Here is a 236,697-nt window from a genome sequence, read left to right as displayed (position 1 = left end):
TTCACTGGGCTGTGGTGTCAGCTCTGCAGGCATATTAAAGTCTGTATGCGTGTGACCTTTCACACAGAAATAGACATCCAGAAAACCAAAAATGACCAGCATTTCATTGACCTATTTATACAGTTTCTAAATACATCTGTTACAATGTGTACAGACAGAACTGTTTGTTTTATGGTTTAGTGTCGCAGGTAACACAGTAACATCACCTGTTCTTGTGAGGTGAACGCAAAAAGAAGACTCAGCGGCAAACTCACAATCTCCGTCTTTTCTCAGTCATTGCATTGGTTATCGTTCAATAAAAATGGTGGATATGCACATACATCCCAGTTATTGTACCAGTAAACAAAGTGTTAATCTGAGTTAGTGCTGCTGTTGCCTTGGAATTAGTTGCTAGTGTCTTGCTGTGCTCCTGCAGCCTTAGGGAGTGACCGCTCTCAGAGAGACAGGATTCCTCTCGTCTCGACAGAATAGAGGCAAAGAGCATACAGATGAAAAACAAATTTAAAAAAATGTGAAAAAGACAAAGAAAATCAACAAATTCTTGAGTATAATTTTACCACATTTAGGATAATGGATCCTTGAGGTAGGTACCAATTGAGTGATCCTAAACTGTCTGTCAGCAACAATTAATTCATTAATTAGCAATTAATTAAACAACTTAATGTTCAGTGGAGAGATATATTTCAATTTTGCGTGAAATGTAACAATTTTCCAGTCTGGCACAAAGTGCTGAATCATTCTGTGGCGCTCCCTTTTAACCAAGCCATGACTGTGTGTTCTCTCTCTCTTCGTCTGTGCTAATAATAGCAGAGACAGAGCCAACAGAGCCAGACAGCCAGACAGACAGGGTGAAGGAAAATGTTTTTCCCTGAACAAAGAGGACCGTCGAAGCTTTTTTTGACCTCACTTTCAGCTTCTGTGAGGATGGATGAGTGGTACTGGGACTGTTCAACACGAGACATATAATTACATTAAGTGCAAAGTCTGTTTCAGTAATCAGAAAATGGTAATCAGTAATCAAAAAACATAAAATATATATCAATCAATGTTTATATTTTACACCTACCTGTGACAAAGTCTACATTCTGGCTAAATTACTAACTTCTTCTTGTATATAGACTGGACAGTTGTTCACCTTTTGAAGAAACCGATGATATTGGATATAAGTAAGCCTATCCCTGCTGCTGTAGGGTGAGAGGTGGGGTATATGCTGGACGGGTTGCCAGTCTTACACAGGGTAGATAAGGATATATTGATATATGATATATTTTAAGATTTGCATCCTTTATCTTCAAGAGTACTAGTGCTTGTTTGCTGAATATATTCCAAGGACACGCCCCTTTGAACACCACTCTGCCTTTGTCTGGCTCATTTTTAAATTATATACAATGTACTGAATAATTGCTGGTGTCTATATCTGACAGTAAAGGTATTTATACATTACATACAACTCTATGAAAGCCTAATAAATCAAGCAATTACAACATCTCTTTTTATATAATGCATGTATATACATAAAAGAAAGATGCAAAACCAAGACCAAATAAGATCGATTACATTTTCATAGCGGCTTTTCAAAATTCAAACCTTCCTACCTTTTTTTTGTTTTTGTTTTAAAAGAAAGATGTTGTCTATCAAACAGCCAAAAATAACACAATAAAAAGCAGTACACCACGAGACTCTTCTTTCTACCCTTTCATGTGAAATCTCTTTCTCTTTTCTTCAGGTGTGATTCATCACTTCCTTCAGTGATTAAAAGGATATAAGGAGAAAAAAAAGTTTCACAGATAAGACAGGAAAACTTGAGATGAAATGGTAAAATTTGTCTATCTTTAGCTTTCAGGTGGCTGGATCAAAAGGCGGTGGAGGAGCAGGAAGGTACTTGGAGAAGCTGATGTGTGCATCATAAGTAGCTGAACTGAAGCTCTGCAGACTCCTACTGATGCTGCACTGGATGCACCTCAGGCACAAAATGTCACTGTGGAGATACATCTAGTAAATAAATAAATAAGAAATGTGTATGCCCTTCAGAAATTTGAAACCACGTAGGAATATTTTTGAAAATCCTGAGATTTTGTTTACTGCTTTCTTACGACAATTACGATGATGATCCTCTGGTTTCTATTAATATCAAATCAATATGTTCATAAAATTGTTGCCAATTTCAGAAATAATACTTCTCCTGACAGCACCATTTTAGGGCTGCTTTACTGCATTTCCTGCATAATCATCATACAAAGGACCAATTCTAAGTACAAAGCAATTAATTATCTGCATTCTTTGGCCCTGTATAACACAGAAGAGTATATTTGCAACATTTTTAGACAAATGCACATCTCTGAAGAGTGTGCACAATGTTCCAGTGTCCTAAAATGTTCCCTCAGCTATTTATGAGGTAAGAGCTATGTGCTGCCGCCATCTAATCCATAATAGAGCAGCTGCGCCCTTACAGGGGCTTCATTCAATATCTATCCTACAGTGTATGACACAGCATTTAGAGAAAAAGAAAGGCAGAGAAATGCAACAAAGATGAAGTAAACCTGATGTTAAGAAGACCATCCTCGAGCCATAAGATCAGTCAGAGAAGTGAGGGTGTCAAATGGAATATTTAATCATAAGAAGCTCAAAGCACGAGTGAGGACGATGCCTCTGATCAGTTTCAGATGAATCGTTTTTAGTGACTGTTGCTGAGAATTCCCTTTCTTACTTATCCGGGAGTTTTAAGGATATACTCAGATGGTCTGATCGGTTTAAAGTTTTCATAAAAGATGAAATTTTCTCAGAAATGTATTCTAGTTTTTTTTCTCTTTCTTGTTTCTCAGCCATAGTGATGAAATATTAAAATTACATCATCAAAGTCGGGATATTGAATGCCTTCTTTAAATCTGGTTCAAAAAAAGAAAGGAAACGAAAAGAAAAGGCAAAGAAAACCATGAACATATTTCCAGAGGTAATATTAAAAGATGCACTTATTAAATCAGGTAGTTTAATAATAGCCTTTGCTTAGCATAATTGGGTCTCATCAGAGAGCATTGATTTCCTTTGCAGCTGAACAGGTGTGGAAATAGGGTCAGAAAGAGCAAATTTCTATCATTAATCTTCAGGCTCTCTATCCAGAGGACTTAAAAAAACAGGACTGACTATATTATGGTCACCATTAACGACAGAACATCAGGAATATGTTAATAAAATGTCACTATTACTGTATCTCTGTGTAGAAGTTACATATTATAAAGGCAAATCACATTAGAGATACATACCTTGGATGCATCTGAGATCATTTACTCATTCATACTCCCTTGAAAGTGAGTTTTATGCAAAGGATTACATGGTCAGCTTATTGGTAAAATACAATTGGCAGCATAGAAGGTTTGAGTTGCTGTACGGTGCTTATGGAAACCCGAGGGATACTCAGAGAAACACTAGTTATTTTTTTAAACCAGCCTTTTGTCTTCCTAATATGTAATTTGACTCAAAATTCAAATAAAAATACTGAATAGTTCAGTTATTTCTTTCACAGCTCCCTCTAAAGTCTTGATATGTGGGAAAGGATTACTGTGTAACCTTGGGAAGCTCTCATAAGATTGATTTATTTGTCTTTTAATCTTTTCATTGCAGCTTTCTTACAGATCTGGTCAAAAAGACATTTCTTACTTATTAAAACTGAAGCTGTAACTGTGGCTTTGACTTGTTTAATGAGGGTTTTGCATCTTAAACTCCTGTGATACAGCAGCTCTACTTAAAGAGTAAACATCATAAGGTGTTTTTTCTCTTTACCACACGATAGAACAGCTTTGAGGTTGTCTTCTTGTCCGGTATCACACTAAGAAGGAGATTACTGTATGAGATATACATGAATCCTTACAGTGTCTCCGTAGTTTTATAGGGATGTGCAACGGAGGAGGTAAACACATAAAAGGGACACAAAGGGACACTCTCCTCCCCCCACAAAACGCTGTGGAGCCTGAAGGCTGGCAGAGTAAAGATTACCTTCCTCCAGAGGCCAAATTATTGACAAATCTCCCATGCTCCACAGAGTACAGGCCTTTGCAGTCTTCAAACATGCAGGCACACACTGGGGAGCTTTGAGGTGGAGGCTGGCTGAAAGATGCAGGTCTCGTCCCTAATCCTCTCAGTTCTCTGTTTCTACCATTCATCTATTAGGTGCAGGAATAATAGTGACATGTGCCCTTAATAAGAGGTGAGGGTAAGATATTAGCTTACCAGCTGCTGCAAGCCGACCTTCCCCTAGCAATGACTGACTGAAACACTTATATGTAGGCACACGAGTGTCCTCTACCATGCTCGTTTGCTAAAAAGCAGTAACACCTAATAGAGAATCCCTACACCAGACTGGAATCTGAAATTACTCTAGCTTATTTCTCTCTTGCAGTTCATCAAAATGCAAGGCACATCACTGCTGTTTAAAGCATGAAGGTCAGTCATGACTGAAAATGTCCCCCTGACAAAGTAAAATGCTTTAGGACAAGCAGAGAAAAATGATATGCACACATGATACAAACAGATTTTTAAATATTTTCTGATGAGTTTGTCAGATCAAAATTGGTGTTGGCAGATTTTTTTTTTGTAACCGTAAAACATAAAACTTGCTGGTGTGTTTTTTTAATCAGTAAACATTTTCAGTGGAGAAGAGCTACAAGACAACCCTACCAAAACCAAGTGATTATATTGTTTAATTTTGAGAAATAGGCTTATTTGCTTTCTTGCTTTGGGTTACATGAGAAGACAGCACTTTCATGTTTGTACTCTAAATATGAAGCCAGCAGGTTTACTTACAGTAGCTTAGCTTAGCATAAAGACTGGAAACAGTGACTCCATCCACTCCAGCTTTTATTTCGAACGCTTCAATGAACTTCTTCACCTCTTCATCTACTTTGTTTTCAGTCTTTGCATTTTCATTGGTTCTTTTTTAAAGCATATATATTGAATCCTGAGGTGTAAATCTCATTAGCAGTTTAGTCTGATATTCCATTCTCCTGTAGCTGAGTTCAGTAGTAAACAACATAATTTTTCTGTTTCTTCAAGCGTTAAAGGGAAGCACGGTCGGCTCTTACAGAGCTGTCGCTGTATAGCTTGAGAGGAAATTTGCATATTTGCAAATTTGTTCAGCTTTCGCCTTTAATGCCGCTAGGTCCCTTTTAAATCTCTGTAGAGCAAACAGTGTTGTGAATGGAGTGGAAAAAACAAAAGACTTTCTCTGCACAATGATAAGAGGACTCTCAGAGTCAGATTTTTGTTTCAGTTTGACACAAAAAGACATTTCCTGTAAATATGTTGTTAGTTTTCTTCTCATATTAACATTTAGGGGGGCTTGCCATGACATGCTTACCAAGTTTTTAATGTTACATACTGTCAGCCCTCACCCAGGTTACTCTTTGCATGTGATGTGTGGTTAGTTGGCATCATCACCTTAGTCTCCTAAGCCCATTTGAGCAGCAAAAGCTATTTCAACCTTGAAGGCTGCAAAGATGGATTTATGGACTGCTGCCGAGGCTTTCACTCTAACCTGCTAGCCACTGGTGAGTGCAGGGTGATTACAAGACATAATTCAAAATCTCATCATTATGAAGGCAGCAAAGAATGGCTTCACGGTGTTATGATTTTATAACATTGTCATTCCACGTAGATGAAATGGCTAGCTTAAGTTAGCGGAGCGGTTGCTCTCTTAATAAAAACAGAGACAGTTAGTGGAAGACGAAGGCTGTTTTCATTAATCAAATGTCGTCATTAATCAAAGACATTGCCTTACTGATAGCGGTGGAGTGAGAGAAACCTCTGGACAGATGTTTTGTTGGATCATTGAGTCAATTAATGTTGGCACTGCTGCACAGACAGTGTGACAGATGTGAAAAATACTACATGGCTGCACCAGAAATGAAGGGTCTTTCTATAGTGGGCATGTGTATAGAAAAACATTTTATTTATGACATGTTAGTTACTTTATTTTTGATGAAAGGTTTGAATATCTATGAACCATGAGCATCTTTATCTGCAGCCAGGCTGTGAAGGCAAAGCCTAATAGAAACCTGGAAATATACATATGAATCATGTTAAAAAATAAACTTTAAACTGTGTTTGGATTTAGATGGCATAAACACTCAGGTACAACTGATCAAAATAACCTCTGTTTGCATCTTTCTTCCTGTCTTCCTGTCTTTGTCTGTCGGCCTCATATTCTCACTGCCGTGTTGCAGGTTGCAGCTCCATCATAGATTTCAAATTCACAATGCACTGAACGCCAATACTTCAGCGCTCTTGGCTCCACCCTTACTGCTGCTCTTCATCAGCCTCACAAATACATGCAATCCCAAGGTACCCTGCCTCTAGGCCCACAATCTGTGTGCATGGGTTTCTATGTGTGTGTGTGTACTTGGTGTGTGTGTACTCCTCCCTTCTCCCCCAATCCCACATCTCCCAAAGTGCTGACTGAAGCCATTCCCCACCTGCTGGCAGTTTGCCCAGACCCTGATATACTGTGTCACTGTATACATATAAACAACTATTGATCGGATAGAAAACAGCCAAAGTATTCCATTATCTTGGCATGGCCATATTTAAAGATGTCAGCTCATGCTCAGCCTGAGGGACTTGAGATGCAGGACTCATTCAGGCAATGCTTCTGACTGGTAATCTGTTAAAATATTTACCAGCCACAATTAAGTGGACACAAAAACATCCGGCTAAGTAGTGTGGAGGCATTCCTAGAAGTGTCTTTGTGTTGTATATGTGGTTGTGCTGGAGTGTGCGTGCGTGTGTACAAAGGCAGCTGACCTATAGTAATCAATGGCCCCATAATTAGTGAGACAATCGATGGAGCAGCATGAGCTATTAATTAAAAAGCAGTTTAGAGGCTTGTGTGGTCTCATTGTGTGTAGACTGAGAGAAAATACACACACAGACCACTTTATTAGGAACATGCTGGAATCCAATACAGCAGTTCTACTGTAAATTCTATTTCTGGAAAGAATCTACAGTTTATTGCTTTACTTATTGGTTTGCATGTTTATTTTTGTGTGTAATGGCCTTTTTTAATATTCCTAAAATAGAGAGCACATAAAGGGTGCTACACCGAAGCACATGTGTGTCCATTGGAGGTGGCCTAATACCCTACCACATGACCTATGCACCTTTGCAGAAATGTTACTACACGTCCTGGCAGCACAGATAGGTCTGTTTAGTTGTTAACACGCCATGCAAACAGTTTTAATTAGCACAGGAATGAAAGCTCTGTGAAACAAAATGAAAAGTTATTGTAACTATATCGGGGTAGTTATTTGGCCAGTGCAAATATATGTTGTTTTTCTCGGTTTTAAAACTGGCTCAATCAGTTTTGGCCTTATCTTCATCCTGTATCTGAATAAAAGAAACTGTTCAAGTCCAACATGAACAGCTCAGAGCTCAATGATCAAAGCAGAGCAATGTCATAATGCTTCTGCAGCCAGTGCTGCTGCAGCTGATGTGCTAAGGCTCCGGTGCCAAAGGACACCTTGTGTGTAAAGAAGAGACACACGTACAGAATCTGACAAAATGGCATCATTTTACGCTCAGGGATAAGATGCATTGGCCCAGAAAACACCAGAACCTCAAGCTAAAGGTTCTTAGCTATATTTTAAGGGGGGCAGAGAGGTCTGCAAGGTTAAGCTGTTTTGTGCCAGAATGTTACATGAACTGTACCTTCACATGCTGTATGAGATAATAACCTAATTGACTCTCCAATTGGTTCTCAGCGAGCCTGTCTTTTTTCATCAAGCAGCATAATTACAGGCTGTCTGGGTGTGAAAACGCCCTGTTATTGGCAAAGAAATGTCATGTTAATTCCACTGAATAATTTGCTTCCTTAATCTGAATCCTGTCATAAATGGAAACTGAGTAGATTCCGATTTCACTGGAGATAAGCAGCTTCATGCAAATGTCTTTTAGCAATAGAAAGACATCTAATTGACTTTTTTTTTTACGCAGCAGTTTAGTATTTAAAAAAATTGTCTGTAACTTCAGGTGTGAGAATTTGACCCAGACTGTGCATGAAATCTGGCTATTACTGTCTTTTCATGTGAATTTTACAGTGTGGGCTTCGGCAACACCGCGTCTGTCGATTGTTTTGTTTTGCACAGGTTGGCCAGTCCCCAAGGACATTCCCATCATCCTGTCCACCCTCCCCTCCTGGTGACATCGCATAGTGGTAACAAAAGAAAACCAGGTCCTCCCCCATTTGCTCTTTTGTGTCTCAGACACACATACAGACACACCTCAAGGTGAATAAAGGCTTTTCTTCACCATGCCATTTTTCTATATATTTATATGTTCTTAAGTTAGAGAGAAAATGAGGGCAACAGCTTGACTGTACAGCAACCTCAGTCCTCTTGTGCCAAGAAAAAAAAAACAGCTGAATGAAAATCAATGTATCCTTTCAAATGGCAAATTAACTGATAAAGTACAATAACAAGGTCCTCCAGAACACTTGGGCTTACAGAGCAGGTTGAGATTTAGTTCACATCTTATTGACAGATCTTAGGACTTTACTAAAGCTCGCTATCCATATGGGAGGGGATCTTTATCAGCTGCTCTATTGTCCTTAATGTCCTAGGAGAAAATTCCCAGCCAATGTGGCTCATACCAGGTGTTATGGAGCATACTGTACCTCTCACAAATATGAAACTATAGAAAGGCAACCACTGCTACTGTATCACATCTTTTTTGGTTATACACATTAGCATCAATGCGCATACCCTCTCACAAAAAATCAACTGCTACTTTACCTTTAGTTTAAAACAGAAGACAGTCACCTTGCACTTTCAAAAGCACATTACATAAGTAAATTATAAAATTATGCAAGCTATTTGTCTTTAAAATGTATGTTGCTGTTTAGCAAATGCAATTATTGATTTGGTATTTTTCTCAAAAGGTGCTCTAAGTACCAAGACTGTGACCTTTAGCAAATTAGAAGTCATCCCTTTATCTTACCCTGTCATTCATGGTGTCAGTGTGTGTGTGTGTGTGTGTGTGTGTGTGTGTGTGTGTGTGTGATGATCTTTATATGTAGTCACTGGACCACAAAGAGGGATAATTTTGTAGGGAGAAGCAATGTCTGGGTTGCTGAACAAAGGACTTTTCATTCTGTGAGAATACCATGTGAGTCAACAGCATAAATCAGTTAATTAGAATAACAATCATGTGTAATGTTTTAATATATATGGAGATACAGCTTAGAGTGTATAAAACAACTTGAATTATCAACTGCTTTAATAGAACCGATTTCTTTGCCTCACTGTGTTGTGCTGGTTAATTAGAACCTGTGTTATTTATAGTGGTGGAGAAACTGTAATGTACCCAGCACCGTGTTGTGAGGTGCCTGGAGCAGGGGGTTTAAGCACCTAGTTAGACCTCTACTGACAGAAAATGTGTGGGAGGGAACAAGGAGAAACAGGAAGGAGAGAGAGGGTGAGCTGTGAAGAAGAAAAAAAATGTTAAAATATGAAATCAACATGTTATTTGGTAAAATATCGACAGTAATTACTGCATTTTCCACACATTTTTTTCTTTTTTATCTAGCAAAGCATTATAATCTCTGCTTAAGTCTTGTATTGAACAGCATCCAGTGGCTACAGGCACACACTGACAGGAATGCACATCTTATGTATAATTCAACTTTATTGTAATTCCAGTGCTATTTATAGAACTGCATCCTGGTTGTAACTAAAGCTAAAGTTCCAAAAGAAGAAAAATCTAGAAAAGGCAAAAGAAAAAAAAAGAAAAAGAAAAGCCTTCCACCTGCAGCTCTCTCCTCTCTGTTCTAAGCACCTCCCCCCAGGTGAGACTGGGCATATGGTTCATGTGCATATTTTACCATGTGGATGTCATCCTGAGACCAACATTTGTACCATATCCACCAGACAACAACAGTGTTTCTAGTATCCCCGCGTTGGTGTTGTTCTGCATCATCATAATACTGTTAATGCCGGATCAACATTGTAACCGACCATTCATGATGTTGTGATGTCATAGCTTTGCAGGGTGAGGAAAAAAGGACAGAATGCCCTTCCTTATATAAAACCCTCCTGTGGAACTAATGGTAAGTGTTTCAAGCGTTTTCTTCAATAATTTATACAATATAATAAATATATCATCAAGTTAGGTTTGCTGTTAGCAAAATTTAGGTCACTTCTATTGTTTTGCTAGTGATAGTTAGCTAACTTCTTGGCTAATGGAAACTGAACACTCAGTTAAGAACAAAACCAATGCAAAGATATCAGATTTTGCAGAAAATAACTGCCTCAATGCCACCGCATTAAAAAAAGTTGGACTGACTTTGGGCTTGCTAGTATAAAATATAACAAATTTTTAATAGTTATCTAGTTTAACAATAGGACTACAAGCATTTTGGAAAATCACTGGTTCGTGTGCTTCATATCCAGTGAATGTCCAAACTTTCCTGTTACAAGAATATTGTGGATGACAACTTTATATACAAAACACAGAAAGAATTTTTATCCAGTTAAACAAAAATCAGGTTGTTTAACTGTTTAGCTGAAATCTCAGCCACTAGATGACAATGTGATAATTACTAACATGCTAGGATGGTGAGAACGATAATGATGACAGTGATTAGTAGACATAGCGGGGCTGCAAAATTAAGTGAATTTTAATGTCAGCCAAAATTTTGGCTTCCCACACCTAAATGAACATGATTAATCACAACTATGATTAAAAAATACTAAAACAAGCAAATGCTCTTTTGAGCAAAAAGACTATATCATGATTCAAGGACATGCACCTTGTTTGTCTGAAAAGATGTTTTAGTTAACAGGAAAACAGCACAATATAAAGGTGATTAAATTTTGTGTAAAGTTTTGGTACATTGTTTTATTTAAAGATTTGTTAATTTTCTTCTACATGCATTGAATTTAGGGGAATTTTATTTCACTGCATGGATTTGTGCATTAACAGGAATGTTGCACAACATTGCATTTTGTGCTTACCTGACAGTGCAAAACATTTTTTCACTAAAGTCATTATGATACTGATTTTGGCCATAATTGTATCATGTGGTATTAGAAGCCCAAGGATAAACATGCTCTCTTTCCATTGATTGGAAAATAAAACATTCTAAATCATAATTTACAGAGCAACGTCAGTTTGTTTTACTTCCAAATAAAATCACTTCTAAATAGTCTGGAAAAGAATTTGTTAAGACTTGAAAACTTCATTAGACTTCCTGTTTCCATCTGACTTTCTTTATAAAATCTTGCTTTGTCAGATTTCAGCTGTGACTGGCTACAGTTACATCTGACATACAGTGGCAGGTCATATACAAAATGTTGGAAAGCTTTTCTAAAACTTTTAACTTTACATTCAGCACGTCATTAATAAGTGAAACTATCTTAAAAGTATAGTTGAGCATTTTTGGGAAATATATTTATTCACTTTTACCACATGTTTTTTAAATGTTAAACATCAAGCTACTGCTAAATTAACCCTGTTATTGGGATTTATCTACACAAAAACCAGAAACAACACTACAAGACAATAAAGCATATATCCAAAATGCCAGCTAAGCTGTAAGACCAGCAAAGCTGATGTCTGCGTGCAGAATCCAGCTCTCCAGTTAGGTCAGTACTGAATAATGCAGACTCCCCACATTTCCGTTCCCCGAAATGGAGATCTCTAGCGCCACATCTCTGCAATCACACCCATTATTCCGCTTGGATAGGCAAAAGGTCCACGGTGCATTCACGCACGCACACACAAACTTTCCTGACACAGGCCAAATAAATTAAGGGCCTCTGCCAGACAAGGAATGACAGGCTAGTAGGTGCTTTGAAGGCATTACTCTGACAAAAAGATGGATTTCAGGGCAATAGTTAGCTACCTAACGTGGTGCATGTGTAGCCATCTCAAAGCTTGTTGCACACTGGGTGTAAAACAATGTTTATCCAGTCTTCACAAATGGAGACTTAAGTGTTTCTGAGGGATTCGTTATTGCGACAAATAACTATATTCAGTTAGCACTTGTCAGCCTTTTATTATGGCCATCAAACACTGCAGCTTTTTATGTTTTGTATCATATCTGTGTAATTAAACCAGATAAAAATGAAGTTCTTATCTGTTGCCAATAGCTACTAGAAGACTTCATACCTACTGTATCAAGCCTGCTTCAGTTTCATTTTATACTTCATATGTTTCACACCTTATTCTGCACCTGCCTCTCACCTGTATATGTCACTTTTCACATTCACGATCATGTAATGTTTTTCCCTCGACCCTCTCTCAGCCGTACAGACTCTCATTTTACCATCTTTCCTGCATTGTTACCGCTCCCCAAGTGCTGCCCCGCCCCACTCGGTTCCCGACCCTCTCCCCATCCCACACACCATGCTTCTACCTCCACCCTCCTTTTCTGTGCTTTCTCCTTTCATCCCTCCCTTACTCTCTCTTTTGCTCTCTCTCTCTTTCCCTTTCCATCTCTTCGGGTATTTTCCACCTCTTCTGAGAGTCACACCTCATGAATTATTTACTCGTGCATGTCAGTGGGGGATTTAAATCCGTTTCTTGACCGTTTATTGCTCAAAGACAGGAAGGCAGTGTTTTGTCAGCGGAAGAAAACTAATGGTTCTTTTAATAAAGGTGATCATTAGATGTCCTTTCAGTCACACACTCTCTCTCTCCCCAGCTGACAGCAGAATACTCGTCAAAAAATTAAGGAAGGATTAACAGTGAAAACAGCAGGAGCACAAAGTGTTAGCCATAAGGACATTCAAGGTGAAACAACAGTGATCAAGCCAAAATTACATCATCATTTGGATAATTTATGCATAAATAGTAATGTTCATGTAGTTGGATTCATTTAACTAAATCTCAAGAAACAGATATCCTCCACACACATCCACTGAAATGAAACAAACACAAAAAAAAGAAAAGAAATAAAGTGATTAGAAATCTGCCTCACCCCTCTCTGCACTTGCAGGACTGCATCGCATGAACATGCACATACACATACACACTTCCCTGCAAAGTGAATGCCTTTTTAATGATGACCTTTGCCATAAATCTTTTTTTGGAATAAATTAATATAAATCAAATGTGACAGAAACTTTCATCTGCTAACACCATCACTGAACCTGCAAACCTGCAGATTTTTTTTCGAATTTGCTGGTGACACCAATTGTAATTATCACATCAAACACCCCCCCCAACACCCTCCCCAGTTTTATTGGGTTATATAAACATAAAGCACATCTTCTGTTTCTGTGCAGTAACCATGCAAACACACTCCAACACCCTTTTAATTTAACTCACTGATGCATGTCAGTCGTATCAGCACTCCGCTTATTAGTGCCATAGAAATGTAAGGATTTATAGCAAGTAGAGAAAACCAGAGCAGTCGAAATAATGATGAAATACAGCATAGATATTGCTAAATGCTACAACTGACTAGATTTTATGGTAAGCTTTTTAATTCAAATAGTATATCGTGGCACTAAAGCAGTGTGAATATCAGACTTTAAAGAGCACATGAAACAGTCGCTTTTTCTTTGAGGGTCTGTGTTCGCTCCAGAAAACCTGTCCCTGTTGGGGGAAGCCACACCCTGCTGCCTCGTGACAGAGAAACTGGGGATGGTGGAAGAGTCCTCCAGCATACACACCAGCACAGCACACACACACTATGGCGAGAGAGAGAAAGTGAGAGAGAGAACTGAGCAAAGTCATCACTGAGGTGTGAAGAGAGGATGAGACTGAACACGCGTCTCTTTTCACCTCACTCACCCATTTCATTATCACTGCAAAGAGCTCTAGAGCAGCTTCACATAAGATGAAGAAAAGACCACTTAATCAAACGAATGGCTTGAAAAGTGGGTTTTTTACTCGAATGTGGTCATTTAAGTCATTAAAATAAAATTTTAAAAAGGGAAAAGTGGACAAGAAAACAAGTGGCTTCCTATCCCCAGCTGCATTTGCTAGCCTGGCAGCACTGGGGAACTGAGGTTCATGTGGATCAGGGCGGGGCACAAAAAGATCATGCTGTGAAACACTGACACGTGGAAAATAATGGAAACACAAGAAGCTTCTTTGTTTAGAACTGTTTCAGGTATCCTCACCAGGGTGATTTTTATGAGGTAAAAACTAGAACTAGATGTGAAAAAGCGTTAGTTGATATTTTGCACTTAAAAATTTATACTAAACTGACAACATATGGGACATTTTTGACAACTGGTAGGCTTTGGTACACTTATTTACTGAGGCAGGGATACCTACATGACTATGTCAAATATCAGTATTGCTGTGTTGTACGATAGTAGTGTTCTGAATTTCTTAAATCGTACAATCTGACAAATAACGCCATTATTATTAAAACAACAGAAAATAAAAATAACACTGAAACTTATACAAAATAAACTGGAAATGAGCATGAAAACATTTTTAATGAGTAAACACAGACTGATAAACACTACTAAACCTTTTTTACTCATATTATGTTTCGCTAAATAACACAAGAGGTAGACAAAGGCAATATAAATGCATTTATTTTGCAGTAAAACAGTTGTCATAGTGAAGACAAATTCTGTTATGCTTCACTGTGTGAGCATAAAAGTAATGTTAGGTGACATATCGTACCTATTTCAGAGACAGTTTACCATAATAGCCACTTTTAGACGAATAAACCTCATGTAATCGTATCGGTGTCGACATCTGTAAAGAATAATGAAGCATCAAAACAGCTAGAGGAGATTTCTCTCGTTATTACTTTTTACAAATCCTAATTTGATTTTCATTCAGATCACATTAATCCTAGTAGAACTATTATTCTGTCATTTCAAAAAGGAAAAAAGGAAAAAAGCACAACCACAAACTGTAGGGATTCAATACAAGTACAAAAGCACATGCCGCTGTTTCCTTTATAGACACGCAGGCACTGGAAATTTAAGCCATATGGTTGCGCATAAGTAATCAGGCGCTTTGTAACTTGCTATATGAAGGAGTCACTTACAGATCAAAAACCTTCAGTCTGACATGTTTTAAAGTGAAAATGAAAACAAAAATATGTCAGCATACAAAGTAATGTTGTTATCTTTACACCACAGAAAGGAATGGATTTTCTCTCTAATTAGCAGCTTTACAATGGCCCTGCGCTGATGACCACACCCTGAGCTGCTGGTGTTCACATGTATGTCTCCCACTTTCACCAGCCAACCCCACCCCCATCTGTCCTCCACGAGGAGCAACATAGCCGCAGTGTTATACAACGCTTCTTGTGCCGTGAACCCTTCTTTTGTCCCAGTCTTTAAAATCGACTGTAGCCTGCGTGCTGAACCTGCTGCTGAGTTATCAAAGTCTTAATGTCGAGAATGCATTAAACAGGTTTATAAGGTGGAGATCAGTTACAGCCGGAGCTATACTCAATAATAGGCTGCAAGTATATGTTTGTGTTAATTTTTTGTTAGAACTCAGTATTATTGTATTTACAGTACATGTATTATACTTGAGGGTGGAGTCAAATAAAAAAACAAACAAATACAGATTTTTGCACTATTTCCAGCAGAGACACAATGAAACAAGATCAAGTTCTAATTTTTTACTGACAGGCTCCTTGAAATAAAAACAAATTAACTGCCTCAAAAGATGCACAGTCAGCTGTACATGAATGTATTGACAGACTGTTCGCTCAAGCTGTCTTGTTCGGACAAAAATTCGGACTCAGCAGAATGCAAAGAAAACACCACTCATACTCGTACACAGTTACTGTCCTTCTTGTGTTTCCTCAGTGGTACAAGTTGTCACTTATTATGAAAATGCTACTTATACCTCATCTTACTGTGTCACACATTTTCTGAAGACTCATAAAATATTGTATGTCAATAAAAGCGGCAGATGGACCATAAGATAATGTAAAGGTGCAGAAGATTGATGTATCAACAAACATCTATATTAACAGTATAACTGAGGAGATGACGTAGAAATTTGCAAAGTAATTTTCACTTTGTTTTCATTCACCAATGTTTTATATATTAAAAAGAATACCAGATTGTATTCATAGCAGCAACACATTGTCCAAGGAGGTGGCTGGGACGCTGGCCAGCTGTTGTGTGGGAACAAAGTGCCACCAACTGGTAAAAAATGATATAAATTGGATTGTAAGATTAAATCATGCACAACTTTATTTTTTCTAGGTTTTCATGTGGGGATCAAATGCTTGTCTTTGATATAAATTACATAGTGTCTTTGAAATTTAGACAGCTGTTCTTATAAAACAATATATAGATCATTAGTTGTGTGTGTGTATATATATATATATATATATATATATATATATATATATATATATATATATATATATATAATTATTATTATTATTATTATTAAGATAGATAGGTATAGATACGTCTTTGGCAAAACAAAGTACTGATTATTTTGTCACTCTATACACATAACAATTCTCTGGTGAAACCTATGCACTTGTGAATGCAGTCTTTATGCTGGGGTACAATTAGATATTTATATTGATATTTATATTATTATAGCATCAAGTTATGAAGTGGGCGTTGCCACAGCAGGTAATTCCATATGTTTGATTCGGCAGACTTTTGACATCAGCTGCCGTTCCAAACGCAAACCTCAAAACAGTTTTTCATCTCGAGCTGAAATCGAACCGGCGACCTTCCGCTCCCTAATGCGTAAACCGCTACACTACACTCACTCGAAGGGCGGGACTTCTGTAACACCACGCTCACTGGTAAGAACCAATCATATGTCTTGGTCTTGTACGGTTAGTGTTTTCCGTTGATTTACGTCGCACATGCGCAATTCATTCTGAAAATGGCGGCCGTACAAGGTGGTATGAGCGACGCTGACATAGAAACAGACATTAAAACAGAACCATCAACCGATGGCTTTGGAAATAACAATGCTAACGATGGTAGAGTGCTCTCTGCGTCTCCCGGCTCCGGCTCTTCGACTGGAAGCAACAAACAAACAGCCGCGGTTACCCCGGAGGACCAGCAGACATTGCTGGCAGTCCTGCAATTCCTCAAAAAGAACAAACTCATCGAGTCCGTTGAGATTTTGCGTCGTGAGGCGGGATTACCGGAAAATTCACTGGACCCGAAGGCAACTGAATCGGCCGGGGCAGGATCGGGAGGTGCTGCAGGTATTGTGGACTTAGAAGGCGGGGATGTGAGCTCTCTTCTGAGCCGAGTTACCGGATCATCCTCCGCCGGAGCCCAGGCGCCAACGAAAGGTACAGTACAGTCGGCTGCCGCTTTTATGTATGAAACACTTAACAAACATCTCCTGATCAACCACGAGTTTGACACAACAGCCTAATGTAGTGGTATCAGTTAGGGATAATGCTCAGAGCGCTAAGAGTTAAGCACTTCTTTACTACAGGGTGTGTTAACTTCGAGTACTAACATATTCGAAGTTTATATAGCTTTACGTTTTACGGCAGCGTTACTTCGTGTTCATTCAGTGAAGCGATTGCAGTGATAATGTGTTTTTAATGTGATGATACCAGTAATAATATGCCGTGTATGATGTGAAAGTCTAATTGCAAATAGAAAGTAAAACAGCTAAATATATTGTTATTAACTGATCATACCCTTTAAAGTTAAAAAAAAGGAGGCAAACTTGAGTTTATATGCGGTGGAAAGAAACCCAGGGTCAGATACAAACTCTGCAGTTCTTTAAAGAAAAAGAAGGTTTAGTTTTACCAAGCATCAAATTGTATCAATCAGACTTTTGATATATTGGTGATGGGATGGATACACTGCAAAATCGAAAAGTTTGGAAACGGAATTTTTATGGTGGTTCGCATCAAACTCGAGATTTATACCTGGCATGCATGATAGAAAGTTCAAGCACTGGGCAAATAAAGGCATCGCAGCAATATGCACAATGTTTAAGGGGGAAAAATATGTTGGGTTTTGAAAGACTGAAGGAAAAATTAGAATTAGGTGAAGATGAACAATTTTGATACCTAAGATAAGTAAGGTATTATTGTGAGAAGGAGGTTAAAACTGATCAAATAAAATGAGATTATTGAGGTATTTCAGAAGAAAATGCAGAGAAATCTCTGCTTTGTACAGAGATTTAAGGTCATGCAGAAAGACCTCCTTTCTGTATATTAAAGACAAATAGGATAAAAGAAAAGAAGGAACAAATTTAAGAAGGAACTTTAATTTTTAAAACACAGTGCATGGCCACTAACTCCAGGATATAGAGAGAATTTAACATGAATTTAACATGATCTGTTTTGTTGTTGTTTTCTTAAGCTTCAAAAACTTGGAGGAATGCTGCATGCTGGAGACTGTGTGGACAAATTGATGTAGAATTGTGCACATGTATTTTGGTCTTGTCATAAAATAAAGGGGTTGTGGAATAAAATGTGCAAAGCTTTAGGATATGGAATGCAAAAATCATGCAAGACATTCTATTTGGGCGACTAGTCAGATGACACAGGAGAAAAGGAGGATGGATTTTTTTTAATGTTTTTAATATTATCAGTCAGTTAAAAAGCAATCACCAGTATAAAGTGGGATCATTGACCTCGGAGCATTGGTGGTGCATTGTTGGTAAAAAATAAGTCTTAAAAAAGGCAAAGTTGTATTTACTTTGTAGTTACATTGACAGTTTAGGTAATCTTAAAAAGGATTTTTCCCACATGGATACAACCAACACACTGCTAATACAACCCATCTCATTGGGACTTTTTCATCAGCAGTTGCAGAGGACCAGCCAGATGTCCGTGTGGTACTGTCAGCTTACAGCCAGCAGGGAGATCCAACTCTTTATGAGGTCTACTACAGTGACCTCAAAAAGTTCATAGAAACAGTATTGGACTGTCACAGAGCTGAACTGTCCCAGGTCTTCTACCCACTTTTTGTCCACATGTATCTGGAGCTGGTGTACAACAACCATGAAAGTGAGGCTAAGGCCTTCTTTGAAAAGTGAGTCTAATTGTACATTATTCCAAATATCAACCACACTCCATTTTCCATGCACCTTAATAACTTTATTTCTTTATGTTCACCTCCCTCTCAGGTTCAGTGGGGACCAGGAGTGCTACTATGAAGAGGACTTGCGCGTTTTATCTGGCTTGACCAAGAAGGAGCACATGAGAGGCAACGAGACTTTGTTGGACTTCCGCACCAGCAAGTTTGTCCTGCGTATCTCCCGCGACTCCTATCAGTTGCTGAAGAGACACCTGCAGGAGCGTCAGAACAACCAGATCTGGAATATTATCCAAGAGCACCTCTACATTGATATCTTTGATGGCATGCCACGCAGCAAGAGCCAGATAGATGCAATGTCTGGCAGCTTGGCAGGAGAGGCCAAGCGTGAAGCCAATAAAACTAAGGTTGGATTTATACACCACACATTTGGACGTTTGACAACTTGAATTTTGAACCCTTGACCCTATACTGAGGGCATCCAGTAGCTTTTGAAAATTAAGATAGCCTCACATGTATCTGCCACCAGTTTGAGCAATTACTTCTGTCTTCTTTCCATGTTTCTTTACACTTATATACCAAAACCTTTGAAATGACATGTCCTTTTTCCTTTGTCACTCACCATGTGAAGGTTTACTATGGATTGCTGAAGGAACCAGAAATTGAGCTGCCCCTTGATGATGAGGATGAGGAGGCAGAGAATGAGGAGGGTAAACCCAAGAAGAAGAAGCCAAAAAAGGACAGCATGGGCTCCAAGAGCAAAAAGCAGGATCCAAATGCTCCTTCACAGAATAGGTAGGGATTGTTTACACAGTACTGTACTGTGTGTTTGTTGCACACTACTGTAGAGGCTAATCTAATCTTCTTGGTCAGATATATTTTGAACGTCAAAGTCATGCTTTTTGAACCAACACAGAAAGAGGTCTGATAAAATCTGTCTTATTTAGGATACCCCTGCCAGAACTCAAAGACTCAGACAAGCTGGACAAGATCATGTACATGAAGGAGGCCACGAAAAGGATTCGTCTAGGATCAGATAACCTCCCCTCTGTCTGCTTCTACACTTTTCTCAATGCATACCAGGTAAAGCTTTATGATGCATTTAATTTGTTTGCCAGAGCAGCAGCAGTTCTCCAAAACGATGGTTAGTCAATACCTATTTTTTTGGCCATAGTTTCAGTTGACTTATGTTTTCCTATAGAGGGGACAAATAAAAATGGGGAAAAAATAATTTTATCCCACACCTTGTTCATGAGTGATGAATTTAAAAAACAAAAAAACCTCATTATGTTTCCGGTGTAGGGAAATATGTAGGATTGCATTCTGATTGTGGGTGTTTGGATATGATATCGGTCGTAGTTTCAGAATTGTCATACCTCTAATGATTGTGCATTGAAGCAGTGAAAACTATGACATAAATTAATTGTATTTATTTTCTTAAGGGTCTGACTGCAGTGGACTTCACTGATGACTCCAGCCTGATCGCAGGAGGCTTTGCTGACTCCACAGTACGAGTGTGGAGTGTCACACCGAAAAAGCTCCGCAAAGTCAAGTCTGCAGCAGGTACACTATTTTATACTGACAACATCTTTACTTTTCTAAAACATTGCCCTTGAATTTTTTCCTATTTTCTTTCAAGACTTGAACTTGATTGACAAAGAGTCAGACGATGTGCTGGAAAGGATCATGGATGAGAAGACGGCCAGCGAATCAAAGATAATGTATGGACACAGTGGACCAGTGTATGGCATCAGCTTCAGCCCGGACAGGTAGAGCCACTCGTCCACCTGACGATAATGGAGATTACATGTTTTTTGTTAAATCCTTTAAAAATTACACTATTTATTTATTTATACAACAGATCAAGCTGTATATTTTATTTTTATTATTTTTTTTTGTTTCACACATGGTACAGCAGTAATGCATTCCCATACACAACCTTCCTTTCAATTAAAGTAACACTGTTTCCATGCATGAAAAGGAGCAGGAAGAAGAATAAATTCTTATTGATACCTGCCCCCTATCTGTGATAATACAAGTAGGCAACCAAAATTACACTATGACAATTTTCTGCACATAACAAAACAAAACAAAGCAAACAGAACAATATACTCAACAATGAGCAATACCACTAAATATCAAACTAAAAGGATCATTTTTCTACAATTAAATTCTATTCTTTTCAACTTCTTCATATTGGTTTATCATTTTATTCTTATAGCAGATTTTAAATTGAGAAACATTTATACAACACTTAAGATGATCACTGAGAGAATTCCAGTTTCTTATGCCTATGACTGTTGGACACATTTGCCTTTGTGTGGTTCGAGCAAACCGGTGCTTAAAATAAAACTTCCTTCTGCCGTCCCCATTTTCTGAACACAATACAAATAAACTTTGTAACTTAAGAGGTAGTGTTTTATTTTTCGCCCTAAACATAATAGTTAAAGTCTGTAATTTCACTATGTCTTCTAGTTTTAACAATTTCGATTTTCTAAACAAATTATTAGTGCGTTCTTTATATTTAACATTATGCATAATTCGAAGCGCTCTCTTCTGTAATAAATATAATGGTTTCGTATTAGTCACGTATGTATTCCCCCATACTTCAACACAATAGCTCAGATAGGGTAGAAACAATGAAAAATATAATATTCTCATTGTCTTGTAATCTAATATATATCTAACATTACCCAGGATATAAATACTTTTAGCCAACTTTTTTTTAACATGTTCAATATGTGATTTCCATGTTAACTTGTCATCCACTATTACACCCAGAAAACGGAATTCTGTCACTCTTTCAATTAATACTCCCTCTATAGATAATACTATCTCTTCCTCCTTTACACGGTTTCCGAATATCATAAACTTTGTTTTTTCCAAATTCAGTGATAACTCATTTACATCAAACCATTTTTTAATTTTTTTCATTTTCAATAACCATAACATGAAAATGTTTCTCTCTTTTCAGAAACTACTTGTTGTCCAGTTCAGAAGATGGTACAGTGAGGTTATGGAGTCTCCTAACGTTTACCTGTCTGGTGGCCTACAAAGGGCACAACTACCCAGTGTGGGACACGCAGTTTTCCCCCTATGGCTACTATTTTGTGTCTGGAGGACATGACAGGGTAGCCCGGTAAGAAACTTCAGACCTTGTTTTGGTCATTGTGTGATAGCATATTGGAACATCATGTTGTTGTTGATCCACATTGGCTCCTTCTACAGGTGATTTTCATTGGTCCACCTTCTGCTCTTTTTTTTTTTTTTTTTTTTTTTTTAAAAACAGACTGTGGGCGACAGATCACTACCAGCCTCTGCGGATATTTTCTGGTCACCTGGCTGACATCACTTGCACTCGTTTTCACCCAAACTCGAATTATGTGGCCACAGGATCATCTGACCGTACCATCCGCGTGTGGGACGTCCTAAGTGGAAATTGTGTGCGCATCTTCACTGGTCATAAGGTTAGAGTTCAACAGACATCATTTAGAAAATGTCATTTTAGTCATATTATATTGAAATGTGCATAATTGTTCATGTAATGATGTATAGTGCAGCACAGCTAGAAATAGTAAATGCTGTTTAAACATCTGTGAGTCTAATATTTTAATGTCATCTCCCAGGGTCCCATCCATTCACTCGCTTTTTCCCCCAATGGGAAGTTTTTGGCATCAGGGGCCACTGATGGCAGAGTCCTCCTGTGGGACATTGGCCATGGATTGATGGTGGGAGAGCTCAAGGGCCACACAGATACCATCTATTCCCTCAGGTTCAGCAGGGATGGTGAAATCCTTGCTTCCGGTGAGTGTGCCAATTTTCTTCATACTTTTCCATCAAGCGATTAACCTCAAACAAAAATTATATGACATGATCACGGCTCAAAAATGCACTATAGCCGGAGTGACAAAGTGTAACGTTTTCTAGGTTCTATGGACAACACGGTTCGCCTGTGGGATGCAATGAAAGCATTCGATGACTTGGAAACAGATGACTTCACGGCAGCTACGGGACACATCCATTTACAAGATAACTCCCAGGAGCTTCTGCTAGGCACCTACACGACTAAATCAACACCTGTTATACACCTTCACTTCACCCGGAGGAACCTGCTTCTGGCTGCTGGAGCCTTCAATCCTTGAGACTATTTCCCTCTGAGAACATAATCAATGGAAGCTAGAAATTATGCAAAACTCTGACTGCCAGAAGTAACTGAGGAAGGTTATGGCACAGTGAAAATAACTATTTATCAGTTTACATTTGGCTAGCATAACAAATTAGGTTAGCCAACTATGAGAGCCAAACAGAGGACTGTATGTTTAAGTCGTTGTGTTGAGTACAGCCTTACTGAATACATGGCTGACATTTCTGTACTATAGTCTTTTATACTGGTGCACACTGTAAATAAAGAAAAGTGTTTTCTATGTTTTGGGCATAGATGTTTTTATTGTTAACATTGGAAAACCAAACACTCAAATTTCATTACAAGCATGTCCAGCTGCTCTTTCCATTCCAAGCTGTTGGAAATGATGGGCAAATGGAAGCCTGTAAGGACAAAAGAGAGTCAATCAATTCAACTGAATAACTACAACATGGTACCAAAGAACACTTTCACACATGGCAGAGTAAACGACCTGCTTTACCATGCAAGCCACAGTTGCTTCCCCAATAGTTTTCCAAACGAGCAAGAGATGAGTTTTTATTCTTTAGCAATTTATCGTTTTTATGCACAGCAAAAACATTGTTTGCATTCCACAGACAAAATACACATTTAGTGCAAACATGCAAGTGTAGTAATAGATAAGCAGAATAAGCATGGGTGATAAATATGGATCATAACTCTTCTTTCAGCTGCTCCCTTCAGGAGTCACTACAGTGGATTATCAGCCTCCAGCTCTACCCCACCCTAGCATCCTCTGCCACACCAACCCCCTGTATATCCTCCTCCACTACAGCTCCATATTCCCATATAAATATGGGTTATAAATTCTACCATTAAGAGCAGAATAAAATTTTATGTAATAAAACATAATTAAAGCTAACAATCAGAATTTCATCAATGTTTTGGTTTAGCAGGGAGTAGTGAAGAGTTACTATCGCAGTTTGAAAATCAGATATATTTAAAAGAAATAAATCACCTAATGACAAATGGATAGACACAACAGTAACGTTCTGCTAAAATTTGACTTGACCATAGTACTTGGAAAGCTGGTGGTTGGTTGCTTGCCTACAGACTGTAAACACTGAAAAGCAGAAAGACTAACATACTTACATAATCACTTTTCTGTGACAGCAGGCTTTTTCTTAGGCTTCAATTTGAAGAAAAGGGCGATGGCTGCAAGGCTAGCATATGTGGCCAAAACACACTAAAAAAAAAAAAAAGGGGGGGGGGGGGGTATATAAATGCTGTGAGCAATGCAGTATGACAAAGTATGACAGCAGCAGGGACGTAGAGCTTCTTGCTTTTAAACAACTATACAATTAAGCAGTTTATACACACAACTCACATTCCTCCTTCCTGTGATTGTGTATGAATTGAAGTACTTGGCAATTCCAGTGAACTGGTGCTGGGTTCCAGCGTCATGTCCTGCCATGATGGATATCAGATGGTCCTACACAAGAAAATGGCAAATAAATAATTAGTATACTATATGATAAGCAGATATATTGACTGTACAGAAAAATAACGTCTTCCAGTTGCTCCCTTTAGGGGTTGCCACTATGCATCACCTGCCTCCGTCTCACCCTATCCCTAACATCCTCGACTGTCACACCAAACCTCTGCATAGCCTCCTTCGCTACATCTGTGAATCTTCTCTGTGATCTTCCTCTTTTCCTCCTGTCTGGCAGCTCCAGCATCTTATTCCCAATTTAACCACCCTCTTCTCTACACTCAAACCATCCTATCCTCCCCTCTTGAACTTTGTATTCAAAGCGTTCGACCTGAGCTGTCCCTCAGATATATAATAATTTCTAATTCTGTCCATCCTGGTTACGCCCAATGGAAATTTGAACATCTTTAACACTCCCACTTCCAGGTTGCCCACCTGTCTTTCTGTTAACGCAACCATCTCACTACCATCGTCTAAAACTCCCTTTTCACTCTTGCTGAAAGAACAAGTTCTCCCAAATGATTACTACACTTTGTAAGTAAATCATGTCTCTATTTAATATTTTATGGTAGTGATTTGGTTGGGAGCTATTGATCAGAGAAGGCATGACACGACACGCTACATTATCATTTTTTGTAAATGTAGAGAGAGGTGAATTCAGAAATAATCAAGGTCATAACAGAGACTATAGCTAAAATAAATTAATTCCTAGTACTGGGTAGACTTTATGGGTGTTATTTGAGAAGGGGGAGCTCAAGCACGTTTGCAACTACTACTCTGATGCACAACAAAAAACCTATCGGTAAATTAGCTACTTAAAATTAGTACCAGCATAGTTACATAAGAGACGTTACAGCCTTTATAGTTGCTAGCCCAACATGGTACGTCATTAAAATATGACCGACGTGAAGGACATGTCTTCGCATGAACACCTAGAATGCCAGGTTCTGCTTCTGGTTAAACAACGCTGCAATTCAAATGCATTAATACGAGACATTTTAGCGAGTAATGCACACTCTGTAGTCAGTTAACGTTAGCTTGCTAGGTTAGCTTGCTAGGTAGTTTATTAGTTTCAGATCAATGGCTTAAGCAGTACAACATCACAGATGCATTGTAAAGACAACTTGACTCTACTTATAACTGCTCAAAGCAAAGTAAGTGGTCCAACTTCTTTCTCAAGGTCTTGAGTCTTACCTTATACACTCAACCCCCGTACAACCAGAATGAGACAGGTGCCCTTCAGCAGAGGCCGCAATGCTAAACTCGCTAGGAAGTCCCACCCATGGTCAGTGATATAGAACTGCGCGATTATTTGTTAAAAATACTGTCACTCAAATTTAAGGCCGAGAGCGTTCACTGAATGGCTAATGTCGGTGCCAATTATTCGTTCTTCGCGGTCATTGGACAAAATTTGAAACGCCCACCGGAGTTTTTCTTCCGGGCTAAGGTCATGGCGTGTTGCTGAACAGCATGTGAGTTTGGATAGCCACAAACCGGAGATTTAATGTAAGAAACCTTTCATGATTCGGATCGTATATTTAAATGTACGTTTACAGCAATACATCATATATTTAAATCTTCAGTCCGGTGGAGGTTTTTGCTAGTGTTTGTTCGTTTTATACCTGGTATTATTTAGCTCGTAATGTCGTGCATTTGGAGTGATTAGATCGACGAATACAGATGGACTTTTATCACTAAATAAAATAATCTGGCTCTCGCAGTCTCAGTGATTTGAAACTTGTGCACATGTGAACTAATAACAATTAGATGTCTTTTATAATGGCGACATTACTTTTCTTAGACGTCTTAAAGAACTTCATAGATGGCATCGGCGGAGGAAGACTTCCCTCGAGGAGGGACAGCAAAGAAGTCCACTGGGAGTAAAACAGTGGTTCATCGAACAGAAGCGGACAATCTGTTTCAGGTAGATTTTAACTTCCATCTGTTTTTGTCTGTCTTACTGAGTGTAAAAAGAATTGATCTGGGTTCAGAGTGCAGACAAAAGTGATCAAAATTAGTAACCACAGGTATGTTTTTCACAAGAAATCCTTTTTAGTTAATCAGTTTCAACTCGGAGTTCTTTTTTGTAATGTGACAATAGCATGTACAAATGAAAATTATATTGGAATTTATTTTTTGTTGACCTGAATGTGTTGCTGCCTACATCTTGTGGAGAGGCATTGCCAGATGTACAGTGAAGCCATCCATATCACTAACCCAGCCCTTCTGCTACTCTGCATCTGGAATCACTTCTGCACAGAAGTACTTCTCAACTCAAAGTTGGCTCTGTTTTGGCTCAGAAACTCTGTGGCTTCCACTGCAAATCAAATTATAAATGAAACAGACATCAGTGAGGCAGAATTGATTGTTACTGCCCCTGATGCATCTAGCACAGGACAGACCTGGTAAAGAGATCTGCTCTTTGCCACTCCCGAGCTCCTTAGCTATGAGGTTAGGCCAATATTGTTAAAAAAAAAAAATCCCTTGATGTCACCTGGTCTTAAATAGGCTATTGTATACTACAACACTAGAGTGTATTATTAAAACATATTTCATATTTGGCAATAATTTGCTTTTCTCTTGCAGTCGTCTAATGAACAAGCTGAAACCAAGAAAAGAAAGGCAGGAGCCAAAGATGACAGCAAAAAGCTCAAGAAGCAAAAGGCAGAGGAAAAGAAAGTTGGCCTGACACTTAACGCTCCAGTCAAATGTGTGGAAATTCTGCATGTTAAGGTAATCAATCTCCCAATAACCTCTACAGTACATATACAGTATTTGAATGGGTTTTTTTTACATGTTGGATAGATTCATTTCCTCTGTGTTTTCTGCATCTAAAAAAAATAACACTCTTAAGCAATTTTTTTAAGCTCTTGCAGGATGCTCGTCTCAGTAACAGCTTGTGTGTGTTTTTTCCCAGGATGTGAAGGAGGGCATGCTGATGCTAGGCTGTGTGAAAGAGGTGACAGACTTTGAGGTGACCGTCAGCCTGCCTAGTGGCCTGCAAGGCTTTCTCAGCATCAAGAACATCTGCGATTCATACACCAAGCTGCTGAGTGAGCAGCTGGACTCAGCTGACACAGAGGTTGGCCTATATAGTAATGAACAGAATGTTGTAGGAGATTTGAATTGTCTTGGTGTTGAGGACATTTCTGCTTGTGAGTGTGCAACAGTGTAATTCAGTCCACAATATTCATAAAATCTTTTAAAAAATCAAGACAACATTTCTATATTTGTATATTCTATAACACCGTCTTCGCTCACATACTCAAAATGTGTTAGCTGACCCTCATACATAGTAACTCTGTATTAACTGTGTTTTAATTGTTGTGCAGCGTTTTGTGACTTTTAGGTCTGTGAAAAGTGCCATATTAATTACTTTATACTTTGTAGGAAATCTGCTCTTTGCCACACCTTTTCTACCCCGGCATGGTGCTCAGGTGTGTGGTTGCCAAGTTGGATGTAACGAAGAGAGGCTCGCTTAGCATCCAGCTGTCAATCAATCCAAAACTGGTCAACAAAAGTCTGACCCCGAGTGCACTGAAAACTGGCATGGTGAGCCGTTAGTGAGAGTAACTGTTTAAAAACATCCATCAAACCTGCATTTACATAAATGGTTGTATCTTTTGTGTAGGTCTTGAGTGCGTGTGTGGAGAGCGTGGAGGATTACGGCTACATCATTGACATTGGTGTCAGTGGAACCAAGGCCTTTCTGCCTAAGGAATCCCTGAAATTCAAACACAACAGTGCTCAAGGTATGGAAAATAACTTGTTGCTCATTTTGGGAAACAGTTGTTTTGTTTTTCATGCATGATTTGGTTGTGTTTCATCAGGACATTGCAGATGTTTTCAGTTTTTATAAAACAAATGTAATCAGTTGTTTTTTTTAAAAAGGATCTCTCAAGCATTTGTGGTTTCTCCACATGTACAGAGCTGAAAGTGGGTCAGTATTTGACTTCCCAAGTAGAAGAGGTGAAGAATGATGGTCGCATGGTCCAGCTTTCTGCTAACCTGGCTACGATTGCTCAGACTTGTGCTGAACCCAAGCAGGGCTGGAACCTCACAACACTTCTTCCTGGCCTTCTGGTCAAAGCTACCATCAAGGAGGTAAAGACGGTGTTTTTATGTTATCCGCTATATGTGTTCTGCTATTAAAACAACATGAAGCAATCACCAGTGAAATATAACCTCTGAACTGCATGTAAAAGCCAGTATGTTGGTATTGCAGGTGACCAAACACGGCCTGATCCTGGACTTCCTGTCCTCGTTTAATGGCCAGGTGGATTTTCTCCACATGGAGCCAGAACAGGCTTCCAGCTACACTAAGGGACTTCAGGTAAAGTAGACCTGGCATGTTTAACACAGCGCCTATGATAAATGGGTGTTTAGAAATTTTGATGCCATGTGATAATTTGAGAGTACAAACCTCCTTTTGCATCCACCCATTCAGGTGAATGCGCGCGTGCTGTACATCGAGCCACAGACTCGTCTGGTGGGAATGAGCCTGCGCAGCCACCTTATTCGTCTTGAGACTGGGATTGAGCCCGTTCCTGCAGGTAGGGAACGGATTGGAGAGGTGGTGAAGGAGTGCAAGATGACCGCTATGCACCACCTGTCTGGAGGAGTGTTGGAACTTCCGGACAAAACGTTGGCCTTTGTACATGTAAGTCAGCGTGATGCTTTGGACAAACTTTAACTTTTATAAGTCTTGTATTTATATATTTTTTCATCATAAGATGAGATTGAGATCATTTTATTGTCTGTGTTGACAGCGGAACCACCTGAAGGAGTCTAATGAGCAAGCTAATGAAAACAGAGTGTTTGCCCAGCCTGAGCACATCTGCAGGATCCTGGACTTCAGCCCCATGGAGCAAATTCATTTTGCTACTTTACGCAGGTATGTTACACTTCATTTGAGTGTCCACAGTAAATGTAGACTTCACTGTTCTGATCTTTGCATGCCTCTCTTCTTTTGATTTTAGGAGTGTGATTGGGAAGCCTTTTTACAGATACCATGATCTTCAGGCCGGTCAGGTTGTGGAGGTAGGAACAGAGAATCATCTTTTGTTGGAAACTTGGCTTACATGTAACTTTTGATTATGAAAGTTTGAGTCAATGAAGTCTTTCAGTGCATTAAGAGGATAACATCGACTTTATTAGGCAAAAAGCAAACTCATGGTCTGTTATTTATTGGGACAAATTTTAGTTTGTTTTTGGAGAAAACTTAAATTAACACTCACTCAAATGAACTCATTAAGTAACGTATTAAGTCTTACACAATAAGTTTGTTTCTATACAGAAGCAAATGGTACAAATATCACTTGTTTCTATTTCTTGACCACACCTGTGGTGTTGCTGTGAGGTTACTTTGGAACTTGTCTTTGCAAGAAAGCAACTAAGTGTATTTCCCAAAATATCCCTTTTAAAAAAATCCGTCTACTCAGTTTAATTTTTTATTGCGTCAAACCAGAAATGGAAACTCTCCTTGGCAGACATGTTAAAAATATCTTTGACTTAGGAACTCCAGTTTAATAATTTAAAATAGTGATGCTGAATGGAGAGATGATGCACATTAGTTAGAATTGCTGTAAATGAGCCTGAAACGGAAGGTTTAAACTGTGCACAGTTAAATCCTCACCTCTCTTTATTGTTCCCTGTTGTCTCTCAATGTTTCTCTTTCTCCAAGGGGACAGTGTCAGTCCTGCTGAGTCATGGTATGGTGGTGCATCTGTCTGACCACATTAAAGGTTTGGTGCCTCGAACCCATCTGTCTGACATTGTCCTGCAGAATCCGGAGAAAAAGTACATGGAGGGCATGAAGGTCAAATGTCGGGTAAGTGCACTTCTGCCCTAACAAACAACTATAAAACTTCTGATGTGAAGTTTCAGCTGTGAGCGCTGATTTGCTTTTTATTGTTCCACTGAATATTTGTGTCTGCACACTTTGTCTTCAGGTGCTGTCAGTAGATGCAGAGAATAAGAAGCTGTACCTGACCAGAAAAAAGACTCTGGTTGAAAGCTCCTTGCCGTTGTTCCTGAGCTATAATGACACTCGTCCTGGTCGTGTGTCCCACGGCTATATCGTGAGCGTAAAAGACTTTGGCTGCATTGTCCGTTTTTACAATGGGGTCAAGGGTCTGGTGCCGCTCAGTGAGCTGAGCTTTGAGCCCATCGTTCGTCCCGAGGACATCTTCTACGTTGGGCAGGTAAACGGATCGAATGTTATGTACACTGAGATTCCTGTATGGTCTTGATTTGTGTTGTTTCTGTGATGTATCTCACAAGTTTGCTGGTCTTGATTGATAATCCAGGTGGTAAAGGCTAAAGTTCTTCAGTGTGATCCTGAAAAGGGAAAGATGGTGCTTTCATTTAAGGCAGTGGTCGAAAAAGAAAATGAGGAGACTGAAAAACCTGAGTTTGACTGTGAAGTGGGGAAGGTAAGAAGTCGTCTCTGTGGCTTGTTCAATCGAAAATATAATCTTTTGTCTTATTTTTATTAATTTGTCTTATTTATTGTAGAGGCTGGATGCAAAGGTGCTGAAAAAGTCACTCAACGGTTTGGAAGTGGCCATCCTCCCGGATGAGATCCATGCTGTACTGCCTATGATCCACCTGTCTGATCACATGTCCAACTGCCCTCTGCTGTGGGAGAGCCTGCAGGAAGGAGATATCATCTCAAAACTCATCTGTTCAAGCAAGAACAAGCAGAATATTGTATCCTTTTTTTCAGTAGCCTGCAGATATTTTGCAGATCTGACCACCCGATAACCTTTACTCAGCTTTGATTGATTCACTATGTCCTCTTGGGAAATTCATACATCTTCTATTTTGAAAAATGTGTTTTTCCTTAGCTGCTTCTCATTTAAAGACTCTCACCAAGAAACCAACAGTGAGATGGTCACTGGAGGAAGGAGTGGTTGCCAAAGATTTCTCTGAGATCACTGTTGGACTTCAGCTGGTTGGCTGGATCAAAAATATCATGCCCTATGGTGTCTTTGTGGAGTTTCCATATGGCCTTTTTGGACTTGCACCCAAATCAGTAAGTAAAGAACTTTTAATTTGTAAACTGAAAGGCTCATACTTGTATAACGGTTGTATATTTTCCTGGTTAAATTTTCAAATGTTTCTGCTTTTCCAGGCCATGACTGACAAGTTCATCAGAGATACGACAAACACCTTCCAGGTTGGCCAGACGGTCATTGCTAAAGTGACAAACCTCGATGAGGAGAAGCGGCGATTCCTGGTCACACTGAAGATTTCAGAGGTCATATCACCACAGGGGGATGCCCAGACAAGACTCATTAATGGTCTTCAGGAGAGAAGAGCAGTCACTGAAATGTTGGTTATGAAAGGTATGTGTGAAGTCAATTAGATATAAATAGTTGCCTTTTGCTAAGTGTGTCAATAAACGCTGGGAGCTATAGACCCACGAAAGGCCAAATAAGATTTGAGTTGCAGAATTCCAGACATTTAGTGAGACTTAAGTTCCTGTTTTTGTTTTTTTTCTCTAGATAACAGTGAACTTCAGCAGCAGCTGGCTGCTCTGTCTGTTGGACAGAAACTGAAGCTGACTGTGGATACTGTGAATGACACCGGTGCCACATTTAAGTCTGATGGCTTGATTGGTGCTACCATTCTGGCCAATAAGCACCACATGATGGGTATGTACTGAACAGGAAGAAACTAAATATTTATCATATTATTATTATTATTATTATTTGCTTTGCTTTGGTCAGTGAAGCTTTAATTTTGAAGAAAATATTAAATTGATTGGAACTTGTGGACCAAAAGCACAAGGTCAAATAGACGGGTGAGCTATTTAGTGTGTATGTTGTTTTCACAATATTCAAAACAATATAATATTATATCTAATAACAGATGAAGGGAAGTATGAAGTTTACCGATTCATAACATCAGGAGGTTACAGAGAAGTTATTTTGTATGAAAGATGAGCTCATATGTAACCAAAAACTGTATTTTTTGCAGGTGTTAAACTGACCGAAGGACAGAAAGTCGGTGCAGTTGTCCTTCATGTTGACATGCTTTCTGCTTGTGTCCATGTCTCTATCCTTTCCAAGGTGATGGGGAAGAAGAAATCTGTGAGTGTTTATATATATATATATTTTAAATTAGATATATAAAAATATAAATCCACCATTTGATTGTAATGTTTTTATTTTTTTTATAGCTGGCTGAAGGGTTGAAATACACAGCAATGGTGCAGCACATAGACAAAGACTTTGCCGTCATCTCATTGGGTGACACGGCACAGCTGACTGTGATCCAGACTTACAGCCACCTGAATGAGATATTCCTGTCTGAGTCAGAGAAGCTGAAGGCGGGCATGACTTTGTCAGCTGAAGTTATTGAACCCAGCTGTCAAGAGCTGCAAGGGCTCCCTTTGGTGTCGTGGGAGCGCAGTATGCCAGAGCGAAAGCGCACAGCTTCAGAAAACCAGACTGGCCGCAAGGGCCACTGCTTTGGTGAAATCCTGCAGGGCACGGTGCGGACAGTAAAACCTACCTGCATCCAGGTTACCTTAGAGGATGGAAGCTCAGGTAGCGTGCATGTGTCTGAAGTGGTGGAGCCTGCAGAAGTGCGCCTGGGATCTTTCCCCACGTCATCAGTGAAAGTGGGCAGCGTGGTCACCGCCAGGGTTATCGGAGGACGAGAAGCTTCCAGTCACAGGTAATGATGGCTGTTGTGCCTCATTTTACCTACCGGAGTAGACATATGATATGTATTCACTTTCTTTGTGTTATGTAGTAATGTCGATGTAATCGCAACTGTTTCTGTTTCAGATTCTTGCCATTCTCCCATCCAAAGTTCACATACACCATTTCCGAGCTTACGCTGATACCCAGGTAAATGTACAACACAAATAAACTTGCATCCTGGTTCTTATATTGCGTCACCTGAGCCTGATCATTATTTAATCCTAAAATATCCAAACAACCATCATTCACACATTAACATCTCCAGCCTTTTCTGTTACTAAAATATTGCACATGTGTTTAAAATGAGTAAAATTTGTTGCACTATAATTTTCATTGGGAATTTCACCCTCCTCAAACTCTTGCATATTTTGTGCTTTTTCTGTTTTTCATCTTTTTGGTCTTTTTCCCCTCTCTGTAGCAAACTGAATGAGAGTGTAGATTTCAAACCAGTTACAGCAAAAGAAAAACTGAGCAGCTATACAACTGGGGAGGAAATTACATGCTTTGTATCAAAGGTAAGCTTTGAAGATCGAGATGGCTTTATATTATTTTACAAGTTTTCCCCCAAACTTGAAGTGATTGCACATTAAAAAAATCCAAAAACAATTTCAAAGGAAAAAGAAAGCCAAAAAGCAAGCTTGGAATTTATGTCCTCTTTCTTTTTTCTTCAATGTCTTCATGTTTCTCTCGCCAGTTTAACTCAGACAGAAAGTCTTTGGAAGTCACGACTGATCCCAGTGTTTCTGGAACGGTCGAACTGCTGGCAATGACCACTGATCCTAAAGTAAGTTTGTGTCTTTGCAAATGTATAGCAAGAGCAAATGTTATTTGTAAAAGGTCAATCATCTTACACTTTGTGCTTATTTGAGGATATCGGCCACCCCGAGAAACTGTACAAGCTGGGCCAAGCAGTCCGTGCCAGAGTGGTAGAAGCGAGCTTCACTCCTCATCGCTTTGTGCTGTCACTCACAGGTAAGAGCTACATGAGGACGATATAGCCTCAACATATAGATTAAGATGTTTCTAGGAAATGTGCAATAATGACATTTATAATGATAAAGAAAAAAAGTTATTTTATTAAAAAAATATCTGCAAACAAAAATAAGGGCATTTTGCATCCTCCTCTTCCATTAAGCTGCTATCAGACTACTGAAGTTACAGTTTGAATCTATTGCCACAAGGTGGCAGCAGCAGCAACATTATAGCGCAGTAGTAGTAACACAGCATAAGTCCAATATAAGCACTAAAGTAGCCTAGCTAGAAGTTTTAGTGAAAGTGTAACATAACAGCTTAACATTGTAGTTAGCAGTAACTGAAGTAACTTAACTTCATTGTTGATTTAGCTCCATTTTTAGCTACTAAATCAACATCTGAGTCTGACTATCATCGTTGTGCACTAGGGAACGTAAACACATTGCATCACTGTTATCTCTGATACAATAATATAATCCTTACATATCACATGAAAATTTATACATGTCTAATAAGAGCACGTCAGGCAGTTTTTGTGTTATGTTATTGTTGTTGGATCTTCTAGTTTTAAAATGTGTATCACATAAAATCGGGTTAATTTAATTTCTGGATTCCTTTTTTTTTTTCTCTAGGTGTCCATAAACTGGAGAAAGGCAGCATTACTTTGGGGATAGTAACAAATATTCAGCCACAAACTGGCCTGCTGGTCAAACTTCCCTTTGGGGGCATGGGGACTGTTGCTGTCACAGACCTTGCTGATGCCTACAGGCCAAACCCACTGGCTGTTTACAACAAGGATCAGTTTCTCAGGTCAGTGTGGATGATCTCTGTTATAGACCTTGTGCAGAAAAGAATAGTTTTAAGCTACCCCGATCTGCACTAGCTTCTGTTATCCAGTGCAAACTTTAATTTTGCATTTATTTCATTGTTTTTCTAAATTACCAGTAAGCAAATTAAGAGTTAAAACTTTTTGAGTGTAGCAACGTTAAACTATATTTGTTTAGTGGCTACTGAAACACTACAGCTCCCATCAGCTGTTGCAGCAGCAGTAGATTTAACTGTAACCTGTTTTCTTCTCTTATAAAAACCGATTTTTCAACATTATAGCTGTGATGTCTGCTGCAGTGTTCAGTTCTCTCTGTCCAGCTGTTACAGTAATGTGACACTCGTTGGCCCACATCTGTGGAGCAAAAATCTGAAAAGCTAAAGTTAGATCTAAAAAATGTTTTTCTTCTATCAGAGCTCATGCAGGCAACTGTGCAACAAAGTAATGAGAGAACTTTTCTTTTGGAGCAGCACCTGGAAGTTCTGTTTTCCCTTCAGCTTTTTTTAAAATTCAATATATCAACCCACACTTTACCTTGTGGATTTCTCTTTTTTATTAGCTGTAATATTGCTAATAATAGTGGAGTCAAAATTCAGTCGGCAGTTCAGTTATGTGTCACTGACATGAAAATATTAAAATACCATCACAACTTTAATCTCAAGACTTTCTGATTAAACATGTTTAGTGACTGTGAAGTAAATATTGATTATTTTTTAATATTTTTATTATATTTATATTTTTAAAATATTTTTTCAGGTGTTACCTTCTAGATAATGAAAATGACAAGTGGCAGTTGTCTCTGCGACCATCAAGGTATGAGAAGGCATCGTTGTAAAAGTTTGATTTGTGATGATTTTTGTTAATAAAGCAATAAAAATGTATTTTGTTACAATGTGTTCCTCCAGGCTGAACCCAGAAAAGGCCAAGCCAGCAAAAGACCCAGAAGTGTTGTCCGTAAACAAACTGAAGGCAGGCCAGATCATCAGAGGCTATGTGAAGTCTGTTGGAGAGCAGGGAGTCTTCATCAGGTAACTAAGAGATCCATCCACAGCATTTATTCTAACATTTCTGCTCTTACTTGTTATATCTTCTTACTGTTCTATATAATTGTCTTTCAGGTTGTCAAGAAGCATCATTGGAAGAGCTGAGCTCCAGCAAACCACCAAATACTTTGTTAAAAATCACAAAATCGTCTCTGAGCACCTGCCTCCCAACGCCCTGCTCACCACCAAAATTCTCAGGTAAAGTCAGCTCAGAGTTCAGAAATCACTCATTTATGCTTTGTTACCAATTTTCTACACCGATCCAGCTTAGAATTATATCTTAACTGCCATTAATGTAGCATTTAAAAATAAAAGGGAAAAAGTTCATTATCATACCAAGTTTCAGAAGTTATCTGGGACGGCTTTAGGTAGGGACTATTTTCAGACTCCAAACTGCCATCCTACCATTTTAGCTTTTGCTATTCTTGTCTTCAGTATTGACAAGGAGGAGGAGTTTATCAACCTCTCGCTTCTCCCTGAGGACACCGGGAAGCCAGACGTCCTTCCAGAATCGCTCGGTCTGCCGCTGCGTCTCGTCGGAGAGGAGAAGAAGAAACAAGATAAGAAGAGCAAGAAACGCCCAGCATCTGAGAGCGAAGAGGTGAAAAGACACATTCAGTTTCTTTTTTACTTTCACATGTAAATTTATTTCATTTCCTTGTGTTTTCTATTACATTGTTAACTCTTTCATTTTATACTCTGATATTTTTGAATCATCACTTTGCATTTTTGCCAAAAATTGTGGTTTATTTGGGTCTTAATGGTCCTTCATTGGCAGATCTCAAAGAAAAAGAAGAAGGAATCAAAGAAGGCAAGAACTGATGATAATGATAGTGGAGTAGAGGTGTACTTCAGAGAAGAGGAGGATAAGGAAGATGAAGGAAAACCTGCAAAAGTAAGCAACTGCTCATAAACCTTTACAGTCTTGTAAATCTCCATAGATTGGGTGATTTGAATACACTTAACCAGAATCTTATGAATACGTTCTCTCCCTCAGCAGGTTACATCCAGTGCATCGTGTCCATCTAGACTGCAGGTGACAGCAGATTTCTCCTGGGATGTGGGTCTTAGCTCCCTGAAGCCTGCCTCTGCAGCGCAGGAGGAGGACTCGAGTGATGGAGAAGACCAAGAGGGAAGCAATAAGGTGAAAAAAGAAAAAGATGTACATTCTTAGAGTTAGTGGAGAAACAGAACTTTCAGCACATCAGTTTACCCCTTAAAAGACCTCATTCATAATTTATCCATTCTCAACCTTTCTCGGCTCTATCCCATCTCCTTTTCTTTCCTGTGTTTTACCTTAAATGTGCTCTTTCCGCCTCCCAGCCCCAGAAGAAGTCTCGTCATGAGCAAGAGCAGGAGAAAAAGGAAGCAGAGAAGGCTTTGATACAGAGAGAGGCTGAGCTGATGGATCCAAACCTGCGGCCCCAGGATGCAGCTGCCTTCGAGCGTCTGCTCCTAGCATCACCCAACAGCTCGCTGCTGTGGCTCCAGTTCATGGCTCACCATCTGCAGGCTACACAGATCGAGCAGGCCCGCACTGTCGCTGAAAGAGCCCTGAAAACAATCTCCTTCAGGTAATGGTAGACTTGTAGATGAATACACGCACTTAGCAACTTTATTAGTTACACGTGGCACACAGTACTGCTGGCTTAAGTCTGTATGATAGAGATTCAGCAAGGTGCTGGAAACATTGCGGTACTGACATCATAGTGTTACACAGGTGCTGCTTATTTATAAGAAGTTCTTTTATTGTGGTGCAGTTGTTTTATTCCACCTCATCCCAAAGGCTTTCTGTTGGATTTAGAAGCAGTTTGAGTACAGTCAGTTCATGCTAATGCTTTCTCTTATAAAGGAGATATTTGACGACCTCCCCTGATGAGTTTTGACACCTTAGTATATAACAATAAACATGTGGTTTGGCACGCTTTAGAACAGTTTAAGGTTTTTCCCCAAGGGGCATGTGTATAGGCAGAGACCATCTCACTAACATCTGATGCACACCCAGTCATTTTGTTCAATAAGCAGGCCTGAAATATGGCAGGAATTCCTCAGTTCAAAAAAGAGCTTCAAGAACTTTACTCCTAGCAAGGTTCCCAAGGAAGTCAAGGACGTGTGGAAGTAGGGAGGCAGAATCAGGAACAAGTGAAGGTTTTGTTAAAGCTTTAGCTATCTTTTTGACTTTAACCCCTGCTGCCACCACCTAAACAGAGAGGAACTAGTCACAAAAACAAGTTAAACCGAAGTTATCAAGCACACTCATATGCACAAGGATGAAGTGGCCACAAAGACATGTTGTCAGAACAATGGCTCTCTTGCACAGAGGCTTTCCTCTCTCTGGTCGCAAGTCCTCTCTTGACTCACTGCTCAGTGTTAGGCATTTAATAATAGGTCAGCTGCGGTTAGCTGAGACATGGTTAGCTGCAACAAGCTACCACCTTAATTGTAGGTAGTTGTTTGTAAAAACTCCAGTGCTTTCTAAAATAGTCAAACCAGCCTTTCTCACATGAACGCCTTTCTGCATTCAGATCACCTTTTTTCTGCACTTTGATGTTCACTTTTAACTGCAGCAGCTTTTGAACTATATTTACATGCCCAAATGCTGCAAGTCTGTTCTAAAAATGGTTGACTAAATAATCGTAGTTTAGTCAACCAGTCAGCTACAACAATGAGTAGTTGAATTTGTTTAACTGATAAAGCGATCTCTGCATCTAGTTGCAAGAAAGTTTGTGCACAATTTAACTAAAGATGGTTAGATGTGTAAAATTGTGCCTGTTGTGGTTCAGGGAGGAGCAGGAGAAGCTGAATGTGTGGGTGGCCCTGCTGAACCTGGAGAACATGTATGGCACAGAGGAGAGTCTCAAGAAGGTGTTTGAGCGGGCAGTGCAGTTCTGTGAGCCCATGCCTGTATACCAGAAGCTGTCTGAGATCTACGCCAAGTCCAACAAAATCAAGGTACTTTCTCAGAAAATACCAAAATATTTAGGTACGCATATTAAAATAAGCATCTGATATATGCATGATCTGTGTGTTGTTGACTCATTGTGTTTTTTTTTGTACCCAGGAGGCAGAGGGCCTGTATAAGACGATGGTGAAGCGCTTCCGTCAGAATAAGGAAGTATGGTTTAGCTATGGGACCTTCCTGCTTCAGCAGGGTCAGAGTGATGCTGCCAGTAATCTCCTGCAGAGGGCGTTGAAGAGTCTCCCTCCAAAAGAAAGTAAGAGGGCCTGTTTAAACATCTTGTCATACTAAAATGATCATAGCGTCTGTATGTATAATACCTCCTATGTACATTTGATGTATGTTGTCCACCAATAACTTAACGCTCATGGTTTTTGCAGTTATTCTTAAATATTAGGGTGGCTGTTTATACAGTTGCATCCCACCACCCAACACCACCACTAGCACTAAACTGATGCAATATTTTTAACAATTCCCATTCTTTTCACCTGTCAAAGCTGTGTTTTTCTACAGGACGTAACCTTTTCTGTGTTCTCATCCTCTTCTCTCAGGTGTGGATGTGATCGCCAAGTTCGCTCAGCTGGAGTTTCGTTACGGTGATGTAGAGAGAGGTCGCAACATGTTTGACAAAGTCCTGACCACATACCCAAAACGTACCGACCTGTGGTCTGTTTTCATCGACCTCATGGTCAAACATGGATCGCAGAAGGAAATCAGGTTAACAGAAACTTTCTTTTCATCGTCATGGTTACCATACGTTATTCCATATGCTATAGCGTCTGTGTTCCTAAACAGTTACACGCTCATAAGAACTGACATGTGAGACAATAAGTGTGTGAAGTGTGTAATATTGTATTCTAACTTCTGCGTCTTTCAGAGCGCTCTTTGATCGAGTGATCCACCTGAGTGTTTCTGTGAAGAAGATCAAGTTCTTCTTCAAGCGTTACCTGGAATATGAGAAGACACATGGCACCCCTCAGAGCGTCCAAGCAGTAAAAGAAAAGGCCATTGAGTTTGTGGAGGCTAAAGGCACAGAGGGTACCAAGTAAAGTCCAGATATATGCAGGCAAACACCTTATAAATGCAGGTGGACACACGTGACTTGCTGTGTATTTGTATCCTCAGATGAGGAGGAGCATTTTCCTCAAAATGACCAATATTTTAGCTTGTAATTAAGTTTTTTGTAATAGTTGTGGACTCATGAGTGTTGAACTTGTATGCTACAATACTGTGGGTCTATAAAACAACAGTTTTGTATGATAATGAGTAAATCATGTCACGATGATTGCTGACTGTTTGAACAGATTTATAAAAGGTTCAATAAAACCTTTGTCAGATGACTCGTCGACCTTTCAATAAATCCAAGGCTGTTACAATACATTACATGACGCTTTATTTAAAATACAAAAGGACAATATATATAGGGAGACATTACATACAATACATACAGGCAAGACTAGTTTTCTATCAGTCTTTTTTTTTTTTAAAGGGAAAAGGGCCTGGGACACAATCGGTAACAACATCATCTACTTAAATCGTCGTGGTTGTAATCCGGCTGGTCGGTTTCAGCCAGAGGGTGTAGCTGCCTCTGGCTCCTGGAGCATTTCACCTAAATTGGCAGTATTGAAGATGCATGTATGGCACAGGGTTATAGGGTGATTGACGTGGTTTGTGCTGGCTGTATTGGTAACACCCCTGAGATATTAGAGGTATCCATACTGATCCTGTAATTTGATGTCCTGCTCAATGCCAGTAGAGTCATTTCTCTCCGGCAGTGTTGCACCAGTCGTCCAGTGACAGTGGCAATGATCCAACTTTCTATTGCTGCTCCTTTTCCTGTCTTTTTTTTCTTTTTTTGGTGAACAGTGCAACATGGAAGTAGAACTAGGAGCATTTTAATGAAAGATCCTATTCATTCACCCTTTCTGACTGATTTGACCAAATCATGTTGGTGCTATCAATATTCAGTTCCCATGAAAGCATAACTGCTCAAAGGTCAGCAGCAAAGCTGCTACTTGGGGCTCTTTAACATTTCTTCAAGATGACCCTTTTGTTCATCTTCTCTAGTGTATTTAATGTGTGTGTTTTCTGTAAAGGGAGTCTTTTCTCTTCTTCCGATGGCTCGTTCACACCTCCTCTGGGTCCATAGGCCCCTCGGCACCCTGGGGAGCGTCCGAGTGTAGCCGCAGGATGGGCTTGTTACACATGGGGCACACGCTGCGGATCTCTAGCCACTTAAGCAGGCACCTGACAGGGCAAGAAAAATAACAGCTTGAAATAATACTGCATAGCTGTTTTTTTTATTACTCAGGTTTCATTCGCGGGACACTATTGTTGTTGCTTTAGTTTTGGGGGATTTTTTTTTAAGTTAACTTTTAAAGCTTAAAATAGCAGAAAAGAACTTTGTTTCCTGTTTAAATGAAAAATGACAACATCTCCCACAGCAGTACTGCTGCGGTGGAGCATGGGTGGAGTGAGAGGGGCACGACATGCAGAAAAGGGGCGCAGGCTGCTGCGTCTCAGCCATGCGTCATGTTCACCCACTGAGCTAAATTGACGCCTCTGCACTTTTTGGAGAAATTAAAGTAACTTTTGTCATTTAAAAGTGCCACCAGCAGAGGTCACACAGGACTCTCTTGCTCTACTTCCTTGGGATTTTCAACTGCTGCAAATGTTTTTCACATCATTTTTGCATTTGCACACATCAATACTAAAGTATTTAGATATGATCGCAAATCTAATCTGTAATTTGTCAAATTTTCTACCAAATTATATGAAGCTGTTGGATTATGTAAAATAACATCACTGCTACCAAATTTTGTGACCATGTCTAAATACTATGAAACAGCGTTTTGTTTGTGCCACCTATTTATAATAAAGTAGAAGTTCTAAGACTGGTGAAACAACACTCACACTTACTTTACAAAAATTCTAACTGGATCCTTTTTAGAGTTAATTATTGATGACAGAACGGGCAGTGTGGTGCAAGTTAAAGAACCACTGCTTTAGTGTAACACTGGTTAACCTGAAAACAGCTTAACCGGTGTTACACAAAAACAAGAAGCTGGGAAAACCAGTCCACTAGGTTGGCTCTGTCCTCAGGTGACAATATTAAGTAACACTAAAATTCCCCCAATTAAAATTTTACATCCAGCATTTGGTTTAACCTTTTTTTTCTTTGTGTGTTTCTAGAAGAATAAGAAAAATATTTTTTAACCATTTATGGCCACTGAGTTTATAGTCAACCTTATGAGCACCCTCTAAGTGGAATTTCAAAATCTGCTAATTTTGGGCTCATTTTAATGACAACTTAAATCACTTGGCTTTTTACTTTCCAAAATAATTAGTTAACAGAACAACATAACAAAACACACCTTGTAGATTCTCGTGTATTACGAAACTGGATTTTTTTTAAACTGTAAATGTGCCCGTCTCTAAAGCAGGGTTGTGAAGTAAGGTTTGGTTTGAGATACATTTTTTTATTTCCCAAAAATCAATAAATGAATAATTTATTTAGCACAATTCAGAGGGCTGCATATTGAACTGAGAGAATAGAAACAAAGCATTGATCCAATCACACTAATATCAATCGATAGTATCAATATTTGATTATAGTTATCATATTTGCAACCATACAGACAAGCAGCCAAGCTAACAGTTAAAAACAGTTTTACAGTCATTGGAATAAAAAGGGGAAATAAACAGTTTTGTAAATGCTATTGCAAAACAACCCATAGCTTTCACTGACGCCTGTTTTATTAATCTAGTGGGAAAATTAAATTCAAATTAAGTAGATTTGTCCTCACAGGATCACTGTGACATTGCAACCTGTTTGTGTTTATTCTTTTCGCTAAGATTAAAGTAAAGGCTGCCTCTCAGTGTGTCCCACACAAAGCATTTAGTTTGTTGTGATCTCGCCACGCCTAATGAGAATGACATTGATTTAACTTAACCGAAGAGAACGGCAAATAATTGCAGCTACTATTTCTACTGAACATTTCACATCACTGTTTTATTAACACTCACTTCTTGTGAAATGCATGTGAGCACGGACACACTCCCAGCTCATCTCGGGTCCTGAATTCTTCCAGACACACTGCACAGGTTTGCTGCAGAGCACAAACAACACAGAGGTTAGTTCGGTTGGCTTTTTTCTGGTTATAGACATCATATATAGCCTTACAAACCTAATACACTTGTCTTTTTGTAGCTAACTTTAAGTGGTAAATTCATTTACCGTTTTACTTTAAAGTGCAAGTATGTCAGTGTTGTGAAAATGTGCTTTTATCTTAACTGTGTTTTCGGGCAGCAGGGCTATTTCAAACTAAAAAGAGAAATTGGATATTGAATTTATACCAAAATTAGCCCTAAGCCTTGGTTTTAAACAACATACTTAGAAGTTGTTGTTTTTTTTAAACAAAATCACAAGAGGCAGGACAGAGATGTTTTTTATAATGCATTTTGAATGAGTGCAGTTATTCCTGGAGCCCTACATTCTGCAGGCACTCTCACACTGACAGTATTTAAGATATTTTCAGCACATCTCCACCCTGAGTACGTGCAGCATGCTAATAACGTCTGAAGGAGAAACTGATTGAATGAACCGGCCAAACCTTCCCAGCACATAATGATCTCATCTAAACTGGCACATAAACAATGTGGGCAACAAACAGCTGACATTGTTTAACATAGGTCTGGTTCACATTTTATAAGAAACTATGACTTACTCCAAGAAGGCTTAATTTTTTGCTTGCCCCCTTCAGCACCACCTGCAGAATAAAAGGGGAGAGAAAGAAGAAATGTGTTGGGTCGTGTGATCTATGTGTCAGCATCGTGGGTCAACTGTGGTGTTACACGGCAGAAAAGATACGGTGTAAAACGGCATTTTTGTGAAAACATAACTGATATGTGTTGATTTACTCCTACATGGTGAAAAAAATCATTATAAATGCAGAGAAAACAAAAAACCTGCAGTTCCTGTTCAACCTTCCCTGTCTGAAAGCATTATTACCAACTGTCAACACGCTACACTGTTAACACTCTGCTACCAGTTTAGTGTATGAGGCCTCATCACACGGATTACCATTTTGAAACCAGAACGTAGCGACACATAGATGGATTCAAGGTCATCTAAAAAAGGGGGTGTTAGATTTCACAGTTGGCGATATCGGCCTAAGATGTTACACTTGTATTTATAACAGGCCTAAGAAGCTGGTGTTACATGTGCACCCACAGTGGCAGATACTGCATTGACATACCTCATTGTAACTGAACTGCTCCCTAGTTCCTTGTTGCTTCAACCTGGGAGAGACACAAAGAAAACAACATCTGTAACAACTGTGACTTAAGTTCTGTGGATCCTGACCTGTGATTGCAAGATAAAACACACACACACACACACACACACACACACACACACACACACACACACACACACACACACACACACACACACACACACACACCACTCAATCCTAACTTAATTTCACAGAACTGCTCGCATTTCCTGTTCCTCCAGTCCATTACTGTGGTTAAATTAGCAACATTTATAGAAACTTGTTTGCAATTTTATTCTCGACTAATATTTCAAAATGGTACATATAATCATGTTGAGCCTGGCAGGATGTTCATTACTATCTGAAGAAAATTTGATAACAGTATTAGTTGTACTATTTATGTCTTTTTTAAAAAATGATTTGTTTATTTTTAAAATCAGACATTTTTTATGAGTCCTTTACACTAATTGCACTAACCTCAAACCTAAAAATACAGTGCTGACATCCTGACAATATCATTTCATGAACGTAATACACTAAGCATAAGGAAATACACTTTGCTTTAACAAACACATGAACTTTATACAACACACAGCATTCATATTGATTTGGAATGTTGTAAATGAAACTCCAGTAACTTTGTTTCTCTGTTTTGCTTTAGATGGCCAGTGGTCACTAATTTTCCTGCACTGGTGCTGTACACGTGGCATATAGTGGCTTTAACAGCCTTTCGCTGAAATCTAGGGAATCACAGGGTAAGTAATGACAGAATGTTGTTAGAGTATGTTGCCCACAATTATCTTACTATCATAATACAAAGATTCTACAACTCTCAACACATTGTAAAACATTCCGATATTGATTTAATAAACCAATCAATATATGGGTAAAATGTATCAATAAACAAAAGAGATCAATGCAGCATTTTGCTGTATTATTATTTCCCCCACCTCCACTAAAAACAGCTTCATCTGAACCCCCCCCCCCCAAAAAAAAACCCCCAAAAAAACCCCCCAACACCCATGTATGCAAGAAGAGTGAAACAAAATGACTAAGATATAGTAAAAAATGAAAGACATGAGGTAGAATGTGCTAAAATACTCTGTGGTGAACTGCAGAGTCAGTAAAAATGATTGGAGTTCATGAATAGCAGCAACCTTTTTTTCTAAGTGCTTTGCTTTTGCCTTATATAGAGAATATTTGTTGTTCTACACAAGAAATCCAAGCATAAATTGTGTTTTAACAGTTCTAAACAACATGTCACACCTTTGGCAGCTCAACACTTGCTTGGTAAACTTGCATGGCATTCGCTGCTAACATTAACACATCAATACGTGAAGATAGCTGACTGCCAAGGTGGTTAGGAATTAAGTTGAAGCTGCCGTGGCAGCGTGTTCCAAAGCTTGCTCAAACTTGCCCGAAAATCTCGAACTACTGGTTTGTTTATCTCAGACTTGCTCGACCTACCTGAAAAGGTAGCAGCAGAAGATGAGGCTGAGCATGAAGACGAAGAGGCCGATGCCCAGAACAATGACATAGACATTGAGCGGCAGGTGATAGATGTCAGACCCCATGCTGCAGTAGTGTTCAGAACGCTGAGAACCCAAACCACACTGGCATCCTACCAGGAAAAGTTTTGAAATAACAGATTACATACTTAACTTGTTTGCCACCTTCTAAGGTAAAAGTCCAACATGTAAAATCAAGTTTGAGGAATTAGAAGACTTTCTCATTTCAACTCTTTGATGGGATGCCCATGAGAGAGAAAGACATAATAAAATCCTGTTTTCTTTTATAGGTCATGAATTTGAAATTAGCTTAGGGTGTCTGTCTTTTTAAAGCTGCATTTCTTCAGCTTTAAACAGAGAGATGCTGAAAAAGAGATTGCAGCATTGTTTAATCTCCCACTATATCCAGCTATCTACAAAGATTTAAAGTGAAACTGATAGCATAAACATTAGACTGTGCAGTTTGTTTGAGCAATTACTCTGGTAGACAACTGAAGGTAATTTTCCTTTCTAAGGATAAGGGGAACGCCCAAACTCTTATTGGCAAATCATAAACACTTTATTTCCAATATAAAATGAAAAGAAAGATTAATCATTGAAGACAAGTACACAAACGTTGATCATTAACAAGAACATGGACAAGCTTCTGGTGCCAGTAAAACTGAGTGTGTCTGCTGATGTGGAACTAGAAATTGCAAATGCATGTGACACTCTAGGTAAACGCCACAAAAATCACAAGCTTTACTCACAGCATTTGTTAAGGGTTCAAATTTAGTAAGTGCTTAGTTGCAGATGTGTCTGGGGAACTGTGACTGGCACTGTGGTGGCAACTGAGACGCTCATAGGAGTGTGCGTTAATTTGCTGTGAACAAGACAAACATGAAGGGCAGACATCACTTCCGCCACACCACCATCTGTTCCACAGACTACAGAGATGACTGGTAGAGTGTGAGCTCGTGTGTGTGTGTGCGCTCGGGGATGGAAAAGCAAAGCTGCGTGGTGTCTGTGTGGTACAATCGAAATATGTGTGCGTTGCAGGTGGCGGGGGGTGTGATGCATTAAACAGAATGAACTTGGGGGACAAGGGCCATTTGGTAAAACAATAGCAGAGGAAGCCCCACTTCCACAGGCCACATGTGTTCCTATTAATTTGTAGCGAGGATGCTCTTTGCCAGCCTCTAAATGTCCATGTGTCTCTCTTTAGAGTGAATGAATGGGTACAGCTTGCACACTGTGGGGGGTATGGGAAGGGTAATTTGACATGGCTGGGGGTTGGGGGATTTACAAGAACCGGGTGGAGGGTTTCATAGGAAAGACCTATTGTAGCATAATGAAAGATACAATTAGGAATCACCCCAAAGAAAAAAAAATAAAAATATGGAGCAAGGTAACAGAATAAAATGTCACAGGATACAGTTGTCAACAACAACAAAAAACCCCAAAACGAAACATGTTCTGGAAAGCAGCTTATTTTAAGTGCTCTCAGCTCACTCTTCAAAACACTATCTAAGGCCTCCACTCCCTGCAATTGCCCATTCACAAGCACATCCATTATCTGAATCCCATTAGCCAACAGCCAGCAACTAAGTAACTTAGTTTATGAAGTAAGTACATGTGCTTCCATCTCTCATATATTTAGAGAAGTGACAAGGAATCCACTCACTTACCGTTACACCATTGGAATGGTTGCATGAAATGTGACTCCCAAGGCAGCCGCAGTAAATTCAGGCCCTGTCAGGAAAAGGCTGGAGACAAGCCAAACTCGTGGGCTGGAGCTTCGGACACTGAAATCTGTTTTGGAGTCTAGATTCAGTTACACTGAGCTGGATTGCTCTTTTTCTTGGGTTGTGCTAGCTCCTGCAAACAACAACCATCAAGATTTGCTCAGATTCCACAAATCCTCTGGAGGTGTGGTTTTGTTGGCTCAGCAATCTGTGCTGCCCAACATTCCCAAATCTGGATTAACCGCTCTGTGTTAAGATTGGGAGATTTGGGACTGAGGTTTGGACCAGGACTGGAGACCTCATGTGCTCCTGGATCCCAGTGAGAATGATGTCATCACAGAAGAGAAAAGAGACAAAGAAAACCTGTTTAGATGAAATGATTGTTTCTCATATATCTCACACCAGGTGCAGCTCAGCAGTTGTTACTGTGAGAAACTGATTCTCGCTTGATCGCAGTGTGGTAAACAACACGGGCTGCTTTGTAACAGGAAATACTTACATTTCCACCAGAAAGGGGCCTCTTTGACTTCACTTTGTGTCTGCAGTGTCGTCCCTTCACGAAACTCAGTAACAGCTAGCTTTCAAAATGACAGTCCTCACCCAGTGAAGGCAATTATCTGACATTAATCTGTGCTTTGTCTTCCTCGAAAAGCTGCTTTTTTTTAACAGGGGATTTTCACAAGTCTCATCCCCCTCTTGTCTCCTCTGTTGTCTCCTCCTCCAGTCTTCTGATCTTGCAGTTGATATTTCTCCTCAGCACAGAAGGCAAAGATATGCTTCCTTCAAAGCCCAAACAAAGTGAGGACAGCTCCATGCAGTCAACAGCAGTCCTCTTGCTGGGTTTGGTGTTTTGCTTGCGAGTGTGTGTTTGTGTTTCGGTCAGTGGATGTGTGTGCGCGTAGGGGGGGATCCTACTCTCCCTCTAACCATCTGCTGCTTCAATTGAGAAGAAAAAAAAAATCTGAGACAAAGGCGGTGTGTGCGCAAGAGTGTGTCTGCGTGTGTCGCATTCAGCCTCTTGCACCTCCAGCTGGCTTTGTCATGGCAGGCTTCCCTTCTTCCTCTTTCAATCTATAATGGTGCTCAGAGAGAGAGCCTGCGATTCGCCTTTCCCTTCCTCCTCTTGCTCTGCTCTGCCTTGGGTTTGTAAACAGATCTCTGCTCATGTGACCAGCCGTTTTGCCTCGCAACTCTCCTCTCCCTCAGCCCTCCCTTGCTACCTCTGTCCTCCAATCTGTAGGCAGAAGGAAGGCAGAATGAGCCAGACACTGACGAATAGGGCTCCTGCAAGCATGCTGATGTGTATGTGTCTGTATGCGCACACCCCTGTGCCTGTGTATGTGTCTGTATGCGCACACCCCTGTGCCTGTATATGTGAGAGGGAGAGAAAAGAGAGACTTGCAGCAAAGTCAAGGGAGGCCCCGGTCAGTGATATGCGCATGGCTGATGTCCTGACAACCAAAACAAAGCCATTTGTGTGAGATGGAGGTCAGAAAAAGAATAAATGATTCATCGTCATTCCTCACTTCACACATAACCAAACGGTATTTTTTGTAATAGTGTGATACCCGCTTTTGTTTTGAATATTTGCTTTGTTTGATCTAATATTATATATATATATATATATATGTAAATGATGATGTCACTGCTTTGTGACAAGAGAACCAATAGAAAGAACATGAATCAGGAAGTACGTCTGCATATGAGATTGTATAGATAAGATAAAAAGTAGGAAGAGAAAAATGACAGACAAAGACGTTGTGTTCATGCCACCCCCACACCAGGAGCCCTGGCTGCCAATTCGCTGAGGGAGAGAACAGCTGCTGGGCTACTGGGCAAGCTGCGAAGCGGTCAAGGGGAGTGCTGCTCCTCTAATCCCTAAGGGCAGGGAAAGAGGGAGGGAGAGAGTTCAATAGGATACATGCCATTTTCATTTACCCCTCCTCTCCTCCTTCCTCCACCATGCTCTAGAAATGGCATTACTCCTGAGTACGGGGGAACAGCTGGATTGGCTGCACAGAAGCACGAGCCTAAATACTCTCTTTAATACAGTGCGTGTATTGTTGGGTTCTTACAAGTTTGACTGACCCGATGTGTTGTAGCTAAAGGTTGTGTTGCCACTGTAGGCATGTGAAAGGTGATGCTTTTGGTAACAGGACGCCCTCTTGTGAAATATGGGAAAAACACCATTGTGTTGACAGCTTGCTGAAGACGTGGACAGGAGACAAATTAAAGGAAAAACGTGAACTCTTCACCTCTATAGTGAGGGAGTCCAGCAGCTCTGTTAGGCTGTTTGGAGCATTTTGCTGCTATTGCGTTGACCTGCTTATCCCTTTAGGGAGAAAGGTCATTCCATCTTGACAGATTTTCTGAAATTATGGAAATTTCTGTTGTTCTAAGAGAATGGGCTCTTCAGGGATGACAGTACCCGCACAGAGCACGAGGGGTCACTAACCCTAACCCTTACCCTATGTGAAAATCATAGTTACCGGATCACAATGTATAAACCATTCTGGAGATGTTGGACCAGTGTTGTAGATACCATTTCTACCACCTCCATCAGGACAACAATATATTTAGAAAGAAAGTTACCCCAGCTTTCCAGCAGCATTGGAAGCTCCACTGATGCTGTCTTAGTGGCATATGATAGCCAGACACTGTAATAAGACGCTTTTTATTACCCATCTTTATATAGGTAAGTATATCAAAAAGGTTACATATTCAGCTTTAATTACATTTTTCTAAAATAAATATTTAAAAGCCTTTTCAAATAGAACAGAAGCAAAGTGTTTGCTCGGTGATTGTAAAATTTTACCAGGGAGTGAGTGACAGAATTGGGGCTGAGCAAGCAAATAAAGAAGATGCAAATGTAAACCTTTGTTTTCGCAGTGACATGTAAATTGTTTTGACTGCGGCAACCTTTAGTTTTTGCATAAATCTTAGGTTTGCTTTATTGCAAATGCAGTATTTCTGTAGCGTTATATTCAGAGAAAATCCACGTAGTAATCTCAGGTGCACAGCAGCCTCAGTTAGCTGCCATTATTCATCTACAGGCCACAGCAGAAAAGGCAAGAAGCCATTTCAGAAAAATCTCTGTGCATACAGAAATAAGCAAGAAGTGTCCTTTATCGCTAACAAGATCTTTTCATTGTTTTTTAAGATATAGGTTGCACGAGACACAGTGGGTGCTTGACGTAAACGGAGCTCTTCTGAGCGATGTTTTCATTTCTGTCTAGTTCTGCTCTGGGAATATTTATGGTGGCCTTGCACTTGAGAGCAATACAGACATTCATTAGTGTTATCAATGAGAACTCTCCAGTGTGGTAATAATGCTTTACTATCAGCCTGATAAAGCAGCACTTATTAGCAGCCTGGAATTTACAGACTTCAGATTTCCGCCAAGCTCAGTCCCTTGGGGAACGATGAGAGCGTGTTTTCGACAATAATTCATGACAAACAGATAAAACACAGAAATGAAAACAACAGACTTTGGATTACACCCAGTGCCAGACATGTTCTCTGTAAACTGAACTGTATGTGAACCAGAAATATGTCGACAGTTTTTGTTTTCTTAAAATCTATTATACATAGCTACATACATATAGATTGTATCATCAGTCAACCAGTCAGTTAAAATAGTGTGCGTTTAAATAAAGCTTAAACTGCAGTGCAGAATGCAATAATATATATTCTATCTTTCGCAAATAAAATACTCTGGAAAATAATAGTTTCTCTTTGAACTCTTTACACCTTACTGTAATACACCGCCCACTCTTTTTTCTCCACATCGTGACTGTGGCTCTTTACAAACCCATTTATTTCCCCGTTAATGTTTCCATTCATTTCCCCCTCTTTTTCACCATCTTCATGTTCTTTTCTCAGAGCCAGAGGTGGCTTACAGGTGTGCCAGTTCCACAAAACTTTGTTCATATCATCCTGGGCTCTGATACCCAACAGCTTTTCCTCATCACTCTTCCACGTGTCTTCATCTTCGTTGTCGCTGTCGTGTTTGCTGTGATGGCGGTGGAAGCTTCGCATCTCTCCGCTGATGTTCTCAAAGTATTGCTGGATGCAAACCTTGGCAAAGCTCTTGGCGTGCTCCTTACAGGTTTCATCGAACATCTTGCGTTCAATGTCAATATAATGGGACCAGTATTTGGTTTTGAGGAAGGCGGCCTGGGTGAAGCATGGCCGAATAGCTCGGATCAGGAAGGCAGTGAAGGTCATCATGAGCAAAACCATCCATCCGCATGCCTGTGAAATGCAGAAATGATAAATCCAGCAAAATGACCACTATTTTGAGCTCTCTAATGATGCACTATAAACAAACTATAGATGTTAGATAGAAGGATCACACATAGACATCCTGCTAATCTTGACTCCTTCTGATTTATCTGTGCTTGTGCAGATACTGAAAATCAGATGTGGTGAAGAAGGCATATTTAGCAGCTTCTTGACAGCGTCATAGCTCATTAACAGAATCTGTATATCAACTGACTTTTTAGAGATATCTTACTTTTAAGCCTGTATATTTGCCCTTCAGCTGATCAAAGACCTAAATAACAGTGTGGGTGTTTTTGGAAGAAGTGGAAGAGGTCCCAGTTCCATGAATAATAAATTTCAAGGCTTATCTATTGCTCTAATAAGCCAGCAGGAAAGCTTCAGTGAGCTCAAACTGTAAAGTGAATTATAGTCTGGCAGGGAGATTTAAGTTAAGAGCAGTCTTTGAGGAATAAAGCGAGGAAACTAAAATTAGTTTTCCTTGTTTTGAAGTTAAAATAGTTCAGTGAAATGACAGCCAGGGCTGAAGCCACGATTTTAGAGACACTGAGGTCACGAGGGCCCACATTGGTACTCTTTTGATGGTTTTATTTAATTAGATTATTCATATTATTATTTTTTTGTGAATTAAATTTGAATGCGTAAATGCCTTTTAAAGGACAACTCTCTACAGTTTAGAAAGATGGTGAATCTTTGGTTCCTTATTTAGCTATTCATTTAGTTGGCTTAAGAGTCAAATCTAAATCTGTTCAGCCTAACAATACTTGAAACAGCCAATTACAAACTCACCAAATTTTTTTTTTTTAATTAAATATTGTCAGCTAAGGGCAGTGTTGTCATTTTGTTGTCAGTCATTTTGACTCGCCATGGAGATAAACTGCAGGTGGTACTAATAACAGTAACAATACGTCTTTTCTATTCAGCTACTCGAGTCACCCATGACAATGAGTCAGCACGAACAATACCAAGACTGCGGAATTCAGCTACCATTACTTTTTAATGAAGAAATTATTGACTGATACCAGCAGCTGGACAATACCGACATTTTGTGTTCTATTTATTTTGGTTTTGGCCTGTTTATCCACATTTTTTCTGCCAGGGAAACAAAAGAAATCTGGAAAAATAGGCAAGTGTTAGTATTTGAGCAAGTTTGACAAGGGCCGAATTGTGATGGGTAGACCACTGGGTCAGAGCATCTCCAAAACTGCAGCTCTTGTGGGGTGTTCTTGGTCTGCAGTGGTCAGTATCTATTAAAAGTTCAAGGAAAGAAGAGTTGTGAACAAGGGTCACGGGCAACCAAGGCTCACTGACGAGTTTAGGGTGGGGAGGCTGGTCCATGTGGGCCTCACATTCTTCTTCTTCTTCTTATTATTATTATTATTGCTGAGCCCTGTTGACCACCAAAAATGTGTGCATCAGAACTGGACCGCAGAGCAGTGGAAGAAGCTAGCCTGGTGTGATGGGTCACATTTTCTTTGACATCACTGGGATGGCCAGGTGCATGTGAATTGCTTACCTGGGGAACACTTGGCACCAGGATTCACTATGAAGAAGGGTAGCTGGCAGAGGCAGTGTAATGCTTTGATAATGCTCTGCTGGGAAACCTTGGGCCCTGCCATCCACGTGGGTGTTACCTTGATATTAGCAACCTAAGCATTGATGCAGACCATTTACACCCTGTCATGAAACAGTATTCCCTGATGTCTGTGGCCTCTTTCAGCAGGATAATGAGCCCTACTAACAAGCAAAAATGGTTCAGGGATAGATTGAGGAGGTCAACAAAGAGTTTGAGGTGCTGACCAATCAAGCATCTGTGGGATGTGTTAGACCAGGGGTCCCCAATGCCAGTCCACGAGGGCCGGTGTCCCTGCAGGTTTTAGATGTGTCCTTGATCCATCACAGCTGATTTTAATGGATAAATTACATTCTCAACATGTATTGAAATTCTCCAGAGGCCTGGTAATGAACTAATCATGTGATTCAGGTGTGTTGACCCATTGTGAGATCTAAAACCTGCAGGGACACCGGCCCTCCTTGACTGGGATTGAGGACCCCTGTGTTAGACAAACATATCTGATCCACGGAGGCCACACCTCTCATCTTACAGGATTTAAAGGATCCGTTGCTAACATCTTGGTGCCGTATAACAAAGCAGAACTTCAGGGGTCTAATGGAGTCCATGTATCCACAGGTCAGGACTTTTTTGCCAGCAAAAGAGGAATCAACACAATATTAGTTGGTCATACTGTTACGGTTGATCGGTGTATGTTTCCCATTTTGGCTATTAATATGCTTTTTGGATGAAGATATATTGGTGTATCCTCTAAATGCAGTGTTTTCACTGTTTATTTCACACTTGTATATTTAATGTTATCTTTTTTTCTCAATTCTACTAAAAGTAACATTCTTGTATTTGGCCCTGACAGTTTCACTAAGGAGGTCAGTCAGCACATCGGCCCCTTTGGCGGTAATTAGATCATCTTCTAAGAAGCTTTTGGTATCATCTTTGAACAACATCTAAAGTTTGAATCTCTAAGCTGTCTAATATCTTAATCTCTAAGAATGTCTAAACTCATCCAGTCCAGTTTATTTCAAAAGTCAGACCTTAACTATCTGGAACTTTTAGTCGACACTTCAATTTTCTCTTGCCTTGATTATTTTAACTCACTTTTCACTTGTATCTCTCAGTTCTTCATAGCAAGTCCTATTATTAACACGTAAAGCTCTACATGAGCAGGCCCCTGCTTATGCAGTGCATCAGGAAAGTATTTATAGCTTTTTACTTCCACATTTCGTTAAATTTATTTTCAACACAAAATTCTACCCACCCCTTAATGATAAGTTTTCCTAAGTAAAAGAAAATGTACATAGATTTTACAGCCTTTGCTTCACCGTAGGCATGGTATTGGCCCAGTTTCTGCCAGACATATTGCTTGGCATTCAGGCCAAAGAGTTAATATTTATTTCATATTTGTTTAATCTCGTCAGGGTCGAGAGAAAGAGCAAGGCTGGATTTCTGTGGAATGGCTATTGGGTTCTTGGTCACCTCCATGACTAAGGCCCTTCTACCTTGATTGCTCAGATTGACCATGCGGCCATCTCCACAAAGAGTCCTGGTGGTTCCAAACTACTTCCATGTATGGATAATGGGATCTAGTGTGCCCATTTGGACCTCGACAGAATCCTCTCTCTGAGGGTATTAATATAGCACCAAATCACAATGAGAGTCACCACAAGGCATTTTATATTGTAAGATAAAGACCCTACAATAAAATAACACTCAATGCATCGTGACTTCAGTAACCGCGGCCTATTGCAGCATAACTAAGGGAGGATTCAGGGTCACCTGATCCAACCCTAACTATATGCTTTATATAAAAGAGTAGTTTTAAGCCTAATATTAAAAGTAGAGAGGGTGTCTGTCTCCTGAATCCAAACTGGGAGCTGATTTCACAGAAGAACCAAGCTGAATTCTCCGACTCCCATTCTACTTTTAAAAACACTACGTAACAAAAGTAGTCCAGCAGTCTGAAAGCAAAGTGCTTTACTGGGGGTGTTTGGTACTCTGAGATCTTTAAGATGAGATTGGCCCTGATTAATCAAGACCTTGTATGTGAGTTGAAGGATTTTTAATTTCATTCTGGATTTAACAGGGAGCCAATGAAGAGAAGTCAATATTTCTCCCACAGTGGCTTCTCTTCATTGGCTTAACAGGTGTGTGCCTTTCCAATTCATGTCCAATCAACTGAATTTACAACAGGTGGCCTTCAATCAACTTGTAGAAACGTCTAACAAAGTATCAGTGGAAATAGGATACACCTGAGCTGAATTTTGAGTGAAACGGGAAAGGCTGCAAATACTTATGTGCATGTTATACTTTTTGGTTTTTTTTATTTTTAATAAATTTGCTAAACATTTGAAGCAATTTTCCACTTTGTCATTATGGGATATTGTGTGTAGAATATTGAAGAGAAAAATAAACTTAATCCATTTTGGAATAAGACTGTAACATAAAAAAATGTGGAACAAGTAAAGGATACTTTATGGTTGCACTGTATATCAAAGCTGGTGAGACCTTACTCAGATCATTTGATCAAGGTCTCCTATTTGTTCTGTGTGCTTTACATTAAAACCAGAGTCTATCTAGCTTATAACCTTGGAACAGCCTTTGTCAGCCTACGAGGTCAGCCGATTCAGTGATTTCTTTTCAACCACTGCCAAAAAGTCTTGATTGAGGGTAGCTTTCCCTAATCTTTCTCCCATTATTTGGGCCATAGTTTGCATCTATTTGCGTGTATGGACGTGTGTATGTTGGAATGAATGCCTGAATGTTGTATCATGTGGTATCTGCCTTTTTTTTTTTTTTCAAACGGGTAAACACTTTGTAACTATGTGTTTGGAAAAGTGCTATGCAAGTTAAGTTTTTTGTTTGCTATCGAAGTGGCTTACCAAACAACCATCATGGCATATAGCCACCAGCTTAGCTACTATTAATATTTTTCATAAATGTGGTGAGAGAAATTGCACATCTTGCTTGATTTTGTCAGAAAGTCATACATAGAAACCACTCACACAGGGTTGCAAATAAACAATGGGATACCTGAGATATACACTTGATGTATCTCGATGCTGCCTCTCTTAATTCCTTATCCTCAAACAGGTCTTTGCAAGGGATACGTGCCAGGAATTTTAACTTCTCCGTCTCTGACATTCCTTGAATGACACTGGAATTCCCAAACCTGTCAATATCCAAGCTGATGCTGAAAGCGCAGAGGAAGCTCTTCCCATCCATGAGAGTGACAGACACCCACACTGCAGGGGCAATCAAAGATCTCTGTGTGATTGAGCAAAACATGTAGCGCAGGATTGTTGGATCCTTGATTCTTTTCCCAGTGGGTCTTTTCCACTCCTCTGCCAACACTGACACATTATTGTTCAATACAAAACCTAACAAAAAGAACCATATAGGAGGAATAAGAAGCAGTCCGATCCCATAGGTGTAGTTATACTCTGGCATACAGGGACAGCTGAACTCAAACGCTGAGTACATTTGAGCACTAGCTAGTGCCATGATACCACAGATTCCATTCATAAAAGACTCCTGGTTGGATTGGAGAAACTGGAACATCATACGAAACTTATCCATCTTGAGAAATGTGTTGGGTCTTTAGTTCACAAGTACTTAAACCTGTTAAAAAAAGGACAGTAACATGTTTAAGATAAGGGAAAAAGGCATAAAATCAGATTTTTATGAGAAATGATTATAGGTTCTAGTAAAATCTTTATTAATGGTTAAAAAAAATTGCAAATATTTTACATGTGATATAGAAATCTATAAAAGATGGCAAAGATCAACTTTTGGAGTGCCATACTGTGAAACAACTATTTGAATGTTGAATTTTAAGGGAAAATAAACCATCAGGCCAAATGCTATATGTGTTATTAAGCAGTCAAGTAAGTAATAAATAGACTTTTGATTCTGCATTCCTTTTTCTATTGAATTAGAGGCTTAGTAGGTAGAGAAATATCACAACACTGGACTCTCAAAATTTATTAAAAGTCATTATTACTTATCTTTAAAGCATTTGGAACTTACTGCATATTCATTAATTAGGCCATAAAACATATTTTATTAAAGGCACCATGTTAAAAAGTGATATTATAATCTCTGTAAACTATGACTTCTACTTTAAAACAGCTTTAATGTGGACTGGGCTATCGGTTTAATATAGAGGAATAAATACAAGAAATACATAAAATACACTTACCTCTTTAAACAAGAGTCAATCAATAGATCAAAGGTTTAAAAAAAATCATATAAGGACAGTGTCCATAATAAAAGTTTTGCTGTTGTACTTAGCAATCATCATAGCCCTGACCAACTGAAAGGTGCTTCTCGAACTCTCTGTCCAAAGCGAGCAGCATCATCTGTCATCATGCCCCTCCCTTCATAGGCACCTGTCTTTAGTGTGATGCCAAAACAAATTCTGATTCACCCCACATTCTCAAAAGTACACCTGTTAAAGGAAACATATAGTTTCCATCGTTTCTGGGAATGCCTTTATTTGCTAATATGCATGCAGTGTGTGGTGAGGTTTATTCGAGAAACCCGAACTTCGAGGGTGTAGTTGTGTTAATGTGTAGTCGTAACAACGAAGACATGCAAAAACACTTTCAACCCATTCAAATATCTGTGGCTTTGGCTGGAAAATGTAATTGTCTAAGAGGTGAGGGTTCAGCCTGTTCTCACTTGCGTAATCAAAACCAGAAGAATCAAATCGACAGCTTCACTTTTAAAATATAACTACTAATGTTATCACATATTGATTACTTTATTTCACATAACTCTTTTAGAGCACCTGGACCCACTGACTGTAATAGAGCTTGACAAACCAGTTAGAAACCCACAAGAAGATAAAAGACAGAGGCACTCTCTGCTATTCATGCATATAAAACACCATTGTTTTTATTTGAACAAAGGTAGGTGGCAAAATGCGTTCATTTCATAGTATACTCTGAAATGATCTAAACAACCTCATACTGCTAACTGGTAAAAACTGTCTAACCGATTCAAAGTAATTGCTCAATTCTGACATTTTGAAATTGCAGTTGAAATTACAGGAAGTCTGTGCTATCTTTTCTTCTGTCTATTGCACAGGAAAATGTCACAGCAGAGCACATGGGCAGGGTGTGCAGGAAATAAGTCACAGAAGGCAACCTACATCTAAAATAGGAAGAGATCACAGAACCTGCGGCTGTGCAAGGTTGATCTCTTAGGTCCGTCTTTATATCTATTCAGTGCGTTGCATTATTGAGATAAACACACTTTCTGGTGCGTATTCTTCTTCTCCTTTAATGTCATGTGCAAAAAGTAATCTAGTATTTAGCATATAAAATAACAACAGAAAGAAATAAGTAAAGAGAGGAAGTTGCTTCGTTCTCTGTTTTCTTGCATCACTGTAAAATTTGCTAGCAGGAACATTGTTTTTGAATTATTTTAATGGATAATTGCAAGGTTTTAGATTCAGTCATGTTTTGTTTTATTAATCACTAATTAATCACATGCATTTTTATAATTGACTGAATGCTGCCATTTAATTCACTCATAGACAATACTGACGATGCAAGAAACTCTGCTGAGAGTGTTTGTGGTGGGTCTCGGTCTCCTAATGTGTCCAAGGGATGACCCTGGAGTTGAGGAATGGGACGATATTGTCAACAAGGACATGCAAAGGCATGAAGAGAAGCTGCTGAGAGAGGAAGAGAAACTCGACCAGGAAATGCCACCTGTCAGTGAGAAAATACACACAGACAAAAATGAGACTGAAGATGACAGAAACTTTCATGATGAACAGAAGTCTGATCAAAACGTCACTGAAAAAGACAAACTTTTAGAGTCAGAAGGACATGGCACCAATCATGAATTACTACGGGGCCGATCCACAGCTAAATCAGATCCAAGTGTGCCTAAAAATTATAATGCTGAACCCAAGGCTGCTTTAAAGACATCACAAGATGCTGATGAGCTAAAGGGAAAAGATATCCATACTGACAGCCCTTTTGGAGACCCTGGCAAACCACAGGGGCAGCATGCAAGACCTGAGAAGGAAATATCTAGTTCCAAAGGACAAGACACACCTTTTAAAAATGTCAAGACATCAGAAAATGAAACCTCAGAGAAATCAATTGCAGAATGGGAAAGAGATTACCTCTGGTACATTTGGAACACATTCTCAATCATTTCCATGATCCGTTTCTGTTGGAAATACCTGAATAGGAATTCCCAAACGACACAAATAGCAGCCTCCCCTGTGACGTGCGCTGCTGATGAAGTGCAGCTACCAGACATCGGCACTCTTCACGATTTTTATGCTAAATACATTCAAGAATCATCTCAAAAGAAGTGGAGGAAGGATGAGTTTCTGGAAGGATTTGCAAATGACCTACTAGATGCTATGAGGACCATATGTGGTAAAAATGGCAGTATGGTGATTGAGGACTTTCAGATGCTCAGTGCCTGTAATATCATTGTCCCTTTGACCCCACCTAAGCCATTTAGTTTTCACATTCAGCTCTGTAACCACAAAGGGAGGGATTTTTCAAATATGCCAGTGTGCGGTCAAATAAAACTTTTGGAAAATAAGAAAACCCAAGATTGCCCCTGTCAGACCTCTGATGCAGATGAGGATATGGTTTGCCTGCTGCATTCTGACCACAATGAAAACATAAGGACAGAAATTACTGAGGTTTGTGATGGTTTTCTGTGCTCGAAGAACACTCCTTTCTTGTCAAAATCACTGGTCTCCAGATGGTTTCAGAGCACTATAAAACAAGCATGGAGACTGATTTCACACAAGTATGAGTTTGAGCTCAATATTCACTATATTGATGCTCCTGGTGCTCTAGTGATCAGGTTCAAGTCAGGCAAGAAGATCATCTTTAGTATGAATCCCGTGGTTACATTTAATAATGATGCTTATTTTTTCATCACACCTTGGTCCTCAAGTGATTTAGATACTTTCTGGAGATTATCCTTAACCAGCTATGAAGACCATCTCCTAGAACATCTCTCGAAACGCCTGCCTGTAAATGCTTGTCATATTCAAGCACTTGAAATTGCACGTTTCCTTCACAAGAGGCAGACGGCAATGACGGGAAGTAGTGCTCTGAAGGATTTTCATTTCAAAACGGCCCTAATGCATCTGCTTCTCACCACAGACCCAAGACACTGGAACGCAAACTGTGTTGATTCTAGGTTACGGGACTTGCTATCCTTTATAGAAAGAAGCCTTGAGAAAAAGGTACTGAAACACATTCTCATTGGCAATTCTTTAACTGAGGTTATTGAACTTCCTGCTGAATTAATCAGAGCAAAGCCAGTGAATCTCTTCCATCCTCTTGTGGTACATAACTGCATGTACAGGAATGCTATGATGCATTTCCAGGAGATGCTTAGAAATGCATACATGATGGTTGATGATTACGCAAAATATACCGAAAGAGCAAACTGAACATTTGAAGGCAGTGCAATTTAGAGTTTTAATTTTCAATTGAACCGTTGACAGTAAACAAATTGTTGTACAATCATAAAGTAATGGCATACTGTGCAGAGTTCAAGAAATAAAGCCGCTATTTTTAAAACAGTTCTGATCATTTAAACATTAAATTATTGGTCCCAATTGTTTAGGAAGTCCTTATATTTTTCTGTATCTGGGTCATCCAAGTTGAACATGCCAGCATCACGGGACTTCATCTTGGGCTCAGATTTCACATGTTCATCTTCACTGGTCAAGTCAACCATCCAAGAGTGACTTGAGATTATCTTCCTAGAAGCTGGTGGAGGAAAAAAAAAAAAAAAAAAAAAAAAAAGCAAAAAAAAAAAAATTTAAAATTTTATTTGCTCACATGTGAGACCACTTTTATGCCTTCAGTGTTCTGCAAGACTGGTTGTCAGTTTGCATCAAAAAGACTTCATTCAACTTGCAATGAGCCATGCTTAGCTGAGTGAAAAGCTATTGCATCTCATGTAAATTTAAAAATTACCCCTTTGCTGTGGTGGCGAGCAAGTTGATTCACAACAAGCGCACACAGTGTCATACCCGTAGAGCTCTTTCCAGCTAAAACACAAAGCGGGGTCAAAAGATTTGATGACAGCAAGCAAACGTAACACCTCGTAGAATTTCAGTTTAGCCAACTCACCTTCCAGTCACTGGATCATAGTTACAAGCCTTCGAATTACGAGTTGGAGTAGGTGACCCCATAAAGATCTCACAGTGCAAGTACTGTTCCTAAAGAGACATTGCATTTAGTGTTTACATAATGCATTTCATGGCATCCATGTCTATACAACCTATTGAGGCTACCTGTGATGAGATCATGGAAGCAGAGTCCTTGAAGATGACAGCTCCCACAGTCAATCTCTGGACCATCTTCGAGCTACCAGTAAGGAACTTTGACTGTAGCATCACCTTGCCATCAATCATACAGCTAGAATTGGAGATCAGACAGGTTTATCCACTCCCAGCAAGTCACCCCAGTTTTGATTATGATACTGTAAAATATTACCCATTGTTGTCAACGACTGTATATTTAGGAGTTGAGTCTGGGTTGCTGGAAGGGGTCATGAAGCACTTGTTGATGTAGAGCCTTTTATTTCTAGAGCTTGCTGTGTGGTAAAGTACACTGGCCTCAAAGTACATCGACTGTCCCAAGGTGTAGATTTTGGTCCCAGTGACATTATTTCCAGATGCTTTAGTAGGGTGAAAGTGGCAAAGCACAATAAAAGGCAAAAATAAATCAGGCTGCTGCATATGTTTGGCTAACTGAGTGCATTGTGATTAGTTCTGAAAAATGTTTGTGGAACATTTTATCCGTCCCTAAGCTTTCACCAGTATGGATGCTGTTGTAGCTCCATAGTGTACATTTGCATGCCAAAATAAAAAACAGGCAGCTTTTGTGGTATATGAAATAAACATTTGCTTGAACTTAAACTTGTTTCTGGTGTACTTTCTAAAACAATGTCCTTGTACAGAAAGGCTTGTCAAATTTCTATTTCCTCACTCATACCTAGAATTAAAAAGGTTTGGATGCTACTTTCCACTTTGATAGAAGACTTTTGGGAGTTTAATATTTAGTGTTACCAGCCATATTTGAAAGTCTTTACTTTAAAACATACTTAAGGCCTACCATTTGAAGAATTCAAATTGTGGACAGCACAGCAATGAAATTTAATCTAGAATGTTTACCATCTACAAGGGTGAGGCTGAAAATTCTTTTTGGTTTCAGTGCTCTGAAAATTGTTCCTCCTCGCAGTTTGGGGTGGAAGCCAACTTTGTATGAGTGAAAGAACCTGCAATAGTTAAAATGAATTAATTGGAGACAATTTAAAATTAAGGACACTTGGCTGATTGGAAGTCTTTTATAATCTTAAAAAAAAAGAAAAAAAAAAAAGATAGTCTTACCTGGGAAACCGACACTGCAGAGGAATTTCAAATGGCATTTCCCTTAAAACTGGAGTGGTTTGTCTGAAGCGGAGAACATTGCTGATGGACAAGTAATCTGCATGACTCTGGAACATAAACATTTCCATTTGGTTTGTCACAGTAAAATATGAAACAAATACATTAGGACATTCACCAACCTCTTTCTTGAATCCACAGCCAGTTACAAAAGAGTAGAGAAAGTAGTAATAGTGCTCATTTTCTTGGTTAACGGGGCATGTACCTAGTTTCAAATATTTGTATGCATCTCTGGATTTGAAGACCCTTTTCCTGATTCTTACATACATTTTATCCACATGGCACAAAATTTCAACCACATTGTCTCTGCCCGTTTCTGCTCCTCCAGTTACAGGAGCAGCAGGAGCACTAGCAAGCAATATTTTCCTAGCCCATTCAGGAAGGAGCCTGACTCCTCTTTCTGGCTTGAAAAGCTGCTTTTGGTCATAGGAGGCTGGGACATTGAGATACTTGGGTAACTTCATTGCTTCAGGTGTTGAAAAATCTCCATGTGATGCACTCTTCTTGAGCTTATCTTTAGGTGCAGAATCTTCTGTTTCGTCTTCATCTGCCACTGTCTCCGTTTTTTCCTGGTCTAATTCAGGATCTTGCCCAAACACACCATACTCAGCTTTATCTATAAACTGAAAACAGGCAGACCAAAACAGCAGAAATAAAAACCCAGCATGCATCAGCCCCATTACTATTACTACTATTATTTTAAATTCCAGTGGCTGCCTCGCACTGCTGGTCCTTCACCTAATAAAGTTCAGCACAATGGCAGTGTTTCAGCCAGCTTTTGTATTCTTCAGTTCAGAAGGAATTCACACACCTGCTAGAAATGACAATCAGTACCAACCAATGAGTGGTGGCCAGCAATAATCAGCTTTTTTTTAGTGGAAAGCGGGTGGTGTTAAATTATGCTTCTTCCTAATCCTTTTTGATGTTTTTTATGATGATAATTTTTTTCTTATGATTTGTTTGCTTGTGTTTTTTGTATATTTATTTTTTTATTATTATTTAAACATGGTCAAAATAAAGCGACACATTCAATTACATTTCTCACATTTTCTTTCTGGTTGACAGTTTGACACAATTTTTCTTTATTACGTTTTTTAATGTTGGTCTGTTGGTGGTTTCCCCAAATTGAAAGCTAAATTATACCCACAACCAAATTGTTACATACAGGGAAACGGTGTTCATTTAACTTCTGGCTTCTATTTAGCTTCTGGCTAAATCAACACAGGCTACAACTTAGCAGGAGTTGCCTATGTTTGGTTAATTCATAGTATTCATACAGATGCATATCGTACTTTTTACGAGTCCACATGTTTGGATAATTCATTTAATTTAACCGTATCGTATTTAGGAAATGGTGATATAGAGTATAATTTTTGTTGTTGTAATTTTATAACTTTAAATCGTCCTAGGATGTGACGCAGTTCCTTACCAGGAAGTTCCAACATAGTACAGTACACTGTGGATGTACGTTTTGCTTCAAAGTGGAATACTCCTCGTAGGTATTTTCTTTATAAACAAAGGGAAGAAATCGCCTTTTGATTTTATTAGAGTACATTTATATGTAGGACAAAACAGAGTCGTTTTTATTTTGTACTTGTAGTTTGTAGTAGAATGCGTTACTGTCGTTTTTGTTAGCTGGCTAGCTAACAAGCCAGCTAGCACCCGTGGTTGTTTAGATCAGTTAATATTGACGTTACATCAACGGGAACTAAATTGGGGTTCTAGTGCTAAATCGCGGGGTTGTTTTTCCATTGCGTTCAGTGGAATAACGAAATAGCTGCATTTTTCAAAGTGTGTGCGAAGTAAAAGGTAATAGTTAACTTAAATCCTAAGTAGTGCACAAGCTAACTCATTAGCTAAGCCCAGCCGCGGTCGTCTTCCCTTCGGTACCACACTCGGGGACTGCTTGGTTTCTCCAGTGGATGCCTGGTGAGCTTAAAAGGCTCTCTGTAAAGCGGAACCAATGCGTGGGATGATGGGGACTCAGAGTAGTCCTGTCAAGAGCTACGATTATCTCCTGAAATTTCTACTGGTTGGAGACAGCGATGTTGGAAAGGGGGAAATCTTGGACAGCTTGCAAGACGGATCAGTAGAGTCTCCCTATGCGTATAGCAGTGGTAAATATCAATATCGATTTTTCTTTATTATTCTGAGATGACTTTAAAGCCAAATATGACCAACGGTAATGTGATTTGTGTTGGATTATGTGTGATATTAGGAATTGATTACAAGACCACCACAATTCTTTTGGATGGGAGGAGAGTGAAACTTGAGCTATGGTAAGTTTTTCATTTCTTTATTTTTATTATTACTATTTTAACATAAATATATAATATTAAGAATAATAATGAGAAAAATTATTGAGCAACCCCTCAGTTCTGGCAGTAGTTCTCTAGGCTTTCAGAGGGTCTTTCAAAGTTTTCTTTAAACACTGGTTGCTTTTTCACTCGTGTTTATTCCACTCCGTGTGCCTGCACATTTTTAGAGGAATGTTGTTCTTTGTTTTGTGTTTGTTGTTGTTGTTTTTGTATGTCAAGCCATTTAAAACTGATTTATGAATCATCCAAGCATTAAAAAGACTTTTAACTAAATGGTTGGACTAATGTTGTCTCCATGACAGACAACTTGCTAAAGAAGTGATTTTAAATTGTATCTTTAACACATTTTAAAACTAGCAGCTTGTTACAAAACACACAGAATTTAATCAATTTCTTTAGTAATCTACCAAAAATGCCAAAGAGAATACATTTTGACAAGCATACAGTAGTATTTTTCTCACCAACAAGGTGGTTCCAAAAGTGATTAGATAAAAACCTTGCATATAAGAGCATGTTGTGTAGTAGTACTTTACAAAATTCAGGGAGTTAAACCAGTGCAGGACAAAACAAGGAGTAGCAGGCCTAAAAAACATTTTCACCTGATGAACAATATCTGAACGTTATGTCTTTAAGAAATAAGTAGAAAGCAAAGACCTGACACATCACATGATATATGCATTTGGCCTTTCAGTTGATCCATTTATTTTACACCAAAACCTCTTCTGAAATGGGCTTAGTGGAAGAGTGGCTGTCAGGAAAACAGGGAGATAAAGCTGATGTGTGCCAAATTACACAAGAACTGCACTAAAAATCAGTGCCAACAAGGCTCATGGAGGGATTAATGTAGATGTTTTGTTCAAATTGTCATCACCAGTGTGGGATCCTGTTGACATAGAAATGAACAAAAGGCAGCCAGCGTCCAAAGACGAGCTTTGGGATGTTCCTAAAAAGCCTGGAGAACTATACCTGAACTAAAGGAATTACAACAATACTCCCTAAGAGAGTTCAGGCTATGTTTAAGAGTAAAGGTGGTTATGCCAAACGTTGACTTTCAAACTCATTATATTATACACTGTATTTCCATGTATGCACTTTACAAAAAAACACTGCATCCATTTCCCATCTCTCTTGGAAATAAGAGGCATTACAAGAGTTCTGCAGAGTGTTTTAAGCTGGTAATGGCTGTAGAAATGAACAAACCTGGAGTAGGCCTATTTTTCTAGCTTGTGCTTATGTGCCTCTTCAACAGGGACACATCAGGTCAAGGCAGATTCTGCACCATCTTCAGGTCTTACTCTCGCGGAGCACAGGTGACTGGAAAAGCCATTAGAAATATATATATTTTTTTCTTATTGTGGAATTCAATATTTATGTTAATAAATAAATGTTTCTTCTACAGGGCATCCTGCTGGTGTATGACATCACGAATGGCTGGTCATTTGATGGCATTGACCGTTGGATCAGAGAAATTGATGAGGTAATTTCCTTCAGCTAATCTCTGGAGTACAAAGAAATACTGGAAGCACTGGTCTTTGCATGATGTCCCCTGTGTGAGAAAGTCTTTTTTAATCTCTGGTACAGAGTGTCTATCAGAGCGCTGTTTATAAACATTTCAGTTTCAGTTATGTAGGCAAATTGTTACAACCTCTTTTAATAGTGTGTACTTTATGTACCGTCTGTTATGCAAGTGCCAGCTACTAACCTTAACCTCAGGCAACTAGGCACCAAAATTAACTTCACATATATTGGTAATTTAAAAAAAAAGAGAGGCAAATTTAAAAATGAATTTTAGGAAAACGAGCAGCACTGACAAGGCCATCTATCTCAGTCTCTGCACTGATGACGGGTATGACAGCATAACGTATTTATTTATTAGGTTTTTCAATTGAAGAAAACTTTAATGTAGCTCAAGCTTAAACAAACCAGTATTTCAGCAAAACCATGTGGTAATATAGCGGACGTTTCACAACCCAACTTGACTGATGATACAGCAACGACATCATTACATGATTTTCAGCAAAACCCTGTGGTAATGGGACAGATATTTCACAACTCAACTGGACTGGAGAGAAAGTGACTTGCATTTCAAGCAATTAAAAGAAACCTGGTTTGAAAATACTTTTGAATTTGTGTGTAGATTTTTAAATTATTACCTTGTAAGGGTGGTCCAGAGAGAATCCTTGTTGAAAACCATGTACTTGTTGCCAAATCACAGTTGATGTGGGCAGTTGAGTTAATTATGAGGACCTAGATAATAACGTCTTTAGGTTTTACAATAGATAGATGTCTCCTCGATGGTTCTGTGTAACAAACCATCTGTCTCATTGGTTTGTAAATCTGTGGAACTTCCAGACAGTGTTTTACCCAAGCATGTAAGCAACAGTTAGCCTATCACTGCAGCACCCACTATTAATGTTGGTCCACATGTATCACATTACAGGTTGAGTTTTAAAGTGACATTATATTGTTTCCTTCAGCATGCCCCAGGTGTGCCCCGGATTCTTGTGGGAAACCGGCTTCACCTGGCTTTCAAGCGGCAGGTTCCAACAGAGCAGGCACGAGCTTACGCAGAAAAGAACAGCATGACGTTCTTCGAGGTCAGTCCGCTCTGCAACTTCAACGTCATCGAGTCCTTCACAGAGCTTTCACGCATCGTGCTGATGAGGCATGGGATGGAGAAATTCTGGAGGCCCAATAGAGGTGAGCTGGTTACTATATTTTTATTTTTTTTCTAACCAGACTTGGGAGAAAACATGTTTTTGTTTTGTTTTGTTTTTCTTTGTGTAATAGTTACACAAATCCTTCCAGAAAGTGGATCATGTAGATGCATTGCTGCAAGATTTCTTCTTCTATTACTCAGATGTGAATAAATCAGTTTCAGTACTGAATCCTGTGTTGAATCCCAGAACATCATACACTGTAGTGGACATCATCATTGTTTGCATTTATACTTGTGCCTGGTGTGTCCGGATTACTTTTTTGATCAAAGGTGAAACTCTGCTTATCGTAGGGACTTGGACCTAATAAATATTAGGTAGCCATTAATTTTCCTCAAAGGCAGAAGAGATAAGACTTAAGAAGTGATCTCTACATTGTCATCTGCAGTCTGCATTTCTGCCAATAGTTTTCATAGCATTTACTGCGGGGTAGTCTCTACTGTGCCCCTACATAAATCAAGCTAGCTCTTTGATAAGAAAACTAAGATTTTTATTTATGTTGTATTTAAAACGCTCTGTTGTACAGTTTTTGTTTTATTAAATATACTCTCATTTACATAATTACATTTTATGTAGTTGTTTTTTTTTTTTTTTTTTTTTGAATGTCATGACAACACAAGTGTGTTTTTTCCCAAATGGAGAAAATATAAGATTATTATTTTAAAAGTATTCTTAGTTAAGATACTAATTCTGGGTAAACTACTCAGAATAGTCTGGTTTATGTATATTCATAATTTACACAGAAGTTTGCAGTTGTAAAAATCTTTAATTCTATTTCTTGTTACGCAGAATATTCTCTTGCTTAGTAAATTTTATGGATACAATGAAAAGCCTTAATAAGTACTGCAGATCTCTGACACGTGCTCATCCATATTCCTGTGTTTCCACAGTCTTCAGTCTGCAAGATCTGTGCTGCCGTTCTATCGTCTCCTGCACACCGGTGCACCTCATTGACAAACTTCCCCTCCCTGTGGCCATCAAGTCCCACCTCAAGTCTTTTTCCATGGCCAATGGCATGAATGCAGTCATGATGCATGGACGCTCTTACTCTGTGGCTAACAGTGCCGCCTCAGGTGGTAGCGGTGGTGGAAGCAAAGCTAACAGCCTGAAGCGCTCAAAGTCCTTCAGGCCTCCACAGAGTCCTCCAAAGAGCTCGTCGTTGTCTCCGAAAGGAAACTGTAAGATATCATAGTGAAAGAGCAGACTGATGGTTCCTCCATAGAACCAGTGTTAAAAGTGTTGTTGCTCCAAGAGGTCATGAGGCCAGAGAAAAGTACGGAGGCCTGCCAGCAATGGATATAGCTGTGAACTTTCCTTGACCTTTTGGGAACTGACTTGGATGGTTGGTTTCTGTTATCTCTTTCCGCGTGCTGGTGCCATCTTGTGGATGTTCGTTTACCTGTACTCTACTACAGAGGCTCACTGTGATCAAGTAGAATAAGATTCCCCTGGGACCAACACATGTGAATCGAGGATTACAACTCACCGGTTAACACTACAAACAAATAGAGGGGCTTCTTTTTTAAGGTTTATTGGTATTTAAAATCGGACTTGAAACTGTAAATACATTACGTGCTCTTGTTTTGTTCTGTGGTGATTGTCTTGGGAAGGAATTTCTTATGCTTGTTTTGAATGTTTTGGGGAGACCTGCTTCAGTGTTGTCTGTCATTGACATTTTTTTCCAGCCTCAGTTGTCGTAACTTATTCAAAATTCACATAGTTTTTAAAATAAGATTGAATGTCATGAGAAAATCTTTTTACAAGCAGCCAAGGGCTTAAAGAGAATTTAGGATTTATTAACTGAGAGATGATGTTAGTCGAGGCATTACTTAATCTGTAAAACTGTCTGAAAAAATTCACGCCAAGTTGGCTTGTTGGCAAGACTTAAATTTCAGCCCATTGAAATAATCCTGCATCTCCATCACTCATTTTTTCAGACAACTGTTTACTTGCTCTGACATTTTACACCTCTAAAGCTTGTTTTCTTTCTTGGATCACTGCTTAACTGGATTAAACCATCCAGAGCGTGATCAGTTTTAATCTGTTAACTTATTAAACAATTGCTCTGTGCTCATTAGAAAACCTTGTACAAAAACATGTACAGATTGTTTGCTCATTTTGGGGGTTTAATCTTAAAAAACATTAAACATTTGTGTCTTGGTTCTTAATATTTCATAACTGTAACGGGCGTTGGTGAGAAGAATCTTTTAATTTGGTTGCTTTGCCGATATTTTATATACATGATATGTATTTCTGAATGTAAAACAGTATTCACCTACCTTTCTGTGGCCATGTGGTTATATTTGAGATTGTAATAATTGGTGGTTGGAATATTCTTTAGTAGTTTCATACATTTGGTTGCACTTCTGCAGTTTTCCAGCATTGTTAAATGTGTGTGAATACTAGAAGAACTTACAGTCGTTCTTTACAGATGTGCTGTGGATATAATGCAAGCACAATGTAAGGTTGGATAAAGATTTCAGAAAGGATGTTAAGTATTTTAACCATGTCTACTGATATTTTCTTTTATTAATTGAACAATCTAAACAAATATTTTAATTTTGATCTGTACTCTTATTTTTGTTCCACGTTCAAAGAACATTGGTGAATTCCCACCTCAGCGTTTTCATGGTTAAATACATGTATTCGGCTAATGGGGGGCCTACAAAAATTGGTGCATGTTTGCTATTGGCTCCTGTTCTATGTGATTTATTGAAACCAGAACAATGGATTAACAACTCTTGGGTGAACATCTAAAGCACTATATGTAAATGTTTGATAATGATTGTTGCTATCAGCGCTGTGTATTGGGATGAAGCCTTAATTCTTATTTTGTCTCCATCAAAAACAGTCAAAATAAAGAGTAAAACTAAGGAGTTGCATTTTTATTTTCATTTACTTGTGTGCTCTAGATTGGGGAAAAAATTTCATTCAGACATTTATCAAGTTCACTGTGGGAATTGTGGGAGTATTTTTGTCCTCTTTGTCAGGTCAGAGGCATTAAATCCCGTGGGGGGGTTGAATTGATTAGCTGCTCTCTTGGTATTGGCCAGCTTTGGATATTGGTCTAACATGGCTAGGAGCGCATGAATGCACAGCGGTCAAATGTCACCCAAAGGTTGCAGGGTCATTTCCAATGAAAAGACGAGGGGAGCTGCTTCTCATTGCCCCTGAGCTGGAGCGAGACAAAGATGATTCGCACAGAGATGAAAATGTGGCGCTTTATGTCTTCCCACCTGACCGTGGCATCTCTGAACTCCGCGTGAATGAGGGATGGTAGTAAACTGACCCAAGTCTAGACAAGGAGGACGTGAACAACATGTTTTGCGAGACATGATGCGACACGCCCCGTGTTTGGTTTTCACGCTTTCCGCCTTGCGCCACCGACGACTTATTACATTTTTCTCCTTTTCATTTGTGCACGGAACCTGCTTAAATATAACGTGTATAACATCTGAATGTAACTTACAAAAAAGCAAAGAAGAAGAACAATAACTACCGGCTTTCATGAAATTAAACAGCAAGTTAACCTTTTTCTTTTTTTCTTTTACAATTGCCATCTCTATAAATTCTGTCTGGACACATTTAACATTGGATTTCTCACCGGAATGTGTATGTCTGTGCACGCTTGGTGAGACAGCTTGAAACCACGGCTACACGTTTTCTTTGATGTTTTTACAATGTTTGTCCAGTTGCTTAGCGCATAGTGCTGCTTCATAAAAGTTTGAGACACTGGACGACCATGGGGGCGGATAGAGGGACTGCCCTTTCCACCTCCATTCTCACGCTGAAAAGCTGATATTGCGTTGTCCGCTCATTGTGCAGTTCAGCTCGTTTGTCTAGCTGCTCGACAAAACACATGTCGATTTTTCCTCAGTATTGCACAAGTTTTGATTACCAAGGCGAATATTTTACACAGCCTATTATTTATTACTTGGAAAGATTTGGGTAATTTAATGTCCAGCGCACGGGAACTCGTGTTGATCATTGGGAATACAACTTTTCTCTCTGCGCAAAGAAAAGTGACTCAGCGCACGTTTACGCACAAAAAGGGCGGACGCATTTGAAAATCGACAATAATCGTATTCCTGTTGTGAAGACCCAAAGTTGGAATGGAATTACTTGGTGGTCTACTCATACAAAAGGTCAAATATGCGTAATTTTCCCCTAAAGTTCCTCGCGGATAGCCATATAAAGGGTGCAAATTGCCATAGTGCACCAAAGTACGCAAGCAAAGTACGATGGACACGTGCATATTTGTTGACTCTCCTTTTTTGCGATTTACTCGAGGTCTCTTTGTGTGCAAGTGTGGCAGGAACCAAAGTTGAACACGAAGGATTTTGTCCAAACAAGCTGAACGCTAATCTTTGGGTTGATGCACAAAGCACATGTGAGAGGGAATGCGACATCGATGAGGTGAGTTAATCTATAAATGTTAATTTTAATATAAGAAAATCTTTTATTCATCACGGCATTTTGCGATTTGTTCATTTAAATGTTAAATTGCTTATTGTTTTTTATATTGTATGTTCAGGACTGTGCTGACTTTGAGAAATGCTGCACCAATGTGTGCGGCTTCAACAGTTGTGTTGCTGCTCGTTTCTCTGATGGCACCCCTGCTCTGCCACATGAACAGGGTGAAGGGAAAGGTGATGCTACCTCCGCCTCCACAGCTACCTGTGAGGGCTTTATCTGCAGCCAGCAGGGAGCAACCTGTGACATCTGGGATGGACAGCCCATCTGTAAGTGCCAGGATCGGTGTGAGAAGGAACCCAACTTCACCTGTGCATCAGATGGCCTCACCTATTTCAACCGCTGCTATATGGATGCAGAAGCCTGCATCCGGGGAGTGACTCTAACTGTGGTCCCCTGTCGATTCTACCTCGCTGGCCCTCCCACCAGCCCCCTGCCTCAAGACACTACAGTTCACCCAACCCCAACATCCTCCCAGGAGGATCCCATGCCTCCCACGCTGTACTCCAACCCTCACCACCAGTCCATCTATGTTGGAGGCACAGTCAACTTCCACTGCGATGTCATTGGAGTCCCCAGACCAGATGTAACATGGGAAAAGCAAAATGACCGGCGTGAACGCCTTGTCATGAGGCCTGATCAGATGTATGGCAATGTGGTTATAACCAATATTGGACAGCTAGTAATTTATAATGCCCAGGTTTGGGATACCGGCATCTACACCTGTATAGCACGGAATTCTGCAGGAGTTCTTCGTGCAGACTATCCTCTGTCTGTTATTCGCCGGTCAGATGACGACTTCTCTGAAGATCCTGAGATGCCCATGGGACGGCCTTTCTCTCCAGCAGATTGCCTGGCGGAAGTCGACCTGAGTGTGTGCAGTGGAGAGCGTCATGTTGACTGGTATTATGACAGCAAGCTGGGCTCCTGTGTGACGTTTAGCAGTGGTGGATGCGAAGACAGCCGAAACCGATTTGAGACTTATGAAGAGTGCAAAGCCTCTTGCCAGAGAGAAGACATGGGGATCTGCTCTCTGCCTGCTGTTCAAGGTCCCTGTAAAGCTTGGGAGGCACGCTGGTCCTGGAATTCCATAACAAAACAGTGCCAAGCCTTTGTCTATGGTGGCTGCCATGGGAATGCCAACAACTTCCACACCAAAAAGGAGTGTGAGGCCAACTGCCCGCAACCAAAAAGAAAGCCTTGCAAGACCTGTCGTGTGAAGGGGAAAATGGTGCCCAGCTTATGTCGCAGTGACTTTGCTATTGTGGGCCGACTGACAGAGCTTGTTGAGGATCTGGACTCTGGGTTAGCCCGTTTTAGCTTGGAAGAAGTCTTGAGGGACGAGAAGATGGGCTTGACTTTCTTCAATACCAAACATTTGGAGGTGACTATTGCTAAGATAGACTGGAGCTGTCCCTGTCCCAACATCACTGTTGAGGAAAACCCTTTGCTGGTGATGGGTATGGTGCAGGACGGCATGGCTATCATCCACTCAGACAACTATGTAAGAGCCATAAATGAACGCAGGCTGAAAAAGCTGCGTGATGCTCTGGGTAAAAAGGCCTGTGACACCTTACTATGACTTAGACTCGTTCTGTCCACAGATGGGTTTTAGTGATGTATGTGTTTGAAATGAAGACAAGCATCAGAACTGCAACAGAAAAGCTGATATTTAATAACTATTTATCAAAACAGAGTAGAACAAGTTAAATACTGCATGCTGATGTAGGTATGAGAGTTTTTTTTATTCCAACACAGATATAATAACATTCCAGATGTGTTGATTCCCATTGTATTAATACTAATGCTAAATTGCTGTTTTCAAATAGGTTTAAGATTTTTTTTCTTATTTGTGAACTTTGCATTGTGAAAACAGCAGCCAAGATAACAGACACACATGTTGCAAACATCCCTAGCTTGTAATACTAAACAAATAGACATCTGTATTATAATTACTTTTGCTAATGTTATTTTTTTCTGCTCTTCACTTTAGTTTCTCCATCTTTGTTTCATAAAAAATGTCTTTTATTTCATATAAAGTACAGTATATTCTCTTAATTTTTCCCTCTTCAAAGCACTTCTGCTAAGTCAGTTTCATGCTTACAAAACAAAAAAAGAATAGGCCATTGTCTTAAAGAATATATAGCACAAAGGCAACGTGTTTGTGAGATTTATTAATTTAACTCATGTGCAATACATAAGAATATAGGTTATAGGTTTGAGCACAACAGTTTACATTAACTTAGTTAATCTATTACCAGCATGTGTTAAAATGTGGAGAAAACATGATCCGTTTACGACTCTTGAAAATTTGGCAATGTATCTGAGCTCCAAGTTAAGGCATTTTGACCATCCTGCATCAGGATGCTTCACACCAAACTTTCCTTCCTGAAAAGAAGACATTTGTTGTTTGCTGGCATGTCCACCTGAAAAACAAATGGCATCAGTGAATCAGTATACTACAAAACTGTTCTCATATTTTGCATGCTGACTTAAGATATGCTGGTTGCTTAAATGGGTTCATTACTTACTATTCTCTCCAGGTACAAACCATTGCTTTGTGCCAGAGAATTGAGGAGCGAGATATCCCTGAGTCCCCATTCTGGGTTTCTGCAAAATTAAACAACAATTTTTAAAATCCCCTGGTCACTTTTGCTTATCTTTATTATGTAATTACAAAAACAATCAAAAATTTTTCTTTGCATGTATTTTGTGAGTTTGGCTTCAGAAATTATACACGTTTATTAATTCTACTGTGTGCTTAAGGAAAAACATTTTCAAAAGATTATGATGATCTTAGTTGGTTTTAAATATACTGTGTAAAGCCTTCTATGAGCAAACTGACACAATAATTCAGGCCGTCAAACTGACTCCTTCTCAAGACACTTTGCTCACACAGAAACAATAGACTATCCATGTGTTATTTAGGGCTGCCGCAAAATTTTCACTGTTATCTTCACTATGACAGTAAACCGCCAAAGAATTCCCTTTACTGATATTACGCTATATAACACAGTGTTTCTTCCTGTGTAATAAGTGTTAAATCCCGATTGCTTATGCTTAAAAGGTAGAAAAAATATATTCTTCTTATTTATAAATCAGTTACAAGTTAATGGTTGTAACAAAAGCAAATTCTGAAAAGATTAATATATATTTTCTCTACTTTTGAGTCCTAAGCAATCTGGATATACCCCTTACTACCAAGAAACAAGAATCCTGTTTTTCTGTTGCAGCATGTTACTAGCTCACCACACTATTTTAAACAGAACAGCAGTGCTGTCAGCAGTGTATTTTGTCTCTATCTGGCAAATGAATTACATTCAAAATAAGACTGTAGGAGGGTGGACAAATTCTGATCCACATCTCTACAAAAGCTGTGCAAATGGAAGAGTTATTCATATTAATAACATGACATCTAACATTTGATTTTTAAATATCACAAATATCAATACTAGTAAGTACAATAAGGGTTCACAATTCACAAATGCAGGTCACACGCACACACATATATATGTATAGTCATTAGACAAGCTTTATATTAAACAGTTTTATATTAAGTGTTGTTTTTGTCGTTTTGATGAAAGAACCTGAAGAACCCATAGAAATCGTCAAATGTTGCGTTTCTTCCCTGGACATCGTCTGCCACACTTTTACTTTACTGTGTTGTCCTCAGTAAATGAAAAACATACTTAAGTGGGTTGAGATTTAGTGAAGGCCTAGCCCACTGAAAAAAAAAATCTAACGTCTAACGCAGTATGATCTAATTCATTAACCATTTCCACTGTCAAGTGCTGTCCAATCAGTTTTGTATCACTTGGATGAATCTGAGACGAGTAGAGCCCTGTACGCTTCAGAATTCATCTGCTACTTGTATCAGCAGTCAGACCATCAACAAACACTTATTTTTGAACATTTAGCTGCATCTCCTTTTACTCTCATCCTCTCTCGTCCACCATTCTTTTGACTGTCAATTATGACACCCTATCTCAGATGCTGTGATGAAAGCGGTGTATTTAAGCAAATGATGCATGAATTCTGAGCCTTTACTCCTGTTGACCTATAATATCACTGCTCAGGTTTACTTTTCACAGCAGGCTAAAAACCGTGGGCCAACAGGAAATGTTCTGGTAGTTCTGACAGGCAGTCCACCACCGAAGCCTCCTCATAAGATGACTGGCTTAAACAAAACTGTAAAAGAGCCATAAAATACAGATGACATTACCTCTGCCGTAGGCTGTAGTCAAAGTCCACATTGCTTTGAGGGACGATCTGACCATTCACTGCATACGGCTGAGAAAAGCAATAAAACTTGTCACTATTACACGTTAAGTTTAGACTTGATAATGGCTTGTGATCTATGTCATGTTTTGTGACACCAATCGTTTTGCTACTCACCCCATAAGTCAGTAGAAGGCCCTGAGATTTCAACATTACTCCAGCCCCTTTGAATAAACCCTAAGAGAAGATAACATCTTAAGAACCACATCGCAGGCAGGAGGACATTTTGTTTTTGGTTTCTGTTTTATTGAAATAAGTGAGGCAGATATTGTGCAGAAGCAGGCTTAAAGTGATTATCTGAAGAGTTGTGGTGCAAGCATACTTCAGTTGGTATTATTTACACTTATGGCACCATAAATATCAGGGCCAATGAGTACAATGTCAAGCCAAACGAGGTGAATTTTATAGTAGAAATAGCAAATTATTGATCTAAAACAATCACAAAATGAAGCAAAACAGTTTTGCTGCTACAGCTTTAATCATAACTGAACCTCACTTCATAGTAGCCAGTTACAGCTAACTTCAATGTGTTGTGCGGCTGGTATGTATGAGATTGAGAGCCTTCTACATTTAGGTTACTATTACACCACTCGTGGTCACAGGGGTCTCTTTTCAACAAAGGTTACAAAGAGGCAGTTTAAGCAAATATGAAAAATGTCTTGACTATGTTAGCAATTTAGGCTTCTCCTTTCAGGAATTGTGCTGAGTTTCTTTAGTAGAAATGTGTTTATATATGCATTTGAAAAGGACAAAATACATCGATATTACTACTACTACTAATAAAGGAATCAACCACATTTTAACTTATGATCCTTTTGTAGGTCCATAGGATTAAATTATAAATCCATATGACCACAGCGGGTCCCTAAGGTCATGTCATCAGGACCTGTTGGATGTGCATCATACAAAGCTGAGAACTAAAGGAAGCAGAGCTTTTGTAATGTTGACTCTGGAACTCTCCCTCTGAGCCTGAGATCTGTGGACTCAGGGATCTCTATTAAAAACAGCTAAAAACTCATAGTTTTTAAACTTGATTTTGAGTAACTGTTTGTTTTAATGTTTTAGCATTTTTTGTTATTTTGTTATGTTGAAAGGTGCTATAAAATTCCCCTTACTTATAAACCCAGAGACAACAGTTCACTTAAGTGGTGAACAGGCTGAAAAATCTTCAAAATCCCAGACCCCTATTTTTTTAATTAAGGGAAATAATAAAAGATTCAAGTTGAATATCAGTGGAAAACGAGGATGGCATTATCTAACGTTTCTTTGTTTTGCTTTTTTCTCTTCATAAGTCATATCACTCCATTTTTCCCTTAGTCCTCCATTCCTATAGTAGTGGCTCCATGCCACACAGTTTGAGAGAACCACTGAATCAGCAGTCCTACCTCTGTACAAGCCAAAGGAGAAATATGGATCATGTTGATGTTGAGCACCAGGTCGAGGCTCTCTGGCTGGATTCCTCCCCAGTATTGATAGGGCAGAGAAGCATCCAGGTGGATGGCAGGCTTCACATTGTTCAGCCGGTAGCGGGCTCTATATGCTTCTATACTAATAGAAACAAAAGACATTATGGGAACCCTCCAGGCCATCATTCTGTAGCAGGTAGAGTGGTATTAAAAATAGGAAGCATAAAACTTTCAATCAGATAAGAACTGCTGTGAAAACACAATTAATTAATTATAATTTCCTGCATTAGATCAGATCAGAGAAACTTTATTGACCCGAGGAGAAATGTGAGTTCTCATTCAACATACAACAAAACAATCGTATATAAAAAGTACGATTATAAACACAGATATAAATAGATAAATAAAAAACAGATATAAATATAAGAGATACATATTAACACTAACGTTTCTTGGATATTAACAGCTAACATAGGTGCACAGATGTCCCAGTATATTATCTGTATTTCATAGTTTATACGCATACACACATCTCTTGTTTACCTGACTATAGACTGGCGATCATACTCAGATGGCTGCCAGGTTATATTCGGCAGGGCCTGAGCAAAGTGTGTGACATGCTGCCCAGTACCGGAGGAGATCTCCAGAGCCAGCAGGGGTCTCCCGGTGTGCACACTATCCCGGAGCACCGCCAGGATGGGCTCCTTGTTCCTTTCCGCGGCGGCGGCGCTCAGCATCGTGCCAAACCCCGGGTATAACAGTCGACTTATACGGCGTAGTTTATGAAACCACTCCAGCAGGTCGGCGTAACGTTACAGCAGACTGAGTCACTCAATTCACCACCCCCGAATGTTTTGCTTTTCGACCGAAAATGGTCCAGTTCCGCATGTCCTCACGTGACTGATCTCACATCCAATAAGAACACGGGGCGGGCCCAGGTTACAAAAGAATGACGAGCAAAAAATGTTCACATTTTGCACAGGTTTCTTTATTTAAGGGAAAATAGCGTTCACGTGGTAGAAGATATACACACGTCTTACATATGAGCAACACTTCCCACCTCAGATTCAAATACAAAATAAAAGAGACTCTAAAAGCAGTGCATAATAAGTTATAACTCATGTATGAGGAACAGAACATAAATAGAAGTTACAAAAATGAATACAATATTTTTGGCAAACACGAATATATTTACAAGTATGGCTAAGGTCTGAATGACACGCACAAATCTAATTAATTAGAGGTTAAACAGGAGATCTATCTACGTATCACTGAATGAAATCAAACATCATTTGTGCAAAACAATAACCAATGTGTAAATAATACTGTAACACTTTTGATCTGCTGCTCAGGTTGATTACTAAAGCAATGTAAAAAAAATATCAGAATGTCTTTTTATTGAACACACTTTTATAGGAGTTATGTACTTAGGTAGCCAGTGTAATACAGTGCAAACATACTGATTGCTTAAAATCCTTGTGTGCTGTGATGAATAATTGCTTCATAGCCACCTGCTTTATTTGAGTGACTAATTGTACAGTGATGTGACAGTGACGGCTGCTTTCATGCAACTGTGAGCTGCTCGTCTTTCCCTTCCAGCCCAGCTGCATGCTCTGGATTTTGACTCTGCTCATCTGCCATATTAAGAACTGTTTGCGGTGTGTTTTCGACAGATTTTGAGATTTCTCGTGAACAGGTTTGATCCAGAGGTGAATTTTGACAGAGGACGGTTCGGTTGGTGTCAAGCCCATCTAGACTAGTTGTGGTGGTAACCACAGAATCACCAAAGATTGTATTGGAAAAGACAGATTTGAAAGTGAATGAGGAGTCAAAAAGTGGCTCCTGCACAGCTGCTGGGTCTCTTGGAGGTTTGACAGGAGGAATGGGCGCAGGCTCACTGTTCTTAATCTCTGGCTCTGGTTGTTGATTCGGGCTTGCTGCTTCTTCCTTAATATTGCTCTCTGAATACTCTGAAACCTGGACAGGGACCAGGTCAGTCTTGACTATCACCTTGTAGTCACTGCTGACACTGGATCGTCGGGACGAGCCCTCTGCTGTTGAAATGACACTGCTTGCGCGAGGGAGACTTTTGGGAGACCACGGCCCTTTCAGTCGCCCTTCTTTTCCCATCGGGGAAGAGAAGCAGTTGAGGCAGCCAGACATTGAGGATGACTTGCCCTGAACATACAACACTGTGATTGGTGAACAAGCAGAGGCTTTGGTAGTTTCAGCTTTGCTTGTGCTCAGTTTAGGATTCATCCCATTGAGTCCTGGATTGATTTTGCCTGTACCTCCTGAATCTGATGCGCGCCTTGTCATCTTCCCCCTTGACCCTCTTCGAATACTTTTTGTGCCCCTTCTAAGCCAGAAGTCCTGAGGCAGAACAGGATCTCTCTGTTTTGGTTCACATTGGATATCTGAAATCTTACTGTTAGCAGTGGGCATGGTAGAGGCTTTCTCTTTGTGCTGCTGCTTTGTGTGCTGGGGTGTTGAGGCATCACTGGGTGGTTGGTAGGAGGAGGAGGAAGAACGACGTGATGGAGGGTGCTGGACAGGGCTGCTTCCATTTGACCACGGCTCATTCTCCAGGCTCAGGTTGAACTCAACACTGCTCTCACTTTGGGCCCTGCTCTCAGCGCAATTCAGCCCTGAAAAGAGATTACAATGTTTTTTCAGAGCTAAAATTTATATGAAAATCATTTTAAAAAACTTTAAAAAAACATCTCTCTGCTCTTTCACCTTGATATGCTAAATGACCAATAGGGAGCAGCACTTAACAGTTGCTGGCACTAAGGATCAACATAGAGATTAATATGAAACAAGGTCATGATTGCAATTTGATGGATTTAGTCTTAATTCCTGCATGTTTGTTGAATCCTCTAAATGAGTATCCCAAAGGTTTTACCGTGATTTTGCAGCTCATCATTGTCCTCAAATCCAGATGGTAAATTGCTGTCATTTGAATGCTTATCTGTGGGGCAAAAAATAAAACAATTATTGTGTGAATGACATTTTTCTATGCTTAGGCAAGAACAGCGCGTGACAGTGTTTTAATTTAATTACTCTGCACTTTATTTTACTATATAATCAATTAAAATTAACAAAAGAAAAAACAAAAACAAAACAAACACTGGTTAATGGATGCCTCTACCTGTCGCCCACAGCTCAGAAACATCTGGAACAATGTCAGTGGTGGTGCTGTCGAGATGGACAGATGGCAGAGTGGTGGTATGAGGAAGGGGGAGGATGGACAAGATGGAGTCGGTAAATGATGAGGTCAGTGGGTCTTTCCTGCTTTCCTCCACATCAGCTTCTGACTCTTCCAGCTGTACTGAGCTGTCAGGCAAGCAGTTTACCTCTAATGGGGGCGAGGGACAGACTAAGCTGCTCAGGGCTTCATTGTTGGATGAAAGAATGGAAGAAGTGGGATGTGGATGACGTAAAGGAACAGAAAGATGAAATGGCTGTGAAGATTATGAGGTTTTTTTTCCAGTAGTGTGGTCACTATATAAACAGATGTAAAGGATGGAGCTTTTACATTATAATCTCAATCTGTTTCGCTTTCACTGCAGCCTGGGATTACAAAGCTACTGCCACAAAAGTCTCTTCCTGCAATGCAGCATTTCTTTGACCTCTGTGGTTCTAATAAAATACCCCACACTGTTCCAAATATAGCCACTCTGTTAGAAAATAAGTCCTGCAGCAAGCTGTATCTGCAAGAACATGCAATATCATAACAAATAACTTTAAATTAGGCTGGTGAAATGAGTTTGCCAATGATGTCCACACTGCTAACACTTTACCCAGTTATTTTAGAACTTGGGGACAATGACAAATCAGATATGAGTTAGTGGTATGCTAGCATTAAAAAAAGCATAAAGCACAAAGCTGTTGGAATTACTGAAGTAAGAGAGTAAAAAGGGCAAGATGAAGCCAGACAACGGACTACAGTCTTTCTTACATATGGAACGCCGAAACAGGGACTTGACTTTGTCTCTGTCCTTCAGCCGGTTCTTCATACGGGGAAACATTTTCAGAGTGGCTTTTTAAGAGTGACCACATGGGAGACACGCAGAACAGATAGAAGGGAGGGTGTGGATGCCAGCAGAGAGTAAGGGGAAAGAAAGAGAGGGGAGAAGTAGGAAGGGCAAAGACAAGGGGAAAAGAGAGCCGAGGGTGTTGGGAGGAGTGAATAAAAATATAAAGACAAGAGAAAGACAAAGGGGAGAAATACTGAGGATTCCTCAAGAAACTTGACACACCTCATGCACTGGAAAGAATGATGCTTTGAACATGAAACACACACAACATACTCTGATTTTTAATGCACTAAGTATGCTTCTGTAAGTTTTCTTTCTGAGTTACTGATAACTAGTTTGTTCACACAGTGCCGTTGGTATATGTATAGTTACCAAAATGCATATATAAATGATGTGGAAACAGGTTTAGTTTAAAATACACATATTTATTTAAGTTTTCGCACCTTGATGGAAAATCTTAAGGCAGAAAATGGCTTTTTGTCAAATTCTGGGAAGATGAGCGTCCTTCACACGTAGATGTACATGGACCTGATTTGCCCATCACTTCACTCATGCATCTCTGTACAGTGGCTGTGAATTGGATCTTACATGAACGCACCTGTATGATCTGCATGTTTCAGCTCTGATGATGATCTTTTGAATTTGAGAAGGAAACACTCACTGCTGTTACGTTGGGGTGAGATGACATCACATGCTGATGTGGAGGCTGAGCCTCCAGAGCCGTTTGAGCTGATGAAAGAACTGTTGTCGTGACAGGAGAGCTGAGGCTCAGGAACGCCTGAGTGTGTGGGTGTGGGTGGGCGTTCAGGCCCATGCTCGCGGCTATTGGATTTCATCAGCTTCTTCAGCTTCAAAGTAATCCAGTTCCCACGTCTGTGGAAGAGCAGATAATTCAAGGGAAATCAAATAAATAATATAACACAGAGGGTGGTCTGCACAGAAAATGCACTGGGCATCGAGGTGGTTAAGCATCACCACTTACCCATCGAATTAAGCTTGTGATCAGATTAAACAATCAATACTTGAAGTTCATTCAGGAATATCTTACAGATGTATCCCAACAGAGACCTTCACTCTCAGTGTGCAGGCTTACTTCCAGTTCCAATGGTTTCCAAAAGTAGAACAGGAGGCAGAGCCTTCAGGTATGAGGATCCTCTAATTAGTATAAGAGCGACTCAGGTGAGCCTGAAGCTAGCCTGAGTTATGCAGCTATAGGCTCAGACTGCTGAGGGTCTTGCCATGATGCACTGAACATTTCACTTTGCTTTATCCTTATGCATTCACATGCCAGAAATATGACTACATACAAATGAATCATGTTCCATGCTATGAAATTGCCTTAATTGATCAAATAACTGTCTCTATGAACTGGAATTTATGTAAAAAGTTATAAAACTTGTTTCATCAACATAAACATGAAACTAAAGGTGTCCCCTTACCTGCGAGGAGGCGAGGGCTCATAAAACTTATATTGGTCCATTATCTTTTCCTCCAGCTTCTCTTTCTGCCTCCTCAAATGATTAAGCTTGTCACTGAAAAGAGGGAGAATATAGGTTAATCATCAATAGAATTTTGGTTTCACTAAAGGGGCATTTTTGATATCCTAATTAGCAATATGTTTTGTTGTCTGCAGGTACCAAACATTGTTAAGTCCATTAGCAAAATACTATAGCATGAAGATTTGATCATGGTAAACTTACTATTGTCCTGTGCACTTACATATACTGGCGTTCTTCAACATGAAAGAGATCTTTGCTCTCCATAGTCTGCTCCAGCAAAGTCCGGTTCTGTAGCATCAGGGTCTCAATCTGGGCGAGCAGGTGGCGGTTCTCTTCCTCGAGGTTGCCCTTCAACTGGCTCAGCAGCTAAGCGTCAGATGAACATGCATGCTTATAAATAAACATCTATCAAAAGTCGCACTGATATGCAATTGTGAAAATAGGTTTGATAGGTTTCAGTCCCTTTGGAATTCTGAATTGCTTAAGCATTTGAAAAAAATGGTTGAAAGTTGTTTTTTTAATGCAACCATCGGATTGTTCACAGGATTTGAAAGCATACCTCGCACTGATTTGTGAGTTTTGTGCACGTGATGTCGAGCTGCTGATAGTCCTTTTTGAGCTTCGAAAAGTCTGCCTCTAGCCACGTGTGCTCCAGCTTGGCCTCATTCAGCTGGCTCTTGAGCTGCTTGTGATCCGATGTCAGCGCCTCGTTATCGTTAAGAAGCTGGCGGTATGTCTGGTTCAGCCTTAAAAAATTATGTATCATGAGAAAAATTTCCTTTGTTGATATATCCACATATGTATACATGCTCTAGAGTGTATTTGTGTGTGTAGGTTTGTGTGCATGCACGTTCTCACCAGTCTTTCTCATCACGGAGTCTGCAGCACTCAGCAGCGGTTGTCCTGTGCTGTTCTTTCTCCAAAGCCATCCTCATCTGCTCCTCCTTGAGGGCTTTCTCCAGGTCTTCTAATTTGCTACGTTGCTGCAACAGGCTGTTGTATCTAAATAACAATCCAAACGTGAATATGAAGTTCATGTTTGGGTTTAGGTTAACTGGCAATGCTCAGATTAAAGATATGAATGATCCTTAAGACAAGTGGTTTAAATGAACTTGTATGCAAACTTTTACCATCGTCCACAGCTCTCTTGTGACCTACCTGTCTTGAAGAGTGCGATGCTCCAGTTCCAGTGTGCGGTGGGCATTTTTCAGACAGCCGTGCTTGCCCATCAGGGCCTCATACTCCATGGCTTGTCGCTCGTGCAGGACTGCCAGGCGCTCATGATCTCGTAACAGCTGCTCTTGAGCACCACGCAGCTCTTCACGCTCATGTATAGCACTGTCCCGTTCACTTTCTGCCTTAGACTGCTGCTGCTGCAGCTGAGTGTTTTGGGCCATAAGGGAGGCGCTCTGTGAATTCAGTGTTGACTTTTCCACCTGGAGAAAAACACCAAGGAATTAATGTAACATAAATAGTTTGTGTATGCTGTTTACAAGAGCAGAAGCTTACCAGAGGATATTACAGAAGCTTTTATGTGAATTCTGTTACAGAGACTAGTGTGTATTGTAATGACACCTGCAGGGTTGCATTGTGTGTCTGCAATGCTGTGTTGTTCTCCTGCAGTGAGGCAGCCTGCCGCTGCAGGGCAAGGAGCTGAGCCTGCTGGCTGTCAGACTGACTTTCCAGCTGTTTTAGCTGGGCTTGTAAAGCCTGGCGTTCTGCCTCCAGTGTCGCATTCTGCATAAGAGAGCAGGAAGATATTATGACAAACTGTAGCGTGGTATTAGCTTTAGGATAATTTGTGTGCCATTATCAAAAATAGGGAATCTCTGTGTACAGGAACCCATGATATAATTTAATATTGTACAGCTTTATGTGTTATATGTTCTTCTTTATGTGTTTACAGAAATGTAAATGGACTGCTACTTATTCAGACACTTTTCTATTTTAACTGAGCACTCAAAGCAGTTTTTACTACGAGTCTCATTCGCCCAATCTCTCTCACACACACAATGTCACTTACATTTCTCTCGACTTCAATGAGGCGATCTTTTAGCTTCAGCAGTTCTTTGGTAGCTTCCTGACTTTCACGTAGCCATTCACTCATGGCCTTGCCAGTTTCTCTTGGAGGTGTGGAACCTGATGTTGTCCTCTCTTCCTCCTGCCTCTGTTGCAGGGCTTCATAGCTCAGCTTCACCTGTGTGATGGAAGACAGTCGTTCAAGTGGATCCAGAGAAACTAACAGGTCTGGAAAGCTTAACTTTATTCCTTACACTCTTTAGTTCCTGGCGCAGCTGCTGATTCAGAGAGGAGGATTCCTGCAGACGGGCCTCCAAAGAAGCCAACTTGTCGTCTTTTATCTGCAGAGACTTTTTCAGAGATGTCTCCAGCTCAGACTCAAGCATTTTGAACCTGCTGTGTATATAAAATTATTTTGCGTTATAAAACTTTGCATTTGTTATAACATTCTCTTAAATAGTTACGTGATGGGAACAGAAAGCTCCAAAGAGTATGCACAGACCTGTTATCTGGTCTCTCTTGTTCAGCCTGATGTGCACTCTCCTGGTTCAGGACCTTCATTTCCAGCTCATGGGAAAGCCTCTCAAGTTCATTGTCTCTTTGCTGGGTTCTCAGCTTCTCGCTAACTAGCTCCTAAAGATAGACAATACATTTCAAATAAAACAAACAGGTTTCCATAATAGCAGTATTGCTTAATCAGAATCAAAATCAGAATACTTTATTAATCCCTAAGGAAATTATGTAAGGGATGGCAATGCCATTTAGTTGGCCTGAAGTAGTTATATGAAGACTGCCACTAAAGGTTAAGGTGCTTAACACATTTATTAGACCACCACTCATAAAAAATAAAGAAAATATGAATATTTTAGAAATCTGTCAAAAGCTTGTGTAAAACTAAAAATTATATTGTTATTTATTAGGTAAATAACAAAATGAATTCATGTGTTTATACCTAAATTTGAGCCAGCAAAGTAGACAATTTTTACTGCAAGTAAACAATTAAAATTTGGGATCTTAATCAAAACATAATGATGTTCTTTACTATTTTTTCAGTATTTTTAGTAAAACTGTAAATTTGAAAATTCATGAATAACAACAATATTTTTATTTTAGTGTTAAAAATGTAATGTTGATATAAAAAGCTTGTGTTTCTGGTGTATTAATGATTACAGAAACACAAAATAAAATCATTTAAGTAATTACCAGTACGGTTAGGCCAGCTTTGGCATAAACCTTAGATTGGGTGACAGTCTAATAAATGTATTAAACGCTGTAGGTCATGTTATGCATCCAGTCAGTCCTCACTTCTCTGAGGGTTGCCAGGGTTCTCTGGTCGATAGCAGCCTGCTTGGTCAGTTCTCTGTTGTCTCTCTCCAGGCCTTTGACCCTCTCAGCAGTTTCCCTTAATCCGTCCACTTCCTTTACAAGAAAACGCATCTCCCTTTCCAAGCTAGCCTTACAAACATTACTGCTGTCTAATTTGGCTTCTTGGATTTCAGCCTGAAATACAGGAAAGTAGAACAGTCGATAAGGTTTCCAAACATTATCTAACGCTAGAAAACTGATATCTTTATTTAAAAAAAAAAAAAATTGTCTACCTGTTGCCGGAGTCGTCGATTCTCTTTCTCTAGCTGCCTCTTGTCTCTCTCCAGGGCAGTTGTTTCATGCTCCAGGGTCTGCTTTTCTGTTTCTAACTGCTCCAGGCGTCGTGCAGAGATGCGAAGTTCCTCTAAAGAGGCCTGCAGGCTCTGATTCTCTGCTTCCAGCTCCTCAACCTCTGCCTCTAGACGCTGAACCTTTCGGTCTTGAACATGGAGAATGACAGAAGAAATAAATTAATCTGAAAATGTTTTGCTATATAAGTACAAAAACACTGCTTATTTTCTATGGGACCTACCAGTGTTGTCAAGTGAAGTTTGTAGATGCTGATTTATTGTGTCCAGGGCCCTGCACTTGGCCTCTAGCCGCTGTGTGTGCTTGCTGGCATAGGAGGAGCGTGTTGGCAGACCTGTGAAGATGCTTTCATGGCGGGGACTGCTGTTCTTTGAGCCAGGCGACTGATCATGTGACCTCACAAAATAATGGCGCCTATTGTGATTGTTTTCTAAGACTTCCAAATCAGACATCCTTTCTTTGAAATGGTCTCCACTGTCTCCATCCTCTAGCTGTCCTTTCTCCTGGATATTACGCTCTGGATTATCTGTGAGATGGTTCACACTCTGGACCCGCTCCAACTCCTCGGTGTCTAGCTGCTGATGGCAGCTTAAATCCCCATTTAGCATCGACTCTGTTACAATACTGAGGGAGACTCCATTAGAGTGATTTTTAGCATTTGAGCAGGAGGTCTGCAACACTGAGGACTCGTCTGTTGATGAGGTACAGTTGTTACTACACATTGCCAGGTGGCTATGTTTGGTTTGTGTGATGTTATTAACAGAAGCTCTGAGCTCCTCTATGATCTTCAGGAGATGTTTGTTCTCTTTCTCCAGTTTCAGCAATCGACTGCAGGCCCTCTCACTGACCTCCTCACTCAGGGTCTGCTGGCCTTTTGACAAAAACACAAACACACAGTTAGTTTGCAAGAATTTTGAGAGAAACAAATGAAAATAGCTCACTTTTCTAGGAATGTTATTAACTGGTCACTTTCACATTCTGCAATGCTGCTATTTACAAAAATATCATTAAAAATAAGTTTGGTATCAGTAGAAGCACCACTCATATGTACAGACATGCCTCTGATCCACTTTTTGTAACAGAGATTCATTTAACAAAGACAATAAAAGTCACATCTTAAGCCTGATTGTTGAGTATTTCAAGTAAATAACTTATTTAAGAGATGGCACAATAATGCATGCACACCTTTACATAACTTATCCTTATCTACTCTCACTGGAAAGTACACTATATTGCCAAAAAGAAGTCACGCATATGAACTTGAATGACACAGCATTCTTAACTCGCAGGGTTTAATATGATGTCGGCCCATCCTTTCCTGAAATAACAGCTTCACATTTTTCTGGGAAGCCTTTCCACCAGGTTTAGGTGTGTGTTTATGGAACATTTTGACCATTCATCCAGAAGCGCATTTCTGAGGTTGGACATGATGTTGGACGAGAATACCTGGCTTGTAGTCTCAGGACTCTGTGCAGGCCAGTCAAGTTCTTTCAGGCCAAACCTGCTGATCCATTTCTTTTAGGACTTTGTGCACTGCTCATCTGAGTGCACTGGGCTATCTTCAAACTATTCCTATACATTAGGAGCATTAAATTGTCCAAAATGTCTTCATTCTTTTCACTGCAAGTAAGGGGTCTGTCAGGGGCTGGGTCTGTAACCTGACATTTTGAGTTTATTTTGTATTATTGGTGCCTTATGTTATATTGGAAATATGTTAAGTTCTTGTGTTGCTATTATTAGTTAGGACAGGGGTGGGCAACTCCAGGCCCCTGCAGGTTTTAGATGTGTTCTTGAACCAACACAGCTGATTTAAATGGCTAAATTAGCTCCTCAATGTGTCCTGAAGTTCTCCAGAGGCCTGGTAACGAACTAATCGTGTGATTCAGGTGTGCTGACCCAAGGTGAGATCTAAAACCCGCAGGACACCGGCCCTTGAGGCCTGGAATTGCCCACCCCTTAGGATAGGATATAGTTGAGTTTATTCTAGTTTTTGCTTTATCTATGTCTCCTGGTTTGAGTCTTTTCCTGTCTTCTGTGTCAGTCTGTCATGCATTTTTTTGTCTCTGTTTTGAAGTGTCAAGCTTGTGTTATCATGTCTAAGTCTCTCCATGTTTCCTGTTTTATTTTGAAAGTCTTGTGTTTCCATGTTCAGTGTGTTTAGTTTAGTTTTCCCTGTGGGGTCAGGTTCATTTGTGTTAGCTGTGTTTCCCCAGGTGTTTCTACTTCCCTCATTACCCTTCTGTGTATTTAAGTCCTCTTTCCACAGTTCAGTGTCAGGTCGTCTGTTTGTCTTGTATTACGTCACTCTGGGTTTCAGGTTGAGTTCATGCTTTCTGATCAGATGCTTGTTCATTGTTTTTTTCACGTTATAGTTCTGCATGCACCTTTTCAGATTCACGTTAATGTTCACAGTTTTCATAGTTAATCTTAGTTTATTCACCGTTTAGGTTTCAGTTTAGTTTTTTTCCCCAGCTCGCTTTGCCTTGTTTTATGTTTATGTATTGTCAGCCAAATAAATGGCTCGCCTTTTGATACACTGAGTTTACTCTCCCATGTCTGCTTTTGTGCCACACCGGCTACGCAGCCGTGACAGGGTCGAGCCCAACTGAAAAGCAATCCCATGCCATAATCCATCCTCCACCAAACTTTACACTTGGGATAATATAGTCATAAAAGTAATATTCTCCTGGAAAACTACAAAACCTAGATTTATCCATTGGATTGGCAGATGGGGAAGTGTGATGCATCACTCCAGAGTCCAGTGGGGCATGCTTTATACCGCTGTATCCAATGCTTTGCATTGCACTTGGAGATGTAAGGCTTGGATACAGCTCTCCAACCATGGAAACCCATTCCATGAAGTTATCTACACACAGTTCTTGAGCTAATCTGAAGACCACATGAAGTTTGGAGGTCTGTAGTGACGGACTCTGCAGAAAGTTGGTCACCTCTGCACACTACTTGAATTCAGTGATTTGGATGGGTAAGTGAATACTTTTGGCAATATATTGTAGATTAGCTTAAGCTCTCATTATTCCTTCTTTACACCCACTCTTACCCTGGGAGCTTTCTGTGGTCTTGGAGAGTTGCTCTAACTCCCAGCCTAGGTGCTGGGACTCCTCCATACTCCTCCTCTGTGCCAAACACAAAGCCAAGTTGTCCGTTTGCAATTCCTCAATGCGCCTCCGATCTGCCTCCCTCTCCTTAAGTGAAAACCCAAACTATAAGCGGTGGTATAAGAGCGCTACCTGTCCAGGTGGTGAACAAGCTAGATGAACATTAAAGATGAAATCTAACCTTCCAGATATTTTAAATGATATTTCTGGTAAACTCTGTGGAGATGTCTTACCTGTTCCATGTCATGGACCTGGGCCTTCAACAGCAGATTGTGTTTCTCCAGCTGGTGGATTTTATCTGAGCGTGCCCTCCAGCCTTCCAGTTGATCCTCCAAAACCTCTTTAGTCTCCTGGAGTACCCTATTATCCTCCTTTAACTCCTGAAACATGAAAAAATATTTAAATTCACCTTAAATACTAAACCACACTGAATCCCACCCAATCATCATATTTCTCTTTATTTGAATCTTTCACTACAATAGTTAATTAAAAGTCTATTGTATGTTTGTAATGTATGTATGTATGTATGTTCTACATGTATTTATTCTGCCTCAACCTCCACTTTGGCTTTGTAGAACTCCATCTTGTGCAGTTGCTCCCTGTAGCGTCCCACTTCACTCTCCAGCTTGTCCGCCTTGATGGCTCTCTCTCTCAGGGCATCCAGTTCATCACGGTAAGTGCGGGCTGTGCGTGCATCCAGAAGCAACTGGGAATTCTGGTAAAGTTAAGAGAAAAGAATGATTTATAACAAAAACGTCTTAAGCTTGATACAGCTTTTTATAGTCAGAAATTTCTGCCATAAACTCTAAAGTTCATCATCAAACATCAGTTCAACATCAAATAGCTAAAACAGCAGAGAACACCGACTTAGTTTAGTTGGAAACACGAATGGTAGATTTGTGTGTTTTTGGTATGGTAAGACGTGAACATCCAATCTGTTGTCATGTGATAACTTTATCAGGGAAAGCCAAGGCACATATAAGTAAGTAAGTAAAATGTTATTTATAAAGAACCTTTAGAGACAAAGATCATGATTAAGTGTTTCACAACAATATAGAATTTAAGGTGATATAATAACTTTTTCCATTCCACTAGACAAAAATGGCTAAATATTTAATTGTTATAAATATATGAACCATGTTAACTAGTGTGACCATCTAAGCCACAAATGCAAATTGAGATTTCCCGAGCAGACAAATCCACAGGGGCTTTAGCTGTACATCTGAGTCAGTGTTCAGAGGTTTAAGTTAGTAGTTATTAAGCACGGAGCTGCAGCAAAGTACAGCATTCAATAATCTGCATAAGCTGCAGAGAGGTCAGGAGGTTACTGTTTGTCACCATTAGCTGTGATTTTTTTATTTTTATTTTTTTCAACGTGTTCTTTGACTTCAGACCTCCTGCTGGATTCTCTTCAGCTCAGCCTCCATGTTCTCCAACTCATGTCTGCAGTCCAGCATTTGTTCACTCTTCTCCTCTCTGGTGTCAGGTGTGGATCACAGAGAGACATAAAGTTGGGAGGTTAGCATGCACTACATTTTAAACACGAATTGAAAATGTTTAAATAATAAGTAAGCATAACAGAAATATAAGCAATTCTAACAAAATGGATCAAACATTAGCTGTTAAGCTCCATTTCTTTCCTTCCCACATGCTGATGACAAAAAAAGTGTGTTCATTTTCTTATATAAAAAAGTCTAAGGCCATTCAAAAAAAAATCAGAGCATGGCTTTATGTGACATTGTGTTTCTGAACAGTATGTGAGCCTGATGGGATGGACAGCAATGATGGAACTGAGATCTTGATTGGATCAGCTTTAGCGTGCGTGTGTTCGTGTGTGCAGTATCTGCAGATATGCAGAGCAAATATGGGTCATTGGTAGTGCATAGGCATTGAACCTGCCAAGCAGGCAGTAATGTGGGCCAAACTCTGCAGGGCATCTCTTATCCTGTACTCTCTCTCTCTCTCTCTCTCTGCCTCCTATTTATTCCCTACTGGCAGTTACACAGAGGAAACCCATTTACCAATCAGCACCGTTAGGAGGAACTCCACAATGCTTAACCTAATAATCTTTTAATGTGGGAGAAAAGCAAACACTTTACTCTGCAAACATTTTGGTGACATGAAGGGGACAACAGATGAAATAAATCTGGGCAGAAAAGTGCTACAAAAATGCCAACTTACTACAACCTCTTTTGTATTAGTTTTTTAACGTTGATCCAATCTATATAGTAACTTTCATATGAAAATGTTCTGATCTCCAGTTAGTGTAAAATATATCTTAACTTTTTAAGCTAATTTTAGTCAACAAACAAAGAAAACAATTATTTTTTCCACCTATCACATACTTACAGTTCTTGTCTAAGTCGTCTGATCTTTGCCTTGGAGTCAGCCAGTTCGACTGCAAGGTGTTGCTGGGTCCCCACCTGCTGCTGCTGAATTGTAGGAGAGTAGCTGGCAGACTGTGGGCTGGAGGGGCTACTGAGCAAACTTACCACACCCTCTTTCTCCTGCATTAGCTCTGCTATAGTCTGCAGATAGGAAGCAGGATTAATACTACAGGTTGAACATTAGTGATGAGTGTGCAATATCTGAGCTCAGTCTAAAATGAAAAGCATCTTAATAAAATAATATTCATTGTTCCTATAAAAATATGTAGCTAATACTGTTTGTAAATATGAAAATTAAGTACCTCCAGATGGGTATCCCTCTGATCCAGCAGGTGTCGGAGGTGTGTGGTCATGTTCCTTACTGCTGCCTCCATGTCATCGGGGTGCAGCTCACTAGACTCCAACCACTGCAGATCCAGCACATTGTCTTGACTGTGAGTCAACTGTTAAACACGGGACATGACAATCAGCGTAGTTGACGAAAGAATAATACAAAACACAGCAACTACACAAACAACTGCACAAAAACAAATGATTACCTGTAAAAAAACGCTGTAGCATTCAAAGCATATGTCATATAAAGTCAAATACCTCCTGAATATGAGCAGCTATTGCTGCTTTTGTCTCAAAGTCAAGTGTCTGGATTCTCTCAATGTACTCCTCTTTCTTCTCACACTGTAAAAATGCAAAAATGCACAAATCTGACCCAGAAACTTAAAACATAAACATCATTTTTAAATATGAATCACTCAGTATTTACCTGAACTGCACATCCCAGTAGTAATAGCAAAAGTTTCCTCATTTCATCCAGGCTTTGTTCTATGAGAGTAAAGAAATTGAATTATTGGAAAACAAACCCACTGGATCGAAGTAGGACTGCTGTCACGGATTTAAACTGAACGCAGCGCTGGTTGGTGTATTTGGGTCATCACTTGCCGAAGCATTGCCATCAGAAGTTAGTGCGGCTATCAGACTGATAGCGGTGTGCAATTGAATTAAAATGTTATCGGAAGGAGCTGAAAAGAGTCTGTTTCATTTTACAGACTCAAAGGTTTTCATTGTTAACTATTCAGAAATCACTGACCACTGAAAATCAAGCGGTGCATATTGGGAATGTATAATCGTTTTAAAGAGCATACCACAGTAAGGAGTCCTGCCAAGCAGCAACACATTTGGCAAAGGAGTCATGATTAATTGTCTCAGATTATCCTACAAAAGAAGAGACAGAAAAGAGAAGAGAGATGGTTAGAGAAAAACCCCACATTTGGGCTAAAGTGAAACAAGGACAAAACACTTCTTGCATTCTAGCCAAAGTGTTTGAATAGATGGAGAAGTATGTATGTACAGCACATAGGACCTGCTCAAATGCATGTATAGAAACACTGCCAACAAATGGTGAGTGCTCTGAATGGGTAAATGACAGAGCCAGTTTCCCTGGTGCCGTGGTGAAATTCTGTAAAACTGCTCGGTGCAGCCTTGTCCCTGCCTAAGTTTCCCATCATCCTTTCTTTTTGAACCTTATGCGAAAGCTCCTCTATAGAAACTGCATTTGTTATTATTCTGTCTCTTTCATATTGAATCACTGCATCTCCTTAATGTAAGCTTTAGCTCCATTAGGTCAAAATCAAACAAAAATACACTAATTCAAACAGCTGCAGCTGCACTATTTGTTTAGCACAAATTATTAAATGACAGCAAGCTAGATGCTATACTCATGTTGTAATTGTAGACAGCGTCATACATACTAAACATGTTAGGCTTGTAACTTTGAACCATGTTCACACACTGACATTTAGCTGAAAGTTCCAGTTAAACCAGTGGAGCGGTCAAGTCTTTTAACTGATCTTAGGGAATGAAAATAACCAAAAATAGACTGCAACACTTCTAGATGCCCTAGATCTACAGTGCCTTACTAATAATAATTTTAATGCAAAAATAAACATGGCAAGCTGCAGTTTATCTCAAACTGTCTCTGTTTCCATTCACTGGGGACAAACAGCTTAAAATGTGTACAGTTAGGTCCTGAAGTCTTTGGATAGTGACACAGTTTGTGTAATATAGCTGTTTGTGTAACGTTACTGTATAGAGAAGTAGAGTGCAGAGTTTCAGCTTTAACTCGATGAGTTTAACGTAAGTATAGCATTAACTGAACTGCAGACATTTTTATACATAGTTCCTCATTTTCAAAGTTTCAAAAGTAAGTGGACAAACTGACATCATTTTAAATACATAAGGATTGTTCTAAATAAGATAAGATAACTGATTTGGCTATTGAAGAATATCCCACTTCTCTGCCTTGATAAACTCTTGGTTTGCTATTACAGTGTGTTTGGGTCACTATCGATTTATGCTGTGAATTGCTGTTCAATCAGTTTTGCAGCATTTAGCTACATCAGAGTAGAGATCATAGCCCAGTATAGTTCAGAATGCACCCTTTTTTAAAGAATAATTTGTCCACTGTTAAAGTTTCTGACAGATTGATTCTAGTTTTTCAGTCTAAAGATTATCTTCACTTGCATGGACGTCCCTTTGGACCTCATTACTGAGTTTGTCAATTGTTCTGTTACTTTTCAGCCTCTAACATTAGTATAAAAATAGACGATCTGTATACAATTGTGTATAATTCCTAAACAATTAATGCATTTTTTTGATTTCTTGAATTAAAGATGAAAGTCTGAACTTCATTGAATGTTGACTCTTTGATTTAAAATGCATTGTGTTGGTGTGCAGAAGTACTATTAACAACATAACTAGCAGACATAACTGTATGTTTTCAAAAAGCAACTACAGTAGAAATACTGCTACTGTGGTTTCATTTGTGTGGTAACGAGCAAAAAACTATCTTTTCCTTAAGATAATCAATTCATTCTCCTGTTCTCAGTGAAATCGCTTCTCTGGTGATTCTGACTGATTTCAAGGGTTAAATTGTGCTTAATTACTCTGACACAGACAGAAAATCCAAGATTTTAACACCGCTGGTGTCTGCCCATGAATTTTGCAACTTTATACTTAAGTCTAAAGCTCTGTCTGTGACTCTGACTGCAGCTTTACTCTGGCTCTGGCTGTGCTCTAATGCCGTTCCTGTGCCGATTACACAGATGTTCACATGACTGAAATTTAGGCCATGCATCTTAAGAAGAACTAGTTGATCTGCTAAGTCATCCAGTATGTTGAAGTTAAAGTAAACCCAGACTATATTATAATCTGATGTTAAGGGAGATTGAAAGCTTAGCTGCTGCTGTATCTCTAAAAAAAAAAAAGGGAACTCACCAGGTAAAATGTCTTGATCTGCTGCACGAGAAAGTTCAGGTTCTGGATCCTCTGACTTGGATCCTTGCTCATTTTCTTTGCACCCTGAGATGAAGCTGAAGGATTTCTGAAAATGTAACATAAAAGTGTTTTACTTGACTTTACTGCCATTTTCAAACCAACCAACAAGAAGTCAAACATAATTAACATGTTTGGATAAGAAGAAGCCGCAACTGATAGAAATCTTGACTCGGAAACATTCACAAGATCCCTATTCATTCCCAACTTTAGCCTGTGTGACATCATTCCTTCCTGCCAACAAACTGGAGTTTTGTTTTGTTGTGTTGTGTTTCTAAAGCTTGATGTTGTTATAGGTTGTTATAGAGGTAAGATTTCATTACTGAGAAAGTGAAACATATATATATGCTTTATATACGATGATTAAAAAGAAGTGTAAAAGAAGAGTCAGTCATAATTATTGAAACAGACACAAATATAATGCTGAGCTGCCGAGTCTCCCTCTGTGTGCTGTTTGTCCTGTTTCTGTACTCTTTCTCCCTCCCATCTGTGTCCCAGTGGCACTAAACACCAGGCCCTAATCCCAAAGGGTCTTCCCAATCCAGGAGATTATCCCGCCTCTTCCCCTCCCTTCAGTGCAACTTTTTTTTTTCATGTAGAACTGGTTATTGTGACCCTGGGGAGATAATTGGGGTGAATGGATACTATAGATTTGCAATGGCTAAAGAGCATTATCCACAAGTGCACTCGATCATAGTTTTTTTCCTCTTTCTTTGGAGTGCTTCAGTTTTAGTTAGGAGTCATCTATCAATCTCTGAAGTGTCATTTAACTTGCACATGAAGGCTTAACACACTGGTTTGGTAGTGTTTGCTAAGGACGAGGGTAATTCCCTCAGAACATAAGGCAAAACTATCATAATCTCTTAAGTAGCATCTTGCCAGTATGGATGAGGTCTCTCATGTTTTGGTTAATCTCTTGCCTTCAGTCTGGTCTGTCTCAAGCCGTACATCTCTGGGTAACTTTTATGCTAATTCTAACATTTATGTCAGACACCCGGACCTGTCAGTAATGAGGAAGTCTGCAGCTGACTACAAAGATCCCCTTTATTACTGCAGAGTAACAAAGCTGGTACTGTTGATCCCTGGATAAGAATGTTAGCAGATGCTTCATACAGTATCAGTGGATGCTACACCACGAAGCAAGAGGATCAGAAATCAGCAAAAAAAAAAAAGATTCTTTATTGAGCACAGTCAGCCAAAAATCTGAATTTATCTTGACACAACTTAGATTGAAAATCAGATAAATGAACAGGAGGCTCAAACTGCGATAAAATTACTTACATTTGGGTCATTATGTCGTTTAGAAAGACTCCATCCAGCAGTTCAGAAAAATCCAAGTGCATGCCCCCATCATTTGGCACAAATGTCCTCACCTAAACAGCAAAGAGAATATGGGATTTGAGGTCGATATCACAGTATCTGTGAGGAGACCAGAGCATCGTACATCACTTACCCAAGTGACAAGTGGGCTCAGCATGAACTGATCCAGACAGGGCAGAAAAACTCCACTCTCCATCGTTAGCTAGGCTTTGAGTGACTGGTCTCAATAGAACATCCAAGTTGATTTAATCAAGAAAAAAAAAACGATAGCACGAAATACATATTTTAAATGAAGTGATCCAATCGTCTATTCAGGTCGTCCCGTCCATCTTCTTTAGAGAAGAATTCCCTCTGACACTGCGCCTTGAATTGTCTTTGCTTTCTCTCACAAACTCGTAAAATCTCGCGGTTTAAATTTCGATAAGTGAACGTTTAAACATGTGCGGATTTTGTCCCGGAACAGCACACACGGACATACATCCTCTCTGGTCCTCTGCTGCAAAGGCATCTGCTGTCAATCCTCCTCCTCCTCCCCCCTCCTGCTCTCTGCTCGTCGCACTGAAAGAGTTGGCACTGCTGTATTAGGGATGTTTAAAGGAGCAAAGAAGTTTGAAAAAGTGGCATTTGAGCCAAATAGAAATATCACCTCCCTAATATAATTTAACTCTAGAAAACAAAAATTTTCTCTTGGGTTCATATTTTGAAGTTACTGCAGCAGAAACGCCGAAATAGCTTTGCCTTTAATCTGTTACCATGGTGATAGCGCCCCCACCCCTCCCTATCAGCAGCAGCAGCAGTAGCCTCTTTTCCACCGGGCAGCAGAAGTAAGGCTGCTGCTGCTGCTGATACATCCACTTCAGCTGTAGCCACTTAGCATTGCTCGTAGATGCTAAGTAGAGCTATTAAATCCCCCTACTCCCCCAAAAAGAAAATGCAGCCCACCGGTAATTTTATACAGAAAGACACAGTCCAACCCAGAAAGCACAGCAATCACTAAAAGCGTTAATCTGAATTCAAAAGGTTGCTAGACTAATCTAGTAACATATCAGAGACGTCGTTGAGGTTCTTACATCTGAATACATCAGAATACCTCCAAAATAAACTCACAGTACAAAACTTTGGCACGCAAAAGACCATAATGGTGTAACAGCACCACCTCGTGTTTAAGTTATACATTTTTTGTGCACAATTTCTAGATAAATTATGTTTCATCTTGTTCTCTCTATAAACTCCACAAGATGCTCGGTTGAACTTTCCCTCGTCCGAGGTCAACTTATTTTAAACTCTTAATAAACAGTCATGAGTCTACTTCTCACCTTCCAGTGTTACACTCTCAAGACTCCGGGCGGAACACATGGGTAAATGCAATTCCCATTGCTACAAATGACAGTTTATACATTTAAAATCGTAAAGTTGTGTTTATGTTAAGAGTGTCACAATAACCCTGAATGATATTGATATCTGGTCAATATTACTCATAAGATAACATCATGAACAATTGTGCAATTGATCTTTCTATATGTTTTGTCCATTTATGATTCCAACAATAATTGTAAATGTGTGTAGAACGGTGGTTCCTAAAGTGTGGGTTGAGGCACCCTGCTAGGCATCAAAGGTACTGCAGATTGGCTGCAGAAATAAGAGAAATTGTGGTTGAAATTACTCACTCAAGTGAGTATGTACAGTTAGACAGTTTGATTTATAAGACACAATTCAAATTGGTAATAGCAGGTTATTTTGTGGTACGACTCATTAATCTGACCTAAATTTTTTTGCTCTTGTACTGAAAGTGGGTCATACATTGGCCTTAACACTAGGTAGCATTAGCAATTTATAGCCAACAGCCTGTGTTGCTTATGTTTTTTTGAGTAAAATGTTCAAGGAAATACACCACTTTCATTTTGTTTAGAGTTAAGATTTAAGGCCCCACTGAATTTTCTGATTTGTGAGTGGGCTGCAGCACTCTTGACTTTAGTAATTGTTGCTACAGAAAGATACAGAAATTTAATTACTCGATCTGACATATGATCCTCCACATTTACTTACAAATAAACATTATCATACATTTTTTATACAGAAGAATTTTTCTTCTTGTCTCTCATCACTCACAGTACCATGGGTTCAATTTCAGACGTTTGCTTAAGGAAGAAATCTTTAAATGGCTCAAATGAACAGGAGAAATGAAAACAACTTGGCCTTTAATACATTGCCTAGAAACAGATACTTTTCTCTGTTTTTAGTGTACAAGTAACACTTTTCTCTCTCCTTTTTGGGTATTTGCTTGTAAGTTTGCTGTTTGTCTGTCCACCCTCGAGTGGCCAAAAATATTTTCCTTATTTTCCTTTTTCCACAAAGCCTGACTTGATCTCAGTGGATAGATGTTTTATTTGGCCATAGCTCAAATGTGGCCTCTCACCGTATGACAGCTGGGATAGGCTCCAGTCACCCCATGACCCTGAATTGGACAAGCAGTAAATGGGACGGATAGATTAAGCCTTATAACCCGTCTTATCCAAGAATTGTCTGACAGTGTTTGAACAAGCTTGGCTTCGTCAGTCTTTAAGTGCCTCCATTCAAGCTTGAGGTCAGATATGCCACAGTTTTTAGGTTAAGGACCCAAATATAGACTCAGGATACAGGTGGAATAAACAAAAATGCAACTTTATTGGTGGATAAAAGCCCAATAAATAATAAGTTAAATCCAACAGCAGAGGTGATGCAAGCAAACAAACTAGGAGAATAAACAAAAACTGCAACCACAGACAAAGAGAAGACAGCACTATATATACTCACACAGTAAAGGTTAATCAAGGGAATGAGACACAGCTGGGAGGAAATGAGACACTGGTGCACAGAATCAACACAATCACAGGGGAGGAAGAAGGAACTGAATATGAGACACAGAAGACAATTAACGAGTAAAGTAATTCAGGAAGAAAATAACAATAAACTGGGAACCTCAGACACAAAAGTAAATTTAATAAAGGGAAAAGACACCAAAGGAAAACAAAGAGAAAGAACTGAGGAAACTAATAAACTCTAATAAAAAAAAAAAACTCGAACTAAGAACTCAAAATAGCAGAATCATGGGCAATGACAACATTACTTTGTACCAATCCTTGATGTTCATTAGTCTTATATATATATATATATATATATATATATATATATATAATCTGTGACAATACATCTGTTACGATGCTGGATGCCCATTGTGATATTAGATATATTCATTAATATATAGTAGAAGTAATTCCTTTGAGCCAGAGAATCTCTTTAGCAGGGCTATCACACACAGCTCTGTCTGTGAGCATGGCAGCACTATCGTCCTGTTTGTGATGGGGCCTTCAGTTAGAGGAAATGTGGCATTAAAGGGTAAAGAGTAATTTTTTTCAGATAGTGAAAGACTGTGGGGGCTGAACCAGTGTCATGTAGAAGATAACTGTAAATCCCACATGGTTGATTAAATGGACTCCCAGAAAAAAAAAATACAGCATGAGCATACTAGATCCACTCTGAGCTGTGTGTTGGGAATTACTAACCTGCTGCAGTATGAATGCATCTCCTTAACCTCCTAGGACCTGGCGTCCTAAGTGGACATCACATTTTGGGTTATTTAGACCAAATTACTCAATTTTGCTCTACAAGGGCCTGATATCCACTTACGAGGACATTATACTGCTACTGTTCTATCAAAGTTTTAAACGAATATCCTCATATGTGGCTCTTATTTTTCTTAAAAACAAAAATAAGGTAAAAAAAAAATCTGGTAATTCTTTGTTTTTACTTTCATCGGGCCCCAATATTCCCAAATATCAAAGAGAAATTAAAAGTGCATGCCGTGGAAGAGTTCGGGTCCTAAGAGGTTAAAGATGTAAACCACAGGCCTGAGCACGTGTTTGAAGAACAGAAATTCCTCTTGCTCAGTCGATATAGGTCCCCCCCCCAAATGTTCAGCACCTGCTGCTGCTGTCATGTTAAAAAAGTGTGGGTGTTGTGGTGCTGACCCAAATCTCAAACTTGGATTTGTTAGTAAATTTGTCTTTTTCCAGTTATTAACTGTGAAGTGCTGGTAAGATGAGTCACTTGAGAACTCTCAAATCCTTTATTTAAATTATGCATTTTTAAACCAAACTAGTACTATTCAAGGCTTATTTTTTGTCTGCAGGCTTTTGAGCATTTAACTTGCAGCTTATTACTGGCTTGGATGGAAAGACAGGATAAGGCAAAACATACCTATACATACTTTTGTTCTGTCAGCAATACAAATTTGTATAGTGAAACATTTTGGGCACTAAACATACCAGCAGACTGAAATAAAAACAACACCAACAAGGAAAAAGCTATGTTTTATGAAGACAGATGAATAATTTAAGCGATATGACGAACAGAATAAAACTACTGCATATGCCGGTGTGTGCCATTTCAGGATCTGACCTGATTACAGTTGCAGCCAAACTGTCGATTTAAAAACATAAAATGCAATGAAGGACTTAAAAATAGTGGATGTATGTAAACTGTTTCGGTGGGTTACACATAGAGAGAATTGTTTTTGTCACATTGCTTGTGCTAGTATATAGTTAATACTGAGTTAATACTGAGATATTGCTTTTGGTATGCATGCAGTATTACATGCTTATATAACAGTCAACAATTAAACATATATTATTATAATACTGAGTCAAAGCAATACTTTGGCAAGTCATACAGTATAGAGTAGGTCTACATTCTTATTTGTGTACATATTTGTAAGATCTAGCATATTTAGGCTTATGAGGCTTTAAGACATACTGGGAAAAGACATTTTGTGCTTATAAATATAAAGGGTAGTTCCATTCATTTTCCTCCTTAGTTTCCATATATTTTTTTCCCTGTTGCAAGTTTCTGTATTTTCCCTGCTGATCCTTGACTCCATGTCGGCTCTGAGCGTAGCGGGACCTCCAGTCCCTTTCAAAAGTAGCTTTGACATGTTCCAGGATTGTCACTCCTCTGTCTTCAGCACTGCCGTTCATTTTGACCACCAGTCCAACTCCTGCATTAATAGCAAAATCACTGCCAACCCAGTCATGGTTCCCTGTGAGCGACAAAGACAACAGTGTCAGATAGCGCCCGTAAAAGTCATTATTTAAAAAGAAATAGCTTTACATTACTGTATCTTGAATCTTGATATGTGTCTGCATATGTATGTACCACTTGGTGCGTGTGTGTCTTTGGATGAGTGAGTAAGAATCAAATATAGCAGTGCTAGTTTAGTTTAGCAGTCTTAGTTAAAAGACATGTCCCCTGTTTCACAAAACATCCTCTCCTGAACTGTTTCTTGGAAAAGCACAGTAACTTTCTGGAATTTTCTCACAAACCTCTGTGATGATATGACTTCCCATAACCTGTACTGTAGCTGTAAGGATTGAACTAGCCATATGTGAGACACTTTGTGGTTGTGACTTGTTCTTTGACTTAAAGTATTCATCTGAAACTCACACTCTTTTATTTTCTTCTCATCTTGCTCTTTGTCTTTTCTTGTCTATATGCTCATAAAGCAAGCCAATACAACAATGTTTGAGCTATTGCTCAAGTTAAAATGTTCAAGTTTTATACATTTTGCTTTGGTATGTGGTATGACTCACTAAACCCAGCTACTAAAAAAGCCAATAAAAATCTGTACCTCAAAAAATTTATTTCCCACTGTTTTGTTTTATATTGAATAAACAAATGCAATGTAAGATGATCTTTTATTTCCCTTTGGACAGACAGGCTCGTTGTCCCATTTCAATCTTTGGATAAAGCTATGATAAAATAGATTCCTCCTGGCTATAAGTAATAAAAACAAAAGGAGAGTGGTAACAACATACTTATGTATCTCATAGCATTTTCCAGTTGAACATCTGTTAAATGCCAACCCTAACTTGGTATGCTTGCTGACCTTCTTCATCCCTTCATGACCACATTGTACACATCTTTTAAAGCAGTTTCCAGCAACACTCACCATGTCACGAAGCTCAAATCTTCTTGAACATGACAATGAGTTCACTGTTCTCAAATCTCCTTCACAGTCACTATTCTAAATAAAGCAGTGCACCTCTTGGGAAGTTGTGGAACGGGACATTCTTATCACGTGCTGCTTGATAAATCTACATCAACTGTTTGATGCTTTTATGTCATTATGGACAAAAACCTTTGGGAAATGTTAACATTAAGAATTAAGGTAGTTTTGAAGGCAAAAGGGGTCCAACCCCATACTAGCAATGTGTACCTAATGAAGTGGCCAGTTAGTCTATGCATATTTTTGTTGTCGGTATAAAAAACTTTATATTAAGATACTTTGAAACCTGCACCTCAATAAAAACCCCAAAACACACATTATATTGCCTACCAATGTAGACTGCATTGTCGGTCACCATGTACTTGTTGTGGTTGAGCCCAAGCTGAATGTCATCGTTCTGCTCCTTGTGACTAAAAAACCTCTAGAAAAAAACAACGATTTAACAAAAAGCATGTATAATATACAATAAAAACAAAGAAAATAAGTGCAGTATGAATTAAAACTTGTCCATGAGTAGTTAAAACTACAGGTATAAGTGATTCGCTTACCACTTCCAGGGAACAATTGTAAAGCTGAACGCAGAGTGACTTGAGGGAGGTCACAAAATTAAAGGTGAGTGGATGAGTTTTCTTCCAGAAGCTAATGAGCAGACGAACTTTGATCCCTCTTAATACCACAGCTTCTCTGATGACTTCATCGATAGACGACCAATACCTAAAAATCCAACTAGTGTTATTATTGTGGACAATGCTTTTGAGTCTAAAGATACTGAAGGGCATAGAGTTCAAAAATTCCAAGTTGCTATATTCTGGGTATATTCTAGTTTGTCATGAATTGTGTCCTCTGATACAGACACACATGTACAGTATGAATGTAAAATGACCTCATAAATGTTCCTGTAAAAAGGATTTAAATGTCAAAGCTTGCCCCGGCACACACCTTGTGACTGAGGTTCCTCTGAAACTCCTTTTCACCAGAGGGAGATAGTCTGTCACTGATATGAAGATAAATGTCTTTGCACTCTGAATGACTTGATAGATGGCATCTACGTCTCGGGTGCGATCTTTGGAGCAGAAGAGTTCAGGAGAGGTCTACAGAAAGGACAAGACAACAACAAAAATGAAACAACTGAGACACACGGTTAAAGTTTAGGATAACTTTCAAAAATGTGTGTGTTTCAATTCAACAAAGAATGCACAATCCACTAATAAAAATAGGTATATACATTTCAATGTAACATTTCTGCAGAGAAAAAGGAAAGAAAACAAGAAAGCACATTTCAACGACCATTTATCATTACTAGAATAAGTGGGGCAAAAGATCAAGATTGAGTTGCCAACAGCCTTGACAGTATGGCTCCATTAGTTTCCTATAAGATGATAAATGTCTTAAATTTAGCCGATAAATGTCTTGTCGCTTTGAGAGCAACAAGATTCACTAACGTAGTGAGATATTCAGACTTGAGTTGCTCCTTAGTGCGATATTAAGATGATTAATCATTTTCTGTTTATGTTTGTTATTAATATGTAATAAAACTCTTATAAAGACATTCACTATAAGCCCCGAGGCAGGAAATTGGTGCCTCAAGAAGTATATGAACCACTGAAAAAAAGACTGTTTTTGGTGCAGTTTTTTTTTTTTTTGCATTTTGTGAAGAATTGATTTATGTATGCACCAAGTCCTGTAACATAACAAAGCTGTTACTCACAGACACATAAGCGGTGGCGGGGGTGGAGTTAAGTTGTAGCTGCAGGGCATTGTTCTTTCCATAGAGAGCAGTTACTCTTTTTGACCAGATGGAGGGGATGTAGTCCCTTTCGTGGAGCTGCCAGTAAAATGAAAAAACTCGGTGGAGGTCCAGAGCCAGACAGCTGCAGTTATACACCACCACCCCCAGTTCTTTCCTCTGTGGTGTGTGAGAAAGAAGTAGGAAGAGGTGATGCAGCAGAAAAGTTAAAATATTGAGTGTGCTCTGCAGACGTTATAGAGGGTATAAAAGAAGTGAAAAAAGGGACTGAGTTCAGAGAGAGAATAGTAACGTTTCATGGATTGATGATCTTCTATTGATTTTCAGATTAAATAGGATAAAAATGAAGAGCGAAAGGTACTATTATAGAATATCACTAATTTAAAGGTATTTAGCCAAAAATAATATATGATAAAATGATGCTAAAAGAGGAAAAAGAGGAAAAGTCAAGACAATAACAAAGTCAATAAGCTGGATGTCATCATAGATACAGGGAGTGCAGAATTATTAGGCAAATGAGTATTTTGTCCACATCATCCTCTTCATGCATGTTGTCTTACTCCAAGCTGTATAGGCTCGAAAGCCTACTACCAATTAAGCATATTAGGTGATGTGCATCTCTGTAATGAGAAGGGGTGTGGTCTAATGACATCAACACCCTATATCAGGTGTGCATAATTATTAGGCAACGTCCTTTCCTTTGGCAAAATGGGTCAAAAGAAGGACTTGACAGGCTCAGAAAAGTCAAAAATAGTGAGATATCTTGCAGAGGGATTCAGCAGTCTCAAAATTGCAAAGCTTCTGAAGCGTGATCATCGAACAATCAAGCGTTTCATTCAAAATAGTCAACAGGGTCGCAAGAAGCGTGTGGAAAAACCAAGGCGCAAAATAACTGCCCATGAACTGAGAAAAGTCAAGCGTGCAGCTGCCAAGATGCCACTTGCCACCAGTTTGGCCATATTTCAGAGCTGCGACATCACTGGAGTGCCCAAAAGCAATACTCAGAGACATGGCCAAGGTAAGAAAGGCTGAAAGACGACCACCACTGAACAAGACACACAAGCTGAAACGTCAAGACTGGGCCAAGAAATATCTCAAGACTGGTTTTTCTAAGGTTTTATGGACTGATGAAATGAGAGTGAGTCTTGATGGGCCAGATGGATGGGCCCGTGGCTGGATTGGTAAAGGGCAGAGAGCTCCAGTCCGACTCAGACGCCAGCAAGGTGGAGGTGGAGTACTGGTTTGGGCTGGTATCATCAAAGATGACCTTGTGGGGCCTTTTCGGGTTGAGGATGGAGTCAAGCTCAACTCCCAGTCCTACTGCCAGTTTCTGGAAGACACCTTCTTCAAGCAGTGGTACAGGAAGAAGTCTGCATCCTTCAAGAAAAACATGATTTTCATGCAAGACAATGCTCCATCACACGCGTCCAAGTACTCCACAGCGTGGCTGGCAAGAAAGGGTATAAAAGAAGAAAAACTAATGACATGGCCACCTTGTTCACCTGATCTGAACCCCATTGAGAACCTGTGGTCCATCATCAAATGTGAGATTTACAAGGAGGGAAAACAGTACACCTCTCTGAACAGTGTCTGGGAGGCTGTGGTTGCTGCTGCACGCAATGTTGATGGTGAACAGATCAAAACACTGACAGAATCCATGGATGGCAGGCTTTTGAGTGTCCTTGCAAAGAAAGGTGGCTATATTGGTCGCTGATTTGTTTTTGTTTTGTTTTTGAATGTCAGGAATGTATATTTGTGAATGTGGAGATGTTATATTGGTGTCACTGGTAAAAATAAATAATTGAAATGGGTATATATTTGTTTTTTGTTAAGTTGCCTAATAATTATGCACAGTAATAGTCACCTGCACACACAGATATCCCCCTAAAATAGCTAAAACTAAAAACAAACTAAAAACTACTTCCAAAAACATTCAGCTTTGATATTAATGAGTTTTTTGGGTTCATTGAGAACATGGTTGTTGTTCAATAATAAAATTATTCCTCAAAAATACAACTTGCCTAATAATTCTGCACTCCCTGTATATAATCATTTCAAAGGAATCTGTCTAAAAGGGAATAAGCTGGACATTATTCCAGTCCTACCAAAGAATTTAAAAAACTGGAGCACAAGCAGGCTAACACTGCAATCCACAGAGCTGCTAGTGTGGGTAAAAACAACAAAACGAAAGAAGAAGAGACAGATGTCCTAAATACATTCTTGTCTGCTCATTAAATAGATGGCAGAAAATTTCTTTTGTGTTTGGTGTTTCTGTTTTTTGTCTGTTTCTTTTTTAACGTGTGCCCCTGAAGGAGGAACACAGAGGTTTCAGTTTGTTACCACAGAGGGTCAATTTCAGACATACTTGTCTGGCTTGCAGTGCTTACTACACACATCCAGTGTATGTGTGCTATTCCTTCATTCCTTCTTGCTCATTGTGACTTACACTCATACTGCAGTCCTACCTCCAACCAGTGCTGAAGCATCAAAAAGAGCAATCACTTCAGGTTACAGTATGCTAATGCATTCTGGTTCCTGCTCTATTATGAATTACATACTAAATGAAAAGTGAAATGCTACTTGTCTTTCTGACCATCTCAGACAACAACCTTAAATCATTCCTGATTTCTGTTGGCAGTGCTGGAGTACCTGCATAAAGAAGTATAAGAGGAAAGCGTGGCTAATTTACATTATGTGTTACTCTTTAAAGACCCCAGCAAACCAGATGTTGATGTGTGCTTTTACCTTGGAGAGTGACCTCCAGTCCATATCAGCGCTCCCGATGTAAATGTGCTTCCGATCCACTATCCAGAATGAGGAATGGAGTCCGCCTCTGGTAAAAACTGTCATGTTAACAAAATGAACCTCTGCATCTAATCCGTGTGAGGGATAAAAAGAGACAGAAAAGAGAGAAAATGAAAAGTTTAAGAGAAAAAGAAAGAGAAAATTGTGTAAATCTGACAGTTGGCCTTGTACTGTCTGACAAGAACAGGGGGCAACGCAGGTGGTCTGAAAGGAAGTCTTTGACAGGAAACCAGGCTGTACATTTTCATCCATTCAAGGTTTTTTGGCCTTGATTGTGAAGTCTGGCAGATGCATATGGTGTAGAGCTCCTGGGTGCTGCTGCATGCTGTAAATGCATCTGTTTTCCTTGAGGCAGGTCATTGATATTTCATGCCGTACCTACAGTGTGGTTCTGCTGTCCTAAAGTGGGTTGCTTAAGAAACTCAACTAAACGTATCCTGGAGGATGAGAATCTCATTAATAAAACTCTATAGGGTTGTCGGATAAATTGTAAATGTATATCTTCGTTGTTGTTTGCCACAGTGACACAACAAATTGCCTTTCTGAAATAGAAATGCCACATCCACTCACTGTGTGCTGCCAAGGCCTTCAGCTCAGTTGAGTTTGTCAGACTACTGGCAATCTTCAGCTTAACCCCACGAGATTTTAGCTTGAGCAGTCTCTGGAACAAAAGCTGACCCTGAGGAAGAGAATGATGTTCTGTATTACTGTAGCGCAGCGACTGACCAATGTTTCTGCATTTCTTTCAGAAGGGCAGCTCTTATTTTGTTGCAGGAATAACCTTATTAAATTGCATTTGGTTTTACAGATCAAATGGGAAATGCAGTTGGCTCATTGTTCTACCGGACTGGTTACTGTGACTTTGTACCTGTTTGGCGGGGTTTGGGATTGTCTCCAGGTCCCAGGAGTTTAAGTCCCAGGCAGATGACACCACTTCAATTGAGTGCTTCGCCTGGTCCAACAGTGTGTGAAAGCCAACAGAGACAGGAAGGTGGGGTCTGCCATCCATGGAGAAAGAGAGGTCGTCTGGAATGTTCTCGACAAGTACAATGCTGAAAATAAAAGATTCCTTCAGTGTCTGGAGCTTTAAAGAGGAACACCACCAACACAACAACCCAGCAGCTCAAAGCCTTTACACATAAATCCTTTTATGGCTCTAGATTTTAACAATAAAAAGTGAGGTACAGATCCACATCAGAAATCTCTACCAGAATTAAATAATGAAATGGTAATACGTAATTCTGAATTGGTAATGAATGAGTCCAGATTAAGACTATGTTGAGTTAGTAGAGACTGTTGCTGTGAATACACTGTGCTTTACATGAATGGAACCTCTACAATTTCCTTTAATCTTGCGAAATATCCTACTGGCAGTCTTTGCTGCAGTTTTCCTCGGTGATTCCATCTTCATCGTCCCCCCAAATGTCCACAGATGAGAAGATCAGTGCTACCAGAACAGCACAGCAGCAAACAAGGGCAAAGATGGCAATGCACTTCTGCTGGGTCTGGAAGATACATTAGAAACACACACGACACTAACAAATGTCAGACACAATGTTTTATTTCTGGAGGGTTTTCTTTGTGAACAGTGCTGCAGTAACTTTTCTGCTTTTTTTGTGTGTCCCTTTTGTGCACTGCGGGCACATTAACACTTGTGCAATGTGAATAATGACGATCAAAATAACAACTATGGCCTTTGTTTGACAGCAGAAACCTTGCTTTGATAACCAGTATACTGCAGATTTCAATGCTCTGGAGCAAAAAATCCCCCAGCTTCAACGATCCCACTTTATGCCACAGAGCCGGACAAGTGAAGTAGAACATTCTCCAGCTGACAGCAAATTGATGCACACTAAATCCAGTCTATAAGGTGTATTGGAAAGTGCAAGTTTTTGCTTCTCGTCATACCGACTGCTTTGTTGTCCATGCAATTCTCATCTGAAAAGGGGTTTTATGAGCTCTGTGTCAAGGTGGCAGCCAACGTTACATTTATGTTAAGCAATATTGCAGGCAATATTTGTGCGCATGTATGTGTGTGCAGTATATGTCTGTAGGGTTTGTAATATAGGTAGAGTGACAGTCAGTATGTGGTCAGAGGTTGTAATGTTGGAGCCCTGATCCAGCCTGAGGAGTCTTGATTTTCACAGTTTTAAAAGTGCACTTAGTGCGTTTTTGTTTTGCTTACAACTGCACATTTTCACCACCTCATTCTCTGCCCTGTTTGGCTTTGTCAGTTGGTGAGCTGTCAACATCACATTACATATTCTCTTTTGTTGTGTTCTATCAGTCAAATGAATTGCATCCCACTGATTAGCTTGGCAGCATAAGCAGGGGGTTTTCCTTAAAAAGAAAATTTCCGTCTAAAAATTCTACAGCTTTTATTTAAAAAAAAAAAAAAAAAAAAAAAAAAAAAGCAATTCAGCATCAAAATATAGAAATATGAACAGCAGGAGGTTTGTGGACTCAAATATTGCCTTGGGCAGTGAGGCTGAAAGACAGGTGCTAGCTGGGTGCACCATACACTCTTCTGTTGGCTTCTGAGGCCATTGAGCTCTTCATTACATTTAGCAGAGTCAAGGACCATGCTTAACTTGTGGATGTGCACATGGCTGGGAAGAAATGAACAGAACTGACAGTGTGAGATAGGTCAGCCACTTTCAAAAGGTACTGATGCAGTATGTCACTGTAAAAGGACAACAACACATCTAATATACAGGAAAAAATAGCCTAATATGGCAAGGAGTGAATAGATAGCTGTTCCAATAACTACTAAATAATTTGATCCATCCATTCGCTTCTGTTTATCCTTTTTAGGGTCGCGGGTGGCGCTGGAGCCTATCCCAGCTGTCTTAGGGTGAGAGGCAGGGTACACCCTGGTCACCAGTCTTTCGCAGGGCTAACACAAAGACACAGACAACCATTCACGCTCACATTCACTCCTGCACTCAGACCTATGAGCAATTTAGTGTTTCTATTTAACCTAACCCCACTAACTGCATGTCTTTGGGCTGTGGGAGGATGCCGGAGTACCCGGAAAGAGCCCACGCCAACTTGGGGAGAACATGCAAACTCCACACAGAAAGATGCTGGCCTGATGGTGGAATTAAAATCAGGACCTTCTTGCTGTGAGGCAACAGTGCTAGCCACCGTGCTGCCCTAAATAATTTGAATTATTGATAAAATAATTATTTATCAAGCAAATATTATGTGAGTGGTTACAACTTCTGAAAACTTCCAGTTTGGACACATTTTATTGGGTTCTGGGCAATTGTTTTTGTAATTTATTAAGTTATTTTCTTAACTTTTGTAATGTTTGCTACTGCATTTAAAACAATGTTTGTAATTAATAAACTTATCTTACATATTTGTTGAAAAAAAAAGCAACATTTCTCGTCTCTTTCTCAAAATTATTTTACATCAGATGTTTTTTGGTGGCAACTGCAACTACTGTGCACCGAGCTATAAGGATGGCTGTGTTATTTGCCGTTTTGCATCATTTAAAGACTAAAGGAAAGACTGATTTATATTAAAAAAAATCTTGGATAGTTAAAAACACTTTGACGAAAACCTAAAGTTTTGATATACATACGAGCTTTTAGTTTTAATATGGTTTAAAAAGATAAGGAATTTAAGAGTTTAATCAATCAGGCAGTGAAACACTGGTGTACTGAAACCTAGAGAAAAAAGCCCAAGAAAAAACATGCATTGCAATCCACCTATGGCCAAAAGGAGACTAACATTGCCTATTAAATATAGAAAGAGCTGAAAAACATCACCTTTAATGGCTCCTGTGGGGTTGGTCCTGCCATGAGAGCAGCATTCCTTTAAACTACAAGGTGGGAAACAGGAGCTCAGTCACACATCTTTGCCTCTCTTTTCCACCCAGCCCTCAGCCTGCTCAAATCTGATGTCTTCACTCTTGGTCCTTGTCTTCATCCTGCAGGTACCTCAGTGTCCCAAAAGGTCTGTCTGTGTAGGCATCAGCTTCTGGTCTGTTATGTGTCCTGACATGGTTCTTCTAGCAGCTGATTGTGTGTGTGTGTGTACTTGTGTGTGAACTGTGTGTGCGGTTCACTGTCTGCCTTACAGTTGAAGCGGTGAGAGAGAAGATGAAAGACCAACCCCCTCTTGTTCAAAATGGCCAATAAAGAGCCGTAGCTTTGAGCTCCAGTACCCTCCTCCCCCTCCCTCACTTTCCCTCTTCTCTTCCTTTTCCAGCTGTATTTCCCTCCTTTATCTGCCAAGTGAAAAACTCATCTGGCAGCAAGCAGTTGGTCTTTGCTTAGAAGGGAGAGACGCTGAAACATGCCATTAGTAAATGTGACAGCTGCAGCAAAACTCCCCAAAATATTTTGGACTCAGTAGATCGCACATGCCTGCTCACCATACTGTATGCAGGCGCACACACATGCACACACACACTCAGCATTCACGGTTACACTCAGAAAATATTGAGGCATCTACGAAAGCCCTATAGCTCCCATTAATAATTGATATAAATGGACGTTGGCATAATTATCTTCTTTAATTCCCACTTTGTTTAAATCACTGCAGTAGATTTGCTTTATTCCAGTGGAATGAACCATGTTTCAATTCTGCTATAGCCTCATATTATTGCACAGAAGGGTCTCAGTGGGAAAAAAAATGAAATATGTAAAATCCTTTTTCCTTCCTTTTTTTTTTGCCCACAACTCTTTCCTCACAGATGAATATATGCTTAATGGCAGCAAAACAACATATGCTCCAAACTGCAGGTACGCTTCTGTTATGTTTATGAGACCTGTATATGAGGTCGAAAAATGATAAGAGGCATCTGTATGCACTACTGCATTTAAGTAAACTTTAAAGAAATGTGTTGATTTTTTAAATTTTAAGTTATACATACCAACAATTTCATCAGTAAAAAAATTGCTTTAAATTTCATATCTCCTTCATGATGAACTGTAGTAACTTTAGCGACTCCCTGAAATCTTATGCAGAGCCATCATCTGGTGCAATTTTCAATTTAAACATTGTTTAATTGATGAACAAATACCTGCAAAAATAAAACTCCCATCAGCCTAAGGCAGGGGTGCCCAATCCCAGCCCTCGAGAGCTACCGTCCTGCAGCTTTTAGATGCATCCCTACTCCAACACAGCTGAATCAAATAGTTTGATTACCTCTTCAGCATGCCATCAAGTTTGGCAAAGGCCTGATAACAAGCCATTCATTTGATTCAGGTTTGTTGGAACAAGGATGCATCTAAAAGCTGCAGGACGGTAGCTCTCGAGGACTGGGATTGGGCACCCCTGGCCTAAGGTGTACCTCAGCTGTGCTAATCAGCAGATGCAGTTGTCTCACTCAGCATTTATATAGATGCATGTTAGTAACATGCTTGCCACAAAAGCATTAGCACTTAGCTATGCCACAGAGGGTGGAGGAGTCTTTGCCACATTCACTCTCTTAGGCAAAAACAGATGTATTTGCATGGCTGGGAGCAAATAAGAATGACTCTCAGAGACAGGTCAGTAAATTATGCTACTGATATAGTAAGATAGAACTGCTTGAAATAACATTTATCAGCTGACTCTGTAGGCTACTCACAGCAAAATATTGCAACAGTGGTAGCATTCCATAGCTTTGTGGACTTTATCACAAATTAACCCGTCAAACAAGCAATTTGTGCTGTAGAGTTTTGGAGTGACTCCTTTAATACAACTAATACTCATGAATACATTCTTTCTTCAAAGTTTCAAATACATTAATACACAAAATGTATGCAGAGTACTTCCCAGGAGAGGTGAATGTTCCTAAAGCTGCACACATGGGGTCATACAATCACACTTTCAAACTGAGAAAGAAACAATGTGACATGCCGAATTGGATTTTCAGTGTTCCCAACCATTACAAGCTCAGACGGAGTTATGAAGGGCGATTTATAGCTCAGCAACAAAGTGAGTGAGACTCTGGTCACTGGCGGTCATGACAGAAAACTGTTGACATAAACAATTTAGTAACTGCACAGTCATTTCACTGATAGACTTTTGAATAGTAAGGCATAAAATACCTACCAAGCAACAATGAGCAAATGATCCAAATATAAGGGTTCTATAGCAGTAGAGGTATGTGTGAAAAATGATGATGGTGAAAGTATCTTATGGTGTAAATGTTTCAGCTAGCTTTATTGCTTCTGTTCTACAAAACAGGAAATGGATCCTAAATTTCTTCAAATTTTTTTGTCCTTTCTATATGTTGGAATCAAATGTTTCAAGATGCATTTAAAGCACCTGCTTTTTAAACTCAATTTAAAATGCTTTATTACTTTTTAACAGGCCATCTGTACTGTCCTTTGAGGCTTACATTTATAATTACTCTATATGACATCTTGTCTCCTTTTACTAGCTCCACATTAATTAAGGTGACCTCCCCTCCCGTTAAAACACCCCCCCTGTGATTGCCTGTGAAGAGTGCTTCTGTGTATAGGTGTTTCACCTTCACACCGAAAGCTCAACAGCAGGTTTTCCATGAGCGCACAGGACGTGGCATTTTCTAACGTCATAGTCAGGGTGATGTGCTGAGTGAAAGCTGACTGGGCACAGCGCCACGGGAGACAGCTAGGCAACATGCCAAAGGGACTTTGGATGGGGTGCAGATAGGGATCCAGCAATGAAAAATGATCCTGTTAGGTTGTCTCACTCTATCAGTAATTGTCTGTCCCCAGCAGAGCACTGGATTTACTAGTTCTCTTCAGCTAACAGGCCACATGGTTAAAAGACAGACAATCAGTTAATGTTTAACTTTTTTTTCATGACCAAGAATTTGCTTGATACAAAATTATTAAGATCTCAAGGTAATGGTCAGCAGCAGTCATTCCAGAAAACTGTTTACAATTTACCAGTAATGGAGCTTTGTTTACTAATGTATTGAATATGTACCAGTCAGTTTCTTGGGAGTGCTGATTAATAATGGTGATGCTTCACATGCTCTCTTTTAAAGAAATGCTTTCTGCAGGAGGCTTCAGAGGTCACAGCAAACTTTACACTTCGTCCCTTCCTGTCTCTCTGTACAGGACATTTTCTTATGTGCAGTAGAGTCCTCCAACACAAAGAACTAATTAATAGTCTCATATTTAAGAGCCACACAGTGCTAACACATTAGTATGTGTAATTATGATGATTTAAAAACCTTGCCATACACGCATTTTGGCTTTATTACTACAAGAATGAGAACAGGGTTAGCTAGTTTTTCTTGACAATTCTCTTAAATGTAACAACAATATCTCAGTGGGTATTTAAGTTACTGAAATGCAGATAAAGTGGATTTTTATGCTATGATGGACAATTTGCAGCAATAGGAAAGGGAATGTAGAGAAAATGGCTTTATACCGTTCTGCTGCTTATAAACGGGAAATAAAGTAAGTGAATCTCTTGGAAGGACACCCCGTAAATGCATAGCTTCATCAATTCTGCTCAATATTTTAAGTATATTAACTGGCTTCCGAAGATCTAATTGGCCTAACTGGATCTAAATCATGTCTGGAAAGATTCGATTCTGAGTTAAAATTCTGTGCAACAGAACTGTGCTGGGAGTAATGGTGCAATGCTTTAAAATGAATTAGAAATATTAGACATTTTTCCCTTTTTGTGAAAAATGCTAACACATAAAATGGTCAGAGATACATATCAGATTGATATTTATCCAGCCACCAAGCAGGAGGTAGCATAGATTTTAAGATTTTCATAGGCAGTAACCAGGATGGACAGGTTTAGAAATTAGTCTATAGAAGCTATCAGCTTAAGTTAAGTGGTTTAGAGCTAAAGTTAGAGAGGCATGACTGAGATGGTTGAACATGGTGCAGGATAGCGGATATACTGGCATAGTACACTGATATGAAACTACCAGGGGAAAGAGGAAGATTCATGGAAAGTGAAGGGGGACATGCAGAGGGCTGGTGTGACAAAGGATGATGCTAGAGATGAAGTAAGATTGAGGCAGATGATTTGGTGTGGTGACTTCTAAAGGGAGAAGCCATTGCATAGCTTACTTTTCCCTTTTTGGATAATTCCTTATTTGCACCTCATCTCTCATCATGTGATTTTTCATTTCTGAACAAATCATCAATCTTCAATCTTAAATATAATCAGCCTATCTCTATTTATTGGCTACCATTGGCCTTAAAGCTAGCAGTAGTTAAACTGTTACTCGAAAAGCCATCACTTGAACCAGCTGTCTTAGGTAGTTATAGGCCAATCTCCAACTTACATTTTATCTCAAAAATTTCTTGAACAATTGTAAAACAGCTAACAGATCATCTGCAGGGGAATGGTATATTTGAAGAGTTTCAGTCAGGTTTCACAGCTTTGAAGCATAATGTTTAAAGAAATAGTAACGCGAATGGTTATAAAGACGAGAACGGACTCAAACTCTAAGAAATCTGCAAAATCTGGTACGTAAACCTGAGCATTTGTCCTTTTTGGGTTGATGTGGATTTGCTGGCTGTGAACCAGCTGGAAAGAAAGTTGTAATTAATTTTCATTGGAGGCAACAGACCTCAGCTGCATACTCCAGTGTTAAAGCAGATACATCACAAGCATGCAAAGTGAATGGATTTCCAGCAGATGGAGTGAATCGCTCCTCTAAACTCACAGAATGGCTCATTGCATATTTGACAGTTGCTGATACCTTTTTTCTTCTAGCTAGTTTTACACATCTACAATAATCAAGGTTTAACTTTACCTCTTCACTTTTAAAAAAGTAACCTGATGTTTGTAAGGAAGTTGCTTACCCTTTCCAGCTTTTCTCTGTTTTGCAGGTAGATGGATGCAGAGTAGCCATGCTGCTGGATTGCACTGTAACTGCTGGTTTTCAGTTGGGACACATAGGGCAGAGGTGTTGGGGGAGCCTCGTCTTGCTCCCTTGACCTTGGATCATCTGACAGTTCCATTGATGACCTGTGTTCTGCTGCTGTCTGCTGGGGTGCAGAGATGCTCTGAAGTACACACACACACACACACACACACACACACACACACACACACACACACACACACACACACACACACACAGTTAAGCATACACACAGAGATGCTGCCACTCCTGTCCTCCTTTTTTTTTTTCCAATCTATCTTTCAGAAGCTGAATCAGCCACTTTTACTCTCTGTGGTGCCTGAGCTACAGTTTGTTCCCTGACTCTTACCAGTGTCTCTTCACTCTCCCCAGCAATTGGCAGGGTGTGTCTTTGTGTGTGTCTGTATGCGCATGTAGTACAGTCTCCCAGGCATAATGGGAGGGGCAGAAATGGGCTTCTGTAAGCTTGTGAACAGGGCGGAGGTGCAATTTGAGCAGCTGCATGGATGTAATGAACGAGACAGAACGCATCAGAAAGAGATTAATCTGATTGAGAAAAGTGTGAGTACGCTGTGAGACATGAAGACACGTACACATTCTCTTTCACACACACACAATTTTAGGAAATCGAATTTCTGCCATTTGCACTTCACATGCGGACACTGATACTGGCAGAGACAGAATGTCCTGAAGTACTCTAACTTCACCTTAAGAAACCTTTTATACAGGACCATATGCCAGGGGAGCACACACCACACACACAACGATTTTTATAGCCGCGACAGTTTATGTTGTGAATACAAAAAGGCTGCTGGTGTAAGAAAAACTGACTTTGCCCCGACCTACTTCACAACACAAGTAACCCTGTGACCACTGTGTTCATAGTACCGCAGTGATATTTACATTATTTGTCTCCTCATTGATTAAAGATTGATGGCTGAAATTATTTTAAACAATAGAATTTTGGAAATGCATTTAATGCGTTGTTTTACAAACTGATGATTTTTAACATTAATGTAATGATTATATTGTTAGCAGCCAGTTACTTTATGTTAGCATAAAGACTAAAGCTGTTTCCTAAGTCTTTAGGAGGTGGCATACATGATGTCAGGCTAACATTTGGAGGCTGCATTCTGAAGTGGAGCATTTTGGCCATTAGTGTTAATGTCTGGTTAATGGGAAGACAGGGCAAGCAAAGAGCATCATTCTTGTTACTGTTCTTCAATAGCGATTATAATATACAATTCCTTTTCCTCCCAATTTTCTGAGTTTAAATGTATAAAAAGCCATATGATAATCAATGACCATTACATTCACATTTTATTGACAATAATCTAAATTATGTCTCTGAGCACGGTTTCTGCCATCTGTACCACCCTATAGTTGATTTGAACACCCTGTTTGCTGACAAAGCTTGTCCTGTTGTTCTCCTCTCCAATGCAGTTCCACACTGATGAACATTCATCAGTGTGGAACTGCAGAATATGTAAATTACACAAGTAGCCCAAACAGTCACAGTGTAGCATCATACACCTTACTCACACTGAGGTTACAGGATTACTATTGCTGTAATACTACTAATGCAAGTTAAACTGAATAATGCATAGCATAAGCTGTGCATGACCTAACACATAATTTCACATAATTATATATGTTTAAACAATTACTTTTGAAAACTTTTTTTTTTTTTACAAACTATCAAACAGATACCTCAGAGCTCAAAAACTGCAGTGTTATGAAAACTTTATTTATATGCAATAAATGCAGTGTGAGGGTGGTAAAGCCCATAGGGAACCTGAACTTAATGAAACTAAGTGGGAGCAGTTTAGCCAAACTTAGCCCTTCCAGTAGATGAGCACCTGCACAATCCCTGATGTGCACCAGCAGTTGTGGTGAAAGTTGTTCACAGGGGAGAAAAACCCTGACACAGCTTTAAAGGATTAAGGAAGTGGAGCAGAATATCTGAAGACACACAATTAGTAGTGCGGTAACTCTAGCAGTGTGGCCTCTAAAACCTAATTTGTCGTGTGTACTTTCTTCTGCAAAGAGTTGGAGTGAAGCCAGACTGGGAGGTGGATTGTGGTGGAAGGATGGCAGTTCAAAAGAGATTGTGAGGTGATGAAGGGCAAGAAGTGGAAACTTAAATGTAATTAATTAATTAGTATTACTAAAGTTAGACAAATAAGTTTTGAACTCATAACTGATCCAACACATTATTAATCATTACCAGTTACATTTTTAGAGGAGGATGAGGGAGTTTTAAATACTTCTTAATTCAACCAAATATAGAAATAATATTGTTATAAGCAATGCAGTTAAACTCAACCAGCCTTTTGTCCCCCTGAGAGTGGAGGCAGTTGAAAAATCCATCCATCGGGCCATTTTCTTCTGCTTGTGCAACTGGCCCAGAGCCTATCCCAGCTCAGAGCCACTGAGTAAGCCGTGGAAAACAGCTCATGATTATCATGCATTTTATTGAAAATGAGAAAAACACTGATATTGCAAGGTTGACATTTAAACCTAACATCAATACAAAAAAAAGCTCATACAAAACATCCAAACAAAAAAAAATCTCCAAATGCTCAAACAAAAAGAAAGATAAAGTATGCCGAGCACAAAATGCAATTATTCATCTTTATTAAAGTTGTTTTGGCTAAAATGTTATTCAACAGTTCTGATCAGGATACATTCATATGTAAACATTGGTATGAGGCAAGACATTGGAAAACCTACCCAGTCATTACACTGTGGATCATTCAACAACAAAAAGCAGGACTTGGAGGTAGTCCCTGTCTATGCTGGTTCAAACACATTTAACTTGCAATCAGAAAGTAGTTTGATAAACCGTTCATCTCATCACGGTCAAAGACATAAACATGATAAAGGAGTAGCATTAGGGTGCATTATATCCTGGTCCCTCAGAGAATAATAGCAACATATATTGGCTTTGAAATGCAAAAACAAAAAGACTTCTACCTCCTTCTCGCCATCTTCCTTACATTGCACTCTCTAGTATCTAGGATTATAATGATTGTTTGAGCCAGGGCACTTGTGACAAAATGCATTTGGAAGAGGAAAATCCTTTTCTGGGAGCTACATTTCAGTTCACAATTTTCATTAACACATCGGGTTTATCTTTGATAAACTGTCTTCAAATGACATCAGCACAGGAAAAGGGGCATGGATGTAAGTTTTAAACCTAACTACTTTATAATATAACACTGGTACTAACAATATAGGCACCCAGTTCTTTTCCCAAAAATACTGAGGCTACCTTAGGCATTGCTATTGCAAACAGGACAAAAATATATAATTTGTAGGGGTGCAACAATACATCGTTATTGAACCGTTCGATACAGTGCTTTCGGTTCGGTACGCATATGTATCGAACAAAATTTTTTATTTAATGTATCAACTTTTCTTCTGACGATGCTGTCTGTGTTGAGCGCTCAGTGGATCTGGGTTCGACTACTCCGCCTAGGCTGCACTGTTGAGTGCAGATCCACTGAGCGCAGCGCAAGCTAGCAAGACAGAAGCTAATCTCGTTGCAACATGGCAACTGCCTCAACGCTACCCGAAATTGAACCTCCCCCACCCTCATTCAGATCTGGCCTTTGAAACTATTTTGGTTTTCATGTGAAGCATGACCGTGATGGTAAGTGCGTCATGGACAAAAGTAAAACAGTTTGTCGGATGTGCCACGCAATGCTCAATTGGTGGGAAGTAGTGTGTTAGCGCAGTTAGCTCGTTAACGTGTTGACGCCGTCAAGCCCCACGCACGGGGCGATCTGCGGTAACTTGCTAATGAAGATTTGCCGCGTTATGGCGTTAATGTCATTTTAACGAGATTAACAGCACTAGTGGGAACACAACGAATATGACTGCACATTTACGCCGACAACATCCTAGTGCAAAGACAAGTGGAAGCAGACAAAAACAACAAGCACGCATGCTACAAACTTTATTTAGACAGCCGTTAGCACATGATTCTCCTTATGGGGACCTGATTTGTTTAATATGCTGCTGAGAATATAGCCCAGAAGAAGCTTATAGTATAGCTTTTATTTTGGAAAGAGCCATTTCTCTGTAATAAACTCTCTTTTCCAAAGATGAGTGATTTCTCGATCAGATAGATTTTTTTATTATTATTTTGTTGTTTCAGCAACATTACATTTAAAAACTGTACTTTTGAGTTAAAATATATATTTATAATTTTAATAAATGACAAATTAAAAAGTCATGAAAAAGTATCGAACCGAACCGAACCGTGAATTTTGTGTATCGTTGCACCCCTAATAATTTGATAAATAACTCTTAGGCAGGACAGAAGAACACTTTCAAACATGGCTCCTTGACACTATTGCACCTTTTCAGTTTGGGTTTCCATGTTGGCTCTAAGTCTGTCAAGCTTTTGTGTCACTTGCAAAGAATGCAAGGTAAAAGTTTGGTCTGCTTTTGCTCATTTCAAGCCAAAACAGTAGAATAATTAAAAGGGAATTTGGTAGGTTTAGGTTTAACATCACATCTGCCCTTTTTCTCAAATGTTTTCAAGGATAATGGGTAATGATAATGAGCTGCAACACAAAAACACAGATGGGTTACTGTATATGATGTCAAAGCTTCTTCGTTAGCCTAGCAGTTAATAGTGTAATATTGTCATATAATAGAGCTGTCATCTCAAGAGATTCCCTTTGACAGTGTTGGAATTTTAGAGTCCTAACATAATTTAGTTTGACTGAAAGAGCAGAGAGACTTTTCCATATAAAAGGCATTGCTCTGGGTCCTTATCTTATCTCAGAAAAACTTCTAACCTCACACCAGGGTCTGCTCTGAGGGTGTCTGATATCTCCAATAGATTGCATTCTGGATTATTCCACCGTGGAATGTCAGTTGTAGGAATTAGAGCTCTGCTGTAGCCCTGGGTCTCGTTCTGACACATCTGCATGGTTTGAAGATCCAACAGGTTCAGTGGACAGTAATTCAGGCCTGGAGGATGAAAGTGTGCGTGAAGAAGCTTCTGCTTCAGTTTGTAACACAGCTGCCCTCTGCTGAGCCCCTGGGCTGATCTTCTGGTCAGTCAGAGGACTGGTCAAGCCCAGGTTGGACAGGGCATCCAGAGTACCATCTGGATCTACCATCATGTCAATTACTGTCAGTTTGGAGCAGAGAAAAACAGTCCCACTTAATACATCATATGACTTCCCGTGGTGTAGACTGCAGTAACACTGCAGAATACAATACAACAATACAATATTTCACGCTTTTCTTCCAAAAACTAAAGAGAAGCATAGGTAGAGGCATACCCATCAGTTGTCTTTCCACCCTCTTCAAGTCTTGAATGATGGTTGAAATTTCCTGTTAAGAGAATGTGATAAAAAAATGAAAGCTGGTCTCAGGCCTGATTAAGTAAGTGAAGGCTCTTACAGCAAATAAATCAACTCGATTAATCTTTTCATTGCCTCAGGAAAAAGTTTGGAGCCGAGCCCTTTACACTCAGTAATGCTTTACGAGCCCTTTAACTTGTGTCATGGACACACATATCTCTTTTCAGAGGTTCACATGAGGCCAGACAGTGTTACAGTCAGAATTTATGATCCTGCGCTGGAGAGAGGTAAAAGTGTGTAGAGGTAAAGTTGTAAGTCTTTTTTTCTCCAAACAGTGTAATCACATTTGGTGCCTAAATACTGAAATTAATTTGAAGTTAATCTAAAGGGTGTATGACATTGTTGATTTGATTCTCCAAACAGCTATAGCACTGTGAGCACTCACTATGATTGCTTGCAATAAGTAATCAGAAAATGGTAAGGAATGACTGGATTTAAAATAGTGTTCAATTAATTTAAGCCAAGAAAAGACTAAAAGATTACTTCTATAAATGTATACTTATGGAATATACTGTGACTGTGGACTTCTTTTTTAAAATTTGGTTGAATTAAACTGTGCCAAAATAACCCCAATAAGGAAAGATGAGTTTGCGGTTGGTTATCTATCGGCTCACATTCCAGAAACTTCAATACATTAAATGTAGAGTCTCCGTAAAATAAAGACAGAATCGGATCACAATCTTGTTACACACTGTATCTGTTTTTCTCCATTGCAATCCATCCTTTTAAAATATTTCATGGTGAACAAGCGCTGTACTGACTGATGGACCAAAATGCTAGACTAATATTGTAATTTCTACACCAGAGCTGCCTATTTGGCTATAAATATCACAGTCCTGTCTGTTTCACAAGCCTTCAGCAGATTCATCACCTTGTTTGAGCTCTTGAGCAGTAAGGAGTCATGCTCTGCTTGCAGTTTGGTCTCAATCTCATCCCATTTTCGTTCTTTATCCTTGAAGAGGATCCTGCAAAGCCAGGTTGTTACAAAAATAGGATAAAAATGAAATACATAAAACATGTTTAATATAGATTAAACGTGACTGCTTAAATTATTTCATTCAGATGCCATCAGCACATTGTAGCACTGAAAAAAATCTGCCTTTGAATTGTCATTCTAATGAGAAAAATATGTAACTGGGTGGCGGAGTAAGCCTGTGTGATGTGTCATTCAAACTGTGTCACCTGCTATTTCCAACAAAAAACACAGACAATATTTGTATCATGCAATCCCTCTTTAGTGTGTGCATTGAATATATAAATAACCACAACAACAAGTGAAAATCAATTTTTGTTTAGCGCAGTCAAACAATACTTGCCTGATTTTGCAGGTTGTTCTGTCAACAGATTGGCGTATCCTGGTTGACAGCTGAGTCACAGAAGCTAGCAGCAAATTGTCTGGGACCGCCTGAAAGACAGTAAAAAAATATCATCTGAATTTACCAGTTATAAATTAGTGGCATAAAGTGATTAATTGACACGGTAAAATGTAAACAACCTGTACTATTGCTACATTTAGATAATTTAAGTACATCATTTTTTTCATTAGCTTATTAAGGGATGACTGTAACTAGCATGTATCGAGCTCCCTCTAGTGACAAACAGTGGCACAGACTGACATGAACGTCTTGCTATTTTTGCTCTTAACATAACTCTAAACTTGCTGTGTATGCTGGTTCGCATACTTTCACTTTCTAATGCAGAGAAGCACATCAAATTCAAAATCTACATTAGCAGTATGGTACATAGCAGGCCATATATTGAGGAGAACATTATATTTAAAATTGAAGCAAGGCCTTACATCATCTCTATTCCATGTCTGTCGCCGAATGGACCGGGAGCTCTGTCCGCTAGACCTACGAGATCGAAGCTCCACAGACTGCCCATTGGTTCCCAGAATGCTATTATGCTGTGTGGAGGAGCCGCCGAGGTCCAAACTGTCATCAAACACACGCTCCTCCAACTGAAACGGAAATAAAATATATTGAAAATTGATATTCTTTCCTCAGATCCTATTTTTTTGTCCATGTTATGTAATCAGACTTAAGAATTAAGAATCTGTATTCTATTAGCATTAGGATTGCTATGAATGTTATTGAATAAACCGAATCCTTATATTTTGTATGCTATAATTAGTTTAAGATGCAACAACTATACCAGAGCTCCAGGGTCGGTCGCTGCAGGGCTCACTGAGTCAATCTCCCCTGCCACATCATGAATCTCTCTGGCTAGCATGGCCAGGTCTTTTGCAAGATCTTGACTTATCCTGTGGAGCAAACATAAGTATGATGTTATTTTGTTGTGTTATTTTGTGATATTTATTTAAAACAAAATAACAGCTGTAAAATAAGATCCAATAAAAAGAACTGCAACCCTAAGCTAAAAAAAAAGAAGCAATAAAGAGGCACATGCCCTAAAGCAGGAAAAATGTGTTAGAATACTGCTATCTGACTCATTCATCCACTCATATACACAGGAGTACTTCTCACCTACGTACCTGGCTATTTCCTCGCTGTGTGCTGTCCAATCTCTCATATACTCATCCTGTTCCCTAGAGTGCTGCTTCACGGTAGCTAGGCCTGCAGGATTTGGGGTTGCTGGAGCTGAACCTCCAAGCTGGGCTACTCGAGTAGACGGGAATAGCCGTGTGTGCCCCTGCTTGGATATGTGACGATTTGAGCCATACTCATCCTCTGAGGTGGAAGCATACTCCACGGGTACACGGCGCCACCGAGTTCCAGCTGAGGAAAGAATGGCAGTGAAGCTTAGATGAAGCTTAAGATGCCAGATGAATTCTTCTTTAAGTAGATAATTGCAGGTAACTGTACAATCTTTTGGCAGTCAAAACATCATTAGGAACATTTAAAGAAAAAATGTGTACACACTTACATGCAGTTGTGGCATGTGATGAGGTTCCTTTACTCTTGTCAGGTAGCTTGGAGGCACTGTTAGCTCTTGCTCTGGGTCCAGGCATTGAAGTCACATTGGACCCTCTCAATCCTTGCCTGATGCCATAATCACCTGCACCGCGGGCACCCAGACCTCTACTCCTTGTCACAGTGGCCTCTGAGTCACTCTGGGCAGACGGGGAGCCCACTCTTGGCCTCCTTGGCTGTGCCAGAGCTTCTATTCTGGACATGCCTCTTTTTGCCATTCCTGTCTTGGATGTGGAACTAGCAGTGGAGGCCTCAGAGGCCACAGACATCCGGTCTAGGTCAGCAGGTTCAGTGTCTGAGGAATCCCCCAGCCGGGCTCGCCGCAACAGTGATGCCCTGGTAGGCCTGGGCTTGGGGACACTGGTGGCTTTACTGGCGGAAGCAGAGGCAGGAGCTTGACTGATCTTAGCCCGGCTAGACTTAGTGCTGGCTCCAACTGTTGTGCTCCCTGTCTGACCTCTAGCATGTGAGTTTTTGGAGTCTTTCGTGGAGGTGGGCTGTGAGTCTGATAAGAGAGAATTGGAGTTGACATCATCATCAGTGAGATCCAGGGAAGTCCAAGGACGGTTTGGCTGTGAAGGACCAGAAGTTCTATTCTTGACCCTCTTGTCCTGGGTCTCCCTACCACCAGCAGGACCCTTGCCAGATGAGCACACTACAGTTTTTTCTTTCTGTTGTCCTGCTAGAGTTCGGCGTTTCTGGACTACTTTCCTTGCTCCATCAGCTTGGCTTACTGTACTTGTCGTGTCAACATCTGACTCTGGTGACATGGATCCTTCAATGGACTGACTTGGGGGATCGCCTTGGTCTGACACAGTGGTTTCTAGAAAGGCTGCTACAGCCTCTGAGTCTTTCTGCAGTGTGGCGCTGTCGATGCCAGGCTCTCTAGATTGAGTTTTGCCTGTGAGACCATCAATACGTGGTATGAGCTCTATAGGGACGTTGGAACTTGGTTTCTCCACAGTGAAGCTCTCCTGTCTCAACAGGGGTTTCCCACTACTTTCCCTGGCTTTCTCCTCTTCTTTTTTCCTCCTCCGTACTTCCTCCATTCTTTTTTCCCCGCTGGTCATGGGACGAGGTGGGAGCTTTGTCAACACACCTGACTGACTTGACCTCCCACCACCACTATCCTGCGACTTGGCTGGTGATGAACGACTAGGGCTGCCACTGTGACTGCCCACACCTCCTGTGCACTGGCCAGGTCGAGTCTTTCCTCTGCCCACCTTTTCCTCCTGGTTTTCTTTCTCCTGTAGCTCTGTATCCTGTTTCTCCCCCATATCTGCACGTAGGCCTGAGCCTGGGGTCCTCCTTCCTAGGCTGAGATCCTCACCAGGCAGCTGGGGTAGGGTTCTCCTCTTGCGCTCTGTGTACCCAGTAGAGGCAAAGGAGGCTGAGTGGCTGGATTCACTTATATCAGCTGAAAAGAAAGAAAATATTTGATCAGAATGTGCATTAAACATACATAGTGGATTACATACTGGTAGAATCAGTGCACTGTTAGAGGTGTTTGCCAGATTTTTAATTTAATAGTTGGCTATAATAAAGATCCCTAACAGAAAGTCCCAATAAAAATTTGTTCAATTATTTTTGCAACTTGAAGCAACAAGAAGCTAAAACATAAAATTCAGATACAGTGGAACCCCGACTTACGAAATTAATTAGTTCCCGAGGGTCTTTCGTAAGTCAAAAACTTTCGTAAGTCAAAGCACCCATCGTGCCTTTTGAGTGAACGATAGGCTATAGGCTAATTGCTAACTGCAACAACAATACGTCGTTCAAGTGGAACAGCAAAGCGCAAGTACAAAAGCCAAGGGGGTTGTCACATGATTCGGAAGGCATTGTGGGCATTGTGGGCTCAGCCAATCAGAGCCAATGGAGTTCGTTACGCGGGCATTTTGCTGTAACACGGGCAGAAATATTGCCGTTACGTGCCTTTGTAACTTGAATTTTTCGTTAAATGGGGTATTCGTAAGTCGGGGTTCCACTGTAGTTAGTCAGAAAGGTTATTTTCTTTAAAAAACACAAAAGCTGCAATTTCAGACCTTTGACTGAAAGTGTCACAAGTTAAGAAACTATTTTGTCTTCCACTTGTAAAATATTGCGATACTTCAATATTTTAACATGAAACCTCTGGCTTCACTGTGGTCACGTGACTCTATTGTGCCAAATGCAAACAATTACAGTCTGCTGTATGTTAGTGAAATAAACAGGAATAAATCTTCCTCTTGGATATGAAAAGTTGCTTGCCTAATGCCTATTTGGTGAAATGTGACCAGCAGCCTGGCAGCTATGTTAGGTAACCTGAAGAAGGCGTCGTACTCTTTCTGACACATGCCATTTTAGCTTCTGTGCATTTAAGGAGACCACCTAAGCTATCTTTGTTCTGAGTGGCTGCTGTGTGCCTAAGATGGCCACTCTATTTGTTGTCCACAGTCTAAAGAGTAGAAACTACATAAAGAGAGCGATAAGTTGTCATTGGTTGGCTATATTGCACAAACCAATTAAGAAGAAAGCCTGCATGCATTCATATCCTTGACAAATTAATTTAACTTTTATCTCATCTGGATTGCTCTTTGCATTGTAATTATCCACCACTGTAACAGTATACCATAGCTATTACAGAAAAATGACAAGCCTAATGTGACAGACTGCTGTATAAGTGAATTATGAGTAAATTTGTGACACCTGTCTACTTATGCTGCTTTTACAACGTGTTTATCATTTAACCCCAGTGTGTGATTGGCCCCTGTGGACTTTGTTTAGCAAAAGTTTACATACTGAAGCATGAACAAAATGCTGAAATTAATTTAATAAATATTAAAGGAATCCTTTTTTGAGATTCAGTAAACCTAAACTTAATACCTCTGTCCTCCGTGACCAAGATGTGGCTTTCGCCTCCTGACCCTTCAGGGTCAGTCCTAATATGACTGGCAGCTAGAGTAGCCCACTGCGACACCCAGCGTGGACCACCCACCATCAACTCTTCAGACAAGACCTAAACAAGCAAACGTGAAAATAAAACAAAAACATGTCAATAACTGGAAACAGATGTTGCTTTAGTCAGTCAGCAGACAGCTTATTGAGTATAACTTAGAAGAACGCTGTTACACCTCTGTCTCCATGCGTCCGGGTTTTCCTCTGTCTCCAGTGCCAGACCTTTGGGAGGTGAGTCTTTCTCTCTGGTCAGCACTCCCCACCCTGGACCCAGACTCCTGGTCCACACCAAACACCTAACATATACACAAGTAATAAAACATATTATGATCAGGAGATTAGATGATAAACTATAAAAAAGAGTTATAACTTTAACGTTTTTACCTTGTCAATCAGTTTCCTAGCCTCTTCTTCTTCATGATCTCCATTCTCCAGCTCGATGGTATAAGTCCCTCTATCGCTATAATCATCTCCATGATGATAGCACTCATCGCGCCCGCTCTGTTGATGGGGTGCTGAGCCACGTCTCCTCTCTGCTACTTTGGATGTTGAAGGTTTACGACGACGTGCAGGACTGTCTTCCTCTGCAAAGAGACCCTCTGGTACGTTTGCACGACCCTCTCTGATCTTCATCCCTGTGCTTCCCCAGAGTCCCCATGAGCGCTCTTCTAGCGCTGCAGCCCTGCGCTGTTCACCCAGTGCATTTTCTGAATCACTCTGAGTGCCATCCTCATGTTTACTACCTGGAGAGTGAGGTAATAGATCAAAATGTTGCATAAGAGTGATAAAGTAAGTATTGCATGTAATACTGTACACTATACCGAACTCTATATCATATAAACACACCTTTAAGACTCCGCAGTTGTACAGGCACATCGCTTTTCACGCTTTCTCCATCATCCTCTGCAACCGTTTCTTTCAAAGCCAATGGTAACTCATTCTGAGCAAGCCAGTCAGCAACTTTGACTTCTGCTGCGACCATGGCTGTCTGAAGAGGACTCAGCTCCTCCCCAACAGCCCTTTTAGGGCGTGGCCTGGTCTCTGGTCCTACCTTCGCAACCCTGTCTTTGACAGTCACTTTACCTGAGGCCCCAGGATCAAACTCAATGGTGAAGGAGGCGTGGCCATGGGCAGGCTCTGTTACAGCAGAAGCACCACCCTCTTGTTCTCTTGAGATGGATTCACTGCTGACTTTACTTCCTGAGGGATCCTTTGCATCCTTTGTTGGGATCTCGAAGTAGCTAGGCTCCTGATTAGAGGCTGTTTGCAGGGTACACTTTGGGATCTCCTCACTTTTCTTAGATTCTGGCACAATTAATACAAAGATATTTGTCTGGCACCGTAAAGTTTACAGAATATTTGTAATATTTCCAAAAAAGTAAACCAAAGAAAACTGATAATGAGCAATAATTGTTGGTACCTGCTTCAACTTTTTCTCGTTTCCGGTCTGAACTCTTGTCCTCTGACTTTCCTGGATGCTGGTCTTCCGTGTCTCCATCTCCCCACCAGGCAGGCTGGCCATACAGGGGGGTACCCCTGTGCAGCACTGTGACATCCCCTGCCAAAACAGTACATTTCTTTATATATAGGAATGCACATATGTATTAATTGAGGCTTAGAGACCCTTAATAGGCTTCAGGTAAAGGTCATTGTAATGCAACATCCCCAATATTACTGCATATAATTTGCCATCTATAGTTAGGCCCTTGATTCAGTTAAATTTGATTCAGTTAAATTCTATTTATATAGTGTCAAATCACAACAGTTGCCCAAGGTGCTTTTTATTGTAAGGTAACAACCCTGCAACCCTCTGTGATCATTGACTTTAGTGGTTTTTCATGGTCTTTCAGGCCTTGGGGTGTTGCTGGGTGGACCACTGCATTCCTTTGTTTTACATCTCTTTGGATCATACTAAGAGTTCCAGAAAATGGATACCAAATGCAAGTTCAACATTTGGAATTAGCTGTCTTTTATCTGTCTAATTTGTCATTAAATAATAACAGAAAAGACAACAGGGAAAACAGGGAAATATATTTCACACATCTTGACTGTCTGATTTTGAATCCTCTGTGGCATTATACAGAAGCTAAATTACCAAACTTCTGCCACTGTCCCAGAGTACGGCTGCTATAGTTTGTAGTCCTAAATCTATTTAAGAACTACCTCTAAAAATTCTTTCATTATCAGTTTATGTGTCTGGGAATATTTTATCGATTCAAGGTATTAGATTTACTATATTATATGTGTCCAGTGTCCTTTAACTTTCAATGCTCAGACTTACCTGTTGCCTTGTCCTCTGACCTGTTGGCCTCACTTGGCTTGGCAGTGGCTCCCTCACACGCCTGTGCAGCTGCTGCCTCGGGTGGTTTGACTTGAGATTTGGATGATTCTGCCTCTGGGAGTTTCTTCTGGTTCAGCTGAAGTTGGCTGCTAAACTTTTCATGCTGACAAATTAGACAACAGAAACAAGGGGAATTAGCAAAAGACAAAGGTTACACAATACTGTCAAAATAATTACGATGTATATCTTGTCTAGATTTTTTCTTGCTTTTTAATCTTCCAGATAGCATACAGTTAGGCATACTGATCGTATGCCATACTGTTAGCATATATTTTGAATGATAATGTGCTATGTTCATCTAGCTCATGAATAAGAAATCTGCATTTTTTTGTTTTTTTCTGCAGCTACCTGGGCAGTTTTTGTTGATGAAACAGCGAATTCATCAATCTTGAAAAGTCATTTTGCCTACTTCAGCAGAACTCTTTGATCTATTCTCTACAATATTGCTCCTAACTGATGAAAAAGTACAAGATCTTTGCACCTATCCTGTTTCAAACACAACTATTTACACCATCTTCAAACATATGAATATTGTTCTTCTGTGTAGCGTGTCATCTAACCTTGAGGGCCTCCTCAGGAATATGCATCTCTCCTCGAACCACAGTAAACAGGTTGGTATGTGAGACAAGTTAAGGTAAAAGATGACGAGCCCTTTGCAGGGATGAGAAACCTGCACTGATAGCCTTATCTATTATGCAGTAGGCAGAGTGCAATGAGAATTCACAGGCTATTCAAGAACAGATAAAGTTACAGTGCACCCCGTGTTCACTGACCTTGTACTGCGTGCTACTGGGTTTGACAGATAACACAAGAACACATTCAAAGGATATCATATCCAAACCTCAATTTGTCATCAATTTTCAGCGTGACATAGATTTGCTCCTGTATTCTGACATCGTTGACAAATGTCTGGGAACAAACAAAGAAATGTGGTTAGGAACAACATATGAGGACTTTGTACAAAAGTGAGATCATTTAAAGTCTCCTGAAATCTCAGTACTGCTTGCATAACAATGATGCTGTCCACAACACACAAACCAAGTGCCAATTTTGTACCAGACCTTTAGTCACAATCCTAACCATATTTAACACAAAAAAGCTTATTTCATGTTGAATTTAGGTAAGGGAAACATCTGTACACACATAAAAATGTTTGTACTCTGCCATTTTTTCATCCATCTGTCTTAAAGCTCTTACCCAAATTAGGATCATGGGTGTGACCCTGAACATAGAGAGACAAACACACACACACCCACAGTCAATTTAGAATCACTAATTAGGATAAAATTTATGTCTTTGGGTTATGGGAAGAAACCAGAGCACTTGGAGGAAACCCACAGATTCACAGGAAGCACAAGAAGAACATGCAAGCTCCACAAAGAAAGGCCCCAGCTGACTAAGAGGTTTGAACCAGGAGCAGTGAAGTGACAGCGCTAACCGCTGCACCATCAAGCTGCCTGTCATAAGCTATGTATAATATTTGCACTACCGAAAATGACGTCTTTCAGTTTATTTAGGGTTGGAAAATAATTTAAATCCAAAGAAGAAACCAAATTATGTTAGAACAGGTTCACGACTACTTTTGTAAGCAGTAAATTGCTGAAGCAGTTAAGGGGCACTCTGGCAATTTAGTACTCAAAGTAATGCATTTCTGTGAATACTGAGGGATTAAGAGAAACTAATAAAAAATTTGTAAAAATGGAAGCAGTAGAAGATGGCCACGGCCCGAAAAAGAATAAATAAGAATAAATAAGGTATACTTTCAGGGAAATGTTTGATATTTAATTTTGGGACACGCTGATGTAGATTTTATTGCATTAAAAAACATTAGGCAGGGGTTGCTTTAAGACACATACACATAAATTAAAAAAAATTCACTCACCCCATTTAAGCTGCCCAGGTCCTTAACTTTATGTTCATCCGTATTTGGCTCATAGTTGATGACAGCATGCTGTTTGTCCACACTACGGGACTGAACCATACAAGATCCAGTCAATCACTATAATCCTCACTAATCTCAGTGCTTCAGATAAAAATCCAGTCAGAGTAAGAATGACAGCTCAGATCATATGTCGGGTGGATTCACAGTACAGTACCTGCAGCATAAGCTCACAGTCATCCCTTCCTACAAAGATCATCTCTCTGGGGAGACGATGGCGTGTCCCCCCACCGCTCACCAGGAACCAGGAAGTCAGACTCATCTCTGCCTGACAAGTTCACATGTGCCCCTTAATGCATCCTGCTGAAAACAAGAACAGTGTTAGACTGCAGTTTATAGCTATAAATCTATTAATGAGACCATTAAATATTTATCCTTCGATCAATGAAAAAATATACTCTTACACTGTAAACGGGAGTGGGTGAGGCATGCTGTTTCATATAATTACATAAAGCAAAAATTATTTCAGCATTTGTGCGTGTGCTTGTGTGTCATATGCACAGTAGCTATTTCGGTTATCACCCGAGGACATTGGCAAGCTTATTAGTCCATGTAGTGCAGCTAACAACAAGAAATTAAAAAAAAATTTAAGTTCCAAAAATAAAGAGACAGCTTACAGTATTTCAGGCATTCTTCTAAACTCCCAAAGTGAGTCGCTCAGCAGGATTGTCCTGTCATCAGCTTCACAACGCACTCCACTGAAAAAGGAGGAAGAATAGTTAGATACTGTGCAAAAAGAGAGTGCATGTGAGGGTGACAGGGAGATGGGGCTTAGAAAGAAAGAGATAATAAAACATGTAATATGACAGCTAATTCAATCAGATCCAGAAACTCTGAGCCAAACAGAAGACAGGCATATACACCGACCACAGGAAGTCAAGGAAACAGAGAAAATACAGACATAAATAGAAAATCCACTTCTCTGCTCCCCATGATTCTCTCATATGATTTCCAGGCAGTTGTCAGGATTCCCATGCACACAAAACAGCACAACAGCGCTTTTCACTGACACAAACACCCCGTCCCCTCTCTGCATTATTAGTAGGCAGGCCTGCTGACTCATGCTCCCAGGGAGTCATAGGTGAATTAGTAAGATTTAATTACGCACACGTTGTCATATGTGAGGCTCCTTTTTGTACGTCAGCTCAAGCCCTATGGGACTTGACAGCCCCCAGCCTCCCAATAGAGAACTACGTGGTCCATCCTTTCAGTAGGCTGGCTCCTAGTGGCCCAGATTTTCTCTTTAGACGCTTGATCACACACACAGCTTCACCCACTCTGATATGAATCTCCTCTGCAAATGACCACACATCAACTGAGGCTGCACGCGGCAGCAGCTGATGGGTTAGAGTCGGCCAATGACTGAGCCTGAAAATTAGCTCGGTTAGGCCATGTCTCAGTCCAGCGTTCATCATGGAGCCATTTAAGAATGATACCAAAGACCAGCGAATAATAAGCAAAAAATATCATCTAATTTCATCCCAATATCGCGCAGATTGTAGGATAAACACAAGACTGGGCACAATGAGTCTAACATTTATTAGCGACATGTCATCTGAAGCGTGCATTAATCTGTCACGTTCAGTACATCTTTACGCACACCTTTTAAGCCAAACACAGGCTAATTTAGACAGATATCTGTTATCACGTGCTTTAAAGCCAACGAAATCATGTTTAGGATGCTGCCTGCTGATATCCCACGATCGACCATTATGGGCGACGTATAGGTCTGTCGCACAAACAGCGAAGCTCATTTCACTGTCTTCATCCTTATATCAGAGGAAGCAACCAAAGGCATCAGCGCAGGCCTGTTAGGGAAATAAAACGATGGCAAAAATGTCTCTCACCAGGTGCTCTATGGGCAAACAGCATCCGATGAGTAGAAGGTTATGAACAGCGATGCTGCTGCTGCTCCTGCAACCCCTCTGCCCAGCCTAGGTCCTTCAACACTGCTGTGTCTTGGCCTCAAGGTGGCGCAATGCGCTCATGTAGGAAAAGATGAGGTTATGTAATATAGACAGCGAACCATGAGTGGCCCATATTAGGTGGATGATGGATCATTTATTTTGGGCATTGACTCGAAAATTAAATTGAGTTGGCATATAAATTACAATCGTAAGACTGAAAACGCTGAAAGGCAGAGTACAATAATAGGAAATTAAATGCATGCATTGTATATAAATGATACGATTTGATTATATTTGAATTGAAACTTTTTAAAATTATAATGTAGCTGCTATGTTAGTATTTCAATGTTTTAGATTAAGCACTAGAGTGAGTAGTCTACTGGTTTCCAGCTCCGTATAATTATGTTAGGACACAGGTTATGATAGTCTATTAAAGGTCAGTCTTGTGTTGAACCACTAGATGGAGCCAAAGTACTGTGCTGTGATTTCGATGCCGACGTAAATTCAATTGTTGAGCCTGATTATGAAGCTAATATATAATCAACAAAATAAAAGCAAACCATTTTTAAAAGTATGGGTGCTGTGAAGGTCCTCCGGCTTTATTTGCATTAAGTTAGAGAAGGGGCTTTTATGCGATTCTAATAAACTTAATTCATCAGGAAACCAAAATAAAGGAAAAAATAATTGCCCAGTATCTTTTCGGCTGTTCTGTAACTGCATAACGACATACGAAGGTCAGGTGAGAGAGTATAGGGTATAAACCTGCCCATTAGGCCACCTTAATCCACTTGACACACACTGTTTTTGTTCGACATGCCCCCTATAGGTTCCATTAGTTATGAATTACTAGCTTTGTTTAAAAGCAAGCGCACTTGACTGTACACGTTAATCCAATCTGATCACTGGAAAACTTGGAAAAAATTCAAATCCCACATTGGCTTCAGCCATAATGAATGGGCCCAATATTTAAATGCAACAGCTGAATGAATGAAGCTGAGACTTAAGTTTTATCGGTGCGTTATAAAATCCCATTAGGTCTGGAATGCATAATGTTATTTATTTATTTTTTGTTGTTGTTGTTGTTGTTAAGTATTTCAGAATACTTTACTGAAATGTTGCTTACCTGTAACATAAATTAGACCTTTGGAGTGGATAAGAATTAAATCCACGTTTCTCTTCAGTTTTGGAATACAGGCTCAGGTGCTTTCCACAAGCTGACAGAAGGGCTTTACTTACACCAGATAGTTTTGTAAATCAAAGCACGTTACACTCTAACTCTAATTTCTTTTTTCCCTTTCTTTATCTTTTACACGTCCACCATCGAAACAAAACGCGTACATTATACCTAAATATATTCTTATATTTAAGTATATTATATAAAACTATTTATGAATCTCATTTCACATTATTTTAATTGCATGTAGTTAACTTTAGGTTTCCCTGTATACAAGGCAAAAGCCCAGAGAGAATGGCCGGTCTATCACCACTTCTCAAGAAAGCAAACAAATTAAACAAATTCAGCAACAACAACAAAAAACAGAGTTTAGTTCATCCTGTCGGAGAATAACATTTCAATTAGTTTAGCTCAAGAAGGCCGACTAAAATAAAAACACTTTATTCAGTCATCCTGTAACAAGGTAATAATGACATTTCCAGTCTGCACTGTAAATTTGCATAAAGACTGCATATTCATAGTGGCTTGAAAAAAAACAACAACAACTAATAAACACGAGTGCAAGAGCTGGGTTTATCCACCACTACATCCTTGTTGCATACGCTCTTTGGTTCACGCGCTTTTTACTGCTCTCCTTGTAAAACAGTGTCTCTCTTTCTCTCCCTCGCTCTCCCTCTTAGCCCAGCCCCCTTGATCCCCTTCGTCCATTGGTGTCTTCGGGGTCTCCCTTTTTTCTCTTCTCTTCCATAGGTAGTCCATAATGAGTGTCCATTGGCTTTTATTATGGCTTGTCCCCCTCCCACTGGCCGCCTTCGCCCTGCCCATGTTTTGTATGTCTCAGTTCGTCCAGCGCCTGACGTTCAAGTTCGCAGAACGTCACGTCCGCACTTGAACTTGCAGCGCAGGGGGCTTCACTATACCCCCATCACTCTCTCTTTGCAAAAAAGTCATGAAGAGCTCCGCACAGCCCGCACCGCACTACTCCTCACCCTCTGTATGATCAGCAGCTCATTGCTTTTTTTCCTTGTTGGCTGTCAGACGCATCAATGAAGATATTTCATTTGGAGTTTACCTTGTAGGAAAGGATTTCCCAATGTGAACTCAGCTGAAAATCCGTCACTAAACCAACATGTCTCGCCGCAAGCAGGGCAAACCCCAGCACTTGAGCAAACGGGAGTTTTCGCGTAAGTGGAGATACCTTGCATTTCGACTTAATTTCATTGGTTTTTCCTCTCGGTGACCCATCTTTTTCTGTGTACGGCAACTTTCTTTTAATACTTAGGATACGTCCACGCACGGACCCACCGCTGTCCTGACTAAAATGACAAATCGCAAACATATCCAAGACTACAGGTTATCTTTATAATCATCACGAGGTCTTCTATAGGAAGTTTTGGAGCAGCGTGACAGGGAAGCTCAACTTGTGTTGGTTAACGCGTTGTATAACACAGCCTTCAAGGTTTCTTTCGCCATTAAAGGGCATACATGAGCTTTATGGCCAGAGACCTTTGCCTATATGAAGGCGGCACAGAGTTACAACTGCTGCCATTCACTTAAGTTTCCATGTGCACCTTTTGAAGCCACAGCACTACTACAGTGCAGGTCCTTTTTAAGTGTAAAAATGCATTTACAAAGGTCCTAGTTGGTTTGGACACAGGGAAGTGGTGTTTACACACACACACAAACACACACACACAGACACACACACACACACACACACACTTGTCCGAAGCGCAAAGACCTCGTGTGCGTTACCTACAAGAAATGCAGTTTCTTTGCAACAATTTTTCCACCGCTGGCGTTTAAACACGGCATATCCAATCCATTTGTATCCATAAATTGCATAAATACGCAGAAATCTCCGTGCGCGATACTGTTTTGAGATGAAGGAAGAGAAAAGAAGGACAGTCGTTTTACGCGCGTGTATGGTAAAACTGCAGGGCATTGATTTTGATTGAATGTCACATTCTTCGCACAGTTTAGACCAATTGTTCTTTGCCGAAGAATTATTTCGCTCCATTCGTCGGTTAAGAGCTTTATCAGTATATTGCTTTATCAATGCACTCTTCGCGCGTCAGTAAATGCGGAGACGTCTCCAGACTAGGTAGGCTGTTTAAGTGTAAGTTAGAGATCGAAATTAAGAACCTGTGCTTTTCTTTTATCTTTATTCTTGTATGTATTTCTGCATGCTCTTCTTATTGCCGCTGAAACAAATTATGCTCTGGCAACATTTATTCTATGATTTGTCGGAAAGCTGTCAGATGGGTTGCCAGTGGGGGGCGCAATTTGATTGTAGTCCTACAGGCCACTCGTGAACTTGAACTTGATCCACTTTATCCTGTCCTGCTTGACCAAGCTCATGCACAGGATCGGTTCAGCAGCAGTAGGTTATTACATATTTTATGTTCTCTTGAATGTATTCATATTTTTTCTAAAGGTACACTAAAGGTACAATATTCCTCACATTCAAAGAGGATCCAGAAATAAAGTGTTTACAAAGAAACAGTTACAGACCTTAAATTATGAAGAAAAAAATGACCAAAGAGTATAAATATGCTTTTGTTTAATGACATGAAGATTCTGCTTTTGACCAGTATAATTCTGTTATTGGTTATGACCCAAATCAGTTTAATTTACTTTGGAATATTAATTGTTTTTTTTTTTTTAATTATTGCAAAATAAATAAGACTGCATGAAAACACTGCAAAATTCTGTTCTAGTGCTAACTGTCAGCTTTCGTGTTGCAAAAAGGCACCATTAGAAATTTAAATAGGCGCTTCCTTTTAATTTTTGCGTTTATTTTAAAATGAAAATAATCCCTTTGGTGTTTTCAGCGAGGGACTGTAGAATGCAATGAATGATCTGCCGGTATTACAGGGAGTCATAATACTCTAAAACAGTAAAAAAGACCTAATGATTTTTCTGATAGTGGAAGAGACCTGCTGCTGTAACCCAGTGGGAAACCTAAACTACTTTAAATTCTAGCACAGTGTGATATCAGAAAAAAAAAACACATTATATTTTAGGTTTCAAAGTTATTCACATCACTCTTGCTTGACATCAGAATGAGATTATTTGGTTTGAAGAAAATCTTTCCACCTAAACCAACCTCATACACCTTGTATGTGTCCATGGCATAAGCTGGTTAAGATAAGTAAAATAGGGGTGAATTCCCTCATCTTTAATGCAACTCAACATACAAGTAACAGGGCCTATCTTGCATAGTCCCTCACCACCTTCTCATCTGACCTGATATAGAATTAAAGCTTGAACCGGTGGCAAGAATTCATCACATCTTATCTCAACATCCCAGTCGGGGCGCCAAGTGTCGTTTACTATGTGGCTAGATGACTTCTTTTAAAATGCTCTCTCTGCTGACTCTCTCTCTTTATCTCTTTCTCTCGCTCTACTTCAGGGACCTACTCCACATCCAACCCCTCAATGTCTAACCTTGGTTCACGAGATCCCAGCACTTTTAACGAAATGGGGTCCAATCATCTTGAACTCAAATTAGAATCTATTTTTTGATTCTCAGAGGTGTTAGGTTCATTAAAAAAGCGAGATTGGCAGCACAATAAAGAGGGTCAAGCAACTTAATCGTTTGACTGCTGCCTGCGAGCTGAACATGTCAGTCCTTATCGAAGCAGTCTGTGTGCTCTTTCTTCCTTTCTGCCTTCTTTCTTTCCTAAAAATCCCATCTGCACATATACTCCTCGGCCTTATTCCTTTACAAGAAAATATAATAACAGTGTATGTAAGAATCCATTTCCAATGACTGAAAACTCAGAAAAATATCAATTCTCGCTTCACTACATGTCACAACTGTCTTTCTTCTTTTCCTTATCCAGCTGAGCCGCTCTCAGGTGTTTTACCAGAAGAAGACTCTCAGGACTCCCCCAGCCTGGGAGTGGCTCAGGGCGAGCCCCTAAAAGGGGACCAGGACCTGCTGACCTGCGGCCAGTGCCACTCTCGCTTCCCCTTAGCTGACATCCTGCTTTTCATTGAACACAAACGGAGGCAGTGCCACGGTAGCCTCTGCGTGGACAAACCTCTGGACAGGCCACCATCCTCCCCACTCGCCTCTCCTCTTTCCACATCCTCGTCACACTCGCGGACCCAACATCAGCACCAAAGGAGGGTGCATCAACCTGTCGAGGTGGCTGTTCAGGTGTCACCGCAGGATGAGGATTGTTTATCTGCACCCTTGCAAGGAATAATCCCTAAGCAGGAGAATATAACAGGTAAACACACTAGAAGCTTAACATGGCTGCCATGCAAGAGTAAACAGATGAGCAGGAGAAATTTCAAGTGTGAATAGAGTCTTGAAGCTCTAGATTGTGTGGAGTGGGTCACACTTTTAAGGTTCATAGACAGTTTATCACAGAAGACAACAAATACTCGCTGAAATTTCCCTTCTAGTAGTGAGGATGTGTCCAATCAGCGTAACCTGACGGCGAAATGTCTGCTGCTACATTTAGGAGTTGCGAATTTCCCTCAGTAGAGTCATGAATACACATGAAGATTAATAAGGATATTGATAAAAGGCACAGAAAAAGACGCATGGAGACAGACAAAGAAACAGATTATAAAAAGACAGAGAAAGAAGAGATCAGTTTCTTTTGGTTTGTTGCTGCATCACAGATGTGCTCAGATCCTTTGGACTTCACATTCTCTCTCATGTGGTCGCGAAAGATGTATCTCTATCCCTGCCTGGCTTATTACACTGCCATATCTCTTGTACCCTCAAATATGCGCCTGCTGAAGCTCACTGTGATTCTAAAATTAAAGAGATAGAAAAGAATGTAATTACGTTGATCTGTCAAGGAAGAACTGTTTATTTGAGGAACACTACAGCCACTAATTGTCAGTGTTTTTCTTGATTTGAGTAATTAAGGACTTCTTAAGGCAGCTAGTTGGTTTGTTGGTTGTCCACTGGGGCTAAATGAGGCTGTTGTGAAAACATGAGTTGCTGTGCAAACAAGCATGGGTCCCTTATGACTGGTTTTATAGAGTGGAGTTTGATTTTGACCAGCCCATTTTGATGTTTATTCATTTCCTTTAACAGATCTGATAGCATGTGCCAGACTGCGCTGATTGCCTGGGCAGTTGTGATTGAATTTGAAGCCAATTCAGGCTGAATGCATAGAGGGTAGTTTTCAATAATGAGCACTACTGTGCTGTATTAGTCAGCGCTTCGGCTTTGCAGATGGCATTGTAAAGGGCTACTGTTATTTGTTGTCAATGTTTTAGCACTCTGCCATACAGAATAACCACTGTTCATTAGTGTGCGGTTTGTTGAAAATCTTTCTCACAAACTGGGATGGACGCACACATGCTCAAAAAACACACATTCTTCTGACATGCCTCTTGGCCTTGTCAGCTGTTCGAACACGCCTTTCCTTGCTCACTTGGATCATCGTGCAATGGAGTTCACATGATATCATGAGGTCACTAACACTGTGCGAAGAGCTTTATTTATGGGTCTCATTTCTTTGGACATTGTGTAACAGGCAGGATTTCCTTGGGTTAATAATGAATAGGTTAAATTGACTGTATGTGGTGCAAGATTGCATCCTGTTGTGACGTCTCACCTCACCTTTTGTTATCATCCTGTTATAAAATCTGAGGTCAAAATTAACAGTCTGTGCTGCAGAGTCTGTGCAGGACATCATATCAGTTATACATGCATTGCATATAAGACGGCCTCGTCTTTGTCCAAGATTGATGGATACAGACTGGCAGTGCCAGCGCGCCACCCCATACTCCATATGCTAGCTGCCATGTTCTCTTACCCTGCTCAGTTAGAGGCTGACACTGAGCTGAGGCATCTCAATATATACTGTTCCTACACATGCCTCAAGCCCAGTCCAATCCAGGCGAGTGTATGATGAATTACACCCTTAAAGATTTCCCTGCATCTTGCTCCCCTGCATCATTCAAATGAAAGTGACCCTTCCAATCTCCACCCCACTCCTGAAATATCACTTGACACGGACGGATTTCCATATGGACAGCAGTTTGCGAAGGCAGCGGCTCTGGCTAGGTTAAGGAAAGTTGCTGCTTGACTAAAGGGAGCTGACACCCAGAATGGCTGAACTTGTAGGTGGGGGGATATGAGAAGGGTGAGGGCTGGGGAATTAGGGGCAGTACGTAATAGACCGATAGCTCGAGATGAAGCTGTGCCCCTCAGTCTGTCTCTACAGGACAGCTGAGGCCGTCTGGGAGTCTCATGACTGCAGCTGGGGTTTGGGTCTGCAGTCTGGGGCTCTGAGCTGTTAGATGAGGGCAGAGCAGCCTGCGTACCGTCATTTGCATGATAAACAATTAAAGATATGCATAGAGACATCGTAGCTTGTCTACAGACCATGGTTGTCCCAGAAATAGAGCAGATGATGGCTTCTCAAGCAAATGTGATTGCAGCGTATAAAGCTGCTTTTATTTCCCAGCATAAAATTGCTATTAAAGAGACAAACCGGTAAAGTGGATTCAAAGTTTTTATTTACATTAATTATTTCATGGAGTAAACGCAATTGTTATTAGCACAATAAATAAATAAGAGTCTAGTCTTTATAAATTCGATACACAACCACAGTGCATATTGTCTTTTTCTTGACCTATTTACAAGAAATTACAAGAAAAGATTGCATGAATTTTGTACCACATTTTTTGAGGTATTATTGCTACATTGTTCTGCCCTGTATTTATCCATCCCAGCATTAGCACCCTTTTGAATTCTCACCAGTGTAGCCACGTGTGTTAATGAGGCCACTGCAACCGTGGAAATCGACCACCATCTCACACTTCAGCTTCTTTCCAGCGCCCTGCCTCCATTGTAACCTGGACTCTGAATCGATACTGAGTCAATTACGGCAGCCACCTTTCACCCTTTTTTCTCTGTGAGGAAGAAAACATTCAAACAACAGAGAAGCATTTCTTGCAACACCTCTGTGGCTGTGGAGCATTTTCTTGCAGCAGCTTGCCTGTCCTGTTTCTCCCCGTGTCTTGTGGAGACAAAGGTATTTAGCAGGCTCCATATTGGCATTGTGCCACCTTTCTCCAATATCCCCTCCTTCACCAAGCAAATACATATACACACACACTGGGTGCCTGTCATGCAGAACTGGGGGGCTGGGCAGTGCGTGGAGATTGTGCATTAGTGGTGGCGGTGGGGGGTGGGGGGGCTCCTTGGTAGCGATATCTTTTCCTGTGTCCAGTGTGCATATGCGTCAGCAGACATATGGGTCACTGTGCAAGTTTATATCCGGTGCTTTTGTTTGGGTGATCACTTTAATTGATACTGAAAAGGCAAAGATGCGTGCTGCTGCAATGATTGGACACCAGCTAATATTTTAACATAAGGACTCCATTGTCTGTAAAAAGTGACTCTAATTTGATCCTACAGTCGCTTTGGGCTGTGATAAAATCAGTCCTATTTTTGGCAGTGGGCTCCACTACGTTTTAATGAAGGTGAACAGGAGTGGTTTTTAGGATGAATTTTTCATGGAGGACATTTTTGTATGCTGAAGCCAAGCTCTAAACACCCACAAATGTTGTCAGTGGAAATTCGTCAGCCTTTGTTGTTGGATTAAATGTTAGTGGTTCTGGCTGTATTCAAGTCTACTGAGTGTTTACATCTTGAGTTTGGATGCTGTGAAACTAATGTACGTGTAAATGTGTACATTTATGTGTGTATAAGTGTGGTTTTGACCACTTAAAATGTTTATAGGTTTCCGTGTGTGTGTAAAAGTGTGTGTGTCTTGCTGTTTGTAGCTTTACTACCCTGGGCGTGCAGGCTGAACATGAAAGAGTCTTTGACTTGGCAAGCCTTGCCTGAGGACACCCCTCTGAGGACTATGCCAGGCCAGACTTGGCACACAGCAGTGGGCCTGAGGGACAGGCTGGGCCTAAATGTGTGTGTCTAAGAGGGAGTTAGAGGAGGTGTGTCTGTTTTGTGGGTTTAGGAGGCAAAACGTATGGTGAGGTGGTGGCTATGACTGACAGTGGGAGTGTGTGAAGTTAAGAGCAGGTATGCAGTAGATTGTGCGTGCTGTCCTCAGGGGCTCCTGGCTTGGACTTCCTGTGCCTCTGTTTGTCTTCTAACAACTCCGGCATCACAGCCTCGGGCCATTCAGGTGGAGGCTAGCTGAAATATGCACACACACACACACACACACACACACACACACACACACACACACACACACACACACCTACACACACAAACATGCATGTGAACATTCAAAACTAGGCTCCCACAAATGCATGCACGCACCCACAGATGCACACACACCTGTTCTATGAACACAACAGTGCACACGCCTCCTTTAAAGATGCACACATATGCTACAGTGCACACATACAGTGTAAACCCCCTCCTGTGAACCTGTGTTTTGTCTGTAATAAATGTGTTACGGTAGAGGCCCCATGATGTGTTGTGAGTTGATGAGATCTGTCAGAAACATATGATCCTTATTTTACCCCTCTCCCCTCTGTCCCTCCCACTCTCTTCCGCTTAGCCTTTCCTCTCTGTCCCTATCTCTTTCTCTCCCTCCCTCGCTCACAGCCTCTCTCCACACATCGCTCCAGTAGTTTGTCTTGGGGGACTGGAAACTGAAAGTTTTGGCTACAATAGTGTGTCTGCACCTCTTAAAGCCTTCCAACGTCCACTCTAGAGCTCATTCTCACTCTCGCAGATTTGGCTGCAGAGTGAGGCAGACATAAACACTCACACATACACTGCCTCCATCCATCCCCTTTACCCACTGTCAAACAAAGCTATACAACAGAAACATTCTTGTTTGTCTACAGCCACGTCATGCTGGATGAGAAAGTATCCTCAGAAATAAGCATGTCTTGCTGCTGTCCTGTCAATACTGTGGCAGGCAGTCACATCACGGGGTCAGAGGGCATCTGACAGCATCAGGGCCTGTCATGCCAGCCGCCGGCTTCACCACCTGCAGGTTAATGACTTTATTTTTAGACAGAACAGAAACAGAGAAGAAAAAGTGTCTTTGATACAGCTGTTGCTCAGGAAGTGGCAGATGAGAGCAGAGAGGAGAGAAGTAGTATTTTAGGAAGTAGGCAGGTTAGTTTGAGGTGAGAATGGGAGCAGATTTGACAAAGTAATTTTCCCTTTGATATTTTCCTAAAAAAATACCCATTTTGTCATAATCCTGTAAGTCTTTATTTAGGTCACTGAAACCGAACCAGATTTGGAAATTTTGTATCTCTTAGAGTAACACACTATCACAGCTTCTATCTCTATGCAGAATGTCATCTCAACCTCTGATATTCCTTTTGTGACTGTAGCATTTAAGGGTGTAGTGCTGTTGGATGGTTGCTTTGTCTTTCTCCAACTGAAGGTGATAATTCTGAGGCCATGGGAGAGCCACAGTGACAAGGACATTGTGTTAGTCTGATCCCACTGATCCTGGTCACTATCTAGTTTCTTCCTCCACAGTCTGGCTCACTACAGGTTTCAGTGACAGTACTGACTTGTCAGAACTGTGAGTCTGTTGGTGTGTGTGTATCTATTTGTACATTTGAACTTGGTTGGATGGTTGCGGACAGCTCAGTCTTGCCCACCTCATCTCAACCACAAAGTTACAGGACATAGGGCCTTTCTATCTGATGCTGCACTCGTGAAAATTGGTATATTCCTTGGTGGGTGCTCAGAAATGCATTGCCTCCTAATAGCTCACATTAACCATACATTTCATCTTAGATTCAAATCCCAGATCTTTTAAACATTCAGAAGATAGTTAATTCATTTACTTTTGAGAGTATCTTGATTTAGTCATTAGATTAAATTTAGGCTGTAAGGTGGTATCGGCATACTGCAGTTTGCTTTGCACACAAGCATACAAGCACAAGCTTGCACACAAATGAGAGTGATGCACACAAGGTGATCACTTATGCACGGATGCATGCATGCACACACATACTTCCACAACTGACCCCCAGCCATCATTCCACACAGACACACGCATGTACGCACACTCATAAATGCACACTCCTGTCCCAGGCACCCTTTACTTTTGCAGGCTGAATCTCACTGATAACATGCTGGCGCCCTCATTTAAATTTGAAGCGCTTCTTTAATCTTCAAAGGCCTGATTGCTTTATGAATATGCATGGACTGAGCTGACTCTCAGTTCATTACCTTGTTGTAAATTCTAATGACCATTAGGGCCCTGCACGGTAATTGCCAATTGTTTTGCATTTTTGATTAGCCCATTACCGAAGCACATTCTGAACATGTCTGCCCTGCCTGCCTGCCAGGCCACAGCAAGAATCGGAGGGAGGGGGAGAGAGAGATGAGAAAATAAAAGAAGAGAGTGCAAGGGAACCTAGTGTGAAGGGTGGTGAAACACAGTTTAGGCAGCGTAAATTTTGAGGCTTGGCTCAAAGTGTTGTTTCGGGAGGAAAGTGGGGTGAGCTAGAAGGGGGCAAAAAAAAAAAGAAAAAGAAATGTAAAAGCTGTAGAATTGGATGTTCCCTAAGCAAGCTCCATCCTGCTTGTTTCTGCAGAGCTTGAGTGCAAGAGTGTGTACCTCACTGCATTTATGTCAGCATGCGTATTTGTTGACTCTGTGTGTGGATGTCAACTTTACTATGTGTATGTACCCAAGTTTGCGTGCAGCTGGATAGGGAGGGGTGCTGTGTTGGGAGCGGAGAGATTCTGATAGTGCATCCCAATGCACGTTGTGTCTGGGACTCATGAAAGATTGATGGTTCCTAGCAGAATGGCATCAGCCTGCTACAACTTGATAACATCTAATGGATAATTTAGCACTCTAAAACCTGCAGGCCAGTCCACCTCTCTAGAAGGCTAAAGAGGACAGCAGCTGCTGGGCTTTTGGGGCCGCTGCTGTGACTGTTTGTTGGACAAATAAATGAGAACAAACAGAAAGATGTGTAAGAGAGGGAGTAAACGAGGCAGGAAGACAGAAATAAAATGCAGAAGTGTTTCTGTGACCACGATTTGAATATCTCAACTGTGTTGATTGCCCAGCTCTGGTCACAGCAGCTTAAAAAAATAAAATAAAATAAAATAATGCATCTTAACTTGAAAATATTCCTAACACAGTCCTCACTAGCACTTCAGGAGCTAAACTCTAATCCAAATATCTAATTTAGAGCTTGTAGAGGTGGTTTACTTGACATGAAGCAAAAAAAAAAAAAAAAAAAAACAAAAAATTAAAGTAATTATAACCTTATTTTCCTTTTTCGCTCGTTGCTGCTACAGTTTCACAATTGTTGCTTCCAACTGTATATATAGCAAAAAAAACAGAGAATATAATTACAAATGGAAAAGTCATGTCACTGCATTTTTCTGTATGACAGACCACCCAGATATTTTGATCCATAAAATATTGCTTGTGTGAAGAGGGATACTCATTCAGTTATGATTCTTCTTCTCTCTCCCCTCGCTCTCTTTTTCTCCCTCTCATGTACCATTCATAATCTCCATAGTGTTTACACAGAGCTTCGAGGCCTACTGTCAGTCTCTTATTCCCAGACTATTAAGCTGTTGACAGTTTGGTTAATCGTCCCACAGTTTGACTTAAGGGGAATCAGAGAGAGGTCAGCAATGTCTGTCTCCAAGGTGTGTTGAGAAAGTGGCTTACATGTGTGCGCTCTGTGGCATGCCTTTTATTGGGAGTTTGTCTCATTTTGGATGGGTGGGTGAGCAAGCCGTCAGTTTGTCTTTGCCGTGGTTGTGGAGGAGCCCGAAACACATTACAGAAATGATCAAGATCTGGATCAGCTATAGCAAGTTCCTAGTTAGAGTTAAAAGGCTGCCTGGATGGTTTATATCCAGCGTACGGATGTTCATAGTCTCATTCACATGTGAGAGAGAGACATAACAGCATCAGCAGGAGCAGCAGCAAGGCCCAGTATGTCCAAAGGAGGCTTGGGCAGACAGCATGATAGATGGCTTTGTTAAAGGGTCCCAGGGTGTCCCCTGAACTTGAAGCACTCTGTTTATCTTGAATAGGAGACGCACATAGTATTGGGGGGCAGTGAGGAGGAGAGGGAGAAAGAGAATGATATAGCTTTCAGGGGAACGAAGAGGGGAGATTGCGGGCCGGGCTAGTGTCTGAGCAGGCCTGCATGGGGGTTGGGGAGGTTAAGGGGGGGTCGTGAGCAGGCACGGCTGCCGGAGAGACAGAGAGGAGGGAGGAGGGGCGGGGGGGGGGGGGGAGCTTTCCTAGTAGCTGTCCATTAACAGATGAACTTGGCAATGGTCCAGGCCTCAAAGGTCTTGGGAGACAGACACACATGCACATATATTCACACACGCACAAACATAGACAGATGTACACTTTCCTGGTACCTGCTCACTGTGGCTGGAATGCCACCATGGTTCTTTTTTGTCCAGAGGCGAAACAGGACACGTCTCTGGTTCACCTATGTCAGAACCAGTTCAGACCGGTTAGTCAGCCAGGCCGAAGGAGGCAGACGGACGGGCCTTGCTGCTCAGCCCTCCTCTTCTCTCTCTATCCTCGTCCTCCTCCTCTGTTTTCCAGGCTTTAGTGGAAGGAACAGAGAGAACCTCTAACCTGAGGGCACAGGACAATGCAGAGGAGAGAAAAAAGAAGCGGGGGAGCGTGGGAACAAAGCGAGAGACGAATGGATCCGGTCGCAAACAGGGTGGGAAGAGGAGAGAAAAGTGTTTGGTTGTTGTTGGTGCTCTCCTCTTGATGGGGCAACATTAGCTTAACACCACTGCTGCTATTGTGTACTGAAAACATGACGGCAAACACGAGATTGGGGGAAAGAATTTGATGTGGAAAATGCACATAATGGACTGTTGTGCTGTGTGGGCGAAAAACCGCCTGTGTCAGTTGCAGCCATATTCCATATAGCATACTGTATGTGTCGGCGTTGGTGAACGTGTTTGTCTGTGTGAGCTGTAAAAAATGTGGACGCAACTTCTCTCCTAATTATGACTCGGATGTGTCCCTAGAGTTTTGAGAGCAAGCTGTTCGCGATTCTACTTCAAATGTTCTCAGCTCACACACAAACCTTCCCTCAGCATGGCAGATCAGAAGGCTCTGTCACATCACGAACATCTAAGGAATTCTCGGATGCCACATTTTTGTCACTTTATGATTGCAGGTTTTGAAAAAACAGAGCCTCCCTCTTTAGAATATTTATGATTTTAATAAAATTGCTTCTGTGATTGACAAGATGTTTACATTTTTGGCCGCTCGCATACTCATAATTTTAAGTGAAAAGTGGGGTTATGACTCAAGCAGAAGTGCGTAATGCTAAGGTGAGAAAACTGACTTTTTTAAAAGGTGTGATACTTGTGTGAAAGGTTGGTTGTGAAGACATGGGGATGTTTAAGAAAAGGAGTGGATTAGGTGTCACCTTTTCAGCTAGCCTTGCAGGTGTCTGCCACTCTTTTTTTTTACCTGATGCCTGACTTTCTCTCCCTCACTTCTTCTTCTCTTCTTCTGTTCTCGCTCAGAGCCTTTTGTTATTTGATTATGACAAATGGACACCAGAGAAAATCTTTAAAGTTCAAGTGCAGATTTTCTTATCTTGTCTCAAACATCTTAATTGCAGTAATCTCTTTGATTTTTTTCCCCAAGTTTAGAAACAGTTGATGAATATAAATGCAATGATTTTATAAACAAGTTCACATTTGAATCCAAAAATAGACAAGTGTGATGTTTTAATATAAGGACAATAGATGTGATTATACGTACCCATCACATGCATGCTGCAGGAAAAATGTGGATAATATATATTTGCATTACTGTGAGTGTATGCACTTAATTGTCTACATGTAAATGTGTGCAATCCTATTTGCATGTATTTCACACATGCCCACATTAGTTTGTTATTTATAAAGAAGGTTCTTCTTTTTATCTTCCCCCTTTACTTTCAGCCTTCAAGCTATTGCTCTATTTCTTAGAAACATGTTTTCTTTCCCAAAAATCTTGTGTGGCTACTTTGGCACGGAGGCCAAAAAAAATCTTGCTTTTATATGTGTGTGTGTGTGTGTGTGGGAGAGAGAGATGATGGCTGTTTTTATAATGCCCCCTGCAAATTTGCATATGTATATGTGCAGATTGTATGAGAAGAGCTCTCACACTTAGAGCAGTTGGATGGGGAGGGTGATGGGGGCTGCTACAAGGGTTGTGTGTATGGTTTATGTGTGTGTGTGTGTATGTGTGTCTGTGTGTGTGTGTGTGTGTGTGTGTGTGTGTGTGTGTGTGTTAAAGGGGAGTCTTATTGGCGCTTTCACCCCCTCAGACAAAGCCGGCCACTACTCCCAGATGGTAGCCTGCTCTCTTCGGCCATGTGTCTGGTATTTGTATGTGTGTGTGTATTTGTGTGTGTATGTGTGCGTGTGTGTGTGGACACAGACATCCAGAAAGACTGAGTGATGGAGAAATTTGTGTGTGTTTGTCTGCATGAGATTCAAGCAGATGCTGAGAGATGGCCATAACTTGAGTAAGCATACATAAAGACATGTAAAGACTGTGAGGCTTTAATTCATCCTTTGGATGGGTGTGCATGATGTGCCGCGTTGCGTCTTGTTTGAAATGCATTGGAATACATAATTCAAGATAGATGGACAAGAAAACAGAAACGGATAATGTGAGGACTCAGGGATGGACAAAATGGGACAAAAATATGGGATGGAGGAGGAGAGACAAAGATTGGTCATTTTTAAAGGTGATGACCTAGAGATGTCAATGGGTACCTCTCTAATGGGGTCAGCCTTGAAGACTAGGCGTCAGGATTATGTTTACCTCAACTGTCTGCTGGGCAGCAAGACAATGAGTCAGGAGGTTAGCATCTTGCGTGGGGAACATACCATGAAATGTTGATTCATTCTATAAATATGTAAAAAAGTTCTTCATTCAAATGAGATTTGGATCACTACCCTTTATTATGACATCATAGTCCAGATGTCATAGTCCAGATATTCAATATGAAATCCTGCCTAAGGGTTCTGTCTAAATCCTGGTGTCCCCCTGGGGGTGTATGTTAAAGCAAGCCTTCAGCCCTGTTAAGAAGGGGCTATCTATTGCTTGGACAGACTCCAGCTTCTCTGACCTTGATGTTTGTTTTCCTTGTATCCCCAGACATAAACATGCTTCTCGCATCCAGACACACAGACAGTCAGGAAGTTATCCTCTCTGATGTTTTTCTCTTGCATCTGGCTCCTATGTGAACACAGGACAGAATGTGTGCACGAGAACAAAGTTAGGTGAACACAAATGTTGTGTGAATTTTTCAGTGTGCATTTTTTTACACCCTCCACCACACACACACACACACGCCTCCGACTCAGGCCCTTCTCTTCTCTGAGACCTGTCAAACTGGTTCTCTTTCATTAAAGCAAAGCCCTTCTCCGTTTTCTTGACCAGGTAGTATTTTGTTATCAGACAAGAAACTAGATTCCCTTATGACAACCTTTTGCCCCACAGCTCAAAGTGCCAAGATAACCATTCCCTATTTATACCTTTATTGAGGCAAGCCCTTCTCTGCTGGTGAACGGTCTGGCAGTGCTTTCTGTGCTGGACATGCCCTGTTCTCCCCAGGCTCTGGTACTGCATTGGTCTGCCAAGTTGCAGGGCCAGATTGCCTGTAATAGGCCTGCCATTTCCCTCTCATCATCTGTCAGCACTCTGGATCCAACTGCAGGGTCCAAAGAGGGCTACCACTCTCCAATTAAAAAGGTTAATTTGCCCTCGCCGATCTCTTCCGCCTCCCCCCCTACAGCTTTACTATGTCTTCATTAACACTCATTTGTGTCGGTGTAGCTTTCTTTTCTCTTTCTCTCTCATTTTACTTGGTTTCTGTAAATACTGCTTTAAGTTGAAAAGGTAAGACTGAATGGCCATTAACATATTTTTTGAGCCAGCATATGAATTAAATTGCTGTCAGTGGTTTCAAAGTGCTTTTGTAGCCTTGGCCAAGCAAATAATGTTAAATTCAGCAATCAGTCTTGAGCGCACAACTTCCTGCTTAATGTCACTTTGATTAACTGACCAGTCTCAGTAGAGGAAGCATGGGCTTAAAGAAAATATATTTACAGCTTTCTTGGAGAAACTAAGATGAGAAGATAATTGCAACTGTACTGTGCAAATCTTGCTCATATCTATCTATCTATCTATCTATCTATCTATCTATCTATCTATCTATCTATCTATCTATCTATCTATCTATCTATCTATCTATCTATCCGAGATATCTGTCCAGAACAGACAGTCCTAGGAACAGCAAAGATACTGCGCAGGATCATGAAGCTCCCAGGCAGCTGGAGGAGCCCAGCTTGAAGGATAAACTGGGGCGTGTACTTGTTTTGAAAAGTTTCCTCAAACTCAATCAAGCTTAACAAATAGCAAAAACATCCTAAGCATTACAGTAATTCTAGGAAGTCCATGAGATGACGGTGAAAATAAACACATGCCTGTCCAGTCAAATGAGGAGAAAGACTGACAGCTCTTTCCGTCTATATGGAGGCCATACTTCATTGTTATTATCCTCACACAGTGATGTCAGTCTCTTAAGCCTAAGTCAAACCTGAGTGGATGAGCAATGTGCAAGTGAGACTGAGATCCACCTCATTTAAACAGATGGAGAGGAGTACTCCATCTCCAGTACGCTTGGTACTTTAGTATTTTCTTTTTTCCTCTCAGTTACCTTTTTCTTCCTGATCTTCGTAGTTCTCTTCAATGTTGCAATCTTTTTATCTCGGAGAGAACTCCTCCTCATCCTCTCCCTCCCTCCCTCTCTCTTTCTGTTTTTTTTGCCTTAAGCTTCAGCAGTGGTGTCACATGGCAAGATATACATGTGGACATGTCGCTTTGTGATCCCAAAGCTCAGGAAGGAAGCTGCCTCTAACCGCTGCCTGTGCTGCTGCATTCTGTCAGTTAGCACTGCCGTCAAAGCTCCATCCTCACGTCCGGCCAGCACAGCTAATAAAATATTTGGTTTGTGGATCTTTTTGAACAGGATATTGAGATAACTGAAATATAGATAACGCTGGTTTTGGATTTGGATTTTTTCATTTGTCATAACTCCTTTAGGCATGATTTTAATTATTTTAGACATTGGACAACTTTTGCCATAAGTTATTCAGAAGCCTTTTTCCTTACATAATACAGCTATGGTAAAAAAAAAAAAAAATAGCTAAGTTACAAAAACATGATTTTTTTTTATTCTCACAGAATATAACACACATGATGAGAAGTAAATTTAAATTAACGAAAAATTCAGCCTTGTCTGTACAGTTATTTTACCTAAATAAATCGGTTGTAGCAGCTGTGTCATCATCTGCTGTTGAGTATGAAAGCTGTTAAGTATAAATGAAATTGGGGGGTCATTCCTGGTAGTTTAAGTGATTAACATAAGCTAATGACTTTGGAAGGATGAACAGGAGGTGAAGATAAAGGGGGGGGGGGGGGGGGGGGGGGGGGGGGGGGTAGGATGTTGTCTGGCTCCCTCACCCACCATTAAAGGCCTGCCCCTGGACTGAAAGAGTGGGCCAGTTTCCCATGCACGGGCAGCACACGCAGGCCCTCTTTGGTTACACAAAATGTCTGCCTGTATGGCTATGGAGAGAGATATTATTAGCGTTATTTTGCCGGAGTTATATGAGAGCATGGTGCTTTTAGGACCCCTTGTTTGAGTGGCTGACAGACACTTGAGTTTGTGCTGCAGATTAAATGAAATTTTAGCAGCTTTTTCTTGGGACTAGGCCATAAAACCACACAAAGGAAGCAGCTGCCACTAATGTAATCTAGAATGGGGTGCTGCAGTGTAAAGCTGTCCACCACTCTTTTGTTTTTCCATTCTTCTCTTCTTTGCAGCTCTTTATGCCTTTCTTGACACCCTTCAACTACACCCCTTCCTCTCCTGATAATATCCTTGTTCTCTCATTGCCTTTAATTCCTCTTTTCATCAGCTACCCCTCCATGTACTGTAGAGGTGATGAAACTGGGGGAGAGCAATAAAGGGCATGTGTTTTATGAGCAAACATATCTTTTTATGTCTTTATATATCTATACAGCGGTGTCAAAGGTACATGAGATAGCATTTGGGTCATCTGCAAAGCATTCTCAGCCAACTTGGCTTTATTTTCTATAGGCCTACACTATATCAGCTAGAAATGTATGGAATGAGGAGCTATGCAGGTTAACCTTCTGCAAACAAAGTTAATTTTTCAGAATGCAACACAACCAGTCTGTTGACCCTTGTGTCAGTTGTCATGATTTCTCAAAATGACAAGGTGGATCTTGGGAATCTGAGAATTGAGAAAAAATTCTGCGATTGTATAAGCAGCATGCGGAAGAAGCTGTGGAAAGAAGACTTATTTGAAGTTGACGTTTGTATCAGCATAGCAAATTTTTTAACTGGCCGGCGATGCTTTACTCAAGTAGTAACTTCTGTAAATGAAGTTTTATAGTCTGTTAGAGAAGCAATGGCACAAACATCTGGCCCATAAATCTCAGGTGGTGCTGCAGAGTGCAGTCTGAGGAACCAGTTCTACCTATCCCCTGATCAGCCATTAATCCAAATGTCTGCATTTCCACATGCATTTATATAATGTTTACAAGAAGTCTTTCTATTGTAGGCATTGCACTGTGAAGTGCTTCTGTACCGTCTAATACATGTGAAAATAACCTGAAAGCACAGTTCAATGCATTGCTTCTGCAGTGTGCATACAGCAAGTATATGAGTTTGTATATTTCCTATGTTTTTTTTTGAATATGTCTTGCCACTGCCTGTTGAGGAATGTCTCAGCTCATTGGCCCTTTCTGTAAAGAAATAATGGCTTTGAGGTGGACTCAACCAGCCTGCCTCCCTGCCAGCTAGCTCTACATGCATGTGTCCTGTTCTGCAGCTGTTTGTGAATAAATCCTTCTGTCACTAAATGCATACAGGCTTTCTTCACCTGTCCTGCTTATCAACTCTTTTTGAGAAGTAAAAGCTCATTTTGGCATTTTTCGAAAACATCTTTTACTAGATTTAAAGTAAAATACGGTTGCTTATTTGGTGATTATTCTTGCTGAAATTTGGACTTGTTACTACTATTATCTCTCTGATGTGCTCAGTCTGCCTTGGATTATTTTATCTTGGTTACCTTTGGTTTTACGCAGCCTTTGTAAAAACAGTAAATTAATGTTTTGCACACTTGCCCACCAACACGACGTTTACTTAAAGCTGATGACTTCATAGAAACAGTTCTTTTTCCCCTTTTGCCACCCTCCTTTTTTGCTCCTCTGCTTTGCTCTCCCTCTTTCCATCCTCAGGGTAGGTTGCTATAGTCCCCCTTATAAACATAGTAATCTATAGGAGCCCTAGACCCAGACAGATTTTTGGCATGGCTGTACAGGTAGCATTCCAGCACGGTTTGAGATCTTACGGCCCTAGCCTCGTTAAAAGCCTGATTTATGCTTTACAGCTGGGCACAAAGGAACCTACAGGTTGGCTACCTTAATTAATATCACGCTCACTACAGCTTGGACCTATGCAAGGATCTGACACACCTCCGGGGAGAATATGCAGAAAGATCCACGTGATGGTAGATGGTGTGAGTGTGCACGTAACTGAAAAGACAGCTGAAAAAACAAAAAACAAATACAAAAAACTTGTACCTGTGTTAAGCATGCTTTTAAAAGCACATGCAGTGCAGCCAAACTGAAGCCATCACTGATATATATGCCAAATTTGTCTTCAATAGCAATATTGGTTATGGGTGTTGGCGTTCTGATCTGTAAGTCCCATTCTGTACTGTTTGGCCCATTATCTTCCATTCTTTGCTATAGTGGCTGATCAGACCACATGTCTTCAATTAGTAGGCAGGAATCTGGTACGGCGAGACTCGAAGATGAAGAATTGTGTGAAGCGTGGACTGCTATTGCCAAGCATATGGCCCATCCATCTTACAGACTGTTATCGATGGTAAACGTTACATGTACATGAACTGAATGCCTTAAACCTGCTCAGACTTCTCTCCTCCAAGTTGTGTTGCTGAGAAAAAATATAATTTAGCATGAAGCGCAATCAAACTTCAAATCACTGATTTGGCAAATTATTTTAAGGCATTAGACCAAATAACAATGAATAAATAAAAAACAAATCAACAAATGTTATATGACTTTTTGGCATTAACCTCTCGTAACACTTCATATTACAACTTGGTAATAACATGGTAATAACACGGTAACCATGTACAAATAAAGCTGCAATAACTACAGTGAGAGCAATCCTGCTGTAAAGGTCTAGAAAAGGAGCCCAAAAAGAAATATATATAGGTCACTTTGGCTCTCTGACCACTTCTTCGCTCTCTTATGTCTCTCCCTGCTTCTGTAGTAAGGGGCTGAATTTAGGGCTGAACAGGAGGCCATTTTGCAATTTTAATCAAGATTTGGAAAGCGCCTGGGCAGAGCAATGGCCCAACACAGTCTTCTCCTTGATGAATTAATAATGTAATGGGGAATGGAGGCTTGGAAGAATGGATGGTGGTTGGTTGGGGCACTGAGGTCTCACTGTTAGGGCCTGTGTCCTTATTATGGGATCAGAGAACTTCATGTCCTAAGCTTCAATTCCAGTGTGCTCTTCTTGGTAAAATAAGTGCTAAGATTTAAAAAAAAATCACAGAATATAGTGATCAAATAATTCTATAACTTAAACTGTGTCTTTTTCCTAAGGAAAATGGATTTGTGAGCTAGATCTGACCCTGAGACACCCCTTGATCTAAAGAGTCTGGCTATTGATGCTTCCTTAACCACTCGACCACCGTGTGCACAGTCACACACACCAGATGGGACGCGTGTTAAACCCTCAGCCTCCACAGCTCCAGGCCACGGGACACTCCAACACACTGGCCCTCTTGTTTTAAAGTGCCATGTCCCTCCACAATGCCTTGAGGCTCCTATGCATAACGAGCTGCTATGCTTGGCCCAAGCTCACATGCCCTGGTCCTCTCACCCTGAGGTGGTAGGACAGGGTGAAAAATAACTGCATGTTTAAAACAGCCCTTGTTCACTGATATCCAAATGATGACCCATGCCTGAGAGCTTCTGGGGCTACTGTGAGCGTGTTTATGAACAAACAACTCAGGTCAACATCAGGCAAAACTTTGTGTTTTCTAAAAGCTGTCCACTTTTGCACAAGGCAAAGAAAATATAGTGCTGGTATAGATTACCGTTGATCCAAGTGCATCTGAAGCCTAAAACCACCACAAAGACCATCAAACAAATGCACCTTCAGTGGTGATTTTTTTTTACAGAAGTATTAGTGCAAAGAGTTTATCCATCTCATTTGTGTCAAGTAAAAGTAACAGAGAGTCAAAAAAATTTGCACACGCTGGCCGAACGGATACATTTTGAGATATACCTGGCACAAAATACATGCGAGAAGAAAATGAGAAGTATTTTGAGACACAGGTGTTTATAAGTGAAGAGTCCCTTGGGGTTTAAGAAAAGAAGGATTTAGAGAAAAATTTTTGCTTGTGTGTGAGTTACAGTATCTGTGTGTGATATAGGCCAAAGGTAAAAGCTAATAGATGCATTGAAAGGGGCAAGGGAGAAGCTATGGGTGGGTTACAGAGTGTGTGTGTGATTGTGAGAGAAAGACCTGCTCTGACCTCTTTCAGTGCTGTCATCAGAGCGTGTTAAGAAAATAGCGTGATGGAAAGAGGAGCATGCAGGCTGCATCAGGGACAAAAAGGGAATGACTTCAACCTTAGACAGGCTTAAGTGTTTACTCAGTCCAGACAGATACACTGTGTGTATGTGTGTTACAGTGTGTGAAGCTGTTTTTATCTGTTCAGATGTCCAGAGATGCACAGACTACAGGTCCGTGCCTGTAGATGAGAGAAAACTTCTCTTCTTCTTAAACTTAGGCCAACTTCGTGTTTATTTTTCATCTGCTTTGTGTTTTACCCTGACTTTTAATTTATTATTTATGTTTGGCTGTTTGTGCAAGTCCATCTAGGAGTACATGGTAGTGAATGCAGATCTTGCCTCATACATCCACACATTTCACTTAACCTAGTCCCTATTCCAGAGGAATAGAGACAAACGATAAAATACCATGAAATTCAACATGAGTGTTTATTGCAAGAGAGCATCCTGTTCTTTAAGCTACCATGGATTTCAATAGCTTTATAGGTAGATAGGAGACTGCTTAACTGTCTTTAAACAATTGCTATTTCATAAACGATACAAGGATGTTGCAGCCTGGCTCATTCTGTGCTCTGTCCAGAAGCAAATGAAGCAAAAGCACATAAAGACACAAATATGAGGCTTTATTTAAAGTTAGACAGTTTTTCAGGTCTGCACTTTGTGTTTCCAAATCTTAAACTTGTAATATGCTGCCTTCTTATTGCTCAGAGTAGTCAATAGCTCTGTTTATCAGAGCTTTTCTGTAAGCTCTTTGGTAAAGTGACTTCAGTATGCATACATTAGATCTTCAGAATTGCTTCCATGTGGCATTTGTGATGTTTTGTCCATCTTCCTACATGTCTGTGAAGACATGTAGTGGGGGGGAGGTCAGACACAGGGGCCTGTATGCTCCGGTGAAGCCGTATCGCGTCCTGGCAAATGGTATGCAGGCTCATAACGCGCTCCACTCATCCAATAGCCGGAGACGAAACAGTTTTGACAGTGTTGAATGCCCTGCCCCGGGGGCCTTATCATCCTTTGCTGCTTGCCTGCCTCCTTCCCCTGTTTCTCTTCTCCTGATGCTATCTATCTAGAGATTTATGCAGAAATGTGCAGCTAGTCGACCTCCCTGGTCCCCTTCCATCCTTTCTGCAGGGACGGCAGCCTGTCATAAGCTGAGCTATGCAGAGATAGTGAAGCTCAGGCTCTGGCCTCATGTTATACGAAGGCTATCTTGACATTGCACTTGAAACACACATGATGCTTGTAAGAAATGACAGAGATGCACTCATCTGAATGTTGAAGGTTGTATAACCCAAAAATGTTCGTGTATTTACAATAATCTTTTGTATTCCACTGATTTCTAATATATTGTGTTATGCTCTTTGTTAGCCTATTTTATTCTGCTATCCTCCCCCTAAGCTGCAATTTATTGAGACATATCTTTTCTTTGACAGAACACTTTTCACATTTCCCCTCTGAAGTGCTCAGAGACTTCTCACCCATCTGGGATATTGCCCGAGTCCAAAAATACTCCTGCTTGATTAAGTCTTCTTATGTACCTGGATATGTGTGCTTAAACTGACACTTGGCAGTTTTCAGTTTCTTTGATTCCCGTCCTTTATTTAATACCTTCTCCACTGAGCATTGGCTTTTGTTGACGGTGGTTTGATCCTGTGAAACAGATCCCAACTCAATAAATAATCTCTGCGGATGCTTACATAAGCGACGGTCCATTTAATTAGACTGGTTAAGCTTAGAAGCCCAGAGGTCTTTTCACTGTACTATTAGAGCTAGGATGAGAAACAATAGTGCGCGGCCTCCCACTGTCACTGGTAAGCAGAGAGCAAATAATGATCTGCATCAGAGACACGGCTGGCCCTGCCTATTATAAGGTCTGCCGGACCCGAGCCGCACCCAAACACGAAGCTGTCCAGCTGCGCTTAGTCGGAGTGGATGAATGGATGGAGAGAATGATAGATGGAGTGAAAGAGAGATGGATGAACGGTAGATGGATGGTCAGTTCAAACACAGTTCAACTGAGAAAAGATCAAAAAGACTAAGGTTATGCCGGGAAACAGAGAGCGTAGAGTGATGCAAATTTAAAATTATTCTGGCAAGTGTGTTGAATGCAAATACACAGACATGAATGCATGGATACTACAGGAAACAGTCATGTAGTCATTCTAACAGTGAGTGTGCATGCTGATTACAAAAAAAGGCACAAAATTATACGAGAACACACATTTGTCTACTGTGTATGGCGCATTCATTCATTGGCCTCTGTGTGGGTGCCATCTGTGGTTTCTTAGTGGCTCAGAAAAAACTCCTGAGCTCAACTGTTGCTCTTATCACCTTTCATGAGAAGGAGAAAGGAAAGGTAAGAAGTGTAAAAGTCTGATTGGGAACAAAGCTACAGCCAGCAGCTTACTTTATACTGGCACAGGCCTTCAAAGACCACCATGCATCTTTATCTGGAGATCTGCTCCCCCTCCCTGTCTTGCTTATGCCAGCTGCTTTTCTTCTCCTAGTCTACCTCTGTCTTTCCCCGCTCCTTTCTGTTTTAGCTCTCCATTCTCCCCCCCCCCCCCTCATTGTGGGTCTCCTTTTCACTTTCCCTACATTTGTGCCTTATGTAGTGAGTAGTGGTCAGCTTCCCCATACTGTATAATGTGTGACTCCAACACCAGTCAGTGTTGGCTGGTTTTCTGTTTAGTAAACTGTATTTCCTGCATCCGGCTTTGTCTCAGGAACAAGTGTTTGTCAAACAAGCCTTTTGTCTGTGGCCAGTGGCTTAGCGCACCATAACGAGCCTGGCTGGGACAAAGAGCTGGGTGTATGCGGCTGTGGCAGAGAAACACAGACAAACAGATCGAGACGTAGAAGTAAGAAAGAAGGTCAAGGCCAGTCCATTTGCTCTATCAGGTTTCAGACACACACACAAAGAAAAAAAAGCAGGGACAGAGAAAAAACTTAAGGTGATAACATGTATGAGACATATGACAGATCCTTCTCTTAGTCTCTAAAGCTGCTAATGAAAAATTACAGTTCTGTTGTTAACTGAGCTGAAAGTCATGTAAACCAAGAAGGCCCCTATTGTGAGCTTCTGTTACTCCCCCATCTTTTTCCTCAACCTCTCCTTTCCTGCTTCACCCTTCACCCCTGTCCAGTCCCTGACTGTGAATACCCTAATGACATAAACAGAGTGGTAATCACATTAACAGGAGTTACGGCCGAGGCACTCTTAAGAGGCACTGTATTGACAACCCTCCGTCTTCCCGAGGCACTCACTCCAACACCTATAAACACTTATGAATATTGGCAAAGACCTTCTATTAGCATAATCACTTTTCAGGTGTGTGTGAGTGCTCTCTCGAGCCATAGCGACTGATAACTTTGAGAAATGGCAGTGACACACTGTGTCCCTCGTGTCTTCTGTCTCTGTGGCTTCCTCCTCCTTTGGAAGCCAAGCAAGCTAATCCTGTTAGCCCATTCCTCCATTAGCTAAATGACCAATATCAGTGAAAGCTGCATGGTCACACCAGGACAGGCTCAGCCCACTATCGCAACTGGTCAAGGACAAAAATAAAAATAAAAATGGAGGTCATGGTAAGTCTGCTAACTTTTTATTGTATGGCTAAATAGTAGTAAACAATACATCTGTGAGTGGTGGGTGAGGAAGAGAAAGCTGTTGACATTTTTGTGTCAGTGCATCTTTAACTTGCCAGCACTTGGTCAATGGGTTGTCTTTGTGTCTGTTACTTGATTTTGTTGTGGTTTTGCCAGTGTTTGGGCTTATGGGACAAAGTGGAACAGGGTGGTATAGCTACTCTTTGTGCAAGTACATGTTGTTGAGAGAGTGCAAGTAAGACTAATTATGGGAAATGGGCCATTAACGATAGAGGAATATGCACAAGCAATGTGTTCCTCAGTTGCCTAGAATTTCTGGATTCTGTATGACTTTGGTCAAAATTGTTGGCTACGATGTTTTGTGAGTGTTGCTGCGAGGCTACCTTATCTTCTCTTTGACTTATCATAATTTCTCTTCTGTCCTTGCAACAGGCCTACCCCCAGATCAAATCATTTCTCTCTGATATCAGTGCAATGTCCATTAATATCACAATAATAGCCTCCCGCTGCTTTGTGTTGCAATGCTTCGAAAGGCTTTGAAGGAATTGTTAACCTCCCATTTCATTCCTTTGACTGTGTATCTTCTACTTTCTATTTTTCTTTTCTCTGTCATCCTTCTAACTTTTTGCTCCCAAACCACCTGCCCTTTCTCACTTCTTCTATATTCTTTCTGTCTCCTCTTTCCTTCACAGTGTCTTCTTTCAGCCCCTGCCATGAAATGGCAGCTAAGGGGTTGTCAGTGTGGTTTCTCCTCTCTGCTGATCCTATTTCAAAGGGACGTGTAGATTCAGCATTAGCTCCAGCTCTCATGCTCTTCTGCTCTCCAGCCCTTACTCATCACAGACTTAAAGTTACTAGAAGAAGAGAAACGGACTGAGAAAGCGAGGGAGAGCTTTCCTTTATTCTATTAGAGGACAGACTCATTTATAAGATCATCCTTCCTCCCTCGCACAGTTTCGTGCTTCTCCATACAAGCAGAAAAGGAAAAAAAAAAACCCTTCAAGGCCATCAAACGCCTCGTCAGAATGTCTTTTATCCTTTTGAAAAGCTGTCCTTCCATCCCTTTGAGGACAGCTATTAAGGACAATAGTGGGCTTATTTAGATATCTCCTCTGCCATTGTTGTAAATCTGGGCATGTGTTGGTCTGGCTTGTTGATGCCCATCAATGTGTCCACTGCTCAGATGGGAATAACAATTATCATCACTGCTTGTGGCATGAACACAGTTTGTCAAATGTCTATAGATGGAGTAGTGATTGCATAGCACAAGACATGCTGGTTTTGATGCATAAGAAAATGAATTGAGTACTGGCTTTGAAGTGCATTCTTGTGGCTCTTGTGTCCTTCAGAAATATGGTGGGTTGTCATTAGGAATGTCTCCTTCACGCCACACTTCTCTCCTTTGCTCCCTTCCTTCCCCCCTGCCTCCTTCCATGATCCTTTACTGCTCACTTTCCTCTAAAAACATAGACGTCTCACATTCCAGCCAGCCCCTCCTTCTTTCTTGTCCTTCACAATAACAAAAAAAATTAATCTGTTTTCCCCCCTCATGCATATATACTGTGTGCTCGCACATTAAGACGGGGATGAGGAAGTGTGTAGACTGAATCAAAGCAAAGTGAACGGGAGAAGCCAGGTTATTGCAACTGTTTTACAAGTGACACGGGGCTTTCTACTTAAAGCCATAAAAACACACACATAATAAGGAAACATACATATAGCAGTTAATGTAATGGGCACATTTTATTTGTTCTTATGAGAGAGGGAGAAAAAATGTGTATGGGCAAATGGCTTTTTTATGATGGAAAAATTCCATAGTGGGTCAAAGCCCCTTGCAGGTGGCAGCAATTAACTGTAATTTTTGCAGATTGTAATGATCCATAATTTACCAGTATACCCCCTTCCAACTCTTTTCAGTCAAGAGAAAAAGGTTTGTGTGGAGGTTTGATTGGGTGCACATTTTAGCTGTGTCCTGGTCTTTAAGTGAGATTGTTCGGAGGGGGCCACATTGACTCTGGACACATAAGATAGAGAAACAAACCAAAAAACACCAATCCGTTCCCTATGTTGCTCATCCACCACATCCCTCCTCTTTCTTTTAGACTGTCACTATATTTTTCTGGCCCCTCTCACCCTTTTGCTTCAACAGTAGAAGGCTTAAAACATGCAAAACTGTCCATCCACCATCTTAGGGATCACCCATAGTTTCAATCAGGCACACATAGCCTATCATCCTCTCTCCCGCTCCCTTGTTTTCCCTCTTCAAACACAGTATGGCCATGGTTTGGGTTCAGCATTGGCAAATGACTTCAGAAAAATGCCCTCAAGTGAAAGAAGAAAAAAGGGAAGAAATGATAAGAAACCCCAAAGATGAAAGAGGGAGCACATTTGCAAGTGGCGGATGCTTCTTATTTTGCATATCTCTCACTTCTTCTTTCTCCTTCTTCTCCTTTTCTATTCACCTGAGAGGATTTAAATAAATCCATAAAGCATGAAATATCAGAAATAGAAAAGTAATGCATGAAATGCATTTTCATTGGAGCCTCCCCACCCACACACAAACACACATACCCAATTTTCCTCTTCGCTTCTTTTTTCCCTGTGAATGTGTGTTTTTTGTGATAAACGCTGGTACAATTTATTAACATGTGACCTCTTATTTGTATTCAGTGTTAATATGCAGCATCAGATACATGTCCCACTTTAGCCCTGCTAATTCTGTAAACAAGGCTTTGGAGGGGAGATGAGTGTTTTTAACGAGATTAGGCGTGCATTGTCAGGCAAATCTCAGGTCAGTGTGCAAGTGCTATTGAAAGTCAATTATTATTTTAAATATTCCTATGCCTTCTTCCCGTGTAATTTGTGTGTTTGCTGCCTGTCTCTTGTAATTGTGTTTTATCTTTTGTTCTGTTAAGTGTTAAATCTAAATTCACACACACAACACACACACACACCTACACACACACGCACACACAGTTTTCACATTTTATAGCTGTGATATTGAGCAATAACAATTTTACTAAGAAGAATAATTTGCTCTGTTTAAATAGAGTGCAATTGTAAAATTAGTTTTTTAAATGTTATTCAATACCTTCATCTAATCATAATAGTTCTGGTCAGAAGTGATATTTTATAGGCTGTTATCAAATTAGTCTATATTCTCTTGGTTTTTGATAATTACTTTACCTATTTTAAAACCCTACTTGCATTATTTAAGCATCATGTTTCCTTTTATAATAATATATAGTTTTTTAAAAATTACTAATGTTCTTTTTATAGTTTGAATCTCCCAGTTTACATTTATTTTCTCTCTCTGTGTTTTTTTTGTCAGATAAAGATGAGCCCAGCAGTTACACCTGCACCACATGCAAACAGCCTTTCACCAGTGCCTGGTTCCTGCTCCAGCATGCCCAGAACACCCATGGCTTCCGTATCTATCTGGAGAGCGAGCCCGGCAGCCCCCTCACCCCTCGTGTGGCTGCAGCTCCCGGAATGGGGGGTGACTGTAATTCCTCCCAGCCCCCCCTTCATGCTGTACACTTGGCTGATGGCAGCCCTTACAGCCTCCTGAGAATGCCGGGTTCTGGGTCTGGTCGGGATTCAGCGTCCACGCCTCGTGAGGGCCGCTATCCCCGAACGCCACCGCTATTCAGCCCACCACCGCGCCATCACCTCAGCCCTGATGACTTAGCCTTGGCAACACACCATCCCAGTGCTTTTGACCGGGTGATGAGGCTGAACTCTGTGCCATTAGAAGCCCCTCAGACCATGGACTTTTCTAGACGTCTACGTGAGCTGGCCGGAAATGCCACAGGAGGTTCTCCGCCTCTTTCCCCTAACAGACCCAACCCTATGCAACGGCTGCTGCAGCCTTTCCAGCCAGGTTCTAAGCCTCCATTTTCAGCAACACCTCCCCTCTCCACCTCTCAGTCACCTTCTGGCTCACGTTCCACACCTAATCCTGTAACAAATGCAGTCCAATCGACCACCCCTCTCAAAGCAAAATCTTGTGAGTTCTGCGGGAAGACCTTCAAATTCCAGAGCAACCTTATTGTTCACCGGCGTAGCCACACAGGGGAAAAGCCATTTAAGTGTCACCTCTGTAACCATGCCTGTACACAGGCTAGCAAACTAAAACGTCACATGAAGACACATTGTCAGAGTAAGTCTTCACTGCTTAATGCCAAGTCAGATGATGGTCTTTCAACTGCTAGCTCACCTGAACCTGGTACGAGTGAGCTGATGGGCAGTGCCACAGATGCACTCAAGTCAGTGGTGGCAAAGTTCAAAAGTGAGAACAATGGCCTTCTGCCTGAAAATGGAGAGGAGGAGGAGGAAGAGGAAGACGATGAGGAAGAGGAAGAAGAAGAAGAAGAAGAGGAGGAGGAGGAAGAAGAGGAGGAGGGGGAGGAGGAGGAAATTGAAAGAAAGCCTGGAGTAGAAGAAGAGGGAAGGAATGACTACCGATTTAGCTTGAGGCTTGAGGGGGCTCGCCATCACCAGAACAGCGAGGCTCTGCACCCACATCGCCGGAGCTTATCCAGGGAGCCTATTGATGAAAACTCAGCCATGGAGTCAGACCGGGCAGATGACGGAACCACTACTACTATCAATGGCTTGAGACCTCTATCTAATGACAACATGTCCAGGAAGCTGTTGGGTGGAGGGGTCAGTCCTGGTTCCCTCAGTCCCCTGTCCAAGCGCATCAAGGTAGAGAAAGACCTTGACCCTCCCACTCCCACAATCCCAAACACAGAGAACGTCTACTCTCAGTGGCTTGCTGGCTACGCTGCCTCCCGGCAACTCAAGGACCCCTTCATCAGCTTCACAGGTGGGGACTCCAGACAATCACCCTTTGCCTCTTCATCTGAGCACTCTTCAGAAAACGGCAGCTTGCGCTTCTCTACTCCACCCGGTGAACTCGATGGGGAACGTGCCGCATCAGTACGGAGCGGCACCGGCAGCGGGGCCAGCACTCCCCACGGTGTCAGCGGCAATGGCAGGCCGAGCTCGAAGGATGGTCGCCGCAGTGACACCTGTGAATTTTGTGGCAAGGTGTTTAAGAACTGCAGCAACTTGACTGTGCACCGACGCAGTCATACTGGAGAGCGGCCCTACAAATGCGAGCTGTGCAGCTATGCGTGCGCTCAGAGCTCAAAGCTCACCCGTCACATGAAAACCCATGGACAGATGGGCAAGGACGTGTACAAATGTGAAATCTGCCACATGCCTTTCAGTGTATACAGCACTCTGGAGAAACACATGAAAAAGTGGCACAGCGACCGCCCTCTGGCTAATGACATTAAGACTGAGTAGGCAAAGAGCAGCATGCTGGTTGCTCTCTCTCAGCTCCTCTGGCTAAAAAGCAACCCTGGCTAACTAGCCAATAAGTAAGGGGAAAGGACAACAGGGTTAGACACCAGTACACAGTACAGCCCTGTTTTCATCCCGACTGGAAGAAGCTAGATGCATGATCCATTACCGGGGCAATACTATTGCATCACACTTAAAACTTTTTGAGCCTTTCTATTGTGCAATAATTTACACGTTTTGTATTTTTTGTAACTGGACAGCATGCTCTGTGTGTTTTGGCTACCTAGAGAGAAAATTGTCCTCAGCTGGTGGGTTTGGTTGTACATGTGTTGCTGTTTATACTTTTGATTTCTTCAACATAAAAAAAAATGACTTATTAAAACCCATGCTGCATACAGTACATACTGTTTTACATATCATGTACAGTTTTGAGTTCAAACATAGTGGGCAGTGTCATATAATCAAAACATCAAGACAAGCAGGGTCACACTTAAAAACTGATCTTTGTGAAAGATTTTCCATGCAACATTTAGATATGATAAATATATATAGAGAGAATTAGGCTGCCTATGAAATGCTAGGCACTGGCGCCATTAAATATTTCTTTTACAAACAGCAGTGAAATTAACAATATGGTGTGAAATGACAACAACGAGTGCCTTGGATATTTTACCTGCATTAGTTAATCCTCCTTTTTGCTATAAGCTCGGAGTTTCAGCTATAAAAGATTACACAACATTTTGTGCACATATGAAATAAGCAGGTCCTTGCATCAAGCACCTGTACGACCCTTGTGTTTTTGTTTTTTTTGACTTAGTGGAGCATAGAGAACCAGCTAAAACAAAAAGAAAAAAAGAAAAAAAAAAGATTACGTGTATCTCTGGTGAATCATTTATCTGCTTGCCTCCTGTAGATTTTTTTTTCGAGATTACAGTTCTGTTTACGGGCATGTTACATGCTTGAGTTTGGTGTAGAGTTTTGGTATAGGTGAATATGTTTTTTGGTACCGTACTGAGGGGGTACTCTGGAGAGTTGTTTTACCAACATAAAGCTCTTAATTTTTCAGAGTTTATTTTCTTTGATAATTAAACAATTTGCAGGTGTTTTTTGCAAGTAACACAGAGTAATGTTTCTTTGGTGTCCGCCAACAGCCACTTGAAGACCCCAGTGTGGGATTTAGTTGTTGTAAGCCAGACAGATTTTTTCAGGTGAGGGTTGGGTGGGTGTAAGAGCATAAGGGTGGATGATGTTCAGGGTAGTAAGTGGGGAGTGGGTTTACCAGGTGTCTCTACAATTCAAAAATCTATGTCGCTGTAGTGTTATTTCCCGTCACCACATTAGATCTTAGAAACTGTTTAGCGATCCAAATTTTTTTTAACAACTCACACTGAAATCCAAAATGTGATTCTAAATCAAAGGACAAGAATATTGAAAAAAATCAGCAAACTTTCCCTCGCAGACAAGGTTTTAAGTTTTCACATTTAGTTTTCTTTTCGTTTGTCTAGACCTACGCATGGTAGCCATGTTTTTTTTTATTTTTTTTATTTTTAGTCTTCACTCCCTGTCATTGTTGATGATATAGCACTTGTCACTCTGCCTTGGATTCTGTATCTGTCTCTCTAATCGGAGGTACAGTCGGTTGAGTATAAAATGAGTACCGGATTTCAGGTCTGGTACTGCCTACGTGCACTGTTCAATTTTCCCAGTTTACAGTTGGACGCTCAAGGGAAAACTAGCTCTTATGCTGACAGATTAGTGTGGTGTCATTGCTTTGCATTAAAAGAAAAAAAGAAGAAAAAAAAGAAGAAAAAGAACGTTGAACTAGAAACTGTTGCCAGCCATGTCTCCTTCTGAGAACTAAGCATTGGTTTGGATCTTGGAAGTAATAATGCAGGAACTGCCATAGAAACATCCTGCTTCATACTACAAACTATAGAAATATACTGCTCAGTACAGAAAAATAAAAATTCTACAAATTTGATTTAAACAGATAAGTAAAATGTGCTGTTGATTTTTTAAAAAAAAGTAAAACATCAATATCTTTAGGGGAGAACCTTATTTAAATTTTGTTTGTTTACTGTTGTTTCTCTTTTCTGTCCTGGAGACACCAGGACTTGATCACTATGTAATGAACTGTAATGTCTCTCATGTTTTTTGCCTTTACTATACACAAGTCTTCAGGTTGAACAAAAATTTGCATTGGGGAGAGATTTATGATATATAAATATATAGAGAGAACTTAAAATACTTAGGAAATTGCACACTCATGTAAGTTCCTATGTTCAAAACACATTTATGGTCTACTTTTTTTCCTGTATTTAGAATGGTATTTGAAATTAATGTTCACTTAGTGTAGGCACTTATAGTATTTATGTTGGAGCCTGTATTTTTAACTGTTTTGCCTGTACTCTTTAAAGGTTTCAATGTACCCTTTTTCTGTAGTGAAAAAAAAATCCCAACAAGCTGCCACCGTATATTTTCTTAATTTGGCAGGATAATATAGTGTGAATAATTTGTATGCTTGAAAATAAGTATTTCTGAAAAATAAAATGTTGTGGTGTTCCCCAAGGGTGAGAGGTCATATGATGGCCTTTTCAGGCAGTCCCGCTGGAGTGACCACAATGAGGTAAAAACAGGTGGTTGTACATATCTTTTTAGTTTGTTTTATATATTTTTCTCTCCTGCCATTTTATATGCAGTAATACAAGCTATTGTTGGGTTTTCTTGGTAGAAAAGTTTTTACTGTCTTTGATCATGTACCACCTAAAAACATTCCAGCTGTTTTGCTTTTTTTTAAGGACATTTTGTCATATGCAATCAATTCAACATTAATCTGAAAGATTTTTTTTTTTATTTTTTTTTGCTACAGATTGTTTTTTTTCATTGCCAAAAGATCCACGGTGCTTTATAATTTAAATATGGTACATCTCATATGCAAGGCATATTCTAAATAACTGAAATCATGCGAAGAAAAGTTTGGTACATGTTATCCATGCTGACGGTACTAAGGTACATATAGGTTTTCAACCTTATTTCATCCTGTGTATTTACTCTCAAGCTGTTTGTTCTAACCTGAACTTGAAGTTGACCTTTGGCATTGGTTGACATTATTTATTATGACTACAAACACGCATGTTCCATTCAGAACACAGTCACTGCAAAACAAATCTGTTCAGTTTTCTCTCTCCTGATGAAGTGTGATGGCTTAATTTCTATGATGACCAAAGGTCATTGACCAACATTTACAAGTTCTTGCTTGAATTAAAGAATTTATTGTTGTTGTTTTTTTTCAGTTATGGAGATGCCACTCTATTTTCAGCCGTTGTCTGCATTATTCTCTTCACTCAGCCATTTTGTCTTGAAAAATAATAAAAAGTATTACATACACATTTGAATTTGGTGCTTTTATTAATTTACTTTTTTTTTTTTTTTATCATAGTATGCACAGTCACAATACTGTATAAGACAATTAATAGTGTTACATAAACATTTTAATACATTCCACAGATATGTTTGCATGGGTCAGCTTGGATCACATGTCATCAGGGTGGAAGTTTACAAACATATCTGTGTGCAGTGGCCTTGTTAGGTCAGCTAAAGATCTGTGTTATATTTCCAGCAAACTTCTATTCACCCTACCCCCCTAGTTTCCCCACCCACACCTCTAGCAATAGCTTTCTTTCTGTCTCTTTTTGCCCTTCTTGCCTTTGGTCTTCACTTTTATCGTCCTTTATCTGACTTTATATATGTGCCTGTGTCCAAATCTCTCTTTTTCTTTTTCAGACCACTCCTTTCCCTGTTTCCTCCTAACCCTGCTGAAGCACTGGAGGGCAATGTGACAGACTAATCGCTTTCCTTGTCCGAGCCTGGTGCTGTTTGCCTAGCAGGGCCAGATTAAAGTTCACAGATAGAGAGAGGTTCCTGCTTAGGCCAGGTGTTGACAGTTGAGATAAAGCAGAGTTGCAAGGAAGTGAGGCTGGTTGGGTGGGTGTTGGGAGAGAGGAACCCTGTGTGTGTTCTTGCACATATACACACTTCTAATCTTTAGCAGGGGGGTTACTCCCGCCCACTAATCTAAGATCACCCAAGTTCAATGTCAGGAGTACAACAATGCTTTGGTCCACAAATCCTGCCACCAATCAACCCATGCATAGCAGACATACTTTTCCCATAGCAGACTCTTGGCCCTTGCCTGCAATTCCCTGCCTTCCTCCTCCTCCTCCTCCTCCATACATAAACATATATCCTTAACTCCTAAATTTAACAGTCACTGCACTCTGACTGCAAAGTTTTTTGTCTTGTTTTTTGTGAGTTTTACATGTTAAAAAATGCTTATAATCTTAGACTAGTTTTGTTCATGAAATTTTGGAAAATAATGTCAGAGAAAATAAAAAAGGTATTCTACTAATCTTACAAGAATTCTCAGTTGGAGGGCAAGAAATGTATTCGTTTTTTATGCTAATTAAAAGACTTCACAAAAAGTGCCGTGAAGATGAAGATTACTACCTTCCTCTTTTACTTTTCCTATAATTTATCTTTCTCATTCGCACGTGTTTGATGCTGTAAAGGCCTCCCAGCATAGCTCTGGAGAGCGCGTCCAGCAAATAGCAGGGACGCTAAATCAACTCTGTAATCCTCCCAATATGCTGCTTCTCCCTGCCCAATGCTCCCTCTCTGTCTGTTCCTCTACCTTGCTCCTTTTCTTTATTGCTTCTTTTTCCTTCTTGTGTCAGCTGTCACTGGATTGTGCTTATTTATCTCTCCCAACCCCCCGTTATTCATTCCCTATATTATATAGATTCTCTCATGCTTTATTTTTGTTCTTGCTTCTGATTCAGCCTAATTTTTTCTTGGGTCTGAGCCTAACTCACGAGTGTCAGTAGAAAAGGCTGAAGAGCAGAGATGGCGAAGCAGACTGCAGCTGTGCTGGGGTGCAGCGAAGAGGGGCCTCGTCCGGACTCCTTGGAACAATATAAAAGCACTAATCACCCAGGACAGCTGACACCCAGTGCCTCACACATATACACACCGTTTCATAGACACACTCACACATGCACAAAGATCTGAGGATTGCCATTATAGGGTGGAAGGAGAGAACTCTGCCCAGACAAGACTTGCAGGTCTGGCCTGGCTGGAAAACAAAGTCTGTGTTTTGTCTATGGGCAGCAATGCTTCAGGGCTGAAAGTGATTTCTCATAAACACGGACATATGTATGTACAGTGTGACTATGCACGCAGATGCTTATATCTGCTACACAGCAGTCATGTATAGAACACACGCATGAAAATTTAAAAGGCAGTTAAGTACAGAGGGGTATAAAGGAAAATTTACCCCCATGCATGTTTGTATGCAGACAGACAATCAAACACACATGCTTACTCGGGAACACAAACCACATAATGGATTGGGTGCTTGCACGCTCACAAACGCACACACAGACACACACACGTGCGCACACAAAAGTGTCTTCGGGAATGTGACCTTTTCCCAAAAGCCTCCCTTTCCTGCCTCAGCTCCCCTCCCCCTCTGGCTGTGTGAAGACTGAAGGGGTCAAGGGTCAGGTTTTGGGGGGCTGGAGATTAGGTTTCACATGACTGAGCACCTTTGTTGGGGCAGGCCGGCAGAAAGGAAACGTCCAGGAGGGTAGCTGTGTCTGTCTGAGGAGAGCGAGAGATAGAGTGAGGGGGGGAAGGGAGAAAAGAGGGACAGACGGATGGATGTGTGGATGAAGTTGAAGTTTGGTCAGCGACGGCTGAAGTCAAAATGCAAGACTGAAGAGGAAGTTTTTGAGAAGGGCACAGGAGAGGAACAAGAGATGAGAATGAGAAAATGTGAGAACATAAAAGAAAAACCAGAAAAACCTAACCCACATTCCTCACTCGATAGCTCTGCTTGCCTTTCTCCGTGCACTTCTCCCTCTCCTCCCTCTGTCTCCTTCTTGCTATGACCATGTGGCCTCTGTGTCGGGCTGCGGCCAGCCAGTGTCCTCAGTGCCTGCTGGCTTTGCCGATCTCTCCATGACCACACAGCGAGAAGAAAGCCCCAGCCAAAATAGTAAACTGGATCACAGCAGAATCAACCCCCTCCTTTGCCTTCTCCTCCTCCTCTTTCTCCTTCGCAACATCTGAGTTGTAGTCTGCCCGCTAGACAATATATGGCGTAACTGGCAGTGAAAATCTTGGCAGAGACCTGGATTACCTCGTTTGTGAAGTATTGCTTTAAATGTCTCTGTGTGTAATTTTTTTTTCCTTTTTCCTACTTCTCAGACCTAGAGAGAAATATTTTAACGACGTGCAACATTTTCAACTAAATGACTCACAGAGGTGGGACTGGTACTGCTGATGGCTTCCAGATAAGGTGAAAACTTTGACCTCACAGCGAAGAAAAAAAAGGACAGGGGGTGAAGCAAAGAATTTCTTGAATACAGCACTGGCCATAATGCGGTGGCCTCTTTTGGTTTCATGGTGCACAATCAAATATGGGTCTTAGGATAGATGTTGTAATTCTGCATATTAATTATATCCCAATGCCGTATGTGTCTATACTGCTTTACAGCGAGGCACTATGTGTGTAAGAGTCACTGCTATTGCATTGTATCAGTATGTGGTTGTTCTACCTTTCTTTGAAGACTACAGGATTGGCTCATTCCAAAGCTAGTGTGGTCAGACTGGAAGAGAGGTTGCGGACGATGGAGCAGAAAAGGGCAGTAGATCTGAGACACTGACTGATCTGACCTTGAACCTCTGTAAATTGAGCTTAGTGACACAATGTTTAACGGTTAAACACCTGCATCTTTGCTGTCGTGGCCAAATAAAATGTGTTTATATGTGTACTTGTGTGTGTTACATGTATAACACTGGGGTGGTGTGCATGATATATATGTCCAGTTTAGTGCATGCTTATATTTTCATATTTGTGTTTAGGTGCTTGTGTGTTCTCCAGGTGCAACAGTACTGGCAGAATTTATATGGCCAGTAAAACAGGGTCATGCTATCCATACCCTCTTGCCTTGTGTGTGCTTTTCATTTCACCTGCATGTGTGTCTGCATGTGTGCGCTGTATGCTGTGTGTGCAACTGGAGACAGCAGGGCGCCTGTTTACTGTCCTGTGAATAAAGAGCCAAAGTTCATCCTGCTGGCCTCTTCATGTCACTATATTGCATATTTCAGTGCCTGTTAAAGCTGGACAGTAACTCAAATCTCTGAGTTATTAATTCTGACTTATATTTAACTACCAAAATAATCTTTACATTGTATTTTAAAATATGAAATGAGAACACTGAAATCATGGTCATACATGTCCAGTAAATATAAGGTTACAGCCAGGAGACTGTGCAGAAGCATGTTTTATGACATAAAATAAACCAGTATTTGCCAAAATGACATTCCCGGCAGTTTGGCATAAACAAATAGACAAAACATATGATTGCAATATAATTGCAAAAATCACACGTTTGGTAGATAATCTAAAAATTCTCAATAGGTGTAAGTTAAGGTTGTGAAGAAAGAAGATGAAGTTGTGACCTTAGTAGCCCGATACTACGAAGTATTACATGTACATTGATTAACATCTCTTTGCTTTCATCTGCTGACAAACGTCAGGTAGCCAATAAATGAAGAAGCATAGCACTTGCTTGTCTGCGATTTTGGTTGGGTGACAATCATGGTGAAAGTGTAGGGCCAAGTGAGACACATAGGCCTAGAGATGGTCCACAACCATCTGGAAATCACTGGCCATGATGGAAAAATCTATATCCCCTAACTGGTGGGCAAGTAGCCGGTGGAGATTGATTGCAGTTGCTGGGAAATCAAGTATTAATACTCCAGTCATATGGGCCTAGTGTCACGGACCCGGCTCTGGAGGACTTGGGGGTCCGTGAGCAGTTTTGACTGTTGTTGTTGTTGTTATTAGTATTATTATTATTATTTGGTGATGTGTGTGTTTTTCTGCACAATGCTGTGTTAGTCTGTGTCCCACTCGTATGTATAGGCAGGGTGTGGGTGTGTACGTGTGTATGTCTGCGGGTGTGGCTGGAGGATGGAGCACAGCCACCGGCAGGCCTGACGGGTTCCTGCAACACCTGTTGGTGATCAGGCTCGTCGGGGGAGCTACTTAGGAGAGTGTTGGAGCTCCCACCGGCGCGGGATCATTGAGTTATCGTACCAAGTTAGTGTGTGTCAGCATATGTCTGTGCTGTTCGTATATACCCGCCGAGGGTTAGTGTTGACGGCTGCTTCTATGGTTTCCCTGCAGGAGGAAGAGTGGTCCAGAAAGGCAGCACGCACGGGGTGTGCGGAAACACAACAGCGGGGAGCACGAGCACAGACGTCGGAGGGAAGCACGCACACGGGGTTCAAGGGAGCAACGGGGAGTTATTGTGTTTACAGCTTTTCACTGTAAATAAAGAGCACTGTTTGCATCGCAGAGTCTGCGTTTTGGGTCCTCCTTTCCCCACATCCCCACGGTCTGCCAGCCAGACCGTGACACCTAGAGACCAGTCAGTGAGCCTCTGGCAACGACTAGTTGTTAAAGAAAAATTTAGATTCCCTGAAGTTTTAAAAAACTTCCTCGTGATTTCTTTTGGTTGCTAAGAGTGTGTCATGGTCACCTATAGACTGAATTATGATGGTGAATCTAAGAAAGGTGCGACAGAAATTGGATATGGAAACCTTCCCTTCAAAGCAACAGTTGCAGGCAAGCCAACGTCTTCCAAGGAGGTTCAGGTGCTCACAGCAATCTGCTAGCAACCAAAGCTTTGGGGGAGGTTTTTGGTGCTGCACCCCCTTTGTAGCCAATTTCATCTTGTGACAGCCAACAACCTCCAAGAAACAGGAACCAAAAATTGAGGGTTGTAATACTGAGACTCACATCATATTGGAAAAATAAAGGTCTAATAAATACTGGGAGAATGACATATAGTTCTTTTGTGTTTAGATGTTTATTTTCTTTCTGATTTTTCTGACTGTTTATGTATGAACGTGTATAAACTGCGATACTCTGGCACTAACCCTCCCTTCAGGGGCCAGCAGAGCTCTCTGAGCCACTCCAGCTGCTGCTGCAGAGGTGATAGAGGCTAAAACCATTGAGGTGGAGGGGTGAAGGGCTTTGGAAGTTTCTGGAAGTTTCTGAGAATTGCTGTGCCACTCTTGGTTCACTCCTGGTTCATTCCTGAGGCCCAGGGGTTAAAGAGAGTGGGATGAGGGGGAGGGCAGAGGGACTGCAGGGCCACAGTCACACGCTTGACCTGGCAGACCTTGACCTTACTCCAACCTATACATACTTACTTTTGCCTGCAGTATTTACAGTTTTGTCAACGAACCACATGAAGTGTATTTGAATGTTTTAGAAGCCCTTTTTTAAATTTATCTCAGAGTAATGTAAAGTAGTTAGTGTGTGTCACAGAGAATCATAAAGATTTTGTTTATGTTAATGGATATTATTAGTTAGGCTCTTTGGTAATGTAATTTTTTATTGTCATTTCTCGTGTGGCACTCTCACTGTCAGATCTACAGATTTGTCACTGTTCAGGTAGTTTGTGCATTTAATTCTTCACAGTTTTTCATAATTTGCCATTCGCCATGATGGACTTTGCAAGTGTCCAGGCTCTTCCACTTGGGTTACACTAGTGTAGTTGACACTCTTGAACCAAGCTGCCTCTAATATTCTGTCCTTCATGGGGCCAACCGGTAGTCTTTAGTGGGGACACATTCATTGTGGGCCTCCTTTCCTACAAAGCGCTTGTCAGTCATTGTGTTGAACTTGTGTTGTTTCTATGCGGCGCTTGGTAGCACAGCTGTCGTCAAAAGACCCAAGGCTACTCTATCCTGAGCTGAAAGAAACAAACAAACAAAGCCGTAAAACAAGAAAATGAAAGACAAAAAAGGGTCACAAATAATGAGTGTACAAAAACCATCTTGTCAAATTGCACCTTGGGAGTCTGTCTTCAAGAAGAGTGAGGGGTAAGAAGCTTCTCAGCAGACCTGGGGCACAAAGGGACTTGGCCCCTCCTGTGTTACTGTTAGCCAGGCCCTTTAGATGAACTTGTCTCCTTTCAGCTGGCGCTCTCATGCCCAGGTGTGTCCTTGTGTGTGTGCATGTGTTAGTATCCACAGCACTGACATCTCTTTGGCCCCAAGTGCTCTATTGAAAATAAGACGGAGAGCGAAGCAAATGAAAAGAGATAAAGTGCAAAACAAGGATGAGAGGAAGAATAAAAGAAGAGTGGCTTCCTTGCTTTTCAGGGCAAGGACAATGTTCAACCCTTTCTCCCACGCTCTGGACAACACTCTCTCCTTCACCACAGTCTACTTAATGTCAAAGACAATCAATTTATATATTAATTTATTGAAAAGCCATCAGGAATTTGTTCAATAAGCACCCTTTTGGAAATACTTCAAGGAAAGAGATTCACCTTTGTGAATGTGTGAATTGAAAAAGGAATCCAAGGTAAACCACTTCTAATAAAGTAAATATGTTTTGCAGATAACCCTTTTTGATATTTAAATTGCATTATCCAAGAACATAAAGATTTGATCCTATGTGACAAATTGAATGCCTAAATTCAATATTCATGACTATTTTGTCCATACTTTCCCAATATTGCAATCACTTTGGGTATCTAGCCAGCCAACCAAGCAGCCATCCAGACAGGCCAGTGATGGGCTCCATGCCAAGGCCAATTGAGAGGTGCTACTGTGGTGGAGAGCCAGAGGGGAGATGGTCATCCATTATTCATCACTAAGCCAAATAATCCCCAACAGAATTGGTCTGGTCTTGTCTGGCCCAACGGTTAGGGAATGGATGGGATGGTCCGGGGGGCAAGAGGGAGGGTTTCTGGGGCTGGGGGATGGCAGTCTTTTTTTTTTGCATGAGGTTTAGTAGGATCTTTTCGGGGGGCCGAAAGGGGTAGCGAGCTCTCTGTAAGGGGTGGGAGGGGGTTCTTTGAGGATTAGATGCAAATATGTCTTTGATAGCTTTCACAGTCTGGGAGTCCCATTCTGTTTATGGATATTCATATTAAGTCTAATCTTTGGAAACAATCCCTGACATGGAGAAGTAAGAGGCTGCTGGGATGAGGATGGCGCACAGAAGCAGCAGGGGGTTCTGGGGGATGGAATGGATCTGAATGGGGTGTCCCCTGACCCAGATCAGGGGCAGGACCAGTAGAAACCCTCATGGTGTGTGGGACCTAGCACCAAGTGAAGGATGACCCCCCCTTGTCCCACCCACCGAAAGCACTGATGTGTAAAAATGCAAACACCAGCACACTTAAACACACACAAACATACAAATTCTTGTACAGACACACAAAGTATAGACACAGACAAAGCAATAGCACTTCATCTGTGGTGTCACAGACAAACAGTAAATTCAGACACAATACAGACTTCCCCTTCACTTTCTCACTCTCTTTTCTCTCTTTATGACTTGTGTATTTTTTCAAGGCATTGGTCCCAGTTACTGTTTTGTCTTTATGTCCTTCCCTGCAGGCATGCACAGTTCACAATGAAGAAGAAGATGATTCTTCTCAAGCTGTCAGCAACTAGCAGCTGTGTCTCTTTGAGCTTTTGCAAACCTCTGCAACAGTGTTGAGTTATTCACCTAAGAAAACATGTCTTGTGGACAAATACTTTTCATCAACAGCCATGACATTTTGCCCCAGGAGTTTCTTTTAACACAAGTACTTAGCTGTTTTCCTCCTTAAAGAAGAACAGGTGTATGTACACTCATGTACATGTACACACACTCATATCAGAGTGTGCTTTTTTTTTGCTCTTTAAAATTTTCAAAGAGTGATGTGTCATTGACAGCTGAGAGCCTACTACTAAAAACTGTGAATAACAGAGAAAAAGTACAAATACAGTGTATCAAACCAAGAACATTGGCATAAGTTTATAACTAGTCCCGGTTCATCAGACGCTGTATCAACTTTCAGACTGGCTTGACTGTCATAAAATCCAAAACACCTGTGGCACAAGGTTTGTATTTCTGAACAAAACATTGGAAAGTTATGATGGAGCAAATCACAACATGAGTAGCATCGATAGTAAAAATGAGCAGGGGTATAACAAAAAAATTTGTCTGTTAGTGTTAAGTGTGGCATTTTGTACAATTTATACAGTGGACCAGACATGGAAGGTCCTCTGCCTCGCACCAGGTCAGGGATCACAGAGTGAGGTGAGGGACCCAAGGGGAGGAGGGGAGGTTTTATGCTCCTCCTCCACCCCAGCTGGGACTGCAGTCTCGCCTCTCCTTACAATATTCCTTCCCCCATCTCCTCTTTTTTCCCCCCTATACAACCTGACCCTGGTCCTGGTGTGCTATAGGGCTTTGGGTCAGGGGGTTCATAAAGGATATAGAGGGTTTCCCTCTCTATCTGTGTGCGCACAATCTTGTGTAAGTGTGTATGCATGTGTGCGGTGTGCCTCTGTGCGTCTCTGTGTGCGTACTGGGGGAGGGGGTGGGTATTAGGGGCTGTGTCTCACGGGCATCAAGGGAAAAGGAAGAGAGCCAGACAGCAGATCATTTCACTACACACCCAAACATGTACAGGCACATGCATGCAGGCATGTGTGCACTGTGTTATTTTACGCTACTTTGCTCTCAGTTAAGTGCTTTTGTCTTCATTGATATTTTATAGATGACATTCAGCTCAAAAAACTTTTAGTCAGGAAACACATACACATACTTTGATGAAAAGTGATGTTGCAAAACTTTAAGTAAAATACCATAAGTCACATGACAGTTAATATGATGACATCGTAGACAGGGATTGTGTTGTTGCTATTCCTGCACAACTGCATATTTCTGAATGCTGGTCAGTGTAGCTATTAACATCATGATGAGACAAAACATTGGTCACAATGGGCTATGTTTTCCATTTGAATGCGTTCACTCTGTTCTTTCACTGAGGTTGGTAGGGTAGGAGTGGGCTAGGGTAATGGGGGGGGGGGGGGGGGGGGGGGGTATGTATGTGTGTGAATGTAATGTTGGTGGTGGTAGGAGGCTCGGCTGATGCTGACCAGTGCACATGCACATTTCTTCAACCAAAGTGACATCATTATATGTGTACTGGATTATAATTTTGAATGTATTGTAAGTGTGTGTGCAGCATTTATGAATTACAGCAAGTTCACAAAAATGAATGGAAATAGCTGTCGTGTGTGTGTGTGTGTGTGTGTGTGTGTGTGTGTGTGTGTGTGTGTGTGTGTAAAAGAGGGGTTTGGGGATTCTGGGACCCCTTTTCCCAGACATGCACTGACCTTTCCAACCAGACAGGGATAAAGGGACAAGGAGGGAGGGCTGAGGACACAAGGACACTGGAGTGTGTGTGTGCATGCAAGCTTATTTGTGTGTGTGTACATGGCATGTGTGTGTGTGTGTGTGTCAGGGTGTGTGTGTGTGTGTTAGTTGTTATCACGGACATCTGAACCAGCCAGTTCACCCTGTCCTGCTGAGTTTGGCCTGGTACAACCAACTCCCCACCCCCAAACATCCACTAACCATGATCTCCCATTCCCTCCATCTCTCTTTCTCCCCTCATCCCTCTCTCCTCTCATCTTTTGTCGGTTTCTGTCATTGTGCTACCCCCTCAGCTCTCTGTATGCAAAAAAGTTGCTGAGGGCTCGCCTGCTCTGGACCCTCGCAAATCAATTTGTCTGTGGGAGAGGTGAGGGCAAGGAGGTGGGATGGAAAAATGCGCTGCTCGGAGGACAACTAGGTGAAAAGCCTGAGGAATGCAAGTCTCACTTCTTCAACAATGGCAATATCTCCTATTCTTTGCCATATTGGTAGCAAATTAAGAGGTTCTCATGGAAGCTAATTAGTAGTGGGGTTACTTGTGGGTATTTAATAGTTAATCAAACTGAAATTGTTTGCAAACTATAGACAGCGCAGTACAAAAAGGTTTTATTACATAAACATTAACTGAAAAATTGAAGTTTAATTTGCAAAGTCCAGTGCTTTTCTGGCTGTTGAGCAGGATTTTGTTGGTTGGGACTTAAAATGAAAGTTGTAAGTAATGTCTCTGCTCAGTTTTTCAGAGTGACACTTGGTTAAATCCACTTCAGTGTTATTTTGTCAGCATATAGCTGCCAATATGCATTTTTAAAAACTCACAGCTTATGCTCACTTATTGCCTGTGGATGTTGCTATTTTGGCACTCTGGTCAATAATGATGAATAGAAATGGGGTTCACATCTTTCAGTTTAGGTCTAGCCAACAAAATTTAACATATAACAGCAAGGAATCTTGGCGTTGTATAGCCTTTCTCTTAAATCTTTATTCTGTTTGAATGCAGAATAAAAACAAAAGATTAACTATAATAACGGTAAAACTGTTTTTTTATACTGAATAAAAAGGGAAAATTTATTGAGTTTTGACATTTTTTTTGTTGTTTGACAAATGGCTTACGGACATATATCTAATTACCACTGTGTCAGTCAGGAACAAAAAAAAAAGCATGTAAATCCAGACTGACCCTGCTGCACTGAGAGAAGGATCAGGCATTGATTGCAGTTGTCCCTCTCTCCCGCTCTCACCCTGGATGCAGACAGGACTCATCCCAAAGCAGAGGCTTGAGAGGGCCTTTGCTTGACTGCAACAACGATGATCAATACCTGTCACTTCGGTCTCGTCTGGCCCTGCTCCCCTGCCCCCCACCACACAGTGAGGCAGTCTATGAGCCACACACTTTCACACACACACATCAAAACGTGGTGAAGCACCATGTGTGAGAGTACACATAACAAAAGTTTATAAAATATCTGCATGCACACTAAAAGTATATGAGCATGCAAACATAAACAGGCAGATTTATATGCAGAACAGATACATAACATGTGCTGTAAGATGACACCCACCCACACACACCCACACACACCCACACACACACACACACACACACACACCCACACACACCCACACACACACACACACACACACACACTGTGACAGGGAGGTCAGACAGGGCATTCAGACCCAGACACCAGTCTCTTCTCTGGGGTCAAATCACAAGGCCAAGGTCTACTCTCTAACCTCAGTGGCCCTTCAGACGAACACAGAGACACAGACATACACATTTCCACAATAAACCCGGCTGACCAGCCAACAGAGAGGGGGGAGAGGGAGGAGGGGTAAGGGGGAGTGAAAGAATGGGGTGATGGGGGATGGCTAAAGGAGCAACTGATGGTTCTGGACAAATGCACTGATGGAAAAATGCAAGTTAAAATTTGCGTGTGCAAATGTGCATTAATGTAGTAATTCACTTTAGAAACAGGACTATATTCTAATTATTATTATTTTGTGCAAACTAAAAAATGTCACATTTATTAACCAGAAAATGAAATGCACCTAGTTGCTCTATGTCTGAGACTGTTGAAGGGTAGAAATAAAAATAAAATGTATTGTGCTGGCTGTTACCGTAGAGATGGGAGTACAGACTTGGTTTTGCTTGTTCTCAATTCTCTCTCTTCTCGTTCTGTCCTCCCCGTCTCCTTACTCAAGAGACCCTTGCTCTGCCCAGCCGGAGAGATAAGGAAGTGGAAGGGCCAAGTTTACTACTGCAGATAAGCTGTAATTGCAGGGTAATAAAATTACTTAAAAAAAATGAAAGGAAGAAATGATGTAGGAGAGGAAGAAAGAACGGACACAAAGGGGTGAATTGAGCACACAGAGAAATGATTGATGTAAGCTGTGGCACTGCCTTCGCTGACAGTTATCAGCGAGGGCAACCTTTTGCTCATTACAGTCATCTACTTGCAGCCTGGGACCAGTGGCTGCACTCAAACAATAACCGCCAGCCTTGACCCTTTCTGATAAACAGCAACTGCAAACTAACTTGCTGAACAATCACTTCTGTGTTATGGGACACTACTGAGTTGGTGCTTCTGTAAATGCAGGTAATTTAAAACGGTTTAGACTCATAAAACCAGCTGTTCAAGTTTTGTACATTTTTAGTTGGGGCTATAAAACTACGACGACATTCACAAAGCTGTCATTCAGCATAATCACCAATCACAATCATCATATGTTACCCTGCTGCTACAAGCAACAGTTTTATGTAATGTTTTGTCAGAATTCAGTTATGACTAACTGTATTAACTGTTAGTCATAATCTGCAGGTTTTCAAGAAATATTTTTTTAGATGGTCAGTTGTCAGTTGGTCATTAAGGCATGATAAAGATGAGAGATGCTAAAAGCACAGATTTGTCAGGTAGTGCTAAAATAACACAGGTAGTTGAAATGGTGGAGCAACTGAATAAACAAAGCAACTGTAGAAACTCTACTTGTGATAGATGAGGAGGCAAAGGAGGCAAAGGAGACAAAGACGGGAGGTGTAAAAACCAAGAATGAAAGAAGAGATAACCTGGCATTTTGATGATAAGAGCTTCAAGTAAGTAAACCTCTTTTGAGGTATTATAAGCAACAATTATCTGACATTATTTTAGCTAGCTCAGTATTTCAAAGAGGTATTCTATAACAAAGGCGATAAGTCTTTATGGAACAAGTTGTTCATTTACTTTCAGTCTGTCCCCACCTAATTTTAGTTTTAGGAAATTTTAAGATTTAAACTACAGTCCAGTGGACTCCAGCTTTAGAATTTCATAATGCCTCAAATCCATTATAAAACTCATCCAAAAGACAAAAACTCCTCCAAGGATTTTCATAGTTGTCAGATATCGTCCTTTGGAAGAGATTTGAAGTTTCCACAAGAAAAAAAGTGCTGCTGGACTCAAAAAACTGATGTGACTATTTTTCATAGTAATGAAAAAAGTGGTTTGATTAAAAAAGAAGGTGTAGAATGAATAACATATCTCATTACATAGTCATTTCATTTCTGAGGTTGTACTGGTAAAGGGGACTTTCATATAATGCGTGTGACAGGCAGATCTACCGTTGGTGTGACCACCAGCCCTTACTTCCTTCCTCTCTGCTGGCCTGGGGAAGAGTGTGTGTCCTGTTGCTTTGTTCCTCTGAGGGTTGTGTATGCAAGTGTGCATGTGTGCACACATCTGTATGGTAGATGTTTTTCGGTCACACTCCACAGCTCGTAGGAGGTCAGGTGAGATTGAAACTGGTTCCTGATTCCTGGAAAAATGGAGAGCTGCAACATGTCACACAAACGCCAAGCACAGAGTAACATGCGCAGATCTCACACACATACTTATTTTTTTCAACTGTCCCCCCCCCCTTTCAGTCAACATTTCCTCTTCTTTGCTTATTTGCCAATTACAAAGGGTCCGATTTAGATTTAAATTCTGGCATTTACTGATTGCTTAAATTTAATTTTAAAGTACTTGTGAAGCTTCTTCTGTTTCAGAGTTTCTTTTGTTCAGTGAACTGTTGGCTTTGCAGAGGAAAAAACATAATGTATAATATCCAAATAATTTCATTTGCCAGGATCAAATGGTCCTTTTAACCTTATGTTTGTGCTGACCAGCTGTAAATTGGAGCACATCACATTTTCAGGCTAACTTTTTAAACTAGTCTTATGCTATCTACCCACCTCCCTCTTCTGTGCACAGTCTTATCTGAGAGGCCATTATACCGGCTTCTCCATATACTACTATCTTCACCGACAGTGATAAGATACCTGGGAGTGAGGTAGACCAGAAAAGGGTTCAGGCAGGCTATCTGTCTCTCTGTCTGTCTCTTTCTAACTAACTCTCTCTCTCTCTCTCTCTCTTACACACACACACACACACACACACACACACACACACACACACACACACACACACACACACACACGTGCGCGCGCACACACACAGACATAGAAGGCTATAAACAGGTTGTCTGCATAGTATCATAGACAAGGCTTTGCTGTGATGCACCGGAGGAGCCGCAGTCTCCTGCTCTCTTAGCTCTGTGTAAATACACTGCTCATTGTTTATATAGCGCGGTGTGGCTTCAGGTTCCAGGGACCATCACTCTGGGTCTGGGTCAGATCGCCAGAAAGACACACACACACACATACACACAAACTTGTAGAAGTATGAGTGCACATGTGGCTGCTCACATACACACATATTCCCCCTAATGCAAACCAGACTCCCTCTCTCCCTCTCTTCTTAGAGAGAGAGAGGGAGCGGGAGTAGGGAGACCGCACAGCGTTGGAGCTCGGCCAAATGGACCAGCGGAGCTTGTTTGGAAAGCTTTCAGTCAGAAAGCCACTTTTTGGCAGGGCCCCTGTGAGTGCTGCTGAGCCCTCTGAAGCGGGCTGGAGCTGCTAAAATAAATAATGGTTAGAGCTGAGGGGGTAAGAGTGGCGTTGGAGTGTAGGGGGGTACGGGGTAGCAAGACGAAAAAGGTGGGAGGGGGGTGGATGACGGAGAGAGGGACTAGGGTGAGGGGAGGATGGGTGTGGTTTTAAAGACCGCTCCTGTAATTATATCTGTCAGTCGACACCAAGGCACTTGGACTGCCAATTCTCATGTTTCCCCTTACTCTCTGCTGCCATCACGTAGAAAAAGAGACAAACTAGAGGGGACAGAAAGACAGAAAGATTTCTGTGTCTGTCTGAATTTGTCCTGCTGCATACACATTTTTATGTGAGCATCAGCATGTGTCTGCGAACAGTCCTGCTAGCTCCCTGGGTGGTGTGTGAGCATGAGTGCATTGATGTGTGTGTGTGTGTTGGTGGACCTGCAGGGAAACAAACCTGGTCATTCTGGGAGAGGGAGATAAGGAGGTGTTTCACACGAGAGTATGTTGGTCTTTCAGCAGGGAGCAAAAAAGCGGCCCCTCTGTACTCTGGCTTGCAAAAAAATAGCCAAGAAAAGCTTTTCACACATTAGCTGAGTAGAGCATGAGCACAAAGTATGTCGAAGAGTGTTAAAATGGACTGAGCATTATTCATTTTCAAATGTAATGATCATGGCTAGCTAATCTGTTGATTTCTGTGGTGCTATGTATGATGTGTGACTTCTAATCTAAGCTATCAACTAATTTTAATTTTATTTGCAAAAGCAATTAATTGTTGCAGTTTTAAAAGCCAATTATTTACCATTTCTTTCATAGTTTTGTATGTTAGCAAACTTTTACCTGGCAAGAAGTGCACACTGATCACCACAAAGTAGTTTTTTTTTAAAATGTAGTAAATATATGTAGTTAAACTGTGATTCATTTCTATAAGATTACGTGAAACTACTTTTTAATGTACTTGTAAGACTGTATGAGTTTGTGCATCCATTCCCACTATACTGACACAATAGGAAGCATGGAAACAACAGGAAAACCTTCCATTATGTTAATACGGGAGTGTTGAGGCAATATTCCAAGGGTTATAAACAATATTAAAATAATTGAAGTCTCATTTATTTAACAAGTGAATCCAAATAGGAGAAACTGGGGGCTATTAGTACACTGATCCCAAGTGATTACAGCCAGTTTAGAATTTATTGATACCTTCAGTACAAGCCAATAAGCTAATCGTGCCCTCGTTATGTGAACGTCTTGATAGTGTGACCAGTTACCATGAATCGTTTTTATGGCTGTAACAACATTTAAGTTATATAACGTTGCTGTTGTAGAAAGGGTCACTGCTGAACCAGAAGGCCAGACTGTAAACCTTTATGCAAGTTTACAAAGGGCATTTTGAAATGTAGTTATCTAGTACTAGATTGTTTCCTCTTTTAAATACGTCTGACTGACTAGCAAATTGCTTGTTTTTTAAAAACCTGTCTAACTCTCCGCTTGTGAAGTTTACACCCTGCGACTTCTTTTTTATCAGTGTGCCATGTTGTAATTAACGTCTTCACAACTGAGAGCAATGGTGATGACCAAACTGCAAAAAGAAGATCCAAGTTGTATAGAATCATATAGAAGGTCACAGGTTACTAATAGACCTGTCTTTTCTTCAACAGACATTTTGACTTGTCATAATAGAAAAAGCACAGGTGTTGCTCATAGCAGTAATCACAGCTGTTCAACTGAAGCATCCCTGTCAGCCTCAGCAGTGTGATGGTGAGCCAGCATGAGAGCTGAAATAGAAAAAGCGAAATGTAATTCAGTCATCACTGAATTTTAGCGCTCTCTAACTCAGCTTATCTGATTTATTTTTTTAATTTTATTTTATTAATATTGCTAATAGCTACTGAGCTACTGAAATACATCTTTTCTGAAAAAAAGAAAACTTGTTATGAGCTTCAATTTACATACTAACACAAGCACGTACGGTTTCCCTTGTTCTTTCTTCATTTCTAATGCTCTCTCCTTCACTGCTTTGCAGCGATCTGCCTCGCTCTCTGATCTCGACCAGGATTACGTCCAAGGAGCTCACCCCTACCACACACAATTACCGCACTGGGCTAAACATACCGCCCACAAGGTACAGTATCCATCAAAGGCCTTCCATACTCTCCCCAACGCGCGTTCCCTGTGATGCCTTTCTCTCTCCATTATTGCTATATCTCATTCACACACTCTGCCTGTCTGCCTCTTCCACTAGACTCAGGTGATATGAGATAAGAGCTTCCATTTCATGAGATAGGAAAGACAATAAAATGGCACCATTGTCAGTGAGGAAATGCATGTTGAATTTATATGTGTTGTTTCTCCAAAACAAATATAATAAATGTGCAAAAAGTCGACAAGACAGAGTCAGATAGAGGCAGCAGACAGCCAGCAACGGTGGTCCAAACCAGCTCAGAGTGTGTGAAAGGTGTTGATTTAGCTGTAGGAAGGAGGATTAAATGGCTCATTGGTGGAGCTAGGAGGGGAGAAGGTGCGAAGCGATCGGCCCTCCCTCTCTCCTGGTTTCTCTTTCTCTCCCTCCCTCGTTCTCCCTCCCTCTGCCAGGAGAAAAGGCCATTGGGGCTGAACAAACAAATCACATGGCCATGAAACACTACTCACCACTGCTGCTCTGGGACTTCATTCAGACAGCATTTTACTGGTCTCTGCAGTGTGCTCGTACACACATCCAAAAAGACGAACATACACGCGCATGCATGCAAACACACACTCTTCTGACTCCCCCCATCAACATGACAGTGGTTTTACAAGTCCCCATAGTGTGAGGTCTCTTATTCCCCAAGTAGCACTAGAACAACATCAGCAGTAAAAGCAGAGGGAAAAGCGGAAGGAAGGACAATTCAACTACTGAACTGCTGGTGCTCAGCATTGCAGGGAGAGTTGTCAATAAAGCTCATAAAAAAGGTTGTGAAAGTTGTAACTGTGTTTTGTAATGGGAAGTTGGTGTCAACTCCCTTTAAAGTTATGGCCCATTTAAGGAGAAGTGTGCTTAAACGTGACAAGGATGCACCTTGCAGGAGATCTAAAATTGATGGGGAAAACTGAAAATGGTCGTTAGTTTTTGAGCTGCAGTCGTGTTTGTGCACATGTGGTTTTGGAGGGTGTGTGGCATGACAACCTGCCGGTAACAGAAACCTTAGGCTGGCATTTTCCTTTTAAAAATGAAACTTTCACTTTCATGTTCGCTCCCTCGCCCCTCGGTTAGCCACTAAATGTCACTCTCCCCTCTTTAAAACAAACAAAGCCAGTTGAGTCTAGCATTAGCTGCTATTTGAAATGGCTCAGAGCCTTTAGAAGGAGCCCCTACAATCCTTTAAAAAGTGTATCATGCACAAAATGCACACCAACACCCCATTAGTTTTAAAAATCAGATGGAAAATATCAGAGAAAATCTCTGACTTGACTGGATAATCACAGCCGCTGGATATTAAAGGCCTGCCATGGTATTATGGAGGGATGTGGGAGAGGCTGAGGGAGACACAGATAGTGGTAGACCAAAAGAGAGCCACAGTGGGAGAGAGAGACAGGGAGCAAAGGCCATAGACTTTGGTTTTGAGCTACGTTAAATACCATCTACCTCCAAACCACTCATGACATGGAGCTATCGCCAAAGATAAGTCTTCAGTGTCAAACTGTCATAACATAATCACAAGCCGCTTAACTGAGCTCTACTGCCATTTTTTTAAGAAAATGCAAAAAGCAACTGATGTGTTTCATCAGTTGAGTTTTGGAGCTGTGGAAAGCTTAAAGCATGCTATTTTATAACTATTATTTTTTAAGTTGATGTGATTTTTCTATTAGCTCCTTTTTAGCTCCTGTCCACTTGAACATAGGTTTAGGGCTGCCACAGTGCACCGTAATGATGCTCTGCAACTTTACGGTGCCTCTGCAGTTTGCATATTCTGCTCCTGAAAACATTTTTCAAAGGCTAAAAGATCCTTTCATCACTCAAGCTTACTGTATCTCACAGAAGACAGCCAATAAAAACAATCTGTGTGGTCAGTTCATTGATTCAGGAGTTCAGTGAATGCAGTAAGCAACATACTAAAACATTTTTAGACCTTATAAGTTGTGGATAGCTGCTGGGTGCCAAAGATTGGAAGAGTAAATTCAATCATTTCATAAAGTTTATAAAAAGTTAAATGGTAAAAATGAATGAATTAAAAAAAATGCAAAGGTTTTCCATGACGAAGTAAAATTAAACACTGATAAAAGCTACTTGCCTTATAGTGTGTAACACACATAGATCTAACTTACATAAGCAGGCTGAAGCCAAAATTTACAATGTTGCTGCAACATTGTGCCATTTTCTCTTTCATCCTCGTGAATACAGGGAGTGCAGAATTATTAGGCAAGTTGTATTTTTGAGGAATAATTTTATTATTGAACAACAACCATGTTCTCAATGAACCCAAAAAACTCATTAATATCAAAGCTGAATGTTTTTGGAAGTAGTTTTTAGTTTGTTTTTAGTTTTAGCTATTTTAGGGGGGATATCTGTGTGTGCAGGTGACTATTACTGTGCATAATTATTAGGCAACTTAACAAAAAACAAATATATACCCATTTCAATTATTTATTTTTACCAGTGAAACCAATATAACATCTCCACATTCACAAATATACATTTCTGACATTCAAAGACAAAACAAAAACAAATCAGCGACCAATATAGCCACCTTTCTTTGCAAGGACACTCAAAAGCCTGCCATCCATGGATTCTGTCAGTGTTTTGATCTGTTCACCATCAACATTGCGTGCAGCAGCAACCACATCCTCCCAGACACTGTTCAGAGAGGTGTACTGTTTTCCCTCCTTGTAAATCTCACATTTGATGATGGACCACAGGTTCTCAATGGGGTTCAGATCAGGTGAACAAGGAGGCCATGTCATTAGTTTTTCTTCTTTTATACCCTTTCTTGCCAGCCACGCTGTGGAGTACTTGGACGCGTGTGATGGAGCATTGTCCTGCATGAAAATCATGTTTTTCTTGAAGGATGCAGACTTCTTCCTGTACCACTGCTTGAAGAAGGTGTCTTCCAGAAACTGGCAGTAGGACTGGGAGTTGAGCTTGACTCCATCCTCAACCCGAAAAGGCCCCACAAGCTCATCTTTGATGATACCAGCCCAAACCAGTACTCCACCTCCACCTTGCTGGCGTCTGAGTCGGACTGGAGCTCTCTGCCCTTTACCAATCCAGCCACGGGCCCATCCATCTGGCCCATCAAGACTCCCTCTCATTTCATCAGTCCATAAAATCTTAGAAAAATCGGTCTTGAGATATTTCTTGGCCCAGTCTTGACGTTTCAGCTTGTGTGTCTTGTTCAGTGGTGGTCGTCTTTCAGCCTTTCTTACCTTGGCCATGTCTCTGAGTATTGCACACCTTGTGCTTTTGGGCACTCCAGTGATGTTGCAGCTCTGAAATATGGCCAAACTGGTGGCAAGTGGCATCTTGGCAGCTGCACGCTTGACTTTTCTCAGTTCATGGGCAGTTATTTTGCGCCTTGGTTTTTCCACACGCTTCTTGCGACCCTGTTGACTATTTTGAATGAAACGCCTGATTGTTCGATGATCACGCTTCAGAAGCTTTGCAATTTTGAGACTGCTGCATCCCTCTGCAAGATATCTCACTATTTTTGACTTTTCTGAGCCTGTCAAGTCCTTCTTTTGACCCATTTTGCCAAAGGAAAGGAAGTTGCCTAATAATTATGCACACCTGATATAGGGTGTTGATGTCATTAGACCACACCCCTTCTCATTACAGAGATGCACATCACCTAATATGCTTAATTGGTAGTAGGCTTTCGAGCCTATACAGCTTGGAGTAAGACAACATGCATGAAGAGGATGATGTGGACAAAATACTCATTTGCCTAATAATTCTGCACTCCCTGTAGTGTTTTATCATATGAATATTAACTTTGTCTTATTGGAGAAACTCATTTATCTAGAGAAATGGCCTAACTATTGGCTTGCAGTCTGCAATATAGTATTTGACTGATGACAAGATATTAAGACAGATTAAGCATAATTTTCAAGAGAGGAATATTAATGTGTTTTTTCCACTTTGCAATGCCATGAATTATGCATAATTTCAGTCCAACATTATAATTGTATGGATAGTTATAGATTAATAAGTTATGCAAATTTGCCACAATAGAAACAGTGCCTACATAACCTTACATGAGCTTCACAACTGTGCAGCACACAAACATATACATATACATATACATATACATACAGGTCCTCTCCCATCCTTAAACAAGTAACATCATAAGCCTTCCACATTAAGATTTATAATTCATCTTGGACTCTATATTATTTTACCTTTCTGCCCAGAAAATTGTACAACAAACAAATAATGAATTGGAAGTAATTAGAATTGCTAATTTAATCTAGGGTCAAATTTTCTATCCATTTATCTTTACAGGTGAAAATTTGGCACCGAATAATCAGTGCTGATTCTGAAAACAAAATCTAGATAGTATGAAATTAACTTCAATTAGCCTTACATTACTTGTTAAGGACAGTATTACTCAGCCTGTGAGAGCAACTGCTACTTGTCAAGTCTGAGAAAAAAATCCAGATGAAGTCATAGTGATGTCATCTCGATTATCTCAGATACAAGACATGAGACTGGAGCTTGAATGAAATGGGTGTTGAAAGATGAGTTGCATTGTGGGAAGTGTAGGTTTTATTACTGGGTGAATTACATGAAAATTGGTGCAGAGGTGGAGAATTCAATTTTGGTAATGATATGAGTCACTTTCTTTAAAACCGCAAGATATAGCATTGGCCTTGGTAAAGGAATGCCTTTGTATTTTATTTACCACTCACATTATTATACTTATTATTAATGTAGGCATCCTTCCTTATGCATAAAAACATAAAATAACATCTAGTCTATGATTAATTATTTTCTGCATGGCTAATGTGGAAAATACATGGGCAGAACTTATATTATGGTGACAGGGAGTTCTGCCTTAATGCTACAAAAATGAATTTTGCACCGCTGTTCTCTCAGGGTTCAAGGTGTTTGTCAAATCTCTGTCTCTACTGGGACACAGTCTGACATCTGTAATGCATTTTTCTGTTCTTTTTGCATGATTAAGCAAACTTGGCATGCAGGTGCTACCCAATGGACTGCACCAGTACAATATTCCCAGAACAAATTAAAGTAGCTGTCGTATGGATCACTCTCTCGCTCTCTCTTTCTCTCGCTCTCTCTCAAACACACACAAACACATGGACACGTGGACTCAAAGACATGCATGCACGCACGCACGCACACAGACACACACACACTCGCTCGCACACACACGCACACACACACAGGCAGACAAACACACACACACACACAGAAGAAAACAAAACCAACCCAAAACAAGCACAGCCGATCTCAAATCACAGGAGAATGGCAGATATCAAACAACTGAGATTCATGAAACAGCTAATCTCTCAAACTTGAATGCTTGCGTCTAGAGAGAGCCTTAGTTTCACAGAATAATGTCTGCTGTGATGTTGGTACATCTGTGCTATGGGCCCACTTACTACAGTAACAGCAAAACTGAGGCGATGCAGCAAATCCTCTACCCAAATCCACTGCCTCCTGCTCTAAGAGTAATGATCAAGGGGCCTCAAGTGACATCACTAATGCACTAACTAGTTTCAGTCCTCGGCAGTCTCATCACTTATTCAGATGGACCCAGAGAGAGAGAAAGAGACAGATATAGAGAGAAGGAGAGAGAGGTGACAAGCACTTCACACTCTCAATTACGCAGTGGAGCTCATCACTTGGCAATCTGTCCCAATCGCTTTAATTGGCTTGTAATATTGCCTCTGATCTTGTCGCCCAATTAACAGGCCTGTCTGGCAGTAAGACTGGGAAGCCAGCGAGCATGCGATGCCTGCGGATCTGTGCCATATGGAACAGAACCACTGATTGGCCACTGATAAGGCATTGCTTCGCCCCTCTCACACCAAGCCATTGTTTGACAGGGGTGGGTGTATATGGCTGTGTGCGAGGGGGCAAATTATGGCAGTAATTTAATACGGATAAGGATGATTCCTTTGTGACGAGGGCACTTGCCAGAAGCATTATTTGTAAGTTGATCTAAGGGAACAGATTATTATTACAAACACTCACTCACACGTTATATAAACGTATGTAGCTTGATGGTTTCAAAACTGTTGAAGAACACCACAGTTAAAGATGCAGTTTTAAAGCTTGATCTGTGGTGACAAGAAGATTAACAACAGGTTTCTCCATCCTCTTATGAGCACAGTTTTTGTCTTTTTGTCTGCTAAACGTCATATTCTCAGTGATAGCTTAAAGTTCTTTGCTTTGAACTAATTTTCTCAATGATATGAATATTTCAACAGACTATATTTTCTTTTTAATATATAAGCACATTACATATGCAGACTGCTTTAAATTGACAATTTTAACTGAAAGAACTGTTAGAGGGGAAGAACGAGTAATTGTTAGACCTCATAGGTAATGTATTTTTATAGTTTCTAATTAGTCATCAGATAACGATTAGTTAAAAAAAAGCCTGAGCCTATAGCAGTGTCACTTGATTCAGGCTTAACCACAAAAGGAAAGTTTTAAGCCTCCTCTTAAAAATAGAACATTTGTTTTTCATAAAAATCTGTCTCCCAAATCTCATCTGGGAGCTGTTTCCAGAAGTGATTAAATTACATTAATTCAATTTAATTGAATATAATTAAAAAATAAGGAACTAATCAGAAACTACTTGATAAGTGATGAATGTTACAAGTACCTTTTAAATGATTTCAACGGTCCATAAATGAGAAGAAAACCCTTTAAACTCTGACCCCTTTTTTGTTGAGAATCTAAAATAATCCAGTAGAGAGAGATTGAGAGGGTCAGAGGTTCAGATGATAAAAGTGAGTTAACTAGCAAGTTAGTAAAGAAATCATTCGCCCTGTCATTGCTCACGTTCACTCGGGTTAGTATTAAATGCCTTACAGTGATGTGGCTAAAACCATTTTTCATTCAGAGATATAAAGTGGTAGCAGCAGAATGCAGTCTCTCACATAGCATAATCTCTATCAGCTACATCCGTCTTACCCTGAGGACTTGGTGACATAATATTCTGCAAAGATCATGCAAGTTAAATCACTGTGGTGCCTTTGATTTCACAGTCCAAGGTGTTTAACTTTCAACTACACTGCCAGCTTAGCAGAGCACAAGCTACAGAGGCTTGGCCCTGGCTAGTGCCCCAGTGCCAGGGTAGTATCCCTGAACACTGAGCACTTGGCAAGAAACACACTTGACAACAGTGCATGGCATGAAACCCAGCCTGGTTTTGCAAAGCTTCACATAAGAAGAGGACATGGGAGAGAAAGGGGAGGAGAGAAAAAGAAACAAGAGAGGAAAGATGAGATTCAAGGGGGGAAAAAAATCTATGGAAGTGATAAAAAGGAAAGAAAGACAAATCAGATGAGGAAAAAAGAGACAAGGAGGGAGAAGATGAGCCTGCATGGCCTTGTCTCTGTGTCCATTGCTGCTATTTTCCCATTAACGGGGGCCCCACATCTGTTTCTCTCATTCCAGCCACACTTTAAGGTCCCTGAAGGTGCAGTTAAATTAGAGCCAGCACGAGTTTATAAATGTAAAACCCTCCAATAATCTGGAGCTGACATGACCCCTAATCTTCTTGCTCTAGTCAGCAGGATGAAGAGTACTAACTAAGGCTCTGACAGCACCAACATGTGTTTTAGTCACAATACTTTAAAGAGGAACATGCAGACATGAGGGGTTTTATGGAGGAACAAGCTCTTATTTGTGCACCTTTAGCATGGTTGAGACATGCGGATGGGTGGGTCAGGTATTTATTTGTGGTGTCTCATTGCTGTTAAATAGTGTAAAACAACAATTTGTCTCCAGGTTACACTAAGAACAGCATTTTATTTTTTATGTTCCTCGCTGCTTTTTTTGCAATATATAAATCAATTGTGGATACTAAAATCTTTCAAGATCATGGCTAAACCCGGTGGGGATAGAAACAGCGTATTAAGGACAGATAGAATAAAAAAGACAGAAAACCCACATCTTTCAGTTCCAAAGGAGGGGGTTTCACTAAACTAGCCTGTCTAATGCAATTAATCTAATTGGATCCAGCGTAAAGTGACAAATTACTACCTTTCACTCTAGGGAGTAAGAGGGAAGCTCTGGAGAAGGATGTAGGCAAGCATACCTTTGTAGTTAATGTTATATCTTCTAATTCCATCTTAAACCTTATGTCAACCTAAATTGCTGAAAAAAAACAACTGCCTATCAGATTGAAACAATTTGTCTTTATTCATTATGACGTGTTCAGACATCTGTTAATTTTGGTATCGACTTGGTGTTGGGCAACAAATAAGAGCAGAAGCTAATATTTTTGCGTGAAATTTGTGTTTTGAGGAAAATCAATTGATACAATAAGTTATTCTTGGGAAAGGCTAAATATCAAGCATTAGTTGTATTTGATTTGTATTCACTGACTGATCATTACATAAATTCATTTTGCCTCACTGAACCTTGCAGTCGCAGTATCGATATCAGAAGGTCTGCCTTATTTGCCTGGATCTGCATGCATTTACACTTGACATTTGAGTTTTTGATTTAATCTGAGAACATATGCACATGAACTCTGCATATTTCAGTGAAATTGTGTTAATGCGTGCCCTTTTCTATAACCTTGATTACTTGCTTTGGTATCAAAAAACCTTTTTGTGGACATTGATTTCTGCCTGGGGCCATACTACTGAACCTGGAGCAGCATATCTCAGCAGATATAATGAACTTAAAGAAAGCTAGCTATTACTGGCACCTCTGACATTTTGACATTATCAAATGCCTTGGTTAAAACGCACATATGGAACAAAAATACAGGGTGATATACATATAATTTGCATTGCATTTCCATAAGTGATGAGAAGTTGAACATCATTCCTCTTGGTTTGCCGATGTTGGTGTGGAGCATCAAGTAAAAGTTTGAATTGGTTTTAACCTTGCCTTTGTCTAGTCCTCCTAAAGTATTTATGTAAAATAGGGACCATGTTTTTTTTTTTTTTTTTAAGGAGACATTTGCTATCGGCTGTGAAATTCCGCATTTGCGCGATTCCACTTACCCATGGTAACTATGCACCTCGACAAATAATTGTTCTAAATTGTGACCTGTGAACTGCAGATCCTGTGAAAAAACAGAGGTGGGAACTCTACCGTTTCTCTCCCAGGGCAGGTACTAACGTGCCCCAAATGAAAACTACAGTGATCCAAAAATGCATCTCATGCTGGTCCACTTGAATCACTCATCTTAGTTTTCCCTTTGCTGCTTTTTCTCTTTAGTCCTTTCGCTTTTTTTCTATACTTCTTTCTTCATCCTTCTCCTCTTTCTCTGTCAAAGTCCATCCCCCCCCTCTGTCACCTTCACTCCAAGCTCTGTCCTCCTCCCTTTTTTTCTCTTTCTGTCTGGAGAGGAAACGGTGGCCATTAAACGTGTCTGCTGGGGTCTGGGGGTCTGGAGAACAACCGTCACATTGTGTGACCCCGCCTTGGACCCCAGACGGACTAATGAATAAGGGTAACCCCCCCACCCCCCTACCTCTTTCTCCATCCTCACCCCTCCACCCACTCTCCCCTTCATGCCAGACCCCTGGTAGGTAATTCCCCCACTTCTTTCACAGGGTCCCAGACATCTCCCGCGGCCTTTGACTGAGGGCTTATCTTTTCAGAGGGAAATGTGTGTCATTTGGGGTTTAAGGAAAAAGCAAAACAAAAACACTGTCACTACTATACAGTTCAAACCCCTCCCCAAACCCTCAGCCCTGCGTTTCTTTCCCTCCACTTGCAAAACTTGCAAGGTCTGGAAGGAGGCGTAAGGAAATAGTGTGAGACATCTACAGTGTCTTCAATTATCTTAAGCAATATGTAAATAGGTGAAGAGACAGTACTGAGATTATATAGAACTGGCAAAGTCTGATGAGGTGAACAAATGGCTCGGTGGAAAACAGGATTATTCCAACACTGAGGGACTAATATATTACTGAGATGGATTCAAAACCTGTTTGTTCTCTAAAACTACTGTACAGCCAAGCAAAACACATTGGAAATAAAATAAGCTCATTGTATTAGGAATATATAGCAAACACTTCTAAAAAGTCTGTTAAAACCATTATCTATTTTCCGAAGATTACAATTGTTATTGTGTCATTTTTAATGCTCTACATCTCATCATTTGTGCACTGACAAAATCCACAGCCCCGAAAAAAGAAAATGGACTGTCTTTTTGTTCCGAGACACCTACACTAGCAGCAGTCCCTTCAGTAATCACATGAATAACACAAAGCACTGGTGCTCCTCTGAAAGGCAACCATGTATCCCTAGGAGATTTAACAATGGTGACATGTGTAAGCTCAACGCATACAAAATATTGCTCCACTGCTCTATCTCTTTCTCTGTTCTCCTACCCCTTTTCTTCTTCCTCTTCTGTCATGTTTGTTCTACGCAGCGCCTGCCCACAGCACATCTTAACATCATTTCACAATACTCAGCAATTCAGAGTCGTCTCATTATTAGTATTTCTTTAGTAGCTTTGTAGCTAAAGTACTTGCACTTACGGCTAATGTATTCTGCACACTAAGACTGACTGCAGCTATCAAAGGACTTGCCTGAACAGCAGTAATAACTGGAAAATTATTTCTGATAGCCTGAAACAATCTTCCAAATCATCACAGAACTTTATTAAAATAATATCAAATCAAATTAGCCAGCGTCCCCCTGTAATGAATTAAGTAAAGGGTTATGCCAGCATTAATCCCATCATGCTTGGAGGCATGGGGGCGGTGGGAGCGTTTAATAAACCAGTCAGCCCCTTCAAGCAGTGGGGCTAGCTTTGGATCTACCATCCACCCTGATGCCTGCACTGAAGGGGGAAACACATCAAAAGACTTCCTCACTCTTCTCTCCCCTTCCTTTCTTTCTCTTTTTTCCTCATTTCCCCTCCAACTATCTCCATCCCTGCCTGTGTCTTTCTAAATAATCTGACGCTTTTTTTCCTCTTCCAATGCTCCGTTGTGCCGGTGGCTGAGATTATTCATAAGGGGGTGAATCTTGGTGGAATCTCAGAAGGCTGGTGATAAGTGGTGGAGCCCACTGGGACATCTTGGCCTGTCCTCCCAGTGCAGTCTTTTCTTCCAAGCCGCCACAGAGAGAGAGGAGTGAGACTAAATCAAATAGGTCACTCTTCAGGCATGCAAAGACAGAGGTATTTTGGATATAACTGTGGCCAAATATAACTGAATAGCTCAGAAGAGAATATACTGTGACTGTTGCTTGTACTCAAGTTTCTATTTGCTGCCTCAAATAGCTTTTTAGGCTACAAGTCACTTTCACCCATTCACACACATGTTCATCCCTGCGGTGATGGACACACTGTGGGCAATTTAGGGTTCAGTATTTTGCCCAAAGACATTCGGGCAATGCTCAAATGTAGCCATTGCCCAAGAAATGTCAATTAATTATCAAATTATGGAACATTTTGTATTTGAAGATTGTCTTTTGAAAGTTGTTATCAAGTTGTTAAAGTCTGACTAGGAGACAATGCTGAAAAAAATAATAGTCAGATAATTCAAAAGGTTTTAAAAATGTAACTTTACATCACAGTTTTCAGGTTTCACTTCCATTCTAGTTTACTCTATTGGCCTTTCAAGATTATTGTAGCTTTATAATAACAACTATTCTGCCATCAAAATCTATTAATATATTTTTTTAGGTTACAATAAAACATCAGTACTAAGTGGAACCAAAATGTCCATCCTTCTATCCGTGCATTTTTCTTTCTTATTTCCAAGGCTGGGTCTCATTAGCAGCAGCCTAACCAGAGTAGCCCACACCTATCTTTCCCAAGCCACCTCCTCCAGCTCATCTGGGGAAACAACAAAGCGCTCTGAGGCCAGCCGAGAGATTTAATCTCTCTCTCTAATGTGTCCTGGTTTAATTCTAGTACTTCCAGAACAGAACATACCTGGAACACCTCACCCAAGAGGTGCCAAAAAGCATCCTAATCAGTTCCCCAAACCACCTCAACTGACTCCTTTAAGTGGAGGAGCAGCACAGCTACTGACTGAATGACTGAACTTCTCACCCTATGAATAAAGCTGAACTAAGATACCCTTTGGAGAAAATGCATATCCACCGCTTGTATCTGTGATCTTATTCTTTCAGTTATTGCCCAAAGCTCATGGCCATATGTGAAGGTATGGGCATAGATCAACACCTAAATCAACAGCTTTGCTTTTGCGGTCATCTCTCTCTTCACCACAACAGACAAGTACAGAGTGGACAAAAATATAAAATGTATCATAAGCTGCCTTCATTTCAAATAAGACTGGTATCTCTTGAGAAAATCTTGTATTTCTTTGTCTGTCTTGCATCTCTTGGGATGTTCAGATTTATAAGAGCTTTCTGTTTGATGACCAGTAAACTCCTTACTAGGATAAATGGTAAGCAGTAAAGAACACTGAACTAAATCCGATTTTGGGAAAAGCTAAGAAACAGTTCAGTGTGCCTCTCTGGTAGAAGATCCAAAAGTGCAGAGATCTTCTTGGTACCTTGAGTGCCTCTGACCAATTTCACAAACCCGCTGTTTAGCCTGGTGTGCAATCAAATAATTGTACCAGACAAAGACTTCTTACTCGTACACTAAATTTCTTTAAGCAAGGCGGAATAAATATAATTCCTGCTAGCTGAAGTCGGTATGTGATCCACCAAATTGTCCCACTGGAAGTTAGCCTGGGTAACTGTGTGTTGTTTGTCAAACTTGTAAAGTGTTTAACTTTGGTCTTGACTTCTTAAAAGAAATGTCTGAAAAATCTGGCTCATTAACATACTTCTGCCTTCTCTGACACTTTGTGGATGTTGATGTCTGTACTTTATAATTAATGAAGGAAATGAAAGTCATATGTAATGAAAAAGTGACTGACTGTAAATACTGAAATGTCACTTTATAACTCTACTACACTGTTTATACTTGTGTGACACACATAGTACCATGGTGGTACTTTGATTAATATAGCCACTACCAGCAAAAAAACCTGCCCTAGCTCTGGTAATTTCACCCACATTCATTCCTGAACTTACTATCTGCTCTATCTCTCTGTCTCTGAACCACTCACCCAAAACCATCACCGCTCTTTATGAAAGTTTTTGGACAGGATTCATGGGTCCTGTTGTTGCACAGCAGCAGAGGTCTGAGGGTGGGTCACCGTGTGCCATGCAGGCGGAGGTGAGATAGCATCTTCAGACGGTAGACGAAGTGAAGTTAGCTAATGTTTGTAGAGCACCGTCCTTGAGGCAGTGCAAAAGGCCCACAGACTAGCCAAATTTTTAAGGGCTATTCAGATTCTTTGCCCGCCTGAGAATATGTCAAGACATGCCTTGATATCGCTGCATCTTGGGAATTAGTCAGTGCATAGCTTCTGTGTGTGTATGTCTTTGTGTATGCTTTGATAGGCATCATCGATAACCTTAACCCTCCTCTCCCCTTCCCCCCAACACAGCTCTGTTTCCATGTGGCTTCAATGTGTGAGAAAGTACGGGTGAGAGAGGGAGGGGTCACCGCGCTGTTTCCCCTCAGGAGCATTTGTCCTGTGCCATCTGGCACCTCATACGCATGGGCACAGGAGCAGGAGGAGACATGTGTATGTGTGTGTTTGTGTGTGTGTGTGTGACTTGCTATCTTGATATTTTCATTACGTTAAGTATCCTAACTTCACTTTGTACAACCAATTTCAACACATCACCATCAAGAACTTATATTTTCCTTTATTTATACTTATTTATTGTCCTTTTAACCTATGCAAAAAAGCCCCCAAAAAACCCTCCTAACTTTGATGGTAAAGTTATAAATGCATGAAGAGATGAATAGACGACCCCTCCTTACATTTTTTCTTCTTTACTAAATGCCTTTACTTTTACACTCTTGCTGTTACTCCATTATTCTGTCCTCATTTCCCACTTCTTGCATGCCACCATCTTACCCCTTTCCTTTCACATTACAGCCTTTTTTCTCCTCTGCATGTGATGCATAGCAACAGCTCGGCCGGCTGATGAGGGCCAGTAAGAGATAGCACCCAACCTTGACACCCCCAGCTGCAGTCCTCACATGCATGCACACACACAGAGGAGGGGAAAGGACTGGGGGCATTGCACTATGTAAAATAATCACAATGAATTTACATTCATTGTGCCATGGATTTGTTGCTATAATAAGGCTGGAGAAATCATGAATATTCACACACACTTTAAGCAATTATGATAATCGGCATTATTTCTTGCCTCACTGCTATCTGTCAGAGGAGGCGGCAGCAGAGGCGAGAAAAGTAGGTTGGGATAGTCTGCAGTTTTACACTCCTAAAATTATATTGCATTTTTCTTTTTCTGCTCATGCATTTCTTTTTCCTTCTTTGTCCTCCCTGCACTGCTTCTCGGTATCTTTCCTTCTCTATTCTTTTTGTATCCTCCTTTTCACCTCATTTTTTACTCTCTTCTTCTACGCTTGTTCTGTGCTAAAGTCCATTGTGTTGTACGAAGAGGAGGGGTAGGATCTCAGAGTGAGGATGGCCCCTGGGTGCTACAGAGCTGGCAGCAGAGTTGGTCTAATCTTCCGGGTCAGGCCTGGCGCTTTCATCTTCTCTCACTTGGAGCCCCTTGTGTTTGATGTGAACTTAGCCCAGGAATAACTGTTCCTTTCTTCTCAGCTAACCTGGCCCTGGAGTAGGGGAAAGCACTTTGTTGTTATCCTAGGAGCCAAACAATGCTGGAAGGAGTGCAGAAAACCTTAATGAAAGGCTTTTGATCCACACTGATATTAAAGCGAGAATCTTGAGAGACTGTGAGCGAGCAAAATAAAGAAAGTGCAGAAATCGCAGAAATCAGAATGTAAATTACATCAGTATGGCTAGATGGAATTTTTCTTTAATTCACATCCTTTGAAATTAATTATTTTAGATTTGCCTGCATTTGTTTCATGTTTGAGGGGACAAGAATAAAGGTGCGAGCTATATTATTTGCTGAAGTTAAATTAGCACAAGAAGCCTTGCAGGGTTTTAATGATTAATTTTCTCAGGTCTGCAGCAAGCAAACAATTTCTCTGCTTCTTGCTGTATCTGTGCCACATATGCCAAGACCAAAAGTGCTTTTTACTTTGTGTGTGTATATGTGTGCACATCATCATGGTTCACCAGTGAACCTCACAGCGAATGTTCCCTTGAACCCATCAGGTGACCTAAGCCCTTGACGCTGTGAACTTTCTCTTCATGGGCTGCAGGCCTAGGGACTGCTAAAAGTGCTTCTGGGCTAATTTAGTGCTCTCTGTTGAGCTACTAAACATAAACAACATTTCCCTAAATCTGGATCAACAGCAGTTTCACATTTACTACAACATCATTTTTTCACCTTTATCCTTCTTGAAAGAGTCAAAGTTAAACCTTTTCAACCTACAATTTGAAAATGAAGTTGAACCCAAAGGCCAAAAAAACAAGTCACAAACAAACCTTTCTTTTAGGAGGAAGGATATACACTTTGGTATTCGACATGCTTGCTGCCATGGTGATAGCCCAAACCTCTGTGCAACAGCAGCACATTAACCCCTCTTGACCCTCTATTCTCACCTGTGATAAAAGAGGAGGAAGAGAAGGAGGAGGTGCCCCCCTTTCCACCACGCTGCACTTTCGAGTACCCGGGCACCAGCAGGCCCTTGAGAGCCCACAGTCATTAGGAGTGCTTTATTCTTGGAGAGGTAGGGAAAAAGAGAGAAGAGGAAAAAAGAGAGGAGGAAGAGAAGCATTGAGTCTGAAAGATAATATATGGCCAAGGCTGGAGACTTGTGGGCACTGGATGAAGAGAGGGTCGAGAAAGAAGCAATGCTTTTATTGAGAAACACCAAGCAAGCCAGCTGCTGTTGGGTTTTTGTTTGTCTTTCATTCTAAGTAAAGAAAGGTAGGGGAAAGAGCTATGGATAACTGGTCCTGGGCACTGACTTACATGCAGGACCGTGGACACAGGGTATAGTTTCAAATCCTTAGTTCCTCATCTCTCTTTAGCTAGCTCGTTTTGTCTGTTGAAAGTAAAAAAAAAAAACCCGTTCTCTTTCCTTGGGCGCACGTAGTTTGAATGAATGTGAAGAAAAGATGAGACTATAAGGAACGCGTGTATGATTTGATAAATATTTCTGCTGCCTTTGCATTCATACAATCGTCTAACACGCACATAAGAGGGTAGCATGCTGCAGCACTCTTCTGACAAAAAGGACTGGCTCCCTTCCATTGACTAACAGCATTGAGGGGCTAACCTTAACTTTCACTGAGAGCTAATCCCTCTGATAATCAATAATAAAGACTAGCTTTCATCTCAGCTGGTGTCTTGATAAAGTTGAGAGGCAATGAATGATTGAATAGTGGGAATGCGTTCGATGAGGCCCTGAGAAGTAATTGAGGAAAAAAATTAAATAAATAAATGCATCTCCCCAAAAATAACTGGGTAAAGCTTATGCACATCTGATGATATGATGAAAATAAATGAATAATGCATTGGCTATCAATGAGGGAGCAGAAGACGCATTGCTTCAGGCCATGGTTAAGCCTCTATTCATAAAGAGGAGACAGACACAAAGGCCCAAGGACTGTGGGAGTCCACCATCAGGGAGGGAGGAATGAGGACACACATTTTAAAAGCAAAAGTGTTTTTTCCTCCATGCAATGTCTCTTATTCTGTCATATTTCTTTTAATTAGATGTATTGCAAATATTATTTGCTTATGTTTGGATTAGCTTTAAGAAACCAGGATGTGGGAGTGAAGCCTCAGGATTATGGAGGCAAACACATGTTCAGGGCACCCCTTCATTGTCGTTCTCATCCCTTATCTGCAATTTCCAAACGCTCCTTTCACCTTGGCTGGATATTTTAATCGCCCTGTCCTTTGAAACAAGCATTTATAAAACTATATCTTTAATATATACCACTGTGTTTTGCTGTTTATTTATTACATATGAATTGCTATTACGTTTAATATATCAGCTGTCAGGATAGCTGCACACTCAGTGCAGTATAAATTCCTTAAAATGCACAAACACACATAAAAATGCTGCACACTAAGAAGGACAAGTTGAAAGCATCACAGATTATTAAGGAGAGAAGAATAACACTGTGCTTGAAATGCAGAGAAAGAAGAATAGGAGGCTCTGTTCCTTTTTTTCCCCTCTCTAGAAGCATTTGAGCTGTCTGCAAATAAAGATGTCTGGGCCTGGTGGTTATTGATCGAGTATTTGGGGAACAAAGAGTTAATCCTCAAGAAGGCCCATGGTGTGTGTTCTTATTAAAGTTCAAAATGTCTTTTTGTCTGTGTTTCTCTCACTTCCTTCTTTTTTGTCATATTTAACCCTGAAGGTGGAGTACACAGTTTAGCAGACTGTATCACCCAAGGTTGATTTGCAGAGGTAGGAAGTAGTAAAGTACAAGCAATTTGTTACCATACTTTCATTATACTGACATCTTTTATTTATTCTTATCCCCTGGATTTTATAACAAATGTTTCTACGTTCTGCTCGTTACATTTTTAAAACAGGTTTTTTACAAACTAAGATTTGAACCTACATAGAGGGAATAATAGCATAAAAGATAATCCTATTAGGATAACCATCACCAGTGCACGAAGAAAGATATAATTTAAAATGATGCATAAAATGCATAAATTATAGGACTATAGTCAGTAGGAAGCTCGAACTGTGATTTTAGTGCAGATGCCCATACCTTAACAAGCCTGAACAGTTTTTAAGTGGAAGGTAGTTTTAAATGCAATGTTTCCAACAGTTCAACAAATATCAGCAGCCAGACAAATAGCACAAATATCTGTTCAGTTACACACGCTATGTTTCTGCTAGCTAACGGTACAGCTGCTGTATTTCTCTGGGGGAGAAAGGGAGTGGGAGTGATTCCTTCACTCAGAGATGGAAAAAGATGTAAGAAAGACAGACCAGCAGAGGAAGAAAAACATTTTTCAAAGGTAAAGACTGCTCAGTGGCATTTGATTAACTGTAAAGTTAAAGCTTACATATTCACATACTAACTGTGTGTTATTCAAAGGTACTAGGCAGTTTACTGCTGGCTACACTGATTAGTTTGCAGTACTCTGGTGCAGTTATACACTGAGCTGGACTAGAGGAGAGCATTTGTAGTGGTCAATATTAGCTTAAATCAAGGATAACAGGTCAGCTGATCTACTAGAGCTCACAAGAGAAATTATTGTGACTTTTCTAAGTGATTCTTTTCCTCATGTTGCATCACTACAACTGATCACGGGATTCCCATGTCTGCCTAATCCAACTTTAACCCCTGACTATGCAATTTTTTCTGTTTTAGAGCTTTTTTCCCACTTTACTTGGGTAAAGAAATTAAATCTGTACCACAGATATCTGTATTTCTACAGTTATCTTTTGATAATGATGTTTTTACTGTTTAAGGTGCAGCTTTTTGGTACTGTGAGCACATAAAGTCCAGAAAAGTCAAAACTAAAAAAAAAAAAAGACAAAAAATAGTAACACAAAATTAATTTGCCAATTAATGATTAACGTAATGATGTATATGTATTATGGTGCTGCTGTTTGTGGACTTCTGATGCATAAATGATCTGCTTTTCTCACCTTGGGATGTTTTCCTTATTGCCCAAAATGACTTTGAGCACCCCTATTTCAGCTCATTTTCATTGTGACATCCATTACCTGAAAAAAAAAAAACACATAAATGTAACACTGCAAATGACAATATTTTCTATCAGTGCAAAAAACAAACCAACAAAAAAAAGCAAGCTTGTCACCAACTAACATTATATTTTGGGGAACCAAATTTCTTTTAAAAATATGTTAAAATGGGTCCCTGGCTGGTTTGAATCCAGTGAATCTTTGATGGTTAAAATGGGGCAGCTGGATACATAGGAAACCCTTCATAAAAATTTAAGCCTTTATCAGGTCAGTCAAGCTTTAAAACCTGAAGGAAGTTCACAATAAAGAAAAAAAAAATGCATAAAGTTCAAACAGCTGAAGTTGGTCAAATGTTTTGTTTGATTTTCCTGCCTAGTAAATGGCCTTATTTTTTACAGGCTTTCTGTTTTTAGTTTCTAATCATAACCTCAGTTAACCCTGATGATGTCATTACATTAGAAAGCCCTGTCGAGAGCCACAATAGAAATTGAACATCTGTTTTCACGGGCAGAGTACAACTCCTTGAGATGAGTGAATAAATTTGATGTGTAAAATTGGTAAAGTGCCCATTTAACTCTGCTAAAGTGTTATCAGGTGGATTTTGTAGTTTACAGTGGCATTGTGTTGTGTTAGCAATCAGCCAAATTAACTGAAAATTTCATTTATAACAGAAAATGTGGCCAAAGAAATATAAACCAATAGCACTGTGCCAGTAATATGAACAAGGAATTTGTCAGAAGTTCACATGAAACACCTACAGAAAAGCATTTCCATAATACTTTATGTTTTATGAAATGTTGAAGAATGCAACAAGACCTGAAGGCCAAGGCTTGAGCCCGTGTCTGTTTCTTGTCAAATCTGATCTGTTGGTAGGAGGGTCTGGGGTACCGTGGCATTTTGTCTTCTGAGGGGTTTTGTTTACATGACTGAAGAACCCTGCTCATTCTCATCAGCCCACAGCAACTAAAGACACAGAGCTTCATTTGCTGAGGAGTGAAGCAAGACTTAAGATGGAAGTTTAGATTTGGCACCTTTTTTTTTAAAGACACTTTTTCATTTAAAGGAAACTAGTGGATAAGTGACCAACACAGCAGGTTCTGTAAGACAAAGGACAATTAGTCATCTGCAACATTGCAGCGTGCTGCCCCTCAACATGTTTTGACATGCCATTACAGGGCCCTGATGGAAAGGTCACTGACATACAGTAACCATTCCACCACTGTTACAACGCGTTACTTCACCCAGGCTCCACGCAAGTCATATGGACCAATGACACAACTCCTGCCAGGGCCCCAATGTCACACATGTCCCAACCACTTTACTTCAAACTTCTCCGCCTCTCTTCACCCCTCCCTGCCCATACCCCCTTATACCCCTCGTTCCCTCCTCCTTTCATGCATAGCCTCTCTGTTCCTTTCAACATCCACCCCACTCCTCCACCTCCCAGTTTCTTGCTTTTCTAACCCACATGTCTGTGTCTGTCCGTCTGCCTTTCTTCATGTCTGTTTGTCTCCCTCTTATCATGCCGCGTATCAACCCCGTTGTCTCTCTGTGGCCATCTCACCCCGTTGTCGCTCCCTGGTGCTTTGTCTCTGTGCAACATATGCTTAGACTGGCATCCTGTCTCTGAGCCGCTGCGGGTCCTGTCCGCTTCATCTTGTGTGAAGATGGACGTTTGAAGAGTCCTCCAGGCATCTCTCTTTGTCACCAGCGCTTAGCCTCAACACTGCCGCAACTCACCACTAATACCATCAGTGCATCTGGCACGCTGGCCTCTGCTGTGTGCTTATAAGGCTGCGGAAATGAAATGAGTCTGAGGAGATATGTTTTTTCATGGCCACAGAAAAAGAAGCACATGTAAGTTCATGACAGCAGACATCTTTCTACAGACTGGATGAAACTGAACAGCTATGCACCTGTAGGCCCACTTTGGCTCCTCACCTCATGTTGGTTCTTACCTATTCCCTACTTGTGTATCTGACCAGGGCATGTAGGTTTCCTTCGGACACAATGGCGGTTTTGTTTTGAGGTTGTGCTCTGACAGTTGTCACAGACTGATCCCTTCTAATATGTTAATTGGGTTGACAACCGATGAAGCCGTATTGGAAATTAAGACTCCCTTTTGTCCTATTTTGCTTAACAGCCTTTCAGACGTGCTATCTGAGGCAAAGCTATCCCGCAGATTAGGTGGTTCCTCTGTCAGGCCACAAAAGCCTTCGAATATTTCCCACATATGTTATGCCACATATTCACAATCACCATGTCCCCAGTTTTCTATCAATTCACTATAAAGACAATGCTATCGGGGCACTGGGCGCTGTGGAGTATGCTAATTTGTGACTAAAAACCATTAGGGGAGAGTGAGGTAAGATGAGCCACTTTTTACTCATGTTGCCCTGGATGTGAGAAAAAAATGACACAGAAATAGAATGATAACATATTCCTTTATTTCAGGATGTCTCCTTTCAAATGTAATGATCAGAATCTATGTCTGATGACGCTGCCCAAAATAATGACCTATTAAAAAAAAAATGCTCCTTTGGCTCAACTTGCCCCAGATTAGGGGTAAATTGAACCTAGTCAGTGGGTAAACTGAGCCATCTTGGGGCAAACTGACCATGTAGTTTTTAAAATGTAAAACTGATCATATTGTGAAAACAAACCATTTTAACAGTTGTAAACCTGTGAGAACAAACCTGGAAACTGGTGGTTTCTAAACAAACCACCAGTTCAAAACCATTTATTCAAAAGAACTATTCAATATTCCAATGATCAAGGTTGCAGGGGAATATGAACTGTTGCTCCCTCCTTGCAGTTCCTCCAGCCTGTTGAGGTTGAGGTAGCTTCTTCAGCACATCCTTGCGTGGGAAAGATGCCTCATCATTTTCCTTGAACACAAACGTGGGTTTCTTACTGCTAGTGATCCCTCGGATTCTTCTGAGAAATCTGGCACTCACTTCGTTGTCTGCAAAGCTGTCAACCAGGCCAATGTAATGGTGGCTCCTGGATTTGGATGCAAATCTTACGATGACAAAGTCACCAACTACCAGGTCTGAGACATCTGGTTCACTTCTTTCATCGCTGGAACTGTCATACTCAGAAGTGTCTTCAAATGGGATGGGAACATCACTCTCCTCAGAGCTGCTTTCCACTGCAATTTTTGTCTGGGTTTGTTTCCTCTTCCACATTCCTTGCTTTTTGTGGATTATTTCTTTTTTGCCTTTCAGTTTATTTGTCCTTTCTTCATGGGCTCTCTCAATTGCCTGCTTTTCAGGTGTATCAGTCAGGATTCGTGTCTTCACACGCTTTCGATTTGTTTGTTTCCTGGGCTGCTGACTTTTGGGTAAGGGTAGAATATCAGTGGGAGACACATATCGAGCATGGTTGGGGTCACTTCGTGAACCACATGCATGTACAGGGTCTGGTGAAGGTAGCTCAGCAGAAAGAGAGGCTGAAACCACAGGTGCAACACCTTCAGCGGCAGGCTGCTGCTCCAGGTTGGGCCTGTCTGACACCATGGATGGCTCAAACTCTGCATCAGAGAAGATATCTCCGTTGTAAGGGAAAATCCCAATGGCTCTAAATCCCGAGGAGATATTTCGTGGTGTCATTGCTGACATGAAAGCATCATTCACACAACCAGCAATTTGGTATATGCTGGCAGTTTTGCCTGGGTTGGACCTCATCCAGCCATCAAGAGCTCTGTTGTAATAGGTTTTAAATGGACCATACACACACTTATCCAGAGGCTGAAGGCGATGGGAAGTGTGGGGTGGAATTGTGAGCATTACAATACCACTTGTTTTTGCTATGTCCAAAGCCTTCAGTGAAATGTGGGCTTCATGGTTAGCCATGATTAGCAGCAGTGGCAGGTCAGGGGAGCACTTGGTCTGCTGAACCAGATGTTCAAGGAACACAACAAAGACATCTTCACTGATCCAGCCTGATCTTGTAGTGGTACCAATTGATCCCGGAGGTGCTCCTGCAATGAAGTGGTCTTTGTATCTAACCCTTGGGAAGATAAACATCGGAGGGACTGCGTTACCAGTCGCATTGACAGCACAGACTACAGTCACCAGTTCGCCTCTTTCAGCAGATGTGATGGAGCCCACTTGTTTTTTTCCTTTTTCTGCCACTACCTGCTTTGGTGTCTGTACTGTTGTTACACCTGTTTCGTCAACATTAAAAATCATGTTTGGGGGGAATTTATACCTGTCAAACAAAAAAAGAGCAATGATGATTAGTTAAATTTTTAAGTAATGCAAAAAATGTTAGCTGAGAGTACGCATATTTATTCACTTAACTGTTGTTTGTAGTTGTCATAAATAGTTATTAATGTTTTCAATTAGATAACTTCTGTTACCTGTCGATCACTTTAGCCAGATTGTCAAAGAACTCCCCAACTGTAGTCTTATTGAAGGCTGTAGCTCTTCCCAAAGATGTTGCCTCAGGCATACGGCAAGAGAGATGGTGGCGTGCCAAAAAATTCTTGAACCATTCTTTACCTAAAAAATGTAATGGTAAAGTAGTAAACTACACAAAATACATTAGTCTGTGCCAACCTACTGAAATGTTGTTTCTTGCACTTCCTACCGGCTAAACCTTTCTCTGTCCAGTTGCTGGGAGTAGGAATGTTGTTTCTGCCTGCCAATTCTAATGCCAGTTCACGGCATTTCTTTGGGGAAATGCCATGGAACTGCTCTGCAAGCTTCTTGATATGCTCTGCTAGCTCCTTCTCCACCTCCTCAGAGAAGACTCTCTTTGCTGAAGCTGTTCCACTATAGCCAACCGATTTGACCTCCTGTGTGTCCCTCTTTTTAATATATCTCCTGAGTGTTGACCTGTCAATTTGTCTTTCTTTAGCCACTGATCTTATGGACTTTCCTCCCTTGACTTCACTCGCTGCCCTTTCAATCTCCTCCAGGGGTGTTGAGCCCCAGCTGGTCTTCCGTCTGTAGGTCCTTGGCATGATATCTTTTCTATAATAGTTAACATATGACAAATACAACAAAAGGGTTCAGTATACTGAACTAAAATACTATTTAATAAGTCAGAGCCTTAAATAAATTTCAGTGCCTTATGGTGGGGTAGGTTGAACCATTGGATCAATTTACCCCATAGCCTTTGGCTCACTTTGCCCCATAGCCACCATTTTGAAAAAAACGGGCTAGCTTAGCAATTTAGGCTAATCTTTAGAAAACTTCTTCAGATGATATTATATTTTAGAAACCCACCAACATGTATAATATATCATTTTAGACACAGATACATTTGTTTTAATATTACAGTCAATTTACCTGATATGCAGAAATTTTACTTTGACAAGCAAAAAACATTTTTTTGTGTAATACAGACTTACCCCTTCTCCAATGTGCTCCTCTTTAATATAGCAGGATGGAAATGATGAGTGCTTCCTGGATTTATGGTCACATGACAAAACATGTACACAGTTACCTAGATACAAGGGGTGGTTCAACTTACCCACTGGCTCATCTTACCTCACTCTCCCCTATACTTGTTATTGTTCATGAAAAACTGATAAGGACTGAAATGTACAGCTTTTATTCAGTATGCTGCTTTAACCTCTCAGTCTGATCTTTTTTTTACTATCAGTAACAACATTTGAGAATATCATGCAGAGAAGACTGTTCCATCATCGTTTCATCCTTCTGACAAAGTCTTGTGATACTAATCTGCCCACCTAGTTCAGCACTTCTCTTGTCCAAGCTGCTTTTCTCCCGGCTGCCTCTTTAAGCCTTACAGTCGACTTTGCTCACACCTCTTTCTCTGTGAGACTTAGTGTGGCACAAATGGACTACAGTCAATTCTCCTTCTGTGTTCCACTTTCAAACAGACAAATTAAGGATTCTGTGTTTTGGGGGCAAATCAACTTTCCTTTGGACCCAGTGAAATGGTTCATCATCCCAGGATCAGCTGGCACAAAGAGAAGGCCATTTTTAGTAAGCTGATCATCACTGCCAGGAAAAAGACAATCATAGAACGAGTAAGTCCCTTTGACTTGGATTCAAATAGTAACTCCCAGTCTGCTATTCATCTCAGTAAAAAAAAAAAAACCTTATTTAGCAGTCAGGCAGTAGATGAATAGGGAACAGAGTGTGTAGTAAAACAGAAATATTATCCTGCTCAGTGTTGAACTTTGGCCAGTTCTGTAATGCCTGTAAATGCATCTCATAGGTAAGGGGATCACAGCCTTGGCCAGGGGCGCAATAAAACACCCCAGTTCTTCTGACACAGAAAGTCTTTGCAGCAACGATTGTTTACCTCTTACTTTTACATATATTATAAGGATTCTACATCTACATTTTAAGATAAATGAAAAATGTAGCATTGACTTAGGTGTAGGGTGACAATATTGAAACTTGAGTTGCTAAGTTTACAGGAGAAGCAATAAATAGTTTTAGAATACACACACAGGCACGTAATTTAAATACATAGGTTTTCTTTCTTTCTTTTTTTAGAATGATGAAAAACAAGTGCAGGTGGAATTACTGACACAGATTTAAATGAATCTCATTCTGAAGGCAGAACAGTATGCTAGAGGTCAGCGATGTTGATTCCATCACTGCAAATAAGATATTACATTTGCTCTTTTCATCTTGAGGTCAGGTAACTGCTAACAGCTAATCAGAAATTCTCAATTGCTCTTCGACACCACTTTGACACTTGCTAAGTGTAAGCTATCCTAAAACTTTTTTCCAATGTTGCTATGAAGTGTAATTAGCATGAGAAATAAATTGATGCTTTGAATACATGAGGTAGCAAATGAAACAAGAAGTAAAAATTGAATAGTTGCCATTGAAGTAGCATGGAAATTATCTGCTGTTTTGAGCATTAAATAAAATAAGCAAAGTGGTGGTAGCGCATAATCAGCTGGCCCCATTTTGGCAGGATCTTCCAAGTAGGGCAATTGAACAAAGTGCATTGAAATCAGGTCGTACCTGGGGGCCACTGGTAATGAACTTGGCGAGGAGAAGGGGAGCGGAGGAGGAGAGAGGAGGAGGGCCGAGAGTTGCAGTTGAGCTGACCTTAGTTGTAAAGCTGCAGCAAAGGAACATGTGCTCAAAGCTGGCTACGCTAACCCTTTTCAGCTACAGACTGCAAAGTGCTGTAAGTAATGACTGTAAATGATGATCCTTCCTGAAGTTGGCAAGTGAGTAGGGCTTTAAGAGCCATGTTGAAAGGAGGGCTGTCATTGTGACATTTTCTGGGCTTCTGAATAACAGAGAGTGCAGGTGGTCTAGCAAATGTCACCTGTTAATCATACAGAAATTCACACATTTATGATAATCTGCTGTACTTAGCTTTAAATTATTTGCAGTACTTATGCATTTAATATTAAATGCACGTAATGTAAAGTTTTCTTGAAGCTGGAGAATCTGGCCTAGTATAGTGAAAAAACCTCGTAAACAATTACTACACAGAAAGTAGCAAATTTGGATTTGCAAATATATAACTATGATACACTTGGTTTAAGATTGATCGTGAATTTGACCAGTATCCCTCATCTCAATCCCTTGTGCATACATAACTGCCTCATCTGCTCTTCTCTCCATTCTCCTCTGCCTGTCCGGGGGCCTAATTTAGCCTTAGTAGGCTCTCCTGGTGCCTAAGAGAATTCTCCTTTATGCAAGCCAGGTAAAATAAGAGCGCAGCACGGATGAGGCCCCTCTCCATCATGGTGGATGGGGGGAGTCACGGGTGACACCCCCTGATCAGGTGTGCATGCGTAATGGCCGTCCCAAAATAATCACTGCTTTGAATAATTTCCCCGCTCTGTCTCTCGCCCCATGATTCTTGCTGCTTCGACTCGTTTTGTGGCGGGCATCCCATAAATCCTTGCGGTAAATGTAAATCAGTGGGCCGGGTGTGTCTGACAGATGGGGGCTGCAAGGAGTCCTGGGAGATCTCTCCTCTCACCTTTCCTTTCAGCTGGAATGGATGAATCACTAGCCTGGCTAGCTAAATAGCATTAGTGTGCGTCCCTCACTTAAGAAGAGTGAAGTAGGGGCTGTGGTTTGAGCCAGTGTTAGAATGTATGTTGGTATCATTTGGATTAAGAGTGATGTAAAAGATGATATGTGTGTCACGAAGACCGGGAGAATACCTGTGAAGAGAAATCTCCCTACCTTTGTTGTTGTTGTTATGATTGGAAAATGAGGTTGTGCAGGTGGAGGAGATGCAGGCTTGCGGATCTTCGAGCTGTCAGCTCCTTGGAGGATTAGAGATCTGAGAGGTGGAGGGGAGGAATGGGGAGGAGGGGGGGAGGGCATTTCCTTGGTCCCCTTGGCTGTCTGCGGAGCAGAACCCATCTCTCATTAAGGGAGAGTGCCGAGGAGAGACTTGAAAGTGACATTCACCCCCCCATCCCCATTTTAGAGATGCTATGCATGACGGCCACTGCCACTCAGCCAGCAGGGTCACCTCTCTCTCCCTCTCTGTCTTTCTCCCTCTCTCTTCCTTTGCCTCGGGGAGAATATCAATGCTTTTGGTGGATGTACATACACACCTACACCTTTCATTGAAATCCATCAATTATGGACCCCTTACAGGGAGGAAGACGACAACAGTTGTAAGAAAACAAGAAAAAAGGAGGAAAAGGCGAAAAAAGTCAGACAGGCCTTATTAGAGATGAGGAGGGTGGGGAGGAGTTTAATAATATGCAAAGAGATGAAATGATGTGTGTTCTGGATGTGGGGACAAAAAAGAGGACAGAAATCAAAGGCTGCAGGTCACTGTGGGGTCAGGGGCTGGGGAGCTGGATCATTTCTGCAGTGGCGGAGTGTCGATTTTCGCCCCCAGTTCTAACCTCAGGCCTTGACTCCTCCGCTCATATCCATCTCTTTAATCTTGGAAAGCTCCACCTAACGAGCTACATAGTTCACTGAGTCAAGGAACAATGGATGCCTTTGTACTCTATTGTCCCTCCATGACCATCAGGAGTTGTTTCGTACAGTTATGATCAATGCTTTGTCCCATTATTACCATGTGTTTTCATACTTTCTTTCTCGTTCTGTAATTACTTGACAAAACATGATTATGGTCTTTAAAAAAGCATTTCCTGTTGACTTCCTGGGTCGGTCGTTGTCTATCCAGTGGTCACGTTTGCCCTGTAATCGCCACCGGCTGCTTGAACCCTGCTCCCAGCCAATGAGGTTCCTCTATGCTGCCAACGCAGCCCATAAATAAATTACCGAAATGGCCCATAGTGCTGTCACACTTTTAACTGAGCAAAGCACTTATAATTAAATTCACACAGATATGCTGAAGTAAACCCACACTGTCTAAGGATTCAAAACACTCCAGCCTGAGAGGGTGTTATACTGTACACACTTCATATCCAGCCATAAATCCTGACTAAACTATACACTCATAAAAGCGATATAAATGGTTGCAGACACATATGCTCTCGAGAAGTCAGAGTCCTGTAAGTAATTTGTCGTGGAATCCTTTCATTTGCTAACTATCTGTTTGTCGCTCGGACTATTTTGGATGAGCCTTAAGCACAGTTGGGTTGGTGGTGAGACCTCAGCTATGGGTGTTGATGAGAAGGCAATGAGGAGCAAATGTCCAAATGTGCCCAAGTCTGGACACTAATGCCAGGAATCATGACAGTGAATTATCTCAAGATGGCCAACTATAGCGTTGACTATAATTATGATGCTTGTGCTAAACATTTAGTGTTTAATATGGTCAAAACATTCAAAACAAATTGTTTGAAAGCTGGAGATTCTTGTATAATTGTGATCATATTTTTACTGTAAAAATGCAGCGCGATTATGAGCTTTCATTATTACTTTTTTCTATTTTCCTGCCATATTAACCAGAAATCTGTACTTTCTGAATGAAACACAAATCTCTTCTTTCAGATTACACTTAGAGCAGATGCAAAGTGCATATTCTTGGCTATTTTCTCTTTAGTGCAGTCCTCATCACACTGGCTGAGAGGGAGAATAGCCAGTGCCCGTGTGAAGGATAATTTGTACCTTCTCAATGAATGAGGAGGACAGGCAAATTACTAGCTGAATAAGGACTGCCTGTGGATCCCACTGTCAGAAAGGGAGAGGAGGGCAGAGAAGGAGAGTGTAATTATCAACTAGCAAAGTGCATTCATATCCTATCACAAAAGGACTGGGATGTGGGTGGAAGAGAGAAAGAGAGCAAGAGAGAGTGAAGGAGGTTGAAAATGGAGAGAGATACGGAGAGGGGGAGGGACAAGGAGTGAAGGACTCCTGGCCAAATGGATACAAGGCCTTAAACAGGGTTAAAAACAGCCTTCTATGGTGTGGCTCCATGAATGCAGACACATTAAGACCTTTTAGCCCAGCGCACAAGCACCTCTTTGGAGTTAAAGACGAGAAGAGCCAGGCAAGGTGATGGAAGAAGATGAGGAGAGGCAGACAAGCAGGAGAGGGGTAAAGAAAGGTGGTGGGTAGTGGGATTTAATCAAAAGCACCCATTTGTAATTTCAATAGACCCAGATACGTTATGAGGATGGTGGGTTGGAGGGAGATGTTTTTTTTTTTTACCCTTCTTTTCCTTTTTGGAAGCTGACATCACCGAACAAAGCTGGTCTATTAGTGACCCTGGACTTTATTGACAAGCCTGCCATTACCCATACTTCCCGGGGTCTGTGGGGTCAGGGGTCACAGGCGGGCAGCTTGAGGGGGGCTGATGAAGGGTCTGGGGAACACATTTTGAGAGCAGGGACACCTGTAGGGTCTCATCCAGTTCAGAACGTGACCATGAACAACAGTAAAACCTTTTGAGAGGCTGTAGACAATGCAGGCCTAGTCTCTAACAACTCCCCCACCCTCCTCCTTCTCTTTCAAGCTTTCTTCCATCTAAAACACATGGCTCTATAATGATGCACTAACAGGGGTTTACCGGCCAGAGGGGCAGAAAATCGTGTTGCAGTTTGAGTGTATTTTGTATGGATTTGTTAAGAAGGTCAAGGGTTTGCAAATTAGTATAGTCCTATAAAACTGCTGAAAATTAAATCCCAAGAAACGTCAGCTTGCGTTGAGGCAGAGCGGGGTGAGTGTCTGGTCACAGATAATCCCAGAAAACATTTCCATTCACTCAGATTTTCATACAATCAATCATTGCATTATGCAGGACTGTCGTCAATCAAATGCATCAGAGTACATAACGGAGGATGAAACCAGATCCTAAACACAAACACATTTGCACAGCGAGGCGGGCAGGCGGGCAGGGTTCACACTACTGAGGGCTAAGTGATAGCAGCATGCATTTGATATATGTGACTCTGCAAATGGAGGGCATCAGTGCTGTTTGCTGGCACAGCATGGCAGCGTGTGGTGCACCGCGGGCAACTGGCACACCAGCCAAGCTTGGCATACACACTCTCTGAATAAGGAAATTAATCCCCAGTGGGTTTACTCTATAAGTGTGTGTGTTTGTGTATGCATGTGCTTTGTGGGTGTTACGTGTAAAGCGTGGAAAGTGATGAGTGAAAATATGTGTAGGGTACATATTCCATCACAAGCATCCTGTTCACTATATATCGTTAACGTGTGCTAGAATGTAGGGATATTTTATTAAAACTCCGTGTGCTGAATCTACATGTGCTGTGTTTGTGTTCTTCCTGGCAGCCAGGTCTGCTGTGGTGGTGGCGTAGCAATCAGGTGTTGCTGCATATGTTCCTGGTGTCAGCTCCCTGTTTTCCCCAGCGGGCAGGCCAACTTATTGCCAGCCTCATAATAGGAGGGCCGGGCAGAGGCCACGAGTATCACTTGGCACACAGCACTGCCAATATGGCTGGCTTTTTGTTCCACCTCCCTCTGAAACTTAACCACTTCTGTGCTAAGATTGATTGCTGCAAATTTGCATAGCATCGTTACTGTCACACGTGTTACAACAGTTTTCAAAACTGTCCATCCTTATTGTAACATTAATCACCGGACCACAGAGTAAGGTTTGCTGTCATCATATTTTTAGTATATAGAAGCAGTGAGTAAACATCGATTGTACGTAACAGGACACATCAAATAAAAAAAGAAAGAAAAAGACTTAAAGTGGTTATTTCCAATATCATTATAAAAGGCTTAATATAAAAATAAAAATATTATCGCTAAAAATCTAAAAACAGCTACATTAAGTAAATTCATTCTGCTTTAAATATTACAGAAAAAGCTGATTTTGTATCTTTCTTTAAACTAATTATTATGTACTTATTTTAATGCTCTGCTTTGCTCATAGCTGTCCGAACAAATTCTAGTAAAAATTTCTAGCTTCATCTTTCAAAAGAGGAACTTTCTGCTTCAGAGTTTTGTCTCCTATCTCGTACCAACCATGTGGCTGCTTTGTCAGGATCCCTTCATAATAGGGGTTATCAAAGGTTCCTAAACCTATCCAAACAGCAATCAAAATGATAATAAACAGTGAATAAAAATGTATACCAAGTGCCAAACAAAGTTTCCAGACACAACAAGACCCCTTGGATCCTTGTTACCAGTCTTTTGATTTAAATAATATATTTGCAGGTAAAATCAATCTCTAAATTGAATTACAAAATGTGTTCTTTAATGTTTTAGTAATTGAAATTTCAAGTGATGAAAATATTGTTTGCTTTTTTTCGGCATAGCATGGACGATTAGCTGGAATTACTTAAATTAATTTTGATAAATACAAAAACGTGCAAGTGTAGAATAATTCAAAACCATATAATGTTAATTTAAGTAAAGTTACAGCTTTCAATTTTCTGTCTTGTCAATAATGCAGATTTATTTATGCCACATTCACATCCATTCACATTCATATACATAAATAGATATATATTTAGTTAAGACATTAATCATGAGCAGGGAAGAACTGCATTTGTGTAATTATAGACATTTATTGTAGCATAGGACAATCCAGTGAAATTGCTCCTTTAAATTCAAGGTGGAGATTTATATATCATATAATTTTAAAAGCACAATAAATTGCTGCCCGCACACATACAAACAATATAAGCTTGCACATGAACAGCGACTTGCCTTAGCCATGTGCCATATGGAGTGAAGCTCCTTTTTTTCTCCCTCTTCCTTTGCTTGATTTCATTCCCTGTGTGAGCTGGGTTCCGAGATATTTCACAGCCCCGGGGCCTTGCCTTTGACAAGGAGAGCACATTGTTTATTTTTCCCTGCTGGCCACACATACACATACACACATGCACACATATCGATAAGAAAATACACAGCAAGGCCTACAAACATTGATATTAGATAGTTTCTGCACTATCTAATACCGGTGCACACTTCAGGCAGGCATGAAGGAATATATGAAACTTTCTGCATATATGAAACTCTCTCTTCTTCTCTTTCTGTCTCACACACACGTGCACACGGACACATACACTCTGTCCATGGTCTGGCTAGAGCAGACAGGGTCAGCAGCAGGGCAGCCTGTACCGCTGCACATCTCTGTTATTCATCCATGTCATTCAGGGCAGGATCACGAGGGAGGGGTGGAGTGGTGGATGGCAGGAAAGGAGAGGCTTGCATGGCTTACATTCAACTGCCACACTGTTGCCCTCTGCTCTCCCATTGCCTCTAGCAGAGGCCATCTCCCCCCTTCCTCACACACACACACACTCTTTCCCTTCTTTAGCACCTCAGCCCTGAGGCCCTGGTCCCTGCTCCTCCAGCATGGGTCAGTGCTAAAGAGGACACATGGCAAAGGACAGACAGACCCAAGGCTGCCTGGACCCCATCAGACCTGGCCAGGGACAGAAGGGAGGGAGGGAGCAAGACACGAAATTGTGTGCGTGCACATGAGCAAGTGCAGACTTTCCGAATTAGATTGGATTTGTTGGAATTTTGAAGAACTTGAGACTTAGAGAAATAGATACAGGACTGCAGATAGCCCTTGCAGGTTAAGCTTAAACATTCAGTATATTCCAGAACATATATATGTATATATATCATAAAATAAAATGATTTTCTTCTTTATTCTGGTCTGTCATAATATGGCTAGTGTTGGCAAACAGAACCAACAATTACTTTACTACCAGGACAAACTTATCTGTACTAATCAAAGGAAAAACACAGAAACATACACGCACATATCCACGGCATGTCTCTAGAGTGCGAAGACGAGCTCACATGCATTTCAGAGGAGTGCCACTAATCCAGCATGAAATTCAATTTAAAACTTGGAGTGCGTCTTGCTCCCCTGCTTTGATTGAATGCCAGATATCAACAGAAAACAGAGCCGGGCTACTAAGACGAACGTATGTTGATGTGTCAGCAAGTAAACGAGCCTTTGAAAAATATGTTTGTCTGCATGGTTTATTTTCTAGTTTGGTTTTAGGTAAATGTCTAGAATTATTTTGTAAATGCTGTTGTTATATTTACTCTGTTGTTTTTTTCTTTTTAAACAGCTTGAACCTTTTTGAAACTGAAGCAAACCTTGGCTACCTATATGCTTGGAATGGCATCAGATCATCACTAAACAATAACATGCTACACTTTTCATGGCTGCCAAGGCGTTACTTTGCAAGATAAAAATTGATGTTTGAAGAAAAAAAAAAAAACAATGGGTGAAAAATGACCTGTCAGTCAGCAGCCATCTCCAACAATACCGCCGTTGGCCCCACCACTCTTTATGCTCAGGCAGAGAATGGGCCCCCCGTCTCTCCCAGAGACTGGGGTTAAAGGTCAGCATGGACCTCTGGACATATCCTATGATAATACCTCAGGCTGTGTCCTACGTGTGTGTGTGTTTGGGGGGGTATTCCTACATGAGAAAGACAGAGCAAAACACGCTGAATGATGAGAGAGATGAGAAGTAAAAAGCTTGCAGGACTGGAAGGCACAGATCATAAGATCAGCATGCAGGTCATCTGTTTTGAAATCCATTTACACGATTCATGCCCTTGGTTGTCAAGTCCATGCTGCTCTCTGCTGTCCAAGAACCTCCTCTTTTAAGATTTCCATAATTAAAGAGTGCACTTTGAGTGGCAACTAGGTGAAAATGGCTGCCATATTTGGTGAAAAGTACTAGAGGAGTATATGACTGTGCTCACATACAACCTTATTTCAGATTTTTAAGCTCCATGGCAGAAGAAACGTATAGACTGCTTAACTGTCTCTATTAAATTTCATTTGTGCATACTGATGAGGTAAAACATTAAAACAAACTGCCTCATACTGTCTAAGAGCACCTTTAGCTCTGACTCTGATCTCTACTGGATGATGCATAGAGACAAAACTTCTGTGGTGTCTAGCTCCAGGACATTGGCAGAGAATCCTTGGAGCCCTGTGCCGAGTGCAGAAGATCGTATGAATGCTCGATCAGCTTGGGATCAGGGGAATTTAGAGGTTGGGTGAGTGTCTTGTGCTCTTTGTCATGCTCCTTAAGTTGCTCCTGAGTATATTCTGCAGTGCAGCAAGAAGCATTGTTCTGCTAGGGAAAGCTACTACTGTGGAGGGATGCCAGAACCCAAAAAATCCCAGCAGACCATCTGTGCCATTCACTGCCAGTGTTATTTAGTGTTTTAATGTTTTGGCTGCTTAAATCTTAGGAGCATAAAAAATAATTTTGAAAAGCTTTTTATTTTATTTTGAAGTCACTTGTTGTGGAATTTCTGGGACGAGACATGTAAAGTTCTGTGTTCTGCGAACGTCACAAATAAAATTCTGATCACCGCTGCATTATCAAGGTGTCAGAAATCTGAACGGTCAAATAAAATCTCAACATATTTTGGAACTAAAATTATATGGCCACAAGGAAGGAAGTAAATTGCCTGTTTTTTTGGTTAAACTCCCTTTTTGGGAAAACCCAAACATTATTTATGTGATCAAATTCAGTTCCCATCCATATAATAGAACAAGTTTTTCTATTGGACTCAAACGCCGACATAAAGGTTTTAACAAATCGGACATTGTATTCTTTCTGTTGGCCTGAATACCACCCAGTGTCTTCGCTGCCTGAAAAGGTAATGTTAAACAATAGCCACACTAATAAATAAAAAAAAGCAGGCTATCAACTGTCACCGCTTCGCCTTGGTTTCTCATCACATGACCCACATGCTGGATGACATGTCACAGCTAGAGTAGCCTCATTTGCATAAGACAATCACCCTTTCGGACGCAGGGCACAAATGTTGTCTAGACGACATGCATTAGACGGGTGAACCCCCAAACACACACGCACACATGCACATATACATGCCTTCATCTGCCCCGTGCCATACACACACACACACACACACAATGACACTTGCACAAACACCTATATCCATATCTATGTACGCCCATTCATATACACAGACACACTCATGTTGCTTCAAACACCCTGGACAGAGCTTCCAGCCAGTGGAAGACTATAAATCAGCTTCAGGTCTGCCTCGACTTGATTCACATGCTGTGTTATTATGGAGTGGTGGATCAGCATGAGAAAGTATTAAATACATCACACACATGCAAATCTTTACTGATGGAATGACAGGCGGGCCCAGCCAGTCATTTAGATATGTATATCACTCCTTAGTTAGAAGATTATGCGATTATTCTGGTCTGTGTGCCACGGAGGGTCAAAGAGACAATTCCTTTGATATGAGATATGTGTTGATGTGACGACAATGAGTGCTGACAGTGCGTGCAATTATGGGTATATAAGTGTGCATGCGTGAAAATGCGTTAAATATGTTGCTGTTACTTATGTGCGTAAGAGTGTGTGCGTCAGTATAATGCAGTGGCCAGTGGCCCCTGACTGTTTGATGTGAAGTATGTATTAATTCAGCTGTAATGAATGTGGCCGCAGCAGGATGGGTCTCTGGAGAGCTGATTATATCTGTTTGTCATCTGTGGTGAGAGCGATCTTGTGACACTGGGAACAGCAACACAGAATCTCTTTCCTGATGTGGGCACCCTAAAAATATGTGTCTAAGGGTATATCTGTGGAAATTTACCGTGTGCTTTGCATATAACAGAGAGAAGGAGACACAGACAGCTTGGCGCAGCTGTCGCAGTGCCATACTGGTAGATACATTTGCATGTGTGGACTCCACTTCCTGTCCTGGGCTTCTTCTTTGCAAAAGTGGCAGCAAACATCTGTCTGCCGTCACTGTGGAAACACTAATGGTGTGGGGCATCAGCATTAGTGCAAAGGCAAAAGAGGCGAGAGACAGAGGAAGAGAGATGGCCAGTGGGGAAATAGAACAAAATGAGAGAGGACAAGAAGAAGAGAGATGGAAAGATGACCAGAGAAAACATGTGGGTCACTTCACCGCTGTCCAGAAGGGTCTCATTTATCCTATCCCTTCTTTCCCCACATGGCCAGAGGGCAAACAGCAGCTCTGCAGTAAGACAGCATCGCCTCTGTCAGGACAAGAGTTGAAGTGACTTGGAGAACTGTTAATGGAAACAGAAGTTCGTTATTGTTGGCTGAAGCTGTGTGCTGTAACTCACCACAGTGGGCCAGGCTTGTCTTGGCTACAGCGGCTTGCAACAGCACTAATCAACACCTTGCTATTCACACACTAAGCTAACAGTCATTAACACATATTCAGCTTGTTTGCATATCTGTCCACACTTTTCAATAGAGCCAATTCATTTAACAAAAAAAAAAAAAGTGGTCAGATGAAAATTTTTAGCAGTTTGCCAAAACTAAAAATATCTGCATCGTCAGTCTTCAAACATCTATAAGTATACTCTGTCTTTTTATCCTCATGTTTTCATTATTTATTATCTTCTAACCTTTAAAATATACCAACACCCCTTTCTTACAATTGTTCTTATTTTTGATTTTTCTTTATTTTTGCGTATTTTTTTAAAAAAAAATTCATTTTCTGGGAAACAATAAAAAAAAGAATGATATGAGACCTTCTCACTGCTTTGATTACCTCCTCATTAAAAGATGAAATGAGTTAAAAAGGCTTCTTCTTTAAAGTGTAAAGTTTTAAAACATTTTAAAAGAAAGAAAAGAAAAAATATTGACCGTCTTCCCACTTTAATGCTTGCCTGTATTGTGTGGATCAAAAACAAAATCAGTATTAACCACGTTGTGGTCATATATTGACTAAAGGATAAAATGTTATCTTCTGATGACCTTCTTGCAATACCTTCACTGAAGGACTTCAGTATAAAATGTGCATGGGCTTTATTTTCAGTTGAAAGACCATTGAACCACCGTCCTAACCCCCACAGCCTCTTCACTTCCTCTTCTGATGGAGTCTTTGAGTAAATACTATTGAGTTTGTACTCACAAGTACAAACATACTGACACATCTACATTACCTTACATATCCTTCAATGTGCTTTCACTGTTTTCAGAAACCACTCTTTAATCATTTTATAAGATCATTTGCTGGGCAGAATCGCCTCAGGCTTTTCCTATTATCCCTGGCTGCCTTGACCTAGATATATGTGTTTGTATGTGTGTGTCTTTGTGTATTTGTGTGTGTGTGTGTGTCTGAGAATATGTGATTATAGTTGATGAAGAATAGACCAACGACTATGCGTGGTAGTGTCCAGCAGGGGCTAAAACAAAAAAGGATGTATAAACAGCATTTGCAAATGTACGAGGTAGCACACACTGAAATCAACAGAACAAGAACATTTTTGATGTCATGTGCTGTACCAGCCAGCTGGAATTCACTATGTTCCTGTTCCTATTTTTCTATGTGTCTAATGTATACAGTAGTTGTATTGTGTAGTTCTGCAAAAATAAGCAAATACTCATAGGAATGTAGATTTTGTCGGAAAACATGACACAAATTCGGCAGTGAAAACCATTTAAAATGAATTATATCAAATATAAGAACTTCATTTAATTTCATTTAATTTGATATGTTGGTGTGGTGTCCCTGCACTTGCATGGATTCTCTTCAGGTACTAACATGCCTGTCCAAAGACAGGCATGTTAGGATAGGTGGAGATTCTCTCACACAGTTACTACTGGTCTAAGCGCCACCTCAATGACACTCATTGAATAAGCAGTTAAAAAAAAAAAGATAAATGGAAGAATTTTGTTCACATACTTCTTCTTCTTCTTCATCATCATCATCATCATCATCATCTTATTATTATTATTTTCTTATAATTATTATTAATTATTATTATTATTCTGTTAGTTTTCACCTTTTAATTAAGTCCAGGAGATCCAGGAGAAATTGTTGTAACGGTAAAAATATACTTTTCTGACTGTTCGACATACAGGGAGTGCAGAATTATTAGGCAAATGAGTATTTTGTCCACATCATCCCCTTCATGCATGTTGTCTTACTCCAAGCTGTATAGGCTCGAAAGCCTACTACCAATTAAGCATATTAGGTGATGTGCATCTCTGTAATGAGAAGGGGTGTGGTCTAATGACATCAACACCCTATATCAGGTGAGCATAATTATTAGGCAACTTCCTTTCCTTTGGCAAAATGGGTCAAAAGAAAGACTTGACAGGCTCAGAAAAGTCAAAAATAGTGAGATATCTTGCAGAGGGATGCAGCAGTCTCAAAATTGAGACTGCTGCTTCTGAAGCGTGATCATCGAACAATCAAGCGTTTCATTCAAAATAGTCAACAGGGTCGCAAGAAGCGTGTGGAAAAACCAAGGCGCAAAATAACTGCCCATGAACTGAGAAAAGTCAAGCGTGCAGCTGCCAAGATGCCACTTGCCACCAGTTTGGCCATATTTCAGAGCTGCAACATCACTGGAGTGCCCAAAAGCACAAGGTGTGCAATACTCAGAGACATGGCCAAGGTAAGAAAGGCTGAAAGACGACCACCACTGAACAAGACACACAAGCTGAAACGTCAAGACTGGGCCAAGAAATATCTCAAGACTGATTTTTCTAAGGTTTTATGGACTGATGAAATGAGAGTGAGTCTTGATGGGCCAGATGGATGGGCCCGTGGCTGGATTGGTAAAGGGCAGAGAGCTCCAGTCCGACTCAGACGCCAGGAAGGTGGAGGTGGAGTACTGGTTTGGGCTGGTATCATCAAAGATGAGCTTGTGGGGCCTTTTCGGGTTGAGGATGGAGTCAAGCTCAACTCCCAGTCCTACTGCCAGTTTCTGGAAGACACCTTCTTCAAGCAGTGGTACAGGAAGAAGTCTGCATCCTTCAAGAAAAACATGATTTTCATGCAGGACAATGCTCCATCACACGCGTCCAAGTACTCCACAGCGTGGCTGGCAAGAAAGGGTATAAAAGAAGAAAAACTAATGACATGGCCTCCTTGTTCACCTGATCTGAACCCCATTGAGAACCTGTGGTCCATCATCAAATGTGAGATTTACAAGGAGGGAAAACAGTACACCTCTCTGAACAGTGTCTGGGAGGATGTGGTTGCTGCTGCACGCAATGTTGATGGTGAACAGATCAAAACACTGACAGAATCCATGGATGGCAGGCTTTTGAGTGTCCTTGCAAAGAAAGGTGGCTATATTTTGTTTTGTTTTTGAATGTCAGAAATGTATATTTGTGAATGTGGAGATGTTATATTGGTTTCACTGGTAAAAATAAATAATTGAAATGGGTATATATTTGTTTTTTGTTAAGTTGCCTAATAATTATGCACAGTAATAGTCACCTGCACACACAGATATCCCCCTAAAATAGCTAAAACTAAAAACAAACTAAAAACTACTTCCAAAAACATTCAGCTTTGATATTAATGAGTTTTTTGGGTTCATTGAGAACATGGTTGTTGTTCAATAATAAAATTATTCCTCAAAAATACAACTTGCCTAATAATTCTGCACTCCCTGTATAGGAGAAGAGCCCAATATTCAATTTAAAAGTATATTGAGAGAGTGTATTATGACCTAAAAGGCTGAATAAAAGAGGACATCTTAGAGCGAAGGCATCAGTTTCCAATTTTGAGCTGCTTAGTTGAACATGTGGAATGACCTCTTTGAAATATTGTCAAGAAAAGTGTCTCAGAAGTAGAAAAGATGAAAAATATGGGGGTTACATATTTTTCCTGTTTTATCTGGATAGCTAGTGAGCCACTTGGAAAAACTGAGAACAGTGGAAAAGACAGGCACGTCTTTGCAGTGTTACTATATCTTCAGATCGTATGCCTGATCCATGCTAATGTTTGCTTGCAAATTTTATTTATTACAGTTAAGATTAGCATAAACAATATATTGTTGCCATCTGCTGCTCAAACACAACCAGTTTATCTTTAAAATGGACAGTCCCATCATCAAAGGAACACTGAGTTGAGCAGACAACACAGACCGGTCACCCCTCTAAGACCTTTTGTACAGTCAGTGCGGCTCCTGTCCACTCGCCTCGGGACAGCAGAGTGATGGATGGAGGGAGAGAGGAGCTGTGGGTCAGGGAAGGAGGTGAGCATGAATCAGTGACAAGCTGAAAGATTCCAATATGGAAGGTAAAATTAAGTGACAGATAAAGAAAGCAAGAGAAGAAGACAGAAAATGGAAAATTAGAAGTAAAGATAGTGCTTGAGAAAAAGACTGGAATTAAAAAAGGATGAGAGAAGTGATTATTCAGCTGTTGAGACGACCTCCATTCCCATAGGGCCACAGTTAAAGTTTATTAAGGCTTAGGCAAACATGTGGGCTTGATCTGTGCTGTCCATATGACCACAGTAAGCAGGTAACTCTGTAGATAATTAGGTCCCTAATCCTGCAGGAAGAAAAAAACCCCATCTGAGCAAAATTATATACTTAAGCATACTGTCACTAAATGTGCTCCATGTAACTTAATTCACCACAATATTGATGTATGTAAAGCAAGGAATCATATTGTGGATATTTATGTATATTTTGCTTAAACTGCCTGAAATAGTAAATGATATCGTTGATAGCCTTTGCTAGGATGGCAGACGTGAATGTGCTTTGACTGACACACACTTAAACCAGGTGTCTACTATTTCACATTCAGGCTGCGGAGAGATAATGCTGGTTTCTAATCCTATGGAATAACCTCCGGGTATACAAGCATACCTGATAGTTCTGATACCACTCCGTCTGTGAGATTGTGTCAAAACTGCACTCCGTCCCTGCAGCCATATCACATTTTCTTGTATCTCTTCATTCCAGTTTCAATCAAACGTTGGTTGAACGTTTCACTTGATGTGGGCGAGGAGTAGCCTTGGGCAGCCAAAGGGTGTGAGGCTACTGTGTGGCTATCAGGCCCTCTGCACATGAAAGGACATCTATTATCTGTGGTCCTGAGAGCATGTTGGATTCTCAGACACAAGGACAAAAGGGTTACAAGTTAGGATTAAATCAAGTATGCTACCTGATGCTCAAGTGGTGCTAACTAATAATTATGGTGCGAATATTTTGCAGCAAGCGGTAGTTATTTCTACAGTCAAGATCAAAGGCATGCAGCAGCTCTAAAGTGTGTTTGATGCAATTGTATACAGCAGTCAGAATGAATGATCAAAGTTTGTTGGATTTTAGAAAGAATTTGCACTGCATCAAATAACTGCATAGGTATAATGTGTTGCTACAGACATGATGCAACATTAAAATATGCTCACTCTGAGCAATACATTAATTTTAAAGGCTTTATCAGATGTACAAAGACTGGAAAAATACTGAATTGCTTCATGGCAGGATCAAATATTGCCACTAATTGCATTATGAACAACAGGGAAAAACAGAAAGTTGGAATACTTAAAGTTTGCAAAGTATGGGAACGATATGTGGAGTTTTTATTTATCCATAATGTTACATTATGTTTCTGCAAAAACAGTTTACTTTGATCACTAAGTGAATATTGCTAATAGAACTTGTCAATCATTCTTGTATGCCACTTTCTGATGGATAGTGTGACAGTCAAGGGGAATGTTACATGAATGTCCCAATTTATTTGAGAAATCAATGCTGGTGCTACAATAATAATCTCAGAGAATATGAATGACATAGGATATTTCTTTTCTCTTTTTTGATTGGGGTAGACAGAAACAAAGATGGTGCATATATCCACATTCTCTGAAACCTTTGTTGAGTCTCCAACAAAACAGAGTAAAATGAAATCTCATCAAAGCACAGAAAAATGATAATCTGATGTGACAGGGACGTTAGTTATTATTTATTTATGAACATGAATTAAGATGTTAAAATTTTTATAGCCCACAACAACAACAACAACAAAAATTCTTTGAAATCCACTATTTTGGCCAGAGGTGCACCTCTGTACATACAAGGATGTATTATGTGGGGCGGTAAACATACTTAGTTTTCTTGTCTCAGCTCTGTAACTACACTGTGAACTGTACTGAGCAAGAAATATACACCTGTTATACTTTAAGACATATTCAGACTCCATCTTTGGAATGTAACCTTTGCCATGACACGGTGGAGAGATCCTCACAGAGCTGTATGCTGCAACGCGTGGATTACTACAGTATTTATGTATATTTATCTTTAGATGGGTATGTGTGAGGACAGGTTCACATATGCTTTACCCTTTCACCTTAAATAGCTAGTGTATGTGCAGTACATGTATGGACGATTGAGGTTATGGCTCATATTTACCTGAATGTTTGTCCCACCGCCCTGCCATATATTTTTGTGAGGGCCAAGTGCTATTTCTGTCATGTAATATGAAGATGGCTTCTTGTCAGTTGGGTGGCTGCCCTGGTCAATGCAGTCTATGTAGAGATGGGTCAAGTCAAATATACCCATGTATATATATATATATATATATATATATACATGGGTATATTTGACTTGACCCATCTCTATTTGCTGCGAAGTCAAAAGTTGCCAATATGTCCAGTACGGTTCCTTGTAAATCATTGTTTTGATTATTCAGTGTAGACAGCATGATGACGGTAATGAGGAAACATGTCGGAAGATACCTGAACCTGAAACTCTATTTTGTACTAAAGAATTAATAGAATGACAGCTTAAGGTTGCTTATGTAGAGCTAAGAGGTCAATGCAGCTGTGTGGAAGATAAATATTTTCCTGCATAAACTGTGTTTACATTTCAGTTTAGTCAGTGCACAGAAACTGCTTTGCTCTGCAGGTCAAGGGAATCTTTTTTTCCCGTATAGATTATGTTATACATGTTTAAACGATTTCTAATTTTATTTATTTATTTCTAAACACACTCGAGCACGTTGGCCAACATTTGTTAAGCTTTTACCCAGCTCCTGTCTTTTTTCTTGAATTTCAGCTTTAAAGGTCATTGTTTATTTCTGAGTACAGATGATGATATTCAGCTTTAGGTAGTCCCAGAAGGACACCTATCTCCCGAGAACCCATTCCAGGATGCAGATCAACACAACCGGGCAGAACAATCATCCTCAATCACCCTTTTTCTGTCTGTCACTCCGAACCCCACACCACACTGGCGGTGCTCCCATAAGCTAACGTGGCATCACATTCTTGACTAAACGTGCATAAAAACAAATTAGCCTGGCCCATACAATTTGCAAAGAGATGTGTGCAGCCAGCCAGCAAATAGATGTCATTCCAAACCAAGGTCATGATGGCATTGAGGCTGGAAATTTAGGATTGATGTTTGCACATGGTGGGCTCCTCCACTTTTCACTCTCAGTCTGATGGGTTTGATGCCGGCTTATTGAAAGAGACCCACTGGGAGACTCACAGCCTGGAGAACAGAGACAACCTTCTGCTTTAGAGGTGAACTAATTCTAACTTAATGACATTAATATAATTTAGATTAAAATTTTGTTTATAACAAAAAGGAAAACAAACACAAAAAAGTAGTCAGGGTGTTTAAGAATGAAAGCAATTCAAAAGATATCTGATATAATATGATATGATACAAAATGCTTTAGTCACCCTGTATTTGTACAGCACCTCAAGAAAGTAATGTAACATATAAGATCCATCACATACAATAATAACATAACACAGAAAAGTTACATATACATTTCTGATTTGGTTAAGTTGGGTGTTTTGTAGTTTTGACATAGCTGTAAGTAATGCTGCATAGTTTGAGCACACTATAACACTTTTTGTGCCTTGTTATATTGTACACAGCTGGTGATAGATGACTGCAAATCTGAATACAATAGAGCTGTTGTACTATGCCGACATCAGCTTTAAATCCACCCTACAACCAATAATATTGTATGGTCTCTATCTAATAAAATGAAGTGCCTTAAGATGAAATGGGCTCTGTGTAACTGAACTTTATTTTATTTTTTCTTTATACCTATTTTGTGCAACAATTTTTAAAAACTACAACTTTTTTTGGGGGGGGAGGGGACATCAGAAGCCCCAAAATAATGGACATTTTTCAGAACTTAACTCATTAGAATACTTCCCAAATTGGGAATGCAAAGCATCACTTTTAATACATCAGCTTAACATTTGTTTTCCACTAATGGCCCATTGATAAGCCAATATCAACAGGCCATGGTAGGACTGCAAGGGAAATTTTTGGATTCTACACCGTCAAAGGCAAAATTGCCAACATTGAGGGCTTTTTCCTCACTTTTTAGAAAACTGAGGTTTCAGGTTAATGACAGAAAAGGAGAGTACATCTCACCATAACTTTAAAGGGAAAATGCAAAGAAAGAGCTGCAGGGTAACACACTATCTGACGTTTGACAAAAGAGTACTGCAGGCCACACGTGTGCCACAGCTCTGTGTGTCATTCTCGTGGATTACATTATATATAGATATGGTTTGCATTTGATGAATTCTATGTAAGTGCGACTTCGCTTACACTTCTCTTGTAAACTGACAGCTATGCTACATAGTGACATTACTTATGTTGGGCTCAGTTGCTGTAGATTTAATAGATAATTTATTTTTTAAAACTTGTGCATAAACCACACAAAATAATCAAAATTCATTGGCAGGGTTTATAAGTAATAACTAATAGGTACATAATCTTAAGTGTTTTGCATATATTTATGTAATATATGTTCATTGTGTACATCTTTTCAGTTTATTCAAGTCATAAGGATGCATAGTTAATATACGGCATGCCATGGAAGCAAAGGCTTTTTACCATCAATGGTTTGCAGCATAGTGTTATGTTGAACAGAGCAGGGCCAGTCTAATAAGTCCCCAGGCTATGGAGCCAGGCCTGTGGTAGGTGGATGATGGATCTCAGTGCCAGGGTACATAATGGTGGGACAGGGGAGCACTGGGGTGAAGGACAACGCTCTGCCCTCTCTCCTTAATCAGATGCAGATCAAGCTAAAAGCAGCAGAGCAGCAAATCCCTCCTCTAACAGCGAGCCTCTAGACCCTGCACAATCCCCTCACTTTCTCCGTCCCGTCTTTAGCCCCTCCTCCTCCCTTCATCCCTCTCTCCTTTCTTTTGATTGTCTTAGCAACAGAGCTTAGGGAGCAAACCAGAGAAGGAGATGGATACTCAGAGGCCTTTACCACAAAGATCATATAGGATAAGTACAAAAGCCCCTTGTGGCTTGTTGATAAAGTATTGATTTCTCTACAAGCTGCTGTATGTGAATTACCTTGGTGGGAGTGACCCCCGAGACCTTAGGGTTTGAGGTAGGACTAACGGTGGGTAGGAGTGTGAGTTGGGGAGGCAGGGGTTGTAATGTGAAAAATAAAAAAAAAAGAGAATGCAGAAAAAGAGATGGGCAGATAGTGGAACAGAGAACAGGTAAGATAGAAATTGATTGGGGAGAAATCTGGCCGTTAATTGAAGGGACAGATCAATGAGGCTGGAATGGTCAGTTTGGGGGAAACAAGGCAAGAGACTGCTTGTTGATTTTGGTGTACAACGACACTCAAATAAACAGCGACTTCGCTTTGCTGCCCCTTATCATCGTCTCCAGAGAGACCGAGGCATTATGGACAATAGAAGAATGCTAATATCATCAGCAGCCTGTTTGTGTGTTCTGCTTGGGAAAACGTGGTAAACATAATGGTCATATAGGCATAAAGCTTGCAGGTATCAAAGGTTTAAGCCCACATTCTGAGGTTTTTTTTCTACTCCATTGTCAGTGGGTGTCAAGGTGAAGTCTTATGTCTGTGTCTATGTGTGCATGCCGCCTAATTTTAGATGCTGCATTTGTCCACATCTGATCAATAGGTCACCTTTTAGTGAAAACGTGACCTACGAGTAATTCACAAAGGCCTGATACCATGAAGAAGAAAAACAACAAAGCTCATTACTAGAAAACATTGCTGACTGCTCAGAGAAGGGTTTCAAGCATCTATTTTTTCACTTTCTTTTCTTTTGGTGCAAAATGTTCTGTTTTTTAGTTGTTATTTGAAAAATAAATAAATAAGAGAAGACATAATCCATCACACATGACTAACAGACATAAGAAAGAAAGAAAGAAACTGCTGGCTCCCGCTAGTCTTTCCTCACTTACACCATGTTGTCAGAAAATCTAATTTGTACCTGCAGCCCCACAGAGCCACCTGGCAACATATGCAGCATGCAAATGTGGCTCTGTTTTCAGCATTGCCAGTTGTAGAAAGAGAGAGTGTGAGGTAGAGAGAAAGCGATTGCCCTGGAGGATTAATGACATCATTCTGTATGCACCTCTGGACTCCCGGACCGCCAGGATATTACCCACCTCTGACATAGAGGGATAATGTTGGTTCTATGGAGCACAATGTTAGAGGATCTATCTCTTCCTGCTGGCGTAAAAAAAAATAATGGGGTTGGTTCATCATCAGATTGCCATGTCAGGTTTTGGGAAAAATGAATAAAAATTTGGCATGTTGAAAATAGATGGGTCTGAAGCCGTGGGCTAGTTAGAGCCTACCGCCTGGGTTGGCGATAGTCTCGCTAATGGTATCTTTGCTAGCATAGCAACGGAACTTGCTGCAGCAGCGTGCAGTGTGTGGCTGCTCTACATGCAGTCATTGTAGAGCATTATAAATCTTCTATGTTCATTGTGTATGGTTTATTTGACTCTATGGAGCAATGTGTCTATTAAAGGAGATATGGAGAACAATGGGTGCAAATGAATAAGCACTCTGAAGACGCAAGAGTGATGCACCATCTTAGCACTGTCTCCAGGGGAGCAGCTATTACAAACAAAATTCATCACTTTGTCACTGACGCAGCTGTTGGTCTTTTAGTATTGTTGACTCTGATCTTAGTCAAATAGTCTCATTTCATAAATAGAGTAACAAGCTTAACTATTTATCATGTCTGTCTCATATCTAAAGTCAGAAACTTTATCCAAAATGCCAAGTCATTCATGATGTTTTCCTATCAGGAGTGACTATTAAAATAGTCTTTTTGATAACAGGGGTCCCTAAAAACACTATCAAAAAACTGCAGCTTTTAGGAAATGTGCTCCTACAGTTCTTACAGTGGCCAAAAGACACCAACACTAGTTGAATTCTGTGGCTAGCACCAATAGCCATAATCCTTGATGACATAAAACATACTATTTCTGAATTACCTATTGAAAGAATTAATATGTCAATGCTACAAAAATAATTTTTCCTGAAATATATTTTACATTTTACTCAGCTCTACTGCATGCTTTCATACACATGCTGGTGGTCCATCAAAGTATGTGATGACAACATTTATCAGGTTCTCTATGCATTATCTGAAATCATTTGTTTCCAAAAAAATGGTTTTCATATCATACATATCAACTATTTTTTCCAAAATCAATTATTTGTCTGCCTTTACTCACATATGTAGTTGATTGTAATCCCAGTTTTAGTCCATAGGGTTTAATATGATGTCGGGCAGCCTTTGCAGCTAGAACAGCTTCAACTCTTCTGGAAAGGCTTGTGTTTACAGAACTTTGACCATTGTTCCAAAAGCATATTTGTGAGGCCTGGATTGCATCCCAAAGGTTTTCTGATGCATTGAGGTCAGGACTCTGTGAAGGCCAGTCAAGTTCTTCCACACCAAACTCGCTCATCCATGTCCAATACCACACTTTACATTTGGCACAATGTAGTGACCGTTCTCCTGGCAACCACCAATCCCAGACTCGTCCATTGCACTGCCAGACGGAGAAACATGATTTGTCACTTGAGAGTCGTGCTTTACACCAATGCATCTGACCCTTTGCATTGCGCTTGCTGATGTGAGGCTTGGATGCAGCTGCTCGGCCATGGAAACCCAATTCCATGAAGCTCTCCACGCACTGTTCTTAAACTAATCTGAAGATCACGTGAAGCTTGAAGGACTGTAGCAATTTATTCTGCAGAAATTTGGTGATCTCTGCACACTGGTGCCATCCTGAAATTCACTGAGCTCCTGAGAGCGACCCATTCTTTCAAAAAGAGTTTGTAGAAACAGTCTGCATGCTTATTTTATGCACCTGTGGCCATGATTGAAACACCTGAGTTCAATTATTTAGATTGTGAGTGAATATGTTTGTCGATATAATGTATTGTACACACTGATAAACTAAGGTTGATAAACAAATATCAGGAAACCAATATATCACTCCCAGACTAAATAAAAGCTCTAATTTCCATGATGTATTCTGGTCTCTTCACCCCCAACTGTAACTCATTTATTTAATCTGAATCTTTGACAGGTAAGATGGTAAAGTACATGGTACTCTATTTATATGGATACACCGTAATAAAATGGGAATGGTTGGTGGTATACTGGAGAGACTACGGATACTGGATACCTGTGCTGGCATTTCTCCTACGGTGTTGCTATCAGTGTGTGAAGAGTGGGAGAAGAGGGTTGCATTGACAATCCAACACAATGGGCAGCACATTGAACACATTTTATAAGTGGTCAGAAACTTGTAAATAACTCATGGAAGAATAAAGTTATGTTGAAACCAAGCACACCATTGTTTTTCTTGTGACATTACCAATAAGTTTGATGTGTCACATGGCCCTCTTCCTATTGAAAAAACAAAAGTTGTATCCAAGATGGCCGACTTCTAAATGGCCACCATGGTCACCACCCATCTTGAGGAGTTTGCCCCCTCACATATACTAATGTGCCACAAACAGGACTTTAATATCACCAACCATTCCCATTTTAGTACGGTGTATCCATATAAATGGCCCACCCTGTACAAGTATAAGTACAGTTTTCCACTAAGGACTACAGTGGTATGTAGTGTACCTTTAAATGTAAAAGTGCCTGAACAAACAGTTTTTAAAAAAAGTTTTATTTTGGATGACTGATGTTAGAATACTCAAAATTGCCTTTTACATTAATATATATAAAAACTTTTATAATGTTTTTACATATATACAAAATATTATTACATGTAATGTAATGTAAGGCTTGGAGTAACCACCTAAATATATAATAACCTATTCAGAGAGAGACAAAGGGAGAACATTCTTACTTATTCTGCTCTGATTGTTTGTTACCAAATATACATAATAAGGAAAATGCATCAGATTTGATTGATTTATTACATAAAAGTTTATTTTCACATTTTTAAATATTTTGAATTTAAATATTCAAAAACACTGCAAATGTGGGAAAACAAAATCATATAAAAATGTGTGGTGGTGTTTTTTTCCTATGGTATTTATGGTTTGCCTGTCTTCTGTCTGTCTTTTTCACACATAAGCACTTAACACACATGCATACACACTTTACATTGACTTTTATTTCCTTATTTACATATATTTCCTGAAGATTAATCCCCAACAGTAACTATCTATTGCTTGCCTAACCTTTGCCAAACACCGTAACGTAACTTTACCATCAACTTAAAACTTGTCTTCATCTTTATGCAAATGACTTATGGTATGGGGATCTGATTTTTACTACCCTGCAGAATGCATGTCAACATAATTTTACTGCATAAAAACTTTGCATACCCACAACCTGAGTAATACCTGAGCCCTACACACATGCACACACATACAGACACACATTTCTTGTGTTTATCTTGTCCTCTGCACCCCGAGGCCCCTGGCTTCAAGGCCAGAGAAAACCAGCCTAGAGTGTCCTATCTTGTTTCAGGCTCCTCATAGCCAATCACATCTGTTTAATGCATACATCCAGTCATGAGGTCATGAGGTGGGAATGTGACATGGAGCAAACAGGGCACTGGACTTGAGGATAGTCAGCACCTGGCGTTGTGGTTTGCATTTAAAAATGTAAATTTACATTTAAATAAAAGAAATGAAATGATTATATTGCCAATTCTTCCCAACAAAGGTTGTTGATAATAGATGCAATTAAAAAACGATCTGCTCATTAAAAGGAGAAGAAAACACGTTTGAGCAGAAGCAAAGTTGAAAACGGTAACCAAACACTTGACCTGACTTTGGCAGGCAAACCGCCCCCTTCTCTGTTCGTCAGGGTATGTCATATCTTGTTGAAAACTGAAGGTGTGCTGAGGAAAGAACACAGCACTTTTCACCCTCAGGCTCTGTCACTGAGACATAATGGGACCTGCCTGGCCAAAGGCCCTTTTTTGGTTTCCATCAAATGGAGAGGAGAATGGATCCCAGAGGAAGGTATCAGTGTCCATGCGATGTTCTCCGGTCTGGCTGAGGAATGCCAAGAACAACACAGCAGGTTTAGTGCTTAGGACCTGGAGAGGAAATTACAAGCTAAAAGCACTAGATCTTAGAACATTTCCAGGTATTTAAGGCTATTAATCTGTTGAATTCCTTAATGACAATATTATGGCTAGCTAGCTACTACTTTTACCCTGCTTGTCTGCTTTCTTATTGTCTGTCTGAGGACTTGGTGCACACAGATATAT

General features: G+C 40.5%; 14 protein-coding genes across 25 annotated transcripts; 6 read left to right on the top strand and 8 right to left on the bottom strand.

The window, feature by feature from the left end:
• The first annotated feature begins 16,826 nt into the window (after positions 1-16,826).
• On the top strand, positions 16,827-23,386 carry taf5 (TAF5 RNA polymerase II, TATA box binding protein (TBP)-associated factor). Of its 2 annotated transcripts, none has more exons than XM_084930540.1 (11): positions 16,827-17,251; positions 18,734-18,959; positions 19,054-19,369; positions 19,594-19,757; positions 19,910-20,045; positions 20,405-20,525; positions 20,602-20,731; positions 21,937-22,101; positions 22,252-22,429; positions 22,589-22,766; positions 22,890-23,386. In XM_084930540.1, exons 1-11 carry the CDS (start codon positions 16,831-16,833, stop codon positions 23,102-23,104), a joined length of 2,250 nt encoding a protein of 749 aa, XP_084786666.1. In that variant the 5' UTR covers positions 16,827-16,830; the 3' UTR covers positions 23,105-23,386. The 2 variants fall into 2 exon arrangements, with proteins under 2 accessions (XP_084786666.1, XP_084786665.1); XM_084930539.1 differs by having other exon boundaries at positions 18,731-18,959.
• Positions 23,387-23,388: 2 nt separating this feature from the next.
• Positions 23,389-25,890, bottom strand: atp5mk (ATP synthase membrane subunit k). The gene is made up of 4 exons (XM_084930542.1): positions 25,769-25,890; positions 24,470-24,574; positions 24,235-24,328; positions 23,389-23,507 (listed from the first exon to the last, which is right to left on the bottom strand). The coding sequence occupies exons 2-3, from the start codon at positions 24,554-24,556 to the stop codon at positions 24,239-24,241; spliced, it is 177 nt and encodes a 58-aa protein (XP_084786668.1). The 5' UTR covers positions 24,557-24,574; positions 25,769-25,890; the 3' UTR covers positions 23,389-23,507; positions 24,235-24,238.
• pdcd11 (programmed cell death 11) lies at positions 25,038-40,428 on the top strand. 3 transcript variants are annotated; one of them, XM_084930536.1, is made up of 36 exons: positions 25,038-25,108; positions 26,376-26,498; positions 27,161-27,307; positions 27,492-27,656; positions 27,965-28,126; positions 28,206-28,326; positions 28,503-28,678; positions 28,800-28,907; positions 29,022-29,234; positions 29,344-29,468; positions 29,554-29,614; positions 30,258-30,404; positions 30,526-30,777; positions 30,883-31,008; positions 31,091-31,285; positions 31,440-31,610; positions 31,710-31,923; positions 32,083-32,232; positions 32,558-32,670; positions 32,760-33,259; positions 33,373-33,435; positions 33,707-33,803; positions 33,983-34,072; positions 34,158-34,260; positions 34,893-35,070; positions 35,843-35,899; positions 35,992-36,114; positions 36,205-36,327; positions 36,565-36,730; positions 36,908-37,024; positions 37,127-37,273; positions 37,453-37,703; positions 38,913-39,081; positions 39,191-39,344; positions 39,640-39,805; positions 39,966-40,428. In XM_084930536.1, the coding sequence occupies exons 2-36, from the start codon at positions 26,397-26,399 to the stop codon at positions 40,135-40,137; spliced, it is 5,424 nt and encodes a 1,807-aa protein (XP_084786662.1). In that variant the 5' UTR covers positions 25,038-25,108; positions 26,376-26,396; the 3' UTR covers positions 40,138-40,428. The 3 variants fall into 3 exon arrangements, with proteins under 3 accessions (XP_084786662.1, XP_084786663.1, XP_084786661.1); XM_084930537.1 differs by lacking the exon at positions 25,038-25,108 and adding an exon at positions 25,992-26,080 and having other exon boundaries at positions 37,130-37,273; XM_084930535.1 differs by lacking the exon at positions 25,038-25,108 and adding an exon at positions 25,992-26,080.
• A 30-nt stretch (positions 40,429-40,458) lies between these two features.
• Positions 40,459-48,820, bottom strand: LOC146385012 (RING finger protein 122). The gene is made up of 7 exons (XM_084930541.1): positions 48,096-48,820; positions 47,540-47,905; positions 45,832-45,985; positions 44,347-44,389; positions 43,816-43,857; positions 43,115-43,197; positions 40,459-41,335 (listed from the first exon to the last, which is right to left on the bottom strand). The coding sequence occupies exons 2-7, from the start codon at positions 47,562-47,564 to the stop codon at positions 41,215-41,217; spliced, it is 468 nt and encodes a 155-aa protein (XP_084786667.1). The 5' UTR covers positions 47,565-47,905; positions 48,096-48,820; the 3' UTR covers positions 40,459-41,214.
• Positions 48,821-50,550: 1,730 nt separating this feature from the next.
• On the bottom strand, positions 50,551-57,061 carry calhm1b (calcium homeostasis modulator 1b). The gene is made up of 2 exons (XM_084929959.1): positions 56,478-57,061; positions 50,551-51,850 (listed from the first exon to the last, which is right to left on the bottom strand). Exons 1-2 carry the CDS (start codon positions 57,021-57,023, stop codon positions 51,341-51,343), a joined length of 1,056 nt encoding a protein of 351 aa, XP_084786085.1. The 5' UTR covers positions 57,024-57,061; the 3' UTR covers positions 50,551-51,340.
• Positions 57,062-58,618: 1,557 nt separating this feature from the next.
• On the top strand, positions 58,619-60,888 carry LOC146385010 (inositol 1,4,5-trisphosphate receptor-interacting protein). Its single transcript, XM_084930533.1, has 2 exons — positions 58,619-58,709; positions 58,987-60,888. Exon 2 carries the CDS (start codon positions 58,999-59,001, stop codon positions 60,886-60,888), a length of 1,890 nt encoding a protein of 629 aa, XP_084786659.1. The 5' UTR covers positions 58,619-58,709; positions 58,987-58,998.
• Positions 60,889-60,891: 3 nt separating this feature from the next.
• On the bottom strand, positions 60,892-63,651 carry zp3c (zona pellucida glycoprotein 3c). Its single transcript, XM_084930534.1, has 8 exons — positions 63,018-63,651; positions 62,839-62,945; positions 62,623-62,726; positions 61,943-62,126; positions 61,741-61,864; positions 61,577-61,665; positions 61,421-61,494; positions 60,892-61,210 (listed from the first exon to the last, which is right to left on the bottom strand). Exons 1-8 carry the CDS (start codon positions 63,573-63,575, stop codon positions 61,044-61,046), a joined length of 1,407 nt encoding a protein of 468 aa, XP_084786660.1. The 5' UTR covers positions 63,576-63,651; the 3' UTR covers positions 60,892-61,043.
• A 658-nt stretch (positions 63,652-64,309) lies between these two features.
• Positions 64,310-70,803, top strand: LOC146385008 (ras-related protein Rab-40C-like). The gene is made up of 6 exons (XM_084930532.1): positions 64,310-65,012; positions 65,114-65,174; positions 66,463-66,523; positions 66,613-66,690; positions 67,691-67,913; positions 68,821-70,803. The coding sequence occupies exons 1-6, from the start codon at positions 64,859-64,861 to the stop codon at positions 69,120-69,122; spliced, it is 879 nt and encodes a 292-aa protein (XP_084786658.1). The 5' UTR covers positions 64,310-64,858; the 3' UTR covers positions 69,123-70,803.
• Positions 70,804-71,792: 989 nt separating this feature from the next.
• On the top strand, positions 71,793-74,005 carry wfikkn1 (WAP, follistatin/kazal, immunoglobulin, kunitz and netrin domain containing 1). The gene is made up of 2 exons (XM_084930531.1): positions 71,793-72,346; positions 72,465-74,005. Exons 1-2 carry the CDS (start codon positions 72,083-72,085, stop codon positions 73,983-73,985), a joined length of 1,785 nt encoding a protein of 594 aa, XP_084786657.1. The 5' UTR covers positions 71,793-72,082; the 3' UTR covers positions 73,986-74,005.
• A 50-nt stretch (positions 74,006-74,055) lies between these two features.
• mettl26 (methyltransferase like 26) lies at positions 74,056-78,976 on the bottom strand. Its single transcript, XM_084930530.1, has 6 exons — positions 78,631-78,976; positions 78,067-78,229; positions 76,799-76,858; positions 76,626-76,693; positions 74,935-75,013; positions 74,056-74,829 (listed from the first exon to the last, which is right to left on the bottom strand). Exons 1-6 carry the CDS (start codon positions 78,822-78,824, stop codon positions 74,773-74,775), a joined length of 621 nt encoding a protein of 206 aa, XP_084786656.1. The 5' UTR covers positions 78,825-78,976; the 3' UTR covers positions 74,056-74,772.
• Positions 78,977-79,053: 77 nt separating this feature from the next.
• Positions 79,054-98,142, bottom strand: LOC146385005 (girdin-like). 7 transcript variants are annotated; one of them, XM_084930527.1, is made up of 29 exons: positions 97,603-98,142; positions 97,431-97,522; positions 96,093-96,198; positions 93,962-94,031; positions 93,583-93,641; positions 93,414-93,497; positions 93,125-93,265; positions 92,785-92,963; positions 91,830-91,911; positions 90,992-91,150; positions 90,669-90,815; positions 90,378-90,522; positions 87,543-88,190; positions 87,244-87,449; positions 86,951-87,145; positions 86,148-86,278; positions 85,900-86,041; positions 85,650-85,823; positions 85,202-85,363; positions 84,785-85,062; positions 84,485-84,628; positions 84,186-84,372; positions 83,847-83,992; positions 83,567-83,659; positions 82,789-83,000; positions 82,049-82,129; positions 81,239-81,481; positions 80,993-81,058; positions 79,054-80,735 (listed from the first exon to the last, which is right to left on the bottom strand). In XM_084930527.1, exons 1-29 carry the CDS (start codon positions 97,663-97,665, stop codon positions 79,651-79,653), a joined length of 5,520 nt encoding a protein of 1,839 aa, XP_084786653.1. In that variant the 5' UTR covers positions 97,666-98,142; the 3' UTR covers positions 79,054-79,650. The 7 variants fall into 7 exon arrangements, with proteins under 7 accessions (XP_084786653.1, XP_084786649.1, XP_084786648.1 ...); XM_084930523.1 differs by lacking the exon at positions 81,239-81,481 and having other exon boundaries at positions 85,900-86,038; positions 90,378-90,540; XM_084930522.1 differs by lacking the exon at positions 81,239-81,481 and having other exon boundaries at positions 90,378-90,540; positions 97,603-98,141.
• A 3,418-nt stretch (positions 98,143-101,560) lies between these two features.
• pld5 (phospholipase D family member 5) lies at positions 101,561-112,168 on the bottom strand. Its single transcript, XM_084930521.1, has 10 exons — positions 111,838-112,168; positions 109,430-109,566; positions 108,930-109,113; positions 108,632-108,740; positions 108,002-108,129; positions 105,218-105,415; positions 104,449-104,600; positions 104,058-104,223; positions 103,840-103,930; positions 101,561-102,543 (listed from the first exon to the last, which is right to left on the bottom strand). The coding sequence occupies exons 1-10, from the start codon at positions 111,868-111,870 to the stop codon at positions 102,281-102,283; spliced, it is 1,461 nt and encodes a 486-aa protein (XP_084786647.1). The 5' UTR covers positions 111,871-112,168; the 3' UTR covers positions 101,561-102,280.
• A 7,174-nt stretch (positions 112,169-119,342) lies between these two features.
• Positions 119,343-134,384, bottom strand: cep170ab (centrosomal protein 170Ab). 2 transcript variants are annotated; one of them, XM_084930519.1, is made up of 20 exons: positions 134,267-134,384; positions 133,037-133,117; positions 132,577-132,722; positions 132,363-132,452; positions 131,311-131,389; positions 131,041-131,099; positions 130,421-130,583; positions 129,560-129,697; positions 128,986-129,444; positions 128,524-128,882; positions 128,316-128,435; positions 128,068-128,200; positions 125,159-126,622; positions 124,767-125,010; positions 124,427-124,535; positions 124,071-124,232; positions 123,589-123,677; positions 123,144-123,237; positions 122,192-122,243; positions 119,343-122,037 (listed from the first exon to the last, which is right to left on the bottom strand). In XM_084930519.1, the coding sequence occupies exons 3-20, from the start codon at positions 132,679-132,681 to the stop codon at positions 121,775-121,777; spliced, it is 4,182 nt and encodes a 1,393-aa protein (XP_084786645.1). In that variant the 5' UTR covers positions 132,682-132,722; positions 133,037-133,117; positions 134,267-134,384; the 3' UTR covers positions 119,343-121,774. The 2 variants fall into 2 exon arrangements, with proteins under 2 accessions (XP_084786645.1, XP_084786644.1); XM_084930518.1 differs by having other exon boundaries at positions 132,577-132,719.
• Positions 134,385-136,165: 1,781 nt separating this feature from the next.
• On the top strand, positions 136,166-169,476 carry LOC146385002 (BCL11 transcription factor A-like). 2 transcript variants are annotated; one of them, XM_084930516.1, is made up of 3 exons: positions 136,166-136,684; positions 139,349-139,741; positions 164,106-169,476. In XM_084930516.1, the coding sequence occupies exons 1-3, from the start codon at positions 136,630-136,632 to the stop codon at positions 166,088-166,090; spliced, it is 2,433 nt and encodes an 810-aa protein (XP_084786642.1). In that variant the 5' UTR covers positions 136,166-136,629; the 3' UTR covers positions 166,091-169,476. The 2 variants fall into 2 exon arrangements, with proteins under 2 accessions (XP_084786642.1, XP_084786643.1); XM_084930517.1 differs by lacking the exon at positions 136,166-136,684 and adding an exon at positions 136,779-137,604.
• The last annotated feature ends 67,221 nt before the right edge of the window (positions 169,477-236,697 follow it).

Source organism: Perissodus microlepis, chromosome 6 (assembly GCF_051167445.1).
Source record: "Perissodus microlepis isolate ML-2025 ecotype Zambia chromosome 6, ASM5116744v1, whole genome shotgun sequence".
Lineage (NCBI taxonomy): Eukaryota > Metazoa > Chordata > Actinopteri > Cichliformes > Cichlidae > Perissodus > Perissodus microlepis.
The sequence above is the reverse complement of the archived record's forward strand: the minus strand, read 5'-3'. Positions and strand labels throughout refer to the sequence as shown.

Excerpts from the sequence above, each read along its gene's own strand:
- LOC146385010 (XM_084930533.1), top strand. The coding sequence starts at position 58,999 with ATGCAAGAAACTCTGCTGAGAGTGTTTGTGGTGGGTCTCGGTCTCCTA.
- LOC146385005 (XM_084930527.1), bottom strand. The coding sequence starts at position 97,665 with ATGGAGAGTGGAGTTTTTCTGCCCTGTCTGGATCAGTTCATGCTGAGC. Across the intron at positions 87,450-87,542 it reads AACTTCACTTGACAACACTG|ACCGAAAGGTTCAGCGTCTA; the intron begins GTAGGTCCCATA and ends TCCATGTTCAAG. Across the intron at positions 81,059-81,238 it reads TTCTGAGCTGTGGGCGACAG|ATAAGCATTCAAATGACAGC; the intron begins GTAGAGGCATCC and ends TTTGCCCCACAG.
- LOC146385008 (XM_084930532.1), top strand. The coding sequence starts at position 64,859 with ATGCGTGGGATGATGGGGACTCAGAGTAGTCCTGTCAAGAGCTACGAT. Across the intron at positions 65,013-65,113 it reads TCCCTATGCGTATAGCAGTG|GAATTGATTACAAGACCACC; the intron begins GTAAATATCAAT and ends GTGTGATATTAG. Across the intron at positions 65,175-66,462 it reads AGAGTGAAACTTGAGCTATG|GGACACATCAGGTCAAGGCA; the intron begins GTAAGTTTTTCA and ends CCTCTTCAACAG.
- pld5 (XM_084930521.1), bottom strand. The coding sequence starts at position 111,870 with ATGGCAGGACCAACCCCACAGGAGCCATTAAAG. Across the intron at positions 108,741-108,929 it reads TCCCAAACCCCGCCAAACAG|GGTCAGCTTTTGTTCCAGAG; the intron begins GTACAAAGTCAC and ends TCTCTTCCTCAG. Across the intron at positions 104,601-105,217 it reads CCGCCACCGCTTATGTGTCT|ACCTCTCCTGAACTCTTCTG; the intron begins GTGAGTAACAGC and ends TCCTTTCTGTAG.
- pdcd11 (XM_084930536.1), top strand. The coding sequence starts at position 26,397 with ATGGCATCGGCGGAGGAAGACTTCCCTCGAGGAGGGACAGCAAAGAAG. Across the intron at positions 31,009-31,090 it reads TTGACTGTGAAGTGGGGAAG|AGGCTGGATGCAAAGGTGCT; the intron begins GTAAGAAGTCGT and ends TATTTATTGTAG. Across the intron at positions 35,071-35,842 it reads AACAAGGATCAGTTTCTCAG|GTGTTACCTTCTAGATAATG; the intron begins GTCAGTGTGGAT and ends ATATTTTTTCAG.
- calhm1b (XM_084929959.1), bottom strand. The coding sequence starts at position 57,023 with ATGGATAAGTTTCGTATGATGTTCCAGTTTCTCCAATCCAACCAGGAG. Across the intron at positions 51,851-56,477 it reads ACATCAAGTGTATATCTCAG|GCATGCGGATGGATGGTTTT; the intron begins GTATCCCATTGT and ends TGCATTTCACAG.
- mettl26 (XM_084930530.1), bottom strand. The coding sequence starts at position 78,824 with ATGCTGAGCGCCGCCGCCGCGGAAAGGAACAAGGAGCCCATCCTGGCG. Across the intron at positions 76,859-78,066 it reads CTCCTTTGGCTTGTACAGAG|GGTTTATTCAAAGGGGCTGG; the intron begins GTAGGACTGCTG and ends ATCTTCTCTTAG. Across the intron at positions 75,014-76,625 it reads GACTACAGCCTACGGCAGAG|AAACCCAGAATGGGGACTCA; the intron begins GTAATGTCATCT and ends TTAATTTTGCAG.
- LOC146385012 (XM_084930541.1), bottom strand. The coding sequence starts at position 47,564 with ATGCAACCATTCCAATGGTGTAACG. Across the intron at positions 45,986-47,539 it reads ACCATTCCAATGGTGTAACG|GATGCCAGTGTGGTTTGGGT; the intron begins GTAAGTGAGTGG and ends TTTTCCTGGTAG. Across the intron at positions 43,198-43,815 it reads AAAAATTAAGCCTTCTTGGA|CAAACCTGTGCAGTGTGTCT; the intron begins GTAAGTCATAGT and ends TGTGCTCTGCAG.
- LOC146385002 (XM_084930516.1), top strand. The coding sequence starts at position 136,630 with ATGTCTCGCCGCAAGCAGGGCAAACCCCAGCACTTGAGCAAACGGGAG. Across the intron at positions 136,685-139,348 it reads GAGCAAACGGGAGTTTTCGC|CTGAGCCGCTCTCAGGTGTT; the intron begins GTAAGTGGAGAT and ends TTCCTTATCCAG. Across the intron at positions 139,742-164,105 it reads TAAGCAGGAGAATATAACAG|ATAAAGATGAGCCCAGCAGT; the intron begins GTAAACACACTA and ends TTTTTTTGTCAG.
- taf5 (XM_084930539.1), top strand. The coding sequence starts at position 16,831 with ATGGCGGCCGTACAAGGTGGTATGAGCGACGCTGACATAGAAACAGAC. Across the intron at positions 20,526-20,601 it reads CAAAGTCAAGTCTGCAGCAG|ACTTGAACTTGATTGACAAA; the intron begins GTACACTATTTT and ends TTTTCTTTCAAG. Across the intron at positions 20,732-21,936 it reads ATCAGCTTCAGCCCGGACAG|AAACTACTTGTTGTCCAGTT; the intron begins GTAGAGCCACTC and ends CTCTCTTTTCAG.
- cep170ab (XM_084930519.1), bottom strand. The coding sequence starts at position 132,681 with ATGAGTCTGACTTCCTGGTTCCTGGTGAGCGGTGGGGGGACACGCCAT. Across the intron at positions 130,584-131,040 it reads TTCCTGAGGAGGCCCTCAAG|CATGAAAAGTTTAGCAGCCA; the intron begins GTTAGATGACAC and ends CTAATTTGTCAG. Across the intron at positions 129,445-129,559 it reads ACGAGAAAAAGTTGAAGCAG|AATCTAAGAAAAGTGAGGAG; the intron begins GTACCAACAATT and ends TAATTGTGCCAG.
- wfikkn1 (XM_084930531.1), top strand. The coding sequence starts at position 72,083 with ATGCGTAATTTTCCCCTAAAGTTCCTCGCGGATAGCCATATAAAGGGT. Across the intron at positions 72,347-72,464 it reads GGGAATGCGACATCGATGAG|GACTGTGCTGACTTTGAGAA; the intron begins GTGAGTTAATCT and ends TTGTATGTTCAG.
- atp5mk (XM_084930542.1), bottom strand. The coding sequence starts at position 24,556 with ATGGCAGGACATGACGCTGGAACCCAGCACCAGTTCACTGGAATTGCC. Across the intron at positions 24,329-24,469 it reads CAATCACAGGAAGGAGGAAT|TGTGTTTTGGCCACATATGC; the intron begins GTGAGTTGTGTG and ends TTTTTTTTTTAG.
- zp3c (XM_084930534.1), bottom strand. The coding sequence starts at position 63,575 with ATGGGGCTGATGCATGCTGGGTTTTTATTTCTGCTGTTTTGGTCTGCC. Across the intron at positions 61,666-61,740 it reads CTTCCATGATCTCATCACAG|GAACAGTACTTGCACTGTGA; the intron begins GTAGCCTCAATA and ends ATGTCTCTTTAG. Across the intron at positions 61,211-61,420 it reads CTCGCCACCACAGCAAAGGG|CTTCTAGGAAGATAATCTCA; the intron begins GTAATTTTTAAA and ends TTCCTCCACCAG.